Genomic DNA, 277,275 nt, shown 5'->3' on the forward strand with positions numbered 1-277,275 from the left:
GCTCTCATGTCTGATAACTGATGAAGAACCCAAGAGCACTTGAGTCAATCCAATAAACATGATCAGTCATAACAGCTACATTAAGACATGGAGATTTCATTGCTTGACTTGTGCAGATAATGTGGCTTCTGAAAGACTAATGAGAATAGACTATTTCATGCACTGCGAGGAAATATTTGTAGTGGATCAGGAAAAATGGTGAGGAAAGATTGTCGAAACACATTCTCATATTCAAGTTTAATATGTTCAGACAACTGTAAGTAAGTGATTTGGAGGATGATTTGCATGAAATGTGTAAACACAGAGGCCGTGTTTATTTGAGCATCCTGACCAGTCCAAAACAACACTGGCCTAACCAATAGCGTGAAGTTGGGGTGGGGTTATCTGTTGGTCCAACAAATGGTAGATCAGGGGAGTATTTGGTAAACCTGTGCAAAAAAAAACTATTAATTTGCAGTTTCATTTAATGATGTCAATGGTCATTTTATGATCTACATTACACATTAATTAATGTCGGTTCAGCACAACTGTTCGTTTACGAATGCTGACTGAGACACACACACACACACACACACACACACACACTGCCCTTTGGGATCTCAACTGCATACCCCATGTACTGTTTTACTGAGCAATTGTCAAACGCCATTAAATCAAGTGAGTGTCCACAGAGACAGGAAATTGAGGAGGGGACGATCTTTGCATGATGAGAGAGGACAAGATTTATGTGTCTTTTACCAAGAAGAAGATCGTAAAACTTAATTACAGAAAGTTCCCTCACACACAACTGGCTGCACACAGAGCACAATTCATCTATACACATCTTCTCTCACATTCTCTCCATCTTTCCATTTCCCATCCATCCATCTATCTATTTATCTATCCATTCGCCCTAAAAAGCCCAGCCCTGGAAACAAACAAAACAAAACCAAAAAAAAAACATGAGAAAAAAAAACATTAATAAATAAATAAAAATTATATATATATATATACATATATGTGTGTGTGTGTGTGTGGGGCAGGACTTAATTGTGAAAAGTAAGTTACACTAAAGCTCATTTATTTTTTTTATTATCTTTTTTCTTACTCATTTTCTTTTTTAATATATTTAAAATCAATTTTTTTTTCCTGTGATGGTAAATCTGAATTATAAGCAGCCATTGCTCCGGTCTTTAGTGTCACATGATTCTCTATCATTTTAATATGCTGATTTGGTTTCCACAAAATGATTAAGCAGTAAAAACTGTTTTCAACACTGATAATTCTAAGAAATATTTCTTGAGCACCAAATCAGCATATTAGAATGATTTAGGATCAAGTGACTCTATGACTGCTGAAAATTCAGCTTTGCCATCAGAGGAATAAATTACTTTTTATTTTTTATATATTAAAATGGGAAACAGTTCTTCTAAATTGTAATATTAGTTCACAATTTTAACAGTTTTAATGTATTTTGATCAAGTTAATGCAGGCTTGGTGAGCATAAGAAACTTCTTTCAAAAACATTAGAAAATACTTAATTACTTAAAACTTTTGATCAGTAGTTTACATCGCAAAATGAAGCCAAACTTGTGAGTGTGCTCAAACAATGCCATAATATCTATGTGCTCATACTCAAATAGGCAGCACATTTGATTAAAATTACACTAAATTTTTCTTTATATTACAAAGATAAACATTGAAACATCCACCACTGAATAATTCGCAACAAGACCAGAAATGTGCATTAAAACACACACACAAAAAAGCATGTTGACTCTAATGATTAAACATTTCCTCAAAAGTTCATTCTCATAATGGCTCTCAAATGAAGAGCAATACCTCCCAAAACATGTGGGTTTGACAAACGTAAAGAGCTTACTCAAGGTGTATATAAAACGTGAGCAGGCTCTTTAGATGAACAACGTGCCTAGAACCTTTGCACCAAGCCTAATTACTCTAGTAGCTCTGCCCAATTCTATTCAACCCGGCCGGCCTGAAAGAACGTGCACCAGATGTTTCTGAAAGGGGGATGGATCTCTTTTCTTCTCTTCTCCCCTTCTTTCATAAGTCAGTGACTAACTTTTTGACCTCCCCTCCTTTCTCCTGCAGGTCTTGTGTGTGAGGGTCAGGGAGAGGTGGTGAGGTTATAGTGAGGTCGGGGCACATTCAATACAGCACCAACTGCACCTCCCCTCCTGGCCTCCTTCGTGCCACATCCATCTCTCCTCTCGTCTCTCTCCTCCCCCTGTTCCTTCAGACAGCCCTGAAGAGCCACAGATGCCATTCCCCTCTGTTTTCTGTAATTCGTCTTCAGGAGGGGGGACACAAAGAGGATGCTTGTTGGACCGAGAAGAAGAAATATGGCTCTCTCTACCTTCTCGCACAATACGACCAAACAATAAACACTGCTTGTGTACACATATCATGACAGAATAATGTGGCCATAAATACCAATACAGACACTCCCTCTCATAATGTCTCTCTTTTCCCACATGTCATAATTATACTATACAGCTGCCGGCTACCAATTTGTTTTTATTTCGAAGTATTAATGTCAATAAAAGTTCAAATGATACTTGTTTACTCCATTGGTAACACTTTACAATAAATTTGTACACATTTGATAAAGTATTCAGTATCATGAGCTAAGAATGAACAATTTTAACAAAATTTTTAAATCTTGGTTAATTTATAAATATTCTACTTTTAATTAGTAGTATGTATCCACTACATATTGATTAAACACTTTTTATTTACATTTCTGTATTTTTTTTTTTTTTTTATCTCAGTATTTTATACTGTACATTATATAATATGTGATGCCTAAATTTACTTACAGCATCTTTAAAAACAACTGATTACATTTATTTGTGTTTTTTATTTATTTATTTATTTACTAAAGTGTTTTAGTGTTTTATTTGACAAAATAAATTGGCCTTAACATGAACATAATAATCACTTTATTATCAACCATAATATTAATAATCAGTGCATTACAAATTATCAGTTCACATTAATGCATCAGCTAATGCATTATTTGTAATATAAAAATATATTGCATATGTACAATATAACCTTAAGCAAGATTAATAATTGATGTAAAAGTGCTGTTCTTTGTTAGTTCATTTTAACAATGTGGACATAACCTTTGCTGTAAAGTTTTACCACTCCAAATCACAATCCAAGTGTCTGACACCAACATTTCCTCTTTCCCCCATGTATGAAACAAATGCTGCTTACATTGAAAGGTGCTGTCTGCTTCTGAATAAATGCAACACATCTGATTCACATAACCCAGATAAAACTACACCACCAACACAATGAACAAGGTTTAGATAGACCTAAAGGGCTTTCATGCAACAGCTATATTTGTGCATCCACTGCTTGCTGATGTTATAAAGCAAATGGTATTAAGTCTGTTTTGCTCATTTCCAAGATTTGTTAACATCACAAGGTGACTAATAGCATTTTAAGTGTCCCTCCATCAGTTTGAGCTTTACTACACCATTGGTCTGTGTAAATACTTCCACACATGCATAAACAATGACCTTGGCTCTGATTGGTCAGACTGTTTGCTCTGATGGAGTGAGCGGTTTGGCTTGGTGAAGCACAGGCTGAAAATAGCCAGGCCCCTGGCATAGGTTTGAATCACTCATGCAGTTTATAGGGCACTGAACAGGTTTAATGAGCCACAGATAAATCTGATATTTCAGTCGTTTCCCACAACACCCGGCCTCGATGTCTAATAGTGACTTAGTTCATGATAGCACCTTATTTAAAGTCACTCTGTTTCAGTTACGAGCACAATTATCAGGCCCTGTTGCATGAATTCAGTGTAACTCGCCTAGTTTCTTGAAAAGGTGCAATTAATGTGTTGTTACTGTAATTACTGCATTTTGTACCTTAAAATAAACTAGGGTCTGTAGGCCTACAATACAGAGGCCTGCTGTCCTGAAGCAGCCAGTTCCCCACCCATGAGTCAGGATGAGGTTAAACTCTCAGCTTTTACCGAAACCATGCACACACATGTGTGTGCAAGTGCATCTTAGCAATGGCGGTTTGTTATAGGGAGTCATCAGTAACTGTCCCTATGATGCCAGAAGCTTAATTAACCCTCTCTCTCATTAACACTCTCTCTATATGGCTCTCTCTCACCAGCTAACGCTCTCGCTGCTCTAGTCTCGGCCAATTACTGAGCCCAAATGGAACAGCATTAATCAAATCTTTAGTGCAGCAGCATGCTTTGAAATATCAGATTACGCAGGGCTGCAAAACTAATATGTCACTGTCACCGAGCTCGCGCAGGCATTTAGAGGCTAGCATTAACAAGACGGCTAACGTCACGATCGTCTGCGCGCTATGTGGAACGCCGCTCTAGGGGCCATTAGTAAGACAACGAAGAGGATAGCAGAGGGTTCTGCTTTCACTCCACGCTCATTTTTGATGCCCCCTTTCTTCTTTTCCTTCCTCTTTGTCTTCTGCTTCTCTTATTGTTCTGTCAAAAGGCCTGCGCCGCGGATGAGGAAGAATGGGCAAGACAAACAGCCTGGTGAGAAAGGCTCGAAGGAGATTAAGCAAAGAGAGGAAACGGGGGTCAGCAAAGGAAAGGAGGGGTGCCGAAAGGAGGACAATGACGCAAAAAGCACGAGGAAGGAAAGAGGAAAGTATGAGTGAAATCTCAAGCGGATCGAAGAACAAATCTTGGGCCGCTCTTTTGGAAACGTGCTGACCTGTAGGCATATGTGCCTGGCGTAATGGCTCCTTCTACGTGGTGTCAACACACTTTTCTCAGGGTGAAAAAAGAAGGGGCGAAGAAAAAAGATGGCTCTGTGAGAAAAAAAATGTGCTGTTACATAGGGAGTTTGGGCGTGCTCTGTGACAGGAGGCAAAATAGATGACAGTGTAATGATATTAAAAGCGCAAAGTAGTTAAGATGCCAAGTCAAGGCCCCATAAATCCAGCCAGGGCTCCCACTGCCTGTCCCCACACCGCGTAATTAAATCTGATTTATGAGGCGTATTACAGCAGTGAGAGATAGTTCATATTCCAGCTCTGCTTTATTAGACAGCCTGACAGGCGCCAAAAAATATTGTCGAAGTTGCCTCGGCCCTAGCCGCCAAAAAGCCTAGCTCCGCACTCTGTCTTTTGTTGTGTCAGTCCTCCCTTCCTGTGATGGATTAGGCACTCTTTCTCAGTCTCTCTTATTCTCTCTTTCATTCTCTCTCCATCTCCTCCCTTAGTCAGAATGTGGTGGAACAGCCCCTTGTGACACAGCCAGACAGCTTCATCTTCATCAGTAGCCCCCAACACCTCCACGTACCCCCCGCCTGCTGTCCCCCGCTGGGCCGAGAGGCAAAAGAGGGAGGGCACAGGTGTGGAAGAAGAGAGCTTTTGTGAAATAAAAATATAGCGAGAAAAAAGGTTTTTATTGTTAACTAAAACAAAAGTAAAACCAAAACCATTTTAAAAAGTTTTTGTTACTTGAAATCAAACAAACATTAGAAGGAACACTCCACTTAAAAAAAAAAATAAATAAATAAAAAAAAGTCTCATTTTCCAACTCCCCTAGAGTTGAAGAGTTGAGTTTTACCGTTTTTGAATCCATTCAGATGATCTCCGGATCTGGCGGTAGCACTTTTAGCTTAGCTTAGCATAGATCATTGAATTGGATTAGACCGTTAGCATCTCGCTCAAAAATGACCAACTAATTTTTATATTTTTCATATTTAAAATTTGACTTCTGTAGTTACATCGTGAACTAAGTCGACAGAAAATGAAAAGTTGCGATTTTCTAAGACGATATGGCTAGCAACTATACTCTCACTCCGGAGTAATAATCAAGGAACTTTGCTGCTGTACAATGGATGCAGATAGCACAGAGATATTACAAAATGCCTGAATAATTATTATACCCAGCAACTCTGCTATTTCTGCAACTACACAAACTAGCTAGGGACTATTTTCAGGCTGCGTAATATCACTACGCCTGCTGCACCCATAGTACAGCAGCAAAGGTCCTTGATTATTACGATAACGGTCTAATCAGATTCAATGATCTACTAAGCTAAGCTTAAAGTGCTACCACCAGACCCGGAGATCGGCTAAATTGATTCAAAAACAGTAAAACTGTTTAACTCTGGGGAGTTGAAAAATGAGTGTATTTTTAAAAAAGTGGAGTGTTCCTTATATATATATATATATATATATATATATATATATATATATATATATATATATATATATATATATATATATATATATATATATATATATATATATATATATAAACTAAAGAAATTAAAATAAATATTAAAATAAAAGACAAATTCAAACTATTAATAAAAAATATTTTAAAATAAACACTACACTACAGAGAGCGAATAATTTTTTTCCATTCTTTCTGAGAGAGCAAAGCATAATATCAAACAGCATGAAAACAGATGCATTTTGTGGCTAATTTCACCACTTTACTTTGATTGGAACACAAAAAAAGTCAAACCTTAACATTTCTGTCTTTTCGCTGACAAAAACACTTTTGTCTTGTTGTGTTTTCAGCGGTTGTCCTGAGGTTTCTGCTTCAACAGGTATCTCAAGAACTTGTCTGATGTAGAAACAGATCAAATATTTGAGGCAGCTAAATAGATTTTTCTTTCTACAATTCGCTATCCCTTGCGCATTTCCAGAGAACTAAAGGGCCTCTCGTAGTCACCCACGCAGCTCTCCATTGAGTAAACCTGAGAGACACAACATGAGAAAACAACTCACCAGCAGACCTTAAAGAGTGGAGAGAGACAGAGAGAGAGAGCAAGCACAGATAAAAGAAGAAAGGATGAGAGCAGGAGGATGGCAAAAAAAAACACCAGCTGATGTTAACGAGCTGGGACACTTTTATTATCATTATTAATTAAAGCTTTTCAAGCAACAGAATTAAATCAATACGCTGGAGTGAAGCAAATTTCAGAAGGCTGCTCAGATCAATCAGAAAGAGTTTTTATCTGCGTAACTGCCACTGAGCTAAGCTCGTTAGTGAAACAGTCGTTAACAAGGCACTTGCGGCGAGAGGATAGATCTGAGCTATTTCTAATTAGGAGGACATAAACCCAGCAACCATTTCTCCTCTATGATTAACTGTTAAGTTCATTTGTGATTTTACCCCCTCCTCCAACTATCCTCTTTCCTTGTCTGTCACAAACACGCAGACACAATCCCAATTTCTCATGTAGATCTATTTTCACTTCTCGTCGTCTTCTCACTTTTTCTCTCCGCGTAACCATTAAACAGGATTAAATGCTTGCAGAGATTCTTGCCTTGTGTTAAATGATTGCGTCCTTATAAGGGGAAATGAGACCATTTATCATGAGCCCGTCCTCTGGGTGTGCTGCAGGTCGTTAGCCATCTACTGTCATGAAATAATTAGTTTTACTATTAATGTAGCAAAGCTCAATGATCATGAGTGCCCACATGTCCCCTTACACTGGGATTAATTGTATTAATGTGCTCAGATGCTCACTAAAGGCCTTTTAAAAGGGATGAAATGTTAGCAGGGTTGTGAAACATGTAACAGTCTTGAGCAGATAATAGCACAGAAAGATTCAGCGCTGTTTCCACTTTTATATCGTCTTTAATACCAATAGATTATAATAATGCATACTGATGATAATGGCTGGAATGGCTATATTATGAATACAGCTCTTACATGGTACATGCAACACTTACATAGTTCTAAAATAACATTGTAAAACAGATAGTGCTTACTCCAAATTGGATTTGATCTTATAAATAAATCTTTTATGACTGGAAATGAAAAAAAAATATTTGATTAATATCAAAATAACAAATGACTGAAAGTGCCATGTTATATTTTAATTTGTAAGATTGACAAAAAAAATGAATTATAATTTATCATAACAATAATAATTTCTTTATAACATAAAATAAAATATGCCATTTTCCATCATGCCTGAAAATACCAATTATCCATAGTAACATCTGTGTAAACATAGATATCCATATCTCATAACACTGTATGAATGTGTGCCATTTATATTTACAAGCCAGTTTTAAGAACGATTAAAAGCACTGCTAAAACATACACTGATTACCCAGCAGTAATCATTTCTACATATTTTAATTAGAGAGAAATAACAGGGAATGAGTGACACCATCAGTGATCATTTTTGATGACAGTTCTTGAGGCAGTATTATTAACCTAATGAAGAACAATGCTCGATTTAAAGTCCACAGCTGTTCCTGCCTCACAAACATCAGGAGAATGGGCTTGAAAAAATTCCTCACAATGTCAGAGGTGACACTGTGTTGATGAGCGACCACAGAGGTGTAATGTTAGCAGAGACATAAAGGCTAAATGCTATTGGTGACGCTGGCCTTTGGCTATGGGCATTGTGATTAGCCTACTGCTTGAGGTCTGCCCTTTGCCACTCTACATGCTGACCTCTATATCGTAGCACTCTTTAACAGTGTCTCTCTGCAGGCTGTAGCTGTAGTCATAGTAGTCAATGTCATGACGCATTAAAAACGGAGACAGAATCTCTCCCCCAAACTCACTGGAGATGTACTGTGGGTCAGAAACACAGCCAACCTCCCCTCAGCATAGGATGTCTGTTTTTGTCTTTCATTCATCCATTGTTTTAGGGCATGATCTAGTTTCAAACTGTATATGATTGTCTGTTTAATCAAAGATTTGAACATGAATAATGCTTTCTTGCATGTGCACAATTCTAGGGTGTTGTTATGCAGTTGCTAAGTTGTTCTGAGCAGCAATTTGCATTTATTGTAAGTGCATGGGAGAGCATTACCAAAGTCCTTTTCCATGAGTCTGTTCACTTGGCGGCCATAATTGCAATGCCTCTGGACAGTTCGTACATGACCAAGTCCTATCTAAATGAATGGGGGAATCCTGAAATCCCCGAAATTCACCTATGAACGCACAGATAAATTACATTTTTCTAATCACCAACAAAATCTGAAATGAACTACCCTAAGAAAGTATCATATGCTTAAATAGCATTAAAAAGCATATTTGTCAGGCTGGACCAGCCAATGCGCATGTGTATTTCTATGGGAGCTGGTGCGTCTAACAACTGCTGCAGTAACACAGCGACTTCACCAATCAGCACATGGCTTTTTAATTTAGATGGTGGGATTATTCCACCATATTGCGTGTTGCAGTTTTCCCATTCATTAGTATAGAAGGGAACCGTCTTTGTATTTCTGTAGTCTTTGGCATTACTCTGTGATTGCTAGGGTGTTGCTAATGACTGCCTAGAATCAGTGATTGCTTGGCAAGTTAAAAGAGTTCACCCAGATATCTCTACAATGTTTTATTTACATTACAATGTTATGCATGCTCAGTTTAGGGGTATAGAATAATTACTAACTTACTAAAAACAGCATGAAATGGAAAGTCAGTCTATTTTCTAAATGTATATAAATGAATTTATTGTGAACAATACATGCATGCATATGTATTTTTATTATTCTTTTTTAAATAAAAATGTCATATTTGTATTTTCCAGTGAAATGACATACTTCTCTTTGATAGATGCCAGACTTCTCCAATTATTAAGGCTACTTAAGCCCTGCAAGCTTGAATTCAGGTGCAATCTACAACCGATGGACAGAATCAGGTCTCCACCTTACATTCTTTCTGATAATCAGTTTCACTCAGAGGTATGTCACAATACAAAATAGATCTGTTGCTATACTTCAAAAAGACAGTTCACCCAAAAATGTATATTGTTTCATCATTTACTCACTCTTATGTTACACCAAAATTGTGAGTTTCTTTCTTCTGCTGAAAACAAAACAATTTATTTGGAAGAATGTGAGTAACAAAACTGTTTCTGATCCCCATTGACTTCCATTGTATTTTTTTTTCCTACTATGAAAGTCAATGGGGATGAACAACTGTTTGGTTTCTCACTCTTCAAAATGTATTATTTTATGTTGATAACATGAGAGTGAGTAAATTATTACATATTATTCAGTTTTGTGTGGACTATCCCTGTAAATATGGGCAATAATATTCATTATTATTATTTATTTGTTCCAATACCAAACAATCCATTTAGCTAACTTTTCAGAGACATAATTTTGGAAACTGTTTTTGTGTCAATAAAAGTGTCAATTACACACATGTGAGTAATAAAATATCAAACTGTGAATATTATATATTTGTATGTTATTTAGTTCTAATAAATTTCTAGTCCTAGATGACTCAATGTTCAGTAAACTTGAACCATTACGAATCATTACTTAAGTCACTGATCCAGACTCTCCAGCTGATGAGACCACTGTGGAGAAAGTCTTACCTATTCCTGATTAATTTTCTCATTCTTTCTGTTTCTTTCTCTTCTCTGATCTAGATCGTATCGTCTGATTGTTGCCTAATGAATAGGCCATGTCTGAGTGCAAAGATCCTGCTGTACCCTAAGACGGATCGAACACCTGGACCTAAAAGAAAGATATAACATCAGTGTCATCACAGCCTGCGATTGTATAGCCAAGCCATCTGCATTACGTTTAAAGTGTGCTGTTTTCAAAAGTCTGGTTAATGTGAATAAAATATACTGACGTTTTTTGGTTCATGTGTGTCTGTGCACGCACACGTGTGAGTGGCTGCAACACTCAGCAGCTATGTGCAGCATAGTACAACAAAGCCACTACATCACTGTAATTAGTTTTGTCATTCTCTCTCTCTCACTCAGTCACCAGCTCTAATGTAACACAGAGCTCAGGCCAGGCCAGCAAGGCCATTAATGAGTCACACTGACACAGCCTCCAGGACCCCAGTGCTTTTTACTGTCTATCCGCATCCATGACATCAATTAATCACTCGTTAATCCTACCCCCTACACCGGCCTTACAGAAAGGGGGAAGGAGGCCGTGTATGATCTAAATTTTACTCATGCAAAAAAGCAGAACGGTTGACAGAGCTTAAAACAGACTTATAATGAGATATAAGCTATATATATATAACTTCACAATTCAAGGAATCCAATCCATTTCCAATGAAATAAAATCCTGCCCTACATTTTTTTTTCTCATTGAAAATGCATCTCATTATAGAAATAAAACAGGGCTAGGACAGGTTTTCACATTGACTTGAACTAGGAAAAAACTGTTTAAACTTAGACCCAGTGTAACCCACTGAAAATTTGATTGTTAATTATGCACTTTAGAAACAAGACAGATAAGCAAAGAACATGTCCTTAAAAGGGGTTGTGTGGTGTTTATTGTTCAGTGTGTACATCAGCTCGTCTTCTCCTCCACAGGGAGTGACTGAGGGGGTGCAGGTGCTGGATGGACTAATGTTGCACTAACAGGTGTTTCAGAAGCCTTGGCCATGTATGGGAAGAGTCGTCCACTGTGAATGTTTTGTTTATCCTCTGTCTCTCTCTCTCACTCACTCTCTCTCCCATGATAAATGACACACTTTCTTTGGGCTGACTTTTCACAGCACTGGAATCTTTCAAAGCCGTTAGTCTCTGGCATTTTGTTTCCCCAACCAAAAAGATTTATAAAATAAAATAGAGAAGTAAAAAACATGTATCTCATCAACAACTACTCATAATTTATTATTACTTAACATAATTTTTTTCCCCACATTTTAGAATAATAGTGAATTCATTCATCTATGATATAACATAAATGGAAGTATGTGAATTATGCAGAACAATCATATATATATATATATATATATATATATATATATATATATATATATAAGTTAAATCACTTAGTCTCTTAGAAAGACCTCACTTTTAAAAAGATATTTCACCACTGGCAAAATGGGGTTTTAATCAATTTTGGCAGTTTAAGACTACATAACTAGAGAAAACAGAGAAACGTGCTGTGGCAAAAAAAAAAGGGTAGGAAAACTTCAAAACCCATAATGCACTGAGCTCCAAATACAAAAATGTGGAAGTACAATGTAAATTCTTGAAAAAGGCCCTGAAATTTTACATCATCTGGTGGACTGTTGCTGACAAATAAATGGGATATTTTGGTGCAGGTAACTTACACTTAATAATAATACACTTCTTGGTATATTACTTATTCCTATACTTGTAGTATTGACACTGTAACAAAAAAATAAAATAAAATAAAAAACTGAGTGTCCAAATCTGACACAAAATATTAAATTATTTACATAATATAATTGAAAACTTGCAATTTAAATGATTTTGTTGTTGCTTTTAAATGAATGCATTAATAACTGCCAGAATACAAAGATATTTTTTAAATAGCATTTATTTTTGCAGTCAGATGTTGTAGTTACAGTGTCCAGTGACCAGCTATGCTAACTAGCCAAACTTATATTTGTCTAAAAAGCTAATTTCAAGCATTTAAGCTACTGTAGATCAAGAGGTCTGTAGAATGAGAAAACAGTGGTTCAGTGGTTGTTAAACTACTGCCACATCTTAGTAATCCACCTGTAGTTGCTCAGAATATACTGACTTGCACTATACACTGCAACACAAAGCACATGATCTGTTTCATGCACTTTATTTCCCCTATATGCTGTACAAGGAAAGACAGAGTGATACTACAAGCAACAGAAAGAGTTAATTATTTACAATTATTTAAATTAATTTGTAAGCAATACTGACAAAGGTTGAGCTGACATTCCTAATGAGTAACAGACACTGTGAGCAGCCATGTTGGATTTGAAATGTGTAGGAGTTTACTGCCATTCAAAGGCAAAACGCAGTGGCTGTATATTTTGTCAAAACAGATGGGCTTCACAGTCTGGGATTTGACCTGTGACTCATCAATGGCTCAATTCAGAGGAAATATAGTGTGAAAACTGATATCAAATCAAAATTCAGTTGAAAAAAATATGATGGATTTGTTGTAGTTGCAGCTGTACTTTTGTATTATGTAGTTTGCCTTTATGTTAGAGCATGTTGAACATATGGGTACCAACTAAGCATTCAAATAAAAGAAGTAACACTGAATCTTTGTAGTGTAAAGGTCATGTAAAGTTGGAGGTGCACTCATTCAGAAATCAGTCTTTCAAACTCTGACACCCACGAGGTCCCACCGGTCTCCAAAACACACACACACACAAACTTTTTTTGGCCACAGAAACAGTTCCCCTGATCTGAGCAATCTGAACGTCACATAGCTCTCTCCCTGCTGCGGTCAGAAAAGAGTTTCCCGCTGCTAACAGGCAGGATAGATGACCTCCATTATACACAACTACAAATACATTCCAACAGCTGAAGGTGCAGTAAATTATCCTTCAGCAGAGATGGGAGGAGAGAGCAGAAGACAAAAAGAACAGAGAAAAAAAACAGGTGAAGGTCTAATATTTCAAGCTGGATTCCCTCAGAGAGAAGAATGGAGTCTCAAGTTTGTCTACTCTAAAGACCGTCTAACAATAAAGGTCTTTGCACTCTCTTTGCAGAGAATTTTGAACGGTAAGAAAATAAATACGACCTCACATTGTTGTCAATCATGTTTGCACACTTCCTCCGAAACTTTCGCCCATCATAAAAAAAATTCAGATAAGGTTCGATTTTCTGCGTTTTCGCATCCGTAGCATGCATTTTAACAGGAAATGTTAAAAATACGGCAAAAAAGGGAAAATGCATGCAGGAATTTTGGACTCAGTGTGCAAAGACCTTAAGAGCTATTGGGTTCTGATGACTTAAAAGAAAATCAATCAGACAACCACACAGATTTTTCACAAGACTGAGAGTTTAATCCTCTGTTGCTAGTTACTAAAAGGGCCCATATTCTACATTTTTTTCAGCATTTTCATTTCTACCTGAAGTGTCCTTATAATATAATTCAGTTTTTCTATGGCAGCAAAACTTGTGGTTTACTCTTGTATTGTGCTGCTGCTAATACGGTTGGCTTCTGGATGATAAACTACTTGTATTTTTCTTCATTTGTAAGTAACTTTGTATGCTAAGTGCATGCTAAATGAATAAAATGGGAAAAAGTGTCATATTTTAGTTTTATATAACCATTTTTCTATATATGTAACCTCTCTCTGACTCTTAAAGTTACACAGGCTGGCTTTGCTGCTGTCCCTTTAAGACGGCTGTATATAAATGACCAGTGACAAGTAAATGACAAGTACAGGTGTGTTTCACACAAGCTGAATACATGTTAATATACTTTATATTAAAATATGTGTGTGTGGGCAGGTTTTCCTCTGGTTGTTAGGACAATATTTCTAATGCTTTCTCTAGAAAAGCTAAACCTGTCTGAACCTCTTCGTGGAGAAGTATGTGTGTTTGCACATGTGTTCGAATGTGTATGAAATATGTAAAGACTTGACCTAAAAAAGCTGGTTTCTCTGAAGAATAGTGAGTTCTCTGTCACACCCACTCTTACTGTAACACTATAAATTAGCTACAATCCCTGCAGCATCAATCTAATATAATTGCTCTGACGCCAGTCGAGACAACAGTTCTGTTTACGAGACAGTTTTCTCTTATCTGTTCGTATTATCCTATTATTAATGGTCTGCTTCATAAAAACACTTACATTCATTCTGAACCCTCAAACAGTCTCCTGGAGAAATAGACAGTAAACATACAAACTCAAGTGTCACAGAATTGCTAAAGTGTCTGGCTTTGTCAAACTAATGTGCAGAGTGTCACACTGCGATGTCAAACACGATCATATCAAACACACACTCTTTACCCATGGGGCATTTCACTGTGGCAGCTTGACAACACAACCACAGAAACTCAAAACATTTGCTTATCAAGAATATCACTGCAAGTTTATGAGAAATGTGATGAAAGCAAAAGACAAGAATTCCTTTGATACGATGGCCAGATTTTGGCACTAATAGCAATATTTATCATGATTAGTCACTGCTGCAGATCAGATTTAAAACTCACATTTAAAAGCTACCCACTGGATGTCAACTATTTATACACTGTACTGTATGTCAAGGCTCAGAAAAACTACTCGATATCCAACACTTCCTTTCGATTTTAGAAAAGGTTTTAATAAAGTTCTTTAAAAAAAAAAAAAAAAAAAAAAAAAAAAAAAGCTTACTTCATACATAGAAGAGACAGAAACAAGTTGTCACAAAGTAAAATTCTCAAAATTAAAACTTTTGAATTTGACACGTGAACATACCCATTCCCATAATAACTCAAATTGCAATTTTGATATATATTTATATTAACAGGAGTAAATAAAATAAAATGACAATGTTTCATGGCCCAAGGCCTATTGGGGCATGTTGTCTTTTTTCCCCTTTTTTGTAGTCAAGAATTAAGGTTTATATAGAGAGTGACTTCCAAAGTATTTCCTGAAGTAGGCCTTCTGATCTTCTCTACAAGTCAGTCTTTACATCACATTAAACAGATACTTAATCCAAAAAGGAAACTCTATCATCATTTAGTCACCCTCATATAAAGTCAATGATTTACTTCCTTCTGTGGAACACAAAAGAAGTATTTTGAAGAATGTTGGTGAACTGTTTCAGTTCCCATTGACTTCCATTGTACGGACAGATTGTTTTGTAGTGGACTATCCTGCAGACAATCTGCATACGTTTGGTGTTTCTGTTCTAAATAATGAAAAAAATATTTTCTTTCTGCTTTTGTTATGTTCTCATGCTTTATGTTATATTATGTTGCTTTCTATTATTTTTTATTTTATGTTAGAAAATGTGCAAGAGTTCATTGTGCACATGTGTGAAAAGACAGGACTTTTATTTTGACTTGAGTCAACTTTTTCATTGAACCTGTTGCTGCTCGCTCGAGTACTGATGTTATGCCAGTGCAATGAGATGTAAACGGTAAAATAAAACAATGCTAAGAAGTTATATTTGTAGTAATCTTTAATGGATGGATGACAACAACATATTGCACATAGGCATGATGGAGAGAAATGAAACCTTAACAGCTTTCATTTTCTGCTTGCTCTCTCTCTCTCTCTCTCTCTCTCTCTCTCTCTTCCGCTGGATCTCAGCCCTCAGTTTCCTAGAGAAGAGGGCTGAAGACAGATTTTAATGAAACTGTCAGAGAGTGTGTGAGTGTGTGTGTGTGTGTGTGTGTGTGTTTGCTTCACTGCTGAGAGTGTAATTATGCCTCTTCCCTTAACAGACAGTCTGACACATATTCTCTCCTCCCTTCATCTCTTTCCTCACTCCGTCCATCTCACAGGCCCCTTAAGACACAAATTAACATCGCATTTGGTTTGTCATCAGCCTTTGAATGACAAACAGAGTTAAAACTGAAATTACTGAAACAAACCAATGTTTTACTCTTACAGTAATGCCACTATAATGACCAACTGTTGTTCCCAATAAGGCTGTTAAAACTATAATGTGCAATCTAGTCACCGAAAACTATTTCTACATGAATGAGCCATGTCAACTTGCAAAAAACGACACTGTAAATCAACACAAACGGATACGTATGGAAAGCTGGAAAAAGAGTGGAGAGGAAAAAGAGCCAAAAGAAGAAAGAAAGCAGAACCAATAATTAAGAAATACAGATGGGGCTTTACTTGAGATGGAGGGGCCATAAATCCAATAATGTCTCGCTCTCTCTCACTCACTCTATCATCAGCTCTGTAAGTTTTTAATCACACTGAAATGATTTATTTTAACGTCAGCCATATGTCACCACACTTCCTTTCATTTTTCAAATTGTTTGTGTTTTTTCTCAATGATAAATTTATCTTCAGACAACCCCAATATGACTAATTAACTCTGAAATATAGGAACCAGATGTTCGGGTGAAGGAAGTTTCTCTCTCTCTCTCTTTCATTCTCTCCCCCTTACTCATTGTATGTTAAGTCAGGCTCTTTCGGCTCTAATGTGTGACCTGCTTATGAGGTCCAGAGTAAATTTCCTTGCTACACTGCACATCCTGCAGTTCACAGGCACTTTCCTCTCGTTTCCATCATCTCTTTTCCTCCATCGCTCATCACCCTGTACCTAATAATCCTCCTCCATCTCTCGCAGACCACAAATTTCACAGGATTATTTATAATTACGTCTAATTTACCATTAGGATCAAAACATTTACAGTGAGCACAAACAGCCTGGAAGCAATCAGAAATGACTGCAGCTGATCCCAAACTTTGTAAGAAAAATCACATCGTATGTAGCAATTAAATAAATGGTGTATTTGTATGTGAACGTGAAGTGCTAACTTCTCTGAGGGCCGCGCTCTGGCCTGTGTGTGTGTGTGTGAGAGAGAGAGAGAGTCGCTGCTAAAGCAGAGCGTGATGGCGCCGGGCCCTGGAGGGACCCATTGCTCTGACACTCTGACAGTTTGCCATGAGTGACGTGTGATCCGTACAAATTTCAGGACTAATAAATCTACCTGTCAGTGCGGGGGACTTGAAAGGGCTGAGGCCCTCGGGCTGAGCTTTAACACAACTCGTGTTGATGAAATTCTGTATGCTGGAGAATTATAGCTGTCAGAAAAACGCCCACGTCAAATCTTGAGCTTTTGGCTCACTCTTTTTTTTCTCTCTCTCTCTCTCTTTCCTCTTTTCCCTTGCTCTCTCAACACTCATATACACCTCCCGCTCTCAACCTATCGCCAAAGCGAACTCACCTTGTCTCTCTCTTCCTTTAGCTCGATGTAGAAAATGAGATGCAAACTTCTTTCATCACTCGGTAACTATTATTACATCACTGTGACACCATTCAACCTCAGACCTGCCAAGCTGCACCACATAACACTGTCCCCCCTCAGCCTCCATTACTGCACTTAAAGCACACACACACACACACACACTCGGGATGACGTCTGTGTTATCTGTGTCTGGCATGGCTCTGGTGACGTGAGAGCGGGTCCTGATCTCTTTTGTTTGTAGTTGTACAGGACATGGAGAATCACTTTCAGCAGTCGGGGTTAAACGGGGGAAACACCCTGAACATTCTCACTTTGCTCTATCTGTAAATTCTATACCAATATGTCAATAAATCACTCGTTCCTTCTCCTTTCTCCTTCCTTGAAGGTTCACAATGCTAGATTTATTCCTTTGTCTTTTATTTTTGGCCGTGTTTGCTTAGCGTCTCCTCGCACTCTGCAAGTGGCCGCAGGGTGATAACTCAGGTTGTTTGGACACTTCTCTACTGGTGCTGTCTTTCCTGTAAACTCTATCGAGGGGGATATGAGGGCGCTTGTATTTACACTGTGGAGTGAAGAGTTCAGTAGTGTGTGTGTGTGTGTGTGTGTACGTGCAGATTGCCTCCTGGCCTGCCTGCTTAAATGTCAACAGGACCTTCCCTCCTGCACTTAAACATTTATAGGACTGATGACTCAAAAAGAACATTGAGATGATGCACAAACTCTCTGTCTCTCAAAAACATATTCTAAATACTTTGGGATGTAAATTTCTTTGTTGCCACTAAACATCTTACATGCATACATTTTTATTAAACTAAATTTGAGTTTTAAAATCCCTTTTTAAAACTCAAATTTAGTTTAATAAAAAACTAAAATGTATTTGCAAAGCTCTTGTGACATAAATAAAAGTGTCAAATATGCCAAACAAACTGCAATAAATAAATAAATGAATAAATAAAAATTAATAATACTCATGAAAGCATCAGTAAGGATTTGGTGAAAACTACAACCCAAACAGTAATGTAATATATCATCATTTTTCAGCAGCAGTGTGTTTAGGAATTTATGGAGTAATATTAGAGCTGTATCATTTCCAACTGGTTGATTTTTCCATTTTGGAAAAAAAATGAATAAATACATAAACACACATTTAAAGGGATTGTTTATCCCAAAATCTAAGCGCTGTCATACTTACTCTCATGTCAAACCTGTATGACTGACTTTCTTCAGTGGAACAGAAAAGACAATTCTGAGAAACCTATGTTGTTGTTGTTTTTTTTATGTTCCACAGAAGAAAAGGTGAAACAGGTTTGGAAAGAAATGGCACTATTTTAATTTTTGGGTCAATTATCACTTACATAGAAATATATATATTTGTAGAAAATTAAGTTGATCATTCTTTTATAGTGGGACCAGTTCAAGTGTAGGCAGGGCAAGTAAAAATTTTAATTCATTCTTGTTGAGCCATGGCAACCACCCAGAACACCTCAGCAACTGCATAGTAATGCAAAAAAATAAATAAATAAATAAATATATATATATATATATATATATATATATATATATATATATATATATATATATATTACTATATACTCAAACTGCGCTAAAAGACACTTTAGCTACTTTAGATTATGATTGGGTGAGAGGTGAGGAAAAACCCTAAACCTGCTGCTATTTTTCAAACTTTTAAAAGACATCTGAATTCATCTGTTTGAAAGTCACATCTCATGCCAACTTTCTGTCACACAGCATATTTATTATGTTTTCACAAAGCAGTTTCCGTAAATTTGACACTGATGGTAAGTCTGGTTAACATGCCATAAAAATCTGTTCTAAAAGCACTATTAAAAGGGGAGTTTCATCAAGTGTAGTGAAAAGAATTTACCAAAATGCTCTTCCACACCCCATTCAATGATAGTGTCATCAGATAAAGGAAATGAGTAACCACTAGATTAAAGGCTGATCCCAGTCATTCATTCGTTGACCTCACCCCTTTATCAACAGGTAGTATTTCCAAAAAAACTCTCTTCATGTCTTAATCTGTCAAAGTGTCATGCAGGGTGTGTCTGACAGCATGAGTGCTTGACAGAGTATGAGATCTCAGACTTTAACAGGGCTTGGGGTGAGGAGCAAATGTGCCGCGCTGCAAATCCCTGTGATAAAGTGTTGTCAGCATAGGTTTTAGTGAGTACACAAGATCTTTGAAGACAAATTAACAACCGGCGTGTGCACACATATGCGCATGACTCTGAAATGGGGCCCTAGCTAACTACAACCAGACCTGTTGCAAATGTGATTTCCGAGCCCAATAGACTGAAACTTCACTGATGGCTTTAAGCAGCTGAAACCACATTCTCCAGTTCCTCAGCCTTTTTGACTCCTAGATGAACTGGGGAGTTTAGCCCATGGGCATACAGGCATTTGTGTGTGTGTGTGTGTGTGTGTGTGTGTCAGCAGGGTCTAAACTAACAAACAGGAACCAGGATCCAGGGCTCTCACACCAGTCTCTCTCTTTAGCCTCAGTGTTGACCTCTAAAGTCCTGCAGCAGTGATCACGACCAGAGCCTGCCCCAGACCTCCACACCTGCCAGTCTTTCTCACCTTTCACTTTTAATTCCTCTGAAAAGACACTTTCTGCCTCACCGAGTCAGACAGGCAGTATGTGTTTGAGGAGCTTCATTAGAACAATATTAGATAAAGACAGCAGGGTTGGGAAAATTCTGAATGGAAGAATTGGTTCCCTTGCAGTTCATGAGAATGAATTTGAATTGAAGTAATGAAATACCTTACAGGTAGGGATTGATATGTGGGGGGAGTAAATGACAGCATATTCATTTTAGGATTAATTATCCGTGAAAAATATAAATATTTCCAGCACAACTGAACAACATGAGGTTGATTGGATTCATGAGTGTGAATTGGAACTGAACTGGTCAGACCCCACAGGAATGTGAATTGGAATTAGAGGAAAAGGAATTTACTAAATATCAATTCAAATAAATGTAATACACGTAATGCAATTTGGGAAATAAAATATTCGCCCTCCTTGGTCCTCAAAAGTTAATTTCTTAACTATGATGAAATGTATAAACTAAATACAAATTTCTATAGGTAGCATTTCAAATATGTCTAAATCTACAAAATCTTGAATCTTCCAGGCTTTTTAAATTATTTTCTAAAAAAGGGTTTGTCAAACTATTTTAACATTCATAACTATTTTAGTTAAAAATAAGTTTAAAATCTAGTATATATCTAGTTAATAATTTCTTGGAATTTCAATTCATTTAGGCTAATTTTTTTCCTTACATGTAAATTCAAACAATTCTGCGTCCTCTTCAAAAGTCATCTGTAATTCTATTCTGAATGGCAGACAACCATGATAGATAGATTGATTAAATGAAGATCAGTAGATCCATAGAAATACATAAGTAGCCATTGGCAACATGGAATGAACAACGTACATTTCAATAAATATATCACAGCAGGCATTCCCAAACTTATTTGTAAGCGGAACCTCTTAGACCTACAATATTAATTTGAAGTACCCCCTGAGATTTTAAGTTAATATTCCAATAATTTGCACAACACATTTGCATGCTCATCGGTCTCTGGTTTAATTTAGATTTTTATCTGATTTATCACAAAAAAAAGAAAGAAATAACTAGTTTTTCATACATTCACAAGTTTGGCCAACCCTGTATTAGAGAATATAAAGTGTAAATGTAAAGTAAACACAGGAAACGTTTTAAGCATTTGTGTAAATACCAACCTTGTAGAGTAGTATATTCAACATACTAAGAAAATCCAAGCTAACGTCTGAAAGTGCCGCTGATATTATGAACATAAGCTGTGTGTGGGTGGGTGTGTGTTCAGAGTGACAACTGAACCGTGGAGACGACCTCTGAACGACCTTCTATCATGCCTACTCAATCATACCTGTCTCCTCACACACCTCCAACACTGCTTGGTAATGCAGCAGGATAACACACACACACTGGAAAAGCAGGATAGGGGCCAATCATACTAAGAAGAGAGAAAGTGAACCCCCTCCCACTGAGAAGTTCACACACACTCAAAGCGCTCTCAGAGGGTTGTGTGTCTGACCCGGCCTGTCAGTTGTTATTCATTATTCATCAGGCAGATCAAAGGACGCCCAGCAGGAACTCTGAGGACCCTGACAAGAGGCAGTCTGTCCTCACTATTGACAGGTCATATCTCATTCCTTACTGACAAGGAATAGAAGTCACGGGAGCAAAGACACACATGCGCGCATACACGCACACACACACTTTCAAAGTGTGTGCTTATTCAAAGTATACAGAGTTTAGCTCACATACTGCATGGGTGTGTATCCTGGACTAGTCTCTGTATTAGTTTAGTATGTATGAGAATCTGTGTGTATGTATTTTCATACGGTTGTGTTTTGCCCATCTAAACAGTGACCCTTTCAGTGTGTGTGTGTGAGCGGCCCCCCTGCTGCATAGGAGGCATCAATTACAGCCTGCCGTCCCACTGTCACAGCCTTTAATTAATGAGCCCACAGCACACTCCACCACGGGGCTGGCCTCACCATGAACTCTGCAGGAATTCAGGAACACACACAGGCCCAAATACACACACAGATGCAGATGCACACAGAGCCACAGACTCTCCTGAGCTCAGAGAGAGAGAGAGAGAGAGAGAGAGAGAGAGAGAGAGAGAGAGAGATCCTCCCTCCCCTCCTGACAAGCGCTCCATTCGTCCGTCAGACTGATACACAGAAGCTTGTGGTCTGTGAGGGTCACCGGGTCATGGGACAGTTGTGGCTGAAATACAACTTCTGCTTCCCTTAGATCTCCCCATGCAGTCCTCCGCCTCTTCGTCTTTTTCCTCCTCCCCGTCGCTCTTCTGCTCTCATGATTTCATACCAGCCATAAACTCAAGCTTAGTGTCGCCGCGTGGACTTCTGTGCTCATCTTGGACAAATTCTGCAGTGGCAAAGTCTGCAACTGTATTTTAACAACCCCTGCCTTTGACCCTCCTCTCCCTCGCTTTTCTTCTCTCCTCTTCTGTTACTCCAAAGGTTGGCACTGAGCATGACCCCTCTTTTATTATTCTAGTAGGACAGGAACTCTTGGGAGAGCAAGGACTATGTGTGAGCCTCTGCTCACTGGCAAGCATTAAGGATAAATCAAGAGTTAAAGTAAACTCACCACTAAGTCAGTTGAAGGGATAATTCACACTAAAAATAAAAACTTTATCATCGTTTATTCACTCTCAAGAATAAATTATGTTTCTAATATGAATTGCATTCTTCTGTGAAACACAAGATACAAGATAAAAAAAATCATTATATATATATATATATATATATATATATATATTTATTTATTTATTAGTGCAACCTATATATAATTATTTATACACTAGTATTTATTAATCATTTTAATTGACATTTATTTTTATATTTTTAGAATTTTTTTTTTCTTTTTTTTTTCAGTTTCAGTAATTTTAGTATTTCAAACTTATTTCAGTAAATTGCCAAAGCAACATGTATACTTTTTTTTTAAGTTTATGTTATTCATCTAATATTGACATTTTATTTTATTTCAGCTTTTTTCAATTAACAAAAATATTAATATCAACACTGGTCCACACAATGTCACTTTTTCAAAAAAGGCTGAAACTTTCTGTGAAATATCTTCTGATGTGTTCCACAGAAGAAAGATGGTCTTAAAGGTTTGGAATGACATGAGTAAATGATGACCGAATTATTAGTTTTGGGTGAAATATCCCTTTAAGAGAGCACTGATAGAAGAGAAATAGCACCTTAAGCCATAAAGCGCCTTGACAACTAAAATTCCAAATTACTTAAGGTGACATTTGGACAACCTTAAATGTGCAAACACTGAGAAAAAGAGTCTTAAAACCAGGTAGAAAACCCCAGCAAATAAAAAGGATGCCTGTTAAGTTACGGTCAGAGAGAGAGTGGTGTTAGAGGTGACATTTCGACCATTATACTCGGTCTGCAAAATATTATCTTTATTAATGTGAGCAGGAATCAAGCTCTCCACGGCACTCTGGAGTATTTGAACAAATAGCTGTGTGAGAGCTCCAGGCAGTGAAATAAATAAAACAGTAACACACTGCCTCCATATTTCATTTTACAGTCACCTCGGAGAGCTGAGGGGAGGCAGAGCTAAACGGCCAAGCCAAACACTTGGAAGTTTGCACACTCATAAATTAACAGTTTGACAGTTGAAAGCGCACTAACTAATTCATCACAAAATCAATCCCTATGCCACACGCAAACTTTTTTCCCCTCCTTTCATCATTTACATTTATTACAGAAGGTTGTCTTTCTTCTTCCAGGAGGGATTTGGAGACGAGGTGGTCATTTTTTTTCCAAGCGAAGGGAGACGTTCTCGAAGATTTATCATGGTTTGGTCCATACGGTGGGGATTTTTCATACACAACGCCATAATTTACCATAAGTGACTTAGAGGAGACGGAAGGGATAGAGCTATAGATTAACCTCCAATGAGGATTTAAAGTCAAGACCGATTGCTGTAGGAGAAAAATATTCCATCCATTAACCCAATGAGTTATATTCGCTGTGTAAATCATAAAGTACAGAAACTACAGCATAGTGGAGCTGATCCCAGCTGCGCTTGGGAGAATACTTTGGAATGAAAGCATATCATTACAAGAGCGTGCCGGCAACTTGTGTGGCGGAGTGCCTTCACAAACCCCTTCACCCCAGCCCCCCACGACCCATCTCTCGTGATGGTTTGGTATAGTCACGGCACGCTAACGTCCTATTCATTCTGACAGCTGGGTGAAGGTAGGTTTGGAGAATGCAGAGGTGTCTCGGGGTTGATTCCTCACGTCACTACAATGCTTCGGAGATTGACAGTAATACCGTCTGGCGTCCACGTACATGTAGTGTGGAAGACGGTTAGAGCTCTTGGCGGAGAGGTCGGGGGTGAAACAGAGAAGGGTACTGCTCTCCCGCGTAGCATGAAACAAACTGCTGTTGACATTCCTGTCACCACCTTTCATTTCAACATTGCTATAAAACTGAAGGAAGCCTACTAAAAGCAGAAAGAGAGTCAAAAATTTAAGTGAAAGATGCATTTATTCCAAGCCTACGCAAATTAGCACATCAACCTGATCAAAGATGTTACCTGGGACGATCTGAGGTAAGTTTCGATGAATGCTCAAGATCAAAACACGCTCTGGCGAAGAACGCGCACTTTTGCTTTGAACGGCTCAAACACACCAACACACGCATCCCTCCTTTCACATAAAGAGGAATTTTAAAGTACACGAGAGACGACAGACATTATATTTTTATAAATCTTCCTTGTTGGCTTGTAGTTCACCAGTAGAAGGCCTGTCAGCAAACTGTCTCTTTAGTTTAACAGTTAAGCACGGGGTGGATGTGTTTGTAACAAAGCTTTTCAAAATAAGAACAAGTAAAAGGGAGTGAAAAGCAGAAAGAGAGAGAAGGAGAGGGAGAGATGAAGTGCAACTAAGATATTATCATCGATGCCAAACAGCAAGTATGAGGCCTTTCTTCTCTATTACTGGAACTGTAACTTAAGCCAAGGTGCTTGGAGCTACACGCGTCACTAAGAGTTTGAGTAAGTGACTTTGACGAGGTGGCCTGCAGCCAAGGCGGTAAGCCCACACACACTCACATACACACGTACGCCATAAACAGTATGCTTCACTTCACCTTCAGTTATGAAAGCTATGAAACCTTCCTGTCCCCAGAACACACCTCTATTGTTCTTCAAAAGATCTCAGACATTCAAGTAGAACTCAACCTCAGGTTAACACACATTATTCCACTTTATGAATAAAACATATAGTAGGCATTGACACACAAAGACGTAATGTCATGTATGACATGTATTGTTTATAAGTACGTGGAAATATGACACTGTGACACGCTGAGCACAACAAAGAAATAAGAATGTAATTCGAAGAGCTCTCTGCACTTCATGACTAAGATGGCTAAAGGCAGAACTGCCCGTACCATTTAGTTCTCATCGTCCCCCGGCTGGAGGCTCACAGAGGGACTCTACTACAAACAGGGGCAAGGGCAACCACCTTATGTTTGAGCAGGCTGGTCTTAACAGGTTCTAATGTGTATTTCCCTTAAATAATTTCCAGTATTTCAGGATCAACCTAGCAGAAGCTGTTAATGTTTCTGTGTCTGTCTTAGTCTTTCACACTGCACTTAACCTTAGGTTAAAGCTACTTTTAAACCTGGGTACAGAATTTTTTTTATGCTTGTAATTTTGTAAGGAGGTTAATTTAAGGTTATGTAACCCTGCTCTAGAGAGTTACTGTGCCAAAAAAAAAGCACTACCGTTCAAAAGTTAGGGGTTAGTACAATTATGAAAGAAACTGATACTTTTATTCAGCATGGACACATTCAATTAATCAAATGTGACGGTAAAGACATTTATGCTGAAAATTCAGTTTTGCTATCACAGGAGTAAATAACATTTTGAAATACAATGAAACAGAAAACTGACTTTAAATTATAATATTTCACAATATTACAAATAACCACAGCCGTCTTTCTAGCTGACCTTAAACTTTTGAAACGGTAGTGTATACAGTCAGAAACAGTGCTAATGTCACAGTGAGTTGTTTAACTACAGATATATATGCAAATAATAACAATAAACCAGGGTTTTGAAATGTACAGTGTGAAAGTATGAGCAGTGTGAATGACAAATTAGGACAAATGGCTTCAGATGCTTCTCATTTGTAAGCTGCTTCAGATGAAAGCACCTTCTAATAAATGTAAATGTAATATAAATGTGATACATAGCACAAAATATCCCATCATTAAGAATGATACTGGGTTAACAGTTTAATGTGTGAAAAGTGAATTACTGTCCTGAATAATGCTCTATTCACACATTTAACAATGTTATTGGTTAAGGTTGCCAAATCGCTGCTTCGTTGTTCAGTGAAGGATTTCTTCTGCTTGTTGCCCTAGTGTTGTCTGTAGGGGCAACTGACCATAGCTGTTAAAATCTGATCACAAATAAGACAGCAGTAAAAATAAGACGCAATTCCGCTGAAAACTAATATTCTGAAGGGGAGGATTTTACATAAATTATTCCAGTGCATAAAGCATCATGATGAATTATCAATGGATAATCAAACTCATTTGTAATGCTGACCATTTCTGATGTGGTTTTCCACACATACATTTACAAAAACCAGAACCATGAAATAGCTCACGGTTACATAAACTTAACCATTCTGCAGATGCTAAACCTCAGTACTGAGTACTACGCATGTATCTCATAGGCATGAAGTCAAACTTTCTCAGCTTCGTGACATGGCCACATCGAATCACCTCAAACACTCTGAAAATTCCTGACTTTTCATCGCTTCGCTGCTTCAGATTGCTGTCAGTGTGAATGTCCCTTAAGAATTCACAACATTTCTTAAGTCATAACACCACAATTTCAGCCTGTCACTCACCTCTGCCACAACAAACATTGATCCAGAGAGTGTGTGAGCATGTGTTTTACATAGTTGGATGTGAAAATAGAAAATAATGTATAGCATTCATTTTCTTTTATTGGGGACTTTGGGTTTGTGTGCTTTGGCTGTTCAGAAAGAGTGAGAGAGAGAGAAATAGGTCATGCTAGTTGAGCATTTAACGAGTTACTGGGTAAAATGGGGGAGGAGAACTGAGCAAAGTTAGACCACTGACAAATGCAGGCCATCTCCATAGATGTTGACACATTTTAAAACACTGCTGAAAAATAACTGTAATTTCTGAAGACTAAAGGATTTGCTCTGTTTGACAGAACAATACCTGCCTTTTGGACTGTAAAACACACTCCCAGTTCAAAGACTGCCATGCAAACATTAGCCTACTCACTTTTTAAAAACCTATGCTATCACTGTTCATTCACCCTGTGTGTATGTGTATAAAAAAAAATAAAAAAAAATTGTTACCTGATAAATAATTTGTCTCCTAATAAAATGCAGTGAATTTGTTAAGCATTCAGTACCATGTTAATATCAAAGTACCATAGTATTACCATCTGATAGCATCACTTGTTTTATAATAGAGCCACAGTACTTTTCTTCTTTTCTCTGCCTTAATTACCGTCAGCTCATTTCAAACTGCAGTCCTGTCCCGCCAAATATAATAAAGCCTCTCTTCATTTACCCTGCCCCACTTTATACTTTTGCTATTTTTCAATGTCAGCTGTGGACTTTTGAAGAATTTTTATTGGATGTCCTGCTGGACTTAACAGCAAGAGCCATTTTTCCAGTGTTCCTCCCTACTCTCTCTCTCTCTCTTTCCATTTTACCTTTTTTGTTTTTTTTACAGGTGTGATATCCAGTCACACCTAGTTCATTGCCTTGTATTGCTGATTTTTCCATTTTGCCCTTTGTTTTTTGGCGGCTCTCCAACCTTGCAAAAGCAGGGGAAGTCAGGAAATCTGAAATAATGTTAAACCACAAACCAATCCATTTGAACTTCTAAAGACTTATGATATACCTCAGCGTCATCTACTCTCTCGTCCTCCCCGTGTCTTTCCACATGTGTTAGTGATCACGCAGTCAGAGTTTTGATTCAACATTAGCATCATCCACAGGCTTCCTAGAGCATGAAACATCTAAATGTAAACTTTAGTGGCTAAAAAGCCCCTGTTACCTCTTTCTTGTGGTAATATGTTTGCCATTGCCAGTCCAGGCTTCCCCTCAGAGAGCTGTGAGTGTAGGCAGCGAGTGCCATACGGCTGTAATCACATTATGGATGCCATATTGTGTGTCGAGCTGTCAGAGTTCATTTGAACCTCTCCCTCATGGGGTTCAGGCATTTCTTTTATTTCTGTTTCTGTTTTGATGTAGGGCAGATAACAGCAGTAAAGCACATGTGTGACATTGATTATGGCAGCGGACTGTAAGTTTGTGATTAGTTTTGGTGGTTAGGGGCCAGTTTGTGTAACCTCTCTCTACTCGAGGGCATGTCTGAAGTCATTGAGCTTTCCAGGCTGAAACTCTGTCAGGAGATGGAACCCTGTCCATCTGTCAAACTGCATGCACCTCGTTCACTTCAGGGGGAGAGGATTGAGGAGAGCAGTGAAAATTACATAGACAGACTAAGAGAGAGCAGACTAACTGTGTTCTTTTCAAGCTAGAGCTTGCAAATCTACCTGACGTACCTGCCTTTTCCTGTTTTACCTCTTCTGATGATCAGAAATGTATGGAAATAAAGTGCATTGAATATGTTTTGAATTATCAAACAGCAAAAGCGAGATATGAGCCCATTTGCAGGGAAACAATATTTATACCATATCAATTGTTCAGTTGATGAGATCTTTAAAAAAAAAAACTGGGGAAATAAAACATCACAGCCTTACTTTCATACAGTAAATTCAGTATGGTGTCTAACCTGACTAAGATCTAGTGTAGCTCAAAAGTTATGCTGATGATATAACTTACAATGAAAATGGTATTAACTGAGAAAAAGCAAAATAGAAGCATCATTTGTGGTCTCAGACTTAAAATTCAAGTCCTCATTTACGGCAATCATGTGCACATAACTGATATGATAATTAATACAGTGATTAGTAAGGTCAATTAATAAGAGGAAATGACAAGGGCAGATAAGTCAAGACTTTTTAACCTTTAATTTATTAAGCCCTCTGATGAAACTAAAGTTTCTGAAAAGACATTGCATCAGAACAGACTGTGCAGAAATAAATATATATATATATATATATATATATTATATGGTGCCACAACAATTTTACAACAGGTAGGGGAAAAAAATGTTTGCTCAAAGCTTTATGAAGCAACTCAGCAGTTCTGGGCATGAGAGGAGATTACATTTTTCACAAGCCACTTGAATTTATGGAGGCTTATAAATATGCACACATGTGCAATGTGTAGTGACTTATTGGCATTGGCAGGTCACATTAATATGTCACATTAAAGCAGCAAGTCTGTTGACAGGTGCTGTTTGACCTCCATCAGAGTTGACACACACACACACACACACACACACACACACCTCAGCTTGACTCGTTTTCCATTTCCTCTACCCTCCCTTGCACTCCGAACCACATTCTCACACATATGTACATTTCTGACACCCAATCTCTAACGTAAACATACACCTACATTTAAGACACAAACACAAATTGTTTCAACCATCCGTGAAAAGATTAAAACCACAGGAGTTCAGCAAAAAGGAAAAGGGCATTTAAAAAGAGGGCAAACTCATAAGCATTTTAGCCTGAATTAACACAACAGAGAGGCAGGTCACACTTCAGCAGATACTTGTCAATACAGAAGTACACTCAAGTGGAACATTGGCCACTTGAATGCTCTTGTGTTAAACCAGAGGGGGTTAAAGAAAGAGAAAGAATGAGAGACACAGAGACAGAGGGGAAAAAGAAAGGAGAGAGACATCAAAGGCCATGTTCTAGTCAGAGACCCCACGCATACAGCGGCAGGTCCTCATCAGACAGGCCCCCTCATGAGCTCCCCCACCGGCAGCGAGCTGCTCTGCTTATCAAAGTGCCACAGAGCTATAGAAGTGCACTGAAGCAACGCTCAGCACACACACACCTCAAATCCTTCAATAAGGCTGATTATCTCAGACCTCACCCATCAGCGGTTTTTCTGTGCCATCCTTCACCCCCAGTTCCTGGAGACACACCCACACAAATGTCTCTCTCTATCTGTTAGAGTGCTCTCTTCTCACTTTTTAATTGAAATTTGGTCTTTTGCCGCTAACATTAACAGGGGTATTAAAAAATGACTGGAAATGATGGATACTAGCACCTCAAACAGCACAAGTCAGATTCAAACCAGGGTGTGACAAACTTCTGAATTTAGGAACTAGATGCCTTTCCATACATGAATTTGAACTGAGTTGGCCATATAAATGAAGTCTCTTATGCACATCAAGGCTGCATTCATTTAATCAAAAATACTGTAAAAATAGTAATATTGTGAAATATTATTACAAGTTAAAATAACAATTTGCTATTTTAATATATCTTATATATCTTAAAATGTAATATATTCCTGTGATGAACAAACTGAATCTTCAGCAGCCATTACTCCAGTCTTCAGTGTCACATGATCCTGCAGAAATCATATGCCTGATATACTGATTTGGTGTTCAAGAAACATTACTCATTATTATCAGTGTTGAAAACAGTTGCTGTTTATTATTCATGTTGAATACAAAGTCGTTACAACAGTTACTGTTCTGTTAAATTGAAACAGAAATCTTTTGTAACCTTACAAATGTCTTCCGTGTCGCTTTTGATCAACTGAATCCATCTTTGCTTCTTTCAAAAAAGAAAAAAAAGAATCATACTGACGTCAGACCTTTTTAATGGTAGTGTAAACAGGTTAAATCTCTTGTTTGGTTCCTGTAAACAACTTTTATGAGGCCGTCTACAATAAAGTGCTAGTACAAAGAGTATCAGAAACCCAAACAAGAGATCCTCCTGTCACTGACCCTCCCAGTATCTATTTTGTAGTCATTAGCACTAGTGTTGTTTCCCCTCCTGTAATAGCAGGTCTAGTTATTTTCATGCAGTCTCTCTGCCATCTGAAGAGTGCTGTTTTATAACCCCCCCCCCCCCTCCCCCTCTTGTGTCCTCTAGTGATCAAAGCTTCCCTTTCACAGATACATTTCCCCATCAGACAATACCTTCTCACAAGCTGCTGTCAGCTCATCTTCTTTTCTTTAATTTCATCTTTTAAAGTTTTTTTTTATCTCTCTTTCTTTTTAATCCTCATTCCCCTGACTCTCTCTCTCTTCTCCTCCTTTGTGTGTGCTGTCAAGCATGACAGGTTGTATCTGGGAGGGACGAGTGCGGAGAGAATGGTAGAAGCAAATTTACAACAGGACGCCACCTGGCCTTGCCTCAGTTGGACTGTCAATCACAAACAACACACACACACACATATATATAGTTTCGCACACATATGTTAAGAAAATCTGGTGTACTGCTACAGCAGCTTTGGCGATCAACAAATAGACCTAAGCTGCATGTCTGATCTCTCTTTGATGTTGCATAACGTGTATTGTGTTTTTCAGAATCACCATGGTGATAGTCGGGGCGAAACCTGAGTGTCAGTGTTTGTGCTGTGAGCGGCGACAGTAACTGCAGTAACTCAAAGTGACGAATGGCTGCCATGGCACATTGATGGGCTCGGGATGATAGACAGGCACTGACACAAGTGCTCAGGACATGGCTGCTGACATCATGCTGTCGCCCGAGGGGGACCGGCGGGCCCCCATGAAACTAGAGGACCTCTGTCGACCACAACGGCAAAGACACATACACACAAGACTTATTCCACCAGCTCAAACAGACGAGAGAAATGAGAGGAAAGAAAAAGCAGAGCGTATCATTTCAGTCAGAGGAGAAGATGGAACGCTAAATAAAAGACTGAGAGAATAGAGGAGACTTGTGCCCTAAGGGTAAGGATTGGACAGGGGAACATTAACTTTCTTTACTTCATCCTCCGTGTCTTTTGTTCTCTCCTTCTCACATCTGATGGTTGACACCTTGGAAAGAAAAAGAGAACAAGAGAAAAAGAGAAAGAGAATTGAATCTCATATATAGCATGTTAAGTGGGACAAATGTGATATTTATTCTTTCGCTCTTGTAGCATCACATAATACCCTATAAGGCAAAGTAAAGAATGATTTGTCAACTTCACTATATTTTCCAGAAGTCAACAAGTCTAGTCTAGTGGTTAGCACGTGGTGCTCATGTGAGATATGCAGGTTTGATTCCATTATGCCATCTTCCATTTTCCATTCCAGTGATTTTCAGCTCCCTTTCTCTTGTCTTTGTCTGTGAAAAATAACTTTGCAAACTACACTGGCTTATTTGTCTTAGTACACTACAAAAAAACACACAAAAAACCCCTGCAAAACTGCATTAGATATGGAAAATTGTTTTCAGAGAATATAACCATTTTTGTCACTCTGTCAAATTGTGTATTCTTAGAAACAGTTTTGTGAATAAAAGAAGATTAAACAACCTAAAACATACTCTCTGAAAATATGTCATATCGTACGCAATTAAAAAAATCTTCAAGCTCTCAAGAAAATGCATAATTAACTGTAAAAATGAACAACTTCAAACAACACAACAGAGGTCAGGAAGAGAAACTGAAATTTGTCATTTTTAAACAAGTCAGTTCCACAATTCATTTATTTTTTTATTTAATTTTATGTTGTAGAAGTTGTGAATGTTTATGCAAAAAATAAAATAAAATAATAAAAAAAATAAAAATAAAAATAAGGCCCAAGTAAATGTAATAATTTTTTAAAATTTTACTTAAAAGAAAAGAATATCAAGTAGAAAGTAGCTTGTTTCAACATTTAAAAATTTAAGACAAACATTATGATTAATAAAAATCTTATAGTGCGAATAACTCAAAAGTGAAGCCTGAACCACAGTTCATGCAACATTCAGTGTCTGCATGATTTTTTTTTTCCAGATAACGTAGATTCTCTGATCTTCTAGAGTCCAGATGACCTGAAGTTCGGTCACTTTTGCAGGTTATGATTTATATTGTGCAGCATTGGTCTGCTCACTACCTCATTCAGCATGGAACTGACATCATTCTACTACCTCATGAGTCAGTTTAAATAAAATAACTGCTTTTGAGCCCTTTCTCACTTTAATCAGAGAGAATCAGCTTTTTTTTTTGCATTAAAAATCTTTTTATCTGCACTGTTTGTTCACTTCACTGGTTTGAACTCTATCTGCCATGTGCCTTGTGCTGCTTTATTTAACTTTTTTTTTTTATTTAATTTTATTATACGTCTTTTTTACATTACCTTATTGTATAGCTGTATCTTACATTTTATATTTGATCTAGATTTTTAGGCTCTACTGTAAGTGTTATCTGTATGCACCGGTGGTCTGAGAGTAACGCAATTTCAATTCTCGTTATGTATGTACTGTACATGCGGAAGAATTGAAAATAAAATAGACATGACTTGATATTCAAAGCCCTTTGACACATATATCCCATTTACCTCTCATTCTCCTGACCCCATTCGCATAGACTAAAGAAAAACCAACACTGACTCATGCCATAGCCATCTACCCCGAGTTCACACATCAGTCTAACACGTCAACGTCAGCTCTCCATCACACACACATGCGCACAAAGACGCACTGCTCACGGCAAACACGTGACCCCAAGAACAGCGCATACCCTCACCTCCCTGCAGTGCCAGCTCCTGCTCTTTAGAGAAACAGCTGTTCTCTATAAACCCACACCTTCTCTTCAAAGGTCTCGAGTGTTGGGATTCACAGCTTTATAAATGCGTGTGCTGACTTTGATGAGCCAAGGCGTCCCGTTTAGCAGCTCCCTTTAAAACTCCCACAGACGGCCGCCCACTGTGTCAGGATGAGGATATTAGCCTGTCAATGAGGTGTAAACTTTGTCACAATGCTACAGTTGGCTTCAAGAGAACATTAAAGGGGAGCATGGTGTTACTCAAGGTTGCTTCACACAGAACATCCCACCTCTGTGAGGAAACGGATATGAAGCTGTTATGGCTCTGTAAAATTCTATACCACCTAGTAAGCTGCGGTCATCGTATTTGGCTTTCAGTCAAGGTTTCTTTTTATTGTACGAATGCGGAGTGTCATTTATCTCCTGCTTTTTTTTTTTTTTTTTGCAAAACCCTCTATCCTGTCAAAATATCATGAGTCCCATATTAAGGGCATATTTCCAGTAAATGCATATAATCCGATCCACATTATTGAGAGCGTAGAGGTTCCAAGTTGCACTCAGAACCGCTTGGACAAGAAACACACGGTGAGATTTTATTCACTGGAAAAGTTTCCACTGCCAGTTTCTGTGCATGGATATGATCTGTCCTTCCTCACAGACATTATCTTGTCTACCACAGGCTCCTCCTATCATCCATTCTGATCTAAAGCATTCACTCAAAGACAGAGAGAACTTCTCCAGACAGACGTCACTTAAATCTCACTAAATCCACACATGCACTAAATTACCCATCCTGACAGCTGCAGTCAATCCAGGATATTTACTTCCTTACTTCTAAGCACAGAGTACACAATGACAAAGTGTCTGAGAGGATAAAAAAAATAAAATGCTCCTTCCATCAACCCTCCACCCCTCACTCACCCCAATCCCTCTCTTCTTTCTGTCACTCTTTTCTCTGTCAAATCAATGCCACCAAATCTGTTTTGCTGGCACATCACAGAGCGCACAGTATATAATCCCTGGCAGTTTAATGGCAAACCACTTTTTTTCATTTAGTCTTCCCACATGCGAGCTGTGTTTGTAGATAGAATCTGCCTGCAGACTGAGATCAACACATATCAGAACGCTGCCACACGCAAACACACATACCCTCTCATCACAGAGACAAGAGATGTCAAAATAATGCACAACATACAGGCCCTGTCACCGAAATGAGTGCATTTTAACATGCCACCCAAAAATTCTCATCATACTTTGTAAAAAATACAAAAAAAAATAAAAAATCCTTCAACAGAAGATGAACAATGTGCAGCAAAAAAAAAAAAAGTATTTGAGTAGATATTTGCTTTTAGATAGCAGCCATATATCTAAGTTGGATCAGAAAAGATGTATGATGGCATTACACCTAGATGGGACATCAACTGATCATAGTGACACAATGCTAAAAGATCTAACAGACAGCATTCCTGTTGTACTTCATATAACAGAACTCGATTAAAGGGATAGTTCACACAAAAATATGAAACTGTGTCATTTACTCATCCTCATGTCCTTCCGAACCAGTATGCTATCTTTCTTCTGTTGAACACTAAAGAAGATATTTTTAAAATGACTCTTCTCTGATTTATTTTTTTCTCTCACATCAAATCAATTATGTTATTGTTAACTAAAACTAAAATTGAAACTATTAAAAGTAATTTTCTGTTAATGAAAATAAAGCAGACTTTGAACAAAACTAACAGTTAAAGTAACAACTAACAAAAGTTAAAGCGAAGTACTAAAACAGAAATCTAAATTAAAGCTAACAAAAAAAGCCCCAACAATTACAAATCACATAAAAAAGTACTAAAACAATCTAAAATTCAAATGAAAACATACAATATAAAAATAAAATGTCATTAAAAATAGTAATAAAGACTGTAATAATACGTAATAAATGTCACTGTGACACACAAATTCTTAAAAATATATACAAATATTTTGTGCTCAGCAGAAGAAACTTATACACACTTGGAATGAGACGAGTGTCATACTGTACATTTTTTTGGGTGGACTATCCCTTTAAGCTTTCCTGCTTCCACCAAGTGAGCCCTAACCTAAAAAACATGTATGACAGTGAAATCAATCATATTCAGTCGTGATTTAAATCAGGTTAAAATATTTTCTCCTTGAATTGAAGAAGGATGGGGGTGTAGGTGTAGGTGAAAATATGGATAGAGATTTCAAAAAGAGAATAAAAAAAGCTAAAGTTAACAAAGAGAAAAGGATTAAGTGGATTCTCAGTGGAGAAAAGAAAAGAGCGAATTGGTGGAGGAGTGGAACCGAGGGAAAAAGGAGAGATAAGGAGGAGGATAGGCCATCTTCACTCTTCCCTGTGGGAAGAGATTTGGGTGGAGAACCTCCCTCGTATCCACACGGGGAAAGCCAATGTGCGTTTTTCCCCCGCCGCATGTGTGCAAGAGCATGTGCGTGTTTTATATCTACAGAGAAATGTGATTTATATTTTGGAACTTTGATCTCCTAAAAGGCTTTGAGAGTTACACAACAATAATTCTTCTTGGCCAGCTCTGAGATAAATGATGTGCCTATGGCAGAAGTCCAGAGCAGATTTTAATAGACCGTAGGGAGAGGGGCTGGAAACAGAAGACATTCACTCTACGTGTATCTGACAGGCTCGCACAGACTACGGCGCACACTGGAAAGAGTCAGAGGTTAAAACAGTGTATAAATATCATAAGTAATAAAAAGCAAGGGCAGGGAGACTGCATCCTGTCTTTCTCATCACTTCTTTGAGCCAGTTAAGAGCCTCGTGTTCCTTATGTTAATGGACACAAATGATAGCTTTAGCTCCGTTTGTGGAAGGAAGAGGGGTCATATATTGTAAACCCAAAGTCTTTTAAGCATATGAAGGTCAAATGCCTTTTACATGTACTAAAATAAAGACAGGGAGGAAAACTATTGAGGACAAGGGAACAAAATGGTTACCAACATCTGGTTAAATTATTTCAGCCAGCATTCCTGTAGCTGACATTGGAGTACAGTGCTAGGACTGTCAAGATCATGGGGTTGATTCCTAAAGAATGCATACATTTGATAAAATGCAATCTTAAACACAATGCAAGTCACTTTGGTATGTGTCTGCCAAATGCATAAACATTTCTACACTTTTAGAGCTTGAATTGAATTCTGAATGTCATTTTGACCATTGATGAAGTAATCTCTGTAGTACACAAATAAAGTGTGGTGTAAATAAATTGTAGTACATATAACATCCATATATTGCCCTATGCTTTGACCTATCATTTACCAACCATCCATTGGTGATTACCAACTTTTCATGAGCGTTACTGGTTTGAACACTTTATCATTGCTCTTCACTCTATACTTACAGATTTTTATCTAAAAAGGTCCAAAAGTTCCAAAAACTATCAAAAGTTCCAAAAACTATCAAGTCATTTTAAACCTGCATGACTTTTTCTTTGGAACACAAAAGAAAATGTTCTGAAGAATGTTAGGGTCCAAACGACGCTGAATGTCAGTGACATCAATAAAAAAAAGACAAAATATAAAAAGTCACACAGGTTTGGAATGACATGAGAGTGAGTAAATAATTTACATTGTAGAGTGAACTATCTCTTTAAGGTCCTAAAAATTTGCATAAATGCATGGAGAGTAAAGTCACAAGCATTTCATTTTGACACATACTCTCCAAGTCCTCAAACAGGCGAGTGTGAAGACAGACAGAAAAAGAGAGAGAAAAGGCGGGGGAGACATAAACGAAGACAGAGAGAGCACGAGAGCCAGCCTTTTGTCGTTTCATGTGTAATTTGTGCTCTCTTTCACCTTTTGCTGAGGGACTGTTTCTGTCAGGAGAGGAATGCTCTCCTGCAGCTCTGAGAATGGATGACTGACAGGCAGCTCTGGGTTTGGTTTCAATAACACAGAGCACAAACACTGTAAATTTACAGCTATGGATGACTCTCTGAAAAGATCACCCAAATCTCAGCAGTCATAACTCATTCTCTCTCTTTCTCCACCTCTCGCTCTTCTCAGTGTAGCAGCTGGTTGTACTCAGTATTGGGCCTGACACGGCACTTTGAAATAGCAATCAATGCCTTTATACTGCAGGGAGGACTCGTAAAAGTGTCACGGCCGGAATATACGGCACCGTATTTCATCGCTTTTCTCTATTTTTAAACGCTGAGTTATGGTGGTGGAAATGTATACCTATTAAAGGTGATATGATGTATTTTCTGCCTTGTTCTTAGGCTCATTTATCAAGTGGTGACCGAAAAGAAAACTGCACCCACTTCTTCACCCTCTTCCTCTCCTTCAGCTCCCAGGTTCTAGCGGGCTGTCGAGGGTAATTTATAGCACAAATGTAGTGTAACCTTCTGGCAGGCTTTGTGGAAGAAGCTTGTGCTCTTTCTCTCTCTTGGCAACTAATAACCTTTTATAAGGCTCAAACTTGGCCAGGTCATTGGGCACGGGAGACAAATCCAGACAGGACCAGAAAAGTCAAATGCGAATGAACCGGAGTTTGCTCTCTACAGAAAACCAAAATCAAATGAATCACGGAAAACAAGGGCAATTGAGTCTAAACTAAATGGCAAAAGAAATCGGTGAAGACAGCAGTGACAATTTTAGCACAATATCATCTGATGCTGATCTGATTCTTTACTGCGTGATTTATTGTCACACAAAAAGATAGTGAAAGAAATGGAGAGTTTTATTGGTAGCGATACTACAAGAGTAAGCTAAAGATAGATCTCACTATTGTTAGCTTGCCCTTAACATAGCATCTGAAATGAGCATGAACATTCCTTGAGATCTAATGACTTTATCGTGATCATGTTCAGTGAGGAAGTGACAGTGATATTCCCCATCATTTATTACAGCATTTTATCTAGAGAAATACATTTAGGTACTGCATTGAAAAGGTAAGAGCAATTTTTATAACAAAAATTTATTATCTTTTTTTTTTTTTTTTTTTTTTTTTAAGTAAAACCGTTATTCATTTGCAATGTTAAAACTATAATAAATATAATTATGACAGCAGCCTAGAAGACATCTTGAAAAATGATAATCATCATTTCCTGATTTCTTGAATGAGCTTGCATTTAAGTATTTCAAGTCAGACCAGATGTTTAGAGATATGTTTCCTTATCCAGTTTGTCTTATGCGTTCCTCGGCTGTGACCTCGTCTTGACAGGCGAACAGTGCGAGATTAATGAGGTGGGCGGAGCAGTATAATAAACGTTTGTTTGAAGTGACAAGGCTGATAGGTGTTGATTTACTTACACACTGATAGGCTTCTAAATGAGCGCCTCCATCTCTCATCACATCAAAGTCACTGTGTCCGACAGGGCCCTCCTCCATACCACGGGCCATGATGACTGACAGCTGACACTCTGCCAGAGGTTTTCCACATACCTTTAGATCTCACTTCTTAAATGCATTCTGATCCTGTACTGTTAAATATAATACAGCAATAATTATGGTGCAAAGGGTCTAAAGACAGAAAAAGTGTTTTATCTAGTTCCAAAGTTTGATAATTGAATATATATTTAAAAAAAACGATTTATATAATATTAGAATATATACATTTATGATGCTTTATACATTTACAGAAAAAAAAAATATATATTTATATTATGAATAGCAATGGTGTAGCAAATACATGATGTGTTTTTTTATTTCATAATATCTCATGTATTTTATTATAACTGCTATTAGTGAAAGGTGGAAAAATGGATGCCTTATAATAATGAAGAAAATGCGCCATCATGTACTTGTCAGTATATGAATATATGATGTAATCTTATTTTCAGAAATGATGGAGGACTTCAGGGAGGTGATGAAGGAAAACATCTGTGTTTTTACTGCAGTTTTTACAAGCGGCCAAGAACCGGGCTGTTATTGTTCAGGCAGCAAGTTTACATCTTTTCATTATGTGTGACACAATGGCATAACCTCCTTCGAGATCTTCTGGCAAGCATTTGAGCCTTGTCAGTCAACTGTGAGCTGATTGACAAGACTAATAGAGGCTAGGTCAGAATCATCTTGTACTTTGATGTTGGTTTTGTGCAACAAAGTTAATTATTTCAGTGCGTGCAAGTGAGTGTGACTCAAAAATGAAATGTGTGAATAACGTGGAACTTGCAAACTCTAAAAAGTGAATCAGATTAGCCTAAGGAATAACAAGATTTCATTTGCCCCATGCATTACTAAAATGGAACGTGTCACGAGCCTCATGAATGGGATTACTGTTGCTCAATACAAGCGTTTTCTGGGCCAGCAACAGATAAAAACACCTTTTGATGTCTGCTTAGATTCCACACAACAATATAAAGCAATCTGATTTGTGGCTCTGCTGTGTGTAGCCGGGTAGTTCTTCCACCCCTCCTGATAACTTCACCATGTGGAGGACAATGGGACCTTTTGTTTGAGCGAGAAGGGTGCATTTAAGTTCATTGTGTGTGTGCGCTTGTGTTTTTTGGTGCACATGACATGTCTGAAAGCTAAATAAAGATCTGTCATTAACTGTAGGGCATGTACATAATCACTCAGAGATAATCAGTTAGACAGGAAGATGAGTAGATCTGCTAGGCCCTTGATCACAGAGGCGACATGAGAGACAAACCATTAAGCCTGTGAGAGAGCTCAACGTCAACGATATCATTAAAAATGGAATGAAGCATTACTCGGTATATAACTATCACTTAAGTCTAGTTCATCCATCTTATTGTATGATATTCATTTGTGAATACGTCATTTGTGTATGTGGTTTCACACAAATATTTATCCTGTCATCACATCATCACTCACGTCTTTGGATCAGGAAGACTCAAGATGTTCAAGTCTGATTACACCAAAACAGAGATGAGTCATTAAATGAACCTGAGAAGCTCCCATTCTTAAAGGATTGTGGAAAGTCGTGAGTGCCTCTTTTTCTTGACAAGTTCCTTGACTGTGTTTGATAGGCTCTCTCTATCATCCATCACACACAAACTTTACTCTTAGAAGTACTCCACCAAGTTTCACAGTGGAACAGTGCACTTTTAAATATTTGATCCTAAAAATCCCACAATCACTCTGAAGGACTGTGAGGTTTGTGAAAGCAAAGAGAGAACGAGAGTGCTACATTTTACAGTTCTCCAGGGTTGGTCTCACATGTCAGCTACACTCCATAAAGCTGTCCTGTCCCTCTTTTTTCACAGGATTATTATTCCTGGAGAACAAACCAGGCATGAGCAGCAGACTCCCTGCCTCTGGGCTCCCTTTTCATACCGCTCACCTCATAAATCAGTCACAGGTAATTAAATGCGAGTGATTTGCATCCTTTTTGTTTGTTTGGTTTTGCCGTCTCTCAGTCTGTTAAAAAGAGTGACAAACTATTCCGTGCCAGGCAAGTACAAGTTGTAAATTTAGAACAGCAAACACCGGTTTACTTTTAGCAAAAAAAGCATGCTTGCCTTGTTTAAATTAAATTATTATTATTTTCTTATTTTAAACTTTTCCGTTTCCCCATACTCTTCTCTAGGTTTCATATCCATCACCGTTTCACATTAACATGAGTGATGGCCTGCTATACAATTCCGGTAGGTTTTCTGCACTTCAGTAATCTGTGCTGAGTGACCTCTCACAAAAAACAGTGAGGGATATGAGTGGGCTACGGTCAAGCAGGATGTCTAGCCTCTGCTTTAAACCCTTTGTTTAGTCAAAGTTATGGTAAAGCCCTGTGCTTTGATACAGTCATGCATAGACGAACGCCTTCAGGCTTAACAGGGATTGGTCAGACAAGCCTCTTAAAGCAGAGGCCTGCCCTTTAAAATCCACAACAGGAAATGACCATCCGTCATTTATACATGTACGTCAAAACAGCTGTTAGCAGCCCACTTCAAGGCCAGACTTGAAAGGAGCTGTTCCCCGTTGTTGCAGCCCGCCCTCAGTTCTTTCTCTCACTCTCTTTCTCTTTTTTTTATTTTCCCGTCCTCCTTCTCTAGGGTGCCTTTAAACTCCCTCCATTCCACCCACACCTCTGCCCCCTGCCAAACTCACTTATCCTGAAAATGTTTTTGTAAGGCAATCCATCTTAATTCTAAACCATTGGAATTCTAAGATTTGAGGTTTTAGGTCTGCGCTTCATGTTTCTTGCATTTTTAAGAAGGCAGCAATCCTTCAATTTCTTTGCAGTCCTAAGAATATAACAATGGTTACACCCTGTGATTCTGGGTTTCTGACTTGTAACATCATTTCTAGACAAACGGAAACATTCCAGACATCTTGACCAAACTTCACAGAGTTGCAACAGGAATGGATCAACAGTAAAAGCAGAAAACACTGAACGTCTACTCATTAATACGCTCGTTGACAGGTTAGACCACACCTGTCATAACTTGTGTGGAGCAAAGACAACAGATGTGTTCAAAGGAAGCGATCGCATCATGTCACTTAACCCCAAGCGCATCTGAATTTGAATGTTTCTGTAGTTTTACAGATTTGCACAGGCATTACAGAGTCCTGTATAGGTGGCAAGTGATGGATGACACTAATAATGACAAAGCAAACAGCAGGGCTGTTGACAGAAGGAGGGGTGACATCATATAACCACCGCTGCTATCTCTCAACACACACATGTGCACGCACACACGTGCAGAACGTTAAATGGCTTTTAGATGCCGCAGGTAAAGAGATCCTTGTTTAACAACAGCAGATGTGCCTGTATGTTGACTTGACAATGTGTAGTTCCTGAATAAATAAGACAATGTGGGTTCAAAACTTAAACACTAAATTATGAGATGGATCTTTGTGTTGTTAGACAGAGTGACAGTTTAATTAACTTAACATCATAGATTAGCAAGACAGAAAGAACTGTTATGTATGATTGAGAGCGGTTTAATACTTTGCTACTCCAGTCGACTAGATACTCGTCAGTAGGTACTTGTGAAGTGTGGGAGGCTGTTTGTGTGTGTGCTGTATGTGGGATCTAAAATGACAGGTTGCTGACAAGCTGAAAACTCTATCTGCTGCTGAAATGCAGTGTCCTGAGGCTTTCATTCCTCCCTGCACACTATTATTAAATGAATATTCACCCCTGCCACCCAGATACGCGAGACAAAGCCCTGCAAACACATGTCTGCCTGTTGCCCCTCCTCTCCCTAGGTCAACAGTTCATGCATTCTGTCTTTTTGTCATTTTTATTACACTAAGGCAGGCAACATCACCTTTCAAGTAGCTTCCCAGGTGCTCTTTGTTTTTAACCCCGAGAACAGCTCCAGAGATCAGGCCATTCTCATCTCTCTGACTCACCTGACATGTATTGCCTTTCAGAGTAACATATATATTCTCAACTTTTATGCTGTCAGTTTGAAATATGTTTATCAATACATGACAGCTAAATTAAATTATAAATATTTATTTATATATATATATATATATATATATATATATATATATATATATATATATATATATATGAAGAGTTCAGATGCAAAAGCCTCTAAATGACATCTAAAATTTTCATCTAAAATTAGGATTTTTATCAGGCTCCTATATTTATGTTCAGTTATTTCACTTTAATAGCCTGGAAAAGGACCTGCCCATTGCCATTAAAGTAAAATGACTCAACCTAAGCATAGGAGCTTGATAAAAATCCTCATTTTAGATTAAAATTTTAGATAGCACTTATATATGTATATATATGTATATATATATATATGCGCACACACATTTAAATGCAATTTATAATTTTTGTTTGATAAAATTCGCAATCAATTTTGTGTATGGATGCAACACATGCTTGCCAAAATAATGTAATACAACCCAGTCCAATGTCTGGGGTTTATTAATGCTGGGTATAAGCACTTACCAACAATAAAAGCCACTAAATGTACTGAACTTCAAAGTTACTTAGACACGAATTAGCACAGTCTCCCTGTAATAGCCTCTGTCAGGCTTCATTTTTCAATGATTAAGCCAATTCATTGCATAATTAAGTTAGCTAAATTACTTCAATGGCAAAGTAACATGGGATAATGTAATAAAGTTATTAACATTCCAGAACTGGAGGCACACACATAGGCCTATGCTGTTATTCTGTATGAATGTATTCCTCCGTATCACTTGACTTGTTTGGCCTTAAAAATAAACTGCTACCACATTTCTGAACGCTTTTCACTTCAGCACAATGCTCTATTATTACAGTTATGGTTGTACGGTAAAATCAGCAGCATTACATTTGAATTTAAATTATGCAAGAATAAATGAATAGTATGAATGTCATTTTGAACAACATGATAAATACATCTCAATGAGTTTACTTATTAATAACTAGCAGCAATGTTTGAAACACTTTGAGCTTAATGATGAATCTTTAATATCTTTGTACACAATGTTTGAATATTTATTATTTAAAACGATGTTGCTCATATTTAAAATAACTAGTAATCCAACAGTGACTATTCCAAAATAAACAATCCAAGCCAATATCATCACATATCCAAAGAATTCAGTGGCAAAAAAAAAAAAGCCATTTTTACAATAAAGCAGAACAGAATAAGAAAAAGTGACTATTAGCAAGGAACTAATAACTTGTGTAAAGTCTAATTAAAGTTACTTCAGCAATAAATATTACATACAAATTAAGCTATTATTAATGCAAGACACAAAAAAAATTATTATTAAAATAAATACTATTAACAAGACTAGATGAGTTATTAAATAAATGGTAAAACAGCATGTCACAGTCTTTGCATGTTTTGACATATAACGAGCAAGCACTTGGCCAGCGGTCCGGAGCGAGGACAGTCTCCGCCTCTGTTGCGCCTACCCACTCATTACTAATGCAGACACAGGCGATTGGACGGCGGCTGAGTGCTTTGAAGTTCTCCCTCAGATCTTCAGTACGAGCAGAGAGTATATGCGTACGGAGGGTGTAGTGAACACACCGGAGCGCACACAGACCAACGGAATGCCATTGTTTGACACGATATTTACCATTAGTTCTGTTGTGTAGTTTCTTTCTTTTTATTATTTTATGATAAGTACTAAGTACTTTGTCTTTTTTCTTATAAGTCGTCGTTTGCGCGCAGCGGACTCGCGATCATTTTGAGGTTAAGGCAACACTGATTCGGTGACGGAACGATGTGGAGACGGAGTGTACGTTCTTCATAGAGACTATAACATCGCTCTTTCTCTGGACTACAGACGGAGCTGTTTCAACGGGATATTTAACTGCTGGTAGAAATAGGATATAATGTCGTTTGGCTCTTTATTAAAAACACTGGATATCTCTAAATGAAAACTGAAGGACACCCGCCCCGTCGCTGCCCTCGACAGGTCTCTGATCCGCCCCGATCCAGATGAGCGAACTGCCTCTTGGATTTGCAGTCATTTCCCGGAACCAGCAGACCCTTAAAAGTCGTTACATTAACAACGATAGTTCGCCCACCTGTGTAAGACCCCAGATCGACTCACTGCCGTACCGTGATCCCGCGCGTCAGGAAAAAAGGCTGCCTATACGGATTCTCAAAATGTTGACCGCTCACACAAGTCACATACTTCACCCAGAGTATCTGCAGCCGCTCAGCTCCGCGCCAGTGAGCATCGAGGTACGAGTTACTCCTCCCTAAAGCATCTTACTTAAAAAAAAAAAAAATGTTTTACTCAGAAATGCTACTCGATTATCCGACTTTGTGCGTTTCTATTAAGTTAAAGGTTGTTAATTTCATTTAATAGACATGGCTATTACGTGTGCGTTTTTTTAGGCTATGTTTTATATAATCTTTCAGTATTAGTTTTTTTTTCGCGCGTTTTAATTATTTAATTCGGAATTCTCCTAACGATTCTGAATGCGATTCAGCGCATATTTGAATGGATTGTCCGGATCTGAATGAGGCCGTGCTCCACTCTCTGGCAGCATTTGCAGTTTTCATATTTCCTGATCGCTACTGACATGCGTCTATGGTTTTTACTAGCACTTACATTTTTAAAGCCACTACTTATCTACCAGCTTATCTAACATTTTGACACAAAAATAAAGCAGTAGATATCCATAAAGAAAACTAAAAACACCTTTTCTCTGTGTGAGTATAGGTACTAAAAATTTTTAATTGTCACTGCAATTTATTCCACCTAATGTTTTAAAATGTGACTATAACACGGACACAACTCAAATTGCATTTTATGATAGTCATACATTCCATCCTAAATGTATACAAAATGACTAATATTTTGATTAGAAATATCAATGTTGCTATCATTAAACATTCCATAGAATTGATTTGATTGAAAATAACTTATTTTTGCCAGTCCATGCTAAGAAAAATAAAGAATTAACTGAAAATTATTTTTTTGTCCCCATAGCTGGATGCTAAAAAGAGCCCCCTAGCATTGCTGGCCCAGACCTGCTCACAGATCGGTAAACCAGATCCTCCTCCCTCCTCTAAACTGGGATCCCTCTCCTCTAGCAGCCATGGAGACAAGGACAGTCGCTCTGCCAGCTCCAGCCTGAAGTCTGGGGAGCATCAGAACCAAGACGACAAGTCCAGCTTCAAGCCTTACTCTAAAATTGGATCGGAATGCCGGAAGGATGGCACTGGGATTAACAGCTCAGCAGATAAAACGGGGTTCAGAGTGCCAAATGGCGGTTCTGCAGCTGTGTCGTGCCCCACTTTACCTCCTCATGCCCCCTCTCCACGGGCCAGCTCTCCTCAGCAGACATCAGGACAGTTGCACACACACCGGCAGTCTCAATCTCCACTATCACAGAAACCAACACATCTACAAACTTCTCACATGGACTCCAAAGCTGCGGGTCCAGACCCAGGGAACGACAGCAGCAGCGGTGATCGCAATGGGAAAAAAGATTCAGACCACAACAAATCTGGAAGTCTGGACATTGTACAGATCGCCAACTCCAGTCACGCTCGTGCTAGTGCAAACTCCAGCAGAGCCAGTTCCACCAGCAGTCCTCAACCTGACAATAAGGCTGATCCTCAACCCCCTCAGACCAGCCTGGGTGCAGGCCACATTGCCCCAGTGTCCCCGTTTAAACCGGGCCACTCTGTTTTTCCACTCCCATCTTCCACCATGGGCTACCACGGCTCCATTGTCGGGGCGTATACTGGCTATCCTTCTCAGTTTGTACCTGGGTTACCAGGAAAGCATCCCAGCTCCAGCCCTCTTACAGGGGCCTCGCCTCCCTCTTTCATGCAGGGTTTGTGCAGGGACCCATACTGCCTCACCTACCCCAATGCACCCCATCTCGGGGGCAACAACTGCTCTTCCTGCGTACATGATCCATCATCTGCCTTAAAGACTGGCTTCCCACTTATGTATCCCACCCATCATCTCCACTCCCTCCACCCTAGTTCTCTGTCCTCTAGTGCCACCTCGTCTCTGTCCCATCCTCTGTATACTTATGGTTTCATGCTGCCCAATGAACCGCTCACTCATGCCTGTAACTGGGTCTCAGTGGGTGGCCCGTGTGACAAACGCTTCTCCACCTCAGAGGAACTCTTGGCCCATTTGCGTACGCACACGGCTCTGCCAGGTTTGGATGGGAAGCTGCTCTCCGGCTACCCTTCATCTGTCTCCTCTGCCGCTTCCTGCCACCTCCACCTGCCTCCTCCTAGCAGCCCAGGAGGCCTTCCCAGTTCCCTCTCCCTGCGTGGGTCTCCAGGGTTAGGTTTGGCACGGTATCACCCTTATGGAAAGGCACACTTGCCAGGAGCACCATCCCTTCCTATGCACTCTCTACCAGCCACAGCGCCCTACTATTCTCCCTATGCTCTATACAGCCAGAGACTGGGCTCAGCTTCTGCTCTTGGGTACCAATGATTAAAAGACTTTGGACTACGTAAAGATATTGGCATGAGCTCGCTGGAAAGCACAGGAACATGCAGGATTCCCCTAAAAAGAATGAAGATGGGATAGTTATATTCGCAATGAGGAATAAAATCTCATCTGCTTTGGATGACTGTTGCTTAATTAATGGTCATTCCAAACTTCAATTAAGATATTAGGGAAACCTTATGAGATTTAAGGTGGAGAGCTAATGAGAACGCCGGGACTCATTTTATGTGATGAATTTTTCTTTCCTTTTTTTTTTTTTTTCCAAGTTACCAAAAGTGTGTATTTATTTTTCACTTGAGCGCTTGACTTTTTGTTTTCTAAGGGACATTTACCGGCAAAATTTATTCATTATAATTTCAGAATTTTTACAGTATGAATATGGTTGCTCCCATCATACACTTTGTAATAATGCATTGTTTGCAACAACAGACTACGACATTGTCTCTCAGACATAAAATCTTTCTTTTACCGTCATTTTCTTTTGTGCGTTAGATCTGTGCAACTCATTCTCTTTTTGGGAGAACAGTTGAGCATGACTTGGTCAACAGCTACCTTTGTTCCTTATGATTTGGCGTTTATTTTGTACGTGTACAGATCAAAGAATAAAACAGAAATATGTGATATATTTTCAATTGTAGCTGACTTTGCAAGTTGGGGATGGAAGTGGAGAGGGGAAAAGAATTCAAATAAGAGTACTATGTTGTGATGGCAGCGCTATCCATTTAACAAAGTCTTATTTTGTTTAATAAATGATACTTGATAACATTTATAGATGTGTTGATGTACCCCCCTTCTCTTTTATATACGTTTCATACACTCTTAGTAACACAAACACTTTCCGATTTGAAAATTTTAGTTAACAGTCACACTGAACAATTGCACAAACGGATCAGAAAAAGAAATAAACCACCTGCTATATATTAAACCTTTCATAAAAGCATGTAAACATTCACTGATTTTTTTTTAGTTGGCAATTGGCATTAAAAAAAAAGTACTTTCACTTGAGCAACTAAACTTTGACTAACAGTTTTTACAGTTTTGTTCCATATTAGTTTAAGGTATTAACACAAAATAAGGTCCTCTGTCTGTTCACTGTTCTGCTCATAATGTGAAAGTGCAGTGTTAGTCACTGCTGCTTGTTTGTGCCTCTGCAGCATTGTGTAAAGAGCTGCCTCAGCACAAGGGAGTATTGGGTCTTAAATACAGCTCAATGATAGCCTGGTAATAACCCATGGGAGCCATGCACTCACTCCCAGTGCACTCTGATGGATTGCCCTGCTACACAAAGGGCAAAAGATGACAATGGGAGGCTGTTAATAGAGAAATATTTATCAAATGCTTGACATGACCCCCAGGAGTGCAGTCCCCATTGTTTGACCCGAGAGTGTTGTGTCCTGTGGTTCAGAAAGTCTTGCTTAATGTTGTGCAACAAAGAGGGTCAAGATTCAATTTTGTTGATGTGATTGCGTGACTATGTCAGGCTTAATGTCTCAAACAGAAGAGGCCAGTGTGTATACTACTCTTCAGAACCATTTCCTCAAAAAAGATGAGTGGCAATGCTCTCAAGCGCTAGGATGAACCACACACACACACAGGTACGCACAGATTCTCAGTTCATTAGCACTTCAGACAGGAGAGGACGCAGCACAGGTGCCACTTGACAGGGCCATTAAATGAATAGATCACTCCACCACCTCTGTTAACACAGGCTATCCAGCAAGGACACAGCATACGGCTCCTCTTGTGTGAAACCAGGAGGTCAAGACTAGAGGAGGAACTTGAGGGGAAATGTTTATATTGTGAGTTTATATGACCCAAATCTACATTTTATTAAGGCACAACACAGGTCTGCTAATAGTGCACAGTCTACTCATTACAGTCACAGGGCAGAATGATGTATAAACTGCAGTAGCCAGTATCTAAACTGTAGTATTGCATTTTGTTGACATAAAGAGCAGTTCAAATCTAAAAGCAAGTTTCAGCGCCAAGAGTATTTTAGAAATGGTCTTGAATGACTTCCTGTGAGACTCAGAGAGGAAGTTATTTAATGGAGTTACGGACTATTTGGGCACAGCCCAAGAGAATTAAAAACGTCATAACATGGATTACATCGCCCCTAGTGGCAAAGAAAAGAAATGCAACTCCAATTAACAATATGAAATTGTTGAACTTAATCAACAAACTGTGTTTTTGTACAAATTGGAAAATGCATATCATGTCCTGAGCGTTTAAATACATACCATTTTGATGAAGAATTAGGGAAAAAATGAGATAGAATATTAGTTAATGTCAGTACAGGAAGATTAAATGGAGGAGGGGAGGGCTTTTCACATTTTATCCGAAGGAGAGGGATTCATCCTGCCATCACCCTATTCCCACTCGTTCATCACATTCCTGCTCTGTCCTTCTCTCAGTCTTTCTCCTCATCAATCTCTCCCTTGCCATTTATCTTTCTCTCCCTCGTCTCCCGGGCTCCAGCTGAGTCAATATGCGGTCACTCTGTTTCTGTCGCCTGCTTGTGGAGGGGAGGGGAGCTGGATGGATGTGTGGGTGGGGGTGTAGAGTTAATTTAGTCCCTGACCAGTGTCTTCTCAGCAGGGCTACACCTGTTTGATTGATCTCTTTCTCCCTTTCTCTGCTGTCCCACTGGGCTTAGAATGGACCACCACAACCCCCCCAACCCTTCTCAATGTGTCCAGTCATTTACTAAAGAGAGAAAGAGTGTGTGTGAGTGGGAGAGAGAGAGCTGCATCCCATCACATCAGTGTCCCGGGCAGGCAGCCCGGCAGCCCTAGTGATTAATGACGACAGGGTGTGGAGCTGCTCCTCAATTAGCCGCCAAGTCCACAGAAACTCATGAGGCTGACAGCCCCAACCTGAAAAAGAATGAGAGAGGGAGAGAGTTAGATCAAACCCTCCCTCCCCGACTCTTTTTCTTGGGCTGTCTCTCTGTGTTTAGATCTTGTCTCTTGTCTCTCTTCACCTACACCCTCTTTTTCCCCTGGCTTCTCTCCTGTTACTTTCTTGTTGTCTCTTTGATTATGTTACCCTGATGTAGACTCTCTCTCTCCCTTCGCAAACTTCCATATACATTACACTCTGTTAATTACTGCATGAGTACTCTGATGACTGTTTGTCACAGTGATACAGACCAGACCGCTCCGTTTCTCTCACACAGACACACACTCAAGCTCATAAAGCAATCAATCACAAAACTGCTTCTGCTTCATGACTAAAAAAATCCATTGAGGACTTTCCGTGGGACTCTTAATCACATCAACCGCATCACAAAATACCGCTCCATAAGCCAGCAACAACAACAAAAATTGGGGCGGCGAGCACCTCTGCCCAGTGATCTCTTAGCCATCCCATTTGTCTGTGTGCATGTGTGACGACAGCCTGACAACACAGGCAAACGAGTGTGTTGCAATTATGGCTAACCACTAATAATGCATTCCACTGCTACAGCTGGATTCTATTTGCAAAAGCGCTGGGGGGAGCGCGGCACCAATGTCACAAACGTTGTGCGCATGAAAACGTGCCTTGGCACCAGAACGGAGGGGTTAAGATTGATCCCGAGTCATGCCCGGAGTGACAGGACTTTTCCTGTTCTGCTTAGGAAAATGTTTCAGTTACTTGATGCTTCCTCTTCATATGTTATAGAGTGTATTCAACTGAGGGCTTTTTGGTGCTTTTAGTCTATGTTTATTAGCATTGAGACCACATACACTTCTGTTAAAAAACAAATTCAAATGTTTTGGAAAGATGTCGATTATGCTCACCAAAACTGTATTTACTTAATCAAATTTGTGTAAAAAGTAATATTTAATATTTATATATTGTTTTTATTAATCATTCGTCTTGTTCAATTTAATGTGTACTTGCTGAATGTATTTACTAAAAAAAAAACTGCTTCCAGCAGTTGTACACTTTTAAAGGTTTTTCAAACCTGATAAATAAGTGACCAAAAAATATTGATAATATATACCCACATTTTTGTCCAATAAATAAAGCTCTCTACGAGAATCATGATTCAAGACTGTGACATTTCAAAATAACATTAAAATATTCCATTTGATGTGTCCCAGTGGGCCAACTTCCTGTTTTAAAAGAAAGCGTCAACACAGGAAAAACAGCCTTCATCAAGCCATTTCATGGGATTCTTTAAATGTATCTAGCCCCTAATATAAGAAAATTATCATATCTTGAAGGGCCTCTATAATTCTTTTGGATGATGTAGTGGCATCTGCTGGGGAATGTTTTTAGTTTCATTATGTAATTATTTTGATTCAGTGGATATCATGATTGGACATTATGCTCATTCTGTGCTGTGTGTGCACTTCAGTGTCAGTATATATAAATAGTTTATATAATCAGCATATAATTCAAACAACTAGCTACATTAATCCAGAAGAATGTACTTTAATAAAATGACTAGTATATTGTCATTTATGAACACCACTATGAGGACATGTAGAATATGGAGAGCCTTTTAACTGTTTATTTTACCTGCTGCCCTCAGCCTCAAGCTTGGCATAACATTGTCCTAATGTTTAAATATTACTGTCATGTGCAGTCCGGCTTTAAATGGACTCTATGACATAATTTATAAACTTCTAACAGGTAATGTTAGGTGTGAGCATGACGCACCGATTTGTTAAACCCAAAGGTCAACCAATCCATTAAACACAGTGTTTTAAGCTGCTGTCTAACACGCTGGGCAGATGTAAAGAAATTTGACGATGTTGAAACTAACATGTAAAATACCCCCCCCCCCCATTCAGTATATATAGAACTATTATTAAAGGTTAAATACGAGTCCTCACACTCAAAACAGAAGTGCACAGAAAGGTAAAGAAATCTGTCAGATTTTGTTTAATGAAATATACAGAGATAAAAGCAATCGTCAACACTGCCATTTTTCTTCATAATGTGACAAGCCTATACATACTCTGAAACTTTTACCCAAGGCCTAGTCACCAGATTTTCCTTCCGCCTCTGTCAGGATATTTTATGGACCGTAAATGTGTGTATGTGTGTGTGTGGTAGCGAGCGTACACCACAGAACAGCCAAGTTAATGTTATGAGAAGCGGCAGGGGTTTCTTAAGTAAGAGCAAAAGTTTTCCAGAGCAATGTGATTATTTTTACTGACTCAACGCCCCCCTCCCTCCCTTTTAGCAGTGCTGATGGTAACCACTCGGTCTCCTTGCCCTCTCGGTCTTGGCGGTAAGCTAACCCAGCTGTTCTCAGTGCCATTTTAGGGAGAGGAAAAAACGAAGGCAGGAAAGGGACAGAGAGCGAAAAAGAGGGAGAGAGCGAGAGAGAAAAGCTGGCAGGGAGGGGAACAGACCTGATTATCCAAATACAGTCATTAAAGGGGAAATGTGTTTTTCAAACTGTCAAGATGATTAATGAGGGGGAGCAAATCCTCTCAAATGCCCTTGTTTAGTCTAACTGGCAGACATGATCCTGGCCACTGATTAATGGCAGTGCTGGTGCATGAGGCCACCGCGAGGTGAGATGAGTGGGTGGGTGGTGGGATAGGTGTTAGGTAGTGGAAGGGCTTGTTTGTAGTGTGGCAAAGAGATCTTACGTCACAGGATGTTACAGAGAGGGAGCGAAACAAGAGAAAGTGAATACTAGTCAACAGAAGTTTAATCTTCACCACTTTTAAGAGGTTTAATTAGTTTCAACAAGGCTGCATGGCTTCACCTCACAAATATGCTCATTAGATGTTTTCGGCCAAACTTGCGGTGGGTGAACATGCATACCATGCATGTGATTTATGGCATACATAACTGTGGTAATAATTATAGCATACAACAGACTTGCAGTGAAGTAACAGTCATTAGTGCAAGAAAAAAAGCAGATCCTGTTAGCGCTAAATGGATCTTGGCATTGTTTTGAAGTAGTCAAATCAGATGGAACACCCTAACAGTGTGTGTGTTTGCGTCAGAGAGCTGACTTTAGAAGTGACTGATTTTCCTCCTGGCTGGAGCTAAAGTGCTGATACCTGATTATTTCACTTTGTTGACCTTAAAGAGTGGCAGTTACAGCATGCACACACACACACACTCACTGCTACTGGTTAAGAGTTATGTGGCATAATGACAGAGCACACATTCATTAGCCATTGTCTCCCCGACAGTATTGGAAACCAATTGGTCTGGGAGCTATTCATCAGGAACGCAGACAGGCTAACAATTCTTGTATGGACAGCAGAGCTATTGGTCTGTGCTTGGGAGGTCTTCTTTAGACTCACTAGGCACGGTTCCACTGTTGGGCCAGTGCTAGCCAGTGCTTTCAGTGGGCCAGGTGGAGCTAACAGCCTTAGACCAGTAGCACCGAACCCAAAATCATGATGCGATTCCACCGTCGGGCCAGAATCTCCAAGAAACTTCACTAAAGCCCCCCTACCACAACTCTCTGGATCAATGCCACACAACCCTATCATTTCACCAACAAATAGAAGTTATCATCAGAAAACTAATCAGAAATCAATCACTGGAACTTCAAGATCATTAAACAAACATGATAAAACCGGCCGTTTGTTTGCATTATTGATATTCACTTAGGCCTGGTTCACACGGGACGATTTTAAAATTGTCTGCCGATTTTCCAAACCTGAGAGACCCCACACACGGCGATAAAAAAATCACGGGTCTAACAGTTTTGGTCGTTCAGTGTGTGGTGTGCAGCCACACGGCAATATCAACACATCACACACGAACCGATTTGACTACCGAGCATTCCCAGGTCAGACGGGAAATCTCGCAAAATCCCTCGAGATCAAACGTGACTTCAGAGTAAACAATCATGGCGGACGAAGAGGATGCAGTGGCCATAGTTTGTGTTTTGTTTTTAACTGAAAAAAAAAACTTAAGAAAAACAAGAAAAGGCGATGGTCAAAGAGGTGGAGACAACGCGAGCATGGACTATACTTGCTACATCATGATATGGAGGAAAGTTGTTGTTTTATCTCATAGAAATGTTGTTACCTACTACAGATTAATTACCGTTGAAATAAACGTTCATATATTCGTTTCCATGTACTCTGGTGGACTGCAGTTGTGGATGTAGTTATGCCCATCGACTTTATTTGTATTTGTTATATTATATACGCCGACTGTTTTGATTTTGTTTCCCGGTACTTCCTCACCGCCTCGCCACCTCGCTTTCTGATTGGCTACATGCCACAGTCCACAGGCTGCGTGATTGTTTGTCCTCGGGGGACACCACACACAAGAAGAAATCGGGCCAAATAAATCCAACATGTTGGATATCCCCGATTTGAGATCGGAGCGGTCCCGACATTCTTCCGAGCAGAGGAGAGCAGTCTTAACACACCACACACGGCAGGAATATTTGATCAGATTATTTTACGATAATCGGAATATCCTAAGATGGTCGGAAGGGGTGAATCGGGGCTAAAATCGGCCTAATTATCCTGCCGTGTGAACCAACCTTTAGATTTAAAACCAAAGCTTTGATGTTTTACCAGTTTTACAATAAGTGATACATTGATCATAATGAAATCATTTGTGTCAAGATTGCAAATAGTCACATAGAAATAAAATGCTATTTACCATTATTTCACAAAAGAAAGAGGACACACTTATTCAGATGCGACTGTTTCTGTTTATTTGTAGTCAAAGACAGTATTTTTAGGTCTACATCACATTAAAGAATGATTATTTCTATATTTTTTCCATCAAAAATACAAATCGAGTAGCTTTAGCAGTCTCTCAAGTTCCAAAACATTGTTATATTTTTAGTAAGAGAAACAATCATGATATATTATAATGTTTTATAACATATGCTGGGCTAAATATGAAGACTTATTTATTAAGAACTTATTTACATTTAAAATATGTAACCAAGTGACAGTGGAAACACGGCTACTGGTTACAGTTTTTTTAAAACCACATGATGAAGTAGAAAAGTAGCTTGCCACTAACCTACCAGCATTATACCATCTTCCTTTGTCCCATATCAAACCTACCACTGTATCATCAATGCTTTTCCTGTCTAAATGACTAACGTCCCATACCACTGACTCCAAGGTTAGTCATTCATAACATCAAAACCAGCCTCCCCAACACATTCAATCTGCTACAGTTTGCATACCGACCAAACCGCTATATAGACAATGCAATTTCCTCCACCCTCCACCTAGGGGTGTGACGGTTAGTATATAACCGTGAGACCGGCGGTTATAGTTGAACACCGTCATTAGAACTCTATAACCTCTATATTTTGCTTTGTAGAAAACCTTTCTTAAAAACGAATTTTGTTTTGAACAAATTTTATCTTAATTTTAATAGATGTTTCATCAACCAATTGTATTTTAATAAATAAAAAGCAAATATAGCAGACAATGATAACCGTGACATGGAAGCACCAGCGCGCCGCCTTCACTTGCACTGCACTGTGAACTAGAGCGCATCTCATTGTAAATGAAACTCAGCGTAGGCCTATGCCTCATACTCTAGCATTAAATATCTTTGCTGCATCCTTTCCAGAACAGACAATGGCTTTTTTTTTTTTTTTTTTTGCGGCTCGCATCAGCAAAGCATAGACCGCAAAACAATCAGCGGATGGCGGGCGGGTGCGGCTTTGAAATTTGCTCAAAAAACTTTGGCGCGAATGATGAGTTTTGTGACAGATCTCCTTAATAAACGGAGGTCTGAAATCTCTGCCCCTTTACCGATCAGAGCGCGCACTGAAACGGAGTTAACCCGCTATCTCCAAGATCAACCAATTGACTCTACGGCAGATCCACTAGCATGGTGGCGAGACAATATGAAACAAAATGAAACACGCTATCCGCCCCCCCCCCCCCCCCGGCGGTTATGTTATGAACCGTCACATTTGACTCACGTCATAACCGTCATCACCAATTCTGAAACCGGCACACCCCTACCTCCACCTGGCTCTTACCCACCAAGAGAATAAAGACTCCTATGTTAGAATGCTGTTCATCGACAGGCAAACTAAACCTGCTGGGCCTAAAAAGTTCACTCTGTAATTGGATCATGGACTTTCTAACTGGAAGACCTCAGTCAGTCCGTGTCAGCCACAACACCTTGAGCACTACCACACTGAGTATAGGTGCCCCACAAGGCTGTGTGCTCAGCCCGTTGCTCTTCAAGCGGCTGACCCACGACTGCACTGCCAAGTTCAGCTCCAACCACATCATCACACTTGTGGATGACACAACTGTGCTAGGTCTCATAAGCAAAAGCAACAGCAATGAAATGCACTACAGAGAGGAAGTGGCACAACTGGTTGAATGGTGTGGCAGTAACAACCTGTGCCTCAATGTGGAGAAGACAAAAGAGGTTGTGCTGGACTTCAGGAGAAACTCCATTGACCAGCCCCCCCACTGACCATCGACAGCTCGACTGTGGAGAGAGTCAGCAGCACTAAATTCCTGTGGGTTCACATCACAGAGGATCTCACCTGGACAACCAACACCATGTCCAAGAAGGCACAACAGAGCCAACACTTTCTCCGCCGGCAGAAGAGATCAAGTCTCCCTCGACCCATCCTCACCACTTTCTACAGAGGAACCATAGAGCTTGCTGAGCAGCTGCATCACTGTCTGGTGCGGGAACTGTAGTGCAGCAGATCGCAAGACCCTCCAGCCAACAGTGAACACCGCTGCAAAGATCATCAGTGCCCCTCTCCCCTCCATCCTGGACATTTTCCTCACACAATGCTCCAGCAAAGCAAACAGTATCGTGAAGGACCCCACCCATCCCTCCCACAGTTTTTCCATCTCCTACCATCAGGAAGAAGGAAGAGCCCACTCCACCAGACTGCTCAACAGCTTTTTTCCCCAGGCTGTGAGAGCCCTGAACTCAAATCACCCCACCCTCCTCCGAAACCCCACACAAACCCCTTACCTCCTGTAACATGGATCATCTCACTTCCTCCACCCCCAACATTTCCACATCACAGAAAAACTGTCTGAAACTTTTTTTTTTGGTGCAATTCTCCTCTATGCGCACTAGACACTTTTCACCACACTCTGTCCATAATATGTGTGTTCACATGGTCATGCACTACAGATCATCTTGCACTGTTCCCCAGCCAGCTGCTTGACTTACGATGTTTGCACATGTACAGTACTATGTGAAGCATTCGTATAGTCCATATTTTTTTTCTTTTTCAGTCTATGTATAAAACATTTATATATAGTACATTCATATTCAAAATCTGTCAGTAGGTTAGTTGTGTATAGGTACAGTGTTTATGTGTAGCATTTGTATAGTTTGTATTTTTTTAGCTTCTATATAGGTAAACATTTATATATAGTATATATATATAATCAAATCTTTTAGTAGGTTAATTATGTATAGGTATTGTATTATGTGAAGCATTTGTATAGTCTTTTTTTAGCTTCTATATAGGTAAACATTTATATATAGTATATTTATAATCAAATCTGTCAGTAGGTTAGTTGTGTATATGGTTTATACTGTTTTACTTCATTGTTGTATGTCTGTATTTATGTAGCACTGTGGTCCTGTGAGGCATGACATTTCATTCCACTATGTCCACACATAATCAGAATGACAATAAAGCTCAACTTGAACTAGATCTGAACTGAGATTTGCAAGATTTAACAGGGTTCCATCGACTGACATTAACGCAAGTAAAATGTATACTCCGAGTGCACCAATTATTTCAATATAAAAATAAAACAGATCTTGAGCAGCAGAAAACGTATCTTCCAACAGCTGTTGTTTTTATTTTTACTTTGTCATTATTTTACTTCCGTTTTTTAGGCTGCACGGTCTCCTTATGACCTCTCTTCTCATATTCATTCCCTGTACATCAATAAAATGGCTAACATCTGTGAACCTCTCTTATAATGACACAATGTGAAGCTGTACATCTCTCATTTCCCTCAGCATAGCATTCTGTTCTCGGTTCCCATAAACCCCTCACTTGTGCCTGTCTAGAAACTCACATGCCACACACACACACACACACACACACACACAAGTGAGGGGTACACACACAGTACCTTTGTATATCTTCATAATAAATAGTGCAGTACAGCCATATGGAAGACACTGAACAGTATAAACAAAAAAGTATATAGGCCTGTCAGTCTGGCCTGTAACACATTTCCTCACATACTAGACAACAATCATTAATCTGGCTTTCATACTCAGACAAACAGCTTCTATTAGTCAAAACTATAAGCAGCTGATGGCAAAAATAACCTGAGCATGCTAAACTACCAGCTATCAGACTAAATGATGACATGAAAAATTAGAAGAGGAAAGGGAGAGTTAAACCGGCTGATATCTAAGATAAACATATCCCTCAATATGTTCATGAAAAGATTAAAAACATGTCAGAAATGGTGAATGATGACAAGAAGAAGCTCAGAGAGACAAAACAGATGGGCAAAAGGGAGTTAATGGAGGGCACGGGTGGGAAGGTTGGGTGGAGAAGTCAACGTTCCTGAAGAGCTGAGAGAAGGACAGCTGTGTGTGTGTGTGTGTGTGTGTGTGTGAGGAGGCCCTAGAAGCCAGCTCTGTTTGTGTGTGTCAGAGGGAGTAGTGATTAATGACCCACAGGCCTTGTTTCTCTTGCTTCCTTCCTCAGCAGCGATGTCACACACACCGTCACATGTCAGCCTAATGGACACGGGCAGACAATGGCGGGAGCTGCCCGTTGCTCCAGACTCACACGCACATTAAGAACATGCATGCGTGTCAAAAATCCCATGTTTTTATTGAAACAGAAACAAAACAAAAAGAGCACAAATTTTCACTGCACGATTCGTGGCAAGAGAGCCTGCAGTGTTCGTTTTGTGCACTGATTATGTGCAAGAAGGAAAGAGAGAAAAGAACAGGAGGGAAAGATGTTGTGCATCAGAGAAAAAGGAGAATGTGCAGCTGAGAGAGAGAGAGAGAAGTCAGTGTTTGCATGTGTGCCGGTTCCCAGCCCTGTCAGTGAGCTGTCAGAGTGTGATTTATGGTTGTGAGACTCACAGCAGTCCTTGCTGCCAGTTCAGTATTGTTACAACTGACATCTAATGAGGCCCGACGTGCTTTCAAGCACAGCACTTAACACAGGCCTCCATCTCCACCAGTCACAGGCCCGCTTTTCTCTTCCTCTCTCACTCTCATTTATTTTCTGCATCTGGGGTGGCAGACCAAGGAAAGGAGCAAAGACACGGTCTTGCTGCGAGAGCTTACAAAACGGAGAACACAGATGAAGCTGCAGTCAGCAGGGTTTTTTTTCCGTCTCTCCCCCTCCCCCTTATAAAAGCCTGCACAATGGCAAATTAAAGTAGAGTGAACCTTTATATACTGATGACATTGCTTTGAAAGTCAATATCTCACCGTTTTTCTGCGCCATAAATTTTCTCAACTCCGCTCCGATGCTAGTAATTGTTTAGAGGATAGTCCGCGCTCTGGTCTAATCATATTGGTGGCTGTGTCATTTTGAAAGGGAGGAGGAGTAATGCTGGATGAGAGCTCCTTGGCTTTGACTTTTTCCTGATCTTAGGTTTCTGCTCAGCTCTTCTTCAGGCTGCTAGCTTAGTCAGGACCCCTCGCAGTAATCATAAACAGAGCCGCTGGCAGCAGCACCGGCGTACTGCGCTCCCTCCCTACGCCCCCTGCTCCGGTTTCTTGTCAGACGTGATTAATGGCACACGGGCCCGGTGCGCTTTGCGTTGCCAGTTCCAGCGATGTTCCCTTGATACTTAATGAAGTCTGACAAACTTCTTTTCCCTCATTGTGTTCCAGTTATTTTCCCCCGCTCCATTTAAGAGAAGCCCAATGTAGCTAAATTTGCCACTGCCGCACAAAAGCACAGGTCAGAGTTTTCATATTTATTGCGCAGTCGAGGAGCACAGCCTATAACACTGTTGGCAACGTCGGCTGTTTCTCAGGCAGCTCGTGTTGCTGTTCATACTTCAGATTTGAGTAGTTTTGATTGCAGTCATTAGATGTTCCACAACTTCAGTTCCAAGTACTAAAGGTCACGGTGCCTTAAAGGACAAGGTCTGTGGTATCTCAAACACATGCGCTGATTTTTCTTACTGCCATCCAGTGGAATATCTAATACAGATTTTTTTTTTTTTTTTTTACAAAAATCAGTGGCAGAGGCAGCATCTCATAAAAAAAATCTGGAGTAGATAATAATGAAATAATGAATAATGAAACAGTGCCAAAAGCATATGAATATTACAAAATAAAAGATTAAATCATGTGTGAGGTGCAATATTATTTTTATTTTTTTATTTGGCTGATAATTAAATTATCAGCAACAGCTTGCAAATAAGTCTGAATTTGTCAAATTGGAGGAAATGGAAGGACAAATTACAAAGAAAACAAGTTATGACATCACCACTTTCAGTCACGTCTAAATCAAAACTGCTTAAAATGATGAACTGTAAGCGAAATGTCTTTAGCAAGCATAAAACTTTCTTTACACACCAAATAGCAGTTAGTAGAAGCAAAAAAAGCAGTAAAATTAAAGTATACTTAACAGTACTCATTGATAGTGTATTGTGTGTGTATATATAGAGAGATAGAGAGAGAGAGAGAGAGAGAGAGAGAGAGTTACACTAATCTGTCTAAATATTAAAAAAATGGAGCATGGATTTACAGTCAGCAATCCATTTTAAAGCTGTAAATCAAACTTAAAAGAAAAAAAGAACCTTCTATATCCACGTCTCATGTGTATTTAGCCTACTGCATAGTAGACTACACAGTGATTTGAAATTTAAATTAATTCAAAGGTCATCTAAACAACACGATTAACAAAATTACTATGGAAAGTAAATGCAAATAATGTTGTTGATGGTTAGTGTTCTTAATTAAAAAAAAAAAAAAAAACCTCAGCAGCATGGATAGTAGAGAAAGTACACTTGGGGGAACAGAGTTGTGATGTATTACAAAACTCTGTCAGTTTAAGAGAACACTACAAGTCTGTTACAATAGCATCAAAGATATTTAAAAGAAAAAGAGAGCAAATAGTTCTGTGATGTTTTGTTGCCTTCTCTCTAATCCATTTAGTCTCTGCGGTGAAGACTGTTCTCTAGACCAGCAGGGGGCTCTGTGTTGCAACTTAAAGGCAAATATATGTTTTTATATATTTTATGTTTTTGTGTGTGAGAACAAACCATCACAAACAGGGTGGGACACAATAAACCCTTAAAGTATTATCTGTATTTCAGTTTATGCGTTGAAAGTTGAATTTATTTGGCCACACTCCACATAAATTACTGCATTACTTTTTAAAGAAAAAAATAGCGGCACTGACCAGGTAAGGGTTCTGCTGCCCTGGTCCATAAATGCAATCTGTATCCATCTTCACCTCTTTTGCGAGAAGACTTAATATAATAATAAAAAAAATGGTAACAAAACAAGGTTTACCAGTGACCTTGTTTATCCCACATTGCATTAGAAAACAAGAAACTAACAAACAGTTGTCCCCTGTGCTGTCATTGGTTCTTGAATGTTGAGGAAAGTCTCCACCAGCAGAGGGCGCTCTTGCAACATAAATGTTTATTATAGGCCTACGGCTTACTTCTTTCTTTTGCTACATTTGTAATTGTGATTAGTTTAAAGAAAAGTGTTCCAAGCTAGTTAACAGGACTTTAAATTACATTTTAATTTAAAATAAAAATGTAATAAATAAAAAAATTACATAAAAAAAATCTCGAGTTAAGAGAAACATTGCTACAATACTGCATGCAATGCCTTCTAATTCTGCAAAAGGACATAGTAAAGCAAAGAAATTATTTAAAGCCAGTCAACCACTCTCACTTCAACTCCACCAGCTGCACTTTTTAATAAAGCAAAATCTGCAATAAACAATGTAGCTCCATATCATTCCTGGACTCATTGCTGACATGCACCATGATCAAATTATGCTCAAGACATATAATCAAAGCAAATGCTGTAAGAAATGATTTATGTGAATAACATTTGATAACCATGAAGCTGGCTGACAACAGCAGTGGAATGGCAAAGCCAAGCACATGACTCAGAATGACTCTCTAACAAGCACAAACAGCATGTACTGACCTCTCATATTTACAGCTCAAACTTCAAAGCCAAGCTAAGTAGCGTTGTGTCGATGTCTAGGCACATTACCAACACATTCTGTTGGATCTTGATTTTAAAACTTAGCTACTCAGCATGAGGTTCACACACATATGACAGAATTTATACAACTAATGTATTTTTCACTTTTTTGTCGATGAAGTTAAATACAGGTGTAAACAAGATCTAAAATGCATGTTAAGCTCATATGAGCTAGCTCTCGACTGAACAATTGTGATCGGATTACTAAAAACGTATCTCAAGTGTAAACAGGGCGAATCTGTTAGGTACAAACACAACACGTGTTTATGACTAGTAAGATTATAGTGTACCGATAAAACGGAGAAGTATGTGCGTACATACTAGGCCTATATTGTGTTCTGCATTGTACAGTACCTTGTTTGTTTCATTAGATCTTGATAGAACATAAACTTTTGTTCCCAGCTTTCAACACAGCTTGGACCTGTATGTCGTAAGTGTCTGAAAAGGCGGTAATAAATATATATAGTGTCTTAGACAACTACAGTTACTTTTAAAGCATCAGGTGGAAGTTGACAAACGCTGAATGACTTAACTCTTGACAGACTTTTCCAGGAAAATCGTCATTTGGCGTTGGTTACCATATCCAACTCCTGCCACTAGCGCCAAACTGATTGTGATCACCTGAACTTGCAAGCGCGCATTTTGCAGTCTAGAAGTTTTTCTTGAATAACAAACATCATGCGGAAACTGTGGGGAACTGAAAAAGCTACAACAAGACAACTCTGAAAGACGTCCGTCTAGAAGTGCGTTTTTTACACAAGAATTAATATATTATTCAAATGATTTTTAAAAAGTTAAGGAGTAAATTAAAATAAACAATTAAATTATTCTTCACCTTTTAAATAATAAAAATTTAAGAATAGATTTAGAACATTCATATCTATATAAAATTTATATATGCACATACATTTCTGCTATCTCATTTTCAAAAAGACCTATGGCACTGGTTATCTTAAAAACATATAGGCTACATGATACAAGCAAATAAGTTAGATGTATTGCCCAAAGGTCAGTAATAGTGCTTTTCATGTGGGTCTCTTTAACCATGTTTTAAGGCGTTAACAAAAAGCCCTAGTTCAAGACAAAAGGTAGTAGAGACCATCCAATATTTTACTTTCTCCTTTAGTTCAGGACAACTTAAATGTGTCCTTGCTTGGAAAGCATGTTTAAATGTACAAGAGCAAACCAGTAATACCATTTGTGGCAGCATAATTTTTTATTAATAGTTTGTATGTCCATTGTTTTCCGTCCTTTGGATGAGACGTTAAACCGAGGTCCTGACTCTCTGTGGTCATTAAAAATCCCAGGATGTCTTTCGAAAAGAGTAGAGGTGTGACCACGGCATCCTGGCTAAATTCGCCCATTGGCCTCCGACCATCATGGCCTCCTAACGATCCCCATATCTACTGATTGGCTTCATCACTCGGTCTCCTCTCCACCTGTAAGCTGGTGTGTGTGGTGGGCGTTCTGGCGCAATATGGCTGCCGTCGCATCATCCAGGTGGATGCTGCACACTGGTGGTGGATGAGGAGATACCCCCTGACTATATAAAGCACTTTGAGTGTCTAGAAAAGCGCTATATAAATGTAAGAAATTATTATGCTATTTTGTTTACGTATTTGGAACAGTATTCTGAAACTTAAATTTGTTAGTGTTGCCATAGTCAAATTTGATTCAACAGACTGTTTCCTAACACTCTTAAATAATGATTTGATTACACAGCACGATACAGCAGGGTGAGAACTATTGCTTGGGCCTTTGATTAAACCAAATTTTGTTTTTGCTTGCATGAGATCCCATGTGCGCATAAACATACAGACTCTCATAGTTTTCTGTACCAGTAGATTTAATATTTATCCATACAGGTCAAGTAAATAGCACACAGAATTGTACACATACTTGTAACACTCGACATGAGCCATGTTCACACCTGTAACATTACTCAAATTAAAGCTTTAAACACAGTGAAGTGACTTGCATCTCAAAAGAAAATGGTTCACTACATCAAAAGAAAACGTTAACTTCTGATAGATTAGTGCATTCCAAGATAGCTTAAATTTAAAATTTAAATTTAAATTTCTACAAAACAGTGGCAGTGTTCCAGACTAAAGTAACTTATTTAATTTTTTTTCATAAAAAAACAAAATGGAGCAAGTGTTCATAAAGAAAGCAATGTATTAAGGTCCTTATTGCACTACAATATTTAATAAAAACCAAAACAGTAGAATTAAAAACAGCATGTTTAAGCAAATAAGAGAAACACGAATTAGGCCAACTACAGGCATTACACGGTCCAGTGGCCTTACACTAGGGGATAGCTGGCAGATGTCGCAATGCCACAATGGTTCTGTCGGTCCCTAGCCATGTAGATGTAGCCTTTGTCACCCCATTTTTCGGTCCAGCTAAAGATACAGAACAAGTTTAAAACCTTGCAAATTAGGTTGTGCCATCAGTGTTATAGAAAATAAATTCAAAATAGAGGGCATCATTAAAGAGGACACCAAAAGTCAGTCATACCTGTTCTTCACAATCCAGTATCTTTTCCCAACAACATCAGCACCCTCATAACCATAACCAACCACCAGAGCTCCATGGTCAAGTTCTTCACTGCTGCACTCCTTCTCATAATAGATGCCTACAGCACAACATTAGAAAGGAGTTAGAGACTTTCAGTCTGCTTCAGGTTTAAAAGGCAAGCTATGTAGTTTTGTAATAGTGCAGTTTTAGAATAAAGTTCAAAAACCATAAAATTAGACCGTTTACACAGCTCAGGGATAAAACCACTTACCAGACTGATAGAACTGGAAGGATTCATGACAAGCATCAATGGCAACAGCTATAGGACCCACAGCAGCAACAGCCTTCATTAGAGCATGTTCTTTACCACTGGGAATGTCCACAAAACCAGTGTCATTAGCAGCATTATAACGGGGGTCATAATGGCATGGCTGATCATCCTGCATTTAAAAAAATGAATACAATTTTAAGTACATTACATGTTAGGTTATGGAATACTCAATTATACAGGGTTGAAGAGGGAGCAAACCTGTAAGGTTGACAGCCATATGAGATTCATTAGCATCTGCAAGTCAGAAAGAGCATACAACTGATCCTTACCTTTGCAAGGTAGGGATAAGACTCCTCTGAATCCAGCCCATTGTTGTCCTGAACATACTGGAAGGCCTGGTCCATGATACCTCCATCACAGCCATTATTGCCCTCCGGCCTGGAACAGTCCATCAGGTTTTGCTCACTCAGAGCAACCAGCTTTCCAGTTTTGCGGAACACCTGACCCTCCAAAGCACCGGTTGAACTAAAAGCCCAGCAAGATCCACAACGTTTCTAGGATCACAAAACAGTATTTTGAGTAAAGTAATGCACGCAGATTTAAAACATCAGATATAGGTTAAACATGAGCTCCAGGAACTAGTTTGATAGACTGCTTACTTGGTCTTTGATAGTAGTAACATAGCCCTTTTCTCTCCAGTCAACCTGTTGTGGGGCTTCAAAAAAGCTGGGTTCCATGAACAATGAGCCTTTTGATTTCCGGCTGGGGTCATGATTATAACCATTCATCACTTGTCTGAACTCCTCATTTGTCTAAAAGGGGAGCAAGAAAGTGCAAACAAAGGTTTAATAAAACAGTCCTATTTAAAAAAACGGGTCATATTGAACTGCTCACCATATCACCAAATTGGTTCATGCCCAGTCGGAAGGTGTGTTTGCCCACAGAATGCTCAAGATTGTGCAGCTCAATTTTCTTCAAGTTCTTCTCCCACACCATTCTCCTCCAGCCCTCTTCCTTCTGAGGAAGCAAACAGACACTGTAGCCATTAAAATGTTCTGTATGAAGACTATAAAGATGTAGCTATTCAATTGTGTTAAACCTATGTTTGGCTATAGACTCAAGCACTACTCACCTCATGATAGTTTTTTCCATGCCAGCTCTTCCAGAGGTGCCAGTGATCATCTAACTGCTGGTTAAAGCTTGGAGCAGCAAACACTGCACTCAAGCATAGCGTGACGAGCGAGGCAAACAGCATCATCCTGCCTGGAAGACTGTGACAAAGAAAAACAAGATATACATTTAATGGAATGCAACAGGAGTTACACAGATTACAGCAGTAAACGTTTTAAAAAATTACAAAGGGAAAAACCTCAGTGTGCAAATTAAGATGAAAAAAGACCCTGAACATGTATAAAGCCACATAATACAGCGTATAATAAAACGTTCAACAACTGTAAGTTAATAAAATAGAAGTTAATATTCAGGCAGCTGCTCCATCTTAAGTTTAAACAATTCTGCAAAGCTAATGTATCCACTACAGACGAAGCTAAAACCCAATTAAATACAATTCCTAGCACCGTATCCTCCAGAGAAAATTAATGAATGAATTAATATATATATTCTAACTAAAGAAATAAACTCAACTCAGCTAACGAAATGATTGACTGTCATTGTTTACAACTGAGAGGGTTTTAAAGCGTGGCCGCACACAGAGGGGCCCTCTCATTGGCTGAGGGTGATGACGAGCCAAGTGTTCACAGCCAATCAAGTCAAGCAAGAATCTCATACACTCATGTGCAGTGTTGCCAACTTAGCGACCTTGTCGCTAGATTTAGCGACTTTTTTTCCAAAAAAGCGACTAGCGACAAATCTAGCGACTTTTTTGGACAGACCTTATTTAGTCTCTGAGACTCTCCGGTACTGCCGCACGAGCTTTCTCTCTCTCTCTCTCTCTCTCTCTCTCCCAGCGTGCACACACGCCTCTCTCTCTCTGCATCTGCTATGTTCAACAAGCAGAGAGGAGCAGCACTTTCAGTTAAAAAAATACATTCTGTTGCTTCTAACTCTATTTTACATACAAGTATAGCCGAAATCACAGGACAATCATTATCTTAATCTTATGTGTATGTGATTTCATTAGACAATGTCGTGAATAGGATTTTAGTGCAGAGATTAACATCTTTGAGAGCTGGTTATGTAGTCTTAATAGACGCGTTTCAGTCATTATAATATTAATTCCGTTGTCGGACAACAGAAACATTCAAATATAATAATAAAAAACTTTTATTGAGAATTTTGACTGCCTTAAAATGCAGTACATGAGCACAGAAAGGGCAAGATAATATGACGCACTTACGTTATGAATGTGCTAATTAGCATATGACGTCATCTAGCAGGGTTTAGCTACTTTCCATTGAAAGAAGTTGGCAACACTGCTCATGTGATCCAGCATCATAGGATCGAGAACTCAACAGTGGAGCACGGTGGTACTTGCTATTTTGGAACAAGATTACAAGTTACATCAGGATTTTGCCTTTATTCAGGTGTTTTTAAAATAATAATTTATAAAATACGAGGGGACATTTAATTGGCTGTCGTGGAAATAATATGAGATTGAATGGGAATTGTAATCTGTTCGATAAAATAAATGTTTCAATTGCTAGTTATTGCAAAGGATTCATTGTGTTAATCTCCATGTGAATTTGTGCTTGATGTGAGAAGCGTGTGCCTGAAAACGCAACATGATCAGACAGAAAATAATAAAAGTGAAAACATTAGGCCATTGAGAAAATTCTCTTAACTAAGCGTTTTGAAGCACCATCAGCAGCTTGTGTTTTGTATGACTCTTAATATACTTAATATAGTAGGTCTTTCAGTTGCAGAGAGAGAACACATAACTTTTCGTGTTTCTACGATTTTATTTTTTAATAGGTATTCCAACATATAGGCCTACTGAATATTATATACATAAAAACATCTCCATGCATCAAAAACTTGAATTTCAAGAACTTCAAGAATTTTAAAGTAGCAATTAATGCAATACAATTTGTTGAATAAGTTGAAAACGTATGCTAAATAGCATTGTTGTTAAATAATACATGTGCGAGTATTATTTCACAGAAATCCACAGAGACATTCATTTGCACCTCAGCCTTGTAAAGAATCGTTTAATCGTACACTGCCACCATCTGAACAGCGACTTGGTAGGATGAATAAGCTGATTTTTTTTAAACATAACAAAAACATAAACAATGAAACAAAAAACAAACAAAAAGGGACATAAGGTTTACTGGGACTGACAGTCATACCAGTTCACATGGGATTATTTTCCCCATGGGGTTTTTCTGATTTCTTTTTTGCTATTAAAAGCAGTCAATAATAATAAAAAAAAAAAAAAAAATATATATATATATATATATATATATATATATATATATATATATATATATATATATATATATATATATAATAACAATGATCTGCATCTTTAAATCTACTAATATACATTATACATACTGTTAGGTTAATTAATATTCAGGTAACAGAAGTCTTCATCCTCCACCTCTTCATTCTGTGAGCGTTTGTTCTTGCGTCGCTTCTGATTTTTCGGCCGAACAGAGGACTGACCGTCAGAAACGCCTCCAGGTTGCAATGCATTGTCTGCTGAGCTACTTTTCCTCTTCTAAACATCAAATGAAACATGAAACCTGATGTTAAAACCCATTCGAGAATACATTCAAAGAGTTTTTTTTTTTTTAAGAAGTGTTGCACGCATTGGTCCTTATTCATGAAACATAATCAGAATACATTTCTGTGTAATCATTCACAAAACCAGTCAGTCTTATGTTGCTGTGTTGAATTCAGTGGATTCTATTTTGTTCTTTAGAATGGGATTATTACCTTATAGCAAACCACTCCAGCGATGATTCCACATACTATTAAACCTATGCTGCAAGCCACAGAGATTATCATGATGGGCATGTCACCTGAGAGAAGATAAACACAATGTTTCTTTTTTTTCCTTCAGTTTCTTATTATTGCAAAAATGCAGGGCTATGCATAAACAAACATTACTACAACAAAGTAAAAAAAAAACTATAAGAACATGCAAAAGCAAATCTTCAAACATAAATTAACAGATCACACTCTGTTATCCGTCTCTTTTTTGAAGAAGTTTGTCAAACTTTAGGCACGTGATTCTGATATATGTTATATGTATTATGTTTTTAAACAAATAAAGAGTTTGTTATTGTTGAGTTGTTTTTATTGAATACTTTCCAGTAGTGGTGAACTATTTAACAGAAAAGTGCTGTAACACTCTTTTGTGTTGAGTCCTTTATACTTGATTATAAATCTTAAATGATAATCATGACTAAGGTAAACAGCCATAAAATGGTTATATTTCTGTATATGGGTCAAAGAGGAAAGTGTTTAAGCATAAAAAAAGTGTAATACTGCTTTTAACTGTTGTAGCTTTTCCCCCCCAAAAATGCAAAACGTTTTCCATTTTATTTAATTGCAATTTTGTTTTTGTTTTTCTGAGCAAAAAATAAATATCATACATTTTGCCCTGATTTACAGAAGACACCCAGTAAAATGTCATTCAGTGTAACAATCTTGTCAGGAATATTTAACACAAAAATCAATTTATGACATATTAAAAGACTAATTACTTCCACCCCAAATACTAACGAGTTGTAATTGTACATTTTTTACATTTGCCACTATCCTAGGTTTTGCCCATTTGTCAGTAAGAATTTTGTACTAATTTAAAACACAATCAAATTTAGTATGCTCCATTATTAATTCAGATATTTTAATATGTACACGTCAGAATAAGCATGTTGTTTGAATTTTTGCATAAATATTGTTTTACACTGAATGACAATGTTACATTATTTCAACCAAATTTTGACATTTTATTCTCCAAAAACTTATTTAAAACCTTAAAAGTAGACATTTTACTTACATTTAATGTGCTTTCTATGGACACAAAATCACTTTTGTACATTTTTCTTGATGCGGACATCTTAACGTCTATGACCCATAAATAAAAAATGCCATATGTGATAACAAAATACCCATACCCGGTGCTATGTTAAGGAAGATATCTTATAAAATAAATATTTTTACCATTTTCTGACACTGTTTTCACCAGTGTAATTTGTCCTTGAAGACTCCCATGCGGGAAAGTGGTGAGTTCATAACAGTAAGTCATAAAGTCACTCTCTTGTAATTTGTTCAGTATGATTCTGTGATTTGATTCGACAGAAAGACGACCAGTATAGTTGCTGTCAAATATTGTAAGTCCATGGTCAGGGCTGAACACAAAAACCTTCTGATTCGGACACTTGTTCCATACAGCTAGGGTTACTGCCATGCCACTTGTAACCTTTAAGTTAAAAGACGCACTTCCACCCAACAGAGCTCTAATCACATCTTCATCTGTCAAGGCCCCTGTGAAAAACAAACACAGAAAGAAGTGCAAAAAAAAAAAGAACAACCATTTAATTGTCCAAACAACAATTTTCATAATTTATCATATATATTTTTTGTTCTTAAGTGTGATTAGTTTATCAGTTTTTAAACAGCACATAACAATAGCACACCTAATGAATCAATGTTCTTTATTTTAGCGGCTTTTGAACCTGTATTTGCTCTGTAAACTCATTTTCTTTCTTTTTTTTTCAGTTAAATTGAACAGAGGTTTTTAAAGTAAATTTTAGTTACATTCATCACAAGACTAATTCACTACAATTTAAAGGTTTTTACACTACCATTTAAAAAGAGCGGTAAGATTTATTTATTTGTTTATTTATTTATTTTTAAAGAAATCAAAACTTTTATTCAGCAAGGATGCATAAAATTGGTTAAAAGTGACTGCAAAGTCTTCTCCTTGTTATGAAATATTTAATAAATGTGGATTTTTTTTTTCTATCCATCAAATAATCCTGAAAAAAATGCATCATGGTTTCCACAAACATATTAAGCAGCACAATTGTTTTCAACATTGATGATATGGATGATGATAATAATAAAAGTTTCTTGAGCACCAAATCAGCATCTTAGAATGATTTTTGAAGGATCATGTGAAGAAATGGCTGCTGAATATTCGACTTTGCCATCACAGGAATAAATTAAATTTTTACAAATATTAAAAAAGAAAATAATAATATAATTGAATATAGTAATATAGTGTTTTTACTGTGTTTAGTTTTTTGAGCAACCTTGGTGAGCACAAGATATTCCTTTCAAAAAACACCTCACCAAAATCTTATAGACCTCAATTTTTTAACTGTAGCATAGACTGTATAAAACAAAACAACATTAACAAAAATCATAGCTAAACTCTCTCTGTGTGTCTCACAGTCACATACACTCACACACATACCTGTTATAAGGGTTATTAAGACTATTGACAGACGGCTCCAGTGCTGCTCAAGCATGACAGAGATAGGTTGTCCAATCCTCATGGTGTCTTGTGCTACAAGGACGTGCAATGCTGATACATTTCTCTGCATAAACACACAGCAACCACAAAGACAGCCCCGATGGCTCTTTATCACATAAGGTTGGGGGCAGGGTAATTCACATCTTAAAAAAAAATTAAAAGGAAAACTTAATGTAAAGAACGATCACATCTAAGACTATATAGTGATTGTCGTACTATCTTACCATTTTTAAATTAGTGATAGATTTTAAACCTTTGATACTTTTTGTACCCAACAATTTGTTTAAATAAAAAATTACGTTTTGCACTGCTCATATCATATCAATCTTTTTGAATTGTTGTAGTTTCACTTTATTTTTCATATTGTAGGAGGAAGCGTTTTTTCTGTTTTGCTCTCAGTCTACATTGTGGTTGCACAGAGGCGAGAGGACCACCATTGCTCTAAAAACACTTCCTGTCTTCTTCATCTGCAACGGTCACACACGGCCCTTCCACTGTAAGCAACACAACCAATGACTCTTACTAAACTCTTACACAAAACAATCGGTCTGTGCAAGAAACTGAACAGTATTTATATCATTTTTTACCTCTGATTCACGCAATGTCCAAACTGTTATGACTCTCCTAATTGTTTCTCCTAAGAAACAAAGTCACCTACATCTTGGATGCCCCTGGGGGTAAGCAGATAAACATAACATTTTTATTTTGGGGTAAAAAATCCCTTTAACAAGACATTTCGGTGTCTATCCAAACACCTTCATCGGTTGTAAAAAGAGGAAACAGAAGATTGCAGGTCTAAGCACGGTATAAGCTACACTATGCATCGATTAAGTGGCTGTTTTGTTTCTATGTATAAATCCTCACGCTCCTCACTACACTTAACAGAATATACAATTTTACTTAAAGTGATAACAGCATGTTTTCTTTCTTTCTTTCTTTCTTTCTTTTTTTTAGAAATGTTTCGTTTTGTATGAGTTTTGATAAATGTCCAGTTTGGGTAACCACATTTCTTTAATGCTTGCTTTATGTGATTATTCTCTTGTTCTCTGGCCTCTAGAAACGTGGTTTTACTCTCTGCCCGATGTTGCAAGGTGCAAATCACACCCAGTTTTTGTTCTAATGGGTGGAGTGTGTGTTACACATTTCATATGTCATGAAATGACCTTTAAAGGTCTGTTGATCATGTGACTTTTGTGGATATATTTGCCAAAGTTACTTCCTGTTATAACAACTGATGAAGGTCTTTGGATAGACACCAAGTTAAGCTTTTTATAGTTCAGTGGTTTTAATAGCAATGTACATTTTTGGAACAGAACTGTAAAGTATACTTCAGTGAACACCTGTAATTAGAGGAGAGTGTACAACATCATTTGTCCTGAGAGGGTACACTACAAAGGTAGCAGCATATTTACAGTTACAAGGATTTATACATTTGGTGAAAAATTTATATGTATATATTGTTTTTGTTTTATTAGCATTTGGCAGGCTGATAAAACTTCTCAAGTAATCTTTTCAGATTTAAAGGGATAGTTCACCCTAAAAATTCTAGAAAAAAAAAGAACTGTACACTGTCTCTTCCTTTTCAACGTCCCTGTCCTAAATGATAGTTATGAAATATCAAAAGACCTTTGAAACAACATGTTTCATGTTTAAAAAAACAATTCAGGTGAACTATCCCTTTAAAATATTTAGTACAGTGCTAAATGTATCTAATAATCACTAATACATTTCTTAATTGCAGTAATGCAGAAATATTTCAGGGTGACACATTTATGTTCTCAGTTCTATCATCAGATCAAGTTTTCTTAATATTTCACACACTTGTCATTAAAAACACACTTGATTGCAACTCAGATTACAAAGTTGCACACTTATGTCTGATCACGTAAGCATGTTTCATTCATACAGATTGGTTATTTATACCTTAAAGTTGCAGAGTTTTGTTATATTTCATGAAAACATGGTTGTGTTCACATATTACATTGAACCCAATTCAAGAGGTCCATACAGATGATCACTGGAATAAAAAGATTAAAAATATGTTTGCTCACCAATTTAAATCGACTTCCTTGAAGTTCCTGCTTAGCTTCTGGCCAGTTCCATACTGTCCATAATTAACAAAACAACCATTCTACCAGATGAAAACAAGGTGAATGTGTCAACCGACTCTTTAGACCTAACCAGACGCTAAGTTGTTTAAGATCTTGTATAATTATAGTTTAAGTTCCACCCAGGATCATGTCTATAGTCCCTTGAGTCATACCATGACTGTGAAGGTGAAAGGGGAACCGTTCTCATCCGTGTTCATTGTGAGAAACTGAATCCAGTTCTGGAGAAAGCCTCGCGAATACATGCCAGTCTCCACAACCAGGCCACAGAAGCGCCGTCTGCCAGTTTTGTTGCGCAAAGCAATCTGAGCTTCGCGTTCTGTTACATTGTAACTGACATTGATGATCTGAAGGATGAACAGGTGGAGCAGACCGCCTGTTATGATAAAGCTGTACCACACACACGTAAAGCACAGTGCTGTGCTACACACACAAACACACACAAAAGTGTTACATTAGGATGAAAACACTGTGCAATGTGCATGTGCATATTTTCAATTAAATGCATATATACAGTAATGGATGGAGTACCTGTACTGGTTATAGACTCCAGGGCAGTATAACATGGCAGTGAATAGACTCTGTTGTGGACATACACTCCGTAACACCAAACTGATCCCATAGAACGATGTCACCAGGAAAAGAAAGAGCGTCAAAACGAACTGCCTGTGATTGGCCTGACCTACACAGCTGTTTATCCTGTCATGAAAAATCACATGCATATAAAGACAAATAATAAGCAACACGCTTACAGACATTTTCATTCAAACAATGTAGAACAACTACACTATTTTCTCTCTTGTCAATGTAGCTTTAATGAGAATTATGTGGCTCATGGCATGTTCATACTCATGTTTGTGCCTGTGTGTGTGTAGAAGTATCATGGAGACAGATTGGCCTGGTGAGAGCTCCCTTTACTGTGCTGAAAGCTGTGTTCCTGTGGCCTTTGCACATGTCTCACCAGCCTGTCTGCTCCAGTGACGTCTTTTGGGAATCAGCTTGAACATATGTGTGTGTCTGATGGGGTAGGGAACACATGCATACAAGTGTGAAAAGATCAGAACATGAATCAAATCATTGGCATGAGCACTAATTTAAACAATTCATTTGGGAATTGGTCAACTTTTTATGTAGTAAGAATTTGCAATAAGCCAGATATCTTAGAAGGAAAGGCATATATAACAACATTAAAATGAATATTTGAAATAATAGTCGGTTGACTGATTATCCAACCAACACAAGCGTTAAGTGATATTTTTAATGAACATCTAAACTGACAATGCAATGGTTATTCTGTGAAGCTGAAGTGACTCAAATATGAACTTTATGAATGAAAGCAGATGGCCACATTGCTTTCTCTCCTTATATTGTTAATAAATCATCAATTCATATAGAACTTTTTTTAGATATTGAATATTTATTTTTATATAAATATTTTCAAATAATTATTGAATAATACATAATTTAATCTGACAATTATATTTGTAAAATAAAATATATAATAAAATATTATAGAAGTATTTTATATTATAATATATATATATATATATATATATATATATATATATATATATATATATATATATATATATATATATATATATATAGGATTAATTTATTTCACAAAGGATGCATTGAATTGATCACAAGTAAGGACTTTTATAATATTGCAAACAATTTATATTTCTAACAAATGCTGTTCTTTTGAACTTTTAAATATTAAAAAAGAAATATTAAGAAATATTAGAAATATTAAGCACAGCAACTGTTTCCAACATTGATAATAATTAGAAATATTTAATGAGCACCATATCAGCATATTTAAATGATTTCCTATGAATCCTGTGACTCTGAAGACTGGAATAGTACCAGCAAGCTGAAAATTCAGTTTTTCCATCACATGAATAAAATACATTTTACTATTATATATATATTTAAAAAAATATATAATCTCTCACAATACAGCTGTTTTACTGTATTTTTAAATAAATGCAGCCTTGGTGAGCATAAGAGACTTTTTCTAAAAATCTTACTGTGGCACCATATTTTTGAATGGCAGTGTAAATATAGATTGTTTTGTCATTTAGAGAATATTTAAATAATGTTCAGTTCACTTCACACTAGTAATGAGATGCTCATACTCAATTTTTAAAGAAGAAGGAATGAGAAACCCACCAAACACAGTGGTGATCCATTCGAAGGACACATGCCCCACAGATCCTGCAGTGGCCTGCCCTTGGTGGGCGCACCTGTCGGCACACAGGGCATAACTTCTTCTTTCCTTCCTTTTCCCCATTTGATTGGCTGATTCCTTTGCAGGGGTCGGAGTCTCCAGGTAAATTTGTGCTCTGATTGGTTGCACAGATACTGTTATTTCCCAGAGCTAATGACTGGGATTTGACAAAGCCTGGTCCTTGTTTAGTGCGCACAAGGGAGATAAGGGTCAACATCATGCCTGTCGTCACAATAACCAGCTGCAGATTACTCACATCTCCTCTGGGAAGGATCTCAGTGAGGAAAATGTAGTACATGTAGGCAAGGGAGAAAAGTGCCAAGCTAAGGAAAAATAATGTGCGTCTTTTCTTTCTGTGAGTCACATAGTAATACCAAAGCACCAGTCCTGGTAGGACAGTTAGGACTACAACTCCCAACATACAGTTAATTGCTGCTACTCGCAACAGGCCAGGAATTAATACCATGGGAGGTAAGACAGAGATTTCCAATCGAAGGGGTCCTATGGCACAACATGGCAAACCCAAACGATCAGCCATGCACGAGACGAAACGAGAGAAGATGTCTGGCTTGTCTTGCTCTCCTCTGATTAACCTATTTAGAAAAAGTGACAAATTCACTATTCAGCATTTACACATTATCATGTTATCAGTTTTATGTATGGAAATGACAAGTTGCAAGCGATCACATTGTGTGTCCCTTGTGAAAAAGAAGTACACTAAAGAATATTTTTTAAAAGAGCACTTCAGAGTTCATACAGTTTTAAAAGAATATACTTAACTGCTGACTGAATGTATGTTTTAAGATACATACATGTTCATTGCAATCAAATCAAAATTAATTATGTGCTAATTTTTTTATTAAATGCAATAAGACAAACTTTATCATGCTTTGATTAAGTGTGACCTGTATCTTTACATTTTAATTTTATAATTAATAATACAGTTAAAGTGAAATATGGTACTTACGAATATACTGACAAATAGCCTTTGCTATTGAAAGTTGTCATGTCTTTAAACATATATATATATATATAAAAACATGAGTAATGAAGTTGCAATTAGTAATATATTAGCTTTAAATTTAGTATTGAGTAAAACATTACAGTTAAATTATGATCAAGTAGTTTACATGTGCCTTATTATGTCAGTCAGCACGTTAAAATACTGTGTACTGTGTTACAGAACGATGAAAGGATTATTAAAACATGATTTTATTTTGACATTATTACAAAGCACACTGTTTAAAATGCTTTACACTTACAGTAGGTGGCTTTTTATTTCATTAATATTATATTATCTGCAAGTACAGTTTTTTTTAAATAACCACACTTAGGATTTAAAGAGGCACATTCATTACAATTAAGAGTATTTCTTTTTCACAAAGGGTTACAGCGATTAAAAAAACAGTTTGGACCTACAGTAATGTGCAAATGGACAAATTAAATTATTTAATTAAACGACACTTTGTAAAGTGTACAAGTGTAAAGTGTCAAAAGTGTATATCAACAAATGTAACGTAAAACCATCTCTGCATGCCATGATCTTAACTGGGTGACCTCTGACCTTTCACAGGCATCATCAAGTTCTTCACAGTCACAGCAGCAGTACTCTCTTTGCTGGTCGATGTCTCCACAGCAGCACAGAGGGTCATCTGGTTCCGGGGGCTTAAAACGTTCTCGTTTCATCTCTTTATGTCAGAAACAACCCGCTTCCACTGTGAAATCAAGCTTTCTTTGAGAGCAGGTTAGATCACATTTAGTCAGCTGAATGAAAACGATAATTCAGCTTGCAAAGATGCTGTTGGTAGTTTTTGCAGTTAGTTGACAGAACAGAAGACTGCAGATTTCTTGTTCGGCTTCCTTACTCGTCATCTGCTCTTTACATCAGAAGCTTCATGTTAAAATCATGCGTTCCACTGTCTGAGAAAAAAAACAAAAAACAAACAAACATAAAAATGAAGCAAATTATTTTTTCCTTATAATATCACTTTACAAAAATGTACTTGTTATTGAACAATTCATTCACAAATGAGCATTTAACAGATTTATGAAGTGTACAAATAAAAAACTTCTTTCTAATTGAACAACAGATGCTCAATTCTATCTTACATTTCATTGTGAACTTCACCAGATGGATTGATTCTTTTATTTTTATTTTAAATGAATTTAGCTCTTTTTTAGATTAGAGATTGCTTTATTATCATCATGGTAATAAATATGTATAATAAAAGGTTAAATTAGTTAATGTTAGGGTTAGGGTTAACAATGAACACTATCAAAAATTAAAAATCAAATCACTTTTATTGTCACATCACCACAGCACATGTGCCTTAGTGAGTGAATTTTTTAGGAGCATGCTCCAGACAGTGCAGACACTATTTACATATAAACATACACACTTCAACAGATGACAATGTGCAACATACACATACATAAATCCAGTACACACAATGTACTATTAGACATACTTACAATATATTTATTTATTAATCTTTGTTAATGTTAGTTAATGAAAATACAGTTGTTAATAGTTAGTTCATGTCAATTCACTAGTTAATTCGACTAATGAACCTTATTGTAAAATGTTACCAATATTATAAATACAAAAATATTAAACTGGTTTTGAATAATATTTATGGTCAGTTTACACTAAACACACAAACTAGTTTTAAGTCACAGAGGAACAGCACTGATATCTAGCCTAACACATGTTTTTCTCACTTGAGATCTGGCACTGACATTCAGGAGAACAAACATTTCACATTAGGACTTGTCTAGAAATAATGTACATAATGTAAAATATTAATATCTGAATCCGCTCTTTGTATCTTGAATTAAGGCCATCTCACGTCTCATGTGGATCCCATAATTGGGCCATCAAAAAACTTTTCCCTGAGAGGCTGTTCTCTATTACAGTTGTCGGATAGAGATTATAACAGAGTGGCATGTGTTTGACATGTTCTAAATTACATTTGTTCCCTGGAGTAAACAAAAGATTTGCCCTTGAGTGTGTTGTGATTTAAAATTAACCCTGCATAGGGTTATACTAATTTATGAAGACCACTTATAATATTTATTAACAATAATTTTATTTTGAAACCTTCTAAAACCAATAAAAGCATTCTTAACCTCAATCTGTTACCTATGGTTTAACCGCCTCAAAACAGGTGGAAGTGCATCCCACACGAAGTTCTTCAGTTTATAGGATACATCAAATTGTAGCCTATAAAACTGAGTCTTAATTAGTTCCTCATCTTCTGTGATGCACTTATAATATTTTTTGTCCCATGATGTCAAGATGCCATACACAGAAATCCAGCGGAAGTTTTCCAGTTAATCCGATTTTTTCCTGTCAAATGATTACTTCCCATAAAAGAACGCAGATGGAAGTCCAGATTCGTGTTCGTTTCATTTAAAAACGAAAGCAAAAAAAAAAAAAAAAATGTCGTTTGCTCCTTAAAATACCTCCAATAAACAGAAAGGTGCGTCTTTGTAAGGTTTATTATGAGGAGCAGCTCGTGAAGATCCTCAGGACTGTCCGGAAGGCAGTGATAGATAACTCTGCGCGCTCACGCTCCTCTCTCTCAAGCGTTCTGAGAGGGCAGGCGCGTGAGAGGGATCTGTTTACACGCGTTGTTACCGATTAGGGTTGGGTGGTGCCATTGAAAAAGGATGATGGCAGGTGTTACCGTGACAGCGACAACGTGAAGCACCGCGGAGAAACAGTAGCGCGCATACCGTGCATTATCGGAGGGCCAGACACAGGGTCACAGAGGGTCACATTTTAACTCTTTTATTGTGTTTATGTCAATTTTAAACATTTTATGGTAAAGAATACGCTGTAAATATACTGTTGTGTATAGTAGGCTATATAACCAATCAAAAAGGAATAAAATGTCAGCTTTATGACAATTATTATAATTTTTTTTAAGTTTACTATCTGTGTGTGCAGCACGTCATGACCTTTCACCTCAGACCATTCTTTTTTTTTTTTACATATTTCTAATTATTATTTATTTTAATCGATTTTTAATTTGTTACTTTTGAATGAATTTCTTCTAAGGCAGTTTGTTCTGGGTTTGATGGGGAGAAACAGAAACTGTAAAAAGTATTGTCACTCTACAATTAATTAAATTTTTTCTAAAAAATAATAATAATTATATAATATGTAATGTTTCTAATTTATAAGCCTTCACATATGGCCTGCAATGGGGATAAAGGCCACAAAATTACATAAATGTATTATTATAAAATTAATAAATAAACAAATTAGCATTTTTATCTGTTATATTTATAGTCAAGCGGTATTGTGTTTCATTTAAAGTTTGAGATTAAGAACAAAAAAAGTTCTGTTTTGTTAAATAACATAAAGCAAGCAATATGAATGGGCATGACGTCTCTGCTACTAACTTTCTAGAAACCTCGGCATTTCGTTTTTAGCTTTCCTTAAGCAGAATCCTAGATGCCTGTAGACCAGGTGTGCTACTGCTCATCCTGCAGGATTCTTGTCAGCCATTAAATGTTTCCTTCCAGTGTTCGGCAGGTGCTGCATGATGGAGGTGAAGTTATAGTGGCAGAGGGTACACCAAACACCTGGAGTCCCAAGTCAGATTCAGAAACAAAATACTAGATTACTGCCAAGTCTTGACTGACGCTGCATACATGTCATCAGATCACTTACGGTGCTCCCTTCACCCCAAACTTGGTTGTATGTGTTCTCAGCAGCTGACGTATTTGGATTCTTGGAAGTCAGGGTCAAACTATGGTCACAGCAGAGATGATATGTGATCTCCTCATGCGATAGTTCGGACAGATGTGAATCCGTTTGATGCGACCACACCCTCTGAGATCAGGTTTCTTGTAGGTGGTGATCTAAACCAACAGGAGGACACAATGTTCCCTAATAAAACCAACTGCAAAACACACTATACCTGTCAAAAGCAGATGACGGCAGTTTCAACAAACAGAAACTGATTAAATAGACACTTAATAAAAACAGGCTCCAGCACAATTCCTGGCTTAATGTGAACTTGTTTTTACAAAAAGGCTGCAGGTTAAGGACATTTTTCCCCAAATAAAAGGCATTTGCATAACTTTCAGTTCATTAGCTTTTCAAAAACACCAGTCACGATTAGCCCACAGCATCACACAAGCGTCTACAGGGCATTCTCAGGTGCATGAGGCTTCAACAGCCACAGTTTGCTGATAAAGCAGTCTATAAAATGCAACGTGTTCTTCTGCAATGACCTCATTGTTTGAGGCAAAAGAAAGTAAACAGATTACACAAGCATAATATTAAGAATTTAGCCATTCGTGAGTATTTTTTCTGAGAATACAATCAATCACAGACCTTGTTTGGTTATACAATGAAATAAAAAGAAAAAAAAGGCAACCACACACATACACTGTGTGGATCTCAAGCTTTTTGACTCGAAGGCCCCCCACCATTATCCAACTAAATATTGTGTTCCAAAGACGAGAGAAAGTAATCCAGGTTTGGAACAATGTGAATATGATTGCATGATGATAGAATGTTCATTTTTGGCTGAACTATCCCTTTAAAGACAGCCATAATCAACTTAACAAAACATTAGTGTGTAAAAATATCTTGCAACACACTGGCTCTGGGGTCTTATCTAGGCTCCGTCATGATAGTGCAGCTCTTACTGTAATGTCTAACAGTAATGCAGTTGGTATTGACATTTCCATGGTGAAGACTAAAAGTGAACTGGAATTAACTGGAGGAGTGTGTTAAAAGCCTGCATATGATTAGCTCTCACACACACTCACACATGGCAGCCGACCTATAGGCTTAATGCACTTGGTCTAATGCAGTCTGTCTGTCTAATGCATCTATGGGTGTAGCCTCTTGTCTTTCTCTGTCTGACAGCGATGACATAATGATCCGGAAACTCAGTTTTTCCATAACCTTTATGCATTTTATGTCTGATAAAGCAAGGAAGAGAGACAAATTGCGTGTGCCTATTTTTGCAGAGACTGCAGTATTTGCTCTACACACACTCTGTAATAAAATCATGAACAAGTTGAACAGTTCCAAAGAGGCAAAGACAGAAAGAAAGAGCAGGGTGTGACATGGGACCCTTTGTAATGATAAACTGTAAAACAAATGTTTTTATAATTATATCCTGCACATTAAAATATCATGAGCCATTTGCATTCAAACGATTCAAATCACAATGTTCTTCCTAAAAGGTTTTCTGAAAGACGTATTTTCAAACAGCCAGAAAGTCACAAATCATGGAGCATTTCAACATACACTCAGTAATGCCTTAAAGGGGATGTTTCATGCATTTTCATGCATTCTGGCTTATTTACCCAGTTAAATTCTCATTCTAAACTGCCAAAGTAAAAAAAAAAAAGATGTATTATTTTTGTGCCAAATACATTCCTTCAGGGTTCGTAGTTTTGGAAAGTTTTTTTCAAATATGTCCCTGTATGACGTCATTAAGGGCAGAATTCCTTGTATGGGCAGAGTGTGGAAGAGTGTGTGCACACATCAGCTAGAGCGAGGGCAAGAGCAGATCAACTCACTTCAATCAGGTTACAGAAGCTGTCGGCAGCACTGTGCAGGACTTGCTCGAGAAGGATTTGTCAATTTGTTTTTAGACCACAAAATCAACAATGTCACCAAAGAAGTGTGTTTTTGATTTTGGAAAAAAAACTTTGTTCAGCTTCCCAAAGAACCAAGTGTTAAGGGAACAGTGGATGCAGTTTGTTTCTCTGGTGCAGCAACACATTGTGTAAGTGTGTCTGCTCTCCGCATTTCGGTGACTGTTTTTTTTTTATATAAACAAATTCAGTCAAATTTAGGTCAATAAAGATTTTGTGCCTCTTTTATTTATGTCTATGGTCACAGCCTGCAGATGAGTGCAAAGCAAAAACTGTGCATGCTCGAGACTCATTAGCTCCGCCCACGGTATGCCTCCAGGATCCAGAAGCAGAACAACTATATCTGTCTTATAAATCTGATCAAACTAAAGACACTATGGAGATATTAATGCAATACTACTCTATAGGTACTCAAGATTAACGTGTGTTATGCCCCCTTTAAAATTCAGCATAAAGGACTGTTTTATAATAACTGCCTGCCAGCACAATAAAATTAGTTAATTACACAAAATAATGCTATAATAAGATAATACTACAGTACTGTAATACTACAGTAATAAATAATAAGATAATACTACAATCGATAAAAGAAACATCAACAGCGATCATGTGAGGCGTCATTGCATTGGTTGGAGCATATTTTATTCTACGTCCTTTGTAGAAGACACCAAGTTAAAAAAAAAGAATGAGAAAAGGCATAGGCAAAAACAATGTTTAATTTTTTTTTTCATTTATGAATCCGTTTTTATATTTTTATTTTTAACCAAACTATTATTTTTGTCCAAAGATGATTCTCAACTTTGTTATGAAAGATAACTATGATAAACTATTTTACTTCATGAAAAATATGTGTAAAATGTCCATAAATTGGTATTCCCAATTCTATACAATTTATCTACATCTAATTTGCATATTAATGTATTCTTGGGGGAAACCATAATGAAAAAAACAATCGTAATAATAGGAGTAATAGCATTCCATTAGAACATTTTATATATCTTAAGAATACTGATCTACAATTTCTTTCACTATTGACTTATTGTGTCTCCAAAAATGCCTGCTCAACATGATGTTTGTCCTGATGTCCTCTACAGAAGACATGTATGAAAATGATGCCCTGTTTCGTAAAAAAACAAGTCAAATTCCGATATGAAACCATATAACATTTTTCTGAAATGTTAGATTTAAATGATAATTAGAAAATAGTATCATATTTCCCTAAGAGATCTAAATTTGATCATTCTGTCAATATCAGTCATTTTTGACCAAGGAGAAGGTGTGTTTATGATCAAACCTCCAAACAGCTGATATGCCTAAAAAGCCCTGAATGTGCTCTGTACAGGACATCCAGACAGATGGTTCAGATAGACAGAAAGACAGATAGGACTAAAGTGTGTGTGATGTAGGAGGGGGAGATAATGTGTAGCTCTGTCAGCTCAGTGTCAGAGTGTGACACTTCTCTGAGACAGAAATGGCTTTCTTCAGTCTCTTACCTTCCAGAACTTTACTTAGTCACATTTTCCACTCTGCCCTCACAGGTAAGACTATACTTTTCTCTCAGCATTTAGCTTCCTCATTACTCTGTGTTCTACTAACTTACCTTGACAAATTAACAAGGAAACCGACTTTATTTCTTTCCTCCCTCCATATCCACAAAACATTACAGTTCAGCAGCTAGACCTTCATAAAACACACTAACATAAACATGTGTATGTCTTGCTCTCATGCCGGTACTAGCCTGGAGTAACCAATAGTTCATGTTCATGAATCATTTATATTCAACACACTGTAATGTCATCACCTATTAAAAAGCATTTGCTCTCATTTCTCAGCCTGCATCTATTAACTAGAACCCTTGAAATGCTGATTGGTCATCAAATCAACATTTACTGTCTGTTTCATAGTAAACGTTCTTCTAATTCCATGTTTAGGAAGCAGCACTTTTTTTGAGGCATTAATGAGAATACATGAAGTATGAGAGAGAAACGTGTAAAACTGTACTGAGGCAAAAGAGGGTTGCCGCTGCATTAGCTTTAGCGTTAATGTTATGTTCACAACATTAGTCAAATCAATTTAACTTTTTGTGTTCTTTGAGTTACATGAGAAGACTCTTGTCAAGTCTGTTTGTTGGTAATTTAGTCTCGATTCTGAAAATCTGAGGGATTCATTCTGAACTAACTTCTAGACTACGGTTGACCAAATAAAGAAATGGTTAGAAGATTTACGCTCTACGCAGGACTTTTGATATTTTAATCCTTGTGACTTTTGAGTCTCTAATTTTAGTAAAGGGACTTAGTGTGGCCATAACACAGCCATGTAAGCTACTGTATTTATAGCATCGGTGCTGCTACATAAGCGCTTATAGGTGTGAATTTTTCTTGATTGGTTAAAATGTTCTTGACTAGTTACTATTCTGCTCTAAACATGCTAAATCTATTTTCCAGTTTTGAGTTTTGACCATAAACTGTATATATAAGTTCATGAGGCCTACTCTTTCACATACATAAGCGTTCATGTATAATTGCACTCTCGAATAATAATGTTGTTTTATTGACAGGTGGGCTTCTTTTTCTTTGTCTGCTTGTAAATGTGCCCATTATCGCCAGTCCCACCTCCACTCCCCTGACCATCCTCATCACGTCCACAGCAGAGCCTTCACCTGCTCCTCCCAGCCCACAGGAGGCGTCTTATCTACAACAGCCTCTAAAGGCCAAAGCTGTGGAAGGGGAGGATGTGGTGTTTCCCTGTTTTTTAAAGAGTGATGTAGCTGAAGTAGGGGTTGTGGAGAAGGTGAGGTGGTATGTGAAGAGTTCGGAGGGAAAGAGGAATGTTCTACAAGGGAACGAGACGGCGGAGGATGTGTTTGCTAGCCGTGTGTTTTTGTCTGGTGATCTGTCTGAGGGAGATCTATCCATGACACTAAGGAATATTTCGGTGGAGGATCGAGGCCTGTATTTGTGTGAATTCATATCAACAAACTCAACTATTCTTCAGGGAGGCGGGACCAAACTCAGCATCCGCAAAGGACTGGGTGAGAGAGGATGAAGAGTGCAAAGATATTAGTGTAAAAAACTAAATTCAAATTGTAAAAAAACAATATTAAGATACATATATATATTAAAACTAAAACGACAAAATTACTAAACTTTAAAATCAAAATTAAAATAAAAAATATGACATATCAACTGAAAATTTATATGATTCTAAAATCAGTTAATTTGATTTTAAAAAAAAAAGTTCAAGGAGGAAAATATAGTAAAGAACCAAAACTTGGACTAGAGATGGACCAATATTAAAATTATGAATAATGTGCTATGGCCAATAACCAAAAATAATAATAAGAAAAGTTGGCAAGCTGATATATATATATATATATATATATATATATATATATATATAATATATAATATATATATATATATATATATATATATATATATATATATATATATATATATAATATATATATATATATATATATATATATAATATATATATATATATATATATATATATATATATATATATATATATATATATATATATATATATATATATATACACACACATACATAGAACTTTTTTTATATATTATATATATATATTTAAAAAATATATATATATATATATATATATACATACAACTTTTTTAATATATTTTATACAGGTGTGATTGAAGAGTCTGTGGGCACTATAATTGGCATCGTTGTGGCAGTTGTCGGTGTGGCAGTGGGGCTGGTGGCTGTGATACTGACTCAATTCAAGGACAAACTGAACTGCCTGCAGAAATGACATGGGGGAGACGGCTTCGGTGTATGAAGGTTAAAAGTACGAGGGGGTTACAGTAAAGGCCAAAGGTAAAAGTGAGCAAACACACGTATACTCACGCTGCCAAGAACTGACCGCAGTGCACGAGAGAATGACTCTTAAGTAAGCAGTGAGGCATTTAGCTCACCCCATATTCTGAATGATAATATATATGATTACACAACTAGATCCGATGACCATCCTCAAACACATACACACCCAATCAGATCCAACACAGATGAAGAAGAGCAGTTGAGTTATGAAGTGTCAAGCTTCTGTAAGTTTGCACCGATGTGAGGATGCATTTCCTTTATAGGAATAAGTACATGAACCATTTAAAAATACCTGTATTTCTCCATTAATGGTTTCTAATAATTATGGTTAATATTTTTGTTTATTTAATCCAGTCTGCTGTGTATGTATTTTTAACATGGTCTTTTGAGTTTTATATGACGACTTGTCTGGATGATACAACTTTAAGTTCATTGCTCTGTCAGTATTTAAAGCCCTATGCAAAATCATATCTGCTACTTATTTTTGCTTCGTATTGATCTGTATGCATGCACATGTTTTCAGTATTGCAATCTTTTAACAGGATCAGAATAACATATGATAGATGTTATTTAGTAGACACTGATGTAAGTCCTTTGCATACCGCATGCTGAGCAGATGGACTGTTGAGTGGATAGAATGTTTAGCAGAGGATGAACTGGCTTCATACCAGAGTACCATTATGAAGTTATATTAATCAGAAACTGATCTTATATCAGCACTCAACACTGAATACATTTCCTCTCAAGAGAGGCCTGATCTCAACACTCATGCTGTGCTTCAGTATTCTATTTGCAAAGTTCTTAATTTTCACCTGCATGCTTTTTGTAAGACCCACAAGGGCCTTCACCTCAGAAATAGCCGGATGTGAACTGGTTTGTGACTGTGTGATTTTGTCTACTGTGAAAATCTCCATCAATTCTTCTGACACAAATAAACAAGTTTTACTACTCAAAGTTTGGTGACTGCCCTGTCTCATGTAAATACATGAGTATCCAAGCTTTTGTGAATATTGTGAACACAGACCTAAAATATCATTAAAAAGTTTGGGGTCAGCAAAAATGTTTAAAGCAAGAAAACATATCTGATCAAAAATGACGAAGAAATTTCTCTTTAATATTCTATTTCTATATATTTTTTATGAATTTACACACACACACACACACACACACAAACATTAATATTAATACTCACAACCATGTTCAACATTATTTAAAAAATGTATGTATGTTCAATTGTGCTCCTTCTTGCAAAAAATATCTCATTGATGAACAGGTTTGATTGCAACATATAATCATTGCTGTTAATAATGTTCATTGTCTGTCTGATATGTTATTAACTGAATTTTACTGTACATTTCTGCCATATATGTCACCACTGACAAGCTACTACTAAATATATTGTAGAAATTTCATTTTCTTTAAAGCTGCTTTGCAATTGTTTTGCATCATGAAAAGCAATATACAAATAAACTTGAATTGAATTAAATCGGATTTTTAAATATATATTAAAAAAGGAAAATCACTAATTTAAATTCTAATAATATTTCACAATACTATTTTTACTCTACTTTTGATCAAATAAATGCAGATTTGGTGAGGAAGAAAAAAAAACTCACTGACCCCAAACTTTTGAAAGTTTAAGGAGATAAGTGAGAGAAGAACTGCACAGAATGAAATCTAATTTTGTTATCATAAAATAGAGTCATTCAAACAGTTTCCAATAGTTTAATTCTTTGGAACTGAACATACAACACCACACACAATAAATGCAGTAATGTACCACTACAGAAGCCACAATACTCTACCCACACACCCATGCACACTCACAAACACTCACTCACATGGACGTATATAACAAACAGTCAAAGGAACACACAGAGCAGAAATCACATTAACAAGACAAATCAAGATTCAAATAAATAAGTGAAGCCTCAATGATCCCTTTCAGACTTCCATTGTTCCCATTATTGTAGAACTCATTTCTATTGGTCACAGAGAAAACAAAAACTGCGATGAGAATAAACACTGTGCTCCCCTGCGCTCCTAACACATGCAACGAGGACTCATGGGAAAGCAGGTGGTAAGAAAAAAAGATGAATGTTTGCTGTTTTTGTGCTTCGAGAGTTGAGTCTCAGCACAGAGAGATCACAGAGGCATTAGCCTAAGATGCTAAAATACAATCTTATATTTCAAACACCAAGTAACAGTTGTAGTTTTAGAGTGAGAACACACACTCTTCGTGTTGAGATTAGCGATGGCTACTAGCTCTGACTTTCATTGGTCTCGTTCAGATCAGCTGAACAGTTTCAGTGTATATTCAGATGAGAGGTACACATGCACAAGGGAGCACTGGGAAATGCAATGCACAGCACAGGGGAGGAGAGAGGTGGGACACGTCACGTGTGAGGTCAAAGGTTGCTTTCAGTCCTCAAGACTGCGGAAAGAATTCTGCATGTCTTCCAGCAGCTGACCGTAGTCAGCTTTGATTTTTGCTTCACCCTCTTTTACTGGATCCTGCAAAACACACAGACACATGCAGTTATGGAAAACTGCTCAATGTTAGCCATGAAATGTGTGTAATTATTAATGGATATGTAAAAATAATTATAATACATTAAGTACACTATTAACAAATTTTCAGTCACTACTATTCAAATTAAATACAATATGTCGTATTGTTTAAAAACAGGAATGGACACAATACACCCAACCCCACATCCTCAGTAATTAATACTATCGGAATCAGAAAGAGCTTTATTGCAAAGTATGTTTGCACATACAAGGAATTTTTGTTTTGGTGACAGAAGCTTTCAGTACACAGAGACAACAAAACACAGATAATAAAAAATTAAGATATGTGTATAAAATACACGTGTATATATGCTGGCGTATACACTATTATATAGTATTATAGTATTTAGCAACAATTAAATTAGGTTTTATTTTCATCTTTTCGGTTTTCATGTTAATTTACAATTAGATTTTAGTAATTTTCTTATGTGCTTTTGTCATTTTTATTTGTTTTTTTTTGGGGGGGGGGGGGTATTTCTATTTAGCTTTAATTTTTTTATTTAAGTTCATTTGTAATCAGCTTAAATTTATATCAGTTAGTTGCCAACATTGAATTTCAAATTTTTATTTTTTTTATTATTAAATGTTTTAATTTAATATTAATGTTTTACCTGTGGTCTATGACCTTTACATCTACAAAAACCCAGACATCAACGGTACCTTAAACTTCATGGAGCTGATCCGATAAAGAATTTCTCCCATGTGTTCACGGATCTGGGCCCAGGTAATCTTGTTATCGCTCTGTGCTGTGGTCTCAACAGCATGCCGGGCCATGTCATAAAAAGCTATCATATTAGACAGGATCCCCACTGTCTTATAGAAGGGACAAAACCTGGAGAAGAGGAACAGACAGGGAGATAATGTGAGAAATAATTAGCACAAACTGATGAACAGGCAACTAGAACAAGACGACACCTAAAAAGGGTCTGTGGGAATGTCACATTCTTCTTTTATTACACATGATTAGTTTACCTGTCATAGGGAGTGTAACCGTTCTGCTGCAGGAAGTCATCTTTAATGAGTTTGGCCACCTCCAGAGTGATTTTATCCGTCTCAGCCAGAGATGCCTATAGGAAACAAACAAAATAAATGCATTCAGAATCAATACAAATACATTAAATAAACTATATACGTAGAATACATTTAATTCAAAATCTCATTACACAAAAAATATCAAATGCAAAAATTCTATGATTTAATAACACCTTCTGATAAACAACATACACAAACACACCTTTCCAACAAGTTGCACAATCTCAGCCAGGTCCTCCTCCTCCTGCAGAATCTCTTTGGCCTTGGTACGCAGCGGCACAAATTCTGGGAAGTGTTTGTCATAGTACTCATCCAGTGCTCGTGTATATTTACTGTAACTGATAAGCCAGTTAACAGATGGGAAGTGTTTCCTCTGAGCAAGCTTCTTATCTAGACCCCAAAACACCTGAGAGCAACAGTTCAGATGAGAGGGGGAAAAAAATACTGATTACCAAAAAAACTAAAACAACATCATCATATGTTAATGTCATGTGTTTTTATAGGATCCACCCACCTGCACAATCCCAAGAGTGGCAGAAGTCACAGGATCTGAGAAGTCACCACCAGGGGGAGACACACTGTAAAGAAATGTCCATTTCCAAAAGGATCCCAAATGAGAGGAAAGAACGGAAACATCTGCGGTTATAAACCACCACAAAAACACAGGTAATATATATATATTGTATTATGTACAAACGTAATGTTATTAGTGTGTACTTACGCTCCCACAATGCTGACGCTGCCCTCTCTCTCTGGGTTCCCCAGGCACTTCACTCTACCTGCTCTCTCATAGAATGACGCCAGACGGGCTCCAAGGTATGCGGGATACCCACTGTCTGTGGACAGAAAACAGGAAAGTTTGATTATCCAATATAAGAAAGTTTGGTTTTGGACAAGGTTGTATAATTTAGTCAAAATAGTTTGGCTGGTTATTAAAATTGCACTGCTAGTACAAATGCAGTGTACATGACAACAAAATAGCAACAATATCTCAATTTGGAGGATGTTTTACACACATTTTGGTGCCAATACCAAGCATAACTTTTTTATTAAATAGTCGTCTTTTGTGATTTAGCAACCCTGCAATCAAAAAAGTTTAGGATTGATAAATGTTTTCTGTTTCTTAAGCTCATCCATTTATTTGATTTAGAAAAACTATTTTAAAATATTTTAAAATGTAATTTTTTCCAGTGATGCAAAGCTGAATTTTCAGCAGTTATTACTAAAGTCTTAAGGGGCACATGATCTTTCAGAAGTTAATAGGCTAATTTGCTGCCCAAGAAACATTTCCTATTATTATCTATGTTAAAAACAGTTGGGTTGCTTGACATTTTTGTGGAAACCATGATTCTTCGTTTAAACAGAAAGTTCAAAGGAGCTGTACATACCAGCAGGCATCTCAGCCAATCGCCCGGAGATCTCCCTAAGAGCCTCAGCCCAACGCGAGGTGGAGTCAGCCATCATACTGACGTTATAGCCCATGTCTCTGAAGTACTCAGACAATGTAATACCTGTTAATGCACAAAGCATGTTATGAAGATAAATGCATCCATCTACATACTATAAAGATTTTCTCTTACAGGTTTTGTTACCCCTTTCGCGCTCTCTCTCTCTCTCTCTCTCTCTCTCTCTCTATATATATACACATATACACACACACACACACACACTGATTCACCAGCATTACAGCACACTTTATACAGATGGTTCTTGAGTTTACCCGTGTAGATGGAGGCTTCTCTGGCAGCCACAGGCATGTTTGAGGTGTTGGCCACCAGTGCTGTTCTCTTCATAATGCTCTCCACCTTGCCGTCCACCTCCATAGTTAGCTATTGAACAAAATCACTATCACTCATCTAAACCAGGTGCATCTAAACCACTCGACATGGTAACTTGAATTACATTTTACATTCATAAACGCTGCATTAATCACTGCATTAAGTGACCAGGTATAGCATCATTAAACCCAGTGCCATACCAACCTCCGGGAAGTCTCTTAATACTTCAGACATCTCATTTCCACGCTCTCCACAACCCACGTAAATGATGACATCACTGTTGGAGTATTTGGAGAGAGACTGAGAGATCACGGTCTTACCACAGCCGAAGGCTCCTGGAATGGCTGTGGTCCCTCCTTGGACACAACTGCAAAACGGCAAAAATCAGGACTGTAAAATAATGTTTAGACTAACAATCGTTGCTTCTTAAATAAAAACTTACAATCACAATTATTAATCAATAAACTGAGAAATTACTTTTTACATTTGATCAATGTTGTCGTATTCACATATGCCCAAATCAAGAGAACGTAAACTTATATGCATGTTTCAACTGATTTCTTCTACCTGTTCTCATTCAGGATTCATTATACGTGTATATTTATTAAGGTTCATCAATGAGAAGGTTTGTTTGGAGCGAGCAGCCTCATTAAAGGCCCTCATATACTTCAAACGAATTCGAAGATGTGACTGAACTGATGATGTCATTTCACATTTAATAGTCATTTTGCAGATGCGTTTATCCAAAGTGACTTACAATTGGGGGATACATAAATCGATTCTTCTTAAAGGAGGCAAACAGACACAGAAAGTGCTTGTAATACCAAGTTATAGACATTGTTCAATAAGTACAGGCTAGAAAAATAAGGAGTAAATAAAGAAAATGTATCCATTTAAGAGAAAAGACTGGGGGATTTAAAGTCTTAACATATGGCAACCCCAAGCATGAAAGCGTGTGGGGACTTTTTCCCAATGCAAGATTATGGAAATATCACTAATCGGTGGACCAAGATCACAGACAAGTCTGCTTAATTAACTGAGAAAACCAAAAACATATACTAAAAAAATAAATAAAAAAGAGCTAAGCGCACAACAAACTTTATCAAGATGTGGAACAATAATGTGTGTGTGCCTGCGACTCACGGAAAGAGGGCATCCAGTACTCGTTGTCCAGTCAGCAGGGGGTGATTTGCAGGTAGTTTCTCAGTGACAGGCCTCACCTGTCGCACAGGCCACACCTGCACCATGGTGAACTTTTCCTTTACTCCTTCAAACTCCAGTTCCAACACCACATCCTGACACACACAATGAAAAGGGAAGTTCCAGTATTTAGTAATATAAGGTTTCTTCCTCATCTTACCCAAACATCTTAGGGAGCATTTTCATCCAACTTTCCATCAAAGGTGCTATACAAATAAACTGAAACCGATGTGAACTACTCTTGCGTGCTTTTCTATAAAAGTGTGGTAGTATTTCAGGACATGTGAGGATGATCGTGAGCTTGACTCACAGAGACGTCATAATTTCCTCGTGGAGCGAGGTAGGTTACTGTTCCCCTGCTGCGAGGGGGCAACATGATCTTGTGTTTGATTAGAGAGTTCTCGTACACCAATCCATAGATATCGCCTCCTGTAATGTGACTTCCAACCTGAAAAAAACAATGAAAGAGTGCAATTAAAGTTAACAAACATCCAGTGCATAGTTTCAATACAAAAGTCATACACATTCAGGGGCACATGGCTGCTAAGCTTCATGACCCAAATGGATATTGAATGCAATTCCCAAAAAGACTAAAATACTTATTCTTTATATATGATAATGAAGTTCCAAAATCATTGTAGGTACAAAATTAAGTAACCCAAAGTTGATGCCTTTTGGTGAACGATGTCATTTTAACACGAAAATATTATTTTGTATTATATTTCTATTGCAATATGTATTATATATCCATTTTAAATGTTAGCCTTTTGTGAAAATGACAAGTGCTAGGAAATTAGTGTTGCAGGTGTGGCGTATTAAGGACTACAGAATCAAAATCAGCTTCCAAACGCAGAGATAAAGAGCAGCTTGACTTAACAGTGTCCAGTGTTGATGGTTAAAATGTATTTGTTTCTAAAAGGTACAGGAAACATATCATATTTTTGTATTGTGGAGTAGCATCAGTAAAGGCATTAATGTATGTTCTTGCTTTGGTTCATAATTCAAAAGTGTATAATAACAATTGGGTCTGAAAACATTTCAGCAATTATTACAGTGAAAGTAAAATTTTATTATAATAGTTATTTTTATTTGGGGTTTTGTTTTTCCCATGAAATAGAAATGTTATCAAAAAGTCAATTTACAAGTTTGCTTGGTTCATTATAAAAATGTATATTAAATCTGAATCTGAACCCGGCCCCATACATACTGTTATATTACACCACTAGACTATCACGACTCAGTCCTATGAAGAAGTGTCATAATTGTCACCGGTGTCAAATTAAAAAATAATCTGGGTACATGACAGCCCTACTGTATACACTGAGAATGACACACATGTTATCCTTACCCTCAGGTTCTGAAAAGGAGAGAATTCCCACTTGATGTCCCTGTTGAGGGCTCCTATGTTAACCCCTCTGGGGATGTAAATGCTCTTTGTGAGGTCATTGATGTCTTTGAGGGGACGCTGAATACCATCAAAGATAGAGCCCATGATTCCGGGCCCCAGCTCCACAGAGAGGGGCTTTCCAGTGCGGAGCACTGGGTCTCCGACAGAAACTCCAGCTGTAGATAGCTCAGGAAAACATATAGACAAATACAACATACAAAAACATACTTTGGCAGCACTATGATTGACCATGACTAAATAAAAGCATAAACTTTTGATTAAAACCTTTGCATGCATGGTAGAGAACGTAAATCACTCATGAATGGTAAAGGATACAGGTCTCCTCGTATACCTGGATGGTCGCCATATCTCCTTCCAATCTGATAATTTCTCCCACCAGCTCACAGTGGCCCACACGCACCAGTTCATACATGGCTGCACCTGCCATACTAGAGGCTGTCACCACTACAATGAACAGACACACAGATCTGAACCTGTCCATCTCATGACTGACAGCTGTCAGTCAAAATAAACTGCTTATGGGATAAATGTGTGCTGTATGTTTAATTCAAAGTGACTTCAGAACATGTTTTTCTCTTTACCTGGGCCTGAAACTCCATGCACATATCCAAACTGACTCTCACGCTCCTCATCTCGGATCTTAGGCAGCTTGGCAAAATCCATTCTCTGGGTTAGCAATCCTGAAGGAGGAAGTGTTAAAGAGTTCATTCGTTAAAACTGCACCATTATCTTTTCAGTGTTTCAAGACACAAGACAAACCTTAAATCACTATTACATGACGTTTCAATTTTTTAGAATTTCAAAAGAACCAACAAGGTCTACTGTTTTGTTCCAGTACTAATCATTATACTATTTCATTTTTTTTTTTTTTTACAATAAATACAATATATTTACAATATAGCAAATGTGAGCCTAATCTTATTGTTATGGTAAAATTAAAGACTTTCTCGATGTCACCACCATAATACTAATAGGACCACTATGGCAGACCGGTATTCATTCAGACTACGTTCCTGCTGTAAATCCAATGAAAATGTAACGAATTTGATTGCTGTATGAAACCTACCACAACTAAAATAAATCAATATATGACTAAACGCCTTCACACGACCAAAACTACTGAATTACGAGATCTATGTTAGCAGGCTGTCGTAAGGAGCCACGGTGTGTCAGTTCAGTTGACAGATGGCTACTATAGCAAAGCCTGATCAGCAATTGAGCAGACTTCACCGGTGTATAAAATAGGATCAAAACTACCAGGTTTAATAGCAATAAAAATAATAATAGTATAAAAAGGAAACAATTAGTCTTACTGTGTTTGCATGAAATGAACGACAATCTTAGGAATATCCTACCAAGCAGTGGAGTGAGAAGGAAAAAAACTGTCACGACATAGGTCAGCTGACCTGCCAGGATTAAGGAAGTCCGAGTACACAGTGCAAAAGACAGTTCGCCATTATGGCTCCTGATAGAGGAGATTTTGCGTGGATATGTATAGCGTATCTGATCCAACATGGCGCCCCACGAACCACAGTTTCTCCATTTCCTGTGTTCATTTAATGGACACAAGGACGTTACTGCAAGTAGCCACGTATTATAACTGTTGACATTTTGACAGAATTGCGTACGAATAAAAACTCCGTTGTCTATTTTGTCAGATTTTGGATTATCTTTGACGATCTGTCTTGCATATACATCACGTTCACACCAATAAGCATCACGCAATGAATCTGGCGCTCTTTGCGTGGTTGCGTCACAGGGTGATTCCTGTTGAGACCGCGCGTAACCCAGACGTTCAATACTTTGTTGAATGCAGTTGCAAAAAGCTGTATTTTGATATTTAGATATTAGAATATTGATAGCGAACTTAGTATTATTTCGTCTTTGCTTCGCTTTTGTGGATACAATCAAGGTGTCAGCAGTTTTGTAGATTTGAAACCACCCGGTTAAATTCGTTGGTGATCAACGAGGATCGAAGATAGCACCATCATCAAAATCATCATCGATAATTGAGGTCTGGGCGAAATAAAACACGGTTCAGCTGAATTTTAACCGAAACCTGATCTAATCGTCGAAGAATCGGATCACTTGTTTAGTGTTGCAAGTTTTGATCACAAGACCACTCTGAGCATATGGCAGACCTCCTTCGGTTGTGCGGGAGCGTACGTTATTAACGTTAGTTAATCTGTTAAATTCAAAAGCAACCGGACTTCAACTAGAAGACATTTCGCTTTTTCTCAAAGTGACTCCACAAGATCATTAGCAGGAAATCAAACAGCCAACATCAAGAAGAACCCAGCTTTATGGTACCACCCCACCATGTTGGGTATTATGGATCATCACCAAGGTAAATATGTGCTTTTTTTATTGTATACATGTCTTGGTTTTATTTTATTGTCTCACGTGTAACTTACTCGAAGTTTTAAACAAGCCTCGTGTTACACACCCAATTTAACAAAGCGCTGCTGAATGGATTAACTAACGTTACTCGTGCCAGAAGTGAGTTATCCTCTTAGGTTAAGTAAGTTACACTTAACATGGCCTCTCTACTATCTCCAGATACATAACATATAATTTTCTAATCATACTTGTGAGTGGTTTCGATGCCAATTCGCTTCCTTGTTTTGCTGACTTGACAAGGTTGCATCTGCTGTTTAGCTTTTAGCATAAACAGCTTCTCGTAGGATGTGAATATGTTTATAAATGATTCTTCAAAACACTTTGCAACATTGTTTGTTTCGAAATTTCTGAACGTTTACATCTGTAGCATTCCAATAATCACGCAAGGAAATCACTTTTAAGTTACTCGGCATCCAATTAGTCCAGGCTAAAGCTAACTTGACAGTTCATTTAAGGTTGTAGTTTCACAGATTACAATACCTATTTCTTCTGTTTCTTTTACAGACACCGTCCGGAAATGTAAAACGGAGGCTTTGGTAAGTGCTGTCGCAGTTGTATTCAGTAATGGTTTTAAATAGTGACCGGATTCGTTACTTATTTATAGCTTAGGCCACATGTGGCCGAACATGGGGGGATGGGCTGTGGATAAGAGCAGTATCTATCTGCCTGTATTCACTGATAGTAATTGGCAAAAATATTTTTTAATTGAAAACTGTTTCAGATTGCTGACAGACTGGTATTTGGGTATCTAAACGGACTATCAATGATCGGTCACTGTTAATGTCAATTGTCTTTGTTCCAGCCTCCAGAGCGTAGGAAGAGGACCGTGGAGGATTTCAATAAGTTTTGCAGCTTTGTCCTGGCCTATGCTGGGTACATTCCACCTCAAAAAGAAGTGAGTTGAATGTCATAAAACATAATCTTTTTGTACAGCAATCAAGTGGTAACTTTGACCATCTTCATGATAACCACCTGCTGCTGACTCTGTGTGTGTGTGTTTGGGAAAATACTTAACTCTAATAATGCATTCTGGTCGGTTTTGACCCAGAAGAGGTACATAAATATTTATATTAAAAAATATATAAATGTACACGTTTATACATGTAAAATGTATATGTGTAAAATATAAGCTTATTTTCCACCATGCAATGCAAAATTGTATGCAGATTTGGAAAAGGATTATGAGGGTAAATTGTGGTGATTTGTGTTTCCAGGAGAGTTCATGGTCTCCGTCTTCATCTCCATGTACACACAAGCTTTCTGAGCTCTCGGGTGAAGGGTCTGTAAAAGATAGCTGGACGGAAGCACGCTCCAACCTCAACAACATTCAGTGTTTGGTCCACAAAGCTGAGACAGACAGCAGCAGCACAGAGTTCAGCCATCTTCAGTCGGACAGCTCCTCAGACAAGATGAGATTGAAAGACACTCTGAATCAGATCCATCTGGATAGTAAAGCTGAAAGGAAGAAGGTTAAGAAACTCGGACGCTTATCTTTAGGAGGGCCGAGGAAAAGCCTCTCAGAGGCAAGAGCACACAAACAATCGAAAACAGCACTAAAGAAAATAAAGAGATCAGTAAAGGCTGAGAGACACTTTCAATCCACAAGCCCTTTAAACGAGGGGTTTCAAAAGGAGGAGGGGCTAACCGAACAGGCTGTTCACATGCACGAGGCGGGGCTTAAACTGGAGTCCAATCAAGAAACAGACCTGAGCTCTTGCGAAACGGACACATTGGTGACTGATGAGGATATTATGGTCGAGTCTGGTAAGTGTCTGATTAGACTTGGTATGCTAATGTTGTATTTAATGTATAAAGCTATAAAAAAAAATTCTATCATTAATGTAAACTCATTTTTCGTCTGTCATACTGTCAAGTAATATTTGATCTCTGTCCTTGAAGAAAACATCTGATCATTATCTTTCAACCATCCTTATTTTGTTCTATCCATTGTAGGTGATGATTCTTGGGATTTGGTTACTTGTTATTGCGGGAAGCCTTTTGCCGGACGTCCCATGATTGAATGTGACGAGTGCTCCATTTGGGTCCATCTCTCCTGCGCTAAGATTAAGAAGTCCAACGTTCCTGATATTTTCTACTGCTACAGATGCAGAGACTCTCTGGGCTCCATGGTCAAAAGAGACCACTGAGAATGAATGTGTGGGTGCAGATCTTGTGTCTATTTAAATGGATGAGATATTCTCATAATTTTTTTTTTTTTTTACTCTTCTGATTACTCTTAATTAGTTTGTTAAATTAAATCAGTTTTATATAACTCCATTTGTTCTCCTTTGTTCTGTGTTAATAGACCGTTCTTGGTTTATGACAGTAAGTGGTTATCAAATTTAATGTGTACTAAAACTCATGCACTTATTTGCACTACTATACGAGTGTTGTGTTTTTGATTGTACACAAACCTAAAATTATTATTGGTGACAAATGTGCACTATGACCACATATTGTGTAGATAAATAAATGAACATCTCCCGTGGCCCTCTGGTATTTCACAGCTATTGTCTTTTATTAACATTATTATTTATATATATATAATGAATTTCACAAAACCAAGGATGTGTCTGGTTCAGATTTCTCTCCAAGTTGAAAGAAAATTGAGCATATTTTAGGACCATTAAGATTGTTTTCTTGACATCAAACCACATTTCACAAAAGTTTGCATATTTATAAGATTTATCCAAATGCCATGTACATGCATCCATTAAAACAACTTCACTTCCAGTAAAGAGTTGTTGTAATCCAGTGTTTTTCAGTCTTGCATCTGGGGGAAACTGAGCACAGGTGTCGCACTAAACTGACACCTTATTTGGGTCATGGAGCACTGTATAAAGGACTTGATGAGTGCAAATAGTGGTAGATAGATAAGGGATACCTCCATCACAGATATGTACAAATCTCAAACTCTGTTCAAATAATTACAAGATGTTCTTAAGCAGATATCAGCATATTTAGATTTTGTTATTTGTGTATTCCATCAAAAACAATGCCAGAAATGTTACGTTTTTGATTATAAACCTAAACCAATTTATTTTCTTTGTGTCCTGCTCACCCCAGTGGCCGATCGCCAACCCTGCCCCTGGCGATCGGCTGTCCTGCAAAGTTTAGCTCCAGCCCTAATCGAACACACCTGCCTTTCATTTTGAAGTGATCCTGAAGATATTAATTAGTTGCTTACGGTATGTTTGATTGGGATTGGAGCTGAATTTTGCATGACCGCTGATCGCCAGGAGCAGCGTTGGGCATCCCTGGTATAAAAAAAGGCATGCTGTTTTTTCCATAACCAGTGTTGTGAACCGAGTGTTGTGTTGTTGACCTCTTAAGAAAAACAAACAATTTTCTGTCATTTTACGATGTTAAAGCACAATAGTTTGTTTTATTTGTGAGGTGTGTGTGTGCGAAATAATGAATTCTTTACTCTTTATTGGAAACCCTTTTGCTGTTCAGTGAGTTCAACATGTCTGAGTTTTATCCTAATCCAACAGCTCTGCCACCTGGTTTGGAGGACCTTACACAAGTGAGTGTGCCATTTTAAATTAATTAATGGAAATAAGACTGTAAGAGTTGTAAAAAATTGCCACTATTGCCAAGTTAAAATGTTAAAGGGACAGTTCACCAAAAAATGATCAAATTCATAATGTACTCCCTCTTTGTTCCAAACCGTTTCTTTTTTCTGTTTTGAAGAATGTAAGCAAACAGTTGCCAGTCCCAAGTGACTTCAGTATGGAGGAATCTATGGAAGTCATGGGAACCAGAAACTGTTTGGTTCCCAACATTCTTCAAAATATCAACTTTGAGTTCAGAAGAAAGAGATCCATACAAGTTTGGAACAAACTGATGGTGACCAAGTGGTGACAGAATCTCCATTAGTTAATTTTTTTTTTTTGGTTGAACAGTCCATTAAAAGTGTACACTTTGTATCTTATGATGGGGAAATGCACAATAGAATATTTATCTTTTTATGTAATATTTTCTGATCTAACAGATTGACCAGATATTGGCCCATCAAAAGATTGAGCTCCTTGAAGGTAACGTGTATATAAAGTTATTCATATGACAAAAGTGTAATTTAAATAAGTTTATCACAATTTCACATGCTAAAGAGCAATTTCTCTTATCTAGCAATCATTGGCTTTGAGACCAATAACCAGTATGAGATTAAGAACAGCATGGGTCAAAAGATCTTCCATGCTAAAGAAAACAATGACTGCTGCACACGGAACTTCTGTGGCCCTGCGAGGAGTTTTGAGCTGGAGATAAAAGATAACTTTGATCAGGAAGTGATTCACTTAACCCGGCCTTACCGCTGCTCATCCTGCTGTTTCCCCTGCTGTCTCCAAAAGGTAACAACTCCGACTGCAGCTGAAGTTCTGTGTACGGTTTTTCTGAGGGGAGAAGAAACATTTTAACAAGATTTTGCTGAAATTGCTAAATTTATAATAAATATAATAAACCCTCTATATTGATTTGTAGAACCAATTCTCCAACTTTTTTTTTTTTTTTTTTTTTTTTTTCTCCTCCTGTTTCTGGATGTGACATTGACTGACGATGGAGGTACAGGCTCCACCGGGGAATACTATAGGTTACATCAAGCAAGACTGGCACATGTTTAAGCCCAAGTTCTCCCTCTATGACATGTCTAAAACAAAGGTGCTGTCGATAGCTGTCCATCGAAGGGCCTTTTTGTGCCATCAGCTGCTGTGGGGATGTGAATTTTGATGTACGTATTTGTTATTGTGTCAACAGACCAAAAGAAAACACGACAGTTTGACAAAAGGTTATGTGCATATGTGTCTGTTTTGTGCAGGTTACCAGTAAGGATGGACATTCTGTAGGTCATATCAGTAAACATTGGAGTGGCTTGATCAAAAAATCACTGACCGATGCAGATAATTTTGGTGTTTACTTTCCCATGGACTTGGATGTGAGGATGAAAGCAGTTCTGCTGGGAGCATGTTTCCTTATAGTAAGCTATGACCCAGAACATTCACTCATCCACCAGTTTAGCTACTTCCTTTTATGTTCTTTTATATGAAAGTTCATATTTCATTCTTATTTCTCTGTGTTGTCCTGCAGGACTTCATATTCTTTGAGAAGACTCGTAAATCTGGACTGCAAAGCAGTGTGTTTGGCGTGTAGAGAATTGAGATGATTTGAGGATTTCTCTGGTATATTCATATGTAGTATCACACACTTACCACTTGTAAGTACCAACATTAGTAAAGTCACTATAAAAGCATTTTTACAACATGGATGTAACCCATTCTGGACCAATGTTTTAGTGTTTTCTCTTTTGTAAGAATATTAAAATACTATACACTTCCTATAATGAAGTCCCTTTGTTCTCTAGAAAAGTTTGACTACACCTCTGAAACATGTCATGCATCACCAATTTTATGATAAAGTTTAGAGTGTGTGTGGTGGGGGTGGGGCATCAATGGGATGAAGACGTCATGAACGGCCCAACACGTGCTTAATTCTTATCACAGATTTTCAAAGTATTTTCGAAAAGTAACACCCAGATCATTGCTGATTATAAATATTCATTGTCACAGTTCACAACTACAGCTCGTGATTAGGCCTTTTCTGCTGACATTGTTCCAAAAATAGCAAACATCCATGAATGGCGTAAAGACTAAATTATGTAATATCCATCAGTTATTTGCAAATATAGAGCTGATTGATAGTTCGCCCATTTAGGGGTAAATAATTGTAGGCTTTGCCTCCAGATTTTCTGAAGGTTTGATTGTAACAATCTGAATAGCTAAACACTGAATCTCTCCACTGTAATAAACTACATGCATCCAATGGTTAATCATGTCACTTGAGAGAAAAATCAATTTGACTATGCTTGCAGTGGAGAATTAAGTTTTTAGAACTCTACGCTGCTTAAATGTTGAACTTCATCAAAAGAGATCATAACATTACGTTTTATTTTATATTCAACCGTCACACGTCTTATCAGTATCTGTGAATATTTCCATTAAACAACTTTTTTTTTTTTTTGTGAATGCGTGGGACATTCGAGATAAATTTATTTAAAACTGTTTAATTTGGGGGGAAAAGACAATACTGAATTAATTCCATAGACAGTGAAAGAAAGTAATTAATTCTCAGATGTATTTTATGTTCCTGCCCATCGCGGACACTGTGACGTGACGTCATAGAGACGCGGCGGAAGAAGATTGTTTTCGCTCTAAAGAAGCGCCAGCCCTCATTGAATGAGCCAATATTTAAATCATTTTATCATTTTATATTCTCGCAAAACGTAGTTATTTGCTTTTTGCGTTGGCAGACAACGCTTAAGCTTTTGGCTTGAGGTTACGGTTAAACGGTGAGTAATCCGTTGTGCTGACTCCCCACATTTTGTGCATCGCGACACCGGAGGCCGAGCAGTGTTTATTCTGTGAGCGGTGCTTGATTTGCCCGCTGGAATGATGCGTTAGATGACCAACGCTTGTGGCGCTCTGCTCTAATAAGATACTTGAAATATCAGATTAGCCAAATAAAAGACTTGTTGTATTAGCGATGCTATTAGCCTGCTCCACTTTACACTTTTCGCATAATTCACAGTAAAAGAGCAGAACGAAGCGCATCGCTTTGCCTCTCTTCTTGCGTTAAAGCTGACAACTGCACGGACAAAATACAGACCAATACATGTGCTTGTTTTGATATAAATAACATTGAAATTAAAGTACTTTTATGTAAGCGTTTAAATGGATACGTTGTCCTAAAATCTATAGATGTTTTCTCACTTTTTCCAGTTATCTTTTATGTACGTATAATCGTAAATTATATAACAGAAGTTTGAGTTTTAAGACGCAGTGAAAAATCTCTACATTATATTAAATGTCAGTAAAATACTACTGACATGGCTACAAAAGAAAATACTCAGGTATTAATTATGGGGTAAACGATACACTCGTTATTTTTTGATACACCGTGATAAACTATATGTATCTTACCATACATACTCTTCATGATACTTTTAAAATGTTTTTAACGATTACTTTTAGGATATATAATAAAGACTTATCAAAAGGAACTATATTACATCAGGAGTGGACTTGAATAGGCTTGAACTTGATTCTTCTCCTTGCACAGAGCAATTGTGACACCAAAATAGAAGTATTCATGATTTTGCTTGGCTAAAAATACAGAGTTTTGTTCAAATACAGTATGCTCTTAACCTGTCTACAAATTTTTATGTAAAAAAAAAAAAAAATGTAGTCAATTATTAATAATCAATAAAAAAAAGTTAAATCTGTCTAAACTTGCATGTTGGGTACACCATACATATTGTCACTATCCATTTAACACATTGTTGCATTTTTGTATTGTTATATATTTTGACATATTATTACACCGCATTAGTTAGATAGTTAAGTTAGTTAATAGTTGGAAATGCTATGAAAACTAGCAACAGTCTGTGTGAGTTTCTCTCTTCTGCTCAACACAAAATATATTTTTGAAGAATATTTGTAATGACACATTTGATGGTAGTCAATGACTGCCATAGTATCAAACAAATGATAGAAGTTATCATAATTTTTCTAAATATTATCTTACGTGCTCCCCAGAAGAAAGACTCACAGGTTTGGAGCAACTTGTGAGTAAATAATGATAAAGAACCTGATTAGTGACCACTAGAGTTTTGAATGCAATCTTTTTTTTTTTTTTTTTTCTTCATTTAGCAATCTGTTGGTTTTCTACTCTGACAATTGACATGTTTTCTGTCATGCATTAGCGAGGAGGCAGGCTGGCGCAGGTCGTAGGGTGCTCCTGGATCATGAGAGACAGTGGCAGCAGCCTGGCTCAAACACACTGGTCCAATGAGTTGACGCTGACAGCGGGGCAGGAGGGCACTGGGGGTGGGGGTGCCATTGGAGGTGGCCATTTAATGAATCCAGCCATGGCCCAACATGCACCAAGCCCAGCCCACTTCAAACTGGGACACAGAGAGGAAGATGTCAGGATGTGGGGTGCAGACTATACTGTCCCTGAGTTGAAAGACGAGGAGGAAAATGTGGAGATGGAGAGTGAAGAGGAGGACAAGAGAGATGAGGGTGGTTTTCAGTGTAATGATAAAGGTGATGATGAGGAATGGGGCTCGCCAGAGCACTCAAAGCTAGTGGAAATGGATGTCAGTGTTACAAGTGACTTTACCCACTGCTTGGCCCAGACTAGCCCCAGTCCGCTCAAAGAGAGGAAGCTAGCCCGGTTGCGCTATCAGGGCCAGAGATGTGTGAATGTTCACTACCATTTGGCCCAGCTTTGGAGAACTTGGCGGCAGCGAGCCAAATGGGCAGGAACTATGGGATACAAGAGGGTACGCAGATGTCACAGACGCCGCCACTATGGCAGTCGACCTTTCCACAGACTGCCTGGCAGTTCATTGCTAAATGGAGACCCAAAAGGACATTTGGGGACAGCAGAGGAGAAGGCAGCTGATTTATCTGGTGAGTATGAAATCTCGTATTGACATTTGTGATATCATTTTGGAAAATAAGTAGTAGGTTTTTCCAACTTTTTAAAAAACTCGATAATATTATTAACTGCTTAGCATGTGATACCTGACTAGTTTTAAATGGGTTTTTCAGTTTAAAGTGTAAAATGGGAACATTTATTATGTTGTCAGTATTGTTCCAGAATCTGGTTTAGCAGAGGTAAGCTACAGTAAATGACATAATATGGTAGTACTGAGGACCTGAAAGAAGTGTGACATGTGTTCATTTATCCATCATATTGGCTATTAGTGACCCCTGTTGATTTCTTAGACTCCCGTAGCACAAATGGAGTTCCGAAAGGAAGGGATGCTATCCATTGTGCACCCATGGGGGACAGGGAGGGACGGGCCTCCCCTGCTAATGTCCAGTCTCAGCGGGAAAAGACCTCCCCACAGAATCAACTAAGCAGTGAACACATCTCTTGTGTACAAGGTACAACATATAATTTTGCCTAAATATGGAACAGGAACATAATTAATGTAGTATTTAACATTATATTGCCCAGTGGTTATTCTTCTTTCCCAGGTATTCTGGATGAGTTTCTCCAGCAGTACGGCAGTTTGATTCCCATCCACGTGGATGAGGTGGTGGAGAAGCTTCAAGAGCTCTTCAGTGAGAGCTTTTCAAGTCCTCACAGGTCAGAGGGGGCTCATACCAGTCACAAGGATTATTGAATCTTGATTTTACAGATGGAAGAATTTACTGTGAAGTCTCAGTTTGTACCATTTGAACTTGTGCCTGTTTACAGGAAGGTAATGGTGCAAAATTTAATGCAGTCCTACCAGCGCATGTCCGGAAGTGCAGTGATGCGGGGGTTTCGTGTAAATTACAAACGTCATGTCCTCACTATGGATGATCTGAGCACACTCTATGGTCAGAACTGGCTCAACGATCAGGTGGGCCTCTTGGTTAATAATATTATTCATTTTTAGTTATTAATGAGCATTATTATTAATATTGGGTCACATTTACTAATCATACGTACACTTGGATTGTTTATCTATATTTAGAATAAAATTCAGAACTGACACAAATTGTGACCTTACAATACATTTTTCATATTTTATCACATCACAATGCACTCCTTTATAGGCATATGCCATCGTTCAAAAGTCTCTTATATTCACCAAGGCTGAATTTGATTAAAAATACAGTAAAATCTGTAATATTGTGAAATATAATTACAATTTAAATAACTTTTTGAATACATTGCAAAAGGTCATTTATTTCTGTGTCAATACTCCAGTCTTCTGTGTCACATGATCTTTCAGAAGTCTTTCTAATATGCTGCTATGTTGCTTAAGAAACACTTCTTATTATTCTCAATGTTAAAATGGTGATCCATTTTTTTGTTTCATTGATGTACTGACAATTCAAAAGAACATTTTAAAGAGAAATCTTGTAGGATTATGAATGGTGTTTATTGTGTTTCAGCTGGCTTTGAGAATGGGTCACATTGTGCAAAAGCCATTATATATGGAGATTGTGCTTTTTTTATTAATATTATTTTAATAATTTAGCATATTTCACAGTTATCAACATATCAAAAGAAGGGTAATAATTATATATGCCCATACCCAGCTTGCGCTGTTCTTTTTCTATTCTATCTGTTTTCTTTTTCAATTATTATATTATTTAAAAGCCATTGCTATGTGTATTGCGTTAAGCTAACTGAGACTTGTAGCACTTGTATATTTTTGCTCTTTTGTTGATTTTGTTTGCTTCCATTGTCCTCATCTGTAAGGCCTGGTTCACACGGGACGATTTTAAAATTGTCGGCCGATTTTCCAAATATGAGAGACCCCACACACAGCGATAAAAAATCACGGGTTTAACAGTTTTGGTCGTTCCGTGTGTGGTGTGCAGCCACACGGCAATATCAACTCATCACACACGAACCGATTTGACTCCCGAGCATTCCCAGGTCAGACGGGAAATCTCACAAAATCCCTCGAGATCAAACGTGACTTCAGAGTAAACAATCATGGCGGACGAAGAGGATGCAGTGGCCATAGTTTGTGCTTTGTTTTTTAACGAGAAAAAAAACATAAGAAAAACAAGAAAAGGCGATGGTCAAAGAGGTGGAGACAACGCGAGCATGGACTATACTTGCTACATCATGATATGGAGGAAAGTTGTTGTTTTCTCTCATAGAAATGTTGTTACGTACTACACAGATTAATAACCGTTGAAATAAACGTTCATATATTCGTTTCCATGTACTCTGGTGGACTGCAGTTGTGGATGTAGTTATGCTCATCGACTTTATTTGTATTTGTTATATTATATACGCCGGCTGTTTTGATTTTGTTTCCCGGTACTTCCTCACCGCCTCGCCACCTCGCTTTCTGATTGGCTACACGCCACAGTCCACAGGCTGCGTGATTGTTTGTCCTCGGGGGACACCACACACGAGACGAAATCGGGCCAAATAAATCCAACATGTTGGATATCCCCGATTTGAGATCGGAGTGGTCCCGACATTCTTCCGAGCAGAGGAGAGCAGTCTTAACACACCACACACGGCAGGAATATTTGATCAGATTATTTTACGATAATCGGAGCATCCTAAGATTGTCGGAAGGGGTGAATCGGGGCTAAAATCGGCCTAATTATCCTGCCGTGTGAACCAGCCTTAAGTCGCTTTGGATAAAAGCGTTTGCTTAATGACTAAATGTAAATGTTTTGTACCAACTTTTTGTTGTGATTAGCGTATGAGACCCAATGTTTTCATTCTTCATGTCTTTTTCATTGTAGACGATCATATTCAAAATTGTAGCTTTCATCTTTTACAACAGTTTGTCAGAGTTGTATAGAGAAGATCCACAGTTATGACTCTTTTATTTGATGAATGGGGGGCCCTTGTTGTGGGATTGTGCTGCGTCAGCTCTCTCTCTCTCTTACATCTACCTCACTGTGTCACCAAGGTCATGAACATGTATGGGGATTTGGTCATGGATGCGGCTCCTGAAAAGGTGGGCAAGGGAATTTGACAAAGCCATTATATGAACTTGTGTGTCAAACAGTGAAAACAGTATGTCTCTCAGTCTCACCCCGTCTTGTTTTTTAACTTACAGGTCCACTTTTTCAACAGCTTCTTTTATGACAAACTCCGGACGAAAGGTTACGACGGGGTCAAACGGTGGACAAAAAATGTCAGTACCGGAGAGTGATGAGTGATGTCTTTCACATCTCATTTATTAATACTTGCACATTTTAGGACTATAAAGATAACCTGATAAATTGCTAATAGTTAATTTTCCATCACTACCTTATTTTTGTTTAGTTTTTTTACATTTGTGTTAAAAAGTAAGGTGGATACAACATCATTATTGTTACTAGTACTACATTTGTTGTTTATTTCGCTGTTAAATCTCCTCATTAGGTTGATATTTTCCAGAAGAAGTTCTTATTGATCCCTATTCATCTGGAAGTGCACTGGTCATTAGTCTGTGTGAATGTTCCTCAGCGTAGCATCACATACTTCGATTCCCAGAGGACCCTGAACCGCCGTTGCCCCAAAGTAAGTGTTCTTTGTTCTTACGCTGCTATTTAAATAGCTGCGCAAATCCTTCTACTAGTTCTTGGCATGTCCTGTTGTTTTACAGCACATTGCCAAATACCTGCAAGCAGAAGCAATCAAGAGAGAACAGAAGGAGGTCTATACAGGGTGGACAGGCTTTTTCAAAATGGTAGGGTGAAAGGTGAATTTGATGTGGTTGTGTATTAGTGAAAACATGAGAGAAGTAAGGAATAAAACCGAGTGAAAAGCTTTTTTGTGTATGTGCTGTTGACTCTTCTCTCTCTTTTGAATGTTCTAGAATGTGGCAAGGCAGAACAATGACAGTGATTGTGGAGCTTTTGTCCTTCAGGTTAGCTTTTTTCAGTTCTGTTTCTGTATTTTTATATTGTCTGTGTTATTTTAACACTTGATTTTGCACATAGCACTGGTGCTGTGAGTATAAAATGATCTTCTTTTGTGACTTTTACTCACATGTTCACTCTTTTTATTGTTGTACACCAGTACTGTAAGTGCCTGGCCCTGGAACAGCCTTTCAGCTTTGGTCAGCAGGATATGCCCAAGCTACGGAGACAAATGTACAAAGAACTGTGTCACTGTAAACTGTCTCTGTGAGACCGTGAAAGAGGCCGTGACATCTTCTACTTCTAAATAAGCTCCAAGTCCAGACAGCATTTAGGCGGGAGACGTGCAAACGTTTTTTAACCCTCTTTTTGTTCAATGACTTTGTATTTTGACTTGGTGAATGCCATACTCTGTTTGGCCCAGATGTTTGTTTGCTCAGATCAAAACGCAAGATGAGTTGTTTTTTAGAAATCTGGGGGGGGGGGGTGTTGACCTCAGTGAACTGTTCATTAGGTGCCGCCATTTTATTGGCAATTCTGTTTTTTATTTTTCATGTTCTTGGTGTCAGTAACTTGTATGGTAAAGTTAACGCCATTGACTGGTGAGGGAAGAGACTTGCAGACATTTTAAAAATGTAATGCAATATTCATAAACTGAGAGTCAATATGGACCACAACACTATATGAGCATTTTTGTTTGTTCAATATTGTTTGTCTGTTGTTATGTATCTGTGCGATTTAAGATGAAAAGTTATGGAGATGAAAAAAAGAGCAGCTGTAAATTAAACCCTTTTATATCTTTTGAGATGCATACATTGTTTTAAGATGTGCTAATAAAAACTGAAGTAAATAAGTGCGCCTCATCAATTTGTGCACAAGTCCATAAAGTTAGAAGCATGTTGTTGTTATTGTGTAGTAGTTTGTAATGTGGCTACAAAATGGTTATAAATGCAGCAGCTAATTATTAAAAAAAAATCCTACTGTTGATGAACAGGTTACGCTTACTAGATTTTAGTTTGGATCAGTTTACTCTCAAACAGAAAAACTAAAACACAAATGCATCATCTCCCTTACAGTATAGGAGTTGCCACTGCAGGAACCATACATTTTAAATGTATATTCCAATTATAATAATAAAAAGTTATATTAAAATAAAACTGCCATATGATAAAAAGGGTGAATTTATCACACTTTAAAAATATATTTCTATGCTAAATAAATTACTAAATTAATATAAAAGATTTACGGGGGGAAAATCATCCTAATTATATATTATTATTTAAAGGTCGGAAATACTGAAAATAAAAACTTTAAATAGACATCTGGATCATGGAGATTAACTGCGATTTTTTTTTTTACTATTACATTTAGCAAACAAAATAAATATGTCAACACTAAAACAAAATATTTTTGTGTAAACTTCACATTCACAGTGAGAATACACAATGGCCATACCCTTTCTTTTACTGTCTATAGTATGGGCCAAACGAACGATATTTTGAGGTTTAGCTTTAGCATTTAACAAGGACCGCCCATCTCCAGCTCATCCAACACTAAAAGGCGGCTACCATTTGTTGAGTGACGTCTGTACCAGCCAATGAAAATATGCGAAGGGAGGTACATATTCTGACTGATGGTCGAATACTGCAATCACAATTTTAGTAAGAAACCCTTCTTAAACTATATAAAACATTTTCGCTGTGTACTCGCCCTTTGTGATAATGTCGGCAGATTATGAAGAGAGGTAGGGCAGACGGAATTTAACGATCTTAATGTGTTTATTTATATATTAGAGATCATATGCAAACATGTTGTCAGTCGATACAGACATTCCGCTTCTAGATGCAGCTGGAAGTAGCTTGTGGTTCGTGATCTTGAATGTCGTAAATGAGTTGTAAAAAAAACCCCGATGTTAGCATATGAGCTCTTAGCATCCCGGCCTGCCTCACGATATTTACGATCAACGATCACATCGTTCAAGCGGCTCAAAATTACGGTTTAGATCGCGAATCATGTGTTGTTATATGCACTTGGTGTATTCTTTCCACTTGATTTAGACTGATCGACACATAACCCATTAATATCCCCTAGTAAAGCTGTTTTTTTCCTCTTCATTCACCCATCCATCCTTTCAATTCATTTGCACACAGTTAAAACCGTTCTGATGTTTTTTCTGCTTAATATATTTTCATTATAAAACTATATTGAAGCCGATTTACTGTTAGTTATTTAGTGTTGCTTTAAAATGGTTGATGAAATCTGTCATTTGTTTTCTAATTTGACATACAGTCATAATATATGACATTGTATAGCATATTGGTGCATAATGTCTATATATAAGTACAAACACATTAATATTAGTGTATAATGTTCTTATTTGTATATTATTACAATGTGTGATCCACTGTCCTGTTTACCGTATAGTGTTAATTTGTTGTTTTGCTGCAGTTGCACCATAGTTTCCATTCACAAATCAATACAGTATCTATCTGGCTTTCACAAATAACTGTACCGTGCTAATGTGACATTTCTTTTGAAGACCTAGAGACAATGGCCCCGAGGGCATGGAGCCAGATGGAGTCATTGAAGTGAGTTCAATTTTTTTACAGTTAACTATTTCATATGTACAAACACACTGCATATATATATATATTTCCCTCACTTGTTTCTCTTGGCACAGCTGTGAGAAGCGGGTTGGCACTGAATGTGCTGTCAGTTGATTTGACTGTCTTGACCTCACTCTGGGAGTCAGCCATTCCCCTTTTTTTTTTCTTTTTTCCAACAACTGCCAACCTGTTATCATTTATGCATTATGCATTGAGTGAAAAATAGCGAATACTTTCTTTTCAGAATGAGATGGAGTAAAGATTAGCTTGTCCGTGGCCTTATTCTTTTCCCTGTATTTGCAGAGTAACTGGCATGAGATTGTGGACAGCTTTGATGACATGAACCTGCGTGAAACTCTTCTCAGGGGAATCTATGCTTATGGTTTTGAGAAGCCCTCTGCCATCCAGCAAAGGGCTATCCTCCCTTGTATCAAGGGTAAGATACCTTTAAGAATATACATTTATTTATTTATTTATCTGAGATTATAATTAAATTGCAGCACATATTATGAGATGCTCTATTATATCTTCACCTTTTGTGAATAAGCTTTGGGGCACATAATATAACAAATTGTCATCATTGGGGGTTTGTTCATTTGTAATTGTCATTTAGGATAATTTTTTTTTTTTTATCCTGGGTGGTAGCAGTGCAGTGTTAGTAGCGTTATAAAGGTCACACCGGACAAGAAGCACAGTGCTGTGTCTTGGACAACTCACAAGTATTGGACACCAGACATGTCACGTTCATTTGAAGATGGCAGTCCAAAAATCTTTTCACCAAACAGGCAAAAGTCAACTTCACAAATAATCAAAGTAGTGTTGATGAGTTTGAAGTTCAGTGTTTTGAAAAAAAGCAACATCAACGGACAAAATGTGATCTGTATTATAGCTCTATAAGTGAAGCATATAAATTTCATTTAGAATGGTATGATTTTGAACTGCCTCTTGAGTTGTAGCTGGGTGCCATGGACAAACACTGCATGGCACCTCTGGAGAAGGTAGTCAAAAAAAAAACAATTTGTTCAGATTTGAAAGATGTGCACTTCTTGTCTGTTGTCTGACTCCCTTTAGGCTGCCATTGCACATCTTTGCATGCTTGAAGAAGAAGATTCAGTTTCAGATTCAGTTAGAGCTCATTATCTGGCCTGTTGTTTTTCTCCACACTAGGATATGATGTCATTGCACAGGCCCAGTCGGGCACGGGCAAGACTGCCACCTTTGCCATCTCCATCCTGCAGCAGATTGATATAGAGCTTCGAGGTTCTCAGGCCTTGGTTCTGGCACCCACCCGTGAATTGGCTCAGCAGGTTAGTGCAGTCTCTGTGCTCACTGCTTTTGGTTCAGTTACTGCAGGACCAGTGTCAGCAGTGCAGCTAAATCTTACTGTTGAGTTCTCGTGGTTTCCAGAAACGGACACAATCATTTTAAGGCCAGACCCTTTTTATGTCATTTGCATGTTTTAAAATGGACAATGAACCGATATTAGGGAGTAAAAAAAAAAGCAGATATCGATATATCGGCTGATATTCTTTGTGTATATTATAGTACAGTACCAGTCAAAAGTTTGGACACTTTCCCATTCGTGCGTCCAAACATTTGAATCGTACTTTTTTTTCCAATGATCAGCATGGTTGTTTAAGAAATGACAAGCCACACACTGCTCCAGTTAGAGTTTTGCCCGAAGTGTCATATTAAGCACTGCAATAATGATCCCATACCCTTTCTAGTATTTGCTTATTTAAATCCAAGTGGTGACTTTTTTTATTTATCATTTTTTGCAATGATCACTCATATGTGGTGATCAAGCACTTAAAATGACTTGACAAATATATATAATGGATGCAGGGCATTTAACAATAAACTTTATCCAAAAGTGCACTGAAAAGTAAAGTTGAAGTTTATGCAACTTTATTTCAAATTCAATTCTATTCAACCTTATTCCGTTCAAGTTTATGCAAATTTATTCATTCATGGATTTGTGCTACCGTCTGCAGTGCACACACAGACGAAACTTACTAGAGAGCTATGACAATATACCTCCGTAAATAAATAAAATATAAATTAACGTCTCGCGCACTTTAATGCCATTTGAATGTAACGTGTGCGTTCCCTTGGAACTGGAATCGTGGCAGAATTTCATGTCAAGTCCACGTCGCAGGGCACTTATGGTCAAATAAGACAAAGCTTAAATGCTGCTGCTGCCTTAACAACAACATCTTGCTAACGTGGCAGTGCATCTCCACCAAATTCAAGGGATGCCTTCAGCTCGAGGACCCCTCTTGAACACCACCATCCACATGTTGGCAAACGATATACTGGCAGTGTTCTAGTTAAAAGCAACATGTTACATTAGTGTGTTACTTTTTTTTTGTGTGTGTGTGTGTGATGTAAATACATAATCATGTTACATTGTTAAATGTGTTTTCTATTGCAAAAATGAGTGGGTAGACAGTATAGCAAACATTAAATATTTTAGAAAGGCTGTTATACAGCATTGCATCTTCACAAAGTATTTAAACGCAGTAACATAGCCACATTAACTCAGCAGTGTTTTATATTTAATTACATCAATGTTATAAACTGAGATATAGGCTACAATAAATATTTTAACTGCTACTACGTAAAAGGAACACTGATGTAAAAAGCATATTATTTGTTTAAAGTGTTTCCAAACCAAATGTTATTACACTTTTGTTCATATAGCAGTAGGCTTTCTTTTAGTAGTGCACAATACACTACTTTTGAATGCATTATTAGTTTTGTGCATAATGTGATTAATTGTGATTAATCACAGACAATAATATGATTAATTAAAAAAAACTAGCGTTGCCCAGCACTAGAATAAATACATTATTACAATAATAGAAATGCTTGTTTGGAAATGTGAAGCTAGTAGGTAGTATTGTGTAAATAAATAAAAAACAAAGAAACAAACAGACAAAAAAAAAGGCAAACTCTAAAGTTGATATGATAAGTGGCATTATACATGATGCTGTGGTCAGAGGCACATTTGCCATCCATGCAAGTACAGACTTAATGCTTTTAGTTTTGATCTAAGTTACATTACACTTGATTTTCTTTGTCCATACAGATCCAGAAAGTGATTCTGGCTCTTGGAGACTATATGGGTGCAACATGCCATGCCTGTATCGGTGGGACCAATGTGCGAAATGAGGTCCAGAAGCTGCAGGCAGAGGCACCGCATATTGTAGTAGGAACCCCAGGTCGTGTCTACGACATGCTTAATCGAAAGTTCCTCTGTAAGTATTCAGTACTGTGAAATATTTTGTGCTGGGGCTGGATTCACATAAAATGTTTAATACATTTCATCTAAAATGCTAATTTTTTTATTTCCAATTTAACAGTAACATTAAAGGGTTAGTTCACACAAAAATGAAAATTAGCCCATAAATTACTCACCATCAAGTCATCCTAGGTGCATATGACTTTCTTCTTTCAGATGAATCCAGTCAGAGTTATATTAAAAATGTCCTTTGATCTTTCAAGCTGCTTAATGACCCTCTCAGTTAGGGGTGCTCCGATCACGATCGGCCGATCGTTATGCGCATCTCGTCAGTAAAGCCGGTTCTCTAATCAGCGGTTAATTCCATCAGGTGCGTGATTTCACATAGAGCAGCTGTTACTACACAGAGCCGTTGTTAATAGAGAAGATGCGCAAATCCACGTTAATTTTCAGTGTTTATTGGCGCATCTTCTCAGTTAACAATGGCTCTGTGTAGTAACAGCTGCTCTATGTGAAATCACGCACCTGATGGAATTAACCGCTGATTAGAGAACCGGCTTTACTGATGAGATGCGCATTAAAGATCGGATGATCGTGATCGGAGCACTCCTACTCTCAGCGCGTGTTGCAGCGCATCAGTCCAAATGAAATGAAATAAAAAGCACCCATCCATAATAAAAATTGTTTCACACAGCTCGGGGTGTGGGAAAAAGTCCTCCTGTAGTGAATCAATGTGTTTTTGTAAAAAATGTAACCATATTTAAAACATAATAATCAATTTAATCTAGCTTGCACTCACTGTTGTGCATGGAAGCAGTTCCGGGGTTGGCATGTTGATTTGTTATGATTATGCATAACATGACTTTTTGCTGAAATCAAAATTCAGTTAATACTAAGTAAAATGTATTAAAGTATGAAAATGACTCAACTAGGGGCCTCCCCTCAATTAGATTATTACATCATTACATTTCATAATTACAACTGTCATTTTCTTCCTTTTTTTTAAGAGACCTTCATGAGATTTTTTGAAGAATTGCAATTTAATTTGTCTTAAATGTCTTAAGAATTTTGTGTATCCAGCCCATTTTTTTTTTGTATTATTGTGTTATGCCATTTACACAATCTTTTCATGTTCACCCCCCTTCCAGCTTCTAAGTACATTAAAATGTTTGTACTGGATGAAGCAGATGAGATGCTGAGTCGTGGTTTCAAGGACCAGATCTATGAGATTTTCCAGAAACTCACTACTAGCATACAGGTAAGGATGTGAATGGACCGTGTTACCTGTATGTGCTGTTCTTAAGCTTTCTATTTCCCTGTTTAATTGCATTAGTGTATATGAGAAAGTGGTTTTACCAAAGCATAATTCCGTTGCAGCAGAAGTTGAGAACAAACACAAATGGTATTGAAACCTGGAATTTTGTTGATGATTTGTAAGGTCAACTCTGTTTTCCACCACTATTCCATTACAACCGGTAACAATAGCTTTTAAGGAGACCCAGCTTTGTTTATGAGGTCATATGTGCATTTGTGTTTGTTTAGAAATGTGAATAACAGGACTAATAACCATGTGGTTGTGCCATCTGTCCTTCAGGTGGTGCTGCTGTCAGCCACCATGCCTGCGGAGGTGCTGGATGTCACTACCAAGTTTATGCGAGAGCCAGTGCGTATCCTGGTGAAGAAAGAGGAGCTTACCCTTGAGGGTATTCGTCAGTTCTACATCAATGTTGAAAAAGAGGTATACTGCTGTCAACTGTCTGATCTTACTTTAATGCAAAGCAACAATAGCAGATATACATGAACTTCCAAATTTATCAGGGCCTTTAATATTTATATTTTGTGTTCATATGCATTGATTTTGACTGGCGGCTGTTAATAGGTAATTTTGTTTCTCACCCTGCTTTTGTGTTGCATGTGTTTTTGTCAGGAATGGAAGCTGGACACTCTCTGTGATCTATACGAGACTCTTACTATCACTCAGGCAGTGATCTTCATTAACACACGGCGGAAAGTAGACTGGCTCACAGAAAAGATGCACGCCAGGGACTTCACTGTCTCAGCTCTGGTAAATACTTAAAGTGCCACATCACAAACATAAATGGAACCAGTTGGAATCCCATTCAGAGAGAAATGTATTTTATTTTCTTATTAAAATGTCAGCCAATCAAAATCATTTCTGCTTTAAAGGGTGAGCTGCAACTATTTTCACAGAACATAACTATATTGCACATTTAGAATAAACATTGCTCATTGGTATAGATAATATAGTTTTGATTATAGTTATTGTTTTAAGTTTTCATGGGATAGTCCACCCAAAAGTGAAAATTCCTATATGTCTGACTTCTGTGAAAGACAATAGATGAAATTAAGTTAAACTGTTTTGGTTCCCACCAGGGGCGATTGTAGGATATAAATTTTAGGGGGGGCTCTATCATATATATGATACACACACACACACATTACGGTTTACTGTACACATACAAAATTTGACTGTTTGTTTTTTTAAGTACAACCTTCTTTCTTAGCTGAAGTATGCAGACCGCTTTGCCACATGCAATGGAAAATGTATTACATTGAAGTTAAATTTTCAAATGAAAATGATTGAAATGAAACCTGATTGTTTTATAAAGTATGTGTTCATATATGCTTTATTTTTACTGGAGGAAACAGCTGTCTTGTGATGAGGGGTGAACGCAGTGAACTTGGGCTACAGAAGATGGGGAACCAAATTATAAGATGTATTTATGACAGAACAGAACTACACAGATGCAGATATTATAACAATCTATCATTAAACTCACACCTTGTCCCTGATTTCTTGCTCTGCGGTGCAGATTGAAAAAGAATGTGCTGAAAGACGGGGAGAAGTCGATCGAAGTCTGTCGCAGTTTTCATGTGAAATTTAAAGGGGACTGAGGCAATCACAAATTTGTGTATGGCTTATGTAGCTATTCGCAAAATTTAAGGGGGGCCGAGTAGTCATTTTAGGGGGACTATAGCCCTCCTAAAAATGACTTATTGACACCCATGGCTCCCACTGACTTCCACTGTTTGAACAAAAAATTCTGTGGAAATCAAAGGGAACCCAAACTACTTGATTATCAACATTCTTCAAAATTTTGTCTTCCATAGAAGAAAGTGTATTCAGCTGAAGAAAAATGCTTAACAGGTTTGGAACATCATGAGGGTGAGTAAATGACAAAATGTTGGGTGGACTATCCCTTTAACAGACCTGCCATTACCTAGATGTGAGTAATTCTCATTATGCAGTTCTGCAAAGAACAAGCTTTCAGTATTTTCACAAATGTCATGTACATTCATCAGTTGGTTTTTCTTCTAATAGGGATCGATCTTAAATATTTAATGATAGTATTTTCCCAGCAGACCAACTCTCAATATTTGGTTTTTCTCTAACAAAATATGCAGAACTTTATGTACAACAGGGGTGCGTAATCCTGTTCCTGGAGATCTACCTACCTGCAGACTTTAGCTCCGGTCCTGCTCCAACACAGCTGTCTGTAATTATCAAGTGTTTCCTGAAGATCTTAATTAGCCGATTCAGGTGTGTTTGATCAGGGTTCAAGCTGAACCTAGATCACCAGGAATAGGACTGGGCACCCCTGATGTACAAGATGCTCATGCTAAAGCAGTCCCATTGTTGACCTGTAAGTAGCTGTATGGTTGGAAATTAAACTTTAGGTTTATGTATGGTCAGTTTAAATTATTTTGTATTAATTTATTTATTTACAGTGCATCCAGAAAGTATTCATAGCGCTTCCACATTTTATTTTGTTACAACCTTATTCCAAAATGGATTAAATTCTACAAACAATATCTAATGACAATTTGAAATAAATTTGTTTGAAATCTTTGCAAATTTATTAAAAATAATAAAATAAATATTTACAGCCTTTGCCATGACACTCAAAATGGAGCTCATGTGCATCCTGTTCTTACTGATCATCCTTGAGATGTTTCTACAGCTTGACTGGAGTCCACCTCTGGTAAATTCAGTTGATTGGACATGATTTGGAAAGGCACACACCTGTCTATATAAGATCCCACAGTTAACAGTGCATGTCAGAGCACAAATCAAGCCATGCAGGAATTGTCTGTAGACCTCCAAGACAGGATTGTATCGAGGCACAGATCTGGGGTAGGGTACAGAATTATTTCTGCTGCATTGAATGTTAGTGCAAGAAGTTTGAAACAACCAGGACTCTTCCTAGAGCTGGCCTCCTGGCCAAACCGAGCAATTGATGGAGAAATGCTTTGGTTAGTGTGGTGACCAAGAACCTGATGGTCACTGTAGTTGAGCTCTATGATTATATGTGGAGATAGGAGAAACCTACAGAAGGACAAATGTCAATGCAACAATCCACTGATCTGGGCTTTATGGTGGTGTGGCCAAACTCAATCCTCTCTTCAGTGAAGACACACGAAAACACATTTGTAATTTGCAAAAAAGCACCTAAAGAACCCTCAGATTGTAAGAAACAAGATTCTCTGGTTTGATGAACCTCAATTCCAAGCCTGATGTTTGGAGGAAAGCGGGCACTGCTCATCACCTGCAGGGTAGCATCCCAACAGCTACGTGTGCTGGTAGCAGCATCATGCTGTGGGGTTGTTCTTCAGAGTAGAAGAAAAACTCCACACAGCAATATAGAGATAGCCTTAATGAAAACCCAGTCCAAAGTAATCAGAACCTCAGACTGGGCAGAAGGTTAATCTTCCAATAGGACAACGACCCTAAGCACATAGCCAAAATAACAAAGGAGTGGCTATGGGACAACTCTGTGAATGTCCTTGAGTGGCCCAAGTAGCGAGAGCCCAGACTTAAACCCGATTCTACATCTCTGAAGAGATCTGAAAATGGCTGTGTGCACCGACACTCCCCATCCAACCTGATGGACCTTGAGAGGTCCTGCAAAGAAGAATGAGAGAAACTGCCAAAAATAGGTGTGCAAAGCTTGTAGCATCATACTCCAAAAGACTTGTGGCTGTGATTGGTTCGAAAGGTGCTTCAACAAAGTATTAAGCAAAGGCTGTGAATACTTTCGATTTTTGAAAGATTTCAGACTTCTTTCACGTTGTTTGTAGAATTGAGGAAATTAATCCATTTTGGAATAATGCTATAATATAAAATGTGGAAAAAGTGTAGCGCTGTGAATACTTTCTGGATGCACTGTAACGATTTGCATTAACAAATCTTAGCATTCATTCTACATCCTGATGGTCTGATATGTGCTTGTGTATATAATTTTGTCTTTGCAAGCATAATGAATAACTTAACTGGACATGTGAACCATGGTAATCGCATACTGTGTTATATTTGTCAGCATGGAGACATGGATCAAAAGGATCGTGACCTGATTATGAGGGAGTTTCGCTCTGGTTCTAGCCGTGTCCTTATTACCACAGATTTGCTGGTGAGCAAATACATCCGTGCACGTTTCTTGCTGCTTAATTATTATTTTTTTCTCCTATTGGAATGAATTCTATTCAAATATAGCAGATGAGGTTGCCAGACTTCCCTGACTCCTTAGCACCCTCTAGTGCTTTGGGGTAATTAAAGTATCTGGTATAAAAATCAGTGTGTATCCTGTTATGGATGGCTTTTTCTGTCCTTCCCCATAGCTTCATCAAACTACACCCTACAAAAAATAAATAAATACTTATATGGTAAATGAATGCTAGCAATTACCAGTGATAGTTAGTGGACCTTGATATTGGAATTGAAAAACACTGGGAATAAAAAGAAAATGTCTGTTTCATTCATAGGCCAGAGGTATTGATGTCCAGCAGGTGTCTTTGGTCATCAACTATGACTTGCCAACCAACCGTGAGAATTACATTCATAGGTTTGTGTTTGATACATCAGTCTAACCTTGAGCTTGACCTAAGCTAAGGAATTATATCCAATGCCATTTTATCATTTCCATTTACAATGTTTTGTTCTTCTGTGCTACTTTAGGATTGGTAGAGGAGGCCGTTTTGGCAGGAAGGGTGTAGCCATCAACATGGTGACAGAAGATGACAAGCGTACTCTGAGGGACATCGAGACCTTCTACAACACTACTGTAGAAGAGATGCCCATGAATGTGGCTGACTTGATCTAGAGATTTATTTGAGCTGATCTAGAGACACCTCCTCTCTCCATCTCCAACATCTCTCTCGCTATATTTTCCAGTTTAAGCTCTTCTGAATGGAATCTTCCACAAATACAAATTAGTCATTTCATCTCCCCAAAACTGATAAAATTTTATAATTTCAGATCCTGAAAGTACTTCATCTCAATCAACTTTGATTAAAAAAAAAAAAAAAAAAACATTTGAAATATGGGCTCAGTCATCTTCTGTTATGAAGAAGAGTAGCATGTTTTGTGACTCTACTCTCAATTAATTATCCTGGGCTCTTTTTTCTTTAATTTCATTTTTTGTAGCTGGGAATCATCAGACTTTGGATGAAGAATTGTCTTCAGTTACTGGTTTCCAGCTTCTGTGCGTTGACAATTCTTTAAAGCACACCTCATGCTGCTAATGTACTTCAGCCATGTGGTAAAAGGGTGCTAGCTTTTAGACCGACATGAATAGCATTGGATTGGATTCATTCTCTGGATCCAACTACTCGGACCGTAAAATCCAAGTAGTTACTGTACTTGCTGTACTGTTTTCTGTAAAACTGTACCAGAACCATTTAATCACCTTGAACACGGCATATGATGCGAGATGTCTGAGTAATGTGGCCTTCCTGAATTTAGAGATTTGGAAGTTCTTGCGCAAATTAATTTTGACTGAAGGTGGTACAAAAATTTGATAGAAAAGAAAATTGCAACTTTTTTTCTTTTTTAAAACATTTAAATTATCTTGTTTATTGTATTTTGTTTTGTTTTTGGAGGAGAGGGAAATCTCAATAAAACTACAGCCTAACTGGTCGAAATGTTTGGAAATGTTTTTTTTGGGGGGGGTTATGTTCATTATAATTTTTTTTCTTTTAAAAGGTGTCAGTTTTCAGTGCAATGACTTGTGAAGTGCAGTGACTTTACATTGGAATCTGTGCAAATTAAACCTATGTATACATCTACTTTACATTCCTGTTTAACAAACCCCTGAATATATACATATATAAATATTTTCTTTATTCTAAGAATTTAACAGGTTGATATTTTATTTCAGAAAACTACATGAACATTTGTTCATGAATTTACAATCAGAATCTGCCATGATCTTGTACTGCATGTACATTTTTTTAGTCACTTATATTTATATTTTACCTAACAAACAGGTTTACAAAAATAAACTGTAATTCCGTTGTTCAACACTGGAGGGAGGCTCCACACAGCTGACCTAAAGCTGAAGGATGCAAGAACAAACTAATTGAAGATGGAAAGACCAGCGCTTAAAAAGCATCTGGTTTCAAAATATAAGGATGATTAGAAATTAGAAAGCAATTAGAAATTAAGAGTTCCTCACAGCAAACACTGAACTTGTTATAAATGTAACAAATCTGTTCTATAACAATTTGGTCAAAGTTAAAACAAAGGAAAGTGTTTTGTGCTGCCTTTCACCGACAAGAATTCAACATGGACTACATCCATATGCATGAAGGCATATACGAGCTGTACGTTGCAAATGAACTAAAATGGCTTCTGGAGCATAGTAAGAGTTTGCTAGTAATTATGAATCATACTGTTTTTCAAATCAGCCATGAACTTTTAATTGAACCTCTTTTGCTCTCTCCTCTTCATCACCTTCATCCCCATCACTATTCCATGGCACCTTACCACCCCCAACGGCCGTGTTGCAGTTTCTCGCACAGCATAGGTGGCCTCGCTGCCTCCCAACCCCCCCTCCATGGCCATAGTGTTTGTGGAGCATGGTGATTTTGCAAGTGGGAGGCTCGTAAAGGCCTGGCTGGACTACTGGGCAGTGTGATGGATGGAGGGAAGGCCGCAGACTCCATTTACATGAGAACAGAAGCCGGAGAGTGGCTGAATAGAGGGGCTTTCAATCTGCTTGTCATTGAAAAAGCTTAAGAACTTTCTCCAGCGACTAACCAACCCCCTGCTCCTCTGCTCTCTCTCCCTCTTACTTTCTTCTTTCTTCTTGGCCCCCTTTTTACCCCCTTGCTGTCTCTCTTGCTTTTCTTCCACCACCGTCCTCCTCCCCTCCCTCTGTCCATCGCTCTTTCTTTTCTCTCAACCCCCCCTACATTTTTTCCTCTCTCTTTTATCTCCCCGACCATCCAATCTGTCATTCTGGATCTCTGCATCTCTCGCATGTATGATGTTTGGCTTCTTTCAAGCTTTCTCTGGACTCTCCTGCTCTCTTGCGAGGCCCCCACTTAAATTTTGATTTGATTGTCGACACAACACCAGGAGACATCAATGTGTTTCCTCTCTTTATTCTCCTGCTCTTGCTTATAATGAGACTGATCCCATACATGAGAATGACTCATGGACAATAGCTCTGGCACACTCCATATTCAGCCTCCACATAAAGTAAGGTTAATTGTATAATAAGTGTGTGACAATGACCTGCAACAATGGCTCCTGTCAATATTGACGCCATACAGTGGGGTTTTGCTGCGTCAGGCTCTCAGCCAGTAGAAAACTGCAGCTCATATGTCAAGCGTGACATTTTCTACTCTGGTTTGAGGTAAAACCTCTTGTTGTTCTTCTATGGAATTTTGGTGTCATAGGTTTCAGTCAATAAACATGTCACAAAGCCAGAGAAAACATACTAATCCAATAGAAGATTCTGGTTTTACAAGCCACTGTCAACATCAACACTGTTTCTACAATGGCAATGACAAATTTGCACTTAGACTCATTTTTTTATGTACAGACTAAATTAGCAGAATCACTTTTATCCCCCCCTTACACATGCATTCTTAAAAATTAAATGTTCCAAAATAAGGTTTTCACCATCAATTATTAGTTTGTTTTTTCTGTCCTATGGAAAGTTTCCATTGATATTAAAAGATGGAACCACCAATGCCACTGAAGAACATTTATTTTTAAGAGTGTGTTGTCAATGATTTTACTGGAGTACACTAAAACAAAGGAGAGAAGAATATGGAAACTCTTTCTCCTGTTCTTTGTTCAATGATGTAAAAATAATGCCAAATCCAAAGGCGGGCATTAACAGATGCCCTAGAAGAAACATTTAGGGTTTCCCAAAGAACAACACTTAAAAGAACATTTATAATCTAAAGAACCTTTTTTTTCAACTATAAAGAACATTTTGTGATTTTGAATGGATGTTAAAGTTTCTTTGTGGAACTCAAGATGCCAATAAAGAACCTTTTATTTTTTAAGAGTGTATTGGAGATAAATAGTAAACTAGTAAAGTTGTTATAATTATAATATAATAGTATAGCTATTATAATGACCTAATGAAGTCACTTTTATAACAGCTTTTCTGTAGGTCTTATAGGAACATACAGATGATGTGTTAGTACAAGCCAAACTCTGAGGGGGGGGGGGGGGGGGGTTCATTGTCACACTTCTTACTGATGGTCAGTCGTAGTGGCTGTGTCTGGGGGTTCAGAGCTCACAAAAGAAGTGTGAAGTGATGCCTATAGAAACTAATGTGTATGGATGGTTGGGTGCTAAGGAGTAACTACTTACACCTGCGGTCATTAGAGAAGACGACTCACTGGGGTAGAAGACATCTGAGTTCATGGAAGATAGCTAAAAGAGAAGAAAGTTCCCATTAGGTTTTAAACAATAAAACAAATTAAAATCATGAACCTCAAAATGTTCTTTGTGTGGAACATCTAAATCTGGTTTTATATCAAGTGTTCAGTTCCACGTTTTTAAAGAGGCAGTGTATAATTGTAACAAACCTTTTAAGAAAACTCAATAATTATGATTACTAAAGGTTTTCTTAATGCATCAACTTTTTTTCTTTTCTTTTTCATCTTCTTTAATCATGAGGACCCCAGCACTGCATTTCCAAAATTTCTTTGCATGCTGTTAGCATTCACATCTGCAAATATGCACATCACCCTTCTCTTCAAAATTAGCATTAAATTAGCATATTAAAATGACTTCTGAAGTCATTGTGACTGGAGTGATGGCTACTGAAAATTCAGCTTTATGATCACTCGAATAAATTTCATTTTAGAAGTTTTTTAAAAATCTTAATAATATTTCACAATCGTACCTTTTTTTACTGTATTTTGATCAAATAAATGCAGCCATCGAGAGTATAAGAGACTTCTTTCAAAAGCACAGAACATCATTATTCTGAACCTTTATACTGACAGAGAGAAAGATGTGAGATTTTAGTGAACAGACCTAATTTAAAAAGTTTTATTAATGTGTCTTTAGGTTATGTATCAACTCTGCTATTATCATAACTTCACTTAAATTAAAATGATGTAGAGTTCCACAAATAAAAAACTTTGTCATGATTAACATCACCCTTTCAGAATGTGAATTCTTCAAATATAAGTAAATGTCTCCAGCATGTATGTAATCACTGTTTTGTTATATTTTGTGAGGTTTGTCAGTAGGGGACAATCTTAAATAAGACAATGCTACTAAAGAAAAAAGCACACAGACACACAGTGTACCTTCAGCACAAAGCGAGTAATGGTTAAGTCACCCATAAAACGTAAATCCTGTTACTTTTAATAATCTAATTTTTTCAAAAGCTGTATAAACCGACATAAAGCAATTAAATGTGGCATAAGGCAAAGACAGTTTGTCTTATTTAAATGAAACTTCCTTTAAAAATCACTTATTAAAAATGAAGAAAAGGCATCCATTTCATGCAATAACCCAATTAAAAATGAGTCCAAATGTTGCCTTTTCAACAGGTAACAAGTCTCTAAGTAGACTTTGTTTGATCAGAAATTAAGTAAAATCATAAAGAGACTGAAATAGGACGAGTATGAGCTATTCATAACACACTGGCGTTCATCACAGCTGTAGTAGCTAGAGTAGCTAGAACTTATACTATAAAACTACATGCACTTTACGTCTAATGGCGAAATAACTATGGCCATAAAACGAAGTAGCCTACTATATTGTAAAATCCAGACATTGTAAAAGACAGAAACTCTTCTCCCCAAAACCGAATCCTCCTCCTGCTCTTGGCCTCTCCACATTCACCGCACCCCTTCTTTAGTGATGCTAATCCGGAGAGAAAGAAAGCAGCTGGAGGCGGACAGTGATGAAATTCTATTATCACTCAAGCACTGAAAGAGTCGCAGGCAGGACGCACAGTGAGTTCAGCTAGGACATGTTTCGCTTTTAAGGCAAACTAGCGTCACTTTAGAACTTGTTGATAGTTTTCAGACACTTCTGGCTAGAGTTACAATCAGTTCGCTCTCGTCTTTGGACTTATGTTTCCAAAACGTAACGCATAAACGTTTAGCTTCGCGGACACCTCAAGTCAGTGGATTTGATTTTAAATTATTTAGTAGTTTACGGTGATACTTTAGTATCACCACTAACCTTTGTGGTCAGCCATGTACAGCATGCTTGAACACGACATGAAGTCCGCCGTGCCACCGACGCACCAGAGCGCGCAGGGAATGACCCAGCTGAGCGGTGGAGTGGCTCACGGAACCGCCAAACCGACTGTCAACAACCAACAACAACAGATTAGCGATCCTATGGACAAAGTTAAGAGGCCCATGAACGCGTTTATGGTCTGGTCTCGGGGTCAGAGGCGCAAGATGGCACAAGAGAACCCCAAAATGCACAACTCTGAGATCAGCAAGCGCCTGGGCGCCGAGTGGAAGCTGCTGACGGACGCGGAGAAACGGCCGTTTATCGACGAGGCCAAGCGGCTTCGCGCGCTGCACATGAAGGAATATCCAGATTATAAATACAAACCCCGTCGTAAGACGAAACCCGTGCTGAAGAAGGACAACCCGGCTGCCAAGTATCCCCTATCAGCCGGCAACTTACTAGCGGCAGCCGCGGCTCAAGGGTCAGGTGGAAGCCCGCGGATGGACAGCTACGGCTGGGGTCACACAGGTGGCTACACTGGCATGCAGACGGATGCTCTGGGTTACAGTCAGCAGCTGCACCGCTATGATCTGTCCGCCCTCCAGTATCCATCCGCCATGGCCACCGCACAGTCTTACATGAATGGTGCCAACTCTTACAAGTAAGTTTATAATCGTTCTTACAGATATTTTCATGTGCGCTAAAACACCTGTCCAAGCTATGAACTTAGATTTTTATAGGCCTAGTCTTTAATAGTTTTTCTTCTGTTCCCTCCAGCCCCATGTCCTACAGCAGCACTCCACAGCAGCCCAGCCCGGTCATGTCCATGGTGAAACCAGACCAGGTGTCTCATTCTCCCACCGGCGTACACAGCCACCAGCGGGGTCCTTTACAGGGAGACCTGAGGGACATGATTAGCATGTATATCCCTGGTGGAGACACCACAGACAGTGGAGCACAGAGAGGCTATTCCAACATCCAACAGCATTACCTCACCGGTACAGCACCTCTCACTCACATCTGATCAGGAAACTGTCAGTACCTTCCTGCTTCAGGTCTGGAGGGCCATCGGTGTCGGTTGTAGATTTGTGAACATTAACTTGATATGTAAAAACGGATGAGGGTGTGTGGACACGTGTGTGGTCGAAATGGAAATCGCAAGGCAGCTGGACTTCTGGCCTTGTTGAAGTGCCTCAGAATATTGTGCGGAATGTGTCGCTCATTTCTATAACATTTTCTTTATTAATGTCCATGTCGTTGTTTTCTGCATAATGTTCGATGATTTTATCATTTGGGCCTGGTGCACTGTTTTTGGAATTGCTCATGGTAGTAACACGGCACATTTTTTCCCCCCTTTTTTTTCTGTAATCAACTAGCCAAATGGTTGACTACTGCTTATTATTTGCATGGTCAGCTAGTTTAATATCTCACAGACTAATGATTTCAAAGGCATGGCTGTGAGCGCTAAATGGGAAAGGAAGGGAACGGAGCACACATTCCCTCAGTAGCTGCTTGTACTGATCATCAAAACACCTCAGAAATTAATCTCCCAAGTTTTACTTTTAAGCTTTCATACCATAAGACTTTGTAACATTGTGCTGCTCTTCAATGTTTAGATAATGCAAAAAAAAATATGAAATGCACAACCGTTTAGACATTTTTCTTAGTGTAGATATATTCCCTGAGCTTCAACAGATATTTGTTACATAAAAAAGTGAAAATGAAATAGAGATCCCGCTTAGAGGGATTTGACTGTATTTTCTATTAAAAACAACAACAACAATTAATTCTCAGCTCCTTTGAGAAATAGAACATTGTGAATAGAAATGTTGTGTGTAAAAAGAAAAGGGAGAGTCAAAATGTTTTGAATAATGTTCATTAAAAACAAAAACTTTATGAGCTTGTTGAAAGACTGTTTGACTAAGAATGTATTGTTGTGAAATGTTTCTTTTTTACTTCTAAGCCCTTATAGTAAGGGTTAATAATCTTGTATGTGACTTGACAACCTTGATAGAAAAACAACAGCAAAAAAATTTAATAAAGTATCTTATTATTTTTGTACACTCGTCTTTCTTTCTCATTCAAAACCAATTTTGGATTTTACAACTAAAATACAATAATAACATGCCAATAAGTGTATTTCAGCATTCTTAGATAAGACAGAAAAACATACAATCAATGGAAATCAACAAAAAATGTAAAATAATTTAATAACTGAAAGGAAAAAAAACTTTATTTTTTTCTGATCTAAACAGGTTTGTTGCAATGGTCTGTCAGGGCTGAAGCTACAAGTTAAAACATTGTTACTTATGATTAGAATTTAACTACATCTGTTCTTTGCACAGATTTTTACAAAGTCAGTTACATTCAAACACACTTAAGTTTAGTCTGTGACGTTCATAAGTAGCAAATCCTGAAAAGTAAGTAGGCCTTAAGTCTGTTTAATGATAACATGACAGGTGCTGCTTTTCAACGGCGCCACAACCTACACACTTTCACGAATAAGACGATAATGTGATAAGTGCAAGACAGCCCGACCACATTGGCCTTTATTGCGAAAGTGCTGAAACGAGCTTTTTCCGATGGTTAATCAAAACCCACATGTATCTGCTTCATATGGCAGCCCATTTAAAAGCGACCAGACTCATTTAATTCACTGTTAATACGATAGCGGGCTTATGGTCCCTACATTTACGCATTTAAGTCGATATAATAATATCATAATTAGCTAAAACACACCAAATTAGGCAAGGAAGGGGGACAATGCGAGTGCACTGGACACTGATTTAGAATAGACAGGGTCTTAGTTTTGGCGAGTGCTGAGACGACATCTGACCTCCGTCACCTAACCCCGAGAAGAAAGTGGACATCGATTAAAACGATAAAAGTTAGGGGGATCAAAACACAGAGGTCGGAAGAGTATCCCTCCCTTTCTCTCGTGTTTTTTAATACTTCGCCCGCTTTTTTTCCAGGAGAGAAAGCGAGTGGCTGTCCGGGCCGTAATTGGCCGTTTCGGAGGCTCATTGTCCTGCGCTTTTGAGCACGCAGGTGCGCGCAGTAAAAGCGCGCGGTTCTCAGCGCCTCTTATGCTCGCCTTTGTTCTCCTTTCTCTCGCTCTCCTACCGGGCAGAAAATTAGCGTTGCATTGAGTGCCTCGTCTCCCCTCTCTCAGCAGTCCCGAGCTTAACCCGCTCGCTGCTCCCCGCTATTCTCATGGTAATGGTGTAGTCAGGACCGGCTAATCGGGGGTGGAGGGGAGGGGAGGATTGGGGGGGAGATGCCAAGGAAGAGTTTTGGAAGGGGGATGGGAGTTATAAACACTTGCGCATATGAGGACAAATATAGTCCGCCGGACTCATAAATACTGTTGCAGGAAGTTGTACAAAGAAGGAAGAAGTCCATAAAGTCAATAACAACTGTTTTTAAAAGCCGAATCTTGCTGCTTGCCTATGAATGCATGCTCATTTTTCATTTTTTGGTCAAATTCGGTCCAAAAAGTTATAAAATTGTTATTGTATTCAAAAATAAGCTACAATAAAAATACAATGCATACAGAATTAGTTGGACACATTAGCCACCTTATCATAAACATTTGTATTAATAAATCGATATGATATTTTCTGGAGCTGTCTATAGGCTAGATGGTGTAATTGTCCTGAGATGAAAAAAAATAAACTTAAAACCAATTATGATTTCAGTGAAGCAATTTTAACAAACATTTAAGTGAGGTGTAAGTGTGGCACAACCAACATACAGGAAGTCGTTTTGTTGTCATGTGACAAAGAAAAACATAAACCAGAAAGGTTGTCTTTAGTCTGATAAAAAAAAGGCATTAATACAAGATATCTTGGCCTTCTCATGAAAGTGCACGTTTTGTTTAAGTAATAAAGTAACTATAAGAAATCACCTTAAAAAATTAATGATATTTGTACTAATATATATATATATATATATATATATATATATATATATATATATATATATATATATATATATATTACAATGGAAAATATGTTTGGAAACTTTTATTAATTAAGTTCTCACTTATGCATGGTGTAAAGAGGGTATTTTGATATGTTAAATAATACTTTAATACTTTATATTTTTTATTTAATGTAGTATTATATTCCATATTGTGTAGATCCAGTGGCAAGTCAAGTGTATGGAGTAGGGTGAGAGATATGTGAAGCCATGAAGAGCCTCTAACCATTTAAGATTTGTTTTGATATTAACATCTCATTTTCAGAATTAATCAGTTGGCAAACTGAGTGAGCTTTGTGTGTGTGTGTGTGTGTGTGTGTGTGTGTGTGTGTGCTGTGTGGGGGTTCAGTTGAAGGGGGAGACAGATTTTCTTGTTGAAAGCAAATATCTCCTAGCAACAGAGGCTTCCACAGGTTGTTCCCAAAGCAACAGCAATCCCCCAAACTAACCCCAAAACTCAACCCCACACCCACCAGAGAGAGAAGAAAGGGGAAGAAACAGACTCCACAATTTCAGCTGAACAACATTTAAATGCCCATTGAGTAAACTTTTCATACACACCTTTTTTTGTCTACATGTGAAACTAATAAGTTCACAAACCTATTCATTTCTCATGAATAATTAGTAAAGTCACATAATGTTCAGTCACACTAGATAAAAGAACTGTTCCGCACACACACAATAATTGAACAAACAAACAATAATTGAAAAAGATGGTTTAAATGTGTTATTTTTTATTAACACTTATTATTATTTGTTTCTGAGCAAAACTGAGTCAAACCCATCTGTCACAGGTCAGATCAAATCGAAAGATTTTAGTCATAACTCAAATTTTACAAAATGTACAGCAAGTGTTATTTAAACATCAATGAGATACTATTTAAATTCTTATTAATTTTCAGCTTTTATTAAAAATAAATGTTTAAGGTTTTTTATTTCTGTGTAATTTTGTCCTTTTTTATATTTATAGTTTTTATTACTTTTTCAGTTTTAGTTTTAAGTGTTTTAGTTTATCAAGTTAAAATGAAAATGAAAAATTTTCCTGGGAACTAGTTGTATTACAATTAAAAAAAAAAATATTCAGCTGACATTCATTTTAAATAAAACATTTAGCATTTTTTTCGCAATGGTGTAAGTTTTAGCTAACCGTAATAACCCTGACATGCAGATGTGATTTTACTGTACTAAGTGATGCACTCTATGTAATAGCATGATAAAGTTAACAGATAAAGTTGGCTCTATGTTCATGTTTATGACTCGACGGGACACAGTTGCTGCACTCCAGTTCAGAGCTGCAACAGAGAGCAGGACCAACAGCATATTTATGCACTGCTGTCTGCTTGAATGCCACCTAAAACATTATAATGCCTGACTTACATGCTCAGTCAACAACAAAAAAAAGGAGTGCGAGAGAAGTAGTGCAGGTTTGTCTGTGTATAAGTCAGAGTGTAGGTGTGGTACTTCTTCATGGGAGAGAGATACAGTATAGCAAACATTTGCCACCGAAGGATTGTGCAAGAACAATGAACCAATGAGTGACAAAACAACAAGTGAGCAGAATATCATCACAACCGTCTTAACTAACGTCACACCGCTTATCGCGACTCCCCAGAAACATGTTCATTATTTAAACATAGCTTGAGCATCAATCATCTCAGTTATAATCAGACGTAAGTTCTTTTTAAAACTACATTTTTAAAACTAACAATTTTTTTTTTGTCTTTCACAGGTATCAACTTCAGATATCATCATTTGAAAAGCAGAATATGGTACAATATCAGATATTGTTAGATATTAGATATATTTTTTTATCATTATCAGTTGACATTGTATATTTAGTTGTGCATGCTTATTTCTGGCTTTTACGTTTAGATCACCTTTGCAGACATCTAATGCTAACTTAAAGTTAATAATTTAAGGCTTTATCCAAATCTCAAAATGAATTTGAATTGTTCATGCTGTAGACTATACTGTTTTAATGCCTAAATCCAAAATACTGATTTTAGTTGTTAGTGTTTTCTTTGTACTTAGACTAAATAGACTATAATAACATTTATAAGTTTTCAGCCATAACACAAAAAGACTTATCATCGTATTGCCATCCCTAGTTATTATATATTTTCCTTAAAATACATTTAATTTTATATTACAGAAAATGTAAAATAACATTATTTCACTATATTTAAATATGCATGTGTGTACAAACACCATCAAATACTATGAAAGGTAATCTTGAAAATGAATGTGATAAAGTGTTTCAGTTTGCTAGGGAGGGTTTAATAAAGCACCATCTGTATGTGGATGAACATGTTTGTTGATGTAGCTTGATGAACTGGATTTCAATCGTAATACTGAGTTGTATTACACACACACACACACACACACACACACACACACACACACACACACACACATATATATATATATATATGTATATATATATATGGTGTTTTTTATATTTCAAGACTGAAAGTATATTTTTTTTTTGTTCTTGTTCTCAGTGTTACATGTAAATGTGAACCTCACATTCACAAAGAAAATTTCATAAAAGAAAACATTAAAAATCTTCTGATTTAAAATAACAGTAATAATAATTATAAAATAAATCCAAGGCACATCAAAGTTCCTGATACTGAAGGAACACCCATATCTAAACTGGGTTTACTTCATCTGCACTCCTTCAGAATTTTTAATCAGTCGTGTTTGTCCAAATCTCAGAACACCGTGAATCACTATCTACTGTCGGATCTGTTGCCACTGGAGTGCAGCCCACACAGACAGAAATACTCACCATACACCAAGAGCACATTTTTCAGATATGCCGAAGAACTGCATCAGCTTATCACACACAGCACACATCAAAGTGCTCCGATAATACAGACACACAATCCAAATCTGTCCAAGTCATAAGTATGGAATACAGAAGTAATTCAACATAATTCTGTCATGTACTCGCACACACGATTCTTTCAGACCCTCATTTGCAGGGCAAACAACACACACACAGTGGCGTTTTCACACAGACACGCAGATTAGGTCATTATATGATAGTAGATTGAGATCTGGCAGACAGGTAGATAAGGAGCAAATCACACGCATGCAGACACGCTTTATGACTCATGTTTCAGCGAGTTTTCATTGCTCCGGAAACACACACAGCCCTGCAGAGAAGACCTCCCACAAAGACTACACAACCAGACCCAACAAACAAACTGCACCACAGCGTCAACACAGTACCTAAGCAACACCGGGGACACGCTGGCTGTCATTTCAATACCTTTAAACTACTTGTTGACTTCCCTACTAATCCCCAAGATATACTCAACATGCAAAAAAAAATGATTATGTAAAAATAAAAAAAGATAATAAGTTAAAGGCGCTTTAATGATCAGAAGCATACTTTATAACAGAAAAAATATGTCTGAAAATATTCAGTGTATAGCATAAATAAATAGAAATTTCTTAGGACTGAAAAGTGAAATAACAAACATTTCACGAGACATTTGTGACCCTGGTCTTGAGTCGCTAGGGTATATTTGTAGCAGTAGCCAAAAATACATTGTATGGGTCAAGATAATCATTTTTTTATGCCAAAAATCATTAGGATATTAAGTAAAGATCATATTCCATGAAGATATTTTGTACATTTCCTTTTTGACAAGTAAAATGCACTCCTAAAAACTAACTTTAAAGGTGATTTTCTCAGTATTTATATTTTTTTGCACCCTCAGATTTCAGATGTTCAAATAGTTATATGTCGACCAAATATTGCCCTATTCCAACAAACAATGCATCAAAGGAAAGCTTATTTATTCAGCTTTCAGATGATGTATAAATCTCAATTTTGAAAAATTGATACTTTTTTGTCCAAACTTTAAGAGGTTTTGTGGTCCAGGGTCACATTTAATGATTCACAACCTCTTATCCAGGAGTGCATACACACATTTTGAAGTGTAAACCCAGAAAAGCAAAATTATATCTGAAGAAGTGACAGAAAGAAAGAGAAAAACAGAATCTGCATAAACAGTCAACAGTACGAAATAATATAAAGAGTAAAAAACTACTCTTCTCCCACCTAGTGGTGCTTTATTGCAACCTTCACAAGCTAATTTGAGCTAAATAACTACTGCCACACAGAGGCTGGCTTGTGAACTGATGAGATGAAATGACGTGATAATTTAAGAAACAAAAATGTGCAAGATGGTTTGTAGTTAAATTTAATTAAATGAATAAAATATGGAATTGATCAAGCCATTATTTGATTGCCATTACCTCTTTTATTCAGCCTTGTCTTTCTTCTCTTGTCCATCTTTCTCACTGTTTGTCATGCATTTATTCCAGTACATCAGCACCCCACTGCAACAGCAATCCACCACATACACCTGAGTTAAGTGAGAAAGGCCTGTGTCCTACAATAAGAGCGAGAGAGAGAGAGAGAGAGAGAGAGAGAGAGAGATTATGCATGGAAAGAGGAATGTAAAATTAAATTAAATATGTGAATTTTGGTGGTCTTTTTTTTTTATTACGTAGATACAAAACTTTTTTGAATGTTTTAACTAATGACCTGTCATAACATGTCTTACTTTGTAAATTCTAACAAATCTGTCTCTAGTTGGACAGCAAAGAAAGCCTCACCAATAATGAGGCTTCTCAAGAGGGGCTTCTCTGGGTCACTGCAACAGAAGTCTTAAGATGTTTTCACCACTTCCCCATTTTTCTTAGAAGTGTTTTAATTAAGGTAAACGACTTTAAGTCAACGCATTTTCTGTTTACACAAATTAGACGTTTTTGGCATCAGTATGCCTGGCCACAAGGACCAATAGCATCTGTGGGAGCAGTGATACAATTGTGGAAAATGTGTTCCTTCAGGGGGCGCTCGAGGCTCATTCAGCCTATAGCACTCGTCAACGATATTTGTTAAAAAAAAAATACATATTTATAAAAATACAAATTAATTATATTTTTAAAAACAGTTGGTCTCAAATTTATTTTATACATTCTGTAAAAAAAAAAAAAAATACACAACTGGCCCACATGAGGTCATGTTAGCCTACGATGGCTCCTTTACATACGTTTTTTCACAATGCTATAATTACAGCTATATAAGCAAAAGTTTCTATGTATTCCCCTAACACTCATATTTCAGTATGTTTTAATTTATCAAAAGCACACTGTCTTTTGTATTTCACATGTGCACATTTGACTTGTGTTGTCTATCATATAAACTTTATAATGTTGTAAGGGACAAGATTTACAAATACAACATTCATTTTCGGGTGTATACACCAGATATAACCACCAGACACCTAGCAATAGAATATGAAAATCATTCAAGTCCATTTCCAACAACCTTTGCTCTGTAGTTCAACCTGTGCTTGAAATACAGCACTACAATGCTGGACCATATTTCACAACCATGGGGAATCTTAAAGTTATGATAGTTACATCCACCTTATATATTGAAAAATAGGTTATGTTTTCAAAAGAGGCTTTTAGACAATTCTAAGAACTAACAAGCTATTCATGCTTTGCACAGACCCATGATACACTTGACTACAACATGAACACAAGACTATTTTGCTCAACTAGAAAGAAGGCTTTTAGAATTGTTTTTACTTTCTATTAAAGGATCATTTTGAGGGCAAACGGAGGATGTCATTATCGTGCTAATCTGATTTTTGTGAATTGTGTTTGTGACTCTAAAGGAAGCATTTCATTTGACAAACACATGTTTTTTGTCCAAGGCTTGGCTGATAGGGAGTGTCAGTTGGAATGTTTTAGTATGCTGGGATAAGGGGCTATAAGCAGACAGGAAAAGCCTTTAAAGGAGTCATGTTCTTGCAGTGTTTCCATTAACCATGACTGCACCTCTTCTCAAACATAAACTCCGGTGAACATCAAGAGCTAACTCATACTGTGTCACAAACATAACCTGTCTACTATCAGTCATTGCAAATTTGTTTAACTCCTTTAATGGAAATCTTAATAAATAAATTATTAGCAACTGTCATTGAATAATTCCTCTTTTATACTGACAAAAGAAATAGCAAATCGTTTTTTAGATAACACTATTTGCTTTGCCGTGTCACCTTCATGGTGTTTTTCTCTCACTACAGAGACAGTCCAAAGTCCCATGGTGCATTTGCTTTATAGCACCCTGTGCAAACATAATTTAGTGAAGTAAATACAACACATCCCACACACACACACACCTCTTCAAAACTGTACTGTTTACGAGTGTTATGGCAACCAGAGTGACAGATCCCTGTGAAAATTAATTAAATGAAATGCATAGAAATATTTGTAGATAGGGGTTATAAGCTGCAGTTTTTAATTTGTGATGACTGTTCTTTTAAAAGTCTTGATTTGTTTAATAAAACAGCCTGTGTGAATAACAGAGATTTCTGGGTTAAAAGGTTTATATGTACAAACAGTTAAAAAAGGTTAACAGTGTACATCACAAACACCTAAGAAACATGTATAAACAAATATAATTTTATATTGTTTGGTTTAGATATAGATTGTCTGAACAGGGTGTGGTTAGAGGAACTGGGTTCTATGGGCTGGTTTTATTTTCACTCAGTCATAAATGACTAGCAGTGCTTATAAAAACCTCTGCACTCAGGCAGGGTGTGTGTGGGGGACTCAGAGACGATAACCAAACTTGTCTAGTTATTTTTATCTTGCAGCTTTCTATATTAAATAGTGTAGAATTTACAGTTGTTCTCTGACTTCAGGATTAATACCCATATTGCAGCATGTGTACGGGAAAATGTGCATTTTGCGTTGGGACAAGTCTGTACCCATTTGCAGTCATCTCCATAATATGTAATATTATACTGTTTTTTCCTGGCTGGGATGTAAAGTACGCACAGAATGGACAAATTACTGAGGAGGTCAAATTCATGGGAGGACTGATTGGAGGGGGGATTCTGGTAAGTCTGATTTTTTTTCATTGCAATGTTGAACTATACGAAAATTCTAATTTTATTTATGCATCATAGTGAATAGCCTATATGATAATATGTACTGTAGAAAAATGATTCTAGGTTTAGTTTAGGCTTGTCAGTCACAGGGTGACTACAAATAAGCTGCCTTTGTAAGAATATGTCAAGTCTTAATTTGATTTGGGAATCTACAAAAATATTTTAATTGTAATTTTTTTTGCCTTGTTTTATAAGAAACCATGATATTAAAAACAGTTCTGATGTTTCGTGGGTAACACCTATCTTTTTGAATCAAAGAGTGATTATCCAATAAGGTTTTATAATAATGTCACGCCAAATGGGAATCAAAGTGAATCCAATATGAACAGAGTTACCTTGAAACATAAATGAACATTTATTGTGTGTTAGAGTCAATCCAAATGACAAAGTGCTGAAAATCTAAAAGAATTCTGCTCTCTCTCCTCCAGGTGCTGATTCCAGCATTTCACATTCACCTGACTGGAAAGCAGGGTTGTTGTGCTAATCGCTGTGGGGTGAGTTTGCTCCAATCCTGACATCTACAGACACTTTATTTGTGGTCTGAAGTTTTATAAATATCCTTAAGAAGTTCAGTTATTAGTTGTTGTTTTTTAAAAGCCCAGGAAAAGAGATGCATTTGTCACTTTTAAAGAGCTTGAAACATACAAGTAAATCTGTTTAGGGAAAAAATAAAATAAATATATGTTCATATTCTGACTTTAGAAATGGAAGAGTAAGTGCACAGATTTTACTGAAAAATAAAATAAATAAATAGAAATGTATGTACATGCTCAAAAGTTAATAAATGAATACTAAATCTGTTTTTTTTTTTGCGGGTGGGATGAATTAATGCACATTCACATTTAGTCTAGAACTACATCAATATTCACACAGTGCACACAACACCTCTGTACTTCTGATTTCTTCCAATATGGGGACAGGAGACTTGTCAGTCAATAAATAGAAAATACTTTTTTTTTTAAATATTTTCTTGTAAATTTAAAAGTAATGCATTACTCTACTAGTTACTTGAAAAAAGGAATTACATAACTCGCGTTACTTCCAACACTGTTGGGCCGTGTCTGTGCTATGAGCAGTCTCAGAGTGGCCTGGCCCAGCCATTTCAGTCCCACGTTACCAAAATGTGTTTCTAGATCTGTTGTGATATCAATATTGTGTTGACAAATATTTTGTAACGATGCTGCATAAGGAAGAATTTTTGTTAAGTTGGATAACTGAATCTTCTCTTAACACACTAAGACAAATAAATGTTTTTAGAATGTAACCGAGTACATGTGTTGTGAAGAACATATATGTCATGTCCCTGTTAGCGTGAAGCACAGACTTGTTTGAAAATACACAGCCGTTCATCTTTTTTGACTCATGAGTCTGACACGTGGCTTGAAAAATGTGCAACCTATCAAGGAATCACTGGCTGACAAACACTGAACGGTGAACATTTTTCGGCCATGTTGTTGAGTGATTGGGAAATTGTTCTTAAGATGTCTTCTGCATGAACATGTGGAAAATTTAGACACATTAATTCTGAAAAATTGCATGATTGAATTAATTTCTTGCAAATTTGCATTTACATTTTTTTTTATTAAATCATTCTAATAAAGGATTTTCTATTTCAGATGTTCCTGTCCATTTTATTTGCAGCAGTGGGTGTAGTCGGCGCCCTTTATAGTTTCATAGTGGCGCTGATGGGTCTAATCAATGGGCCATACTGTAAATCTAACCTTATTTGGGGGACTCCCTTCAAAAACCTGTAAGAGACACACCTCAGTACTTTAGAGCATGTAATGGCAATTCTTAGTGTTTAAATATGTTTAAATGTGTTTTGTCTCTCAGAACTGAGAGTTACCTTAAGGACCGTAACACTTGGGAAACTTGCACAGAGCCAAACAATGTGGTGGAGTTTAATGTGGGTCTGTTCTCAACACTGCTGGTGACCAGTGCCCTGCAGCTCATCCTCTGTGCCACACAGATGATCAACGGCCTCTTCGGTTGCCTCTGTGGAACTTGCAAAGAGAAAGGGGTGAGACACTAACGTTAGTTGAGGAATAAGGAGAGTGGTGAATGAGGAATACAAGAAAAGCTCTAATACATCAGTGTTAAATATATATATTTTGAAAAACAGTCCAAAACATGTTTAAAAACAATCTATTAGCCGTGATTTAGCCATAACATCACAGCAATTTTACTGAAACATTAATAGTGAGGCCTTCTGACGTCACAATATACATAAATGAGACTCAGAAAGTGTCTTACGTGTTGTTTCAACACAACAAAAAAATGCTAGTTAAGCATTCGATGAGCAAACTTAAAGCTTTTCCACCAGACGACAGTGAATATTGAAGAAATATCAGAGTTATGAATATTGAGATTGTCCAATCAGAATTAAAACTGCAGTCCGTGACCATTGTCTCTCCATCGGTTAATAAACAGAACTGCGTGCTTTTCGCGGAAGAACATTGTAGCCGGAGCTATTTTTGATTCTCTCTGCTTATGTCTATGACGAATCACGCAAGTACCGGGCTACTCCGCAGCGGTTCCACCAGAAACAGTCTAAAATAGTCCGAGTATAAACGCTTACTATATGTGTACCGTAGTGATTAAGGATATAAAAAAAAAAAAAAAACACGGTTTGGAAAATGGATTCATTGTGTACACGTTAATTATATAAATTGTATACATTTTGAACACAAAAAAGTCATGGACTGCAGCTTTAAGTATTACAGAGAGATGCCTTTTTAGTATTTTTGCAGCAATGTTTTTACTTTGTTATTCATTTTAATTTCCGTCAATGGCAGAACTCTCATCTGTAATTGAATTCAATAATAGGAGTATTTAATTGAATTTTCACACTTAAACAGAAATATTATTATAGGACAATTGTCTCCTACCGTCTCCATAACATGGCTAGCTTACATTTTGTTTTTGTCATTTTTTTTTATTAAGTGTAGGCCTACTGGCAGTAGGTTCTTACACCTCAGTAATGAAAAAACAGGAAAGAGTAAGAGCAATAGTAGAAATTCTAGTAATTGTCTTTAAAACTGATGAAAGTATTTTTATTTTGTAGCCGCTGTAACCCCCTGACTGCTCCGGGTGCCAGAGTTTACATCCCTCTGATCTACCATCCAGCATCCTTAACCAGCGCCCTCTTGTGGATGATGCTATCTGAACATTTTAATTAAGGTTTATTTGTACTTTCTTTGTGTACGTTTAATCATCTTGTCTCTTACTGATGTTTATAAGTTACGTTTTGGATTAATACAGTTTTTTTTTTGTAATGGCTTATGTATAATGACTTAAAGTGTGAATAATATTTTAAAGGAAAATGCCTTTAATTAATAGCATAACACTTGTTTTGTATCTGTTTTTTATAGCTTTGAAATGAAATAAAAATACCTAAATATAAATAAAATCCAAACTGTTAGACAGTGTGGTTTATAAGTGTTTTGTTAGACTTTAATTCACATTTAATATCACACAATTTAACTCTACACAGAAATCTATGATTTATTATCAAGTTAATTCAAATCACTTTAACAACACTAAAATAAATCATATGCATAGTTAAAAAAATACATTCCTTGTTTTACAGAGTCTTTTTTTTTTATGAATAATTTAATAACATAAAATCCAAACAACAGAATACAAACCTTGCAGTTATATTGATCGAACAAATTTGGTGTATATCTAAAACTAGGTTTAGATAGACAGTTGGCAGTCGGGTCATTCAGGTTTAATCGCAAATGTTCCTTTTGTCTATAAGTGTTCAAGAAAACAGCATTCAAAACATAATTGCATAGTTATAGTTCATTCCACATTGTTCACTGAAAATATATAGTTCATGGTTACAAATGTAAATTGTAGGCATGAGGGAGTGATGGGACTAGTGTTCATAACAACAATTACGAACAAATGAATTAACAATAGTATATTTGTACACCAACCTATATCAATAAATCCTTTAAGTACCATTGTTCACTGATAGTTAATAATACCTAATGCATTAACTAAAACTGTAAAGTGTTAAAGTGTATAAATAAAACTAAGCATCATTATATAAATGTGTGTTAGTGTGTGCAAACCATGGCATGTTGAATGAAATACTATAGACTGGCCATGGTGAATTCTAAGTAGTTCATTTAAAAATGATTTAAAAAAAACAACTAGAGAAAATAACGCTTGATGTTTAGGGGTTAGCTGTCAAATTGTGCCATCATGATTTTGCGGCTGGCTTCATAACCTAAGAACAGAGCACCGTTGGCCGGAAATGTGCGGATCATTGTGGGAGTCAGACCAGAATATAGAGCCCTCACACCTGAAAATGAGAGAAAAACAGAGCCAAATGTTGGTTTCATGTAACATATTTAAAATGTTCACATTTAAAAAGCTGTGATTTTATACATAGTACTGTTTAGTAGAGAAAAACAGATCCTTCACATATACCTTCTGTTCTGAAGATATGCATGAAAGTCTTGAAGAAGCCTGACTGCTTGCCTGTCATAGACATGACCTGTATCCTGGATTTAACACAGTCCATAGGGTAAACCACAAGCCAGAGACAAGCTCCCCCCAAACCTCCACTGAACACAGTAGAGGCTACACCTACAAAAGACAGACAACACAGACTCATCAGAGCTGACATTAATCAACCTGGACATCACATATCTGAGATTATACAGCAAGCACTTTACAAACATAAGCAAATAAAAATGCAAACAGGAGTGCTACTAAAAAAATACTAACACAAATACAGAATCTACACGACCATTCAAGTTTTTGAAAACATTCTGAAAAATGTTGCCTCTTAAGCTGAGCAAGGCTGCATTTATAAGATCAAAAATTGAGTAAGAGGTAATACAATGAAATATATTACAGCTGTTAAATATTCTATAGGTTTTATATATTTTTCTATATTTTAAAATATAATTTATACATGTAAAAGTTGATGAAAACTTTGATGAATAGGAAGTTCAAAAGTAGACCATTTATTGGAAATACATTTGTTGTAACAATATAAAGGCTCTTACTGTCAGATCTGATCAATTTAATGCGTTGTTACAGAATAAAAGAGCTAAATTGGTATGAAAGAAAATTTTCTGATGACCCAAACTTTTGATGGGTAACATCTTAACTTTTAACCAGAAAGAAGGGATTCTACAGCCTACAAGAGGTATGTGTCTTTCTCATTATACTATCTCTGTCACTATCAGCTGAGTAAACAGAATGACCAGCTATATTTAAAACAAAGAGTTAATTGATTACTGACTGATTTTAATGTTTAAACTTAATGACTGACTCAGGTACACCATTTCAATAAAAACACACCAAAAAATACCAGAACAATCAATAAATGAGAAACAAAGCAGTCTGTTATCATTTAGTCATTTTAAAGTGTAAAAACCGTAACTGTTTGCATACCTATGTCATCCTTGCCACAGTGCATGTACTCAGCAAAGAGAGAGCGACAGAGCTCATAAGCTCCAAAGAAACAGAAATATCCAGGCACCTCACGGGCAATTGTAGTGGTTAAACCCTGGAAGAACCCTGCTGGACCATCATTATGCATAATGGACTTTATCACTGACCAAACTGTGCTGAAAAACACAGACATAACTTAAGGAGAAAGGAGACAAATAATATCATGAGTAATCCTGCTCTTAAAAGTAAATCAAAAAAAGTACACAGTGTCCACAGAAGAGATGGCTCAATCTTTACTTCTGACTGTGGGTGATCTTGCCAGAAGTGGTCATCTCATGCATAGCCTGCAGTCGGCACTTCACCAGCTCAGTGGGACACAAGACCAGAGAGGAGAAAACTGAGGCCACGGAGCCTGCGCACGCTTTCTGCACGTCACTGAACAGAAATAAACAATCACACACATGCAAATTAAGACGCAAAAATGTATGAAATGCATATACATTACTGTGCCAAAAGTTTATGGTAAGATATTTTTTTTTTATTATTAATACAAGGATACAAATTAATATAGATCAAATCAGCAAAGATGCATTAAAGCTATCAAAAGTGAAAAGATTGAAAAAATAAAAAATAATTCATCAAAGAACCCTGAAAAATGTACTGGAGTTTCCACAAATATATTAACTTTTTTCAACACTGGTCATAGAAATGTTTCTTGAACACCAAATCAGCATATTAGAATGATTTCTGAAGGATGATGTGACACTGAAGACTGGAGTAATGGTTTCTGGAAATTCAGCTTTGCCATCACAGGGATAAATTACACTTTAAAATATATTAAAATAGAATTTTAAATTGTAATATTTCACATGATTTCTGGTTTTGCTGTAAATCAATCAAATAAAGCATTCTCTGTGATCCGATAAGAGACTCAAAAAGTTTACCCCCAAACAGTGTTGTGTACCACCATGCATTTGTTTTGGAGCATCCAGTAAATACTAGATACTATTCAAACAGCAGAGCATGGTGGTAGCAAGTCCAAGGTCATGGCTTTGATTTCCAGGGAATGCATGAACGCATTAGGATAAAGCCACCTGCCAAAATGCATAAATGTACTATTCATAATACAAACTGAACTTGCCTGAGCACAGCCCCTTTCTCCTGACCAGAGACGAAGCGGACCACCTCTTGGCAAAAGCCATAGCACATGAAGAGCACTGAGTTCTCTGCAATGTTGGCCATGAGGGCGGGTGTGGTACCTTGATACAACCCTCGAAGGCCCACCTGTCTGTATGTAGACACAAAGCAGTGCACAAAGCCTCTGTATAAACTGGGGAACGTCTGCATTTTCACCTTAGCCGTGTCCAAAGGTTGACCACTAAATACACAAGCTGTGCCCCCTAAAGAGGAAAGAGGAGCATGAGAACAGAGAGATTACCTTTTTCTCTTGTTAATAAATCAAATGGAACGTAGGAGTGTAGTAATGTGGAATAATTCCCTTTCAATCATCATTATACACATACATTTGTCTGTGTTGCTCTTTCTTTTGTTACATACTTTAATTGGCTTGTATTTTGGTATAATAACTTAGATATGGTTTGAAATAACAATAAAATAAAGTTCCAATAAAGTTTTGTTTTAAGGGTTATGAAGCAACGATCCACAATCAGTATAACACACTACAAACGTCCCCACCTATTTATCATTATGATCTAAACCAGACAGAACAGGTCAGTGTGAGTGTGTGTGTGTGTGTGTGTGTGTGAAGGGACTGCTGAAACAGTGGTTCCAGACTGTGAAACCACAGGGGTAAGCAAAAACACAGCTCAAAGGTCAGATAAGAACTGACAAAAGAAAGGATTTAATATGGTGCGAACTAAAGTGTGTCCCACTCTATCATCTTTGGGGCCAGGATAATGTTCCCCCAGAATGGCCCTAATTTTAGGTGAAGTTACCTATAGCCCCAGCAGAGAGGTCTATTATTGCCTGAACCACAGGATGTGGTGCCATGGTCAAATATGCCAAGCGCTCCAACAAAATCCTAAATCAAAGATCTGTGCAAAAGATGAAACAGAGAAAAAAAAAATCAGTATGGTTAAAACCTTTAGTTTACCACTGTTAGAAAGTAAACCCAAAACAAACAAAAAAAATGCTCACTAAAAAAACAGACGGTCCTTAACACTCAGAATTTGAAGTATTGCAGTATAACTATAACGTTTGAAGTATAATACATTGTAAATAACTGTGTCAAGTAACACAAGCAGACAGAATGGAGCTGAATTTCAGGTTTCATGTAGTAACAAAGTTCGCCGACTGGAGAAAGTCAAAAGCTACAATAATTACAGTAAATGTGGCTTTGAAAAACTCACACAAAGCCAAGCTCTTCAACCACAGCGATTATTTTCCATAGAAACCCCTTTCTGGCTGTTTCTTTTGCCCTTATGTGGTTGTCTTTTATGTCATGCAAAATAAAGTAGCACCAAAATCTTCTGTTTATCGACAGACGTGCTCTGACATCACCTGAACTGAACACTATGAACAGCGAGAACATCTAAAAAGAAAGTGTGCCAATGTAGATTTCTCAATAAGCGTCCATCAAGCATGCCTACCTTTTCCCAGGAAAGGGCTTACAGCGAAAATGTGTACGTAAGCGACATTGTTTTGTTCATGCTGGATCCTTACTGAACTGCTAGATTTGCGAACAGATGAACCATGACCTCTTGAAAAGGATCCGTATGTAAGGAGGGATGTGGCAATGTCTGATTCGGAAACGAATCGTTCAAATGAGTCGGATCTTTTCAATTAATCGCTTGAATAAATCCTAAACGATTCGGTGAGAAAATAACCTGAATCAGTCCGATCCGTTCTCGATGAACCGTGGTCGTGGATGTAACTAATGCTGAAATCGGAACTGCATACTAGTGCTACCCCACTTTTTCTTTGTGCTTAGAACAGGTTTTATTTGGTTTTACTAATATCCCTTCAAATATAACGAAAGAACATTACATTATAAATTTAATTTACATTTTTTATAAATGTCATATTCCACAAGTGTAAGTACAGTAAAACCAATCCCTTGTTTTTGGTTCTTGAAAAGGAAATTCGAATTTATGTTAAGACGATTTTTTTATTCACATAATAAGAAAGCATTTAAGACAGTTTCCATCTGTAAATCCTTTAATATATTATGTAATGTTTAGGCCACCCCTTGGCTATATGTGTATTGTGTATGCATATTTTTCTCTATATTCTGTTTGTGTTTTATGTTTTCATGTGTATTATTGTAGATGTAACTGTACTTTGACTGTGTTTATTGCAGTTTAATAAAAATAAAATAAAAACTAGTCTTTCCATGGCAAACATAGTAACAGTAGTATGCTAGTAATTATAAGGTTACGAATTCAGATTCGTTTTGATTTGACAACTGAGCTAAAGTACATGAATTTGACTGATGGTGCAAAATAAAAGCTGGTTTTAATAAACGCTCACATCCAATTACAGTGAACAGCCTTAAAACAATAAAAAAGGCACTATGGAAACGTTGTAAAGCATAATGTCATGATGTCAAGGACCACAGGATGATCTACTTACGTCGTGTAGTATAAGATTCAATCAATCATTTTTTTTAAAGAACGAACGAAATTGCTCTAAAGAACCGAGTAAAAGATTCGGATTCCCGTCACTAGCAGGGATCCTGGACCAGTTTATGAACGGTTCCCATTTCCTATTGCAAACCGATTTAATTATCCTTTAGCTGTGTATGTGCTAAAGGATAATTGTGTACAGACAGATTAAAACGAATAAAATCGCTGAATGTTTAAAAGCTCGTAAAAAAAAAGTGACGAATGAGACGTAAGTTATCTTTAGTCAATGCAGAAATGCAACCGGAACTGTTATACTTCTCATACGCCAGCCGGACAGTTGATTGTGCTGCGCAGGGAAACGTGCATGGACGACATTGAGGTCCTCTGAGAGGGGCAATCATGTACAGAAGATTGTTAATAAATATTAATCAGGTTCGAAATGGATTCATTCATACGCAAAATACGCGATTACCTTTACCTTCCACAAAATGTAAAGAGAAGGAGAATTTTGCCTCTGTTACCTGGTAAGTTATCTGATGCTGACAGAGTGACAGCTCTAATGAGATTGAATTTTGTTAATGTGTCAATTAAAATTCTCAGTCTGGAATTTAAGTATCTCAAATGGCAGAATAAAGTACCACTTGATCAACCTGCAGATTTTTTTTTATTTGCGTGTTGATTATTATGTGTTAGAAATGTATATTAAATATCTAAGTAAATATACCTTCCAGCCCGTATATTAATTATTGCTTTATAATTTGATTATAAATTATCCAAAAGTTTTTTTTTATTATTATTATGCGGACTGATTTTATCTGATTTCTTCATTTAAGGGCCCCATGTACAGCAAGGCCATTAGGAACCAGTAGCATCTCTTTTAGTGAAAATAAAGAGAGCTCCACATCCCTGTCAAAAGACAAAGGAAAGACGCCAGAAGAAAATGAGGTGAATGCAGAGGTTAACACTGATGGGCAGAGGAACACAGAAATGAATGAGGGCACTGAAATTTCAAATGCAACATTGACATCACAGTTAGAGACTGAACCAGTGGTTAAACCTGAGGACAGCAAACAGGTTGAAAAGACAAAAAGTGGGAAGGAGAGTCTTTTGGAGCTACTTGGGGCAATGAAGGTGGAGGTCACAACCGTACGTAAAATAAGGCCCTCAAAGACTCAAAGAATGAGTGAGAGGTCCGACCAAGAGCCCATGGAAAGCACACACAGCATGTTCCAGCGTGCCACAGCTGAGGGTTCACAACAGCAGTGAGTTATTCTTGCATACAAGCATAATTCCTTGACAAATTGGTAATGCTGACACTGAAATGCCTATGATAACAGAAATTCCAAATGTTTTTAATGCATAGCACTGCATCCACTGTGAAGTGAAAGTAGCAACCTTTTTGTGTATTTTCTGTACTTTAGTGGGACCTTGAATCCAGCACTGGCTGCTGCAGCCTCTGCCGCCGCATCCACCCTGCCGAACAGACATCAGGCAGAGTCAGAGCTCCTCAAGCAGCTGAGGAAACATGAAGCCATACCTGACGCCCAGAGGAGAGCAGACATAGGGTAGGGCTCATTTCAGATGTTGTGTGTATTAAAGTTGGCATGCAACTGAAATCTATTTCCTAAAATGCTTCTTATTAAACACATTGTAAACGATACATCTATGTGTAAGTTACATAAAAAAAAATAAACTTGAGCTTGGTATTTTTTTTTTTATCAGAATGACAAAGTTAGATTTTCCATTGAAACGGCAGACTTCTGTTGATGTGTGCTGGACTCCTCCATTCATTTAGTCTGCTTAAACCCTGCCTCTTTTATAATATATATATATATTAGTGAATAAAAATATGGACCTTCCTGTGTAAATGTGGAAATAAAGTGTAACATTAGTACATGTGTTAAAAGAATTATTTGGTATCATCTAAAAACTTTCAGACACATAATTGCTGATATGAAAGTTGGAAAGAGGCCGAATGGCAGATCAAACGTCAGACCAACCAGTCAGATTCGTTTTGATGATGATGGAAAGGGATATACTCAAGACCGAGGCATTACCAGTGAACTTGATGGAGTCCGTAGAAGGTAAAACAAAAAACATCCCTGAAAAGTCCTTTTTAAATACGATACATTTTTTCGGTAACCTTGTGTCACTAACCTTTTATTTTTTTAAAGGAAGAGTCCTTTCACTAGTAAGAGGTTGAACCTCTTTGCTGCAGGAGCTGAGCAAGATGTATTGTCAGATTTGGGTAAAGGATAAGTTCAGTTTTATGGCATTAACAGTTTGCAGCTGACACTTTTAAATATGTCCGTGTGAAACAGTGTATTTACTTCGCCTGTCCTGTTTTCAGGCCCTACTCTTTGGGACATTGATCTAGCTAATCAAATTGTCCAGGCAACAAATCAGATGCCTCGGAATGGCTTTGAGGAGATGATCCAGTGGACCAAAGGGGGCAAACTTTGGCAATATCCAATCAACAATGAGGCTGGTGAGTTCCACTGTAAAAATAGGTTGCAAACATCTTTCTGTTTTTAATTCTGTACCTTATCCTAATCATGAAACTTTGTCAGGCCTGGAGGAGGAGGCGAGTGTGCCCTTCCACGAGCATGTGTTCCTGGAGAAGCACCTTGATGAATCATTCCCCCAGCAGGGCCCAGTCAGGCACTTCATGGAGCTTGTAATAACAGGCCTCACAAAGAATCACCATCTCACGGTTCAAGAGAAAAGGGAACATATTGACTGGTTCAGAGACTACTTCAAACAGAAAGAAGATGTCTTAAAAGAGGCTGAGGCATAACTTAATTAAGGAGCGGACAAAGATAGATGACTTCAACTGTACTTCATGCCCTAGAACCAGCTAGTTAAGATCCTAGCTACAGTGATAATTAGCAAAGCTTGGTTAAGCAACTGGAAGCAATAAATGCATCCATAACCAAATTAGAAGACTGAATCATTGTCGTTGCATCTTAATGGTCAGCTGTGTTATAAAACCTCCTGAAAATTGTCTGATTGTTGAAAATTGTCTGATTGTGTGTCTGATTGTCTGACTTTTTCAATGGTTAATCATGAGTTTACTTGTGCAGCATTTTTCACTATGCATGTTCTAAAGCAGCATAAAGAATTGTAACTCCAACTTGAAATTATTATAAATATATCTAGCTTTATAAAGTGCTGTATATTACAGCAAATCTCAGCTGTTTGTGTGTTTCATTGCCCTGTTGCTAACTTTAAACTGCAAGGCATTAATGTATTATAAACATTAATATTATATGTGAAGGTGCTTTGAAACTATGTGTATTATAAAAAGCATTATACAAGTGAAAATTGACTTATTGGGGTTCCCACTCTTTTGAACACCAGATTTCAGAATTTTAGAATATCAAGATCTTGAAAAGACTTGTATGTAGTGAAGGCCTCAACAACAATTAATGTGCAATTATAATTTGTTAAGATGTTCAGGTCAACAGAATGCTATAGATCATCCATGCACCTCCACCTCTAATAAAACACACCTGAACCAAATAAATAAGATCTTTAGAAAAACATCTGGTTTACTATGGGCCTGTTGGAGCAGGGTTGGACCTGAACTCAGCAAGAACTTAGTTCTCAAGGAACATGAATGGCCACCTCTGTATAATAGTGGTTCTCAACTCTGGCCCCTCGAGGTCCACTTTCCTGCAGAGATTTGGTCCAACCCTAATCAAACACTCCTGAACACGCTAATCAAGGTTTTCAGGATTGTCTAATTATTGGGAGATGTACTTACCATTGGAAAAAGATTAATGGCTAACTTGGATCATGTCAGGTACCTCAGCCAATCATACAATGACCTCTGGTCTCCTGCCCTGTGTGTATCAGTGTTTGGATTTTTTTGGCTTAAGCTTACAGGCTTGCCTTCCAGTGGCTTTAGCTATAAAGTTACAGCCATGTGAGATTGATTAAGGTCTATTTCAGACTGAGATATCGGAAAAACATAGGTTGGAAAAAATTCAACAGTAAACTGCTACGATTTCACACAACAGAAGACACCTGACAAATACAGTTTTATTCAAAGTGTCTGATTACAAAGAATGTACGTTTTTTTATGAGCAACAAACAAAACTTTTCAGGGAAGTCATTTATCAACACATGGAGCTCAACTAATTAGGCTGGTTTGATCAAATGAAAGCTACTCATTATACAGCATTTGACAGGGACCACTTCACATGATATGAGTCTTTTAACAGTCACTTTCAAAAAGCATCTATTCAGACACTGATGTATAAACAAATTTGAAAGAACATTGAAAAAAAATCTAACCAGAGCTAAAAATCATAAGTCAAAAATGAGGTTTTGTGCTGGTTAAAGGTATATACAAAAATGTAATGCTAATCTGTGCTTTTGAAACTCCAAAGAGATAAATGCACAGAATTCAAGACTTTATCCCTAAAGCACATCAAAGGAAAAAAAAAAATGCTATAGAAGAAAAATAATACTTCAGTGATCTTTGCATTTATTTGTACTTTTTACAGAGATTAGTTCAAACTGTTGTACAGCAGGAGATGGGGGTAAGGGAGCTCCATAAAGAGGCTCTACAGTGGATGACTTGCCTCAGCATATGCGATCTACAAAAAAATAAAAAAATATGAAATGGATAATATAACAATTAAACTACTGAATATCCAACAGTAATGAACAAAAAAATTGGACTCACAATTTTGGGTCACCACCGGCGATAACTAGTGGCTTGACGCTGATGGGGCACTTTATGTCGCAACGTCTGCAAGTTCTTGTACTTTGACATGATACTTTGACTCTTTTTGAAGACAGGCTTCTGATTGAAGGGTGGTCTTGGAATTAAAGTACCCTAAGATGACAGAAAATATTATGGATTTACTTGCAATGTGCACGGAAAAACTATACAAACCAAATCAATCCTACTACAAAGATTAGACAGTTAAATAATAATGTATTATAGTTATTATTCAGTGCTGTGACAATAATAATTTTCACTTCTAAAACAGTATACCAACTACTGTTGGGCGATATGGCCATTTTTCATATTGTCATATCGTCAGCCCGTGAGATCGAAGATACACGATATTATTGTGCATGGGTGGAGTAAGAGAGACTAAGTTCTTGTGAAATCATAACTATTTGGTGTTTTAAACGACGCAGGTGCGCAAGAGAGAGCCTGTGGAACCACCAATAATAATACAAATATACTTTCAAACACACTGATAAACTAATGTTAAATATAAAAATACTGTATTTAAAACTGCTAGTTCATATATAGTCGGACACAACTGTCATCTCGCGTCCTGTGACAAATTTGCCGTATCGGCATATGGAAGTTATCAGTCTAAATGTTATGCAAAATCAGACAATGGTGAAAATCAATAGTAGATTTAATTTAAAGTCCAGCAGTTCAACACTAATATTGGACATAAATGAACATGTTAAATATAAAGTATTCAGAACAGGTAAGTTGATATATTTGGAGTAAAGTTGAACTGCTGCATCAGTCATATAGCGCTCCGGACCGCACGCCTCATAATGATACAGAAGCACCACCACAGAAACAAGAATGAGATGCATTCTAACATAGTTGTGGCATTAAACTCAGTTAGTGAGGGCTCGTTTAAAATATTGCACATATATAGGCTGTCAGATTACTTATTAAAGTGCAATGAAATGTGGACAGAGACTTTGTAACACCCAAAACTATGTATTTTGCATGCATCACATTATAGTGTGGTGTAGCCCTTCTCTAAAAGATTGATCAGTCTTTAAGAGAAGGACTACGTGAGAATCACTATGCATAAGTTTGCTGTGCCTGGAAATGCTCTCTTAACTCTTTCTTGGCGTTAAGACTTTGTCTTTACTTTATTTGTAATGCAAAGAAAGAGTTAAGAGAGCATTTCCGTGTACTAGTCATTAAATGTGTGGGACACCAGCTCCTCGTTTTCTATCTCTTTCATTTCATGGATTTAACGAGTAATCAGAGTCAAAGCATTACAACTCTTTCAGGGGCTAGGCTCTAAACCTCTTTTGCACGTGCGCTGTGTGTGTGTGTGTGAGAGAGAAATGTGGTGCTGAAGTGAAATAGCTGGGCAGCCGATTATAATAGACCGCCTAATAAAAATAACAAGTTATTATTATTATTTAATACATTAATAGGAGAATGAGCATAATATCGTCTTGACTATCGACAGAGAAATCTGCTTATGTCGATATCTCTGACTATCATCGATACTATCGTCTATCGACACAACCCTAATACCAACAAGCATCACTTACCATCAATGGTTTCCTTATAACTCCATCAGGGGCTGATCCCCTCTTCACTCCAGCAGTTGGCCGGAAATTAGGCCTCTATGTACAGAAGAACATATGTTTCACTACAAATCACTATAACAAAAATGTCTAACGCGTGTAAAAGAATAATATAAAATCACAAAAACAAGACAAGCTTTTACTTTTAAAGCACCCTCAATGAGTAAAAGACTTGGACATTTTAAGACTTTACCTGAAATGACTCCGGCTTCCTTTGGGTTTTTTCTGGACTTCCAGAAGACCTATAAAATTGTAAAGTATTGCATTCAGCCAAATTGTTAAGATTTAGCAGGAAGATTTAGGATTTAGCAGACCAAGAATACAGTTCCTCTCTTACCGTCTTTCTTTCGGTTCCTGCGAAGAGCTAGTAGGACTTTGAAGCTTGGTGAAGCGTTCATTCAATGTTAAATTCCCATGAGCTTCTGATTCCTCTGTAAGATTGAGAAATTAAAAAAAAAAAAAAAAATGTATAAACATGAAATCAAGCATATTACTACAGTGAATTATTTGCAAATCATTCAGACTTTTACCAGATTTGCTCTTGGGTGCCTTATTTCTCCAGGGTGCATTATTTTTAGGGCTAGTACTGGGTTTGTGCCCCGCCTCCCAATGGGAAACAACAACAAGATCACGTGAAAGTCGTCTGTCTATTGGTGAAGAGCTGAAAAGAAAGTCAACAAGGCATCTGAACAAGTGATCCACATCATTTGGGCTCTTAAGGAATAAATTCTAAACATGAAAAAGCAGAAGGCATGCACAAATGTTTTCAGAGTGAAATGAACTTGTGCGTTGTGAACTGAGCAGAGAAATGTTGCACTTCAAACTAAATTACTCAAACATTCAGTCCTCAAGAACCCAACTGTACTGTTGCAAATGCAGAAGGACCAATGATGGATAACTACATGGGTACTTACAGCAGAGCAAGCCCATCATCTCCATGCTTCAGTATGAATTGGCAGATAAATTTTCCCTGATTCACCTTGGCCTTTAGCAGCCTTCCTTTCACTAATGTGAATAACCAATATTGGCAGACTGAATGAGCGGACTGAAGAACGCTGTGCAGGAATCATGTAACGCTCCGAAAAAAGTGAACAGCACATCCTTTCTATCCAGACTTGACATGCCAGACACATTCTTCTCAACATATCCTCTCACGCTGGATTAGATGCGTTTGGAGACTGCAAATGCTTCTTGCTGGAACACGGATTTCATGGTATAAACTCTGGTCTACAGCTCTGGATTCTGCTGTGGCACCGAGGTTTCGCTTAGAGGATCTTCCAAATACAGGATAGATTTCTCGAAATATTGTTGGGCAGTTCTCCTATTACAATCCAGAACCTTCAAACTGCATGGTTTGTGGAAAGACATTCAACATCTTTTCATAAATAGATCCATCTTCACTTAAAGGGTAGGCATTTGGAACTAAAATTGCTCAGAGAGTTCTTCAGTTGCAGAACTTCTATTGAGGGTGACTATAAATTAATGGTTGACAGATTGGCAAACATGTTTCACAAGGCACAACTGGATCAGGCCTTATCTTCAGCACAGCTCCAACTTCCTGCCATTTCAGTCAATGGGTTGGTTGTAAAATAACATGATCCCTGCTTGCAATGCCCAGGACAAAAGGCATTTAAGAGCCTAAATCTTTCATAAAAACCACCCATGTGATGTCAAAGGCCTGTAGTTACAAAGAAGAGATGTGACAAATGAGAATGTCCATTTTGTTCATATCCCTTTGATCTGTCATAGAAGAAAGTGCATGCAAGTCTTCTTTCTCACAGTAGTTCTCACAAGATGAGGCCTCTTGTTGAGTGCAGTTTTGAGGCATTCCTGAGGTAACTGGACATGGAATTCAATTCTTTTAACCACAGTCATCTGGCAAGATTTGCTCACCATCTGATATTCTTCTATTAAGGAATGTTATATGGCGACTCATTCAAGAGAACTCCCTTCTTGCAAACAAATCTGTTTTCCACTGAAAAAGCAGTACAGCCCCAGAGTTGATGTTTCTTCATCCAGTCAATCATTTAAGTTCTTCAAAGGGAAAAATATCAAATTATAGTATCTTAATGTCATAAATGTTGAAATGGAATCTGGCTGTGAAGAAATCTTGTCCATTTTCTATGAAATCCATTCACATTTCCATTTTCTGAGACATCCTATCCTATGTCCTTAAGATGTAGCCACGACAGATTGGATTTTGCTCATGGTTAATGCAGTTAGTTGCATAATGAGGCAGAGTGTCCTTCTGCAAACACTTAAAATTAAGGTAAAAAAAAAGTTTTCCCTCCCTGGAAGACATTTTAAACCACTTCTGGCTCAAAGTCAATCTGGATGCATCATTGTGGAAAAAAGTGGCATTTGACTTTTGGAACAAATAGGATTGTGAAACTTTTGCAAGACCACTTGCTCAGACTTATCTCTTATCATATTCTCTTGACAGAGGTATTTTGGACAATGACAGGATTAACATCATACTGTTGTCAATAATGAGGAGGAAAACAGGCATGATTTTCTTTTTTCTCTCCTCATCCATCTCATTTGACAAGGTGACACCCCTTTGATGAAAGTTGTGCCATTGAAAAACAGGAAGCTTGACCTTCTAAACATCACGCGCCCATTGCCACAGTGTGAGGGGTGATACCATACCTGTGTGCGCTCACAGAGCGACGGGATTCCACCTTTGATTCGGAGTCCCTCTCAGGCTCTGTAGTCTTGGAGTCTGTGTCTGGGGATGACTCTCTGGATGATGACATCTTTTTAAGTGATAACTTGCGTGGCGGGACTCCTGGGGAATCTTTGTCTTTCTGAGGCTTGGGCTTCTGGACTCTGTCTGAGATTCTTGGCCTTGGTGGAGGCACTTTGAACCGGGCCACTGACTCTGCTCTAAACTTCCGTGCCTTTAGCAGTCGACTCTTATCTTGAAGGGACAATCCACGACCTCGGAAGCCCCTGAGAGGAGCAGGTCTCACAGAAAATTCCCTGTGGAAGCGCTTTGGTGGCCCATGCTCCAAACCACTTAATGGCGGTGGCCGTCTGAAATCTTGACTGTTCCTCTTCATTGGCCGTCCAAAGGGCCTTTCCTGAGGTCGCAAAAGTGGATATGGTCTGAATGATGAGCCAAATGGGGGTGGGCCTGGCCTTCGTGCCGGTGATCTGTAAGGGGGCCGAGTATGTAGATTTCCCCTTCCTCTCTGAGCCCATTCCATGCTGGGGCGCCGGGACTCCCTTCCAACTTCTCCATGCGGTGCACGCTGATCTCTCTCTGCAGACCACCTACATATCCATTACAAACAATACAAACATGTTGGTTATAATGCCAGTTTTGTGCTGCTTGAGAAAGCTCTTGTGGAAGCTCTTAACTTCTATGAATTTAGATCCAGCCCCAGGCTGCTGAATGCCTTATCACTTCTGTGCCAGTATAACTTTAAGGGGAAAAAGCCTCAAATGGTTTTAAATTTTCTCCTTATAGGCTTTATCATTAGATCCTGTGGTACTTTACACTGACAGAAAGCTGAAGGAAGCTGGGATTTACCCTCATCACCCTGCAGTGTACTGGACTTTTGCATTCTAATACATAACTGTATATTTACTTTACCCAGCCTGCACAGCTTTATTCCTGTACCTCTCTGGATATGAACTCCTTCCATGAAACTCTCTGGGTTTTCTATGGGGTGGGCTGGAGAGCCTCGAATCCCCACCGGGGGGGTGAGGGTAACGTCCTGGGCCATTCCAGTGGTGCCCGCCAAGTGTTGGTCGGCCAAAGGGCCTCTCCCGAGGTGTTGGGCACCAGCTCCTGTCATGCTCCTGAGGGCTTGGGCGTCGCTGCGGACCCCTGAAGGAACTATGTGGCGAAGGGACCCGCCTATCTGATGGAGGGCCATGGAAATGGCGAGATGGAGATGTGTGGCTAAGGTGGTTATTGTGGAAAAGTGGTGCTCTGGGGCTAGGCGGTCCATGTATAGGACCATGTAGGGACTGCCTGTGCTGGACTGGGGGAGGGCGGCTTGTGCGAGGTGGAGAAGGCCTCCTGCGGCCACGCTGTGAATCCTGTGAGCTGGAATATGGATGGAAGTTATCCTGGTTCCGCATCCACTGTCCATGTGGTCTCTCTCTGCGTTCACCCATGAGCGAGGGCCTCTTGGGGTATGGCTGGGGACCACTGCTGTTGTTATCTCTCCAACTTGGTGGGGCTTTTCCAGGAGGTCCTCTGAAACCTCTCTGGCTTCTTGAAGGGGGGCCAAATCGCCCTTCATGATTCATACTGCTGTAGCCGTCCGAGAAAGGCCTGTATAAAAAACAAATGTCAATTTTGAACCACTGTTATATTGATCATTATGTACATACGATACATCAGAATTAAATATTATATCTACAGCATTGTACTACCTGTGTTTGGAACGAGGAGATCCAGAGTGTTGTCTCACCATTTTTCAGCTTTTAAAACTATCTTTAAGTGAAAAAAAAAATTATAACAAAAATTAAATATTACTCTTCCATGTCAATTACAGTAAAGACAGAACAGGACTGACATAAAAACAGCAAAAATAAAGAGATACATTCTGAAAGTGAAAGTAAGATTAGCAGTCCAATGCCAATAGGTTTCAGTATTATTCGGTGCATAACAAATCTAGAAAATACAAAAAAAAAAAGGAAGCCAAGTCATCCTTTTCAGCATGTGTAATACATGCCAATGTTAAATAATGATCTAAAAATACATGCTACACTCTGTACCAGAGCCATTTTGAACGCGTTTTGTTAAAATAATCTTTTTAAACGCAAATTATAATTTTAAAAAACCTTTTAGCAAATACATGTAAAGCTTGTGTCTTTCTAAACTGATCAACCCGTTTATGTCGATATTATCACACACCACACAACAAGAATTCGATATAAATCCACTGAATGCATTTTAGTCCGATGATACTTTGCCCCCATCAGTCGTGTAATAATCAAAGGAGAATATAAAATGTAATGTTTTAATTGTTTAACATAACATGCTAAAATAAAGCATCGTCCTTTATTTAATTAATTAGAAATTAAGTGAATTAAAACGAGGTCGACGACACCACATTCCTGGCCTAACATTACATGAACGCGTGTCTCGGGGCCGACAAGGCCCGAGTTTCATATTCAGGGTAATTCGAAACAAACGTAACCACACGTTTCGTTGGCAATACTAACGGTACATTTGTAATATACAACAAAAGAAAAAAAAATGCAAATTTAAATTGAATACAAAAAAACAAAGTAAACGGCGTCTTCCGCTTTCAGCGTCAACGCGAAACTACGACGAAGCGAAAACATTTTCAGCTAACGTTACAGTTTAAATAACATCATGCAACAGTATTGGTTAGCGCATTTTCACATTTTAAATGTCTAACGTAGATTTTTGTTTTTACATACCCAAGGTTGTCCGACACGAAAACAGATACCCAAATCTAGTTCATCAGCAAACGCTTAGCCGTGATAGCTAACAAACGTCTCCCTTTAAAAGACGCTCCACATCCGATCGAAGATTAATCGTGTATGCTTTTAAATTAACAAAAATACGTCGCTTTCGTAGTTACATCGAAGTCGTTCTGTCGAAAAAAACGAGTTGACTGTTCAGACGAGCCGAGCAGCTGCGCCGTGACGTCAGCAGAGGGGGGCGCGTTCACGACGGGACAGAAACTGACTGGATTAATCCTTGACTGAGCCCATGTTGTTGCTTTCCTTCGTTAGTGTTTTTTTAAATCATTTTGTAAACCTAATATGTCTTATATTCATTCATTATCATGAAAATTTGTGGTTTCGCGGGTAAAATGATAAAACTAACTTATTAGAGTTGAAACAGTAAAGACATGGAGATCATGAGGCATGAGACAGTTGTCTCAGTGTTATGATCACTCATTGTTCAAGCCTGAAACCTCTTGTGTTTGTCAATGACATATAAGAGAGAGCCATTTGCCAAGTGAGTTTAATTCAAGTTTTGTGAAGAGATCAGTTATACCATGAATAAAATGAATAATTATGCAAGGAACTAAACACAAGTGGTGTATAGCTGTGAAATACTATGTTGTCATCATATCCAGTGATCTTCTGCAACTGTTCGTTCTGGACAAAAATATCTCAATGTTGTTTTTATGTTTATTAATGTTTGTTCATACAGTGCAGGGATTCCCAAATGATTTTGTCAGCCAATGCACTTAAAATAAAATATTTACTTTATCTATAAGGAAGTTAATATTTCAAATAATTAAAAAATTAGCTTGTTTACAATTCTCTGATGTCGGTCATTGATCACATTGACTTGCAGGTAAACAATTTTTTTTAGTTTTAATTGTATTTTTTTGTGTTTTAAGTTTATATATATATATATATATATATATATATATATATATATATATATATATATATATATATATATATGATTTAATTAATTATTAGCTTTTATTAAACTTACAAACCCACTACACAGTTTATAAATTAAAGCCAGTTTGTAAACCCCTGGTGTAATGTAATGTGTAATGCATTTTATGAAGTTAATATCAAAATGTTGTATTTTCTTTCTCTTTTTTTTTTTTTTTTTTTTTTACATTTTTTAAATCAATATTTTACATTTAATGGTTACCAAAAAAATTCATCCTAAAATTCTAAAAAGTATTTATACTAACTACAGTTTTCCTCATGTAATCTGTAATCAGTAACAGAGTGAGCAGACAAACTAGTTTGACCAACTAGCAGTTAGCCAATGGGTAATCAGTCTTATTTTTTGAATTCACATTAGACCAATCTTAAAGGAAATAAATAAGATGACTAAGGTTTTAAGACTAGTCTAACAGGTTTATGCAACCTGCCCCAGGTCCTGTTCATCAAACATGTCTTACTTACTGTAGGTAACTGAATTACATTCAGGATAATTTTTCTTTTTTTTCTGTGGATCTAGAACCCAGGTCCAGATAATTGCAGATTACCATAGAGAAATTAATCCTAAACTAGTGATCTCAGGTGGTTCATTGGGTTGCAACCTTCTTTCACTGAGTGGTCTCTTACGCACCTTCTTTCTTACAGTAAATGCCATAAAACAGTATTATTTTTGCTATAGGCAGGTAAAAATAGATCTGTCAAAACTCTCGCTACAAGACCCATCCAACAAACAACAATGAATAACGTTGTAAACTACCCCCATATAAATGAGAATTCAGACTTTCATCCTCACTTGGCATTGCCACATGTTATGCTGATAGATCTCAGATATGAATCCTAAGCCTTTGATCTTTAGTACATAACAGCTCACATGGCATTTGTGGATGAAGTGAACTATAAAAATACTGAAGTTCTTGATAAAAATACAAATAAGCTTCAGTTCATTGGTTTACATTTTCAGACGCTGGTCTTTTGACTTTGTCTTTCGACTTTTCACCTTTTATCTCTCAATCTTTCCATAACTGACACAAGAACAGCATCTGTTAAAGGATGTGTTGCTTGTGTAGCCAAAAAGACTGAAAGAGGTTTTCATGCAGTGTGTTTGCAACAGATGTGAAATGCTGATGATCAGACTCCCTGAGGCAAATCATTTGATTAACAAGCTTTTGTCTTCTAACCAAGAGCTCCATACAGTCAATGCCTCAATAAATTTGCCTGGCCTTTGTAAGTTATGAGGGGAGATGGCAGGAAGTCATGAAGTCAGTCAGTCAACTGTACATGCTGTAGAGACGATTGTTCAGGCAACTTTTAAAATTAAGAACTCTCTGGAGCTTTACTGATCGAATTAAGGTAGGAAATTGAGTGATAATACTATTTTATGCTGTCGTTCATTAAAACATAACTTCAAAATATAACTATACTATATATATATAGAGAGAGAGAGTGTGTTATATTTATATATTATTATTGTATACTTATGTAATAATATAAATAATATTCAATATTTGTTTTATTACTTTTACAAAAAAAAAGTTTCTTTTAATGCTTGAATTCTTTTTAAAACTTGTCTTCAGTACCTATATGATAATTTTAAACTTATTTTATAATTATTAGATTATTTATTCTCAAATCTCGATTCTGTGTTGTTGTTGTTGTTGTTGTTGTTTTATAAATTAAGGAAATTAACTGATTTAAAAAAAATGGCACTAGTGAAGTTAAAAAAAAAAGTCATTTTGGTTGCAATTTCATAGAATTCTGTTTTATAAATTATTCTATGTTTGAAAGTTATAGGGAAATGAAAAAAGGACTAGTCAGAAGAAAGTGAGTGTGCAAACGCTTCACCATCTGCTCCGACATCACACAAGCTCAAATTTACAATCATAATCATTCAAGAGGAAACATAAATTGTCATCTTATTCTCAAGATGGTTGATGAGGAGATGGTGATTGTGTAAACATTCAGATATTTTAACATTGATCATGTGCGACCAGTCACTGGACAACATGTCATTCTCATGTAGTTTCTGATGCAACATCTGATCGCTTAATGCAATTAAGTAATCACTGTAAACGCAGTGACTAGGGGAGAACTTGTTCTGTTGATCTGTCTATCTGTCTTTGGTGAGCGTGGCTGGGTGTATGTAAGCCGTGTGTCTTGTATGGCTGTGCAACAGTTGGCCTTATGAATTATTTGTGTGGCACAATTGCATCTCATTTTACCGCTCTATTATATGTGATCTCTCTGCTCTCACCTCCCAGCAGCCTTCCCATTGTGCATCTCTAATGGAGCATGCAATCCTGTGCTCTGCTTCCATATCTAACCCCTGACCTTCAGAGTCCCCACCTCTAAGGTCTAGATCAGGCTAACTCCATCAAACCTGCTCGATCTCACTATCTGCTGCTCTTTCTCTCCCATCACTTCCCATATTTCCACTTTCTGTTTCCTTCATTCCCATTTCCTCCTTCCCTAAACAATTCATCTTGCTTTCCATGTCTCACATTTCCTTCGTCCTGTATTTAAATATGCCATAATTCTATGTTCAAATTGCATTGCTTCTACAATATCCATACAAAACTGTAATACTTGATTTTCCCTTTTTTTCTGCTTGCTCTCCCTGTTTTTCTCTTTCTTTGTACATACACACTGTTCTTTCTCTCTCTCTCTCTCTCTCTCTCTCTCTCCTTGCTTCATTCCCCCTTTTCTTATCTCACCTCCTCCTCTCTTCACTTGTAGACTTTCTCATAACGCAGCCCCCAACCTCTACGTGCACACACACACACACACTCCTTACATTTTCTCTCCACCTTAGCAGGATGCTTAATCTGCGGGCAGCGCAGAGCCAGTTTACCCATGAAGTGCGAGAGCCTGGGCTGTGGGTCTGGAGGGTTGAGAAGATGAGGGCTGTGCTCCTTGACCCATCGCAGAGGGGAATCTTCTACAATGGAGATGCATATATTGTGCTCAGCAACCGTGGAAAGAATGGAAGTGACCTGCACATGTGGATGGGTGTGTAGTGTGTTTTTGTATGTATGTATATGTAATTAAGGATGGGAAAAAATCTTAAAAATCAGTTCCTGTAGATTTTGCATTATTGGCTTTCTTCCCTGATAAAGGTGAGGAGTCGTCCCGGGATGAGCAGGGTGCCTGTGCCATGCTGGCCACTCAACTGGACAGCTTCTTGGGAGGAGACCCAGTACAACATCGAGAGGTGCAAGGATACGAGTCACCTGAGTTCATGGGTCTCTTCCCTAAAGGAGTCAGTTACAAGGTGAGAGGACGGGGCCAGCAAAAGAACAAAAACAACAAATCAGAAAGATTTTTTTTTGTTATTGAACAGTATTGAACTATTCAGCAAAGAACCCTGAAAAAAATGCTTCCACAAAAATATTAAGCAGCACAAATGATTTCAAAATTGATGATGATACAAAATGTTTCTTGGAGGATCATGTGACCTGGAGTAATAATGCTGAAAATTCAGCTTTGCCATCACAGGAATAAATTATATTTTAGTTTGTGTATGGCAAAAAAAAATGCACTACTCGTTTCTCGTCTCAGGAAGGCGGGGTGGAGTCTGGATTCAAGAGTGCCAGGTCCAGGACTGGCCCAGTTACACATCTGTACCAAGTCAAAGGAAAGAAAAACATCCGTGCAAGAGAGGTGGAGCTCGGCTGGGGGAGCTTCAACAAGGGTGATTGTTTTATACTGGACCTTGGAGAGGTGTGTATGTTTTTTTTTAAAGTTACTTTTTTTGTCTGTCATTTTGCTGCTGTGGTATTTTAGTTGGATAAACATGGCCAGTCATTTAGTTGGTGTTATCATGCAAATGCATGTGTGTTTATGTTCAGACTATAGTCGCATGGAGCGGATCCAAAGCCAATATGTTTGAGAGACAGAAGGTGCGTGAGATAGCAATGCTGATCAGAGACACTGAAAGGAATGGGAAAGCTCGCATCATCGATGTGTCAGAGGGAGAGGAAACACTGGAGATGGTTCAGGTTACAAACACTTTTGAATATTTTAATAATGCTGGATAACGTGATCATCAGATTCAAGTTCATGCAGCTGACGTGAAAAAAAAATTCACTTTAACAAGAAATCCTAAAATTCACTTGAATGTATTGTCACTGGTGAATGTATACATACATAGTTAGCACTATCTCTATTTTTATTTAAAAGGCACTTGGTCCAATCCCAGCTCTGAAGGAGAGTTCAGCAGAGGCAGACGCTGAAGCAGACATCACTAATTCTGCTTCCCTTTACAAGGTCAGCTCTTTTTACGGTGTAATGTTCTTTATCTCACCTTTTTTTTTGTCAAACAAATGGTTTGTCTGTTGTAAAACCTGTTGCTGTTTGAAGGCTAATAATGTTAGGAAAAAAATTATTCACATTAGGGATAAATCTCTGAATAATTGTCTGTCTCAGGTGTCTAATGCAACAGGCCAAATGACCTTGACAAAACTGTGTGACAAAGGCCTTTTCAGTCAAGAGATGCTGGAGAAAGATGACTGCTTCATATTGGACAATGGATCTAATGGGAAGATCTATGTTTGGAAAGGTGTTTGTCTATATTTGTTCATGTTTGTGTGAATAGTAAATCATACTTTATTCACTCATTATTGACTTTCTTCACTGATGCACAGGTAATGGAGCCAATGCAGAGGAGAAGAGAGTCGCCCTGAAGGTGGCAGATGAGTTTATTACAAAAATGAACTATCCCAGGATGAGAACACAGGTATAATATCTGGCAGCTCACTGTTTCAATTTTTTCTGTGCAGAACTGTGACTTTTTTTGACATTTCTTTGTGTCCTTAGGTGGAAATTCTCCCCCAGGGCCGTGAGTCTGTCCTCTTTAAACAGTTCTTCGAGTGTTGGAGATAAACACACACCAACATATAAGATCTGTGTAGAAACTGAAGCTCATTTTGTATAATCACACAGCATACTAGCGAAGCTTACCTGTTGCAACTTTTTGCTGTTAGCCAAAACATTGCTTGTTTGATCCCAGGTATGGTAGTACAGAGTCCAGGATGGCTGTCATTTTTAAGCAGGAACTGCCTATTAAAATAAAAAAAATAAAAAAATGCATATACTGTATATTATGCATGACAGAAAATTTATTAACAATCCACATGGATATATATATATAAATCCATATGGATTGTTAATAAATTTTCTGTCATGGATAATCTTTTGCATTAATCTAAAATACTTGTTGTGTTCAAATACTCATGCAATGACATGATGTCTGTTAACCTTTGTTATATTGTATGTTGAGCCTCAAATTGTACTGATATCAAATATGGGCACAAACAGATACCACATAAAGTCTCAATGCTTATGCAACCACCACCGCACATGACACAGCCACTGCCTTCAATGTGATCATCTTTTATCTTGGATATATGCACCAAGATAGAGGATGAACCTGTACATTAATCTAAAACTAAAGCTCCACAACCAACCAAAATCAATGTGAAGGACAGATGGATGAGTTCTCACCTGTGAATATGGAGCAAAAAACACATTGAATACATAAACAATTAGGACTTAATAATAACAGTAGCATAATTAAGGCCTATTGACATTCTTAATGAGTCATTCTTCCATCATAACTCTTAAATTAAGTTTAAAAACAGGTCTACTGAAAGGAGCATTATGGACTCCCTAAAGAATCAATGAGCAAATTAATCTATTCCTTAACTGTTCTTACTGTATTATTTTACAGACATGTTTTACTGTAAATGATTTTGGCAATAGATCTACTGTAGGACAAGCTGATCATAGTATCATTTTACTGCCTAAATCTTAAATTAAGAATTACAAGATATACCCTTTGAGTCATTTAATAACTTACCATATAATGAGGGTGGTTTCATTTCTTGCAGATGATACATGCAGTTATCTTGAAATGACAATCATTTGGGTGTGGTGAGAAAGGTGAACAATACATATTTCATTATGTCTGTTGCTGTCCCAGTTGTTTAATTGTGTTTTAGTTTTGTTAAATATAGAAATGTATATTCAGCATGTATTTATTTATCAGTTTACTTCATTATTTATTATTTCAAGTAAAATTGCACTTGCTTACAGGAAGTGAACAGTTTCACATGATTCATTTCTGGTCTTGGCCTTTGAATAAACTTCACAGTACATTTAAATATATTGACAGAGATATTGAATTTATTTTTATTTATTTCATTTTTAGTAGATAAAAAACTCAATAAAGAAGCTGAAAAAAAATTGTGTGCCTTTATTTCTTTTAAGTCAGTTTGCTAAACACACAGCAATGCTTGTATGTTTCCTCTTTATTATTATTTATTTATTATAAGTAACTTTGACTTTGAAATTAAATGGGTCATATAATGTTGCTAATATTAATTATTTGATGTATTTTGTGCAATGAAATCTGTTTATGCAGTTTAAGATTGAAAAAACACATTATTTTCCACATAATGTACATTATTGTTTCTCCTATGCCCTGTGCAACTTCTGTCTCTTTGAATGGTGAAACATCAAATTCTCCAAAACTGTTCACTAATCTTAGGATTCAATTTCAGATTTGAACTCACCAAAGAAATCAGACAGCAAGTGTGTCATAAATGTTGTTACTTTTGCTCAAATAGCATTATAAAAAGCTTATTTCTCAGGCTAGATCAGCCAGTGGACATGTGCAGTCCTAAGTGCGATTGGCTCTTTCATTCAGAAGACGGGGCTTCCTGCGTTGCATTTTTCCCCATTCAAAACTATACGAGGGACATATTCTATAGTCTTTGGTTACGCCTTCTTTCTTTGCATGAAGATTTTGCCGGAGTTATGTAAATCTTCCCACACAATGACCTAGACATGTGGGGGCGTGTTAAAACAAGCCATTTTAGATAGAAGTGGTTGACTCTTAACTTTTATAAAGAATATCTCTTTGGATTTGAGACTTAGTCTTTGCAACTTTACAGATCTTCTTTATGCACCAAGAGCTTGTAACACTCCAAAGAGAAAGGAAAACTTGAAATCGCAACATTTGCCTTTTAAAGATTAGACCTTGTCATAGCACTACAATACTTTTCAGCCCATGATTACATAAGCTCATAATGGCACAGCCCTCCTCTCTGCTTTTCCTTTGGTTAACAGAAGTTCACATGATTTAATAGGTGAGATATCACGTGTCAATGACTAGGGTGGTTTGAGGAGACAAAGTTCATTGTGTAGACAATTCAGATGACATAATACTACAGGAGAGTAACTGGGTCCTTGTGCTCTGATTCTGCCAGCGTGCAACTTAAAGCTCTGAGCTGGTCTGCTCCTGCAGTACTGAAGGTGAGGGTTGTAAACTTTATTCTATTTGATTTAAATATAATGTTTTAATATTTAAAAAAGGCGGAAAGAGATCCCCCCATCCCTCAGTTCAGTTAACCTTTAAATCAGTAAGTAAAAGCTTATATGTACTTTACCTTCATTTGGGATATATTTGTGTTGACTTTTAAATCCTTAATCTTCCCAGTCATTTGTAGCAGTAAGCAGAATTTTAGATATATGAAATCTTTTTAATTTAATTAATATATGTAAGCTATAATTTTATATTTATTTCAACAAGTATATTTATAGTATAATAATAATATAATATTAAATTATATAATAAATTACATTTATTAAATTTATAATTATTACTTAGTACTGGGAATTTTTTTAACTTTTGATGAGCTAATAGTTTGTGTTCTGCTTAAGATCGAGGTAATCAAAACAAAAAGGGATAAACCAGCCAACATGAAGAGTATCTTGAAGGGCAAAAGTAAGTTTATAGACTATGATTTTAGCAATAATGCACATTTTAAAATGTCGAAATTAAAGATGTTTGTGTGTGTGTCACAGAAGACGAAGCGCCTGAAGCTGATCTGAGTGTAACTACCGGAGCTGTACGCTGGAATATTCCTGATGAAGCTCTTCAGGTTCACAAGTCAGTTCCCAGCAAGATCAGTCAGAGTCCTAGACAAGAGGTAAACCGACAGATGGATTAGTTTAATAATTAAATAATCAATGACAGACATAAAAAAAAGAAATCCCTTTAAAAAGATGAATCTAAAAAGGTAAAATGATTCAATGACTTCTATAGAGAAATTTGATTATTTACATGTTTAATGGCCTATATTTTAATGGACAATGTGTCATAATAGCAATACTATGAATCCATATTTAATGATTTCAAATAAGTAGGCTGTAATGAAAGCAAAGATATCTGAATTGAACATCTAATCCATGGAAATTTTAAATACTAACCTTATTAATTACAATTAGTATTACATTTTAAAATAATAAGTAACAAAATGCCACTTGGGTTCTTTTGTGCCATTTCTAAGGGGGGCACCTTACCTTAAGGGTCTTATTTGATCTTTTTACTTAATAAAATACATAACTTTTCCATCACAAAAAAAAAAAAAAAAAACTTGATGTGTCCACAAACCCCTCGTTAATAAATAAACACAAAAAAAGTTTATACATATTTTTTAACCATTCAACATAATATTATGATATATCACCTAACCTCGACACTGTTGATATTCAGATTAATAATAGCATAGCCTTTCATCAAAGGCGGTGAGGTGAGATTTTGAGCCATTTGCTTAAGAAGAAAAAAATCAAGGCAGGGGGATTTTGCCCCATCTCTACTATTTACAGAGGTTTGTTTTCTTTTCTGGTTTTGAAGTTCAATTTTTCCTAATTACAAATAAATTACACCTCACCTTTCTATTGTTATACAGGACTTGAAGGATCTCCGCAGCCTGCAGGAAAGCATTAAGTTTATCACACAGTGGAAACAGCAGGTGGAACATGTCTGCAGGGTAATATGTGATCCTTTTTATAGCCTAAAAATTATAGATTTTTCACTCAAAAAGAGTCATTTGTTGCCACCTACTGAGCAACAATGAAACCCATGAAGCTAGTCACAGAAAAACCCCACCAAAAATGAGCCATGCAGACTTTGAACAACTTTTTCTCAAGGTTCTGTCAAAGTTATGAAGGAGCGTTCTTCCAATAATATAAAATGATCTGTAATCATTTTCTTAAAACATCAGCACAATTTCTAAAATTGTATTTCTAAAACGTTTTGGTTGGAGAATATTCTAAAGTTCAGTAAAACAAAATTATAAAATGTTACCTTTACAATTTTAGAAAATAATCTTTTTAAAAATGAATGTTACATTCAATGCTTTCATTACTTAATGACTTTTAAAACATAAGAGCATTTTTTATCAGTTGGGAATGCTTTTCATTTTAATGTTATAAAGGTTGCTTGGTAATGGTTATCACTTTTATAGAAGCCTCATATTCATGTATCATAAAGCTACTGATAAGACAGAATTAACCCCATCTCACCCTGTCATTACGGTTGCATTGTCCTGTTGCTGAAATTTACCATGGAAGGGTTAGGTAGGGTTTCAGTGTCAATAAATTAAATGCACACACTTTAACACCCTTTGGGGGTCTGAAGAGTGGGAATAAGGACTGTGGGATGCTGATGCAGACAGTAATGGGTGTGTTTTTGTCTACACTTAATGTCTAAAATATCACAATAAATATTAAGTGTGTGTGTGTGTGTGTGTGTGTGTGTGTGTGTGTGTTTTAGCCTGGCTCCAGTTCAGATGAAGGCCCAATTATCAGTGTGCATGCAGAGCCGCATAGTATGGAGCAATGCCGCAAACTCATTCTTGAGTGGGCAAAGGAGCTCAAGAAAGTTGACGATGTGAGTTCATGGATAAAAGATACATTTATAAACATCATACATTATTTTCTTTAAGATCATTGCTAAGATTGTATCTGTTTATATTCTCCTAACAGTTGTTCAGTGAGGCCACATGGCGAAAAGAAAGACATGCATTGTTGGAGCAGGAAGAGAACAAGGTGGATTCTGCCAAGCATATGGAGCAGATGATCATGGAATGGGCTAAAGAGCTCCAGACTGTGTGGGAGGTTTGACCCCATCAGACAGATGTAGTAATGTGCCAAATCTATATACAGTATATTATGAGCACTTGTAATTGTTTCTTTTTTTTTACCCATGTACAGCGGTTAGGTGTGATGAGACAAGAATTAGCCCAGTTTCTCAAGCAGCTGGAACTGAAGAAGAAGAAAATCTTGACTCTGTTGCCTTTTTTGGAGTTCATAACTTGGTCTCTACTGAAACAGGACAGCCAGGTACAAGATTAAGATAAGAGATCAATAAACAGGAAAAAAAATGTAACTAGAGTCCATAGTGTACACCCATAAACTAGACAAACATTCATGATCAAGAGATACTGCTTATGTAAACAGTTTGAAACATTTTAGAGACAGGTACGATCAGCCCCAACGTATTTTGAAGATCTAGACAGAAATTTAGTTTCAGCATTATTACAAATGCAGATGTTTATTATTATGTTGATAATTTATTTAGATATTATTTATAGTTTATATATTTATTTGTAATTAATATATTTTTATACATTCAGCTTAATCATTTTTTATTGACAGTTATAAATTAGGGATAAAATATTATCTCCTATATATTATACTATGTATAATAATCTCATTCAATAATATAAGCAGTTTATTTTTAGGGTGTTGTTCCACAGCTGTGGCTCCTCAACAAACAACGTACCTGGAAAACAGGTGAACCTTCAACTTAAATCCTTCAGTAGACTAAATGCTGATTTGGTTAATTATATTAAATGTATTTTTAGGAAAAAGTGATGTTTTTGACGTGCTCATACTTTACAATTCATCGTGTACATTTTGTTTTGACAGAGACACCAAAGTACATTCCAAACTCAGGTACTGATTTATGTATTTATCTTGTTTGGTGCACAGTTAAATGTGAGAAACTTTAATCATATCACTGTTGTAGTAATGTTCATCATTTTTTTCCCATAGTGTGGAGATGGATCCACAGTGCTTCAGGTATCACTGATTCAGCAGTTTATGATTCATCTGCAAATGAAGTTCATTTTGGCTTAAGAAAGGTTTTCAATTTTACCTCTGCACCTGTTTTGCACCTGTTTAGTGGACATCACACTGGACCCCATGACTAACCACCCATGGCTGCAGCTCTCAGATGACAAAAAGAAAGTACAGGAAGCTCTGAATGAAGCTGAAGTGTCGTACAGTACCCAGCGCTTTGACAGCTGGCCGTGTGTCCTGGGCTGTGAAGGGCTCACTTTCGGTCGGTACTATTGGGAAGTTGATATTGCCAATGATGGCTACTGGCGTGTTGGAGTGACCACCGAATCCTCCAAAAGGCAAGGCCGGTGTCCCATGAACCCCTCTGAGGGCTTCTGGACAATATGGAGAAGTACACGGCAGTTTTTTGCATGTACCAAACCAGAGATTGAGCTACCTTTGTCCCTTGTGCCCAAAAAGCTGGGAGTCTACCTGGACTATGAAGAAGGACAGTTGTCTTTCTATAACATAGAGACACGCACACATATCTTTACGTTCATCGCAAATTTCAGAGAAAAGTTGTACCCGCTTTTCGCACCACTGGATGGACGCACGCTGATCACACTGTCCTCCACAGAAGTCAAGCCAGAGGCATCCTCCCATGAAAATCTACACTACTTTTAACTTGACATAATAGATCTAAAGGATGAGATCCATTTAAAACTGTTGAGATGTTTTGATTGGAAAATGATGAAGTTTGACAGATCCTCAGATCAATTTGGTGTTGGTGTGTTCAAAGTTTTGTGAATTTTAAACACTGTACTCACATTGTACAGGTTAATTTGTCCTTGTGGTGCATGACTAACAATTTGATTATTCTGTATTCTTTCAATCATTTTTGTGAGGTTTGCTTCTAAATGATATTCTCCATTTCATCCAAATCAAAAATGCCTAGGAGTACAGTGAATGATTTTTAGAAAATGTCTATGTAAGCCAAAGAGGCAGTTGTGTGGCCAAAGGTTGCAGGTTCAAGTCTCAGAGCATGCAGGAATTGTAGGTGGGGGGAGTGAATGAACAGAGCTCTCTTCCTTCAACAGCCACGACCTTGAGTAAGGCACAAAACCCCAACTGCTCTCCAGGCACTGCAACAAATGGTTGCACACTGCTCTGGGTTTGTTTGCATTTGGATGGGTTTAATGCAGAGCACAGATTCAGAGTATGGGGTACCACACTTGGCCACACGTCACATCACTAGCACTAAAAACATTTGATTCTAGCCCATGATTGTTATTAAAAATAATGTAAATGTGCTTACTTGCCATCTAGTGTTGAAAGAATGTGTTTACATTTAGTGGGTGGGATTTGGAACCATCCTAATAAATTTTGAGGTTTTGTGGTTTCAGAAGCTTTGCTGCTTAAAACCAACAATTGTTGCTTGCTGCCAACAATATTTGGAGAGATTCAATAAAAATTCTATACAAGGCACAATGTCATTGTCTAAAATCTCAAAACTGATCACTATAACACACGACACAATACCGTTGTTATTTTTATGTTAATGTTCACACTATGTAGTTACTTTATTATGAATCTTACATGCATGCAATTTCTTACCTTCATTATTTAAAATTGTACAAACATTGCTTTAATGCTGGAGCCAAAAAAGAAATCAAGACACAATTTTTTTAAATAATGTATTTAAAAAAAAAAAACATCCCCTGCTACAAATGCTTAAAGCATAAAAGTGTATACAGTAACAAACAGGAAAAAAGCAGCATAAAATATAGATCAAATTGGAACAGTCAAATAGTTTTCTCAAGATTAACAGGAAGGACTCAAACGTGCCCTGAGTTCTTGTCGATTTCATTTACTTATGAATATCAACGGACATTAACCTAATAAAAAGGGATTCCAAATACAAAACAGAGTGTTACTATCATTTTGTTTCAAGAACTTTACAATAGTTATTTGGCTTGTAAACATTTCTGCTGGTTTAATCTAATTAGTAATAGCCTTCTTAAAAAAAACCTGGTTACACAAAAGGTTACAAAATACTGGCATTAATACATTTTCAACAGAGTGGACATCCAGTAAGTCAGTGACAAATTTACAGTCTAATCAGTGAGCAGAAACTACATGTTGACCATGTGACCTACAACAGGAAAAACCCAACATTGTTAAAAATAACTGCTGGACATTCACTTATCGGGTTAGCAAAATGATGGGTCAGTATTGCTCCTCCAGTGCGATTAAGTACGAACCCTACAACACCCTGCCATTACTCATTCTGGATCAGCTGACTTATAAAAGGTCCCGGTGGAGTGAAGAAGATAAAAAAAAAAAAATAAAAAAAATGACATACTGGACTGAGGGATCATTGATCCACAGTTCATCAAAAGCTCCCAATGACAAGCTGCTTTGTTCAAAGGCAAAAGAAAGGCAGTCAAAAAAGATGTAACTATTGATTTCTTTTTTTGTTTAGCATCCCACCATCCTAATCAGAATCACTTTTCGCATCCTTAACAATTAGTTTTTTGCCTCTTTTAGGCTCAGGTGTTTGGCCATCCTTCTTGGCCTTGGTGGATCTATAAAAAAAAAAAAAAAAGGTGTCAAATAAGCCCTGTTGACAGATGCTGTAACATTTTTGATTTTGAGAAAAAAAGTGCTGTAGTTGTGGCATGATATAATCACTTACAATTTTTGAAGGTATTTGTCCACATCAGCTGGAGGTACCATGTCGCTCAATTCCAAACCGTTATTAATCTTTTTCAGCATTTCGTATCTTTCTTTTCCCCTAACCTGCATGAAGAGAAAGATCATCTTAAAAGCCATGCAAACACAGACTATACTCCTTTTTAGTTAAAGGTCTTAGCCAAACATCTCTAGTACACAAAACCATTTAAAAAGCACAAGCTAGATTAGGACAATCACTAGGCAGGTATGTTTATTTACAAAGCACCTGTCATAAAGTGGAAATTTAAAGTGTTTTATATAAAACTTATTAAAAAAGGAGGTAATCATAAAAAGGTTCATAATAAATGTAACCAAATCAACTTTGTTATTTATGTGAGAAATATCACTGTTCAATATTATTGGCCCTGTGCAAAATGTATATTTTGTGCAATATTATTTATGTACAGTTAAGATTGTGCAATACAACTAATTTGACTTTTTTTTTTCCCCTTTCTCTTGCCCCCTTTTTTTGAGAATGTTTACTGCTACATGTATGTGTGCAAATTGCAATACATTTCAAATTCAAAAGATGTTAATAATTTTTACTAATTAAATCAATTAAAAAGAAATAAAGTTATAATATAAGATTATATTATATATTAGTTATAATATAAAGTTATAATATAGATAATATAGAGACCTAAAAGGACAAGAGGCTGCCAGAGGTTTTTTTCTTTTTTTAAATAGCAATCATAGTCAGTGCCTTTTCAACAAAGCTTAATTTACTACCTACTATCATTATGTGGCACAACCATTTAGCAGGTAATTTAGTTTTTTTAATTAGTTAATGTGTCCCTCAATAAAACTCATTACAATTTCCACGAAACTTCAAGGAGGAAGAGAGAGGAAGGTGCATGATCACCGGCAGGTAATAGATCTCATCATCACTGCTCGCGCTCAGTTTGGCCTTCTTACTGCCCTCAGATCGCGGTGTGGATGAAGAGGATTCTTTAGTCATGCCTGTCAGATTAAATTCACATTACTATAACATTCTGAAGAAATTAATGCTTTTGAGCAGTGCAGGTGCAGTTAAATTGAATTTATTTCATACACGCATGCAAAACTTACTGCGTTTGGTGGTAGAAGGGGTCTTGCCCAAGGTTTTGGTCTCCTGGTCTTTCCCGAAGTTGCTCTCCTCAGTTTTCCTGTCTCTGCCTGGGCACGCACACACACGCACCTCGAAAGACCTGCGGCCCAGCAACTGACCTCTGAAAGACAAGAGTTAAAGCAGATTTGATTATCCTTGGTATCCACATAGGAATACAATTCACTAAAAGAGGAATCAAAGATTGACTACTTACTCCTGAGTCTCCAGAGTGATGATCGTGAGGATGGGTCGGCGGTTCATGCCACCCATGCAACTGCTATTGCACATGAAATTGTACAAAACAGTTGTCCATTCTGCTCCCAGCTGCAAAAAAAAGAAGCACAGGAAAAGTGACATTACAACTATGAAACTTATAGCTGTGTTGCAGGCAAAGATGAATACATTTACAATTTTTGTCATTTCCTCTTGCTGTCTAATGTTATTACAGATCAAAATACTGAGACTGACTTGAGGAGCTTCATAGGGAACCGCCACACTGTGCCTGTGGGTTATGTCGTCCTCTCTGTAAACAGCAAGTGAGTTTCCTTCCACTCGGATAAGGTGAGCAGGAGGAGCCAATACTGAACAGGGAGAAAACAGATCTGTTAATTGCTTTTATTGGAACTTGTATCAGTACGGCTGGTGTTTTCCTGTGAGGCAAGACTGGAGAGAAACAGCATGTCTATACCATCGCCATCTGGGGTTCTCTCATGGTGGGGACATCGACGGACCACCTCAGCCACATGTTCGGACTTCTTATATATAGCTGTGGCTCTGATCACCGAGCCCTGGGGAGGGGCAACATCCACCAGCATCTGAACTGGACACGTTTTCGCCAGTTGACAAAAGAGCTTATTCAGGTCAGACGAGTACTGAAATCAAAGAAAAGGAAAAGGTCATCAGATTCATATAAACAAAAAAGTCACCGTGGAAAAAAAAAATTATAAAATCAATACGTCATAGTCATTAGTATTTGTAGTAATCACACAAGTTAATAGAGGATTCAAAGCATTTAAGTTACAGTTCCTGAGAATGCTGATTAAAATAAAAGATAGGTTAAAGATGGCCAACTAGCTTTCCAATAATCAACTACTAGTTGATCAGTGAGTTGATCTAGTTGATCGTGTATTTTTTTTCATTTACATATTAAATATGTATACATTATTCAAAATAATGATATACAAACATATCCATTTTATCTAACCAAAAACTAGTACATTAAAAAGGACAGGAAAAAATAGCAAGCATCACAAAAAAAAAAAAAAAACCTTCAACAAAAAAGGATTAAAAAATAAATTAAAAAAAACCCACAAAAACAAACACATTCAAGCTTTTAAAATGGTATTTTCCTCTTACCATCCAGATCATGTGTGGTCCTGTAGTTTATCACTGGATCTGAAAGACACCAGTTTGACTTGCACTATAACAAACTTAAACTCTGCTCTCTTTTCTAAAACTCCATTTCACAGGAAGAAACTAACCACACGGGTAAGCTGAACAATTTTGAATGCTAAATGTCCCTGCTTTGAGTCTTGAAGCCTGCAGTTTCTGTAGAACTGACACCCCTCCCCCTCCCCCTCCCCCTCCCCCCACTGCTCTATGAGGACATGTTCAGACAAGTTCAGACATGTTCAAACTCAGATACAGGCTTTCTAATTAAAACATTGCTGCTCAGAAAAAATAAGACAAAAAAGAAGTGGAAATTAAATTACCAAGGAGACTTCACTACTAATAAGACTAAATAAAATACAAGTACTGTCAGATTAAATAATTTTAGAGGACTAAACACAGAGACCAAGCTAGAAAAATGACTCTTTACTAACATGAATGGTTTTGTACACTGAGCAGTGTGTGAAAGCTTCTTTGCCCAACAACAAATACAGTCATCTTATCTTTTGCCATGTAGCCATCTTAGAGCAACACCCATTTCTACATACCAGAGAGTCAAGAGAGTGTGTGTATAAAACTATATCTGCTAAAATACACAGACAAATTACATGAGCTATAGCTTTTTCCTAATTTAACCTTATAAGAAACATAATTGTACATAATGAAGGTTACTGGCTGTGTGAGGTATTATTTTCCTCTATTTCAAGTAGATTTGCCCCTACTAAATGCGTAAGTGTAAATGTACACCAATCACACAGCCATTTCTTTATGCAACCTCTTGAAATAAATACATGATGAACTTCTAATAACTTTATGCCATTTGAATCGACATGTTTCAATCCATTCTCCAAACCACTTATGTAGGGTTGTGTGACATAATAGCTTATAGTCTAAATAGGATATGAAAGGTCTGAACCAAAAAAAAGCACAACAGATGAAAGATTTAGTGGGGAGTGGGTTGGGTGTGGCAGGCAATTAAAAAAAAAAAAAGCAAGCTACTGGAGAACTGTTTGGCGCTCCACATGAGAACATGCCTATTCATGTATGCGGACAATTCAATTAGAAACAGCCAAATTCAATTTCTTATTTGCCCACTCCAGATGTTAGATTGTCATGCTGAATGACCACAACAGCTCTCTAAACCTGAGTGGCAAATACACAGAAGATGGGTATGGTCGGGACCTGGGACAAGGAACGAAGGAGGTGATGGAGAATGAATGAAGTCTGGTGATATCCTGGCAACGTTCCATATAATGTGGGATGAGAGGAACTATAGGAGTGATCGAGGAAACTCAAATGTCTTTTTTTTTATGTGAGTTGAGTACTGTTTGCGTGGATGTATGTGTGCATATGTATTTTTAACTTACCGTGCAGGTGACAGACTTGGCGGTGCCAGATTGCGGGAAGCCCAGTTTGAAGCCATGTTCCCCAGGATAATCAGTGGCAACAGGAACAGAGGCGGTCGGAGGGGAGGTGGAGGACTGTGGCTGTTCATTCACCACATCTCCAAATATATTCAGGTCGAAAGAGCCTGAAAGATACTGCTGAAGCACATAAAAGTCCAGAATTGAATGTGAGTATGGTATGTGTGTGCATATACATGCTTTATTTATTTTTTGATACCTCATCATTGATTAAGTCCCAGCCAGTGCCTCCATCCGGAGAGGAACTGAAACACAAATTGGAAGAAAGAGAATTCCTAGCTTATCAGTATTATTACACACAATACACACTGCAGAGTACTGACGCACAATGACAAGTTCAATGGATCTTGACCAACAAAAAATAAATAAATACTCAGATATGATTCCAGAAACCTGAAATAATATAGCCTGCAACCAGCATAAAACTTACATGAGGTTTCGCTGCCACAGTTCAGCAAATTCTTGACTTTCTTCCATGGCCTGTATTAGACTCGCGGATATACTACAGATAACAAAACTTTCAGTCAGCTCAGCGCTTCAGGGAAAATATTATATATATATATATATATATATATATATATATATATATATATATATATATATATATATATATATATATATATATATATATATATAAATACAACACCTCACAATCGCACGATATTATTAAAACGGTTCAGCCGGCAATGTTGTCTTTTTGCGAAAAGCGATAATTTTCATATTAAACAACCAAATCACGTTTGGAAATATTTGAAGTTCTAAGGGCGATTTTAGGCTCAGAAAAAAAAACTCAGAAAGGAACCTCTGAGAGCCAAGTTGCAAAAACATCACTTGGCCAACTAAGTTACGTTAACGTCTGCCAATTTGCTTCTAAAACTAAACGCGCATTTGTAGATACTGTTAAAGGGGGAAATACTTGGATATTAAATACAAAGTTCCAAAAGACAGTAACAGTAAAAGCACATTTTAAAAATTTCGTCTGTTTGCTAGCTAACTAGCTAGTTTCTATAACGTCTAAAGAGGCGACTGGCCTCTGAGTTTCAGTTCATGTTAATTCATTAGTTTTGTTTTTAAAATTAACCAATTTTGATCGCACCAACGTCAGCTAGTTAAAATAACAATATCTGCACGCATTCAGTAATATTGTATTACGTTCAAATCCTGATTTTAATGCACTTCAAACACTTGACGGAGAAAGAATTTATGTTCTAACATTAGGAATCCGCATAATGGTTTCTCTTTTACCTTGCAAAAATTCACTTCACCGACCTCCTTTCCCCAAACAGTTTTTCGTTGCTCTTGTAAGAGTCTTGCCGTGAGGAGTTGCGAGTGTCTCGCACAAAACCCAAATCAAACCAAAACAACGCGCGCACCCACAAACTGGCTTCAAACTAAAAACTCCAGCGTGGAGCTTGCTATGAGGGGATTCCCCTGCAGGAGGAGTCTGCTGACGTCAGCGTCACCTGACTGATTGAGTCCTTCCATAGAGAAGGAATTAAATTGAAAAATGAAATAAAAAACCTGCAGAAAATTACCGTTTCTATTAGAAAACTAGACAAAAGGCGCGGAATCTGCATAATGAGGAAGTTTGAAATATCCAGTCTGTCTTTATTACACTACGTTCCAAGTACGAACGATTTTAATTATATTTGATATATATTTATATATACATATATATTTATAACTATAGGGCATGAAGTATTTTGCAAAGCCTGTCGATGAATAAGCAGAGTTTGATAACGCAGAGACAGCTGGGCCATTGATTCTAATAGTTTTGAAAAACTCGTGAGTTCATCTTCAGGATATGGAGCGGTAAGTGTCACATCAAAACTATAAAATCCTAACAGAGGGATTAAACCGAAAGTCACTCATTTTTTGCAGACATATATTATGTTATATGTAAGTGGCTGCAGGAATGTCACCAAATAATTAACACCGGAGGCCTACCAAAACCCACATCACAGAGAATTCTTGCGTTTGCTACCCGTGAGTTATAAAATCACACTTGAAACTTTTGACCAGTCAGTTGAGTCCCCACATCACTTACATAATAGAAAATGAGGTCTTTCATAATCGATTCACCACTCAGACCGAAAGAGGTATGATGAATACAATTTCAAAAGTTTTATTTACATATAAGCTAGGCTATGTCACCCACTTTTTACATATTTAAATTTTCAGTTCACATTCTACAGAATGCATGCATTTATGAGGGCATGTTATGATAAAAAAAAAAAAATGTTTGTACATATTTTACAAAGTTAATGGAGCTTAGAGACAGTTTTTGGTCTGTAACAGAAACTGATCCAGCAACCTGTGATATAAAGAATATGAGTCAACATTAACGTCATTCTCTGTTTTGCATTTTGTAATAATAAACAAGAACTAAATCCATCAGAAAAAGTTAGCTTAGAACTATAATTTTTAATTTATACTCCCATACGAAATTACTGATTACACTTCTGCATCTTCATTGTTCTCAGCGATGACAAAAAAATGACAAATCAATCACAATTCAAATCACTTATGTATTTTCTCAAAATAATCTAATATTCTCAAGCAACACCAATTCATTTGTTAATGTGATTAATTCACAGAGACTGTGTTTCATTTTGAAATGTGTTAGAATAAAAAAAAAAAAAAAGAGTAAAAAAAAAACACAAAAGTCGAATCCCACACATATATTTTGTATTGCATAGTTAACATTACAAAGTGCGGTGGTATAATTAACATATTTCAGAGAAAGGAAAAAAAACGTACTTTGTATAATATTTTATAGACCCATTACAGTATAAAAGACATAATGAAACTTTGTTACTAATTATTGTATTTCCTTTGCTATGTGCACACTTAATTGCTGATGATTTGTTGTATTAAATTTTGAGAAATTAATTATTATGATGTCAAAGACTATCTTTGCCTATACATCACTTAGTACATCATTCCAAATGACATAGCTAAGGTTTTACACAACTTCATGTTTTGTTATTAATTTTTCACCAAAAAAGGAAAAATTATGACGATCGACTGTATAAATCTAGTTGTGAAAAAAAAATGTAAACATTAAATTAGTACCTTTTTTTCTGATGATGCTTCAAAGAAAGGCAAGCTTACTGGTGTGCACGTGTTTGTGTGTAAGGGAACATTCGAGAAAATCTCTAAGACGTCAGCTAAAAATCGCCTGATTTTGATGTTTTGGAATTTCTCTCTGTTAAAAGAAAAATCTGATAATTATACAAAATTCACTTTATTTTGTTTATAGTGTGTGCCCTTTATTCAAGCAAACAGAAATAACCTGTAAACTCTTACATTTATGTAACCTCAATAGGCACTTTTTCCCAACCTTTGAAAAGACACTCAGAAATATCATTGTACAGTAAATTGAATTTTTTTGTGTGTGTAAATGTTGTGTAATTTTATTTCTAGCATATATTTTCATTAATAGCATTGACTTTGTATGTTTGTTTAAAGTATATTTAGAAAAAATGAATTCTAGCTTATCAGTATTTTTACTGTAATAGAATCGATTTGTCAAAATGTTCAGTATTGAACATTCAAACCCAAAACTTGAAATTAAATAAATTCTAGTGATAGTTACAATAAATTATAAACCCTATGTCACATCACATTTTCTCTCCAAAAGAGTAATTCTGACAAGCAGTTAACATAATAGCATAAAATTAACCAAAGAAAAGCTTGAATGACTGCATAACATAAGAAAAAAATAATTAATCTCATAATATGTTTAAATCAAAAGGAAATGAGGAAATGTATAATAGAAAAACTCTCCATATCACAAAATGGCTGACGCATTTTCAACTGCACAACTTTAATTTTCTATTATGCAAATAAAATCATAAATCTATAACAATCCGAAATAAATAATCACTAAAAATCATAATTCGGAGATAATAGTAAGATTCAACATCGTTTTTCCTTGTGTCTCATCACAGGTCTTATCAAGCACATGTCACTTAGCAGTTAGCAATCAGGAACCTCTGCCCAAACCAAGGATAAAAATATTAAAACCAGGATGATATATCTCCAAAATTGAATAAATAAATGTCAAAGCGAACAATATTAAATCAGATTTGCTGATAAACAAAAACATTTATGCAAAGCTCATATACAGGTCAGCTACTGTACCCACCTGTTAATGTTTGGAGCTTCAGTCCTACAACTCGAAATAAAGTTCTCAAATCCCGAAGATGAAGTCGAAGGATATGCGTAATCCATCTCGTAAATTAATTGCATTTAACGGAGCGCGAATATTGATAATATTCATCTGTTTGAGACAGAAAGGTGGCTATGTGGGTTTATGAAGAGAAATTGACAAATAAGAGCAAAAAACGTCATGAAGGGGGGTCAAGGGACAACCAATAGTTTTTCGTACGCCTTTTTAAATATATGGATGAACCGCATACGCTCGAGAATACCCGGGAATATATTTTCGCCCTATAACATAAATGACTACAACTTTGAAACATGTCAACAACTAAATCCAAAACACTGGCAAAATACGACATTGAGTAAAATGTAAAGACAAAAATATTTGTACTCGAATACTGTCACTTACTTGATTTATAGGAAGACAGAACTCGAAAAAAAAAAAAAAAAACACAAACAAACCATAACCTTCGGTACCAAATGATGCGGTGTTTTCCTACCAAGAGACGAAGATTCAGACTCATTCAATGGTTACCAATGCACTTTCATTTTGACCCATCTGGTTTAAAAAAAACAAACTGTTATAATTAGTAATACACCAAGAATTCCATTTCTTTTGCTGTCGATACATTTATTTCTGTTGTTTTTCTAAAGGAGCCCATCTTCCTTGAGTCAGTAGAGGTTTCTCTCTCTCTCTCTCACTCACTCACACTCCCTCCCTTCTTGCTCTCTCATACCGGCTGAAACTGCTTTGTCAACTTCCGCCCTGCTGTCTTACCAGTGGACGCTGGCCTGCATACAAAACCTCCCAGCCATTTCAATGTCCTATACATTCTGCATTTTCCTTCTCATTCAAAAATCATGCTTACAGTCAAATGTTCTCTTCTTCTAACGTCTTGTTTGTACTCGGATCTCACATTTTGCAGCTCTCTCATTCTCTTCCGATGAGCTGAATCTTCCCGCCCGTTTGGTCACATGTGGTCTCCCACGTCACTGTCCTGATTTGACTAACTGACCCAGCATCACACTAAATTAAACACACACAGAACAAACACAACACTGTGAGAGATGTGATGAACAAATGGCTTTCGTTTGAGTCTGATATAACAGCTGAAGAAGTGTTGAGCAGTTTCACTTTTGATTTTTTTTGCTTTTCAAAGAGTTGACCAATGTGCTGCACTAAATGAACTCTTGAGGTTTGGTTTTTTCGGGACAGATTCAAAAGGAAACTGTGACTGTACAGCTGTTTCAGAGACGTGATCATCTCGGATTATCGCATACGAGCTCACAACGAAATGTGATCATTGTTATTCACTGAGCCTTTATTTCTTCAAGAAGCTTGGTTTATGTAATCTTGAAGGTAAATAGGTCAGAGTCACATAATTCTCATTCTCACTTTGACTTACTCTTTTGATAGTTTGAGACAGAGGGCAGTTTGAGACAGAAAACAGCTGAGGCCAACAGTAAGTGGGCGGGCCGGAGGTGAATCAGCAGCTAAATTTGTATTTGCTCTCTTTCACACAATCACATCTCTTAATTCCCACTCTTTTTCTGCATGCATATACGGACACATTTTTTTTTATGGCAGATACTCAATTAATTCATACTTACACATAATCACAAACATTCAAGACAAAAAAATAGTTTTCTCTTTAACTTAATCTCATCTTTGAAATGCAACCACAATAAGCTGTCTCTCAGACCCTTTAGAAAATGCCATTACTGTAAAAGCAGTGGTTCAGAAAGGAAGGCAGACCAGTCCCAACCAACATGACTTCCTTCATTACTTCCTGCCAAGTTTTTAGTGGTTTTTGAGAGGACTATTTGGAAAGCCTCTGATGGCTAACCACACACTAACTTCCATGGCATTTTATTAAACAGTACTCTTTTCAGGTGACCTCATAACTTGACAAAACTACGGTTTACCCAGAAATAAACATTGTCATTATTTTCTTACCCTCATTTCATTCCAAACATTTTTCTTCTATGAAACAAAAGATCTGTGTTCCATAAAACAAGGTCACGTTTTGAGAACACGAGGGTAAGTGATGAGTTTTTTATTAATCCCTTGGACAATTAAAAAAAAAGTGATTTACTTCTAATGGCTTCAGAATACGAGAGATTCATGAGTTATGAATATGGGAAAGCTGTAAATTTATCTATCTATCTAAAAAAAAAAAAAGTCCTTCAGCTTACAATAGTCTATTCCTAATGTCTTAAACTGAAGGGAAATGTAGGAAAGGACAGACTTAAAAGTTTATCATGCTTTCAAGATGTCGAAGTGCTATGTGGTCAACAGTACTGGGGATTTCCACAGTATTTAGGAGAAACAGCCTAAAAAAAACCCCCCAACAGATTATTGAACTTAGATTAACTAAATTGTTAAGAGAGTGGTGAATTAATTTAGGTATTTACATAAGCCAATATCAAAACACACTCCCACCCAACCACATAATTCATTGACACTAAAAAGAATAATAAACACCAAAGAAAAATATAAATAAAAAGATGACAAGTCAAAAATATATTTTTTTTCCCACACAGCTTTTTATTTAGGATTTTAACAAGTTCTTTTAAACAGATTATTAATAATATTCATATTTTTAAGTGCAGTTTTGTGAAATTCAGTCGGTTGGCTAAAAACGTCACATTTGCAATTTAAAATCATATGAAAATATTATTTTCCAGCTCTTTGAAGTTGGGAAAAGGTGTATTCATCAAATGTTAATGCAAGTTATAGAGAGCACAGAGTGGGAGATCTGTTACAGAACATGGAAATAAAATTTAGTCTGTTCCTATATTGTTTAGTTAGTTTTAAAACCAGATTTAATTTTAGTTGTGCCATTTAGTGGTAGTATTATAATGTTACTAATGTTGGCACAGCTGAAGAAACTTTCAGACACATCCCACTGTAATAATGAAATATGGCATACCCTGTTGCAAAGGGAAGTCTAACAGCTTAAGAATAACAGAGAAAATGGCCTAATACAGTCATGTGTTCTATATCGTAACACTTTGATGCCAAGTGTTGTGCGCTATGTAGCTTTAATCCAAAAGGCTCCAAAGTGTTAGTGGCAGATCTTATCTTCACAGCCTTACATTCTGCATTAGACTGAAATTAAAATCTATTTGCTATGGTGGTAAAACCTCTGCCCTGACTGGCTGTGAGAAAGGTAGGTGTGGCGAGGGCTTGGTTGAGAAGAGCTTTGAAATGTAGCCTGTACAACAAAAGGAGAAACAAAACAGAATGTCAATTTCCTTATACAGATCTTAATCAAACACTAAATCATGGTTTCTACATGGTTTAAACAATATCCTATACCAAAAAAAAGCACTGCATCACTGAAATTTCTGGTGGTGTAAAATTTATTCTGAAGCAATATTTTATCTGTTCTACTAGCTTTTACATTCATCTGCATATTTTTATACTAACCTCAGGTTGTTATTTACCTTTACAAAAGCCATTTTTTAAACCTTATTAAAATGTATGCATCATATTTCATGTCAAATTCTTACAATTGATCAATAGATTAAATTTACATTAAGGCTCTACACCAAACAAATTAAATAATTTACATTGCACAATTACAACTGCAAGGAATTATGTTATGAGATTAAAGTTTTAAATACAATAATGAATATTCAAATTAGAAATGCTGGGGGGGGGGGGGGGGGTACATACTTTTAAACATAGAAAATGCGGCAGTAGGTGGTGGTGTCAAGTCACATAATGGAGTCATTGAGTCATTCAGTTACCTGACTTGTTCAAAACACTGAATCATTCAGTAATAAAACACCGCTGCCTGCTTGGAGATTGCGCAATACTTCTGCTGTGATCTCGGTTTGGACGTTGGAACTATTTTAGTTGGTGAAATGTGTGTTTATGTTGAATGCAATAAAATAAGAACAATCATTTTTGTGTTTCGATGCTTCACTGGTTATTTTTTGTCGCTTAAGTTTTAATCAGGCAATTTGTCCTGAAACATTTGTCCTTTGAAACTTTTATCTAGCTAGGAGGCTGAACAGCTAACTGTAGCATGCAGTAACTACACAGAGCCATTGTTCACTGACAACCTGCGCAAAAACAAGATCATATTTTACGCAGCTTATGGGGTCAGAAATCTGAAATCATTTGAAATACTATACACACACACACACACACACACACACACACACACACACACACATTACCATTCAAAATTTGAGGTTGGAAAGATTTATTTTTTTTACTTGTTTTTTTAAAAAGAAGTCTTTCATGCTAGCCAAAGCTGCATTTATTTGATCAAAAATACAGTAATGCTTTGAAATATAATAATGAAAAATTACCGTTTTCTACTTTAATATATTTTTTAATGTAATTTATTCTTCTGATGGAAAAGCTTAATTTTCAGCAGCCATCACAGCCAAACAGTCGGGCTGCTTAGTATTTCTGTAGAAACTGTGATCTTATATAACATACATATGTTATACATTATGTGATATACACACAAATGTTTCCAGGATTCTTTAATGAATATAAAGTCCAAAAAAACAGTATTTATATATTAAGGAAATGTACATACATGCTATATATAAAAAGGTATACTTGGTTTGGACAGAACTCACCGCATGTGCTTGTTGTGAGGGCGTTCCATGTGTGAACGCACCTGGAGAAGCTGGTCTTGGTGGATGAGCATACGGCAAGCCAGACTGTCCAAAAAAAATAATAATAAAAAAAATAAGACATCAATCCCCAAAACATAACAAGTAATCATGCTATTTAAGGCTAAAAATCAATTAATTGCAAATTAATGCAGCAGGAAGACTAAGTTAATACAGATTTGATTAATTGGCTTGGCTCTGACCTTGCCAGGAGGGATCTGGACAGCAATAGAAGCAGTAGGCAGCAAACCTGCAGCGCTTACATGCAGAGCCTGTGGATGCATGGGCCTCAATGGACTCTGAAAACACAAATATGGTAATGTTTACACAAACATATGGATCCAGTGACACTCTGCGCTCAGCTGTCCTTTCTTTGTTCCCAGTCTACATCCTGACCAGCCCTACTTACAGAGTCTGTGAAGCCCGACTGCTGGTTAGCATGCTCCAACTGTTTCTGCAGGGGAATCCCAGCGCTGGGGATATAACCTGGAATGAAAGTAGTAATACAGAAGGATTGTGAAGGTGTCTGCAAAAAGACGAAGGGGAAAACAATTATGGGGGGCAGGCCCTGTTAAAAAGCTTACTGAGCTGCCTTGCCTTCAATCTGATCACAAAATACAAACAATAAAAGTTCTGCTCTTTCATGTGGTGTGAGATCACTATATTCAGTTCAAGAGGCACGTGAATCAATCATCTATTTTTTCTATAGGTTCCAGCACAAGATAGACATGAATGAATATAAGTAGACATGTTGAAAAGAAAAAAAAAACAGGGCCAAAATTAAATGAACGTCTCTTGAAGGCTGGAAGTGCGATCCAATGCAGTGTGCATGAAGCACAGACTTTTTTTAAAGCCACAGAAAGACAGACATTTTGCTGAAAATTTAAACAGCCTAGGATGAACTCATTATGTACATTAACAATAATTTGGGATAAACATAATGGAATTTAATGGAAAAGATGAGAGTGGTGCTCCGTGGCACGGCAGCATTTTGAACAGCACTGAGTCGCAGCTGGGATCCGTGGACAGTCGCTGGTGGTGCCGCTGAGTGTGTACACTCACACAAATCAATGTGTTCGAATTTTAAAACTGTGGTGTAGCGCTTCTCATCCAGTGAGTGAGATGACTAAGACTGGATTAGCCTCTTGTTTCAAAGGTGCAATTGTCAAAGATGACTTTTAGAAGAAGACACCGCAAGCTACACTGGTAGTTTGTTCTTTATCACTGACGAGGGAAGGGGAGAGGGCCTAGGTTCAAGAGTCAAGGTTCACTACTGACAAAGACACATTACACACACCTGGCTGAGAGGTGAAGTGACTGTGGACCGCATAACCTTGCTGTTGATGGGGCAAGTACTGCATGGTCTGGAATGCTGATGCACCTGGAAACAGAAAAACAACACACCACAAATGTACACCCTGTTCAAGAATACAACAAGAAAATGAACATAAGAACCTTTTGAGTCTTACAAGCAAACAATAACACATATCCACATCTAATCATAAGAACTGAGGGACAGTACAAACAAGGTACCTCTAAGTTGTGAACCACTGGCATAATTGGCTGGCACCGGCTGACTGGAGGCAAAAGGTGATGTATGCTGCGACTGGGTGACTCCATAGGGGCTATGACTCGGCTGGGCTCCAGAGTACTGGCCATGCTCTGTTCCAGCTGCACTGAATCCTGGCTGAGACTGGAAATGACGCGTCTGAAAAGGTGGCAAGCAACCAATATTTTTTTAATGTACAAGCACACACACACACCAAAAAATATCCAATCTGTGAGTGGTAGTTGAACTGGGTGTCCCTCATTGTAAAAAAAAGTTTTGTTCGTTTCAGGTATAAACAGATTGATTTACATTAAAATATCACACTCACAGGAATGACTGGAGACTGGAAGAGCTGTTTACTGCGTTCCCCAAGAAGAGCACCAGGACGCCCATGACTAGACTGCCCTGCTATGTGAAAACAAGTGGTGGAGCAAAATGAAGTCATTATTGAAGGGCAACTCTAGTAGAGTCTAAATGACAGTTACAGCTTTATACTTCTTTGACAGACCACTGAAGAAGCCAAATAGCGGTCACCTTGCATGCTGAGAAGGTGCGGCCCACTGTGGATGGCCATGTTTGGCTGGTATGTTGCCGAGGTCAGAGTTGTCATGTCACTGTTAATATATTAAACATGATAAACTGATTAGCAAACATGTCATTTTCAAAATCTGACAGCTTTGGATAATAATCCCCCCTCCCCCTTTTGGGTGAAGTCGCAGTATTTAATTTTGGAATCTTTTGTAATATTATATATAATATTTTCTGTGCATCACTGCTGAATAAAAGCATTTAAAGAAAAAAAAAACTACTGAATAGTGGGGTGTGTGTATATTATATATATTATACACAAAGCCATTGTTCTCTGACAAGATAGGCGTAATCAATTAATCTGTGATTATGAACGTGATATTGGCTAATTTTCAGTGAACTTTGGCTCTGTGAAGTGAATGACGCTCAATCTGAAAGCAGGTGATGGTGATTTACTACTAATCACAGCAGCAGCTTTACTGACAATCGTATGTGATAAATTGCACAGCCCTACTAGACGATCTGTACAGACCAGATCCCACAGTTCGGCACACATGTGATTCGCGGAATAACTGTTAACCATCACAGAGTGGAAGTTTATCATTTGCATGTGTTTTGTCTTGACACTTTACACATGAAAGCAAATTTTATCTATTCAAGTGGAAGAGAGAGACCTCGAATCGGAACTCACGCATTGTTTTCTGTGCACAGATCCAAAGCACTCGCACACACACACACACACAGAGAGGATGCAATTCAGACGAGAACACCAAATTGATTCCTCTTTCACATCTCTTTGTGCTTGAACGAACACATACACACAAAGCTGTTAAAATACCCATTTTAGCAAGTATTCAGGTAAACACGTCTGCTGTGTCTTAAGGGACTGTAAACACCTGAGAAAGAAGTCGGATGTGTATCAGTATTAGGTCCATGCATTTGGTCTTAAAGAGACAGCAACCCATAAATAGCTGCTTCTGTCTGCTAATCAAACAACACCAAAGTTTTAACAAAGCTTCCTCTGTATTTAAGTTGTGCAGTGAGCACTATTGTGTTATTTTACACTTATTTTTCTGCACCTGAATACTACTGTTACTGGCTTTATTTGTAACTGTGTTATGTTGTATGCATCAATGCTTGTAATTTGTGTAATTGTTATGGTTTTGTTACTGACTTTTATTAGTTAAGCGGGAAGTTTTTGCAGTGGTATAGAAGTACTTAAACTAAGCTTTTAGTAATAAGTATTAATAAACGAAAAACAAACTTTTTTTTAGCTGATGTGAAAAATGATCTGATCTGACACTCAAAATCCATAAAATGATCAGAACCGTGAGTTTTGTGATCCATTGCACTACTAGTTAAATCTATTTGTGACCGGTTCATTAGGTAGTCAAATATAGCTCCATAGAACTGTGAAGGACTTATATCTAGGGTATAACTATATCAAGTAGATATTCATTTTACTTGTAGACAGTGCTGGCAGTATTTTTTTTTTTAATCTGTTTTATTTTTGTGCTGTTGTTTTGAAAATCTAATAAAAAGAAGAAAAAAAAAAAGAGAGCAGGTTTTGGGTATCAGACAACGGTGCTGATTAGACAAATTGGATAGTATCAGGTCTCTAGGGATGGATAAACTTATGCTTGGAGACTTAATTTTTCCATCTGACTATGTCAGGTTTCTTTTCCATACCTCTGTTCCTTCCGACGTCTTTTCTCCTCCTCATGTAGGACTTTCTTCAGCTGCAGAAAAAGCTGGTGCTTCTCCTCTTGAAGACCCTGCAGCTTCACTCCCATCTTCATAATCTAAAGAGAGAGAAATATAGGGCTGGTCAGGAGTCCTGAGACATAATCTTACATCACTTGTAAATAATCCAAGTATTAGAATGAAGCAATTATACAGATGCACCTGCTCTTTTGTTTCCTCTAAGGACATTCTCTCCTCCATCTCTTTCTTCCTCTTCCTCTCTTCTTCTTCTTTTAGTTTCTGCTCCATCATTTTGTCCACCTCTTCCTCCTCTGAGAAAAACAATTGATAACTGATCACAAAGTGCACACAATCAACAACCCTATAATTCAAACAAAGCAACGGAGAGCAACATGAGCATGGACATTTTTTTATTTAATGTAGTAAAAAATAATAAACAGTGGATCCCTGGACTCACCTTGTCTCTTCCGCTCCCTCTCTCTCATAATGTGCTTATGTAAGGCACGTGCCATAGCATTGGACAGTTTGGGCCTCTCCAGAAGAGCCGGCATGATAGTAGGGATCGGTGGTGCCAGCTGTAGTCAAGATGTTAGGAAAATATGTTACAACAAAGATCACCATCTACATGTTTAGTCTCTAATGAGTCCGCTGAGATTGAATATAGATTTTAGTGGACTTTTACCACAACTAACATCAGAATAGTCAGTGAGAAACAATTCAAGTCTCGAAATCATTTAACCTTGTAGAATGGCAATGTTAAAAACATTACTGGACCAATAACATTCTTAGTATTGCTGTACAGCACAATTTAGACATTTGACAGGTTCAGAATGACACACCACAAACACAAACTAAAGCAGCTGTCAAAAAGTTGACGAGCCTTGCTAACGTTGTTTAAACCAACTTACCATATCAATTCTAAAAACCAAAGACTACGAGTTAGAGCAAAATATTATTTAGAAGAAAGAGATGTGGTAATCTGAGAAGCAATACAAGGCAACGTTAGCTCTATGAGGACTTCACAAGCTAGCTGACTATGCCTGCAGTAACCAAATTGCTTCGTCAGTTGATTCAGTTAATCTGTTCAAGAAAAATCATCTTTCATACGCATGAATTAATAAAACAAAGTAATTTCAGTAATTTCTATCTGCAGTAAGTTGCATTAACACCCGACCATTAGGCTAGCAGGCTAACGGCTCAAGTGACAGTTTAGTCAGCTAGCTTGCAAAATCTGCGAACTAAATAAAACTCTTGCAGTGACATTCATGGAATCTTCATGTAACGCACTTTTGTCCGTTTCTGAGATTAAAAGAACGCTGAGCTTGTCTGAAGGCTTTCCTTAAGGAAAAATGAACAAGCGTATCAGTAATCAACCAAAATGAAAACGACAGGAAACCCAGTATGACGCACTTCCGCTGTTGTCGTACCTTGATGACGACACGTGTCAATGAGCCCAAAAATGATTCGCTTTTTCCACATATGACAAGTATTATAAGGAATATCATTAAAATAGTCTACTATTATCTAAATAAAAGGTCTATTAGTTAAATTTAGCCTAAGTAAATGTAAATATGTGCCTGTTTTTAAATTGGAAGGCAAAAGTTCAGCGACGCCTAAAACAATACTGAGTTCGAAAAATAAGAAAGGTGTTAAATGCGCTACTATTTGTAAACATTTTAGTGTTTTATTCAAACTTTATTTCTATCTTTTGAGTTTATTTTTCTGTTTTTATACCCCCAACAAATATGTAAATCTTACTTCAGATATTAATTATAAGCATTATTATGAAATTAAACATGCTCAAAATTAAAATATACTTTAACCCATTGTTGTACCCCAAACAATTGTCTAAATCCTCTGCAAAATCCTAATAACTTTTTATATAATTATTATATTTTAAATAATTTATAAATAAAACCTATCTATCTATCTATCTATGTCATCAAAAGTTTATTTATTTCTCTAATTCGATTCAAAAGTGAAACATGTATATTATATTAATTCATTACACACAGACTGGTATATTTCAAATGTTTATTTCTTTTAATTTTGATGATTATAACTGATAACTAAGGAAAATCCCGAATTCATTATCTCAGAAAATTAGAATATTGTGAAATGGTTCAATATTGAAGACACCTGGTGCCACACTCTAATCAGCTTATTAACTCAAAACTCCTGCAAAGGCCTTTAAATGGTCTCTCAGTCTAGTTCGGTGGGCTACACAATCATGGTTAAGACTGCTGACTTGACCAAAAGATGACCATTCACACCTTGCACAAGGAGGGCAAGACATAAAAGGTCATTGCAAAAGAGGCTGGCTGTTCACAGAGCTCTGCATCCAAGCACATTAATAGAGAGGCGAAGAGAAGGAAAAGATGTGGTAGAGAAAAAGTGTACAAGCAATAGGGATAACCACGCCCTGGAGAGGATTGTGAAACAAAACCCATTCAAAAATGTGGGGGAGATTCACAAAGAGTGGACTGCAGCTGTAGTCACTGCTTCAAGAACCACTACGCAGAGACGTATGCATGACATGGGTTTCAGCTGTCACATTCCTTGTGTCAAGTCACTTTTGAACAACAGACAGCGTCAGAAGCGTCTCACTTCAAAAAGGACTGAACTGCTGCTGAGTGGTCCAAAGTTATGCTCTCAGATGAAAGTAAATTTTGCATTTCCTTTAGAAATCAGGGTCCCAGAGTCTGGAGGAAGAGAAGAGAGGCACACAATCCATGTTGCTTGAGGTCCAGTGTAAAGTTTCCACAGTCAGTGATGGTTTGGGTTGCCATGTCATCTGCTGGTGTTGGTCCACTGTGTTTTCTGAGATCAACACAGCCTTATACCGGGAAGTTTTAGAGCACTTCATGATTCCTGCTGCTGACCAACTTTATGGAAATGCAGATTTCATTTCCAACAAGACTTGGCACCTGTACACAGTGACAAAGCTACCAGTATCTGGTTTAAGGACCACGATATCCCTGTTCTTAATTGATCAGCAAACTCACCTGACCTTACCCAGTGCCACAGACTGATCGACTCCATGCCATGCCACATTGCTGCAGTAATTCAGGCAAAATGAGCTCCAATTAAGTACTGAGTGCTCTACATGCGCATACTTTTCATGCTCATACTTTTCAGTTGGCCAAGATTTCTAAAAATCCTTTCTTTGTATTGGTCTTAAGTAATATTCTAATTGTCTGATACTGAATTTGGGATTTTTCCTTAGTTGTCAGTTATAATCAAAATTAAAAGAAATAAACATTTGAAATATATCAGTCTATGTGTACTGAATTAATATAATATATACGTTTCACTTTTTGAATGGAATTAGAGAAATAAATCAACTTTTTGATGATATTCTAATTAAATGACCAGCACCTGTCTGTCTGAACAACATCTATTCTTAGATCTGTGAGAAAAGCATTAAGTCAAGAAGACCCATTAAAGACTGACAAAAGCATCTTTTTACATCAGGTTTATAATGGTGGCAAGCTTAGATTGGTGACCATGACAATTACACACCAAACAAAATAAAAGAAAACACAACAAATCCATAATCCATAATACAAACAAGCCAAAAAAACACTCAATTCATGAACTCCAACCTAATAATAATGATTATAATACAATTGAAACAAAAACGCAATCTCCTACAACTGAAAAAAAAAAAGTATTTTAACAAGTTTATTCAAATAAACAGCAATTCCAACTGATTTTAAAATAATAATTATTGGCAATGGTACACAAACACATTCACACACATTACATGGTATGATAATCCAGTACTATCAGTGATTTTGGTCTGTGCAAAAATGGTGGCTAAAAAAATAAACCAAACCAAAAATTAAAGATTGATTGAATAGCAAAGTGACTACAGAATGCATGTTGGTACTGAGGGAAAGGGAAAAAAGGCTAAGGAGAAGTGAAGAACAAGCTTTTAAGGATATGATTACCAGTAATTCACTGAAAAAGACCAGGACAAATGTTGTATCTGGTCTGTCTAGGAGCAAAGAGGAACTCTTAAAGAGGAAGGAACAATATGCAGGCAGCATAGAGAACAAACAAAAATCATTTATAAACAGATTTGGAGGATATGAAAGTGCATTCAACATGTACACTTCATGTGGCCTAACATACTGATTGTTTTATTTTAAGGAAGGGTAGTGTTGGGCAAGTAAATTAGTTACATATCTCTCTAAAGTCCCCATAGACGCTTTCATCACTGTAGGCAATGTAAAGAAAAAAGTCTTCTTCATGGTGCTCCTACAACACAGAAACAGAGACGAAGAGTTTAGAGATGCTTCGTTCTCGTTGATCAAAAATGACATTTTGTGAATTCTCCTCGCATAAACAAACAGGTGCAAAAGGTTCAGTTAGATCAAACAATAAAAAGATGTACCTGGTAAAGAAGCCCCATAGTGGCTGATGTGGGAGGAATGACGTTGTTGACAAAGAAGAAGAGGGCATCTTCGGCCCTCAAGTGGATCCTTTTCCGAATGAGGAAGTAGAACTGCCCCACTTCAAAAACAATGGGTAAAAAAAGTCAATGCATATCCTTCATATTTTTTATACTATTAAAGATTATACAAAATTATTCTGAATTTTTTAAGTAAGTGAACCTGTCAGGTCAGACGGGACAAGATATTTCTTCTTGTCCAGATCTCCTATTCTGGCTTTGGGAGCTTTCTCTACGATCACCTGTGGAAAACAAATAATAAACACTTCCATGAATGCGAGAATAACAGTATCATTTTTAGTAGCATAATAATGTTATATAATAATGATTTAGGATGAACGATAGAGAATTTTAGGTCACATACCCATTCTAACCAATTTCACAAACTGATATTTGACAGACAGCACATAATGCAACTGAAAATGAATCTAGTGTGAGGGCACATGGCAACGTATTACTGGTAATGGTTATAGCAATTTCATATTCTAGTCATTCTGCCCTCAACTCTGTCAAAACAAGGTTCATTTGAATGATTCGCAGAGACACAAAGCGGTTTACCAGCTCTATCTTTATGTGTAATACGTATTAATGCTATTTTATATCATATATCCTTATAAATATATATTGATTATTTTATTACTTGTACTGTAAACGACGCAATAATAGCGAAGACAGAAGTAACTTACGCTAACACTAGTCCTTTCATATTTGAAGAACAGCTTAAAACGACGATGACAATTCATTTATTAACCACACATCTGCATGATTTCACGTTTATATAAACGAATGACTATTATGACAACGTTTCCCTCATATATTAGCGTTGTCACTGTGTGATGCCTCGGTTTACGTTATCTGTAAGTGTGGGGCCCTGACAAAAAACAACTCGTTTGTCTGACTCACAGGCACTCTGTCCGGGTACTTCTTTCTGATTTTCTCCCCCTCGGACCGTCGCTTCTCAAATGGATGTTCTTCTTTGTACATAAACTTCATTTTCACGGACTGGGAGATTAAATATCTCCTAGAATATCTTCCGTCGACAGTGTTTACAAACTAGCTTAGTTTTTTTTTTCTTTGACAACTGCGTCGGAAGGCGGAGGGATATCCAATCAATAACAAGGCACAAGGGAGGCGGCGCACGTCGCATCACGTCAGCTGCGTAATGACGTCTGCAGTAGTCAGGAGGCCTACATTGCATTACCTGAAAATGCAAAACTTTAAAATAAAATGCCGGCTAAATTTGACAGTTTAGTCATTAGAAACCACAGACCAGTTTCAATTTTAGTGAAAGATTATAGAAAACCCAAGACATGTTACTCGAAAGGGGAAAAACGCAAGCTCAATATGGCCTCTCAATCGCAGAAAGCCCCGCCTTCTGAATCGGATTGTCACGCGTCACTGCAGGTGCCGAGTCCGTGCGCTTAGTACTGCGCATGCGCAATGGTTTATCGAAACTGTAAAATAATCTTTTTATAACGCTATTTGAGCAAAAGTAACAACATTTATGACACAGTTGTTGTCAGATTTATTTGTTGATTTCAAATATTAAATTTAATCGTAAGCTTAGTAAACAGTTTTGGAGAGTTTTTGATGTTTCCCCATTCAAATAGATAGAGTTGCACTTGCACGCTTGCACGCCAGAGAGGCGTATCAAAGATGGCCGCCGAGTGACATGAGTTAAAGAGACTTTTTGGTTCAGTGCTTGCTAACAGGCTGTTCCCTCTCCTAAGCAGTATGGTACAGGGTTGTTTAAGGTAAAACAGAAAAATGTAAGACACATGCCATAAGGCAAAGTAAGCAGAGAGGACTTTAGGTCATAGTACCTAACAGAGGTTTTCAGTATCCAACAGTAAAATGTAGTTCAACAAATGCCCAAATAAGGAAAAAGTAGACACTGAGTATAAAGCCACCCAGGCAGTCCCTAGAAAAAGTAATCTTTCCAAATCGCCCACTGCTCTGTGTGTGTTCTCTGCTGTGTGTGTGCGCACTGGATGGGTTAAATGCAGAAATCTGAGAATGGGTCACCATACTTAGCCTCAGGTCACAAAGCCACAGTAATGCCAAAAATGTATTTGTGATGTAAGTGGAACGATGACGAATTAGTTTGCCCTCAAACTCTGCATAACTATTGCAGGATGGCACACATTCAAAATCCCACACTTTAAACACTGGACTGTATTTATAAAAGCAGAATGAATGCCTTATAATTCACAAAGCTATCCTTACATTATTAAATTGTATAAGAATGGTTTATATACAGTGGGTATGGAAAATAATCACCACTCTTTAAAATTAGTTTGCTTTGCAGCCTGAAATGAAGATGGACACAGTTTTTGCTTTACTCAGTGCAACTTAACATCCAAGTGAAAGATAAGGCCAGCATGTCAGAAAAAAAACAAAACAAAAATAGATTCACATAGTGGAAAAAGGATCACCCCCTTGTGTCAGTATTTTGCTTAACCACTATTTGCTTTAATTACAGTCTTTATTCTGTTGGGATTTGTCTCAACTAACTTTACACACTTTGAAATACATGCCCACTCTTCTTTGCAGACCTGCTGAAGCTGAACTGTCAAGTCATTCCACAGATTTTCAGTGGAGTTTAAATCTGCCTGCTGCAGAGAAACACCCCACTTCCACCTCCATGTCTTACTGGAGTAATGTTGTTATTTGGATATTGAGCTGTATTGGATTTCACCCAGACACATGGTTTGGTGTTGAGGCTATAATTACAATTTTAGTCTCATCTACCTCAGGATCTCCAAGGTAAATTTTGGCAAATCTCAGACTGACTGCATATGGCCTTTCTTGAGGAGTGTTTATTCTTGCAACCCTCCCACACAAGCCACCTATGTGGAGAATTAGTGATATTGTTTTTACATGCACACACACAATGACCACTCTTTGTCATAAATTCCTGAGACTGCTTCAGAATTGTTGTAAGCAGTGGTGGAGCTAGAGTTTTATACATGGGGTGGCCAAGGCTAATTCAGGAGGTCCATGACAGAAAATCAGTGTACTGTATAACTCCAACCTGGTATAAAAAAAGGGAATTATATAACATAATACTTTTATTTAACAAAGATGTTTTAAATTGATCAAACATGATTTCTGAAAGATCATGTGATTGGAGTAATGATGCTAAAAATTCAATTGAAATCGCAGGAATAAATTACATTTTAAAACATAGAAAGCAATACAAATAGAAAGCAGTTATTTTAAATAGTAAACATATTTTACAATATTACTGCTTTTTGTTTTGTATACAAGTTTATATTAGACCATTTTTTATATCTAGCCTATAGATTTTTATTATAATAAGAAATTATGTGTAAATATATATATGTAATTTCTGCATTACATTTTATAATTTATGGACACTAGTGAGTGGATTTTCTGCTGTTAATATCTTCTAGCTGCTGTCTTTCCGCGGCTGAAACACTCGTTGAGTGATTACATGATACACTAGTAAGTTTTAGTGTATCTTTCAACATGGATCGGATGTTTCCTTCAGTGTTTACCTCATGCTAATAAGAAGGCACTCTTGCTTTGCTTGAAGTTGAGGCAAAGCGGGAGCGCGCTTGATCCTGGTCACGCTCTTAAAAAGCTCCAAAATTATATTTATCGTTTGAAATTCTTAATAAAATGCTGAGACTTTTTCTGCTGTGTCGTGTCCGTCAGCTCGCTGTCTGTGTCCTCGCTACTCTGCGATGTCGATGTGTTCCACTCCGTAAGAAAATGAACGTGTCGCGAGAGCGCCTACACGAGAGGCTGGAAATAGACGCGATGAAGCGCGATGCGGAACACTAGGCCAGACACGTCGCACCCTTGATTTCGCGGCTTAAATAAATGCTTCTTTAAGTACGATTAAACAAAGAAAATGAAATAGTAGCATAGTAATTACTAATTATAGGGGTGGCCGGGAACCCCTGGACACCCCTCTGGCTCAGCCACTGGTTGTAGGCCTCTTGGTCTCCACTCTGATCAGTTTCCTCCTGCTCTTTCATCCAGTTTTGAGCGACGTCCTGATCCAGGAGGGGGTCAGTGTTCTACCAAATACCTTCCAATTCTTAATAATACACTTCACTGTGCTTCTAGGCATTGATGAAAGCCTTTGATTTTTTTTTCTATCCATCCTGACTTGTGTCTGTCCACAACTTTATTCCAGAGATCTTATGACAGTGTTTTGCCACCCATAGTTTATTCGCAGGGATAGAAACTCCGGTCCTGGAGGGCCACTATCCTGCAGAATTTAGCTCCAACCCTAATTAAACACACCTGAACAAGGCAATCAGTGTTTTCGGGATTACTAAATAGTTGCACTATAAGGACTGAAATGCTACATGAAAGCTCTTTTCATGCTGAGCTAATCAAAATGACCAGATCAGGTGATTGCTACACCTGATTGATTATACAAGCATGGCCGCGGGAAGTGGGGGTGCTGGGGGTGCTGCAGCACCCCCTAGTGACGAGAGGGAGATAAAAATTTTTAGGCCTATTAAATTATTTTGCACAATTTATAAATTCCTTATGAATATTTTAGAAAATGATTTTGACACACGCAGTCTATCTATTACGTATATTTTGGATTTTAATTTCATATTTTGAGGCCTAATCAACACAGGTTCGGAAGTTACGTTGTTACATGTTATCTGTTTCTGATGCAGAAAAGCTAGTTCATGCATTCATGACCTCTAGACTGGACTATTGTAATGCACTTCTAGGTGGTTGTCCTGCTTCTTCAATAAACAAGCTACAGGTCGTCCAAAATGCAGCAGCGAGAGTCCTTACGAGGTCAAGAAAATATGATCATATTACCCCAATTTTACAGTCTCTGCACTGGCTACCTATTAAGTTCCGCATCAGTTACAAATTATCATTACTTACCTATAAGGCCCTAAATGGTTTAGCTCCTGCGTACCTAACTAGCCTTCTACCACGTTACAACCCATCACGCACCCTAAGGTCACAAAACGCTGGACTTTTGGTAGTTCCTAGGATAGCAAAGTCCACTAAAGGAGGTAGAGCCTTCTCACATTTGGCTCCCAAACTCTGGAATAGCCTTCCTGATAATGTTCGGGGTTCAGACACATTCTCTTTGTTTAAATCTAGATTAAAAACACATCTCTTTCGCCAAGCATTCGAATAATGTATCTTTTTAATTGTGAGTGTAGTTGCATCTGATCAAAGGTGCATTTTTATTCATTAGCTTGGGTTAAACTAATTTTACTTTGTTGGATCAGCAGCTATGCTAATGATGTCTGTATTTTGTTTCTATGTTTTGCCACGGGATTCACATCCCGTGGTAACTAGGATTTACACAAGCTCCAGTCTGGATCCAGAACACCTGAGAAGAGATGATGCTGACCCTCAGAGGACCTCAGATGATGCTAACCCTGAATGAACAAACAGAACTAACAATTATTCCTAAATGTGTGACTTAATCATATAATAACTTAACTAATAATATTGATAGTTCATCGTCTAGCTGACTACGTCTTGTATTATTATTATTTTTTAGTTTTTCTAAAATCCTGTCAAATGTGCACAAACTACTAGCTACTACTAAATATTGTAGAAACATAATTTTCTGTAAAGTTGCTTTGTAACGATTTGTTTTGTAAAAAGCGCTATACAAAAATAAAATAAACTTGAATTACGTTGTCAACGTCAGGCAGGCAGGTTTGGTCGCCGAGTAACGAGGTTTCCCGCTCGTTCCATTCAGAATACATTCATCTTTATATAATACAGCGCACCTCGACATTTGGACACCTGTAACCAGGGCACCCCGCCTGCATGTAGCTCAGGTAAGAGCATTGTGCTGCCGCGCTTGTCACATTTATTTTTTTTGGCAACAAGTGTGGGATCAGCTTTGACTAGCCAAGCAATTGTAAGTAGTACACTATAGTATTTTTGTAAGGTGGTGGGGATAGAGATGGAGAGTATTATTTCGTTCGTGTGTTCTTTGCGTAATGGTTGTGGAGAACTGTAACGTTTAAATAGTTGGAGATTATTTCCTTGTGGTTTGTGTAAAAAGGTTGGAGATGGAGACAGAAAGCTTTATACTGTGCGTGTGTTCTTTGCGTAATGGATGTGGAGAACTTTTCAATAAACAAATTGCTTAAATATTCAGAGATTATTTCCTTGTGGTGTGCGTAAAAAGATTTTGGAGTTAATAGAGTTGCGTGTGACATAAACGTGCAGTGACTCAAGCCAGCTGACCAAATCGATTGGATTGTTTTAGCATTATTGTGAAGTTTGATTAATATTATATTTTGTTGTAATATTATTTGTTGTATCTAAATAAGTTGCATGTATGTATAGGCTATCTGAAATTGTAATGAAAGTAATTATTTCGTTTTCTTTCGATTGTTAAACTATTATTTCTGATTCTGCTTCTGCTTCAGATTAATAAGGCATTGCGCATATCTGAGAACTGATGTCTGTGTGTTTCAGACCCTGTGCACTGAAGTGTATATGACAATAAAGTAGTAAATCTCAATGTATTTATTTTTAAAATGTATTTTAAATAGGCCTATAGGCTCATAGGTTTTTTGTCAAAAAAAAAAAAAAAAAAAAAAATTCACAGCACCCCCTGTTCAAAATTACTTCCCGCGGCCCTGTATACAAGTGATGTGGGGATGGTCCTTTTTCCATGTGATCATTCATATTCAATAGACCTTTTCCCTCGGTTCGATACAACCTTTATTTTACTGTCTATGGATACAACTATAGACCATTTACGCAAAAACCAGAAACACGTCAACGAAGTGTTGTATCGAACCCAGGTGCGTTTGCAGACACCTTATGTCATCGCAAACGCACACGGATTTTTTTTTTGTTATTTTTGGTGCTATTATGCACAGTATAATCATTTATTTTAATTATTTAATTTTAACTTTTAGGAGTGTGTGGAATCAATCGTAATACTGAGAAAAACACCTTTAACATTTTCCAAATGAAGGTCTTAGCAATGCATATTACGAATCAAAAATTACTTTTTGATATGTACAGTAGGAAATTTACAAAATATTTTCATGGAACGTGATCTTTTCTTAATATCCAAATGATTTTTGGCATTAAAAAGAAAAATCAATAATTTTGACCGATATGTATTTTTGGCTATTGCTACAAATATACCCCAGCGACTCCAGAGTGGTTTTGTGGTCCAGGGTCACATATCAGTAATTGACAGGGACAGATCTAAATGTGAGCTTGCAGTCCATTGTAAAAAAAAAAAAAAAAAAAAAAAGGTCTGCCCAAAGACAAAGAAATTCAAATTGAAACATGCTACAATGTTAACAATAAGATGCATTCAGAAAATAGATGGGGCGAAGTTTCGTTTCACGTGGACTTCAAAGTCATTTGTAGTTTTAGTACGTTGAAATATTATACAGAAAATAGAATCAAGTATCTATAGTTCAAGTAAAAATAAAAAATCTGAAGTCTGAATCCTTCACTTGGCAATGTTTAGTTAATCTAAATTATAAACCGATTACAGATCACTCTAAATTGTAATGTAGACACGAATTTTCAGTAAGCTCCCTTGAAACAACGTGTATTATAAAAAGCGCTATACAAATAAATATGAATTGAATTAAAATAACCCCCAAAAAGTGGAACAGGCTGTCATTTCAGTTGTTGACAAAAGGCTCTATTTTATTTTCTGTTTTAGCAGAGTCCTTGTTGCTCAGTGTCGATCTCAGTGGCTGATGTATTCCTATCGAAGCGCATCTAAAAACGTCTTCGAAAACCTCTCTGATTTAACCAGAGGTTTCATATAAGCCATTTTAAAAATACCGAGAATTTATTCCATAAGCTGTAATAATGGACCGTAGTCTCTCCTGCTGATCATAGTTATCTCTACCACAGTATACTATTAGTACAACGGTATTAACGGATCTCAGCTCTTAACATAGAGAAGAGGCCGAGATACCTGAGATGGCAGACAGAAAAAAAAGGAGAGGAAAGATAGAATCTTAGCGAGAGAATGAGTGGGTAAGACCATGTGACCGTTTGTGCTAAGGTCATACGAAACTAAAAAGACAAAGACAGTCATTGAGGAAGTAGGAATAAGTGATTATGAAGTGACTGGTAGTTACAACCAGTTTTCCACCAAAAAAAAAACAAAAAAAAAAAACAAAGGTAAAATTGGAATCGGCTTTCTTCCCCATTCACTCAGAAACACTATCATGCACATGTTGAATCCAACAGCTGTAAGGCAGAGTTTCCATTTTTAAGGAAAAAAATACAACAATAAAATGCTGGCCACTCCATTTTGTCTTGAGTTTATTTGCAATAGCTTCTTCATCATGGTTCTCTCCCTTTCAGTCCTCCCATGTCTTGTAGCATTTCCTCAGAGGAGTCCATATGACTAATGGGAGCTCAGAGTAATGAGAGGCGGACAGTTCCAGCACAGGAGAGACTAACACTTATGGGCAGAGCCATGTAAAAACCAGACGGTGACTGGCCCTGGAAGATACGATCACCAAAGCCGATGCTGGTGGAGATTTCGACTGAGGACGGAGCGAACATCTGAGGTAAACCTAGAAAGGGAGTGAAAACACAACTTACAGATAAAGGTTCCATAACATATAGCAGTCATGTGCAAAAAATCCCAAATACTTTCACTTGTTTTCTGAAGAGAAATAAAGAAACCTGTGGTTTTCAAACTGATTTTTTTTTGCAATCAGGTTTGTCACACTTGTCACACAGAATGCCCTTTTGTATTATGATTTTAATATTTGACTTCTTGGTCTATGTATTAATGCATTAAGGCAGATATCTTAGTCAGCTGTGACTGTTTTGGCTTTTTTTTTTTTTTTTTTGCACCAAGAGCAGCGTGTTTTTAAGATGCTGCGTCAAGTTAAAAAGAGCTGTAAAAATGCCTTGAGAACCCTCCATCTACCTGCATTTGAATGCAAAAACGTGCTTCTTGGTAAGTGTGGTTTGGTGAGGCGTGCTGTCAACAACTGGGGTTGCGCTGACTGCAGACATGTAAAAACATGAGGGTGGAAAGGAATGATCGGAAATCCCAAGCATGTTTATTCTAAACTGATAAAGCAGACAGGCTCATCACAGTGATGAAAACAATCTGGCATCTGTTAAACACATTTCTGCTAAATAATGCCATAAAGCAAGTCTCTTAGACGTCTGGTATTATGTTTCATGGCAGGTGGCCCACACAGAACATGCACTCCCCCCACCCCACATTTTGTCTGCTGACCATTTAAGAAAATCTGTGGGATGAATTTAAAGGGATTGTTCAATCTAAAATCTAAATAGTAGCTAAACACTGCATGAAGATTATGATAAACATGCAAGGGATAGGTGTAGAAAAAATGAAGGGTGTTCAGACTGTGCAGAATTTATATGGCATAAATTCTCTGTAGGCCTAATCATGATTAAGATATTACTATGACCATGACTTAAAGAAATGTTTATACCTCAATGCATCCAACATTGGGAGCAGGTTAAGAAGTGCTGTGTCGCTTGGGTCACTAAACCATGACTTTATAGGTATTGCATTGTCTGAGGGTGAAAACAAATTCAAATTACATTCATAAAACAATTTATTAGACAAAATAACTTGTGCATCTGCTAGTTTTGTCAATAATCGAACAAGATGGATGTAAGCACACGAATAACCACAATTTTAACACCACATTAAGAAAATCAGAGTGGACTCATACTAAATTAAATCCTGATTGTGCTCTCCATTGATGTACAGCTGTAGATCTCTAACCTGGGTGACTTCGATAAGCTCCGGGCGAGTTGTCCAGAATGACTATACTGGAGAGATCGCGGTGTACTACAGATAGATCTTTTATGTAGCTCCCTAAATCCAAAGTACAGTGCTACAAAAAGCAGAAAAGGAAGACAAATGCACAGGTTCAGAAACTGAACAAATAGACATGTAAAAAAATTTCATAGAATCAATCAATAAAATCAATCTGGAATTGGTCCGTAAATACCTTCTCAGGTGAAAATGTGGAGGCAGTGGGTTTTACCTGTCTGTAGTATCTTCTTTTGAGAATATCCCTGTTGTTATCCAGCTTATCTGCTACGGCCGATCCATATATCTCCATACTAGCTGTAAATACTACCAGCTCATACCACTGACTGACCTGACATATACCAACCAGAGGACATACAGATATAAACAGGCATACACACACACACACACACATACATACACAATACTCATTAGAATATTGGTGAAATTTGTCAGAAGAAAAACTAGTGCACGAAGCAAATTCAAGTAAATTGGCAACATTTACTAATAAAAAAAAAAATAATTGTGTAAACGTTTTTACTAATCTGCACAAATGAGATAATTCACTCACCACTTCTAAAAAGAAGTCGACGTGTGGCCTTTTATGGACAAAAAACCTGACTGGGTGTTTGTCTATTACCACCTGAATAAGAGAAAGAAAAAAACAGCAACTTTCAAACATAATCAAAATTGACCTTTTACAAGGCAGCATTTTTTTTTAAACAAACAAAAACACAGTAATATTATGAATGAAATATTATAATTTAAAAATAACTTTTTATTTTAACACATTTTAAAATGTTATTTATTCCTGTGATGCAAAGCTGAATTTTCAGCATCATTAGTCCAGTCTTCAGTGTCACATGATCCTTTAGAAATCCTTCTAATATGCTTGTTTGGTGGCTCAAGTAACACTTATTATTATCATCAATGTTGAAAAACAGTTGTGCTGCTTAATATTTTTTGTGGAAATCATGATACATTTTTCCAGGAATCTTTGATATGAATAGAAAGTTCAAAAGACTGCTTATAAAAAAATAAAAGAAAAAAATGTTCTGTAACATTATAAATCTACATGGTAATCCCTTTACTGTACATTTAAAGCATGCTTGCTTAATAAAAATAAGATTTTTTTTAAATCAGGTATTCAATAGACAGTAAAATGTGTGAAAGTCCTCCACTGTGTGAAATAATCCCTGCATTTCCCAAAAAGCACCAACTACCGAAATAATCTATTAAATCCATTTTCCGAGAGATGCACGCGTGTACCTTGAGGATAAAGTCTGGTGGTGTACCAGGCCTCACTGTAGGTCTAAGAACGCCATCATGGTGAGAGTGAATCAAAGTCTCATCCAGATCCAACACCAATATCTTCCTCTTCACCGCATCTAAGCAGCAAACGGTCAATAAGTGAAAAGTGGTGATTCAACATTCAGAAAGATTAAGACTTCTTTCACTCAATCTGTCTAGTCCTGAGATATATATATATTAGTTAATTCTAATCTCAATTCTTACTCTCACGCAACTTGTAATGTACTTAGATGAAGAATACAACAGATGATTTGATACAACAGATTCTGGGTCACAAATGAGTCCTCAAATAATGCAACACTTCATCCAGCTGTGTGTTAGTAGTTCCCCTAGTGGACAAAACTGCAAATAACAGAAGGGTGAGAGAACTTACTGAGTCTGTTTCTGGAAATAGGGGAAAGAGGTAATGTGTCATAACGCACTGTTTGGTACTGGATTATCTGTGGAAGAAAAGCAGACAAAGACAGAGGCAGTGATGCACATGGTACAATCATGTAGTCTTTTACTTGCTCCCAAAATGCACTCATTCTTATATTCAGACCGATCATACAGAGGACCTACAGAGTTCTGGCTCTTTTCATGATCAGTTTCTCTTTCTAATATTTCCTCTTCTTTGGCCTTTCATCACGCTGGGACGAGGGCATCATATAGCAAACATCTATATGGTCACGCACCTAGAATGGCCCCATACTGCCACTACTGGACTATTAATACACCTCCAAAACAGCTGCCAAAAGTTGTCATAGAAGTGTAAGGCTGGTAGGAATATCAGTGTACTTTTCTTATCTACTTATGTAATGTGACTCTTATGTATAAATAAAATACAAACCGTTTTGTGTGAGTAGAATAAACTTTAAGTTAAAAATACAAACTTTTGGTTCAGGTTGTTATATAAAACAAGTCAAAGTCATTTGGTGTTTCCAGAGAAGCCTGGGTCTTTGGGTGCTATTAGTGCGGTTTAAAATTATAAACCGATTTCCAAGAATACTGTGTTTGTGAAATTATAGTTATGTGAATACTGTATTGTTTCCAGCAATTATTAGAAATGTAAAACAGAATTTAACAAAATATTTATTTGAAGAATAAAACATGTATAATATGTATTTAATAAAATTCTCAGTGGTCATACTGTACTTTAATAGTTTTGGGTCTCTACCTCTTGTCGTGGCAGGCTAAACATATAGTAGGAGGGCCATAGTCCAAAGAAATGAGGACAAACAGCATCATAAACACACACTCCCCCGGGGTTACAGAAGTACAGCTGAAGCATGCACAATCTGAAACCTACCGTGCCAAAGTTTCATTAAACTTTTTTGGATACAATGAGTATGAGTAACTTTAACACAAATCAACAATTAAAGCAGCATAAAACAAATCTAAAGCATATTTCTGTTCTCATATGCCAAGATTGTTTTTAACACATATCTTACATCAGCCAAGCTGAATAGTATGCTTTAAGTTTATTTGCACTGAGGGCCATATAATTTTGCATAAGTGACCGCTCAGTAAAAATATTATCTTTTGCAAAAATCTGCACAGGGATAAAGGAGAAAAATAAACAATAGGCCTGCCTAATCTTATAAATCAGTGCATGAAAACAATATTACTCAAATGACTAAAATAAGTGCTACAAAGTTTCTAACATACCAACAACACCAGTAGCTAATTGTATTTTGAAGATAAGTTGAGTTCAGTTTAATTTTTGAATAAAGGTGTATATTAAAATAAAGAAAATGTATTGTTTACAGATGACAGGTCAGAATACATTATATAGAGAAGAGAACAGATAAACGTGTTGACTTGCTCACCGTTCGTAGATGCTTCCTGAGGATGTATAAAATGAAACTCCATATTCTAGACGTCACTCCGAGGAAGGTGCGAATCCCGAGTAAACACTGACGAGTTTTCAACATGCTGACAGTCGATGAACGGCGCAGAGGTGAATCATAGAAGAGATTCACAATCTCCACTAGAGACCGATGATTTCAGAGGAGCTGGGAGTAGGGCTGCAGCTAATCACTTCGGCTAACCACTTCCCGCCACTTCTTTGCTTTTAAAGTAACGCGAGCGAGGCTAGCCAAACTACAGAATCCGAAGACTCTGCTGCACTTGGACCAGCCAGTGTCACAAAACTGCTAAAATGTTAAACGTCTCAAAGCGTGTAGCCACGCACGCACTCAAACCAACCTCTGCAATCAAGGGCTAACTGGACTTGGATTTCATTGGCAGGGCAGCTAGCTCTGGATCTAAGCAGCTCTACAACAAATGATCCCTCCTCGGATTGACGACTCTTGTGCTCGACAGGTTCAATGTTAATCTCGAGACCTCAGACAAATGGCAAAGTACGCCAAAAGTCCAATAAGAAGCCATCAAATTCGTTTCAGTACATATCCGGGAGCAAACTGTGAGCCGCCATCAGTACTTTGGTTTCGTCACTTCCGAGAAACAACAAACGTGTCATCAGCATAGACGGTGTAAAAAAAAAAAAAACAGCTGATGTAATGTGGCCTCTGGCCAGCAGGGGGCAGTATTTTCAACGCGCTGTGCAGCGAATCTGCTGCGTCTGGAACTGTAAACTCGTTCGCTTGACGCTGGGCTGGTTTGTGTGAGAGGAAGACTGACTGACTGAGGGTGATCTGTTCCTGGTTAGCTGTGGGTTAATAATAATATGCAAAAAATGCTAACTATAATATCTAACGTTCTGAGGGGCAGCGCCAGCAGGAACGTAAGTATTTTATCTTTTGAGTCATAAAAAAAAGCTGTTTTGCTTAGTAAAGCAAATGTACGAATGTTTTGACGGCTAATGTAGCGCTCATGCGATGTTGACCTTGCAGGGTAACGTACGCAAGGCCCGGCTGACACCCTTCTAAAGACACATTGTTGTTAAATTCTCATGTTGGTGCTGGTTATTTCACGTTAACCAACGTAGTATTTCTTTTTATTATTGATGTAAACATAATCAGATATTTTACTACTTGTTTAAAGTGATTTAGCTTGGCTAGCTAGCTAAAATGCACTGGGAGTGTAACGTCTAAAACTAGCAAGGCAACGAAATGTCACTGAAATAACCTATAATGAAACACTGTAACAAATGAGAAACAATGGACTGTTCATAAAACCCTTGGTTTTCAGTAGAAGTTTGCTGCCGTAATTGTCTGTCGGAAATAAAAGGTGACCTCAGTGAGAGAGACAGTCTGTCTTTCTTCATATTTACTGACCAGTGGCAGATGTCCAGATGGTTGATGTTCAGTTTTATGCAACATTTAGTGGACAGCAACGTTTTAGTCTGTTTCTAAAAGTTTAGTATTAATAGTTTAATGCCACTCAGTCCTTGTAAATCCCTAGTGTCGAAAATATAAAAAAATCTAATATATTGTTGTTGTTGTTGTTATTATTAATAAGCAATATTAAAATTAATTTAGCGCCATATTTTTCCTAACCACATTATAACTAACTTTAAAGACACTTTAAAAACACACTAATTTAATTTTAGTTGTATTTAAACAATTGGCCAGTCACTTTTTTTTACTATACACTTCTATGCACTATTGCCGTAGTTTGATATGTGAATGTTTTTTCTTGTTTTTGAGCCAAAATCTAAAAATCTAACAAAACAAGAAAGGAATATTTTGATGTCTTTCCCTAGATGTCATTAAAAGTCGCGGTTTTAGAGTTTATATCTCTAACGAGAGTATTTTTTTCCCCCCACTCTAACTGTGACCTTAAGTCTAATAATATAAGATTTGTTGACACAATGAAATGGATGGCATTGCTTTGTTGGCACAATAAAATGTAATTTAGCAGAACAAGACAAGCATCTTCCTGTTCATGAAAATGATTATCTTCTCATCTTCTTTTGCTTTCTCTCTCAATCTCTTTTTCTTAACTAATTCTCATATCTTTCTCTCTGTCTCTCTTTCTCTCTCTTTCAATATCACTTTTTTTTTTTACTGTTTCATGGGCTGCCTTTAAGGGAGCCGAGCTGGTATCAGAGGTAAGAGATGGTCGTCTTAGAAATGTGCTTATTGACTTGACATTTGTGCCATCTGCTGTTTGCTTTAAAAAAAACAAAAACTATTTTTTAAGATAGTTTTTTATTATTTTTGTGGTTATGAAAATTATTTTGCTTATAATTATTTTTCTACAAAGACTTTCTTCCTCACTTATGATTTTTAGAGCATACTCTCTTCCAATCACTGGTTTTGACATATTAAACATGCTTCTGCTACATGCTTTTTACTTATTTCTAAAATATTGTGGCAGTTGTGGGTTTGAGGGAAATAATTCTGCTCCGTTTGCTCAGGTCAATTACTACTGCTCACATCTTCCCTTAAATATCTCTCTCTCTCTCTCGCTCTGAGACACACACACACACACACACACACACACACACACACACACACAGAGACATATGTACATGAAAAACCTGTTTGAGTTCTGTTGCGGTTCTTAGGTATTTGAATTTGAGATAATTTGGCCAATATTACGTGTTCATGTGATTTAACAAAGATGTCTGTAGCAGTTCTAAAAGTTGAAAACAGCTTTGTCAGTGGATACAATTTGTAGTTAATTCTGAGTAAATATTGCATAATATTTTATAATTAAATTCAATTTTCATTATTAAATTGGATGTGTGGATATCAGCATTATATTGATTATCGGGCACTCTGCTGTCTAGATCTCGGTATCAACATCAGCCGTTTTGACCATTTGAATGTTATCTGGCTGGTAGCCATCAACAGTTGTTTATTGCCTGTGAGTAGCATAGTGTAGGTTAGCATAAATTAGATTTTTATTGGTTTAGTGCAGTAAAATGTCTTCTTTGTGGTCTCTAAACACCTAAAAGTCTCATTTTGCTCCTTTAAACTTGCCCTTTTTATGGCCTTCTAAATCTGACCCTCTGGAGTGACCTGTGTCCTTCTTTTTACAGTCCTCCACTCTCCGGGCCGTTCTGCAGCTCCTGGCGGTCCAGAGCGAATATGCTAATTTGACCGCTCCACATGACCATGATCCTGACCCTCCTTCGTGTTTAAAAGATAAACAACCCGAAAGCCCTTTAGTTTCCCCTCCATTAACACCGATACCTTCAAACGCTCCCGTAGAATATAAAGCTTTAGGACACACCAGCAGTGGCCAGTCTTCAGGAGACTCAGGACCACATGACAGACCTCAAACAGATGTTGTTTCCTCTGAGGTTATTGCTCAGAAAGAAAGTTATGTGGAACCAGTGATGACCAATGGTTCATCCACCTCAGAAAAATTAAACACGTTTACTCTGGTTACAGAAAGAATATTAGAAAGAGAAAAACCTACATTTGAAAAGATCATCAGTCCTATTATAGATGTTCCTCCATCACCTGCCCTAATTACAGTTAAGTCTCTTATTAACCCAGCCACCAGCCCAGCACAGTTAACCCTTGAAGTAGCTAACAGCAGTTTTACCCTAACCAGCACACACCCCATTGCGTCCAATTGTCCCCCACCAGCCGGGAGCCTCCTGGGCCTTGATAATTCCTCCCCAGAGATCACCCACTGCCAGGCTGAAGAGACTCCCTTACCAGAGCCACAGCTTGCTGTGAGTACTGGCAGCCCCTATATATAAAATACACTACCTCTTTCATATTATAAGTATTCACAGCTTAACATAATTTTTAACGCTCCTTATGGAGTATTGCATGCCCCTTTCACTTTACACAGAGCACTTGAAATCTCCAGCTCACAAAGCTTCGGCCAGTGACTCTTCAATCACTAACTTTATTCGTTCTTTGTTACTGTTACATACCATACCATATGTTGTAAGCACATAAGCAAAAGATATGTTAAAGTGCTCCGCATGTTGGTCCCACATCTAATTGTCGATGGATTCCTTGTGATTAGGGATGTCAATTTTCGATTTTCAATTTTTTCGATTTTCTTCATTTAAATAAAAAAAAAACAATTAATCCATTAATCTTTAACCTAATGCTGCAAAATGCGTCTATTGCAGCGGCACAGTCACTGGAATGACAGGATGTCTCAAAATATATTTGACATAATTTTACTGACCACTAAACGTGCCTCTTTAAATGGTTTCCTGGTGCTCGTTTTTGTAATTTAAAGCACAATTGCAATGTTTTCAACTGACATTATGGAATTTAAAATAAAATTATCTCATACGTAACTGTGGCTGTGCTGTGCAGTCAGAGAATTGCTTCCATCACCGATGCTGCAAAACACTGTTTCTCAATGATCGTGACCGTGTGTGCGTGCAGACGAGGACCGAGCGAGCACGGGTTTGACTAGATTTGGAGGTTATTGCTCACGTCTCATTCGGCACAAATCCAAATGTTTACATATTTGCAATGGTTTGAATGTTAAACTATTATTAATAATGTAAACTACTAGGTTTGTACTTTACACGCATTCACATATAGACGAAAAAGATCAACTCAACTCAAGTCTGCTTTATTGTCAATTCTTCCACATGTACATACATACAGAGAATCATAATTGCGTTACAGTAGAGCCTAAAAATCTAGATCAAATATAAGATACAGCTATACAATAAGGGAATGTAAAAAAGACGTATGATAAAATTTAATTAAAAATAAAGTTAAATAAAGCAAAGCACGGCACATGGCAGATAGTGCAAATCAGTGAAGTGAACAAACAGTGCAGATAAAAAGATGAATACAATAAAAATTCAACATTTTAAAAATTCATCCTCTTCACATGAGAAAAAGCGTCCTTGGCATAACAGCAGAGTTGACTGTTGAAGTTGAATAGCTGAGACATTAAAGAAAGAAAAAAAAAAACACACTTTGGAATAAGATATAATCCGCAAAAGTGTTTACTTTTATTTGTGCACTCACAATAAAAAAAACCTGAAGATTTGTAAAATATTATAAAATAAAGCAAACAAATAAAATGTGCATTTAATTCTTTCCTTTCCGTAAACTTGTTTATGGAGCGCTGTTAAACACTTCTGTTTTAAATCAAAGCACACGATATGAAACGGTTATCTGGTGAAATGACTTAGCTACTACATTTCTATTGCTTTTCCAGTCAATCATCAATAAATCGTTGACATCCCTACTTGTGATGTTTCAGTTTTCGACATGCAACCCTATAGTCTTAAGAGATGTGCAAAGTCAGTGTAGATGGTGTCAGTTTTTCACATCTAGCACTGAGTGTTGATTTATTGGTATTAGATTGCAGGTTTGTTTATGTAGTTGTTGGGTAAAATTGCATTGGTTATGTACATCGGATTATTACAGATATATTTCATAGTCTCCTGACTTGCTTCCTGTTTCAGACAGAGTGTTTTTGACCGGGCTTAGTTACATCTCAGTTCCTGTCAGATCTGTGTGTGTGTGTCTGTGTTTCCATGTGACTGCTATTTTTTTTTTTAATCATCTTCACTTCACTTTTTTTCAGTAGAGGATTTAAAAAAAAATTATTTTCTATTATTTTTTTATATATGTTTCATAGGGTGCAAGAGTGGTGGTATCTGCCAGGACCTATGCAGACTTTACCCCTCAGGCCACCTTTGATATTAAGGTGAGTTTATCACATCAGCAGTTACTTAATTTATTATATATATATATATATATATATATATATATATATATATATATATATATTTGAAAGAAATGAATATAAAATTTATCAGTTTTCATAAAAATTTTAACCGCACAACTGCTTTCAACACTGATACTAAGAAATATTTTTTGAGTACCAAATGAGCATTTTAGAATGATTTCTGAAAGATCATGTGACACCGAAGACTGGAGTAATTATGCTGAAAATTCAGCTTTACCGTCACAGGAATAAATAAAAAATTTAAATATTCACAATATTACTGTTTTTAGTTCTAATATAAAAAAATGCAGCTTTAGTGAGCAGACTTCTTTCAAAAACAATAAAAATCTTACTGACCCTAAGCTTTTGAACTTTTGCACTGTGCATTTTATTGTATCTTAATGCATTTGAAAGCTTTTTATGTATTTTTTGGCAGAAATGTGACTTGCACAAGCTGGAGGAGGGCCCACCACTGCAGGCCGTGCTTACAAGAGAGGAGGGGCTTCAGTACTACCGCACAATGCAGACCATGAGACGTATGGAGCTCAAGGCCGATCAGCTCTACAAGCAGAAGATCATCAGGGGCTTCTGTCACCTTTATGATGGACAGGTGCCATGTGCACTACACACACACAGACAGAAGATTGTCAGAGACTCGGAGCACTCACTTTTGCCAGTGTAAAATAGTCAAATTTAAAGGGTTAGTTCACCCAAAAATAAAAATGTCATTAATGACACCCTCATGTCGTTCCAAACCCGTGAGACCTCCGTTTATCTTCAGAACACAGTATATGATATTTTTGATTTAGTCCTCCATTGAAACTGTTTGTACGGTATACTGTCCATGAATAAAGTCGTAATTTTTGTTAGTTTTGGACCAAAATGTATTTTCGATACTTCAACAAATTCTAACTGATCCTCTGATGACACATGGACTTCTTTGATGATGTTTTTCTTACCTTTCTGGACATGGACAGTATACTGTACACTCATTTTCAATGGAGGGACAGAAAGCTTTTGGACTAAATCTAAAATATCTTAAACTGTGTTCTGAAGATGAACAGAAGTCTTACGGGTTTGGAACGACATGAGGGTAAGTCATTAATGACCTCATTTTCATTTGTGGGTGAACTAACCCTTTAAGATTTATTATAGGTTTTGATTCGCATGGTTGCAAATGTCATTTGTAATCGGTTTAAATGTTGACAACTTGGTGAAGACAGAAACACTTACAAGTACATTGTGTTCTCTAACAGGAAGCATGTGCGGTTGGTATCGAGGCAGGTATTAATCTATCAGACCATCTTATCACAGCGTATCGTGCTCACGGGTACACTCTCACTAGAGGTGGCACTGTTCGTGAGATCATGGCAGAGCTCACCGGTGAGAACAACAAAACCCACAGCTTAAAGTTGTGATCTCTTACAAATGTATCTCTTGTTTGTTTGTTTTTTTATTTATTTGTTTCTTCTGTCCCTCTTTCTGTGTGTCTCTATTTCTCCATCAGGCCGTAGAGGAGGTATTGCTAAAGGAAAGGGAGGGTCTATGCATATGTACACTAAAAATTTTTATGGAGGAAATGGAATTGTGGGAGCTCAGGTACTTTAAATGAATCGACTGGAGTACCTTATGAATAGAGAGCTGGTATCAATACTGATTAAGTATTAAACCATTCATATTACACATGTTTGTATCCCAGGTGCCTCTTGGGGCAGGTGTAGCGTTGGCCTGCAAATACCTGGGCAAGAATGAGCTGTGTGTCTGTCTCTATGGTGATGGTGCTGCAAATCAGGTAAGGCACTTCTACGCAACAGTCGAGTATTCACCTGCTGCGAATCCTAATAACATTTCACACTGTCCATGTACTGCTTTACCTTATGTTCTAACTTGTGCATTATGATGGGTCTATAGCAGTGGATGTACAGGGAGGTTTCACACATGCTTTTTTTGCACATGGTTCTGCAGGGTCAGATCTTTGAGACGTATAATATGGCATCTCTGTGGAAGCTGCCTTGCATCTTCATTTGCGAGAATAACAAATATGGCATGGGTACTTCTGTGGAGAGAGCAGCTGCTAGTACTGACTACTACAAGAGAGGCGATTTCATCCCTGGATTGAGGGTAAGATGCAGGATGGACATGTCACCATGCTTTTACTTGTATCAATTTACTCTTTATGTCAGAATATCTTCTCACCCTTTCTCTGGCATTGTAGTTGGATGGCATGGACGTTCTTTGTGTGAGGGAGGCCACCAAATTTGCTGCTGAACACTGCAGATCAGGAAAGGTGAGCACTGGTTTGATTTATTTTTTAAATTTTAGGAATGGAAAAAAAATATTATTTGCCCTATATATATATATATATATATATATATATATATATATATATATATATATATATATATATATATATATATATATATATATATATATATATATATATAGGCAGTTCCACAGTGGCAACATATAATTGTTACACCTCTTATAAAATATTGTTTTCTGTTTGCAGATATACTCATAGGATAAAAGCATTAATGTAGCAATAATAAACACCTGAAATGTATATTCATAGGGTCCTATTCTGATGGAGCTGCAGACCTATCGTTACCACGGACACAGTATGAGCGACCCAGGAGTCAGGTAATATTTTATATAATCTCAACCAAAGCTCACCACTGCTTAAAACAACAATCAGACCTCCTGATTTATATTTAAACAGCGGTGTAGAAAAAAAAGGTCTTCGTTATACAGTGAGCAATACTTTAAAGTAATTATTTTTATATCTAAACTGCTTTACCATGGGAAACATAATCATTCAAATGTTTGGAATCAGTAAGATGTTATTTTTTTTTATGTTTTTGAATGAAGTCTCTTAAGCTCACCAAGGCTGCATTTATTAGATTAAAATACAGTAATATTGTGAAATGTTATAAAAATTTGAAATAAGTTTTCTATTTTATTATATTTTAAAATGTAATTTATTCCTGTGATGGCAAAGCTGAATTTTCATCAGCCATTACTCCAGTCTTCAGTGTCACATGATCCTGCAGAAATCATTCGAATACACTAGTTTTGGTGCTCTGGAAACATTTCTTATTCAGTGTTTAAAATGGTTGCTAAATAATTTGTGAAAAAGATGATACTGAAAAATATTTTTTTTTACTGTAACTTTTGATAAATGTGATCTGTCCTTACTGCAGAAGTATCAATTTATTAAAAAACAACAAAAAACAAAGGTGTAATTCGCATAGCTCTACTTACTATTACTGAAACCCAGTAAAATTCCTGATTGTTTTTCTATATACCAATTGTTTTCTTTTTCTGTTAGTGCTCCTCCCATATGTGACAACATTTGTTGTTCTTCTAAATTGTTCTCATAGTTACCGCACACGTGAGGAGATCCAGGAGGTGCGCAGTAAGAGTGACCCCATCTCAATGCTGAAGGATCGCATGCTGAGCAACAACATGGCCAGCGTGGAGGAGCTTAAGGTGAGACGGCACATGCTTACGAGAGACAGACTGAAGTAGGACACAATCATCGAGACAGTCACAGTTGGACATGAGTGTAAAAGAGTCAGTCAGACTGGTGTATAAGGATAGGGATTACTCCGTTATACTGAAGAATGTGAGTTTTTCGATCTGGAAGATGGACATTTCTGCAGTTTCACTAAACACTGACACCTTTTACAGGAGATTGATGTCGAAGTAAGGAAGGAGATTGAAGATGCCGCTCAGTTTGCCACCACAGACCCTGAGCCTCCACTGGATGATCTTTGCAACCACATCTTCTACAATGACCATCCTATGGAAGTGCGTGGCATCAACCCCTGGTCCAAGCTCAAGTCTGTCAGCTAAATCGCCTTCTTTATCATCCTAAGTCCCCTCCTCCTCCAGTTGATCCTCTACTGTTGGAGCCCACAGAAAAATATGATCTCCTCCGATGTGGCTATAAATTTCATAGACAGTTATTGGGAAACTCTCTCAGCCACACTGTGATAAGTTGCCTCATTTCACATGTTATCATTGGCTTGTTTTCTTGTTGTCTTCATCAGCTACAATTCTGACCCAATACTGATATTTTTTCATCTTATATTAGAAATATATATCATATAAATAATGTAATATGTGCACACACACCCCTCTCAATTTTTACATCAACAGGAGTGACTAAATATTTAAATAATTTGACTAAATATTTAAAGGGAAATGTTTATTAACATTTATAAATTGTAAACATGTGGCCATATTACAAACATTTGGTGTGATATTTATGGGATTTAAAATAGGAATTTTTAATTTTGGTTGTTTCTCAAGTGTTTGAGTGTTTAAACAAAAAATGCAAATGAAAACCAAGATGAATAAGATTGAAATTAAAAAGCTTAAAATAAACCGCTTTCACTCTCTTGACCGTTTATTTAAAACTGGGTTTATGTTGTCATGTGTATATATACTATGAAAAAATGCTTTTGTTACAAACAATGTTACTGGGGATAAAACTTCACATTTGGCAATGCCAGTGTATTAATGGTTGTTTTAATAGAATTTTTGTTTAAAATCTCTGATAATTGGGAAAGTAACAATTGTTGCAGTTTATACGTTAGGATGCTGTTGAGATGTTAAAGGGGGCATGGGGGTCACAGCTTAAAACATGCTGTATTGATCAGGATGAGTCAACAAGATCAGCCAATGTATGTCATCCAATGAGGTCTTTATACCATAAAACAGCAAATAAATATTTCAAATACAAACTTTTGTTGTGAGTAGATGTTTTTATGTTGTTACCTTCTGACGTTTGATTTACAGGTTATACTTTTTAGAAAGTAAGGCCTTTTAGTGTAATTCTACAAATCTCCCCCTTCCTTTCATATCTTTTGTCAAATGTAAAGTTTTTTTTTTTCCTTTTTAATTCTAGTAAACAAACAAGCTAAAAAATAGCTTTTACATTGTTATTAATATTTCAAGATGACTACTTACTGGTCTGAAGCATCATTTACTTGATTATCTAGTCCTCTTTCTTTATATATATATATATATATATATATATATATATATATATATATATATATATATATATATATATGAGCAAGAAAAGAACCCTTTTTTAATCCTCAAATCAGCTTTTTTTAAGCCCTCTGGCAGGCTACTGCTGGATGAGCGAGTATAGTTGTGTTTTTATTTCCATCCATCTGCAGTTTTTTTTTTTTTTGCTTATGCACTTTATTTATTAAAAAGTGTCACATGTGTGTTTTTCTTATGGAGGACTTACGAGATGAAGCCATGTGGATGCTACACAAGGACGAGATTTAAACAGATTTGATGATCAAAGGATTTATGTTTCACATAATCAGATATGAAGAACAACCGAGGATCCTCCAATGTGATTCAGACTGCCTTGTACAAAAAGCAGCAGAGATGATAAAGACTCTGAATAGGCGATGTGAAAAATACATTTAATATCTCAAGATATCATTCCTTGACCAAATTAAACTACCTGAGGAGGACCCATGGTCATGTACACGGTGTGAACCAGTGGGTGGCCACAGTGTCCCTCGATCTGTGACGCATGGTGACGTTTCCTCCAGCCTCGTTCTGACAGACAGGTGAACGAACGAACGGGGCGACGACGCCATGTTGAGCGAAAACGGAAGTGTACTATTCTGCTGTTAAAAACATCTTTTGAATTTTTGTCAAGAGGAACAGGACAGTTTAGAAGTAAAAAGCTACCCAGAAGGCAACTGAACTGAATTCTTCTTTTATTTACGCGTCAGTTTAGGACCATCCTCTTTGTGGGACAGTTTAGTGTAACTTTACAGTGACTGACAGCGTCAAATCACTTCACGGTGGTTGATCGTAAGTTATAGCTCGGGACTTGAAGATGCCGCTGGCGCAGTTTGCAGACCCCTGGCAGAAGCTGCCGGTGGGACATATGGAGAATGAGGTGGGTTATGTTACGTTTAACCAAGAAGACTTGTTACGCGGTGATTGTGTGAGGTAACATTTAATCCGACACATCGTTTCACGGAGGAATGTCAGTGAACAGTCTCGAAGTGCATACTTGGACTAAAGTTACTAGTTTACAATTTGCAAACGCTGTTTCGCTACTTTTCAAACTCAACAACTTGAATACAAAAAAGTTCGTGCTTTATATTTATGAGTCGACATTAAAATTCAACGAAGTATTAAAAGCGACATGACTTGTTTCTTTGTTAAATTTTAACTCAGACATTTAATCGGACCAAAGTGCCTAGTTAACGTAACTTGGTAAAGCTGGAGAATGTAAACCGTCGAAGCAAGACTTGACCAGACAAGCCCAGTACGAGTATGTGTGTGTCTGTTCGAGTTTACTTGTTCATTGTCACTTAAAATGGACACTTGGCTGCTTTTTGTTGCTGGTTGAAGTTTGTCTTAAGTACGGATTGGGTAATAACCACAGGGTGGGGAACTACGTTAACTTCTTATAGACTGACTGACAGGCATTTTCTTAAAACATTAGTGAGTTCTCAACATACATAGACAGCAATTTTTGGGCGTATCCAGACGTGCCAAAAAATAACATTAATGTGCAAAATATAAGTTTATGATACCCCCAAATACTGTCTATGTAGGTAGACGGCCATTAGGTTTTTGTCAAGGTCAGCGTGTTTATGATTATGAAGATTATGAAACAACTGCATTTTTGCATTCTGGACCTTTGCTGGCTGTTATGCTCTATTAGAATTTGATCAAATTAGACTTTCACTATTTTCCCTGCAGGCTTGTATGTTTCTGTCTGTGTTCAGATTTAGTCTGTGGATTACATTTTAATATTTTTTTCTTCCATTTTACTGTGAAATTATCTGGATGAGATATTAAATATAGCATTTAATTAAATGACCCCACTAATGCTAAATTAAAATACATAGAACTGTGCATATTATCCAAATCAGCATATTAAAATGCTTTCTGGCAATGAAGACTTAAAAAATTTGGCTTTGTCATCACAGGAGTAAATTACATTTAAAAATATATTTAAATGGAAAGCAGTTATTGTAATAATAATAATTTACCATATTACTGTTTTTACTGTAATAATGCATCCTTAACAAATGTTTTTTTTTTTTATCTTACCGCCCCAAACCTTTGAACAGTAGTGTGCATACTGAATGAATATTCAGAGTATTTAAATATTTACAGTGCTGTGTTATATTCAACTTTAAAAAGAGAGTAGATTCAATTCTATGTCTAGTTCTGTAATAAACAGATATGTCATGCAAAAGTATACAACTTGTGTATTAAATATATTAGTACCAAATGATCTGATTGTTTTCAAACCACTCTAGTGATGATCCATAAACTATAGAGTATATATTATTATGATTATAAAGCTTTCAGTATGGCTCTAAACCCATGCTTACTTCAGGGGATGATTACACGTGCTGTTTCCTTTAGGATGAATATGTCATCAGAGTTTATAAATAGTAACTGATATTGTCTCTTTTACACTGTTAGCACTCTATCCTGTCCTACTCTTTCTCTAATTAACTTCCCTTTGATCCCGGTTAATTCCTTGGTCCGAAAATAGCCATCCTACGCTGCTTTCTTTTAGTTCCCTGTTTATGTGTGGAGTGGACCTATAAATAATCACTTTGTCTGTGACTGTATGTAAACAACAATCTTCCACACTGCTGTTTTACTCTTATGTCAGTACATGGTCAGATGATTTGATGTTGCACGTAGTTATTATCCCTCATGGAGCCATAATATTTACAAATGACCACAATAGAGTTTTGCAGCACTCATTTAAATAAACATTTTTAACTTAATAGACTGTATTTGTGATTTCTTGTACATCTTTCCTGTTCCTGAAGACCACTTTTTTATTTATTTTTTGTTATTGTTGACATGTTGTGATCATAGCCCTGCATAGCATGATGCAAATGCTGTTGTAATACTTACATGACGTACTCTGTTTTATGGTAATAACATCATATTTTTCCTGTTTTGTAGGATGACTCCATGGTGGATGATGATGCTTCTGTTCAAGTAAGTTTAAGACTATGTATATATGCATTTTGGGTGTGTTACTACAGAATATGTCTGTCAAACTGAGCCAAATTATGTTGACATGTTCAAGTACACCGGTTATATGGGTTTCTAGAAGTTCCTCAAATAAGCTTTTTATTCACTGACTGCTTAAGAAGAATTTGATCTACTGCAATACCCCTCTGTCTTTCAATTGAAAGATGTGTTTCCTATGTAAGCAAGTCGGCTTTTAACATCACATTTCCTGTCTCAGAGTACAGCCTGGTTTTATTGGTTTCCTGTTGGATGAGTGACATGGCAAGCCGCCAGTAGGAGAAGAGGAAGTTAAGCATTCACTTTAAGCAGAGCTTAATTTTCCAGCAAACCAGCAGAAACTTTTCTGAAAGCTGTCAGAGATCATTTATTTTGACCCAGAGCAGTGGGTTCACTCACTATACACACACACACACACACACACACATTGTACTTTAATATCTTTTGGTTAGTGGGTGGAGTCATGTGTCATATTACAAAATATATTATGGTCTTTTAGCATCAAAACATTTTATAATCTTGACAAAATACATATCATCGGAAAGGTCTGAGTCTTAAGATTCCATATTTGGTGACATATTTTGTGTTAGAAGTAATATTGACAGAGATATTTAGACATGTTAAAGAAAAAAGCATTACAAAAATTCATTGTATTTTTGATGGCACCTGGTGGCTGTTTGTGGTATAACACCCTAAATAAGATCTCTGAGGAAACCTAAATTTTTTTTTATATCAACTTCAAATTTGGAACATAACTTATTTATGCCTAGTTCACGCTGCATGATTTTCAAACTCGTTGGATCGCTGTTGTTTTCTCACTGTGTGACTATCTGGGGTAGCATTCAGTTGCTGCTGTGTTCACATTGCACAATGGATCGACGACAGGGGGATTCACACTGCATATCTTCACAAAAAGAAGAATCGCCGACAGCTCTGTCTGGTCAGCAATCTCAAATACACACGAGAAGTAATAAGGAAATAACGTGAGAACCTGGGTGCGTCAGACTGGAGTTCTCGAGTGAGACTGGATTATATAAAAAAAAAATAATAATAAATATATATATATATATATATATATATATATATATATATATATATATAGCCCGCAAATTGTCTGTGAGCTAATTTCCAGCTACAAGGAAAAAAAGAAAAACAGATTATAAACAGGAGGGAGATGCAGGGAACAGGGGGTTGTTGAAGTTGTAGCTGGTCAAGCAAATGTTTGTGCTTGTGTCTGTATGATATAATTGTTCATATATCTATTAAAATACTTGTATTCTGGTCTTTAACTCCTTCCCGAACTTCCATTTGCCCTGTATATTGATCTCTTATTGGCTGTCGGTCATCGCCGATGTAGTTTTATAGTCAGAAATCATTGCACTCAGCGTGATTTTTGAATCGCAGACTGCTCCAGATGTTTAGCATCCCAAATATTTTGTGGGTGTTGGTGACATGTCGGCCCTCAGATCGCGTCTTTGATAATTCACACTGCGTGATTGTCACTCACGTGAACGAACATTGATTTGCCTCCGATTTTGGGCATTTGTTGGCAATTTCGCAAAACCTGTCGTTGAGTGAAAAATCGGTCTAAAATCGTGCAGTGTGAACTCTGCTTTAAACCAAAGGCTTTCATTCTATAGCAATTTTGGATTCAAAAGTATTTTGAAAAATATTTATTTTATACAAAATGGTACATGGTATAGTGCATTTTATTAACAGTTAATTTAAACCAGTAAAATTTGATACTTTAATATTTTGAAATGATTCCACTTCTGCAGTAATCTACAGATTGTCTTTTTTTAAAAAGAGTCCAACCTTAGGGACTGTATTCCATAGCGTCCATGAATTATAACAATTTAAGTTTGAATAGTGAACTTTCACATCTATATTTAAAAATGGCGGGTGGCACTTAAAGGGTTAAATGTTTGTGTTTTTATTTTTATAATACTCTTATGTTGACCAAGACAATTTTTTTAGATGGAATAGATTAGATGCAGATTGCATTTAAAAATGCAGTAAAACAGTAATATTGTTAATATTATCATAATTTAAAAGAACCGTTTTGTATTTGAATACATTTTAAAATGTAATTTATAAAACATTTCTTATTATTATCATCATTGTTAAAAGCAGTTATACATTAAAACTGTGATACATTTTTCTTTTCAGGATTCTTTGATGGATAGAAAGTTCCAAAGAACAGCATTTATTTGAAAAAGGTTTTGTAACAATGTTAAAGTCGTTACTGTGTCTTAACTAAAAAGTATTTATTTAAAACAAACAAACAACAACAAAAAATACTTACTGAACCCAAACTTTTGAACCGTAGTGAATATTTAGGCTTGTCCCATTGAATGTGGGAAGTAGAGAGTAAAGATGTTCACATTGCGTATGTAACACCCACATTCACTTCCTGTTCCTGTTGTGAGGTGTCCCTCAGTCATCATCCTTGGTCACGCTTCAGTTATAATCTACCCTGGAATCTACCAGCACACTATCAGACTCCTCTTTCTCATGACAGGCCCCCTCAGTCACTTCATCTACTCTGCAACTTCTAGAATTTAAATGCAGAATTTTGAAATGGATAATTCTTGTCCTGGATGCTGATTGGTCAATACAGCGTTAAAGCCATGCTAACATGCATGATGTATTAACAGCTAACACCGTTTATCCTTATGCTCTCAATAAAACCACCTTCTTTGACTTACATGTTTATGTAACAAATGGCATTGTCTGTCATTTGATGAGCTTCTAACTATTATGCCTATTTTTACCTCTTTGGTGGATATTGACATCTCTGGTATTTTTCCATCATCAATAAAATATCATATATCATCCACCATTCAGTATTATTCATATCAGCAGGCTGGTGTGTTATTTATTGATCAAACTCTGTTTGTATGACTAGATTTTAAGTCACTACCACCCTGTTTTCCATTCAACTGTATGTTTTGAACTCTAAGTTCTATCTAATACATGTTATCATTAATTATTATTTTAGCATCCAAAGTCAAATGATTCCGACAGCACTTTTACTCTCATCTTTTGCTCAGATTTTTGCTTGACTCTCAGACCGTTTTTGGCATGAGTTTATATCGATGTGTTGAAGTGATGGTGTGTTTTTTTTTTGTAAGTTACACTGCTGTGATGACTGTTTTTAAAAGGACAGAAGAAGAGACGTGTTCTGTGAATGCTGGTTTGGTGTTGTATGCACGTTTGGTTGATGACACAAGCATCCTCATGTATTGTATGTCTCCTTCATAGGAAGAAGGCTTGATCAAGGAAATCAGCATCACTCACCTTGTAAAGGAAGGCTCGGAAAAAGCAGACACACGACAGTTTGAACTCTGCAAGGTGCTGGGCCAGGGCTCTTTTGGAAAGGTGAACTGCTCAGATATGAAAACATGATGCATTTTTATTATTGTATTTACACTCAGAAGCATCATTCTGTTGGTTTTTAATACATGACGGTTTGCGTTTCTGCAGGTGTTCCTCGTCAGGAAGATAACTGGGCCCGATGCAGGACAGCTCTATGCTATGAAAGTGCTAAAGAAAGCTACACTGAAAGGTGTGTTTTGTATGTTGTTATGTGTTGGCATTTTCTTTAAAAATATTTGCTGACAGTGCAATATTATTCAACTTGTACAAACTGAAAAAGGGGTTATTAGATATTTAATGCATTTGTTTGGGCGTGTGTGATTACAGTACGAGATCGAGTGCGTACAAAGATGGAGAGAGACATCCTAGTTGAGGTCAATCATCCTTTTATTGTTAAAATGCACTATGGTGAGTTATTGACATCCCGTCACCAATCAGATGCTTACACTTCATGGTTGTGCGCTTCACTTGAACTTTAATTGAACTTACAGTACAACTTATTTTACTAGTTCAATTTTAGTACCCTTGTTACAGATCTTGAATCTTTCATTTTGATTCCTCAGCGTTTCAGACAGAAGGCAAACTCTATCTGATTCTGGACTTTCTCAGAGGAGGAGATCTCTTCACTCGCCTGTCCAAAGAGGTGAAAATGTTTTTAAAAGAAGTCTCTTATGCTCAACAAGGCGGCATTTATCTAATCAAACATACAGGAAAAACTGCAATACTATTACAATTTAAAACAACTGTTTTCTATATATATATATATATATATATATATATATATATATATATATATATATATATATATATATATATATATTAGGGCCGGGACTCGATTAAAAAAATTAATCTAATTAATTAGAGGCTTTGTAATTAATTAATCGAAATTAATCACATTTTAATCGCATATAAATATTTGACCTGAGAACAGTGAGAAGTATTTTTTTTCACATGGATTTATAGTATACCATTGAATAATGACTGAATACATAAGCTTAAGCAAAAAAATATTGTTTATTTTTGTTCAACCAAGTCTAGCAGACCAGTGCAATTTTTGCCATGAAGTGTAGCAATAGCATATTTAGAAACAATTTAGAAATAGTACATTTCAGAAATTCAGGAAGCCTATATATAAGCTTATAGGTGATGTTTACAGAGGAAGATGTAAATATATATACACACACATACATACATACATACATATATATACATATATATACATATATATATATATATATATATATATATATATATATATATAACATTGGAAACACTGACTATTAGAAAACATCTCTCTGTTGCTTCAGAGGCCATAGCATACTAAGTCCAACTCTCAATAACCTTGGCCAAAACAATAAAGAGTTTAACATAAACTGTTGCACCAACAAAATAATACATAGTTCAACATAAAGTGTAAAGTCCACGCTAGCTGCTATATGTTTTGCGTTGAGGTGATACTTGAAGACTCGATGTGCTGCTGCGGTGATATGCGAACGCTAGTTGGTGCTTCAGTATAAACGGTCCGCCGAAACTCATTCAGTGAGAATGTTCCGCGGTGCAAAAAATAAGTTATTAAAAATGCGGGAATTTTTTTTCTGTAATTAATTAATCTTAGTTAACGCGTTATTTTTTGTGTAATTAATTAATCTCAATTAACGCGTTAAAGTCCTGTCCCTAATATATATATATATATATATATATATATATATATATATATATATATATATATTCTTGAGTAAAAATAGATTAAGTTCTCTTTCATGTCTTTATGTAGGTGATGTTTACAGAGGAAGATGTAAAGTTCTACCTTGCAGAGCTGGCGTTGGCCTTGGACCATTTACATGGACTGGGAATCATCTACAGAGATCTCAAACCAGAAAAGTATTCTTCTTACCCACGTATTAAGTCAAATGTGAGGTGTCTTGGCTCAAAGTACAACAGCCAAGTGCATAGTAACTACATCTTTGAGAACACATTAATTAAGAATAAAATTTTAACAGATTTTATACATAATAATCACACTTTGGCTAACCCAATGCAGTGCACCTTTTCATAAGTGAACTAAACTTGAATCTCTTTCAGTATTCTTTTGGATAATGATGGACACATCAAACTTACAGGTATGTGTTTCACCACTAATAATGGTAACATAGCATTTAGAAATCTTAAATCATGATAACATGCAATATAGAAATCTATATTCTATCTATCTAGACATTTTCAACATTTTGTGAGTATGTATTAGATTTGTTGTGTCTTTGTGTTTTTAAGACTTTGGGTTGAGTAAAGAGTCCGTTGATCATGAGAACAAGGCATATTCGTTCTGTGGTACGGTGGAATATATGGCTCCAGAGGTTGTCAACCGCAGGGGCCACACTCACAGTGCTGATTGGTGGTCCTACGGTGTGCTAATGGTAAGAGGGTTAACATGGTATTTGTATATTGTAATAGTTTTGCGTAACATTGCAGTGATTATGTATTTCTACCTCGTCAGTTTGAAATGCTGACTGGAACGCTTCCATTCCAAGGGAAAGATCGAAAGGAGACCATGACAATGATCTTAAAGTGAGTCAAAATACTCAAAGTACTGATCTTCATAACTGAGTCTTTGCACTGACGTTGGTTTCTGTGTCTCCAGAGCAAAGCTGGGCATGCCCCAGTTTCTTAGCCAAGAGGCCCAATCCTTGCTCCGCAATCTGTTCAAGAGGAATCCTGGCAACCGCTTAGGTGAGGACAGCTCAGTTTCAACAAGTTTTCCAGAAGAGGTTGAATTTGGTGAATTTTGAGTCTGTTCATTGAATGTTGGGGTTGGAAATTTCAGGAGCCGGGCCTGATGGAGTAGAAGAGATCAAAAGACATTCATTCTTCACCAAAATTGACTGGAATGTAAGTTTTTAAGAAAAAGCGTATGTATCGCAGATATAATAAGTCCCCAAAAAATCATCTTTATGCCGCACCTATGACTAGAGGCTTTTTCATCTGTCCGTCTCAGTCAATATTGGTTGGATTTTAACCATCTAATTGCGCATGTGCATTTCCTATATTTTTACATTTAGGTTACCTTTGCTGTGATCAACTGTTCACAAAGTTAAGCATAAAGGCATTAACAATTTAATAAAATCAAAATGAATATCCAGTTTTCATACTGTATTTTATAATGTTGTGATTCCTGAATTTAAACAATTTTAATGTCATATTTTTTTTATTTAGACAAACAAAAAAAAGTATAGAATTCCATTATTGACTATTTAATAGTTATAACATGAAACTAATTATTGGCTTATTACTGTCAGCCACTATTGTAACATCAGTGAACTCCTAATTTTGAATTTAGTATTTTCCCCTCTAGAAATTATACAGAAGGGAAGTGGCTCCTCCCTTTAAACCAGTCATCCAGAGGCCAGATGACACATTCTACTTTGACAAAGAGTTCACTGCTAAAACCCCACGAGGTATGTGATGCCAATACTCACCTTCAGGAGATGCATTTCTAATCACAACAATCTGTTAGTCCTCAGCTTACTTTTTCTTTTGACCCAGATTCTCCTGGAGTCCCTCCAAGTGCCAATGCCCATCAGCTCTTCCGAGGGTTCAGCTTTGTTGCGTGTGGAGTAGAAGAGGAGATCCAGCCGCCCATTCAGAGCAACCTCAACATGAGCGGCATAATGCAGGTATCATTGCATCATTCACACACTCCTCCTCTCTCACACCTGCCACATCAGTACACATGGGAATAAAGTGTATGCATGTATGTTATACAGCAACCCCACCGGAGCGCCCTTCAGTTCACAGATGTATACGATGTTAAAGAAGACATTGGAGTGGGCTCCTATTCCATCTGCAAACGCTGTGTGCACAAGAGCACAGGCATGGACTATGCAGTCAAGGTAAACCGACCTCTACATTTGTCCTGTTACTGATATCTTTATGGTGCTTATAGTTTTAAAGAAAGGTGTGTTGTCAGTTCTGGATTACTGATGTTTTCAATATGTATACAATAACATTCAAAAGGTAAGGGGCGGTACGAATGTAAAAGATTCACCAAGGCTGCATTTAGTCTTAATGGTTCTGATTGGATTGTAGATTATCAGTAAGGATAGGAGAGATCCAGCAGAGGAGGTTGAGATTCTCCTGCGTTATGGGCAACATCCCAACATCATCACTCTGAAAGAGGTTTGTGTGCATGACCTGTGGATCACTCGTATCTGGAATGTCCCAGGTGTTTTCTCACGTTATTCTGAGGCTTTGTGTGTTTATAGGTATTCGATGATGGGCGATCGGTGTACCTTGTCACAGAGTTGATGAAAGGTGGAGAACTACTGGATAAAATTCTCAGACAAAAGTTTTTCTCTGAGAGAGAGGCCAGTGCTGTTCTGCACACCATTACAAAGACTGTTGAATATCTGCATATCCAAGGGGTAAGTGCATTTGCACACACAGCAAACATTACTGATTATTATTAAATTTACCAAGGATAAATAAATACACATACATAAAAAAAATTCTCAATATAATAGATTTCAATGGTGGCTAATGGGCTGAAGGTCTAAATTGCAGTTTCAATGCAGCTTCAAAGGGCTCTACACGATCCCAGCTGAGGAATATCAGTTTTATATAGTGAAATGATTGGTCATTTTCTTAAACAAAAAATAAAAATGTATATACTTTTTAACCACAAATGCTCATCTTGCACTACCTTGACTTCACGCGTTACGCAGTCACGTTGGAAATGTCACGTTTTAAATAAGCAGAAGTACCAACCCAGTGTTTACAAAGTGAAAATGCAAAGAAAGTCAAATGCCCTTTACAAAAAAAAGATCAAAACAATGTCAGATGATTTTGAACTTGGAGAAGAAAATGAGAAATTTTTGAAGAAAATTTTTTCGACCTATCCTACCTTTTTGAATCAGAGTACATAGACGAACAGCTAACTGTGCGTGAGCTTTCCAATGTGATTACGTAATGCTTGAATTTGCAGACACACATCGCTAGTGCAAGATGTGCATTTGTTGGTTAAAAGGTGTATACATTTTAATTGTTTTTTTTTAGAAAATGACTAATCGTTTCACTAGATAAGACCCTTATTTCCTTGACCGGGATCATGAAGAGTCCTTTGACGCTGCACTGAAACGGCTTGAAACCAGGTTAGACCTTCAACCCGTTGGCCACCATTTAAGTCCATTATGTGGAGAAAAATCCTGGAATCTTGGATGACATGGGGGTGAGTACATTATCAGGATATTTTTATGTTTTGGTAGTTAACTAATCCTTTAAAAGACACGCACCATCACTTTTAGAACACATTAAAACTTGAAAAATTGTGAATTGTTATTATGGCTAATAGATTGGCGCTTTGGTTGCAGGTAGTACACAGAGACCTAAAGCCCAGTAATATACTGTATGTGGATGAATCGGGCAACCCAGAGTCAATCAGAATCTGTGATTTTGGTTTTGCCAAACAACTCAGAGCAGAAAATGGACTGCTGATGACACCATGCTACACTGCTAACTTTGTTGCTCCAGAGGTACCTGTTGATTTGTTCAAGATGAGATTCTAGATATATCATAACATAAATCATATATCATATAATATTTTTGTAAGTTATTTTCAACACTCTTATTATTCATGCTTGTGTTATCCACTCAGGTCCTGAAGAAGCAAGGCTATGATGCAGCTTGTGATATCTGGAGTCTTGGAGTTCTCCTTTATACCATGCTTACAGGGTACATTAACGTCGCCTTCACACTGGCAGTTGAAATCCGCTCCGTAATACGCAATACTCCCCCAGTGGACGTCGTACTACACCGCTGAAAAGCTTCGGAAGCGAGTAGAACAAAAATGGCGGAGAGATTAGAACGATTGATATTGTCTGTATCTGAATGTGCATGTCAGGTCAGCTAAATGTGATATAGTGGTATATAGGGCTGCAACAACCCTGCACTCGAGTGAGAGAGACCGAGTGTGTCCGAGAGCGGGGGGCACGATATTTAATTATTCATTTTAATTGTATTAACTGCCCTTATAATGTTAGAAAATCATGAAAATAAAAAAAAATGACATGACAACTTATCGTTATAAAATCATTATTTACTTTATTTAAAGTTATGAATTCAGGTTTGTTTATCAGTACCATAGCAACGCCAACTTCTGCTAGAATTGTCGGATAGGAACTGTCCGTAGCCTTTCGCAAGAGTTAAATTTTTGGAACGCATCCGGATGACCAACGGACATGATTTTTTTCCGCACCGCATTCGTTCGGACTCGGTTCGTAGCCATTCGCGCGCGGGCTGCGAATCTCCATAGGAAATGAATGACTTCCGGTCGTTTCATAGCCGTATCGGAGCTGATTTCAACTGCCAGTGTGAAGGCGGCGTAACACACAATACAAGTCAAGACTTATAGTACTGCATGCATTTTTCCGTAATACTGTAATTGTTGCGTATGGATGATTCAAGCATGATTTAGGATGATGGATGGATGATTCAAAACAATATTCATGTCAGTTTGAAAACTCACCCCTCGTATTCGTTCCTCAGGTTCACTCCATTCGCTAATGGCCCGGAAGATACTCCGGAAGAGATTCTGGCTCGGATCGGCAGTGGGAAATTCTCCCTGTCTGGAGGATATTGGACTTCTGTATCGTTTGAAGCTAAGGTTAAAGGCTCTCCTTTTGTTTATCACACTTCCTTATCCTAATCTAGATGTCCAGTGTACATGTTTGATGTATAATCTTTTAAACCTTTTTGTTTACAGGACCTGGTATCAAAGATGCTTCATGTTGACCCTCATAAGAGATTGACTGCTGCTCAGGTTCTTCGTCACCCATGGATCGTCAACAAGGATCAGCTACCAATATACCAACTCAACCGTCATGACGCGCCTCATCTAGTGAAGGTTTGCTTTGCAGTAATAGTTTTAAATGTCAAAACTAACATATGGTTCTGAAATTTAACCATGGTTTTCTTGTCAGCTTAACATTCCTGAATTATCATTATAATGCTAAATGCTTATGTTTGACTCTATATTCTTATTAATATTTTCCCTTTTATCTCAGGGAGCAATGGCAGCCACCTATCAAGCCCTAAACAGAAATGTTTCTCCTGTACTGGAGTCGGTGGGTTGCTCCACACTCGCTCAGCGCCGTGGTGTCAAAAAGCTGACCTCTACTGCCCTGTGACCATTCAGAACAAATAGCACGTAAATTTGTGAGATGTATGGCTGTTCTACTGTCATCATTGAATGGCAGCCCAAACCAAAAAACAAAACAAAAAAAAAATCTTTTTTTTTTTAGTTCTTGTCATTCATCATCGCTGCATTATTATGTAGAATATTGATTGATCTCCTAAAGCTCTTAGGAGAATATTGAATTCATATACAATCGTATTATGAAAATACTAAAGGAATTTACTTCATATGGAATTATATACAAATATAAAAGTATTTCCATCATTCAGTGTAGAGATAGTGTACAATGTTAAGAGACTGTGATACACAGTTTGTTTTCTGTATTGTGTGGTAAATGTCATGTCCGGTGACTGCATTGAACCGTATTATTGATAGCATAATTTTCTGACCGTGGCTGTGCCCATCCTCCTCAAGACAGACCTCACATGCTGAAATGGCTTACTCATTTCCTTTTGAAAGAAAGAGCTGCCAGTCAGTAATGCCACTATATGCAACTTCAGATGGTGTTTTAAACATGGTGCAGTGTTGAAACCATTTGTGAAATCAAAGAGAACTATGCAAGTAAACGTACAATCCTCATTGTATGTCCCTAGACATGTAACGTCTTTATCACAAACCAAGTATTTTGTGTCGATAATGTGTTTTTTAATTAGGCAAAGTGGTCCAAAATCCCTTTGTCATGCACATGTGTCTTAAGGGTATTTGATTAGCAAAAAAGGCAGTCCAAATAGTGACCTCATCCTTCATATCATCTTCCTCTCCAGCAGACCAATACCTTTCACATAGGAGCTAATCATCAGAGTTTGCATGAGACAACTTGTATGCTGTATCTTTCATAATGGATATGGTGACATTGTATAGGAGCTGACGTTAGATGGATATATAAGGGCAGGATTTTTTGTTGTTGTTGTTTACTGGGAATGACCAGTATACTGCTGTCTTACTCTAAGTGATTCGTAACACTCCTCTTTTTGTATTTCTTGATGTTCATTCTCTTCATGAAATTAAAGGGAAACATGCAGGCTATATTAATCAAGATTGTTCCTATTTTCTCAATCATAATTTTAAAGACTATTCAGAATGTATTATTTTTATACTGGGAGATTAACTGTTTTTATGTTGATGTATATGTATGTCTGTATGTGAGGCCACATGTTTGGTGAGAGTCTGGCTACAGACAACCTCTTGTTCTGGAGTTAATTTACATGAATTATTCAAACTTTTCTTTTTAATTGTTGCTGCTGTATATTAATAATCACAGTGCAAGTTTTTTCAGCACATTTGTTCTTGGGAGAACGGTTTTTTATTCCTGTTTAAAAAAAAAGTGATTAAGTAAAACAAATCTTGCAATATAGTTTAATTTTTTTTTTCTTTAATTACTCATCAAAATTGAAACCCTGAAAATGTATTTTCCTCAATGAAGGTTCTGGCGCTTTGTGTTGCTAACCTAGTGAAATTGTGTCATTGAGACTATAAATAAAGTTCTTATGCAAAATCATTCTTTGCGCTGGCGTAGTTTAAGCGGAAGTCTTCGGGGGAAAGGGAGATGAAAATTATTTGACATGATACTTGAAATGTAACCACTGATCTATGATATATAATATATAGTTGTTGTATATATATATATATATATAGATCAATGAATGTAACATTTCTGTATTCGAATTTGTTATACGACATCACTGAACAAAGACAGCAGTATTTGTAATCATATGCCAAAGAATAAAGGTAAGGGAAATATAGCCCCCTTTATTGTTTAAACGGTTGTTAACGGAGCTGGATTCAGTCTAGCTCTCGCCTTAATCAACCGCAAAATATAAAGCAATGCAATTAAATGATTAAGAGCTGTACAAATAAAACAAATTTTGCAAAGCAACCTTGGGCTATAAAAGTAAAATTATTATTATTATCATCAACTTCATTATTCAAAAGCCTGTAGCTGGATCATCAAGTAAACATAAGTTGCTTTAGTTAAGTAAATGTTCATATTTTCATAGCAAAAAGACACATGTACCACAACCTGGAGGGGGAAGTATTTAGAAGTATACCAAAAGGTATTTTACTTACCGTACTAAAAAGTATAAACTATTAATCAGAAGGCAAAATGAATGCATCATTCTTGCATGAAATATGATACAGTAGGCAGTTTATAGAGTTTATGTGAATATTTAGAGAGAAAATGAATTCCTATTAGCCCTCTACATATACAGTGTGTCACGTGTCTGCAAATCGTTGTACAAGTGACAAGGTTTTAAATGAATCTTTTTCATTTGATTTGAATTTAATTGACAGTTTGGTTTGTAGCTTTTGGAAGAGGTGATATCGTGGATGCGAGAGGGAACTGAAATAAACGGGAAGATTTAATATCTGTTTATTATATACAATATAATTTAGAAACCTTATTTCATTTCTTTAGGTAAAGGAGGTAAAAATCGGCGGCGTGGTAAGAACGAGAACGAGTCAGAGAAGAGAGAGCTGGTTTTCAAAGAGGATGGCCTGGGTAAGTAGTTTAAATAGTTGGCCCGCTGTATATGTGCAAATAAATGAAGGTTTGTGGTCAGTAAGATGAATCATTTATTTGTGTGTATATAACACCTGCACCTTTTGTATATCTTATCTTACACACCAGTTAACTGAGCTCCAAATCAGCATATTAGAATGATTTCTAAAACATAACAGGAATAAATTACATTTATAATATAAAATAGAAAACATGTACTTTAAATTATAGTAATATTACTGTTTCTGCTTTATTTTTGATTGGTTCTTCCAAAAACATTAAATCTGATTGACCCCAAATGTTTGAACTGAAGTGTGTGTGTGTATATTTATGTATATATGTATGTATAAATCGAGGAAAGCTCCGGAAAAAGGTATGATAATGTTGATTATAACTCTCATGTCTAGGTTTATGGACTGAATAACTGTCATATTTCTATTGCTGTTTGTTATAGATAATTTGATATAATTTCACTCATTTTACTTTCTTATTTCTGCTTGCCTAGAAGACATCTTTTTTTCTTTTTTTAATTAACGTCATTCTCCTTTAGGTCTGAATCAACACATCTGACATTAGGTCTTAGAGATTATCAGGTAGGATTTATTTTATTTTATTTTCGGTTATTTATTAATTGAGGTTTTATTTTGAAATGAAAGGTTTTTTTATTTTATTTTATATGTGTTTCACAGGATACCAAAGCAGATGTTATTTTAAAGTACAATGCAGATGAGGCCTGCAGTCTTAAGGCCTACGGAGAGCTTCCAGAACACGGTGAGTCTCAAACTGGCCTTACTCAGTTTCTGACTTCTGTTTACTGGAAATGTTTTATGGAAATGTCATGTTACTAAAACCAATGACCCACAATTCTAAGTGTCAGATGATGTAGATGTATGCAAGTAAAGACTCAAAAAGACTAAAATCAATGAAACTGACACATTTGGACCTGGAGACAATGATGAGATTCAGTTTGATGATATTGGGAATGATGATGAGGACATTGATGATGTAAGTGTTTGATTGTTTTGATTATGACTTTTTTTTTTTATGTAAGTTACCAATATCGAAGTGCTGGAATTTGAGTTTCTATTGCCTGTATAGTTATTTCTGCTGTACTATAAAACTGATATACATTAATATTCAAGCGTTTGGGTGAGTTAGTTTTTTTTTTTTTTTCAAGAAATTAATACTTCTATTCAGCAAGGACACAATTAATTGTACAGTGACCGTAAAGAAATGTATAATGTTACAAAAGATTCCTACTTCATAAAATCCAGAAAAAATGGATCAGTTTACACAAAAATGTAACTGCGTTGAGGCTTCTTTGGCATATGATTACAAATAACTGCTTGGAGGCTTGGAGATGCACTTTAGTGATCTATTAAGCATTCACAGTAACTTTTAAAGGAACAAAATGTTTTAACTGTGTCTGACTGCTCTGGTCCACAAGCAACATACTGAAGTGTTTTGGAAAACCTGTACCTTGATGTGTTTGTTTCTGTCCTCTCCCACAGATCTGATTCAGGGCTGCTGGTGGCTTATATAATTTACACTGAGAGGAGAGAAAATTTCCTTTTTGGGGAATAATTGCAACTTTGACATAACTGATGCCTCATATCCTGCAACCTCCCTCACAGAAAAACTTGTAGAGTCATTACTTATCTGTTTCTCTATCCACCACGTAATCTCACTACAAGGCTTCTCCGAGCATTCTGGCTTTCACACAAATCGCTCTCTTTCACATTTAATACAACCACACAACATAGACTACGTAGCTTTGTTATGATTTTCAAGTATTTATATTATATTCCACTGTATGTGGTGGAATTTAAAATGCAAAGAAAATCCAGAATTTGCAGTTCTGTTGTATATAATTCTTTGCATTTAATTTTCTCCAAGTAAACGGTATCTTCATCATGGCATTTGCATGCATCTCTGCTGTGAAATAAAAAATATTTTTTTATTTTTGTTGTTGTCCCCCTCAGTTTGCAATGAAGTGAATGCAAAGAATACTTTTAAAACCTTAGATAGACGTTTCTGTCCTTGAAAAACACTACACGAATCTTGTAGATTACAATCTGCAACTAGACGGATGTACTGTTACTTCCTCTACAGTCAGAAATCTGGGTGTTATATTAGACAGCAATTTGTCTTTTGAAAATCATATTTCCAATGTTACAAAAACTGCATTCTTCCATCTTAGAAACATTGCCAAACTATGAAACATGTTATCTGTTTCTGATGCAGAAAAGCTAGTTCATGCATTCATGACCTCTAGACTGGAGTATTGTAATGCACTTCTAGGTGGTTGTCTTGCTTCTTCAATAAACAAGTTACAGGTAGTCCAAAATGCAGCAGCTAGAGTCCTTACCAGGTCAAGAAAATATGATCATATTACCCCAATTTTACAGTCTCTGCACTGGCTACCTATTAAGTTCTGTATCTGTTACAAATTATCATAACTTACCTATAAGGCCCTAAATGGTTTAGCTCCTGCGTACCTAACTAGCCTTCTACCACGCTACAACCCATCATGCACCCTAAGGTCACAAAACGCTTTTGGTAGTTCATAGGATAGCAAAGTCCACTAAAGGAGGTAGAGCTTTTTCACATTTGGCTCCCAAACTCTGGAATAGCCTTCCTGATAATGTTCGGGGTTCAGACACACTCTCTCTGTTTAAATCTAGATAAAAACACATCTCTTTCGCCAAGCATTCGAATATTGTATCTCTTAAATTGTGAGTTTAGTTCTTATTTATTAGCTTGGGTTAAAGTAATTTTACTTTGTTGGATCAGCAGCTATGCTAATGATGTCTCTATTTTGTTTCTATGTTTTGCCACGGGATTTACCAACCATAATGTTCATCGTCTAGCTGACTACGTCTTGTATTCATTTTTCTAAAAATCCTGTCAAACGTGCACAAACTGACAGTCACCACCATAAGCTACTACTAAATATTGTAGAAACATAATTTTCTGTAAAGTTGCTTTAGACCTTAGTTCGGTCACGCAGTAATGTTTTCTGGAGTCGATCTTCTCTACTGTTGGACTCCCTGTCAGAGCACATCGCTTTGTTAGAGAACTCGTACTGACCCATTTCATTTGAACTCATTACTGCCAGTCCTTCTGCTCCTCTGGCTGTATCGGACTGCCACGTTTCATCCATATCACATGGCCTGTCTTCACAGAGGAACCAGTTATTCACTACCCTTCAAGGTCTAGCATTAACTCAACGTCCCTTCGAGATACCAATGCTGTGGTGTTTGGGTCACTGATTGCTCCTAAATGTTTCTTTTAACCCATTTTTCTAAGTGTAAATTAAGCTTTTCACTCTTAAAAGAGTTAATTCTGGAAAAGTGTTTCGTGTTTTACATTGTTCAAGAATCCCCGTTACAATTAAAATCCCAAAGTCACAATTTTTATTGGCATATTTATGAGGTCAGTGGGATTGAATGTAGGTAGAGAGTGCACGCTACAAACTTGTCCATATGTAAATTTTTTTTAAAAAAGTAAGTCTGGTTTGGATGTTTCATGTTCCCTAACAAAAAAAAAAGGCTACGCAAAAAGGTAACAATTTTATTGTGACTTTTTTTTCCCTTTAACTCATACACTGAACTCACTGTCCGTGAGAGTTTCTGCAACTGTGCAGATTGCATGAATATCATAATAGAACTGAGACAGTTTATTTTTTTTGCAAAATACATTGATGTAACTATATATCAGCCATTTGCAACATTGATAATATTTGTGTGCCACAAATCTCTCTCTCTCTCTCTCTCTCTCTCTCTCTCTCTCTACACTGAAAAAAACGATTCGTTGGCTGAACAACCATTACTTATAAAAGTAAATATATTAAACACAAAAAATTAAGTATTTATAACTTTTCAATGTCTACTTAACATATATAGTTCATGTAACACAAAAATATAAGTTTCAAAGTGAACTTAAGTGTATGCATAAATACAACGAAAGAAAATAAATCATGACAACTACTAGTACAATTATGTTAAAATTAAGTAAATATAGCATAACATTTTAAGTATTTGAATGTGAGCCATGTGATATGCTGTTTCCTGCCAAGGAGCCATTTTGTGAAGCACATGTGAAGACGGTGAGAAGAGGTAAGCTAACTTTTTTTGGAAACTAAGTATAATATTAGATTTATCTTGTTTATTGCGTTTGTGATCTAAAAAGGAACTGTTAAACTGAATTTCTGATTCTGAATAATGCTTCTGAAATTAGAAACGTGTTATCAATACTTATGAAAACAGAGTCTGTTTGTGTTAATCCATTCCAGAATAATAATAATAATAATTGTTCTCATATTCTCCATAAGTGGCAGTCTGGGCCTGGGCACAGGTTAATCTTGAGGTTTGGTTTATATTACATTGTAAAATATATGCTACATGTCAATATGTATGCATGATAATTGAATAATGGTGATCTCGATTCAGACACATGCAAACTTATTTCTAAATGACAATGATTCCTCTGTCTAGTAAACCTTCTAAATTATGATCACAACTGTAAATTTAAACCTGTGTTCCCTCTGCCGCTCATCTGAAGAGAGGGCCATTAATGGATAAGGTAGAATGTGCAGAGCGGTGGCTCCTCGGGATCAGGATTGAAAATCACTTTCTGTTTATCTAAAGAAAGTCATTAATTAGGAACAGTGTGAGGATGAGTAAATAATGAAAACATTTTGTGTGAATCAACTGACTGACTTGGCCATTCTCCAATTAGCTTAAAAAAAAATCTTCACTGTAGAAATTTCAGATCATTGTTGTGATGTATAGATTTTTTATTTTCTCTTTCAAAATTCATTTTCCTTTCAACTTCATTTCCATCAGCAGTTTCACCGTCATTAGAGATGAGTTGGTCAAAGAATGCCTTGATTCACAAACTCTATGGAGTCACTGTAGTTGTGATTTTGTGTGTATGCAGCATAACAAGCCACATTTTGTTTTACTTTTTAGACCAGCCCAGAAGTTGTAATTCTATGCTTAACTGTCTGCCTCTCTGAGAATCTCATCAAGCACCATCAGGTGAGCATCTGAAATCGATCAAAAACCAAGTTACTCTCCAAAACTAAATAAACAACTTATATAAAGGCAGTTAATTAAATTCAACCAACATAGATAAAAATAAAATGAATGGCTGCAAATCACTTATTTAATTTTTAAATATACATGTCTATTTCAAAATCGTATATTTTTGTGTATGTGTGTGTGATATTTCATTGAAATTTATTTTTTTGCACTGAGAAACAATCAGAAAAAATATCAAGTGGTGTTGTAAGTAAATACACATTTGCTTTGTTTTGTTTTTTAAAGATACTCATGGGAATAAGGAGAAACTGGAACTGCTCACACTTAAAATCATCATGAAAGGTGGCTCAACAGATGATCCATTACAGACTGGGATAGTGCTGGAAGGCATAGAGGTGATGATGTAATTGGAAGGTGTAAAAGGCTTGTGTTTCTCTGCTTGGCCTAATTTATGCAATTAATCTGAGTTACCCCAATGAGCTCAATGTGTAATGTTTGTCTGCAACTGTTCGATTAAATTCTTGATTTATTCTTACGATATTTGTCGTGTGTTCCAAAAGTAAATGTAAGAAAAATTGTTGCAAAGGGTGAAAAAAAGTGTAATCGATTGTGAGGTTTGCAATCTCTGTGTTACAAAAAAAAAAATGTAAATGTTTGAAAAATGTAAACCCTTTAAGAAGTGTTGCAAAGGGTGAAAAATCAAGAAAATAACATGTTGGAAATGAAGCTCCATTTTGTATATTTGTCACATTTTGTTGTACATTTATGATGTGTGGTTTTAGGCTTCACCTTCACCACAGCCTGTCAAAAAAATAAACTGAAATGCTTTATTTTGTGTAATTTGCTTGTTTAATTTATTTAAGATGCGATTACTAAGGAGACCCCAATAGCTGAGGATCTAAAATCAGTTAAAATGTTAAGTTGGTTCAACTCAATTTTTTTAATATAAATGAGCTTAAATGTTACATTAACACAACTTGAAATAACTTGGCAGATTATATAATGTTGAATATTTTAAGTAAAGAACGTTGAGTCAACTCAAATAATTAAGTTCATGTAACAAATATTATCTTGTTCATTTTAAGTAAAATTGTTCCAAGTTAGGTTTACTTAAAAAGTGTGTTGCAAAAATGGTGCATATATATTTTAAGTAAATCCAACACATCATTTTTACCAGTGTATATATATATATATATATATGCAGAGGCAGACAGTAGTGCAGTATTTTTACTTAACTCAAGCAAATCAAAAAAGCATCTGTGGTTTATCAGTGTTTTCCTTTGGAAAGCTTTACTTCACTACATTCCAAAGCATAATTTCATACTTTTTACTGCACTTAATTTCATAAATACAAGTTGTTTGTTTTACCTTAAGAACATAAAATACATTTTGTACTTGTACTCTTTGTACTTGACTAAAATAAAGTTATAGATATCTAATGTAATTAAGTATTCAATTATATTTAATATGAAAGGTATAGTGCAGTAAAAAGGGCAATATTATGCTTTGGAATGTTGTAAAGTTCTCAAAAGAAAAACACTCTGATGTTTACTCTGCTGTAAAAGTACTCTTCAAGTGTCTGTACTCACTACTGTCCGCCTCTGTATACGTACGATAATGAGCCCAACGTTACATTAACGGAAACGTAATATTTAATGGAGATGAAAAGACCTTTTGCCTGGATTTTAATTAATTATGTTCCTTAAATAATTGGTACGCCTAAATGTGTAATTTGAAAAGTTTTGGTTGTGAACGGTGACTTGGGCAGTCTGTTTCTCGTGGACCTGAATCCGTTTCTTTTCGTCGGTTGTTTCAGCACTGCGCGCGCTGTCCGGTCTCTCCAGCTGGACTCAGCCGCTGCCACTAGTCCTCTCTCTCTGTACCGGACATCTGGTATAAACTCCTGACCGCCGGGGAGACGAACTTTCCTCACAATCTGCTCTAGCGCCACAGCGCGCATTCTGCTGGCAGTCCAGGAAGGAGCTTGCTATGATGTTTCCCTTGGCTTGAGTTTTTTGGGGGGTAGCGTTCTGATGCTGCGCTGTCTGTGACATTGCGGTTGGAAGAGCCACCGGTGGACCACGACGGTGGCGGGGAATGCTGTCAACCCCGCTGACATGTGCAAAGGTAACATTCCGTTAATAATTCTGGAAACGTACCTGCGGTGTTTTGTTAGCTTGAGAAGCTATTTGATTATATCCACACTAATTTTTGCTCTAATTGCCATGCTCTTTGTCTACTGTTTATATTTATATTATTTTTTGTTTTTGTAGATGAAACTGTATTTGCTGTTATGTTTGTTCAATAATAATAATAATAATAAATAAATAAATATTCTTTAAAGCTTAAAGCTGCTGTCTGATCTGGCAGAGAAAACCCGCTAAAAGCTCACGATTTATCACGCGTTCACATCGTTTCATTACGTTTACTCTTTTCCTTTGGCCTGCCTGTTGCAGACTCTGTGCAGGGGGGTTATTGTTTGTTCTTTCTCAAGTCGTCGTCAGACGGATGATGGGAGGTTCTGGAAAGTTGACAGGGCGAGCTCCCCACAACCCTATGACGTCAAACTCTGATGAGATTTGGATCGTTAAGACTAAACCACGTCCGTTTGCTAAATTAATTTAATGGAAAATCGATGGAGGGAGCTACAAAGCAAAGTAGGGTCAGCCTAAATATTATATCGATTCCTAATGATCCTCTAATAATATTTTTATTGATACCATTCCTACTGGTAATGTCTAAACCATTTATATGAATCAGGTGTATGAACATATTATATTATATAGATATAATTATATAAAATTAATATCCAGAAACATTAAGAAATTTGATTAGCTGCTGTCATGGTTGTTTAATTGGCATTTCATATCACATCAGTACTTACATCTTTAGAGGATTGAAAATACATTGTATGTGTTATTATTGTCAGGTGAGTTGTGGTATAGTATAAGAAGAGATCTATAGTGATCTATATAGAGATATAAGCTAGAGTGGGGGACATGGGCCGACAGTGGGGCCTTCTAACTGCAAGGGGCCTCAGGATGAGAGGACCAGCTAACCAAAAATAAGCCACTGCAAATGTGGAATCAGGAAGACAGGTAGTGTTTGAGTGTGAGCAGTTAAGATTTCTACATCAGTTCAAAATCTTTCTTTCTCTCTCTGTATATACAGATATTGATATTTATTCATAGTCTTTTAGACACTCAGAGAACCTAGAACAAAGTACACTAGAGTTTCTGCATGAACATGACATGAGTATTTTGGTCCCACTTTATATTAGGTGGCCTTAACTACTATGTACTTACATAAAAAATAAGTACAATGTACTTATTGTGTTCATATTGTATTGTAAAACACTTTTGCTGCTATTGAGGTGGGATAGGGGTAAGGTTAGGGAGAGGGTTGGAGGTATGGGTAAGTTTAAGGGTGGGTTAAGGTGTAAAGTATGGGTCAACAGTGTAATTATAAATGTAATTACAGAAATTAAATACAGATGTAATTACACATCATTTTTTAAAATATAAGTACAATGTAAAAACATGTATGTACACAATAAGTACATTGTACTAAATTATTAATTAAAATGTAAGTACATAGTTGTTAAGGCCACTTAGTTGTAGTGCTGTTTTTATTGTTCATGAATCATGACACTCTATGACATTGAGCTCAAACATACTTAGTCAGCTTTATGTCCACTATGCTTCTTATAGCAGAGCTTGTGTGTGTATTGGGAATAGAGTTAGGGAAGCAGAGAGAAAGAAATAAAGGAAAGAGATGGCAGACAAAGGACACTATCATGAGTGAGCAATTTATTTAAAATACACGTCATGCAGAGGAAGAAAAGGAACCTGGAAACTGAACTTAGCTAAAATAAAAAGAACACTTGACAAAGGATTTCCACTGCTCTGTCAAGAACAATTTTTTAAATAGTTCATTTTTAGAGATCACGTTGCCCTTCAAGGCACAAAATGCTAATTTGTTCTGTACTAATCTGTCTAATATATTGATTGTCAGTGGGTTGTTTATTTCAGTGTTCTAGTGGGAACAAATCCCTGTAGATAAATGATATAATGTTTGACTCTATTATGTGTATGTGCCTGTGAAATGACCGATTGAGCATATAGCTGAAGCAGAAGTAACTAGGCCACAGCTTCAGATTTATAATCCAGTCCAGAATGAATTAATGATCTGTTTTTTTGTCTTTGACAGAACAGAAATGAACACTCAATTCTCTGTGTGTGTGTGTGTGTGTGTTTGTCTTAATAACTCATATACAATATCTTTTAGTAACAAGGCCAACTATGTATGTAAAGGTCTTCTCAACACCGAACCTTGCCATTTCAACCACTTTTTATCACTGTTGGTGTGTTCCTTTTTTTTTAGCAGTCACAAAAGTAATGGCATCACCTTTAACTCCGGAAAAGAGTCCTCAAAGCAATGGCCATTCATCACCAACTTACCAGAAAACCAACCAAGGCAGCCCTTCTATAAAACACAGTAAGACCACCCTACATTAATGTGCAAAAACACCTTTAATTAAAAAACAAAATGTGTGTGTATACACACACACACATAAGATTGTAGCAGATGATTGGTTGGGTTTGCAGAGGTGTTTGGAAATACTATTTTTATTACATTCAACTATATTATATTATTGTTAGGGTCACATGTCATATTGTTGAAAAGGAGTTGATGGCAGAATTAACAATGGGTTCTAATGACTGAACTTCAAATTTCACTGACATGTCATCTTCTCCATCCTGTCGAAAGCTGATGCTCTGATCCCACCCACTGTCACAGAAAAGAAAACTCAAACCGACGGGTACGCTTCACCTTCACGGCATCCAGCCAATACCAACTCACATGCAGGTAAACAATGTAAGTCCCAATGATCTCAAAACCTCAAGCAGTGTAAAAAAAATGCCTTACGAGATAAAGTGTCTTTTTCCCCTTGTTTTCATGTTTCCCTGTCTCTCTTACAAAGATATGGAGGGCTATTTGAAGACAGATGATAGAATGAGACTTGTCAATAAATTAACTCTATATCAGTAGTGGTGGTGCATTGCATGGCACATGATTTAGTATTTGGTATTTTGGATTTTTTTACTTTAATGACTTTAAAATATGTATACACAATGCTTATTGCCAAAGGTGCTAGTGTATATTTACATAGATATTCCCTGTTAGAACAGCCCCAAAATTGCTGAAGCTGTCTGAAACTATGATGATAAGCTTTAAGTTCTATGATGTTGTTACATACAGTAACAAGTCAAAATAAAGTCAATAGTTTCTCTCGCTCTCTCTCAGCTGCACGGGAGCAATCTATAAAGGAGAAAGAAAGGGGGGCAAAGCTGCAGTATGAGAAGACGGTGGAGGAGCGCTGGAAGTGGCTGGAGGAGCAGAGACAGAAGGAGGAGCTTTGCAGAGCAGCTGTGGAGGAGAAGAGAAGACAGCAGCTAGAGGAGGAGAAGGTCAGAGATCTATAGTCAAATGCACTTGTCCTAGGACTCAGTGTCCAAGCAAGGAATCATGAAATAGCAGATACTGATGCTATTCTTCCCTTGACCTTTCAAATGCTATTTTCTCTTATGGAACTTTTATGTCAGGACATAATTAGATTATAATCTTTCAGTAGCTGTAGGGAATTTAGGCCTGTATTTTCAATAAATTAATATGGTGCAATGCAAAACCATCTGAATTTACTAAAAAGAAAAACCAAACAAACAAAAATTTTTTATGCTGTGTAATGACATTTTAAGCAATCACACTGTATCTATGGCAATGAATTCCTGCCCTGCCATGTAATATCACCCACCCACAGGGCAGACACTATTCTTGTGCAAATATTTATCTGTTATGAGCCTGTGAGTGTTTACTGGGTGCCGTGGCTTGTGATACTTCTCCAATCAGAGGGATTTGGCTGGATCAGATCAGACTTTTTTTAATCCTTGTCTCTGGGTTGTGGATTCATTATTCTTCTTAAGCATGGCCTTCATCTGCCACACATTCAGCATTCACAACTATGTTCATTTCGGAAAGGCTGAAAAGAAGTGGGCAAAGAATGAAAGAGAAACAAAGTGGCATGTGGGAGAGGTGATGCTGGACTCAACAGATGTTGCTGGAACAATTTTCATAGACACAAAGCAAATACAAATAGAATCTTAAATGAGATGGTGGCAATTTTCTTTATGAACTGCCATGTCAATATCTGAATATGTAATTTGCTGATATTATGGTGCCTATTAGTGTTATGTGTCTAGAAGGCAATGAGTTAGAACTTAATGAGGATATTTAAGGTGTTAGTTAGTACTCGAGTCTGTGATTTGGCACTAAACTGCCAATCAAATGTTTGGGGTCAGTAAAGTAAAAAATTTGAACAATATTTTTGAAACGAGTCTCTTGTCCGTCAAGCACCATGTCGTTTAATTAGCAAATGCATTTGTGCTCATTTTTGCACCCATGGGCCTGCTGGTCTAAAAAAGAGGTGTGTTCAGGTGCAGTGCTGGCGCATTGCTATTTTAAGGAGCTGAAAATAGACTGCGCCATAGACCAACTCAAACCTGGTCTAAAGTCTAAACTCAACGGCGCAATATTTTTTTTGTTATTTAAAGAGTGCGTTGGTAGAAAATGCGCCTCTTGGCGGGTCCACAGTGTGCGTTGAGTTTGCTTACTACACACAGGGACGCGCATCAAACAAACATGCCAAATATTAAAAACAAAAGGATTACACTGTAAAAAATTTTGCCGTTAAATAACAGTAATTTTCTGGCAGCAGGGGTGCCAGTAAAGTACTGTTAATTTACAGCTCTTAACCATTAATTTACCACTCTTATTTTTTAACAGTATTTTACCGTAAATTCTACCATGGAAATTAACTCCACTCCCACTGCTTCAAACAGTTCGAGTTTTTAAACTAGCATTCCTACGATGTTAGTACTATGAACTTATTTCATTTGAGTCCACTGAGAAGGAATATTTCTTACACTTAATGTGCAGTAATAAAGTAACTAAATACATGACTTTTACTCAAATCACTGCAGCTCATTGTCAGCTGTATTACACATGTATGTGCTGAAGTACTTAACACAGAGATCACCACTGTATCAGCGACTCCACATTTATTGCCTTTATATAAAGCAGCAGAAAATCAGAATTTGTGGCTCATCATTGACTGAAGCACCGGCTCTACTCTACAGCACAATGGTGAACAACAAAACTACATTAAACTAAACGATCTCTCTTGTGCAAACACACATTAATACAGTCAAGTTCAGTATTTACTCTCATTATCAGTGTATGACTTTGCCTAATTTTTTTTCTATGGATGTTCACAAATATTTTAGTTAAATAAACTTATTTTTCATTTGGTAAATCTGAAGTTTACATTTTACAGTATATTACTGTTTTTCCTTGACTTGACGGCAAAAACTTTTTTTTTTGCTGGCAACCATTAATTTACGGCAAGAAACAGTAGAAAAACAGTTATTTACTGGCAGCAGGGGTGCCAGTAAATAACTGTTTTTCTACAGTTTGTTTCCTGTAAATTAATTACAGTTTATTACTGTTAAATTATGTTTCATTCTGTTTTTTCTTCATCTTAAATCTTTAACCCTTTAAACCCCACAAGAAAATCCTCAGTTTTAAATGAACACTTATAATGTGTGCACACTACAGAGTGTTAGAGTAACACTGAATCAGTGAAGTTAATGAGATAATTCGGTGATTAACTGATGATTGAGCATTAGTGATAAACACCTGCAGAATCACTGAAGGAAAGAGAAACACAAGAACTACAAATAACTTCAGCCACAGCCTTAGAAGAAATCAACTGAATAAAAGAATACATCAAATCTCTCAAGATCTGATTAAACAACTACTAAAACAGCTTCACCAGATTCACATTACTAACCAGACTGACTTTATTTCTGTCAGATGTCTACAGAAGAACTTATGGAGAGTTAAATAGGTTTAGGTGTTTTTTTCACTACCATGATGGAGATCAGTGTTTACTTTAGTTGGGCTCTTGAACGTGACTTTTTCAGTTTTTTTTTTTTTTTTCATGCTGTAACAATGCGCCTTTGGAACCTGTTATAGCAAAACAAAAGTACACAGAAGAAAAAAAAATCAGATATTGTTGTTTATAGATTGACAAGAACAAATACTATTATTTCTGATCTAATCCCGTATCTCTTCTCTTATTGAATATTGATACTACAGCATGAGAAGGAACACCGCTGAGCCATAAGTTATGAAAGACTGTTAAGAAAATGTCACTCACGCAATGCATGCTGGGAATCATGGATGAGTTTTATCCTGTGCTGGTACCCAGCATGCATTGCATCATGAACCTTTTGATTGTCACCATTGTTGAGATTCATATGCTGATTGTTGATTTCTCTCTTTGAGTGTTGTGGGGACTGCTGCCCGAAATACTTTTTAACTAAAACTAGTCGTTAAATCCATAAATACTGGTTATCACACTACTTTTCAATCTTACTAAATTGAAGTGTCATTCACTCAAATATTTCAACACCAAATTAATATTTGATTATTATAGCAACACTTTAAGTCAGTCTAGTAGATCATGCCTGTTAGAAACAACCATAATCACTTGACTATCAAAATTAATACTGCTGTAACAGATGCATCATAAAGATACAAATACAGCAATAAAACAAAATGTAAAGTGTAAAAGTCAATGGTCAGGAGCCCAACTAAAGCAAACACTGATCTCCACAATGGTGACGCTAAACGAAACAGTAACATTATCATCTAAATCTCTTTAATTCTCAATAAGATCTTTTGATCTCTGTTCTCTGATCTGACAGAAATAAAGTCAGTCTGGTTAGTAATGTGTGAAGTTGGTGAAGCTGTTTGTTGATTGTTTAAATCTTCAGTTGATTTCATCTAAGGCTGTGGCTGAAGTCAGTTGTATTTCATGTGTTTGTCTTGTTATGTTTTTTTCTTCTTCAGTGATTCTACTCATTAACAGCAGCTGTTGATCAGTGTCTGAATTCACTCATTAGTGTTCATTCTCTCTGTCAGGTGGACTATATTAGTAAACTCATGTAGGGAATAGTGAATGAGGGTGTAGGGTGTGATTTGAAACACAGCCGCTGAGTGTCGACTTTGAAAGTTGTTAATTTACGATATATAGCAGCAGGCTACTTCTCGAAAACGATGAATATTACCCAGAATGCACTGTTTTAATGAAAAACAGTATTTTACTGTCGAAATTTGGCCGTTTTTTTACAGCGATTTTTAACAGTGTACAGTGTAAAATAATATTATTGTGTAGGCTACATAAATATTAAAATGTAATAATGGATAGTCATTGCATGTATTAGAATTAGGCTACCTGTTTGCATTCAGACTATTACTACTTGTAATGATGAATGAATTTGGTGAATTGAACAATCTTGGCAATACAGACACATATATAATAACTGACTCATCGCGCAGAGCTTTGGTGGATTCCTGCTTGTCCCGTAGATGATCTGCTCGCGCGCTTTAACTTCGCTCACATGCAGATCGGTTTCTTTGCTTGAGAAGCATTCAGCTTTTCCGCCAACAAATCCCGTCACGTAAATAATTATCTGCCACGGCGCGAGCGCATCTCGCTCTTAAAGGGAATGGGAGATAACACTCTGATTGGTGTATTGAACGTTACGCCCATTACTCATTAAAGGGGGGGGGGGGTGAAATGCTCGTTTTCACTCAATATCCTGTTAATCTTGAGTACCTATAGAGTAGTACTGCATCCTTCATAACTCCAAAAAGTCTTTAGTTTTATTATATTCATAAGAGAAAGATAGTCTGTACCGATTTTTCCCGGAAAAACACGACCGACTGGAGGCGTGACGTGTGGGCGGAGCTAAAGAATCACGAGCGCGAATAGGCTTTTGCGTTGAGAGCGTCTGGAAGCTGTGACACCGTGAGGAAAAAACCAACCAAAATAAACCATGGCTAACAGTCAGATTCAGCGTATATTTATGATCCAGAATCAGATCCCGAGGCTGAAACTGAACGAGAGCAGCAGCAGCAACGACTCGCTCCGAGCGGGGCTCGAACCGGGGTCTCCGATGGGAGGCGGACGCACTAACAAGAAGGCAGAGATATTTGAAGCAGTTTTACTCACCGCCTGCGGTTCCAACACACGATCGTGGCCCTTTTTCGTTGGGATTGCATCATCCTTAAGAAATAAACGATACGCAAATCCGTCGTCAAACTGGGCCTTGTTTGTAAAACAAGCATCTTCGAAATGCAGGGAACTAACACAAACACTTGCACAACTCCGTTGATGCTCTGTAAAAATAAACTCCATCCACTGGTCCCTTAATGCTGTTTTTTTTTGGTAATCTGTGCAGGGTTGTCTTGCCCTGGCAACCAAAAATACACTTCTTTTGTGACATTTCGCGACGCTCTCGCTCTGATCACTGAATGCCTTTGCTCTCAGTACTATGCTATACGGGAGCGTGCGCTCTTCCGGCAGACGTGCCCTAGGACCCATATAAGGAAATTCCGCTCCATCTAACGTCACACAGAGCCATACTCGAAAAAAACTTTCCGAAACTTGTGACAAACCGGAAGGAGTATTTTTGGAACAGAAATACTCCTTCAAACGTACAACTTCATTTTTGAAACTTTGTCCATGTTTAGCATGGGAATCCAACTCTTTAACAGTGTAAAAAACTCAGTATGCATGAAATAGCATTTCACCCCCCCTTTAAGAGAACAGGGACAACCCAGTCCAAAAATGCGCCCCGCGCACGGACCGTTTTTCCGTCGTCAAAACAAGTATAGCAAAAGTGGATTTGGACACGCCCTGATTGCACATGCGCTGTGCGCTTTACACTTCATGTTTAGATCGTTAAAATAGGGCCTAAGGCTGCACTGATTCGATCAAAAATACGGTAAAGACTGTAGTATTATTACAATTTAAAATAACTTTTTTATTTTTAATTTAATATATTTTAAAATATTTACAGAATTTTCAGCAGCCATTAATCCAGTCTTCAGTGTCATGTGATCTTTTAGAAATCATTCTAATATGCTGATTTGGTGCTCAAGAAACATTTATATTTTTGTGGATACCTTTTTTTCAGGATTCTTTGATTAATCAAAAGGTCAAAAGATCAAAAGATCAAATGGAAACCTTTAGTAGCATTATACATTTCTTTAATGCCATTTTTAAACCATTTAATGCATACTTGTTGAATGAAAGTATTACTTTCTTTCAAGTAAGTAAATAAATAAAAGTCTTGACCCCAAACTTTTGAACAGTAGTGTACTATAAGCCATCACATAGAATTATAGGTGGCGTAGATGAAGATCAGTGCATATATCTGCACCCATTATGGTTGTACTGATGCTGTTGGTGTAAATGTCCACTGGTGAAGGGAGTGTCTGTTTTTCTCTGTTCTGGAATGGCACACACAGGAGCGTCTGGAAGCTCTAATGAGGAAATCACTGGAGCGCAGCTTACAGCTGGAGAACAAGAATAAACGCTGGGCATGGGGACCCAACAGCACTGCTCAAGGTGAGTGTAATGCACACACAGACATCACACTGGATGAAGAAAAGGAGACTGGGAGGAGGGGAGTGAGCACTGATGGAGTGAGAATGAAAGTAAGGCACTACTGTGAGAAAATATTTCATGATATGGCGGACTTCAACAGTCAACTTAGTATCAACTCATGAAAATGCTTCTATGTTGCATTTTTCTAACTAAATTCAATTCAATTTATTCAAAATCATATGATTTTTGAAAAATTATTTTAAAATATACCTTACTGAATTCCTGCTTTATTTTATTTTCACTTTTTAATAATGCAGTGAATGTCGAAAAGCCGTTATAAAGTTGCTGTGACACTGCAGTGCAGATGTGTCCTTGCATTTTGTGTGATTTTCATCTGGACTTTAGTACACCATGTTACTAGAGCTCAGGTTTCATGAGAGGAAGGACAGGCAGGGATGAGTGAATAAGCTCTTTCTGTGTGGTGCTCCTCGTCCTGTTGGCTAGGACATATTTAATTGGTTAAGAAATTGGTTATTGATTTGGGGCCTTAGATTTATTCATTTAAGGAAGAAAGCTTGTTTTTGTAAGATTTCTGAAGACTTTTTATTCATCCAAGTCATTACTGAAAATTAATATAATTTACACAAAAATCACTTAATTTTATGCCTTTATCCACAGTGACTTGTTACGTAATAAAGGGATAGAATGTTACGTAATAAAGGGATAGACCACTCATAAATGAAAATTCTGCATGATTTACTCACCCTTATGTTGTTCCAAACCTGTATAACTTACTTTCTTCTGTGAAAACAAAAATATTTTAAAGAATGTTGATAGATAAACATTTTCAGTTCTCATTTACTTCCATTGCTCGCATAAAAATGTAATGTTAAAAAAAATATCCAGTGAAAGTCTATGGGAAGCAAAAGTGATTCTTTAAAAAAAATCACATGAAGATGAGTAAATGATGACAGAAAGTAGATTTCTGGGGGGGTGAATTATCCCTTTATACTCAAGAAGTGTGGATGCTTATTGAGAGACTCAGTAGTAAAAGTGTGTTCTGATGATGATGATGCAGTTTGTGTATGTGAAGGATGCAGGTTTTGAGTTTGAGTGTGTCTGAATTGAGCTCAGCCTTGCTCATTGTGTCTGGCTGCCATGCTTAAAGAGCGGCAGAGGATGTGGTGAAAGGGTTTAAGTGTGTGTGCTTAGGTACACACGTCACCCCAAAAGCACACACTTCACATAAGGGTGCCCAGTCTGTCCATAATGCTCTGCCGTTTCTGTTGTGCTCTACCATGACCCTATTGCCAAGGTGACTGGGCGAATGCCCCGCCTCTGCTCTCCCCCATGACCTCGCTGCCCTCTCTCCTGCTGCCATCGAATCAGGCAACGTTATGAACCCTAGCTGGCCTTTTCTCATCCCCTCTTCCCTCCTTTCTCTTCAGACTGACATCGGTTTTGGTTTCTATCCCAAAAACAAACAAGTACTTGTTTGCAGTACCACCACAGCTATATGTTTTTGTGTGTGTGTGTGTGTGTGTGTGTGTGTGTAAACTGCATAGCCACAAGTGGTAATATTGAGACCTGCTCTGACCAGGAAATGCTCCTCTGTCTGTCCCATGCAGTGCCCTCCATTCCTCACAAAGGATCACCAAGTCGAAGAAGAACCAATCCTGTGCCAGCCGAAGAATACAGTGGAGCTCTCAGTGCCCCTAACACCCCCAAGGTCAGGACAGTGTCTATTCATGAAATAATCCTGAAAAAATGTAGCATGGTTTCCACAAAAATATTAAGCACGACTGTTTTATCATAATACGAAATCTATGATAATATAAAATGTTTCTTGAGCACTAAATCAGCACATTAGAATGATTTCTGAAGGATCATGTGACACCGAAACATGGAACAATGGCTGCTAAATTCAGCGTTGCCATCAAAGGAATAGAATATTTTATAATATTACTGCAAAGGGAGAAAGGAAGGATGTTGTTATGTTGCCATCTGGAAGCAGTGCACCATGGAGTATTATGTGTTATTTGTGTTTGTTGCAGAAAGAGAGACTGCGTGGAGAGAGGAGGACTGGCTCTCCTGTCACATGTTCACCAGTTAGGAGAGCTAAATCTCCTGCTGATGTTTCCCACCGCTCGGCCTCACCTGCCACAGCCAAGTAAGATGCTGACATAAGTACCTCCAATTAATTACATTTTGTTTGATCCAGTAATGTGCTGACTATAAGCATCTGAATCAGCTCTTTTTTTGTATGCTCTGAAGCCTGAAGGCCTAAGAGTTATACTCAGTCACCCTGTACAGCGTGGCAGTATCCACCTTCCCCTATGAAACACAGACCTGCCACACCGGTCAGTGACAGCAGCAGGAAGACAAAAGGCAGGCAAGCCGAGGATGTCAAAAATCAGGATCCGATGGAGGGCAGGTCTCTCAAGGCTGAGATCCATCAGAACAGGAGCCCTAACAATGAAAGTTTGGATAAGGCACCAAAAATGGAGACAGCGGTTTCCAGCACACCACCTCCAGAAAGAAGAACAATAAAGATAGAAAATCACATTAATGGTTTAAAGGAGAAGAAAAGTGTAGTTTTGGAAAACCATCAGCAAAAGAATGAAAAGCTGGAGACTCCTAAAAAAAACCTCTCAAATCAAACTGTAATGATGTGACGGCAAACAAATGTGCAGGTGGGTCCTTGTATATTTAGCCTTATTAGTATAAAATGATTACTACATAAATTAGGCCCTTGAGACTAAAGGGAGCCTGCTTTGTAGTCCTCGAGCGTTCCAAACTTGTTAAAACTCATTTTAACTTTTTGTTTTTGACTCTCTCACAGATCCTTCATGGTGGTTGCTGGAGCGACAGATGCTGAGGAGGGATCTCGTCTGCTTGCAGAACACAGGCGTCTGACCAGAGTGCTGAAGGAACAGGAGGAGAAACAATGCAGGGAATCGGAGGAACAGGAAAAGTATGCCTTTGTATGACTCACCATGTATTTCTCTGAACTATTGTACAAAGTGTTCAGTGCTTGCTGAATGTGCCTCAGACATTTGTGACCCTGGACTTATTTATAATAGCTGAATAAATAAGCTTTCCATTGATGTGTGGTTTGTTAGGATAGGACAATATTTGGCCAAGATAAAACTGTTTGAATATCTGGAATCTGAGGATGCAAAAAAAATCTAAATACCGAAAAAATCACCTTTAAAATGATCCAAATGAATTCTTAGCAGCTCATATTCCTAGGTTTTGATATATTTATGGAAGGAAATTTACAAAATATCTTCATGGAACATGATCTTTACTTAATATCCTTATGATTTTTGGCATAAAAGAAGAATCTATAATTTTGACCCATACAATGCTTTTTTTTTTTTGCTTTTGCTAAAAATATACCCCAGTGACTTAAGACTTAAGGTTTTGTGGTCCAGGGTCACATTTATAATGAGTATGTGTCACATAACTGTGTTAACGTGGTTTAAATAATGAAGTTTTGAAGTTGCTTTTTGTATGGGTTTTTCAATTAAAATAAATTAAAATGTATTAATAAAGCACTTAAAAGCCACAAAGTACCAACTTATACAATTATATACAATTATAAGAAACTGAAAAATATATTTTAAAAAGACAGAAATAAAAAATAATGACAAATTTTAAACGCATGAAAGAAAAAATGAGTAGAGGTGTTAAAGAGTGACGTTTCCTCATGAGACTGTGTGTGAATTTCAGACTAAAGAGTGAGCAGCTTAAGAAGAGGCAGCTGGAGGAAAGAGCTCGACAAGAAGAGAAGACTCGTCAAGCTGAGGAAGAGAAATGTAGGCAAGAACGGGAACGGAAGAAGAGAGAGCAGGAGGAGAAAAAAACATAAGGAGAAGGAGCGTCAGGCCCTGATGGAGAAAGAGGTTAGAAGATTTCAAGTGAAATTAGCTTGCACTTAAATTCCAAACTTCTGAAGAATGAATAATACTGTTTTAAAAAATAAAGAAATCAAATAATAAGGCCAAGTACATACTGCAATTAAATATGGTTCTAAATCTGATTGAGCGTCTGCTCATAAATATCTATATCAGTCTATCTGTCATTCTTCTCTGATCTTCTGTCTGTAGACTCCTAAGCTTCACTTGTGTTTATGTGTTGAATAGAAAGTGGAGGCAGAGATTCTAAATGATGCTAAAAAGGATGCTGAGTGCCAGCAGCAGGAGAGAGAGCTTTTTAAACAGCAGGAGGAACAGGAAAGACAACAACGAAAAAAGGTAGTACGGCCAGCAGCAAGCCACAGTAAGCAACTTTGCACAGATCAGCTGTATACTACACTTAATAGTACTACACTAAAATGTGTTTCAAATGTTCCCTGCAGAGAATTGAAGAAATAATGAAGAGAACCAGAAAGGGTGATGGCGAGATGAAGATAACACTAAGAAACAAACCATCCATCACTTTAACTCTATAACTATTTAGTTTCTTTCTACCCTATTTGTGCTAAACTGTACAGTAGTAAAGCGTGTTTTATTTATTCATTTATTTATTTTTAAATTGTTAAATTAGGCAAAGCATACAGTTGAGACAAATACCTACATGGATTACCATTTTTGTGTAAAGTAGAAAAAAAATAGTGAATCATCTGAAAGGTACAGTAACAGAATGACCTGATAGTCACACAGAGAGAGGACAGCCCAGAGCCCTTATCTCCTGTCTCACACACCGTCTCTCCTCCAGGTAGGACTCAACCCTCTCGCACTCACACACCAAACATGGTTGAAATGCATGTTAAAAACTAAATTTTACATTAATATTGGTGTGGAGAGTGGGGCGGGGCCGAGAGGCGTGGGAACGAGGAGTGAGGCCAGGTGTAGTGATTGGAGTTGAGCTACACCTGCGCCCCACCGCCAGTATCGAGTCCCACGTAGGAGATGGAAGGATATAAAACTGGAGTGACGACCGTGAAGGACGAGAGAGGACCAGGCCTGGGACATTATTTTATGTTTTGGCTTTTATTTGTATTTATTTTCAATTATTAAAATTATGTTTTGATTGTGCGCCGGTTCCCGCCTCCTTCTTCCTAATGAATAGGAAGTTCATATCGTTACAATTGGGTGTTATTTTTCTATGTGGCTTTCCTAACAAATGATTGCCATGCATATAGGGATGCTTATTTTTGTGAAAGCACCTTAAAGTGTTCACTACTGCAGTCGTAGTCAGTTTTAGGCTGTTCCCCTAGAGGCAAATGTGTGTATACTGCTATGTGTCAGCAGGCCTACTGGTATTTTTCCATCGCTGTAGTATCTACAGCAGCGGCAGGAGAGGGCAACAGGGGATCGTATTTACTGTCATAGGTTGTGTTTAAGGTGATCTGTTCTAGACTAAGACTAAACTGACTATATTTAGTCTGCCTGCTCTGCTTCACATTGCAGTCATTTGTGTGGTTTTTGATAGGTACTGTGTAGTAACAGCTGCTCTATGTGAAATCACGCACTTGATGGAATTTACCACTGATTAGAGAACCGGCTTTACTGATGAGATGCGCATTAACGATTGGCCGATCGTGATCGGAGCAGCCTATAGTTTTTGACTCTATTAGGTGTTTTAGAAAGATGTGTTTGTGACATAATGCATGCAATGATTTAAAATAATATAAATAACTAGTGTAAAAAAAAGTGTTCAGTTTAGTTGTTGACCATGACTAAGGTATTTATAATAAGCATACATTGCATAACAAATTTTAAATGTTTTGTAGTCTTGTTCTAGAAACTTTATAGTAAATTTGTGGGCATTTCTGTCAGTTTTGGAAATAAAACGGGATGCATTGAATTTAAAAAAAAAGTCAGTAAAAACGTTTAAATTGTTACATTGTTTAAATTGTTACATTTTGTCCTTTCATCAAAAAAACATAAAAAGTTGTGCTTCTTAGAATGATTTCTTAAGGGTAATATGGCAGTGAAGACTGGAGTAATGGCTGCTGAACATTTAGCTTTACTAACACAGGATTAAATTACATTTTAAAATATATTGAAGAAAAAAGGTATTTCAAATTGTAATAATCTTTTACAAAAAAACATTTCAGGTGGTAACCATCTGACCTCAAGTTCTGAAGACAAATCTCAGGCCAACCCCATTCAGACGACCTCTGTGCATGGCCAGATCGACAAACAGGAGCGTCCGGGGAAAAGACCAGAGAATGGATGGGCGAATGAACAGATGAAGTCTCCTGCTCACATGCCCACAAAAAATACCTTCCTGAACGGCCAAGTGAACATTAACTCTACTGCAGTGAAAACAGAAGAGAAAGGAAAGACCAGTGAAGAGAATGCCAAGACTATTAGACAAGAGAGTGAGCAGGTAAAGACTCAACGTTTACAAGTGAAGAAAGAGATAAAGCGAGAAGACACATCAGCAGCAAAGGTGCAGGTCACCCCACTGAAGAGCTCGCCTGAAAACACTGCAGCAAATATTAAGAGTATTGTGATGAAAGACAGTAAACCCCAAGTTTACACCCAAGTGAAAGTACCTACAAATATTCCCTGCCACAATTTACAGGAAACCAAGCTGACCAATGGAAAAAGCCAAACTATCACTCAGGCAGCCAAAATAGATGCCAGTGAAAACACCTGATCCTGTACAAATTAATGGACAGGCCACAGCTCAGGGACCAAGGGAGGATGTCACTGTGTAGAAATCAGACATCCCCTATGCCAGTTCAATGGTAACAGTCCCACGAGCAAAGACTTTCACTCATGCTGGTGGACATATGATAACACAGGTGAAATCAAAGGAGGGAGGGAACGACAACCCACCCTCTTCCTTGATCCCCTTGCCAGAGTCAAAACCCCCTCTGCCTCTTATTCGTCTGGAGGGGAGGAGTGGAGCGGCAGAGGACTCTGCAGATGAAGTGCAGTACATGGAGGTTAGGTGAGTTTGACACAGTGACTGTGTCAACAATTCCTTTACACTGGAGTGCTCTAGAAGACCTGTTGGATCTGACCGGGCAAGTAGCTTATCCCAGACTTTCTCATGCTGCTTGGTTGGGTGACTGCAACAAGAATCTAATACAAGGAGTCTGTAGCCCTGGATCCGATTCTGAACTCACCCCTCCATCCTCTGACAAACACCATGTACAATAATGTTGGTTGAACATAATATAACATAACTATTTTCATGCAAGCAGTAACATATCTACAATACCATTCAAAAGTCTGGGGTCGGTTACTTTTACCGATTATTTATTGAGTGAGTGACATGACATTCAGCCAAGTATGGTGACCCACACTCAGAATTTGTGCTCTGCATTTAACCCATCCAAAGTGCACACACACACTGTGAACACACACACGGAGCAGTGGGCAGCCATTTATGCTGCAGCACCCGGGGAGCAGTTGGGGGTTCAATGCCTTGCTCAAGGGCACCTAAGTTGTGTTATTGCCCAAGATTCGAACCCACAACCCTAGGGTTAGGAGACAATATCTCTAACCACTAGGCCACGACTTCCCACAAAGTATTATTGACTATTACAATGTTGAAAACAGTTGTGCTTCTCAATATATTTGTGGAAATTCCGAATTTCAGGATTCTTTGATGAATAGAATATTCAAAAGAACAGCTTTTTTTTAATCAATGTCAATATCTTTTTTATCTATTTAATCGTCCTTTCTGCATAAAGACATTCATTTCTTTCATTAAAAAAAGTGTAGTGATTCCAAAGTTTTGAGCTATAGTGTATATACATTTCTTCACAATTCTTGACTGGTAAGTTCCAGTTAGATAATGTTTTGTTCAAATTTTCATATAGATTTGGCATAATAAACATGATATATTTCTGTTCATTTACCAGGTAATGTGGCAGACTACATTGGTGCAGCTGACCGCAATGGGATTACTTATCATCTCTTTTGACAAAAAATGGAAAGAAAGTGGAAATTAAAGGAGAAAACACAAATTTGTCTGTCTGGTTTCAATATTGTCCTAATTAAAAATTGAGTCCTTCTGCCTTTAATCATTTTCCAATGACATTGTCATCACTAGATAGAGACAGAACACTGATTTGTTACTTATATTTTAGGAAGATTATGAACTATAGTGTGACATAACTCTTTATAGTTAGAAATACATGATAAAAAGGCGTTCTTGCCAGTCAATTCTCTCTATCATATATAAAAATATTATGATCCGTTTTGTTGAGTAATTGTGTATTTTAAGTGCAACGAACATCTCCTGCATTGCATCACTGTACTGAACCCCTATTTTTCTATTAAATGCTTATAACGCAGGACATTAACACATTAGATAAATATGATCATCAATTTATACAGAATGAATATTATAAAGAATCAAGGGCAGTAAGCCTATTTAAAGCCCTAGTTTACCGGTAATAAGAAGTCCTGACTTTATTCCTTAACATTGATGAAGTGTTGTGGTCCAAACCAAAAATCCATCGGTGTGATTTTACTTACCTGAACACTTCATTAGCATCAAGCCATAATTACATGCCTCGGAATAAACCAATACATTGTCTTTACCAGCTCATGTATCCTTTGCTTGATGGAATTGTCTTTGAATTTAGTTCTAGCCTTCAATAAAACAAAGTATTATATACTACATACATATACTACATCTGTGACACAGGGTCAGTTACCACAGAAAATAAAGTTCACGGGGAAAATTTGAACAGCTAAGATTTGAAATTCAAGAAATACTATTTAAAATGTAATTTTAAAATCTGGAACAAAGAAAAATAATCCATGAAACAAGCTATGAAACCTCTGAAAATGTTTTTTTTATTTTTTTATTATTGTACATACTGTATAAGAATATGATCATTTGAAACCAAAGAAACATACAAATCTAAGTAAAAAATAACATTCAGAGGAATCTTTTAATAGCTGCATGTTTTAATTTCCCTATTGTCTAAGTTGCCTGTACAAATGGATAATCAATAGCTGGATCTCAGCATCACCAATATTAATGTCTATGGCCTTTAAAAAGAAATCCAGAGCCTCTTGCTTCCTCCCTTCTGCCAAACACTGTTTCCCAGAGAGGACCAGCATCTCATACGTGTTCTCAGAGGGTTTAGAAGTAGTCACATCACTGCTTGTGGAACTAACAGGAAGAATGTGTGTTAACGGAGGGAATGTTTTAGGGGCACACTGGTCTATCATTTCATTGGAGTCTTGTTCAAATTCAACAGTGGATTCAAACAGGGCGCTGTGCCATTCTTCTTCCTCCTGGTATCTTCCTGAATCTACACTTTCTTCTATCTCTTCAAGCTCTTCATGAACTTCGGACTCCTCTGAGTTTAAAGTCTCTTGACTGGGTTCCTCTTCTTCCACCACCAACTCATCAGTTTGTGATTCCCTGGCTTCAGATATTTGAATGGATTTGGTTTTATCTCCATTGGGTTCCTCTTCACCCATTGCTGATTCATCTGCATGAGTTTCACTGGCTTCAGAGGTCTCATAGTATTTGGATTTGCCTCCACTCTGCTCCTCATCTTCCACCATGGAGTCATCTGCATGAGTTTCACTGGCTTCAGAGGCCTCAAAGGATTTGGTTTTGCCTCCACTGTCCTCCTCCTCCTCCATCATGGAGTCATCTGCATGAGTTTCACTGGCTTCAGAGGCCTCATAGGATTTGGTTTTGCCTCCACTGTCCTCCTCCTCCTCCATCACGGAGTCATCTGCATGAGTTTCACTGGCTTCAGAGGCCTCATAGGATTTGGTTTTGCCTCCACTGTTCTCCTCCTCCTCCATCACGGAGTCATCTGCATGAGTTTCACTGGCTTCAGAGGTCTCATAGTATTTGGTTTTGCCTCCACTGGGCTCCTCATCTTCCACCACGGAGTCATCTGCATGAGTTTCACTGGCTTCAGAGGTCTCATAGGATTTGGTTTTGCCTCCACTCTGCTCATCATCTTCCACCACGGAGTCATCTGCATGAGTTTCACTGGCTTCAGAGGCCTCAAAGGATTTGTTTTTGCCTACACTGGGCTCCTCCTCTTCCACCACGGAGTCATCTGCATGAGTTTCACTGGCTTCAGAGGCCTCATAGGATTTGGTTTTGCCTCCACTGTCCTCCTCCTCCTCCATCACGGAGTCATCTGCATGAGTTTCACTGGCTTCAGAGGCCTCAAAGGATTTGGTTTTGCCTACACTGGGCTCCTCCTCTTCCACCACGGGGTTATCTGCATGAGTTTCACTGGCTTCAGAGGCCTCATAGGATTTGGTTTTGCCTCCACTGGGCTCCTCATCTTCCATCATGTAGTCATCTGCATGAGATTCACTGGCTTCAGAGGCCTCATAGGATTTGGTTTTGCCTCCACTCTGCTCATCATCTTCCACCACGGAGTCATCTGCATGAGATTCACTGGCTTCAGAGGCCTCATAGGATTTGGTTTTGCCTCCACTCTGCTCATCATCTTCCACCACGGAGTCATCTGCATGAGTTTTACTGGCTTCAGAGGTCTCATAGGATTTGGTTTTATTTTCACTGGGCTCTTCTGACTCCTCATCAGAGTCATTCTCCAGCATGGACACTATGAAGGACCTTCTTGATGCCACAGAAGTGTTCAGGCTGTGCCAGAGTCGGCTACTATCAGTCAAAGTGGATTTTGGTGTTAAACAACCCAGCCTGTTGAGACCATCAGCCAATGGGCTGCCTGTTATACATGGCTTTTCTGAATCCTCCTCTTCTTCATCAGTATCAGAAATTATCTGCCTTTTCCTATTCCGAACTGAATGCACAAATGAGTCTTCCGAAGGTGTATCCGGAGTAGAACGGATTGTCAGAAGAGATTCATGCTTGCTGACTTCACAAATGCTAGGATTGAAGATCTCACTGTCGTTGCATTTACTGATTTCACCATTGTTTGGTTTACCATAATGTCTGCTGCTTTCATGGATGCTTGCTTCTTCCAGCCTTTCTCCACTGACATCCATCTGAAGCTGAAACTCAGGACTTTCCTCTGCTAGTGATTCATCCACATCACATCCTTCCTCTTCTTCAACAGAGAACATATTTGCACTGTCCTCTAGCTGCAAGTTTCCCTGAAGCATTTCCACATCTGCTTTAAAAGACTCTCCCGCTGTGGCATCATGTGGAGATTGAGGTGACGAAAAAATCATTGAATTGGGCTTGTCCACCTGGACCTCTTGGTTATCAACAGCATCAGATGCTATCGAAAGCTCTTCCAACTTTGGAAAATGGCAAGAAGTACTTGGCATGTCGTGAACAGATTTTCGTTTCTCTGATGCTCCATTATCATACAACACATCCTCCTCATCTAAACTGTCATCCAGCGTGATGACAGTATCAGCTAGCTTGTCAGCAGCAGGACTAACTTGCACGTTTCTTTCTCCACCAGACCAAGGCGACTCAGTTTTCACTTGGTCTTCTTTATCTACAATTTGTTCTTCTTCACTAACATTTTCCATCTCTGCATCCTCAACTTTTGGAAAGTTCTGCTCATCTTCCTCTATTTCTGGCTCATCAAAGAAGTCATATGTCACATCCACTGTCACCAGCTTGTTTTTGATACATGGAGGGGCTGGGAAGTCTCTTCTAGCAGATTTCAGTTGCCCTGTTTGAGCAGGTTCGATGTTCTGGGCCACGTTGTCCTTGAACTGGCAATGCAGTTCTGATTCCACCTGCATGAGCTCTTGTGCTTTCTGGACACGTGTTTGTATGTACTTATGTGACTCTTCATCCTCTGGGTCATCTTCATTAGCTGCCACCTCTTTAGTGAACATGAGGTCATGATCAGAGATGCCACACATCTCCATGGTCTGAAGGCGAGCGATGTGCTGGTCCAGGCTTGTGTCAGAGCGGCGGTGGTGTGCGTGCATTGCCTGAAGCTGCTGCTGAGTGGTGGACGAGCGTGTGTCTTCGAGATTAAACAGTTCATGCAGCTCCTGCTTACTAAAGTAACGGAAAGGGTTCTTTTTATCGCCGGTTGACTGCCGGATGAGAGACTCTTTAAACACCTGCAGATATAGGATGAAATAAAAATAATTACAACTATAACAAAAACAACTAGAAAATAATTAATTAATATAATTCAACAGTCAGATCAACAGTACTATTACAAAAACAATATGTCTGTCTTGATTTTGTTTTAATAACAGAAATAATAAATATAAATGAAATTTTTAAATGTATTATTATATCCAAAGTAATTGTGTTCTAAAAAGCAAAAGTGCGAATGTAAAATGGACTGACAGAATCACAACTGACTAAATACAAAATGTTAATTAACAGTTTTAATAGTTAATATTTTGGCATATACTGGCAAAAACATTCATTTGGAAACATAAAGCATTGCTTGTTATTAGCATGGCCTGAATTTCATTTTGGCAAATGGTGGGTAATTCCCCCTTTAGGTGGCTCTTATGGGGGGAATTTTTTAATATGAGGAGGGAGTTAGGTTATTTTTTAGACATATTTTTTAAACTACAATCATCCAACCTAAATATTTTGTCACCCAGTGTATTTGTGTTTCACAATTTATAGTGTTTGATTCATATTTGTTTTGTAAGGAAGATACTTAAAAAGAACTTTGATTTCAAACTCTGAACTGAATTTATTTTAACTAGAAAAAAGAAAAGTAAAAAAAAGAGTAATAAAATAAGAATAGATAAATGACAAGCAATGGCAAAAACAAAATAACTAGATACAACTAAAATTAACTATGCTTTATGTTTGCATATGTATAATACTCAGGTACAGAAATACACCATAAACTGAATAATTTATTTAACTTTAAAATAACATAATTTAGTCTTCAATGTATGAATACATTTTAGTGACAGCAGGCTTATTTAGCTTGCTGTTTCTTTAAGACCTCATGCATGGATCTGTTACCCATACGTTTTGTTTCTCTTTACATTAACTTAATAGCCTATTTAACGACAGTGTTTAGTATAAATCGACTGTTTACATAAATACTCATTAAGATGGGCATTTGACGTGTGTCTGTGTGTGTATGCTTTGGGTGTGAGCTCACAGAAAAGGGTCATACGGAGAGTGTGCAAGTACTGTATTGAGCACTTAAATGTTTTGAATTGTAAGACTCAAAAACAAAGTGCAAATGATACATTCCGCCATTTGTCCTGAGAGACTTTCATGCTGAAATATTTTTGGGAATTACCCCCATAACAAGTGCAGAAACTGTGGGAATAAGTAGAATAATGTGCGATCCCGTGCCGAAATTCAAGCCCTGATTAGTTTGTAGTTTTTGTACATCCTTTTCAATGTGGTTCAAAGTTTTTTTATTTTTACCTGTCTGCGGTAGATTTTCTCCTCCACAGTGCCACAGGTGATGAGTCTATAGATGATGACATTTTTGGATTGGCCAATTCGGTAGGCACGGTCCACAGCCTGAGCATCTGTTGCAGGGTTCCAGCTGGGGTCAAAGATCACGACACGGTTTGCTGCGGTTAACGTGACGCCGACTCCACCAACCTGAGTGGTGAGAAGAAAGATTGTGTAGCGTTTCTTTGTCTGGAACAACTTGATACGCTTCTCCCTTTCTGCCAGTTTCGTCACTGTGCCATCCAAGCGCAGAATCTGAAAGTTTCTTTTAAGCAGGACATGCGCTATGATATCTAACATCTTCCTTGACTGGGAGAAGATCAGGGTCCGATGGCCCTCTTCACGGAGACATTCCATTAGAGATACGAGAAACTGCAGCTTCCCTGACTCTGCAACCAAAGTCTCATCTGAGAGGTCGGATGGATGGATAGAGGCAGAACTTTGCTCCAGGCCTAGTTGAGTCACAGCTCGATTAGACAGGAGCCTGGGATGGTCACAGATCTTTTTTAACTCCACAAGCTCAGACAGTGGCGATCTGTTAGTCGTCCGCAACTCCTTAATATGGTCCAGTGAGGTGAACTGTTTATAAATGTTCTCCTGAATCGAGTTGAGGTACGTCCACACGATGAGATCGTTCTTTCGTGTTAACGATGGCATTTCAATGCCTTTGCCAGCATTTGGACATTGGTTCTCTTGATCTACCTCGTCTTCATAGCCTTCTTCACGTTTATCCTTTTTGTGCTGAACATCTGCTTTGGTCCGCCTGAGAAAATAAGGTTTGATGATGTCAATCAAGTTCTGGGAAATCTTCAGTCCAAGAGCTTTCTCTTCTGGAGTGGCGTCTTTCTCCCTTGCACGTGTGATGGGATTCTCATACTCTGTTTTGAATGTTTTGTAGGTTCCCAGAAGCGACCCCTGGCAAGCAAATTCATACAGAGCCCACATCTCTTGTAGGTTATTCTGAACTGGAGTGCCCGTAAGTAGCACACGGTGTTGTGCGGGGATGGCACGAACGCTTTTAGCAGTTTTAGTGGATGGGGTTTTGATTTTATGGGCCTCGTCCAGGATGACATAGTCCCATTCGAACTTACATTGATCATATGATGCAAGCTGCTCATAGTTGTTGATGAGCATCTGGTAGGTGGTAATGATGACTCCTCCTCTGCGCTGGATTTGCTCCAGGTTCCTGTTCCGCTCAGCTTTGTTGGTACCGTGAAACACTTTCACCCTAATGCCAGGAGACCACTTCTTGAACTCACGTACCCAGTTCTGTATGAGTGAGGTAGGCATGACTAACAGGGTATGATTGGCCAACTCTGCATCATACATTCCTGACAAAAATGAAATGACCTGAATGGTCTTGCCAAGGCCCATGTCGTCAGCCAGGATTCCTCCTTTCCTTCCGTCGCGGTGGAGACTGTACAGGAATGCCACACCCTCTTTCTGATAGTCATACAATTGATTGTAAAGCACTTTATAAAGCTTCAATCCACTATCATTCACATCCACAAATTCATCCTCTTCCTCATCTTCCTCCACATCTCTCTGAATGCGATCCTCTATGGCCTGGATCCGTTTCTTCAGCTTGTCACTCGGCTGCAGCTGGTAAGCCAGTTGAAACAGCTTAAGGGCGTGAGGCAGATCATCACGCTTGACAGCCTCCTTCCCTTCCTGTTGATACCTGCAAAAATAATCAAAACGGTTACAAAGGAACAACAACAAAAATTACACCCACATACTAATATCAGTTAAACCACATTAAAACACTTTTGTTTTTGGTCAAACTCAAAGTAGATTAACTATACATGTGTAAACAGACATTAATCTTTTTTTCCCAACAACCAGATGTTGTAGAAAAAATGTTTGTGTGTTTTTGTTGTTGTTGTTTTTTACATCAGGTCAGGGCAAGTAGTCAGATGTGTTTTAATTTAAATTTACACATTTCATTAAATACAATATTTATTGGCTAAACAATATTTTTGTATTAGCTCATGCATTTTAGCAGATTCATAATCACTTTGCTAAAAATTTTTTACAATAAATGCTATTGTTGTAGCCTACCCCAAATAATGTAACAGCCAGGATGCATTTAAGAGAGGTGTGACCAAAATAAAAGATTTGCTGTGTAAATATGTTCAAAGCGCTCATTTTCATACCCACATGGTTGACAGCTGTTAATGCACAATCATTGTTTTAGATCAACAAACTGTAATATTGTATTTCCACTCAAACCGAAAGCTTAAATCTAGGCAATGTACATACATGCCGAAATAAAGCTTGCTGATTTTAGGTTTGAAAATGATGAAAATTCATTAAAAATAGGAAAAAAAAGTTAAGAACAGCATTGTATTTTTAAGTGCACTATAAAATAACTATATTTTTTTATACTCAATTTATTTTATTACTATTACGTCTATTAATAATTATTTTATTTTTATAGTTACAGTTAATAAGTCAAGCTATCTGCAGTGTGAGTACCAAACCAAATCTCCAGCTGCTCATATGAGAACCAGACCGAAAAACTTATGTACACCCCTGGTAACAACATATCCTGCTATTGTCTTTGAAGTGTATCTTTTTATTATAACAATTAAGGATGAAATATATAATTATTTTCTGTAGCCAAAACTTTGAGCAAACATTTTATGAGATATTTTCACTAGACTAAAAAATAAAAAGAATAAAACGTAGGTGATTTACCCCTTATTTAATTTTCAATCCCAGTATCATCGATACCAACACCTCCATACATCTAAACTAAATTGATCTTTTAAATTATTAAAAGTATATATATAAATATATATATACATTTCATATATATATATATATATATATATATATATATATATATACATTTCATAGCCTTTTTTTTGTTTACACTGTCAGACGTAAAATGTAAAAAAAAAAAAAATGCATGCTTAATTAAGGGTAGATATTGAGGTAGGCTACAATATGTACTTTTGAGGTTATATCTTGAAAAATAACCACGGTGTTACATAAGTACTAAATTAAATTATTATTAGCATGGTTTTTGCTACAAAAATAATGGTTAAAATAATATCCCTTTAGTGGTAAATTTGTGGTTACTGCAGGTTTACTATAAATACTGTGGTAAACTGTGGTTACTGTTAGGGATGCACGACCATGATTTTTCATGGCAGATCCCGATACTGATTTTTTTACAAGCAAACTGTCCGATTCCGATTTTTTTTTCTTTTTAAGCAACAAACAAGAAAGAAGGAAAATGTGCATAAACAAGATGCTTATAGGCAAAACTGGCTTTTGGCTATTGAAAACAATAACCTTAACCATCTGAAATTAACGGCAGTATCTGCACAATAAGCAGATTACATTTAATACAAAAACATAGATGGTACAGACAACAGCATTTAGCTTTTGTATTTGAATTGGGTTGAAACTACATAGCCTTGTGTTAAAAGATTAACTGATGTGAAATTAAAGGCAATAACTCCATAGTTCTATAATCCACTCAACACAATCGTCACACTAATCAGAATTCAGTATTTTTTAGTTTTAAATTTGAATTTAAAAAAAAACAGGTCTTTACCAGTAAAATTTAATAAGTATGCTATATAAATACATTATTCCAAAATGTTAAAATCAAACAATGTTGGTGCGAATAAAACAAAGATGCAAAGTGTTTCATTCATCCAATAAAAAAAAATTAGGGTAATGATTCACATAGCTATATTTTTTTTAAATGAGCCAATGAAAAATTTATAACTATCATTACCCTACTTTTTTTATTGGATGAATAAACCACTTTTGTTTCATTGTGCTATAGCAGTTGATTTTTAAATCAAATTAAGTAAATCGTTAAATGTAATTTTAAGGTAAAATAAAAATAATCCTATGAAGAACTGACGTTTACGTCTGGCTTTTCAAACGTATATGCCAGTTCTAATTTACCAAAAAAATAATAATAATAAAAAAAATAATAAGCGTTTCGTTTCTCATCCAACACGCGAGAAGCTGAGCTGAACATCCCTTCACAGGGCACGGACAGGTACAGGACGCTCGCGCAGCTTCAGTGAGCAGGAAAGGTTCTTATTTTTGCGCCAGTACACCAACGGCTGATCGCTTCCTACTATCTGTGCCTCAGACATGTAGCTCTGCGCTTCCAGTGCTGAACGGCTGCCGGTGTCCTGTGCACAGATTTCAAAATACTTCACACAAATGACATAGCGAAAGATTACAACGAAGTCTGTGCATGCGGGCGCACTTCCGGAAAATTAGGCCGAAAAAAAAAGACCAAAAACCGTCCGGTTCCGATTTATGGCCGGTCAACTGGTGCATCCTTAGTACAGTAGTAAAAGCATGGTCAATTTTTGTAAAAGCTGGCAGGCTATTGTAGCCCTAAAGGTGAAGCACTTCAGCACTTTTGTTTAAGGATAGATTTATTAACAGCAATTACAGAACATAACACAAATTAACTTTTAACTACCATTTTAAAAAATTTAACTTGTAAAGCCTAATTAAAATAAATATAACGTACACTATAGCTTACTGTTCAAAAGTTTCGGGTCAGACTCAGCAAATTAATATTTTATGTTTTTGAAAGAAGTGTCTAACCATGCTAATGAAGGCAGAACTTTTTTGAAAAAAAAAAAACAAAACATACATTTTGTCAAATATAACAACTCAAAATAACTATTTTCTATTTTAATATATTTGAAAAATGTCATTTAAAATGCATCTGTTATCAAAGCTGAATTTTCAGCATCATCTCCAATCTTCATGCGTCACATGATCCTTCAGAAATCATTCTAATATGCTGATTTGCTTCTCAGTATATATATATATATAGTTTATTGTGAAATGACTCCTTATTGCTTCTCTGTCATTTGATACGCATTGATCTGGCCTAAGCTGATTTCCAAAATGCTGGTCGCAGACAACAAGATCTACTGATGCTTCTGAAGCCCTGTTTGAACACACACTGAGAGCTAAGCGTCAGCAGCTGTCTGTTTTGTTACGTCTTTCGCTTTTGCGTATGTTCCGATGAGCAGGAGAAAGTTCTATCCTACTTCTATCCTATAAGTTATTCGCTAATATAGTCTATTTTCCCACTCAATAAAATTAATGGTTAAAATGCACTTTATGAAATATATTTTAATTTGAGGATCGATACAACATCAATATACCTCAATAACGTCAAAGTATTGAAAATTCAGGATCGATCCAGGGCTAATTCCCACTAAAAGATGAAAATGTACAAAAGCATTCTGAAAAAGTATTAAATATTTACGGCTACGTTAAAAACAAATGTTGTTATTGTGAGCGAGGTATTTAAAAGTACCATGCATGCCATTAAGTTAATGACAGTAAAATACATATCCCGGCGGGTTACACTGTAACCTGAGAATAATCTGCATATTTTTTTTTTACCTGTTGTATTTGTCCATCTTCTTTGTGTCTATAGACAGACAGCTGCAATAGAAAAAAAAACACACTTGTTCTCTACACGCAATGAGAGTTTTATGTCGGAATCAAAGTTCAAAGGGTTATTAATAAAAACTGTCAGCAGCACAAATGCGATTATTTGGTTACATACCTCTCTAACTTGTCCGTGATTTCTTCAACTTTATTGCTCGGCATATTTGCGTTTATTTTTTAGGGACTTTCATTTAACGGCATATGTATCTATCAGTCTACAGCCTCCAGTCTCCAACCTGAATGCGGTAAAAAAAGGGGATTTTAACAAACGTTTTGTTGTTCGCGCGCAGTCCTCACCCAATCGCTTGCTGCGCTACTGCGCATGCGCTCTATGTTATGTGGTTAGGGGAACTTCTGCATGTCTTGGAGTTATTAACCACATCTGGATAACATGACAACGCACAAAAACACTCGAAAAACTACATCAGCCGATACAAATGGAAATCTTTTCATACTTGAAAAAAACATGTTCGTCACTGTAAACTGTTAGGACTGTAGTAAATATCTAACTTGTTCATAACGCCGTATTAAACTCTACAAAATTCCTGTAACAACCCCTGCTATATGGTGTTAAACTGCAGGTGCTACAGATGCGTTCATACCTTGATCAGATTAATCAAGCTGATCAAAACTGTCGAGATTTTGGAACTGGCTTCTGACTTTGTAGATCTAAATTTATAAGCTTGCGTCCTCCAGTTTCTAAAAGTAAAGGATTGCCCAGCAAATGTTGAGATTACTGGTTTTCTAGCACATGACGCTTGGAATTTTTTTTGTTTGTTATTTAGTTATCTAAGAAATTGCAGGAATCGTTTGGTTTAGTCATAAACTTCCTTATGTATGTGTGCGTGTGCGTGCGTGTTTTTAATATATGCCTTGTAATACAGAAGGGCTTGGGTAGCACCGATTTGGATGCACTCAGGTAACTTCATGATCTTCTTTTCTCTGTTAATAACATCTTAAATGGTAGCACAGTCTTAACCGATAGCACTAACAGTGGTCAAGGTAATGAGGATGATTATTGGACATAACCCTTGAATTTTCAATAAGATACATTGTTTTGAGAAAGGATACCCTTTGTGTGTGCAAGTGCATGTAAGAAATTTAATCAATAGCTCTTAAAACTATTTAACTGATATATCTACCTTACATTTGAGGTAACTTTGATTGGGAATTAATCTATCAAAAGGAAGAGATGTGAGAGCAATCTTTCTATAGCTGTACTGCCCCATCTCTGTGCCTGCTGTTGCCATGGGGTGTTTGGGAATTTCCCTTTTTTATAATGACAGCAGCAGTTTGTAAACTGTAAGTTTGTTAAGTTCCCAAACTTCAGTCAGTTACGCAGAAGGGTGCTTGTCAGTCATCAGATAATAGGGTCAAACAAGCAACCAAGTACCATAAGTATCTAAAATCATGTGTTACTGTACGGTTGATATGTCTGTAGAGGACATCATGTGGACATCAGGACATCATGTAACATATATATTGGAATATGTCTATATATATTATTGAGATGCTTAAATATAGTTTTTTTTTTGTAAACTTATGAAATGTATCCAATATACTAATAAAGTTAAAGTAATGTTTATTATTGGAAAAAAAACTAATAGAAATAACTATCTGAATGTAAATCAAATTATACCATGGACTGACAGCTCAACTGTACGGTAGAGTTTAATATAAAACATAAATAAAAATAAATATTAAAAAGATCACAGATATAAATGGTTTGCTATTTTGTTTTTATTGTTTGATACACTCACTTTGATAATTAATTTATTCACGTCTTTGGCTTTCTTCACAGGCACACACAACAAAATCCCAGAACATGCTTTAAAGGTAAACTGTGTGTCTGTGAGTGTGTATATGGTGTCTTTATGACAGCAATTAGTTGTTTTGCTAGGCCTATATGTTTGTGAAAATGTAACATTTACACTGGCTTCTTTGCCTTTAAACTGAAATGTACAGTACTTCATTTTTAGTTCATGTGTAGTTCTTTGATAAATATTCTGTTCTGCCACTGAGTTTTTGCTGAAAATATACTACTGTTCAAAAAGTTTGGAGTCAGTAAGGAAAAATGTATCTCATGCTCATCAGGGCTGCTTATATTTGATTACAAAAAGAGTAAAAACATCAAAATTTTGAAATATTAATAATGTAATAATACGACTGTTAACTATGTTTATGTATTTAAAAATGTATTTATTTCTGCAATGGCAAAACTCCAATATTGTGTTGGCTGATTACTAAAATGCTTATTTGGTGCTCAAGAAATATAAAATTTTATTATCAGTTATGTTTATTTTATTATTTTTATTTTTATTACAATGAGCGTTCAGTGCACCGGCGTCCAGGTGCGGGGTTAACAGGTTAAAACATTTTTTTTTGAAAAAGAAATATTTTTTAACATTCTAAATGTCACTTTCAAACAGTTTAATGCATTCTTGCTGATTAAAAATATGGATTTCTCTACTGACCCCAAACCTTTGAACAATGGTGTATTTATTGATCATTTTCATCAACAGTTGTATTGTTAAATGTTTTCCAGCAGGAGGATCTATTGTGAGACATGCAGAAGTGTTTTTACAACATGAAAGTTGAAGAGGATAAAAAAGAGACAGTAATTTTGAGAGAATGGTGTGCATGAAAAAATACTGTTATGTGGATAATTATTTCAGAGTTTGTGCCTGCATAAGCCAATTCAGTGGAAAAGAATATTCTGTTGTTTCTAATAATATTAATTTGTTTATGTTAGTGAGGAGAGTATTGATATCCAATGTACAGACTTTCCGGATTTCTCAGAGGATTTCCGTCAGATTGTTAAAGTTGGCTGGCTAGAGAAAACCCCTCCAAAAGGGTAAGAAACAATCTGGTCCAATTGTGGACCAGATTTCCTAGTTCACTACCGTGTTTCCTTCCAAGTCATTCAAATGTTATGATTAGGCAAGTGAAGCAATGTAGCTTTGCTTAATACTGTACCTCTGAGATGATTTGACAGATGCTAGATCTTTTAATCGTGATAACTGGAGATAAATCGTGATCATTTGGTTCTTCAAAGAAGTTATCTGATTTGATTAAAATAACTGGATTAAGTTGTCTGAGATTACTCTGTGCTGACATTCATTGGAAAGGACAGATATATCGCTACTCAAAACCATGAGCAGCAATGCAGTGATTGGCTGATGGCAAGACCGCAACATAATGACATCATAGAATTAAGATCAAGGAAACAGCCTAACACTTAAAATTACATAAAAGATCTAATCCATAAAATGTTTTTTAAAATGATTTTCAATTAATATATATTTTTTATTGTTTGTACAGGCTTTGTTTTTTCAATATCAAGAGTATTGTAATTAGCAATTCATTTAATTTTAAAGTAAATTTGTTATCTCTATTTGTCTATTTTCTTATTTGACAATTATGCAACATTTAAAATATTTTCAAAATAATAATAAAAAAATTAATTAGCCTATTTCTACAAAATAATTTACTGGTCTAATAAGGTACACTAGTAAATTTGTAAAGTTTTCTAATTGTGGAATCCTGCTGGGTAATGTTTTTTTTATTTTTTTTATATATAACCTTTATTCCACCCTCTCATTGGGCAAAGGTGTCCTGATGGGACATATTTCAAACTTGTTTGTGCTATAGCTGTCATGGAAGCTACCCAAAGTTCTCTGGTTCACCCAGATTCACTGGTACTGTCTAGTGGAAAGTACCTGTTGGCCTATGCCCAATGAAAAGCACCTAAGACTCACTGTCTGTATTTAATTATATAACCAACTTCCAGAGCGGCCTAATTCTTACAAAACGCAAGTGAAATCATTTTATGGGTAACGTGGAATTATTCAAGATTGTTCAAGAGTTGAGACCTAGTCATAGCTTGATGATAGATGCCAGAGGGTTGATATTATTGTCTAGTCCTTTATTTATTAGCTGTGGAGTTCCTCGAGGGAGTTCCTTTAGGTCCCTTATTTTATCTTATATATATATAAATGATCTTAATGTTCAGAGGAACTTATTCTGTATGCAAATGATGCAGCAGTTTTAGTGTTTCATCGGGGGTCATAGAAGAAAAGATGACTTTGCAGCCACAGGTGTGTCTACATGGTTTTTAGATAATAAACTATCCCTACATGCAGGAAAGACTTAGGCCACTCTCTTTGCTTCTAAAATTAAACTAAATAAGGGTGATACCTTTTTGATTAAGATAAATGGTATGGCTATAGAGGTAAACTATTCGGGTTGTTTAATATATAATAAATTAATGGGTGATTTTATAGCTAGAAAGACATTTATAAAAAATATGTGGTAAAATTAGGTTTTTAGCGAGGCAAGCCGGTTTATTAGATGTTCACTCTTTAAAATGATTATTCCTTAATTCAACCCCATTTTGATTATGCTTCCTCCTTTTAGTATGGTAGTTCTTCCCAAGTTATAAAGAATAAAGTGCCAAAGGCTCAAAACAAATGACTCAATTCAACTCAACTTTATTTATTTATAAAGCACTTTTAACACCACAAGTGGAACCAAAGTGCTGTACAGAAAGTATAAAAGAGAAACATAAAAACAAAAACAGACATATGACATATGACATACACACTTACAAAGCATTATCAAAAGCTAAAGAAAACAAATACGTTTTAAGCGCAATCTGAAAAACACCCAATGAAAGACAAGTTTTAACAGAGAGAGGAAGGTCATTCCAAAGCCTAGGAACTTCAACAGAAAACGCCCGATCACTTTTACATTTTAAATGCATTCGTGGAACTAAAAGAAGCAACTGATCATTCAAGCGCAGAGATCTGCTGGAGCGGCTGATTAAATCAGTAACATACTTGGGGGCTAGACCATGCAGAGACTTAAAAACGTACAACAGCGCTTTGTATTGAATTCTGTAATGTATGGATAACCAATGTAGTTTAATTAAAACCGGAGTAAAGTGTTCTCTCTTCTTATTACCCGTTAAAAGTCTGGCAGCTGAGTTCTGAACGAGCTGCAAACGGGAGAGAGAAGCCTGACTCACATCGAGATACAATACATTACAATAATCCAAACGTGAAGACACAAAGGCATGAACAGCCTTCTCCATATCATTAAAAGTAAGAATAGATTTCAATTTAAATATTGATCTAAGATGGAAGAAACTATTCTTAACAACAGCATTGATTTGCTGCTCAAATTTAAGCTCAGAGTCAAAAATTACTCCAAGGTTCCTCACGCTAGACAGTTTTTCCCCAGGAAAAAAACCCAGGTAGTCATCATCCACACCCCCCTTATTTCCAAATAAAATGATCTCAGTCTTATCCTCATTTAATTGGAGTAAGTTATTTGCAAGTCAGCACTTGACTTGAATGAATGGCACTTTTATGTTTCAGTGGTACATACTTTTGAGAATCATCTGCATAAAGATGATACTGAATCCCACATTTTTCAAAAGTAGAACCTAGAGGGAATATATAAAAGGAAAATTAAATTGCTCCCAGTATTGAGCCCTGTGGAACCCCACACACAAGGGGGACAATGGAAGAAAAATAATCCCCTAAACTGGCTGAAAGAGTCCTATCCTTCAAATAGGAAGAGAACCATTTCAGGGCTAAGCCCTGAATACCAACCTGATCCCTAAGACGATCAATGAGAATGTTATGACCAACTGTATCAAATGCCACTGTAAGACCTAACAACAACAAGACAACACCTCCAACAAGACAACACCTCGTAGTATAGCATTAGAAACCCTCAAAAGTGCAGATTCTATACTATGACCTACTCTAAAACCTGACTAGGATCTATCGCAGATGTTATTCCTAATTAAAAAGTCATTAAGCTGTGCGTGCACAATTTTTTTTTAGTATCTTTGAAATAAAAGGCAATTTTGAAATCAGATGAAAACTACTCATGTCAAATGGGTCTAAGCTGTTTTTTTTTTTGTTTTTTTTTTGAAGGGGCTGAATAACCACGTGCTTAAAACTAACCGGAACAACACCAGATGACAAACTAATATTTATAATAGACAGAATACTTGGGCCAATTGAATCAAGTACCTGCTTAAACAGAGAAGAAGGGAGCACATCACCAGGAGACCTTCTGGACTTCATATTAGCAGTTGTATCCTTAAGCTCCAGCAAAGAAACAGGGATGAAACTGGTCAGTTGGTTGTGAGGGGCAACAGAAAAAAAAAAAAAAATCATTGCCAACAGATGAAATTAGAGATCTAATTCCATCAACCTTACCAATAAAAAAGTTTAAAAACTTTTCACACATGTCAGCAGAAGGAGTGAATACAGGAGTGGCAGTAGGATGAAGAACAGCATTTACAGTAGAGAATAGTACTCTTGAATTGTTACAGTTTCTGGACATGATGACAGAGAAATAATTAGATCTATCCAATTTAACAGCTCTTTGATACTCATTCAAACGGTTCTTCAAAATCTCATAAGAGACTTCTAATTTATCTTTAACCCATTTGCGTTCAGCCCTCCTACTCGCTGTAATGAGTTCGGACAATTTTAAAAGTGCATTCTAGATCGCATTTACATAGTGAAAGTTTTAAGTAGTTGGGTTTATTAACTGTGGGTGATATCTTGAAAAATGGGTATGACCCATAGAATTGTAAATAATGTGGTTGCAAGTTATTTAGAAAAATATTTGTATATGGTGAGTAAGCAGCATTCCTATAAAACTAGGGGTAGAGATTTTAATATTTGTCCATGTAAATTTAAAATAAATGTTTATATAATAGTGCTATAGAATGGAATAAATCGCCAGTTTCCATAAAGGGAGTAAAATATTTTTTTAGTTTTAAAAGATTGGTAAAAGGATTACTGTTTGGTGAGGGTAGGTAGTGTGTTTTGTGGTGATTTTATTGTCAATTGTGATTTGTATTTGTCAAATTGGTGAATTATCTCTACTATATTGATATTAATTAGATTTTATAATGAGATCAATTATGATTAGGAGGCACTGTTGCTTTGTCTGTTCTGTACGTACACATAACCTGTATTTTAACAATGAGGGCCGCAATGGAAATAAGCCAAGGGCTTTATTGCGTTTTTATCCTTGACACTTTTTATAAAGTGTAAGGAATACTTGTATTTACAGAAATACATTTCAATTCCATTTAAAGAGGGGGTGAAATGCTATTTCATGCATACCGAGTTTTTTACACTGTTTAAGAGTTGGATTCCCATGCTAAACATGGACAAAGTTTCAAAAATTAAGTTGTACGTTTGAAGGAGTATTTTTGTTCCCAAAATACTCCTTCCGGTTTGTCACAAGTTTCGGAAAGTTTTTTTTTCGAGTATGGCTCTGTGTGACGTTAGATGGAGGGGAATTTCCTTATATGGCTCCTAAGGGCACTTCTGCCGGAAGAGTGCGCGCTCCCGTATAGCGAGGCTGAGCACAGACATTTCACTGATCAGAGCGAGAGCGTCGCGAAAAGTCACAAAAGAAGTGTGTTTTTGGTTGCCAGGGCAAGACAACCCTGCACAGATTACCAAAGAAAAAACAGCATTAAGGGACCAGTGGATGGAGTTTATTTCTACAGAGCATCAACGGAGTTGTGCAAGTGTTTTTGTTTGTTCCCTGCATTTCGAAGATGCTTGTTTTACAAACAAGGCCCAGTTTGACGACGGATTTGCGTATCGTTTATTTCTTAAGGATGATGCAATCCCAACGAAAAAGGGTCACGATCGTGTGTTGGAACTGCAGGCGGTGAGTAAAACTGCTTCAAATATCTCTGCCTCCTTGTTAGTGCGTCCCCTCCCATGCCGGAGACCCGGGTTCGAGCCCCGCTCGGAGCGAATCGTTGCTGCTGCTGCTCTTGTTCAGTTTCAGCCTCTGGATCTGATTCTGGATCATAAATAAACGGCTGAATCTGACTGTTAGCCATGGTTTGTTTTGGATGATGATTTTTCCCTCACGGTAATGTCACAGCTT

At 37.1% G+C, this 277,275-nt stretch overlaps 22 protein-coding genes, 3 long non-coding RNA genes and 2 pseudogenes across 46 annotated transcripts; 16 read left to right on the forward strand and 11 right to left on the reverse strand.

The window, feature by feature from the left end:
• Positions 1–222: 222 nt before the first annotated feature.
• On the reverse strand, positions 223–63,488 carry LOC128011249 (uncharacterized). The gene is made up of 2 exons (XR_008182513.1): positions 63,177–63,488; positions 223–428 (listed from the first exon to the last, which is right to left on the reverse strand). It is a non-coding gene; the product is annotated as an uncharacterized LOC128011249 (long non-coding RNA).
• Positions 44,746–48,461, forward strand: LOC128011243 (zinc finger protein 703-like). The gene is made up of 2 exons (XM_052593433.1): positions 44,746–45,451; positions 46,206–48,461. Exons 1-2 carry the CDS (start codon positions 45,203–45,205, stop codon positions 47,679–47,681), a joined length of 1,725 nt encoding a protein of 574 aa, XP_052449393.1. The 5' UTR covers positions 44,746–45,202; the 3' UTR covers positions 47,682–48,461.
• A 1,162-nt stretch (positions 63,489–64,650) lies between the features above and the next one.
• Positions 64,651–67,377, reverse strand: LOC128011269 (procathepsin L). 2 transcript variants are annotated; one of them, XM_052593487.1, is made up of 8 exons: positions 67,255–67,377; positions 66,743–66,881; positions 66,505–66,627; positions 66,270–66,422; positions 65,940–66,164; positions 65,611–65,779; positions 65,340–65,457; positions 64,651–65,224 (listed from the first exon to the last, which is right to left on the reverse strand). In XM_052593487.1, the coding sequence occupies exons 2-8, from the start codon at positions 66,866–66,868 to the stop codon at positions 65,125–65,127; spliced, it is 1,014 nt and encodes a 337-aa protein (XP_052449447.1). In that variant the 5' UTR covers positions 66,869–66,881; positions 67,255–67,377; the 3' UTR covers positions 64,651–65,124. The 2 variants fall into 2 exon arrangements, with proteins under 2 accessions (XP_052449447.1, XP_052449438.1); XM_052593478.1 differs by lacking the exon at positions 67,255–67,377 and adding an exon at positions 66,980–67,146.
• A 1,750-nt stretch (positions 67,378–69,127) lies between these two features.
• LOC128011256 (palmitoyltransferase ZDHHC23-A) lies at positions 69,128–79,980 on the reverse strand. Of its 4 annotated transcripts, XR_008182519.1 has the most exons (11): positions 79,545–79,980; positions 77,967–78,322; positions 76,345–76,995; positions 74,701–74,868; positions 74,113–74,592; positions 72,649–72,732; positions 72,002–72,125; positions 70,744–71,067; positions 70,580–70,647; positions 69,511–69,596; positions 69,128–69,292 (listed from the first exon to the last, which is right to left on the reverse strand). XR_008182519.1 is itself a non-coding variant. In XM_052593463.1 (5 exons), the coding sequence occupies exons 2-5, from the start codon at positions 78,086–78,088 to the stop codon at positions 74,319–74,321; spliced, it is 1,215 nt and encodes a 404-aa protein (XP_052449423.1). In that variant the 5' UTR covers positions 78,089–78,322; positions 79,545–79,980; the 3' UTR covers positions 72,734–74,318. The 4 variants fall into 4 exon arrangements, 1 of the variants encoding a protein (XP_052449423.1); XR_008182517.1 differs by lacking the exon at positions 70,580–70,647; XR_008182518.1 differs by lacking the exon at positions 70,580–70,647 and having other exon boundaries at positions 79,532–79,980.
• Positions 79,981–84,491: 4,511 nt separating this feature from the next.
• LOC128011275 (uncharacterized) lies at positions 84,492–87,900 on the forward strand. Its single transcript, XM_052593502.1, has 3 exons — positions 84,492–84,570; positions 85,590–86,063; positions 86,700–87,900. The coding sequence occupies exons 1-3, from the start codon at positions 84,504–84,506 to the stop codon at positions 86,822–86,824; spliced, it is 666 nt and encodes a 221-aa protein (XP_052449462.1). The 5' UTR covers positions 84,492–84,503; the 3' UTR covers positions 86,825–87,900.
• Positions 87,901–88,601: 701 nt separating this feature from the next.
• Positions 88,602–97,875, reverse strand: LOC128011280 (V-type proton ATPase catalytic subunit A-like). 4 transcript variants are annotated; one of them, XM_052593532.1, is made up of 15 exons: positions 97,762–97,875; positions 95,463–95,561; positions 95,197–95,325; positions 94,822–95,036; positions 93,784–93,921; positions 93,417–93,568; positions 92,478–92,640; positions 92,216–92,324; positions 91,884–92,006; positions 91,217–91,331; positions 91,010–91,073; positions 90,698–90,901; positions 90,436–90,530; positions 90,124–90,295; positions 88,602–89,406 (listed from the first exon to the last, which is right to left on the reverse strand). In XM_052593532.1, the coding sequence occupies exons 2-15, from the start codon at positions 95,542–95,544 to the stop codon at positions 89,314–89,316; spliced, it is 1,854 nt and encodes a 617-aa protein (XP_052449492.1). In that variant the 5' UTR covers positions 95,545–95,561; positions 97,762–97,875; the 3' UTR covers positions 88,602–89,313. The 4 variants fall into 4 exon arrangements, with proteins under 4 accessions (XP_052449492.1, XP_052449484.1, XP_052449475.1 ...); XM_052593524.1 differs by lacking the exon at positions 97,762–97,875 and adding an exon at positions 96,237–96,564; XM_052593515.1 differs by lacking the exon at positions 97,762–97,875 and adding an exon at positions 96,195–96,563.
• LOC128011306 (PHD finger protein 23A) lies at positions 96,601–100,019 on the forward strand. The gene is made up of 5 exons (XM_052593548.1): positions 96,601–97,228; positions 97,786–97,817; positions 98,084–98,176; positions 98,496–99,045; positions 99,235–100,019. Exons 1-5 carry the CDS (start codon positions 97,201–97,203, stop codon positions 99,426–99,428), a joined length of 897 nt encoding a protein of 298 aa, XP_052449508.1. The 5' UTR covers positions 96,601–97,200; the 3' UTR covers positions 99,429–100,019.
• A 540-nt stretch (positions 100,020–100,559) lies between these two features.
• Positions 100,560–101,513, forward strand: LOC128011317 (uncharacterized). The gene is made up of 4 exons (XR_008182527.1): positions 100,560–100,807; positions 100,975–101,141; positions 101,276–101,318; positions 101,413–101,513. It is a non-coding gene; the product is annotated as an uncharacterized LOC128011317 (long non-coding RNA).
• A 325-nt stretch (positions 101,514–101,838) lies between these two features.
• LOC128011313 (phospholipid scramblase 3-like) lies at positions 101,839–102,619 on the forward strand (annotated as a pseudogene).
• An 839-nt stretch (positions 102,620–103,458) lies between these two features.
• Positions 103,459–110,514, forward strand: LOC128011321 (sentrin-specific protease 3). Of its 2 annotated transcripts, none has more exons than XR_008182528.1 (11): positions 103,459–103,624; positions 105,038–105,749; positions 106,068–106,229; positions 106,323–106,434; positions 106,546–106,693; positions 108,725–108,772; positions 108,875–108,952; positions 109,183–109,320; positions 109,406–109,501; positions 109,619–109,669; positions 109,822–109,909. XR_008182528.1 is itself a non-coding variant. In XM_052593583.1 (11 exons), exons 2-11 carry the CDS (start codon positions 105,080–105,082, stop codon positions 109,930–109,932), a joined length of 1,602 nt encoding a protein of 533 aa, XP_052449543.1. In that variant the 5' UTR covers positions 103,459–103,624; positions 105,038–105,079; the 3' UTR covers positions 109,933–110,514. The 2 variants fall into 2 exon arrangements, 1 of the variants encoding a protein (XP_052449543.1); XM_052593583.1 differs by having other exon boundaries at positions 109,406–109,489; positions 109,822–110,514.
• Positions 110,515–111,288: 774 nt separating this feature from the next.
• LOC128011328 (eukaryotic initiation factor 4A-I) lies at positions 111,289–122,450 on the forward strand. 2 transcript variants are annotated; one of them, XR_008182529.1, is made up of 11 exons: positions 111,289–111,405; positions 112,201–112,249; positions 112,571–112,703; positions 113,435–113,574; positions 115,359–115,527; positions 116,660–116,769; positions 117,106–117,249; positions 117,439–117,576; positions 118,644–118,698; positions 120,851–120,940; positions 121,293–121,372. XR_008182529.1 is itself a non-coding variant. In XM_052593601.1 (11 exons), exons 1-11 carry the CDS (start codon positions 111,383–111,385, stop codon positions 121,628–121,630), a joined length of 1,221 nt encoding a protein of 406 aa, XP_052449561.1. In that variant the 5' UTR covers positions 111,289–111,382; the 3' UTR covers positions 121,631–122,450. The 2 variants fall into 2 exon arrangements, 1 of the variants encoding a protein (XP_052449561.1); XM_052593601.1 differs by lacking the exon at positions 118,644–118,698 and adding an exon at positions 121,486–122,450.
• A 4,245-nt stretch (positions 122,451–126,695) lies between these two features.
• On the forward strand, positions 126,696–129,039 carry LOC128011336 (transcription factor Sox-19a). The gene is made up of 2 exons (XM_052593619.1): positions 126,696–127,639; positions 127,756–129,039. The coding sequence occupies exons 1-2, from the start codon at positions 126,993–126,995 to the stop codon at positions 128,000–128,002; spliced, it is 894 nt and encodes a 297-aa protein (XP_052449579.1). The 5' UTR covers positions 126,696–126,992; the 3' UTR covers positions 128,003–129,039.
• Positions 129,040–137,567: 8,528 nt separating this feature from the next.
• LOC128011349 (transmembrane 4 L6 family member 4) lies at positions 137,568–141,370 on the forward strand. Its single transcript, XM_052593654.1, has 5 exons — positions 137,568–137,894; positions 138,374–138,439; positions 139,562–139,695; positions 139,779–139,965; positions 141,010–141,370. The coding sequence occupies exons 1-5, from the start codon at positions 137,718–137,720 to the stop codon at positions 141,016–141,018; spliced, it is 573 nt and encodes a 190-aa protein (XP_052449614.1). The 5' UTR covers positions 137,568–137,717; the 3' UTR covers positions 141,019–141,370.
• Positions 141,371–141,538: 168 nt separating this feature from the next.
• LOC128011341 (mitochondrial ornithine transporter 1-like) lies at positions 141,539–146,127 on the reverse strand. Of its 2 annotated transcripts, XM_052593642.1 has the most exons (8): positions 145,970–146,095; positions 145,730–145,892; positions 145,316–145,414; positions 144,502–144,760; positions 143,658–143,795; positions 143,361–143,536; positions 142,386–142,544; positions 141,539–142,257 (listed from the first exon to the last, which is right to left on the reverse strand). In XM_052593642.1, the coding sequence occupies exons 3-8, from the start codon at positions 145,368–145,370 to the stop codon at positions 142,136–142,138; spliced, it is 909 nt and encodes a 302-aa protein (XP_052449602.1). In that variant the 5' UTR covers positions 145,371–145,414; positions 145,730–145,892; positions 145,970–146,095; the 3' UTR covers positions 141,539–142,135. The 2 variants fall into 2 exon arrangements, with proteins under 2 accessions (XP_052449602.1, XP_052449591.1); XM_052593631.1 differs by lacking the exon at positions 145,730–145,892 and having other exon boundaries at positions 145,970–146,127.
• A 1,130-nt stretch (positions 146,128–147,257) lies between these two features.
• Positions 147,258–150,137, forward strand: LOC128011354 (28S ribosomal protein S31, mitochondrial). The gene is made up of 7 exons (XM_052593668.1): positions 147,258–147,468; positions 147,778–148,206; positions 148,366–148,509; positions 148,882–149,028; positions 149,119–149,192; positions 149,295–149,432; positions 149,515–150,137. Exons 1-7 carry the CDS (start codon positions 147,344–147,346, stop codon positions 149,739–149,741), a joined length of 1,284 nt encoding a protein of 427 aa, XP_052449628.1. The 5' UTR covers positions 147,258–147,343; the 3' UTR covers positions 149,742–150,137.
• An 833-nt stretch (positions 150,138–150,970) lies between these two features.
• LOC128011360 (serine/arginine repetitive matrix protein 1) lies at positions 150,971–158,916 on the reverse strand. 2 transcript variants are annotated; one of them, XM_052593690.1, is made up of 10 exons: positions 158,666–158,916; positions 157,649–157,705; positions 156,885–157,547; positions 155,909–156,535; positions 153,790–153,920; positions 153,597–153,690; positions 153,453–153,501; positions 153,224–153,298; positions 151,638–151,790; positions 150,971–151,548 (listed from the first exon to the last, which is right to left on the reverse strand). In XM_052593690.1, the coding sequence occupies exons 2-9, from the start codon at positions 157,687–157,689 to the stop codon at positions 151,647–151,649; spliced, it is 1,824 nt and encodes a 607-aa protein (XP_052449650.1). In that variant the 5' UTR covers positions 157,690–157,705; positions 158,666–158,916; the 3' UTR covers positions 150,971–151,548; positions 151,638–151,646. The 2 variants fall into 2 exon arrangements, with proteins under 2 accessions (XP_052449650.1, XP_052449641.1); XM_052593681.1 differs by having other exon boundaries at positions 157,649–157,709.
• A 3,503-nt stretch (positions 158,917–162,419) lies between these two features.
• On the forward strand, positions 162,420–166,310 carry LOC128011368 (macrophage-capping protein-like). 2 transcript variants are annotated; one of them, XM_052593695.1, is made up of 8 exons: positions 162,420–162,673; positions 162,781–162,935; positions 163,223–163,384; positions 163,513–163,662; positions 163,844–163,930; positions 164,090–164,222; positions 164,308–164,399; positions 164,480–166,310. In XM_052593695.1, exons 1-8 carry the CDS (start codon positions 162,481–162,483, stop codon positions 164,543–164,545), a joined length of 1,038 nt encoding a protein of 345 aa, XP_052449655.1. In that variant the 5' UTR covers positions 162,420–162,480; the 3' UTR covers positions 164,546–166,310. The 2 variants fall into 2 exon arrangements, with proteins under 2 accessions (XP_052449655.1, XP_052449656.1); XM_052593696.1 differs by lacking the exon at positions 163,844–163,930.
• A 524-nt stretch (positions 166,311–166,834) lies between these two features.
• LOC128011369 (E3 ubiquitin-protein ligase TRIM69) lies at positions 166,835–172,060 on the forward strand. 2 transcript variants are annotated; one of them, XM_052593697.1, is made up of 11 exons: positions 166,835–166,978; positions 167,387–167,450; positions 167,531–167,655; positions 168,418–168,498; positions 169,284–169,400; positions 169,496–169,627; positions 169,724–169,852; positions 170,254–170,305; positions 170,441–170,467; positions 170,567–170,593; positions 170,697–172,060. In XM_052593697.1, exons 2-11 carry the CDS (start codon positions 167,426–167,428, stop codon positions 171,254–171,256), a joined length of 1,275 nt encoding a protein of 424 aa, XP_052449657.1. In that variant the 5' UTR covers positions 166,835–166,978; positions 167,387–167,425; the 3' UTR covers positions 171,257–172,060. The 2 variants fall into 2 exon arrangements, with proteins under 2 accessions (XP_052449657.1, XP_052449659.1); XM_052593699.1 differs by having other exon boundaries at positions 166,926–167,085.
• A 285-nt stretch (positions 172,061–172,345) lies between these two features.
• Positions 172,346–178,642, reverse strand: LOC128011372 (cellular tumor antigen p53). Of its 4 annotated transcripts, none has more exons than XM_052593703.1 (11): positions 178,451–178,642; positions 177,636–177,707; positions 177,405–177,450; positions 177,149–177,322; positions 175,081–175,264; positions 174,861–174,973; positions 174,607–174,716; positions 174,374–174,513; positions 174,168–174,265; positions 173,268–173,371; positions 172,346–173,157 (listed from the first exon to the last, which is right to left on the reverse strand). In XM_052593703.1, the coding sequence occupies exons 2-11, from the start codon at positions 177,680–177,682 to the stop codon at positions 173,067–173,069; spliced, it is 1,107 nt and encodes a 368-aa protein (XP_052449663.1). In that variant the 5' UTR covers positions 177,683–177,707; positions 178,451–178,642; the 3' UTR covers positions 172,346–173,066. The 4 variants fall into 4 exon arrangements, with proteins under 4 accessions (XP_052449663.1, XP_052449662.1, XP_052449677.1 ...); XM_052593702.1 differs by having other exon boundaries at positions 177,149–177,325; XM_052593717.1 differs by lacking the exons at positions 177,405–177,450; positions 177,636–177,707; positions 178,451–178,642 and adding an exon at positions 175,749–175,787 and having other exon boundaries at positions 177,149–177,269.
• A 5,255-nt stretch (positions 178,643–183,897) lies between these two features.
• Positions 183,898–191,230, reverse strand: LOC128011390 (G protein pathway suppressor 2). Of its 4 annotated transcripts, none has more exons than XM_052593720.1 (13): positions 191,082–191,174; positions 190,703–190,773; positions 190,252–190,369; positions 189,996–190,105; positions 189,780–189,892; positions 188,097–188,176; positions 187,891–187,970; positions 187,547–187,721; positions 187,311–187,394; positions 186,423–186,499; positions 186,217–186,312; positions 185,978–186,061; positions 183,898–184,590 (listed from the first exon to the last, which is right to left on the reverse strand). In XM_052593720.1, the coding sequence occupies exons 2-13, from the start codon at positions 190,703–190,705 to the stop codon at positions 184,498–184,500; spliced, it is 1,113 nt and encodes a 370-aa protein (XP_052449680.1). In that variant the 5' UTR covers positions 190,706–190,773; positions 191,082–191,174; the 3' UTR covers positions 183,898–184,497. The 4 variants fall into 4 exon arrangements, with proteins under 4 accessions (XP_052449680.1, XP_052449689.1, XP_052449707.1 ...); XM_052593729.1 differs by having other exon boundaries at positions 190,703–190,726; positions 191,082–191,173; XM_052593747.1 differs by lacking the exon at positions 190,703–190,773 and having other exon boundaries at positions 191,082–191,230.
• A 2,024-nt stretch (positions 191,231–193,254) lies between these two features.
• On the reverse strand, positions 193,255–195,409 carry LOC128011411 (gamma-aminobutyric acid receptor-associated protein-like). The gene is made up of 4 exons (XM_052593760.1): positions 195,154–195,409; positions 194,414–194,492; positions 194,194–194,312; positions 193,255–194,057 (listed from the first exon to the last, which is right to left on the reverse strand). Exons 1-4 carry the CDS (start codon positions 195,241–195,243, stop codon positions 193,974–193,976), a joined length of 372 nt encoding a protein of 123 aa, XP_052449720.1. The 5' UTR covers positions 195,244–195,409; the 3' UTR covers positions 193,255–193,973.
• Positions 195,410–201,888: 6,479 nt separating this feature from the next.
• On the reverse strand, positions 201,889–207,841 carry LOC128011425 (CTD nuclear envelope phosphatase 1A). The gene is made up of 8 exons (XM_052593796.1): positions 207,145–207,841; positions 205,710–205,776; positions 205,295–205,413; positions 204,597–204,668; positions 204,261–204,377; positions 203,996–204,107; positions 203,697–203,781; positions 201,889–202,796 (listed from the first exon to the last, which is right to left on the reverse strand). The coding sequence occupies exons 1-8, from the start codon at positions 207,247–207,249 to the stop codon at positions 202,736–202,738; spliced, it is 738 nt and encodes a 245-aa protein (XP_052449756.1). The 5' UTR covers positions 207,250–207,841; the 3' UTR covers positions 201,889–202,735.
• A 53-nt stretch (positions 207,842–207,894) lies between these two features.
• LOC128011414 (pyruvate dehydrogenase E1 component subunit alpha, mitochondrial) lies at positions 207,895–217,644 on the forward strand. Of its 2 annotated transcripts, XM_052593775.1 has the most exons (12): positions 207,915–208,061; positions 209,310–209,330; positions 212,807–212,875; positions 213,333–213,506; positions 214,153–214,279; positions 214,404–214,495; positions 214,596–214,688; positions 214,862–215,017; positions 215,112–215,183; positions 215,469–215,536; positions 216,277–216,385; positions 216,587–217,644. In XM_052593775.1, exons 1-12 carry the CDS (start codon positions 208,005–208,007, stop codon positions 216,749–216,751), a joined length of 1,203 nt encoding a protein of 400 aa, XP_052449735.1. In that variant the 5' UTR covers positions 207,915–208,004; the 3' UTR covers positions 216,752–217,644. The 2 variants fall into 2 exon arrangements, with proteins under 2 accessions (XP_052449744.1, XP_052449735.1); XM_052593784.1 differs by lacking the exon at positions 209,310–209,330 and having other exon boundaries at positions 207,895–208,061.
• An 841-nt stretch (positions 217,645–218,485) lies between these two features.
• LOC128011434 (ribosomal protein S6 kinase alpha-3) lies at positions 218,486–233,013 on the forward strand. Its single transcript, XM_052593805.1, has 22 exons — positions 218,486–218,834; positions 220,883–220,918; positions 224,216–224,332; positions 224,438–224,519; positions 224,657–224,737; positions 224,893–224,972; positions 226,104–226,210; positions 226,412–226,449; positions 226,601–226,743; positions 226,824–226,894; positions 226,968–227,056; positions 227,151–227,215; positions 227,679–227,781; positions 227,870–228,000; positions 228,091–228,216; positions 228,413–228,502; positions 228,589–228,747; positions 229,693–229,854; positions 229,977–230,053; positions 230,867–230,984; positions 231,084–231,224; positions 231,385–233,013. The coding sequence occupies exons 1-22, from the start codon at positions 218,772–218,774 to the stop codon at positions 231,505–231,507; spliced, it is 2,202 nt and encodes a 733-aa protein (XP_052449765.1). The 5' UTR covers positions 218,486–218,771; the 3' UTR covers positions 231,508–233,013.
• Positions 233,014–233,127: 114 nt separating this feature from the next.
• On the forward strand, positions 233,128–235,975 carry LOC128011444 (uncharacterized). 2 transcript variants are annotated; one of them, XR_008182560.1, is made up of 4 exons: positions 233,128–233,243; positions 233,932–234,608; positions 234,705–235,020; positions 235,527–235,975. It is a non-coding gene; the product is annotated as an uncharacterized LOC128011444 (long non-coding RNA). The 2 variants fall into 2 exon arrangements; XR_008182559.1 differs by having other exon boundaries at positions 234,705–235,975.
• Positions 235,976–240,874: 4,899 nt separating this feature from the next.
• LOC128014992 (ensconsin-like) lies at positions 240,875–259,009 on the forward strand (annotated as a pseudogene).
• Positions 259,010–259,344: 335 nt separating this feature from the next.
• LOC128011463 (DNA excision repair protein ERCC-6-like) lies at positions 259,345–269,584 on the reverse strand. The gene is made up of 4 exons (XM_052593912.1): positions 269,456–269,584; positions 269,290–269,331; positions 263,848–265,561; positions 259,345–262,553 (listed from the first exon to the last, which is right to left on the reverse strand). Exons 1-4 carry the CDS (start codon positions 269,497–269,499, stop codon positions 259,476–259,478), a joined length of 4,878 nt encoding a protein of 1,625 aa, XP_052449872.1. The 5' UTR covers positions 269,500–269,584; the 3' UTR covers positions 259,345–259,475.
• Positions 269,585–277,275: the final 7,691 nt, after the last annotated feature.

The sequence above is a fragment of the Carassius gibelio genome, chromosome A5, assembly GCF_023724105.1.
Source record: "Carassius gibelio isolate Cgi1373 ecotype wild population from Czech Republic chromosome A5, carGib1.2-hapl.c, whole genome shotgun sequence".
Classification (NCBI taxonomy): Eukaryota; Metazoa; Chordata; class Actinopteri; order Cypriniformes; family Cyprinidae; genus Carassius; species Carassius gibelio.

What these genes read in the sequence shown, in the direction of transcription:
- LOC128011369 (XM_052593697.1), top strand. Translation starts at nt 167,426, where the DNA reads ATGAAGAGTATCTTGAAGGGCAAAA. An exon ending in AGCTCAAGAAAGTTGACGAT is followed by an intron (nt 169,401 to 169,495) that starts GTGAGTTCATGG and finishes TTCTCCTAACAG; the next exon opens with TTGTTCAGTGAGGCCACATG. An exon ending in AGCTCCAGACTGTGTGGGAG is followed by an intron (nt 169,628 to 169,723) that starts GTTTGACCCCAT and finishes ACCCATGTACAG; the next exon opens with CGGTTAGGTGTGATGAGACA.
- LOC128011349 (XM_052593654.1), top strand. Translation starts at nt 137,718, where the DNA reads ATGTGTACGGGAAAATGTGCATTTTGCGTTGGGACAAGTCTGTACCCA. An exon ending in GTTGTGCTAATCGCTGTGGG is followed by an intron (nt 138,440 to 139,561) that starts GTGAGTTTGCTC and finishes TTTCTATTTCAG; the next exon opens with ATGTTCCTGTCCATTTTATT. An exon ending in GGGACTCCCTTCAAAAACCT is followed by an intron (nt 139,696 to 139,778) that starts GTAAGAGACACA and finishes TTTGTCTCTCAG; the next exon opens with AACTGAGAGTTACCTTAAGG.
- LOC128011434 (XM_052593805.1), top strand. Translation starts at nt 218,772, where the DNA reads ATGCCGCTGGCGCAGTTTGCAGACCCCTGGCAGAAGCTGCCGGTGGGA. An exon ending in ACATGAGCGGCATAATGCAG is followed by an intron (nt 228,001 to 228,090) that starts GTATCATTGCAT and finishes TATGTTATACAG; the next exon opens with CAACCCCACCGGAGCGCCCT. An exon ending in ACATCATCACTCTGAAAGAG is followed by an intron (nt 228,503 to 228,588) that starts GTTTGTGTGCAT and finishes GTGTGTTTATAG; the next exon opens with GTATTCGATGATGGGCGATC.
- LOC128011336 (XM_052593619.1), top strand. Translation starts at nt 126,993, where the DNA reads ATGTACAGCATGCTTGAACACGACATGAAGTCCGCCGTGCCACCGACG. An exon ending in AATGGTGCCAACTCTTACAA is followed by an intron (nt 127,640 to 127,755) that starts GTAAGTTTATAA and finishes TGTTCCCTCCAG; the next exon opens with CCCCATGTCCTACAGCAGCA.
- LOC128011328 (XM_052593601.1), top strand. Translation starts at nt 111,383, where the DNA reads ATGTCGGCAGATTATGAAGAGAG. An exon ending in TATCCTCCCTTGTATCAAGG is followed by an intron (nt 112,704 to 113,434) that starts GTAAGATACCTT and finishes TCTCCACACTAG; the next exon opens with GATATGATGTCATTGCACAG. An exon ending in ACTTCACTGTCTCAGCTCTG is followed by an intron (nt 117,577 to 120,850) that starts GTAAATACTTAA and finishes TATATTTGTCAG; the next exon opens with CATGGAGACATGGATCAAAA.
- LOC128011280 (XM_052593515.1), bottom strand. Translation starts at nt 96,396, where the DNA reads ATGTTGGATCAGATACGCTATACATATCCACGCAAAATCTCCTCTATC. An exon ending in GAGGAAATTATGACGTCTCT is followed by an intron (nt 93,569 to 93,783) that starts GTGAGTCAAGCT and finishes TGTGTGTGTCAG; the next exon opens with GATGTGGTGTTGGAACTGGA. An exon ending in CCACTCTTGGGATTGTGCAG is followed by an intron (nt 90,902 to 91,009) that starts GTGGGTGGATCC and finishes TGTTGCTCTCAG; the next exon opens with GTGTTTTGGGGTCTAGATAA.
- LOC128011425 (XM_052593796.1), bottom strand. Translation starts at nt 207,249, where the DNA reads ATGTTGAAAACTCGTCAGTGTTTACTCGGGATTCGCACCTTCCTCGGA. An exon ending in TCAGGAAGCATCTACGAACG is followed by an intron (nt 205,777 to 207,144) that starts GTGAGCAAGTCA and finishes TTTCTTCCACAG; the next exon opens with ATAATCCAGTACCAAACAGT. An exon ending in AAAGAAGATACTACAGACAG is followed by an intron (nt 204,108 to 204,260) that starts GTAAAACCCACT and finishes TGCTTTTTGTAG; the next exon opens with CACTGTACTTTGGATTTAGG.
- LOC128011306 (XM_052593548.1), top strand. Translation starts at nt 97,201, where the DNA reads ATGTTGGGTATTATGGATCATCACCAAG. An exon ending in AATGTAAAACGGAGGCTTTG is followed by an intron (nt 97,818 to 98,083) that starts GTAAGTGCTGTC and finishes TCTTTGTTCCAG; the next exon opens with CCTCCAGAGCGTAGGAAGAG. An exon ending in ACATTCCACCTCAAAAAGAA is followed by an intron (nt 98,177 to 98,495) that starts GTGAGTTGAATG and finishes TTGTGTTTCCAG; the next exon opens with GAGAGTTCATGGTCTCCGTC.
- LOC128011341 (XM_052593631.1), bottom strand. Translation starts at nt 145,370, where the DNA reads ATGGCACCACATCCTGTGGTTCAGGCAATAATAGACCTCTCTGCTGGG. An exon ending in CCTCTCTGCTGGGGCTATAG is followed by an intron (nt 144,761 to 145,315) that starts GTAACTTCACCT and finishes TTTCCTCTTTAG; the next exon opens with GGGGCACAGCTTGTGTATTT. An exon ending in AAGATCACCCACAGTCAGAA is followed by an intron (nt 143,537 to 143,657) that starts GTAAAGATTGAG and finishes TGTGTTTTTCAG; the next exon opens with CACAGTTTGGTCAGTGATAA.
- LOC128011360 (XM_052593690.1), bottom strand. Translation starts at nt 157,689, where the DNA reads ATGGTGAGACAACACTCTGGATCTCCTCGTTCCAAACACAG. An exon ending in AGGAGTTCATATCCAGAGAG is followed by an intron (nt 156,536 to 156,884) that starts GTACAGGAATAA and finishes ATGGATATGTAG; the next exon opens with GTGGTCTGCAGAGAGAGATC. An exon ending in GGCACCCAAGAGCAAATCTG is followed by an intron (nt 153,691 to 153,789) that starts GTAAAAGTCTGA and finishes TCAATCTTACAG; the next exon opens with AGGAATCAGAAGCTCATGGG.
- LOC128011411 (XM_052593760.1), bottom strand. Translation starts at nt 195,243, where the DNA reads ATGAAGTTTATGTACAAAGAAGAACATCCATTTGAGAAGCGACGGTCC. An exon ending in AGTACCCGGACAGAGTGCCT is followed by an intron (nt 194,493 to 195,153) that starts GTGAGTCAGACA and finishes TGTTTTCCACAG; the next exon opens with GTGATCGTAGAGAAAGCTCC. An exon ending in TGTCCCGTCTGACCTGACAG is followed by an intron (nt 194,313 to 194,413) that starts GTTCACTTACTT and finishes TTGTTTTTGAAG; the next exon opens with TGGGGCAGTTCTACTTCCTC.
- LOC128011354 (XM_052593668.1), top strand. Translation starts at nt 147,344, where the DNA reads ATGTACAGAAGATTGTTAATAAATATTAATCAGGTTCGAAATGGATTC. An exon ending in AATTTTGCCTCTGTTACCTG is followed by an intron (nt 147,469 to 147,777) that starts GTAAGTTATCTG and finishes TCTTCATTTAAG; the next exon opens with GGCCCCATGTACAGCAAGGC. An exon ending in CTTGATGGAGTCCGTAGAAG is followed by an intron (nt 149,029 to 149,118) that starts GTAAAACAAAAA and finishes ATTTTTTTAAAG; the next exon opens with GAAGAGTCCTTTCACTAGTA.
- LOC128011321 (XM_052593583.1), top strand. Translation starts at nt 105,080, where the DNA reads ATGAGAGACAGTGGCAGCAGCCTGGCTCAAACACACTGGTCCAATGAG. An exon ending in TGGATGCGGCTCCTGAAAAG is followed by an intron (nt 108,773 to 108,874) that starts GTGGGCAAGGGA and finishes TTTAACTTACAG; the next exon opens with GTCCACTTTTTCAACAGCTT. An exon ending in TCAAACGGTGGACAAAAAAT is followed by an intron (nt 108,953 to 109,182) that starts GTCAGTACCGGA and finishes TCTCCTCATTAG; the next exon opens with GTTGATATTTTCCAGAAGAA.
- LOC128011275 (XM_052593502.1), top strand. Translation starts at nt 84,504, where the DNA reads ATGGCTTTCTTCAGTCTCTTACCTTCCAGAACTTTACTTAGTCACATT. An exon ending in TTTCCACTCTGCCCTCACAG is followed by an intron (nt 84,571 to 85,589) that starts GTAAGACTATAC and finishes TTTTATTGACAG; the next exon opens with GTGGGCTTCTTTTTCTTTGT. An exon ending in CAGCATCCGCAAAGGACTGG is followed by an intron (nt 86,064 to 86,699) that starts GTGAGAGAGGAT and finishes TATTTTATACAG; the next exon opens with GTGTGATTGAAGAGTCTGTG.
- LOC128011368 (XM_052593695.1), top strand. Translation starts at nt 162,481, where the DNA reads ATGCTTAATCTGCGGGCAGCGCAGAGCCAGTTTACCCATGAAGTGCGA. An exon ending in TTATACTGGACCTTGGAGAG is followed by an intron (nt 163,385 to 163,512) that starts GTGTGTATGTTT and finishes GTTTATGTTCAG; the next exon opens with ACTATAGTCGCATGGAGCGG. An exon ending in AAACACTGGAGATGGTTCAG is followed by an intron (nt 163,663 to 163,843) that starts GTTACAAACACT and finishes TTTATTTAAAAG; the next exon opens with GCACTTGGTCCAATCCCAGC.
- LOC128011414 (XM_052593775.1), top strand. Translation starts at nt 208,005, where the DNA reads ATGCAAAAAATGCTAACTATAATATCTAACGTTCTGAGGGGCAGCGCC. An exon ending in ATTTCATCCCTGGATTGAGG is followed by an intron (nt 215,018 to 215,111) that starts GTAAGATGCAGG and finishes CTGGCATTGTAG; the next exon opens with TTGGATGGCATGGACGTTCT. An exon ending in ATGAGCGACCCAGGAGTCAG is followed by an intron (nt 215,537 to 216,276) that starts GTAATATTTTAT and finishes TTGTTCTCATAG; the next exon opens with TTACCGCACACGTGAGGAGA.
- LOC128011256 (XM_052593463.1), bottom strand. Translation starts at nt 78,088, where the DNA reads ATGAAACGAGAACGTTTTAAGCCCCCGGAACCAGATGACCCTCTGTGC. An exon ending in CTTGATGATGCCTGTGAAAG is followed by an intron (nt 76,996 to 77,966) that starts GTCAGAGGTCAC and finishes TTTTCTAAATAG; the next exon opens with GTTAATCAGAGGAGAGCAAG. An exon ending in ATGGATCACCACTGTGTTTG is followed by an intron (nt 74,869 to 76,344) that starts GTGGGTTTCTCA and finishes TTTTCATGACAG; the next exon opens with GATAAACAGCTGTGTAGGTC.
- LOC128011269 (XM_052593478.1), bottom strand. Translation starts at nt 67,032, where the DNA reads ATGTGGCTTTATACATGTTCAGGGTCTTTTTTCATCTTAATTTGCACA. An exon ending in ATCTTAATTTGCACACTGAG is followed by an intron (nt 66,882 to 66,979) that starts GTTTTTCCCTTT and finishes TCTTTGTCACAG; the next exon opens with TCTTCCAGGCAGGATGATGC. An exon ending in ATGGAAAAAACTATCATGAG is followed by an intron (nt 66,628 to 66,742) that starts GTGAGTAGTGCT and finishes TTGCTTCCTCAG; the next exon opens with AAGGAAGAGGGCTGGAGGAG.
- LOC128011243 (XM_052593433.1), top strand. Translation starts at nt 45,203, where the DNA reads ATGAGCGAACTGCCTCTTGGATTTGCAGTCATTTCCCGGAACCAGCAG. An exon ending in CCGCGCCAGTGAGCATCGAG is followed by an intron (nt 45,452 to 46,205) that starts GTACGAGTTACT and finishes TTGTCCCCATAG; the next exon opens with CTGGATGCTAAAAAGAGCCC.
- LOC128011390 (XM_052593720.1), bottom strand. An exon ending in TAGAGGAAACAAAAGAGCAG is followed by an intron (nt 189,893 to 189,995) that starts GTGCATCTGTAT and finishes CTCTCTCTTTAG; the next exon opens with ATTATGAAGATGGGAGTGAA. An exon ending in GCACCTTCTCAGCATGCAAG is followed by an intron (nt 187,971 to 188,096) that starts GTGACCGCTATT and finishes GTTTTCACATAG; the next exon opens with CAGGGCAGTCTAGTCATGGG.
- LOC128011463 (XM_052593912.1), bottom strand. Translation starts at nt 269,499, where the DNA reads ATGCCGAGCAATAAAGTTGAAGAAATCACGGACAAGTTAGAGAG. An exon ending in AAGATGGACAAATACAACAG is followed by an intron (nt 265,562 to 269,289) that starts GTAAAAAAAAAA and finishes TTATTTTTGCAG; the next exon opens with GTATCAACAGGAAGGGAAGG. An exon ending in AGAAAATCTACCGCAGACAG is followed by an intron (nt 262,554 to 263,847) that starts GTAAAAATAAAA and finishes CTATATCTGCAG; the next exon opens with GTGTTTAAAGAGTCTCTCAT.
- LOC128011372 (XM_052593702.1), bottom strand. Translation starts at nt 177,682, where the DNA reads ATGGAAGAAAGTCAAGAATTTGCTGAACTGTGGCAGCGAAACCTCAT. An exon ending in ATGAGATCTATTACCTGCCG is followed by an intron (nt 173,372 to 174,167) that starts GTGATCATGCAC and finishes CTCTTCATGCAG; the next exon opens with GTTAGGGGAAAAGAAAGATA. An exon ending in GACAAATACCTTCAAAAATT is followed by an intron (nt 173,158 to 173,267) that starts GTAAGTGATTAT and finishes TTTTTTTTATAG; the next exon opens with ATCCACCAAGGCCAAGAAGG.